Genomic DNA, 282,780 nt, shown 5'->3' with positions numbered 1-282,780 from the left:
AAAATTGCTTTCATGCAAGATATGACTGCTAATCACACAGCATAACTAAAAGAGCACAGCTGAAGTAGTAAGAAAACAAAATAAAGTACTTTCATGCATCCCCTTTTACACAAAAGGTCAAAAAAAGACCCTTCCCACCAGCTATTTCTTCCCATGTGTCAAAAACTACCAGGGTCTGGGACCTCAGGAGAACGAACATTTTGGTATCTTAGCATGACGTGGCACTTAAAAGGCCTTGTGCCATACCACTGAGCTCACAACCTGAATTTTCCCTTTGATACGGAAAGAAGATCATTTGGAAGTCATTCTTACTAAAACATCCAGGGAAACAACTTCACAGAAAGAAGGTTTTTAAATGTACATAAGCAAACAGAAGAGGAACGTTGCAAAGTCTGAGAGGTCATATAGCCTTTCCCCATCCAAAACATCGTTTCTCTACTTAATATAATAAAGACATAAAATTTAAAACCAGAACTTGACTGGAGCACATAGATAAGATTTCAAGTTTGAAAATTCAGGTAGGGGCTCAGGCTGCTGATGCTTTGAGAATTACTGTATTCATAACTTTTTTTTTTTAATGAAAACTTCAGCATCAAATCAGTTTGAAATTATTTTTGATTCCCACTTTGGTTTAAAACAACAAAATGAAAAACAGAAGCAGCGCATAGCTTACATAAAGAAAAAAAAAAAGGAAAGAGTTTTCATAAACAGTGCCCAATATTTCAGGTGGGAAATGGGTTTTGCATAAAGTCTATTTGATTTTAATATGTAGAGGGGTTATTTTGCTTAACAACCTTCACATGTATATAAATTAAATTATAAATTTGCTGCGTGTGTTATTAAACAGAAGTCTGGAGTTGTGCTTGGAACTGAGCTACAGCTTTACTTAACAAGATTAAGGAAAAATACAGCATAATTCCTAGAACAGTAGGGTATGAGGCAACTACATGAGAAAAGTGACATTCCTACCTCCTTTCAAGCAGCAATTCCTTCCCACAAGTCCTAAAATAGAGGGTCTTTGGGAAAATGAACATTAAGTGCAATGTTGTGCCAAGATGCTACAAAAGGCATTAATACTAGCAAGTTTACTATGTGCGTTTTGTCTTCATCATGAAGCAGAAGGAAAACCAAGGGGTTTTGTAAGGTAGTCAGAATTGCTTTTGTGGTTCATATGAGCAGTCAGGTATTCAGAGTTTAATGCAAAACATTCACCCAACCTTACTTCTTGTTGACTTTTTATCATTTCTAAAATATCACTGCTTACAACTTCTCTCCCCCAGTAGTAATTTAAATCTAAATAATTTAAATTATGTTGAGGTCTATTTAAGAGCAAGTCTCATTAAGCCAATAAGTATATTAATTCACCGGTAGCATATAGCATCACAACTTCATTATTCAAGCATGTCATACCAACATCACTTATCAATATAACCATACAGATTATCCAGGTTCCTTGTCTTTGAAATTCTCATTTAATATCAAACATTTTCTGTAATTAAGAGAATTGTTTATTTTACTTAGCAGTGCTGAAACATAGTCAGGACACATCACTAACCCTACAAACGGTATAATAGTCTATTTATTACTGGTTTGTTGGTTTGTTTTTTGTTTTTTTTTTCCTAGTTGTCCTAGGCTACATTCACTCGTTTATGAAATGCAGTTACATGGAAAGATACAAGTTCTAGCTATATCAGATTTGTTAGATTCTCCCTTCATGAGACATTTGTACAAAACCAGTACATCTCCTCAGTGTTGCTGTGCATTTGTAAAGCACTAAGTTGCCCTAATGTGTAGTATCAGTGACAACTTTTAGATCCCATAGACTTGTGAATTTATTTTTTTAAAGCCAACATAAACTTTCAGAATGTTCCACTAGTAAACAGCAAATCTTTCCTTGAAATACAATCTATGGAGGTACCATTTCTGCAAAGCCTTCCTTTCAAGAGTTAAAGGGACAGACAAAAATCAGCCAGTTCCTACAATATTCTTTCATAAACATCACTCAGTGTCAAAGCTCCTTCATGCTTGGCTGCAAAATGTTTGATATCAAGACTGTTATCTTCACTACAGCATAGTGAAAGGTCTTCCAGAACTAGAGATAATTTTTGCAAGTTCAGACATGTTAAAAGACACATGTAAACATATTTTCTCAGTCTAACCTGGAATTTAAAAATATGTATTCTTCTGTGCTAAAAATCTTGATTATTCTGCCTCTAGCTCCAAGTATCTCTAAAGTGTAATAAGTCCCACTTGTCTAATTTCAGGTTACCACTTCATTGGTTCCTGTTAACAAGACAATTTTCCCAAGCATTTTTCAAGTGTACTCACTAAATGGCATTATCATTGTCTTCCAACTATGTTAATGGACTCCACAAAAATAGACCTTTGTAATGAATATGCCTACTCTCACCTCAGTTTTTAAACTCTTTGAAAAATGTGTTTCTTAAAGCTGAAAAAGCAATTCATACATCAAGTTCTGCTCCCACTGAAACCAAGAGTCCTGTTGGCCACAATATCTATCCAACGTAATCGAGAGTAAGAACCACATTATAGCCAAAATTTGTGCTTTGTACTGCAATACATTTCTCATATAATGAGCATACAGCCTTTCTTTTGCTCAATGCACTATCCTCTGTGTGTTTGCATTCCATCAGTACAATATACCCTGAAAGACACACACACACCCCACCCCCCCCCCACAACTTACTCATTTACCACCAATTCTCCTTAAAAGAGAAGAGGAAAATATATGCACTCTCTTGCATGCTTACTACTTCTAAATCAATCCCTCAGCAATTTATTTGTTTGGGTATTTCATCAAAACACAAAAGGAAATAAGTTACTGGCTACTCATGACTTACGATGCATCTTCAGGTAAAGCAATCATACTGAATATTTCATCCAATTATAATTCACATACTTCAGTGATCTGTATCAAACAGCAGATGAGGACAGACATTGTCTTTTGATGACACGTCTGAATATTTGATACGATGGTATACTGCAACATCAAAGCACATCATCAAATAGATATTGTACTGAACAGGCAGACTTACAGTTTTGTGAAATCAATGCAATAGATCAAGAGAGGATTTAATGCGAAAGACCAGTCATGCGTTGTTTGTAGTCTGATACTGAAGACATTTCCTTGGAATTAAGGAGTTTGAGCTGTGTCCACAGCTTGTTCTACACAGCATTAGGACTGGAACATGGATCTCCCACATACAGAAAGCAGAAGGATTAGCACACTTAGAAATATCACAAGTATTGTGGAATGCAAAAACCCTTTTCCTCCAAATTACAGGCAATATGTCTTGGTAGGTAGTGATACATCGTATTGGAAGAGCTTGCGAGTACCAAGATCTTGGACTTGGAGTTGCTGTTGCATCTCACATTCACTAAATAAAAGAATTTATTAGGCTTTTAACATCCCTGAATCCCACCACCAAAAGCGGAGGAAAAGCTGTCAAAGAGGAAAAATAAAAGCTTTGAGAAAAGCTTACACTCAGTCTACTCATCTTCCAGGTGGTTCTTGTTTAAGTAAAACAAAGAGGTCACTAACATTATCACTATACCACACAGCCAGCAGAAGGGCATTCTCCACAGTGAGCTCCTATTTCTGTCATTGCCTCCTCTAATGATCTATCACAGCTGGTCCTGGCTGAACTGGGACATTTCAGTAAAAGCTTCCTCCCATTCCCTCAAAAACTTTGCCAGAGAAAAGATTGTATTTCCCCACAAGTTTCTTATAAAGTAGAAAAACCCTACATTTAAGCAGCTGAAAATGAAAGCACGCTGAGGAGGGGTGGTTCCCAACAAGAACGATGTTACGATGGACACAGTAGTAGAGCTCACACCGGGACAGCAGAGCAGGGTAAGGACACGAGTGAAAGTAACTGCTTGGGAGACAGGAAAGGAAATCTCAAGTGTGGAAACGTCTAACTGTGCAACTCTTAATGAGACAGCAATGATCCTTGTCATGGCAGTTTTCTCTATTTTCTTGGATTTTTTTCTTCCACTTCAGTAAACACACCATCCCACCTAGTCTGAAGAGACGGTCACACAGTTGGATAGGACTCATTAGCTGATAGCACCCAGATGCTTGACAGCATTACACAGAGCCCTCAATAATGCATATTATTGAGAGAGAGAGAGATGAAATTTAACAGCAATTCAGACCTTGAAAATAAATACAATCCTTCTATACAGTTAGATGTTTTTCCTCACTGAATTATCTCCAAAGATATTTTTAGCAAGCCCAGCTGCACAGGCTGATGCAAAATATCAATACAATCTGTGAAACCAAACCTCTGCATATCAACAGGCACCCAACAGAAGGAGCTGCCCTCCATCAAGGCATGTTTTTGCTTAAAAGAAAGGCAGCTTGCAAGGCAGTATTTTGTTTCCTTTAGAGGAAAGGAATAATAAGCACTTTCTACAGGACACTGGGGGCCAGAATATATACAAAGGTCTCTAATTTGCAGCTTTAAAAGCCCCATCCACAGTCTCTCCATAGAGCCGTCCTCCCTGAGGCCCCAATGGCTGCAGCATGCCCGGCATAAGGGGGCTGCCATTGCCGGGCAATACCCCCCACACAGCCCCTCCCCAGGCTCCTCACAGCCTTCACCTGAGCTTCACCAGTTTCTAGGCAACAGCCACATGAGTATTTTCCCCATATAAAAAAAATGACCAAAAAATAAAATGTAGTCATGTGTATATATAGATAGATATAAACACACAACTTCCAGCCACAGACAAGCAGGGAGCTGGGCCAGAGGAGGTGACAGGAACCCACAGCCTCCGCCTCTCCCCACACCCCTGGGGAAAGTGCTGGAATCCTCTCTCCTCAAAACCACTTTTTTTGGTGAAAAATGGCCACACCATACTGACAGGCCTCCCCTCCTTATAAATGATGTTTTAGGGGGAGGCTGAGGGTGGGTTTTGCTCTGCCATGAGGGGACAAACCCTTCCCCAGGCAGCATTGGGGCTGACAGGACATGGGGTGGACATTGCCACAGGTGCTTTATGGCAGCAAACAGGTTCAGCCAAATGCCCCTATAAGTGATTTACTCGAATAGAGATGAACTATGTGGGAAATATCAGAAAGTATTAAAAAATAAAAAATCCAAACCTAAACTTCCTACCCTAAACGACTCGAGGTTTAAGCTGCTACATTTCAAAGTAATCAGACAGAGGTAGGCCGCTCATGTCCTCCCTTTCCCTCCTTCTCCAACCAGTCTGAGCTGGTATGGCACAATTCCACCCACATGCCACAGGGGAGTGAGTTTTATAAATACTTCATGAAAACTGGACTGTAGAGCAATATTAATCTGGACTTATCATAATTTAGTTGTCAGGTAAACACAAGCGAGTAAACAGAGTTCTTTCAGTGACAGGGAGAGGTTACACACCTGCACTGAAGTCACATAATTTCGCTCATGTTGTTTCCTCCTAACAAGGAAGAAGATGCCACCACAATGGATTTCTGAAAATAAGTTTGTGTAAAACCTGTAAGTTTCTGCTATGGACAAGTCCAGCAGAATGTAAGTCCCCAAATCATTTCAATATTTTCTGTTTGAAACAACACGCAATGTGCTGCGTGCCCTGCAGAGAAGAAAAAAACAACAAACCAAAAAAATCTCCCACCTTTCTTCTTGGTGTTTCCTGCTACAACAGGCCACGACACAACAGACAATCTTGAACATGAGGAACTTGTTTTAGAGACAAGTCAGGGAGGGAAGCGCAAGATGCACCAGCTGCGAGGGCCACGCTGAGGCTGGCTGCCGGCTGCGGGTGCTGCTGGGTGGGACACGGCTTCCTCACGGCTCTGAGACAGCTCGCCAGGCAAACACCGCAGCCTGGAGAGGAGAGGGGGTTTGCTCAGAAAACAATACAGAGTTTTGTAATCAAGTATCCCAAACATTCAGTAAATCAGCTTAAAAGTCACTGCTATTGTATTTGTAGTACAGAACAGAAGGTGAACTTGTACTTTGCTGGCAGTGTTTTCATGAATACAATTTCATTTTTGCCTTAAAATCACATCTTTATGAAGCCTCAAGATGTTTTACCCCTGCTGCATCTCAGTTATTTTAAAATTATTGTTATATTCTATCTACAAGACACTTTCAAATGTGATGTTTAATGACATGGTTTTCTTGCCTCATTTTGCTTTGGTGTCAGGTATTTTTCTCATTTACTTATGAGGAGAAAAATAAGAGTACATGGGGAACCAGAGGGAGAAAATATCTGAAATCAAAGTTACTACAGTCTCCAGACTGGTATTGATAAAGAATTAACATGGAATTTTAAAATATTTTGAGTTTTAGGAAAAAAAATGCTCATACTGTTATACAGGGACAGTGAGGGAAAATGGAGAGTCGTATAAGAGTTAATATATACCTCTATCACAATTTAACCATCCCCGTGTGATGCTTTTTTATTACTGGTCATCATCTGTTTGAAAGGCAAGATTTTTTTTTTTTTTTAATCAAAGCCCTTACATTATTGTATCAATTTAACCAGTTATTTTATTGCAATAAGAGACCATGAACAACAAAAACCAGCCCGGACACAAAACATAAATCTATAAATTGATACCACTGCTGTTAAAGGAATTTACATCTCTCTCACCTTGTTTAGACATGTCTGCCCCACTTCAGCCTCAAGCAAACTAGAAGCAGGAATACTAAAATATTTTCATGGTGTTTCCAGCTCCCTCAATAGGAAGGATTACTAGAAATGTCAGAAAGGTGGGCTGGAAATCTTTCAGCTTATTTGTCATAGCTGGTTCAGAAGCAAAATTCTGACTGAAACCCCTTCCCTGTCACTCCACCCCCTCCTAAGATTTAGGAAAAGACAACTTCAGATAAACCAGACATAGAAAATGGAAACTTTAAATAAGAGGGCTCTAAACTTGCCCAACTTTCTTTAAAGCCAAGCATTATTCCAACTTCAGCTGTCATTTCCAACATTTACATAATAATGCTAATTAGAATACTACCATTTACCTTTCCAGTGCAACAACAAACAGTTCAGTCTGTGTAGAAGCAGGCTGCCAATTTCAGTTACTTCATTCATACCCACCCTAGAATTTTAAGTAAATAACTTCATTTTAAGTGGAGCTTTAGGGCCTTGACAAGTCATTCCAAGAGAAAGCAAAGACACAAAGCAATCGCAAGACGATTTTTACTCTCAGTCATATGTAAAGAAGTTTGAATGAGAAATGCTCTAAAACCACACATCTGTGTTGCCATAACTTTTTTAATATTAATTTTGTTTTTTGACAAGCACAGTCCTTGACTATTACCATTTTTAATGATAACAGAGGTGAGGAAGGAGAAGCAGACTGCAGATGTTGATCTGTGAAAACAATTAATTGCATGCAGATGCAAAATATTTTTCCTCTCTGGAGATTTATCTATTACTATGTGAAACTTTCCACAAAAGAACAGGTACATTGAAGGTCTGAACACCTGTGAGAAGTTCCACTGTACCTGCCTCTTTATTGCTTTTAATGAGAAAGGCAGCAGAATGGCTCAGGCTCAGAATATTACATCCTCTGTTGCTCATAAATTCTGTGTATATATTTTGGAGCTAGGAAGTACAATAATAATAGGGTTAGAAACACGTGCATTGTACCATTATGTGCTGAGGAAAGGACAGTCACTGATGTGTGCAATTTGTTTCTAATGGGCCTTGTTGTGGAAAATTAAAACTACAGCTCTGCAAGTCTTACCAGTCAGAGTTTTCCCCATTCTATTTTTGGCCTAATTTACTAATGAAATGAGGCTTAAGCAATTACTGTACCTGTGTGTCTATCAGTCCTTGTAATAATGACTTAACCTGTTGGCGAGCCTTAATAAAGCTAGCTAAGGGGTAGCAGTCTCAAAGATATTAAGTTTCCATAAATTTAATTAAATCATGGATAACTCCATTTCAGTTACAAGCCTGCTCTTCCCTTGAAAATCCTTCAAGGTCTTCAAACAGAAGATAGGACATAGTTTTACTTAGTTGTCAGCATTTATTTTCCTGTCTGAATATAGTTACTGTTAGTGAAGCTGTCTGCAGAGGTGCTTGTCTAGCTAGCTGACTATAAAGGTATATAAATTCCAGTCTTAACAGTGGCCTTCCCAGGTAAATATATACAGACTGTTAGTCTTAATAACCATTGGGCTTTTTTTTATATGTGTTTAATTTTATTTTTTCACATTTTTCTAATCCAGTCTTTAATTTTCAGCAATTGTTTGAGCTGATATTTAAATTTTCAACAATTTTTTTAAAAAAAAGGGTTATGCTCTTGGATAGCATTATGGCATGAAATTAAAGATGAAACTGCTTTTGACTTTACACCTATGTGACAATTATGAAATAGTAAACGTTCAAGGAACACATAGCCCCTATGCCACATTCTTTTTGAGCTAAAGGCTAGTCCTGCATGCAGAATAGTCAGATCTTCAGAAAATATAACATTCCTACAAACATTTTAGCTAGCACCAAAGTAAGGGGTGGAAGGTCAGGGGTATCCACCCTTGCTCCATCACTTCAATCCTCTAATGGTTGTTACATCACCAATTATCATATCAAATATTCATCATCATTCATTACATGCCTCAAATCCAACTTTATGTAACTCACACAATTCAACAACACTATGTGGTCTACTCATTAAAAGTATGTACGAGGCTATTCTACCTAGGTATTCTACATGCTAGAACTCTTTAAAAGAAAAAAGTCTAGGACTGTGATATATACTGATATGTATTCAAAAGAGTAACTGGGAGTAGGGAAAAAGAATAAATACTGCTAAGCAAGGAAGCAAGAAGTTGCTTAGCCCGATATACCATGACTGGTAAAAAAAATGCATGCATTCCGCATCACTGTCTTTTTGCATATTAGGTCTCCAAAGTAATCTTTAAATGACATCTGAAATTGCTGTGACCATACACGGCTGCTGGACCCAGACCAGAGACAACCCAGCCCCAGCATTTTCTCTTTAATCTGCCTTTCTCCCAGACTTACTGTGCACAGTAGAGCCAACAGTTAATCAGAATTTGGGCAGGGAGCATTTGGCAGATTGCTTCTGCAGTGGGAGGCAAAATAAATTAACTCCATTTTCACAAGATCAAAGGTTTATATGTTGAAGGGAGACGTGGGCACCTTGCTAGCATGAAGAAACAATAAAACATGAATTATTATCACAACACATTTTGCTCTAGAACATTATATGATAGTTTGGGACTTCGCAAGTTACAACTCATGAATAGTAAACTGTGATTGATTTGTTTTCCCCACACAGCTTCAAATCATCATCATGATATGAGCTCAGCAAAGGCTGCTTTTAATAGGGTGAAGAACTACAGTGATTTCTCAAACTAATGTGGAATAGGAAATCTGGTACACTGCAGATACGCTACTAAGCATGCAATTAACAAAAACATCCTTCTTAAATTATTGTGCTTTTAATAGGAAACGTCTCTACTAGTTTTAATATTAAACCTCACTTTCACTCCAATCCTCAAAAAAGGCATTGTCCCCACTTACTTTTTCATACACCATCCATATCTGCAGATCCAGATTTTATTTGCTATCATGAACAGCAAAGCAATAGAGGATGGCATCTCATCACAAAGCAGTTAACGCTCACAACCATTGCAAAAGAGAGCCAGGACACCCAAGTCAGGGAGGCAGACCCCAGGCAAAGGGAGAAGGATGTCTAAATGTCAGATATTATTGTGGAACATCCATTTTGCTTTCTCTGTGACCTGATCCTGGTGATTTGCTTAAGGAAATCCAAGAGATCTGTGGCCCAGCAAAAGTCAAATCCAGGTATTTCAAATCCCAGCTTAGTGTGTCTCAGACAGTGGGCTCTCTTTCCTTTAATACTATGACAGTTACAAAGAGAAAGGAGTATACATATATGTAGTTACAGTTATGAGAGAAAGGAATAAAATCACAACAAAAATCCCTCACTGGAAATTACAATTTCTTTATAAATCTCATTATAAAGAAAACTCCATTCTTGAACAGGCCTGAACTGTGAGGAGACAACTATTCCATGTGAGGTGACAGCTATCATCCAATCTGCAGATGAAATTGTGGTTACAAATTCTCTTTTCTCATTGACATGTAGTGAATACATTGATATTTCTGAGTTACCTCTCGAAGTCCTACATAGGAGTTCTGAACTCTTAAGGAAGCTGAATCACCTTTAAACAGTATCTTCTCTTTTTTTTGTGCACCTCCCCCTGCTTCTTTGTCCAATCACAAACTGCTTTGGATTTCTAATAGTTCACTCAAAATCATCATATCCTGAGTCAAGAGGTGTTTGGTAACATGCGTTAGTTCATATAAACACTATAGTATCAAGAAGATGAGAGAGACAGTGATGAAGTTAGACACTGGTAAAACCCTCTGTTCTTATCCTCTTTTACAAAAACTTTCTGTGGCCTTAATAAACAAGGATAAGTCACACAAAGATTTGCCCAGCATCTGCTGATAGCTCTGAGCACTCAGCACTTGAAAGAAAAAAAAAAAAAAGAAGATTCTAGCTACAAAGAAAGATCCGTTTAAGTGTCATTAATCTAGTGGTTGTTCTAACCTGTTCTGCCAGGACTTAATAACAAAGAAATGCAATAAGAAAGGGAAATACACATTTAGATAAACTCCGTCCCCCATTTGCAGTGTGAAATGATATTGGAAAATACTCAGTTATCACCCGCTGCCCCCAGGTTATAATAGAGAGTTTTAATGGATTCATGCAAGAAATTCCTGGAATTCTATCCGCAGCAAACAGCTCTTCTTCGTTTTCTGTCAAAGAGTATTTCAACATCAAGCAGCACAGCCACCTCCCCTGGTGAATCCAATTTTGTATCTGCAATCACTACTCCCAGATGGTGGATATTATCAGTCAAGAATCTGTTTTTAATAACAACTTGTTTGATGTGTACAGCCTATTGAAAAGAACAGATCCCTCTGGCACAAAGTACTTTTCACTAATATTTTGCAATTATCATAAAAGGGAGCTGTATAACCCCATCTCTAAAAGATTCTTCACAAGTTTAATTTAAAAAGAGCAAAACGCAAAACCAGATGCTAGATTAGGACTAGAAGAACTGAATGCCTTCCAAATCTTTTTAGCAATGGTCATGTTTAAGGGGTGGAAATAATACATCCATAAATACATGCACACAACTCAGGCCACTTCAATTTTTGCCCTTCAGTTTTCCAACTGTAGGTAATTTTTATCTACAGTCAGAAAACTGTAGTACATTTTACAGGTTTTTTTGTTCAGGGTCAGGACTTTAAAGTCAGCTAAATTTTTTAATATCAGGTAAAAAAAAATACAGCATGAAATGCCATTAACCTGAGTATAAAGAAATTCTTGATTCACTCTAGCTGAGTTTTACACACCTCTGCTACAAGAGATGTGGTGTGAACTTTTCCCATGCACTGAAAAGTTTAAATACCACAGATTCTCCTGTTCTGGTAAACCCACTCAGGAAGCTACAATGTAATAAATAAGAGTGAACAGAATATTTACTAGTCAAGCCCTCTTGAATTTATGGCAGAAAACTTGTCTTCCTTACTTTTTATTAGCAGTACCTCTTTAAATGCATAATTCCATTAAAGCTTTTTTCCTGCAATATCACTATCCTTGAACACAGTAAATTTTAAATGGAAAACAAAAAGAGTGAAACTAAAATGCATTAAGACCCAAATATAAATGAATGAAATTAATAAATCCTGATCCACATTCTAAAAATCGTGGTTCCCATCTCAGTGAAAATGTGGTTGAAGAGAGCTGACACTTAAACAAGCAGGGTACCTTTTCCAGCAGCAAGAAATAGAGTGAGTATCACCAATGTTATTTCATATTCTGTGATTTGGTCAATATGTGGGGTCTTTTAAACACTACTTTTTTTTTTTTTAAATATACTATTTAATAGTAGAAATGGATTAAGATTAAATCTCTTCCTGTAACATGTCTGAACACGTTAGGAAGAATTTAGTACCGAAAAGTAATAGAAGACTATATTCAAGGTTTGAAGCTAGTCTGGCTCTCGGATTTACAGAGGGGTGGTAACATTACTTTATCAGCACCACTGACAAATGTTGAATTCTGGAAGTCTGGATTTCTAGCCAACATATCTCCTGAGCCTGTTTTTACCTGAAATGGGATAACTTTTTATGCTACATCAATTCAAGGCACATTTGCAGCTATCAGAAGGAGGGCTCTGCTAGTCATAATCAATTACACCTACTGAAAATAATCTGCATATTTTTCATAAACTCTAGAACTATAAAGACAATAAAAATTAAAATATTGGTTGGTCTTTGTTCTTCAGATTTATGATTCTATATCAGTGCAAGTCTGTTATTCTACTGGGTACAGTGTAAGTGAATGCATCTTCATAGACCAATCTGCATTTTGATGCTTAGTTTTTGTATTTATATATACACACAAATATATATGCATATATGTTTTATATATATATTTATATACAAATAAAATCAAAGTCAGTTCCCAATTTCATGTTTGAAATCAAACAGTCTGGGATCAGCATGCTTTGAATTTTAATAAATCCCTTTAGGGCAATTGCAGGTTATGAATACAGAAGACAAGTTCTGTGCACACATTTCCAGAGCTATATTCTCATTTAAGCATTCTTTATTTCCTGCCCTTCTATTTGAGCATAAAAACCCTTTCTGGTTTCATTTTAGATCAAATTCTTGATCAAAAACCAATGACCAGTAAAACAAAACAAAAACATTTACCCTCCTATGAATCAATTCTCTATATTAAAACATCTCATGTCAATACACCGTAACCTCTACTGCAAAACAGACAGTATGATAAGAATAGAAAGCATTTCAGTTTCAGAAAAATCACATAAGCAGCAATGTTCCCAGGAGATCAGATGTGTCTGGGCTGTTGATACCAACATAAAGGGATGGGGGCAACAAGAAATTCAAAGTTTCTTTTTAATACCAAGAATTGTTAGCTAAAAGCTTGCAAGTAGGAGGGTGGTTTTTTGTTTGTTTGGGGGTTTTGGGGGTTTTTGGTTTGTTTGTTTGGGGTTTTTTTGTTGGGATTTTTTTTTTTTTTTAAGCAAAAGAGCCCAGGCATTGTGATTTCAGATCAGAGACTATGAAAAACACTGCCCCTAGGGTACACACAACTCCTCAGAGCAGTATGGAGTAGGTGAAGGGGCTGATCATACAGGAGAAAAAAAAAAAAAAAAAAGAGTCCATTCAAAATGTTATATACCTTCTCCATGAAAACATACATCAATATTTTTCATTTGTGAGCCCTGGGTGTATACTTCAGAACTCTCTCATGATGGGTTAGGACAGCAAGATGTGTGTGTTACAACATCCATATTTCTGCCTTGTTAATTAAGGGCTTCCCAATGGCCGTAGCATTAGGCAATCTCAATGCTCAAGTGGTAACATTACTCATCCTTCCAGGAGCTTACCAATGTATATGAATCCTTGACATAATTTCTATTCCAGATTTCTAATGAAAGACCTTTAGGTGAAATTCAGCCAACTCATTTCCCAGTATTATAAAAGCTTATGAAATGCTCAACTTTTATTATGTGATGATACCTTTTATAAAAGCTTAGCAAAACAACAGTAACCACTAAAACAGTCCCTTAAGAGAAGCTCAAATTTATGCCTCATAAAATGGTTTATAATTATTGCTGTATTCATCGAAACCAATCAATTAAGTAAATGAATAACAAACACAGAAGGTTCAGCTCTTATGGAGTTTGTCTTTATGGCTAGTCCAGCACTGACAGAATTGGACATATTAAGACTCTTCCAAACTGTGGAGGATAAATTCCTCTCATGAGTGAAGTCATGCAGATGATTCTCAGCTGGATAGTTTTCATTTTTCATATTGATATTTGTTGTGCTCAAGGGACATTAGCAGCACAGCATGCAATGACGGAAAAGAAGCTGAGACCACCACTACTAATAGTCCCTAACTGCTTTAAAAAAAATTGGTTACAGCTCACATGTATATATAAATAATATATAATATATATAACATATACAAATAAAAATAATGTGGCTTTGCATAATCCTTTTGGTTAAAGGGGTAGGGGAGAAGAAATGCAAGGACACTCAGGAATGCCACAGCATACAAAAAGGAAGATGGGGAACTATGCTCCTAAAGGTCATCGGGAGCCTTTGCTGCAGGACTTGCTTGCACAGAAATTATCTGACCAGCCTCCTCCACAATTCATTAAGGAGAACAAATAGACCCAACAAAGAAAAAGATTCTGAGGTGTGGTGAGAGAGAAGAGAGATTTACTGCTTTCCCCAGCATATGTATGTATTCAGAGGAAGTTACCCCCCACTCCCAATTAAAAGCTTCAGATTTCATGCACCATTTTACTTTTAAATTTTTTGAACAGATGGTCACTAAGAAGCTGCATTAATTCCATTGGTAAAATGCACCTTTATTGCAGGCAAGAAAAATATTTTTCCAATGATTTATCTATGGAACTGAGCAGTAACACTGAAACAAGTACAAATGGAGCTGTAGATCTCTGTGCTTACAGGTTTCTGGAGTTATTTTTGCAACCCAAACTCAAATGTGGTCTTTGGATTAGAGGACAGAAATGGGATCAAGAACTGGAGAGTTATTTTCACGGCTCAGTGGATTTGCTGTGCACCACTGGTCAAATCTCTTACAACTTTGGGCCTCACTTACTTGTTTAATGGGGTCGATAACACTCCACAACCCTTACTGTGATGGGGGTAAAGCATAATTAAGGCACTTTAAGATACCCATAGTAAGGCACTCAGGAAATGCAAACTATACTATTACTTGTCTAATGGCATCACAGTCCTCAGCATTTACTGTCATTACCGATATCTGTTAGGAGCATGACCCCGCAGGTTTAGGCTTTTACAGAGCTCTAAAGCCACTTGAACACCGTGACAGGTTTCATGGTGGTGACTTGCCTGATCTCAGCAATGAAGCAGTAAATTTTTGGTGCAGAGCAACAGAAATTAGTCATAGGTCACTGTCACAGGCCCCACTCTGTGGGATTTGTGTTCAATTCCCCAACTGAAAATACACCACAGGTGTCCTGTTCTGGCAGAGTTCTGGTGCTTTACCAGGCACAACATAACTTCAGGCAGCTTTGACAAAGCCTTGCACAACACACACTTTTTCAATCAAATTCTATTTCTTAGTTTTAAATCAAACCATCTGAATCACACTTCAAAATTTTATAAGCCTCATCAGAAAAGTCACAGATTATGAAAGCAAACAACAAACTTCTGAGTACATGATTCCACTGTGATAGGTACCTAAAAAATAAAAGTATAATAGACCTCCTGTACCAGTTTAGTTTTGAAAACACTGTTAAATTGGCGAAAGAAAGCCAAATATGAAAACAATAGTTTCTCCCAATATATAATGACACAGTTCTGATCTTGATCAAGAAGCAGCTAGAATAGAAATACTGTGACCCTTTCAAACTGATATCACCTATTTAAACTGCAAGCTGTACTTTAGTTTTGTCATTCACTATCATAAAGGAAACATTCCTAAAGTTTGATGTGCCTCCTATAAAAAACACTCCCAAAAAAAATAAGTAGTGTCAGCCAGAGAATGCCAGACAGATAAACTCAGCCACCATTAAATCTAAAAAGGTAGCTGACCATTGCGTTTCTTACAATACTCTCTAACTTATGGGATAAGCAAACACAATCGATAATTTCTTGCAATGCTTCCAGCACACATCTACCACTGGGGAAAAATTCCATTTGACTGATGGCATTTGAAACTCTTGCTCTATCATCACCACACCCCTGAAGAAGCCAGGAAATACCATCCAGATAGGAAGGGGCCGTTTTCCATGAAAAAAATCAAAACTAACAAAAAAACCCAGTTCTTCTCAGCTGGCAGCACAGAAAGAAAGGCTGCCTACATTTTTCTGACAGTTTTTAAGAATGAATTCACAGTTTAGGGTCCCAAAATAACTTTAATCCCATGCATATTAAAAATCCCAACGCTATGACAACACAGGAGAGTTAGCAAGAGATAAGCAAATTTTGTTTAATACATTTTCACAAGAGCAGAAATACATTGCTACACCAAATTCAGTATAGCCAACTCCACACATTTATAAACCATGAGCAAAGCCATAAAGATTAGATTACTGTTTTTTTCCCCTTTTATTTAAAACTGAGATTCCCATGGTTCCAGGAGCCTGGATTTTAGTAAAAACAGCAAGTGCTGCTGGACTCCCAGCACTGCAATCAGCTTAACTGCCAAGGAACGTAAAGCAATGCAGTCCCAGACTCCTTCCTCTCTGTTCAGTTAAGTTCATTTCTGTGACTGCCTGCTGCTTTTTTTTTTTTTTAAGTTGAGTTATTGCACGAAGTCCTGAGCTGGCTACCTGCTCTCAGTGTAAAAATAGCAGAAACGTTTCCTAGGTACTGACAGATAAAACCTAACACTCATTTCTTCAAGAAAGTGTTATCCTCGTCTTGCAGAAGACCAGGTAATGCACCACTAGTTTAAATGACATGTTCAAGGTCACAGAAAAAAGTTAGTAAGTCAGAGTTTGAGTCTACCCAGTCCAGTACTTCTACTAGATAATCATCTCTGATCTGCTGACACTGATGTCTTAATTAGAACTTGAATCATTCAGTTGTTTACTCTATTGTATGCTTTCCTCTATTATTTTGAAATACAGATAAACAGTTGCACAAAGATCCAAACCAAGAAAAATGCAGCATTAAAATTTATTGCTTTTGACCAGAAGCATCAATATCCATTTTACTGCAGTGGGGATCCCACTAGATCCCACATAATATTCCTTGTCACTCGTTGTCATTTTAAATCCCTTTTGCTAGCAGAACCCATCAGTTCAGCAGCTGATGTATAGCTGCTGGAGATTATTTGACATTTGTTGCTTCAACCTTGACTCTTTAAATAAAACAATAATTCTTTTAATACCACTGAGATGGTTCCTTCAGGATAGCACAGGAATAGGTAAAGCTATCCGAATACATTCTTCAGTCTTGGCATGATCTAATTTAACAACTTTTGTTAAAAGGATAAAAGAAAAAAAGAAAAGAAAGATAGAAATTACAACAAAGCTGATTCCTTAGCCAGGAAAAACACACATGGATTTATTTTATGACTGTAGGCTAACGTCATATTAATTTTCTTCCAATTGTGGTATATGCTGATACTAGAAGGAATTACTGCAAAAGGTTCAAATCCTAAATCAAACACCGCTTCAAATAAGGTCATTGGTGACAGGAGGAAATATTATGAAGATGTGTAACCCTGACTGATAGGCACATATAATAGAAAAGAGTTGGACCTGCACCATCATGGCAAGGGTGACCAGTACTAAATTGCCTACAACAATGTAATTGAACTAACATTACTCAGATTTTAAAACAGAATCCGCTGAAACGTCACGATTTTTCACATTTCATGAGAGCTACACCAAAGGCTTCTTTTGCTATAAATGAATTCTGCTCATATCAAGCCCGACCTTCCATTCCTCTTCCAGATCTTTTTGTACACATCATGCCATTAATCTCCAAAGCATCACCTACACTCCACACATGTTAATGTTGCTACAATAATGCAGAACACTTAGTTTCATCATCCCAGCATAGCTAAAGACTTTGATACACTGACACAAAACATATAAAGGTACTTTCTAGAGTCTGAGATTTGGTTGAGCTGTCCAGCAGACATAACTAATATTTCAGAGAACACAATTGTCTTCCATTTTAGAGTTATAAAGACTGATTTTAAAAAAAATTGTACTCATATCAGTAGACAGTATCACATTTCAGCTCTGCATACCTGAGGATCCTCTGTGATTTACTGCGTCTAAGATCAAAGTCATTATCCTCTAGCACAGAAAGGAAGTGGAATAGATAATATGTAAGAATTTCCTAGTGTTGTACTGAAGACCTTTGTTTCAGTAAAGAGAGTTTTAAAGTCTTAGAAAATTGGAAACATAAGCAACATATTACCAAAAAGCAAAGTCCATATTCTCATCGGTATTATACAAACTAATAACAACATATTATTCTTTCTCACTTAATTCATAAAGTTGCTACACTGCAGTCCAATATTATTTAAACTGAGATTATTTGTGATATCCTATTTCCTAATTTTAAGATTTCAGAGTTGAAAGTGTTCTTAAGACATTTTTTGTTGGGTAGGATGAAGTAGAAATGTGGTTCAGGGGTTAATGAGGACATTAAACCTTGGTCCCCTGAACACTTTTTATGACCATCTTCCTTACTAGAGAACAGGGGCAAGAAATTTAAATCTTATGTGATTGCATTTACGCAGACAAAAGCATCCTGAGCTACAAACAAAATACTTGACCTAAGTAACTGTTACGGCATGCTAGAGATTGCATCAGCTCACTGCAGTAATGTACCCAGCCCATGTTTGTATACACAAATGATCTTGCAGGTCAGCCAGTAGAGTCAGCCTTGCCTCTGACCTGTCTCATTTGCAAGTCATTGAAAAAGTCAATCTAGTATCAATCATGCTGAGTTTCTGGGTTCTCTCTTCCTTGCCTGATGCGAGCAGGCATTTAATGAGATACTGCTTGTTGCTTTGAGGATGAACTATGCCCTATCCTACGTCATCTTAATCCAGGCTGAAACTGCCTTCCAGCTGCCATTCCCTACAGCTAACTTGCTTTGACTCCACCTAAATGTAGGCGAGAAACATAGCCTTGAGAGGCGTGCCTGTTTTCCCCTCATATCGTGCTGGCAAAGATCCATGCAGCAGGCAACACAATGAACTCTTCCTTAACTGTAAGTGTCCAAAGATCAAATAGCATTTGTACAAAAAAGAAAGGTAGTGAGATGGCAGCTGATACATGTAGACAGCATTCCTACAGTAAAAGGCTACAGTTCTGTCAACAACGAAGCATCTCTAGCCCTGAACAGGCTGCCAACACAGCTTAACTCATCCCCAGTTTGCATTTGTCCCCCAGCAAAGCTGGCATATCACCTTCTGAACAGGCTCAATGCCTTTATAACACGAGCTTCAGTATTTATAGCCAAGTGATTATGCATTTCTCCTGGATGCTTGGGGAAGGAGTCCAAGCACTGGAAGTCAATACAATAGCTTTCTCTTTTGGACTTTTAACAGCTATGGCTTAAGTGATGTATGCTTGCTTGACACATTCTGAGAAAGATTATTTTAGAAAAAATAAGAAATCACTTCTACTGCTGCTGAAGGTGGAACTTTTTGACCAATGAAGTGATTGCAAGTCCATGAGGGAAGAGGCAGGCACACACAATGTTGCCAGACTTCAGCAAATTGGTTGAAAAGCTCCATTTTGCAGTCTTCTGAGGATCAGTTTCACACATGGAAGGCCTAATGTCTTCATCAGAGAGCTCCATTTTTCCTCAACTTCACTCTACACACAAATAAAAACCACTTGGCAAGAGCATGGTCCAGACCATGGGACACAAAGGGGAGTCCATCCACTGCTGGGGGTCATCTTCTAGAGAGTAACATTTTGGAAGCAGACCCACTCGTCTCCAAAGTTACCTGCTACGGAAATCTAATCTGATTGTCTTTCAGTGGAGATTTGTACCTTTTTTAGCTTCAGACAAAAACTCTACTCTTGACACTAAATAATGCTTCAAAACATACTTGCATTTCTAAAAGCGACACGCAGCTGTATACTGTTGGCTTTTGTCAGTACAATGCACATGAAATCTGGGAAGCTGTGCTCAGCTTAGCCTCCCATGAAACTAGATTGTATGATGGACAATGAGAGAAGATACTAAAGCTAATGCAGAAAACCAGGTGCAGTTTCTGAAGTAACCTCAAATGATTTGGGCCAATTTTCCTATCTAAAAAAAAAGCTTTTTAAAGATCCTCAAGAGAATTCTAATTGCTATCGCAAATGTGAGTCCTTATGGTGAAGCAGTAAGCTCCAACAGACCTCTCAGATAGAATTTAACATTTTAAATGGACAAGCTGCAGAATAAGTAAAGTCCTTAACTGCACCTAGACAGCAGTACTGGCAGAAGACTGAGCAAACACTTAAAATGTTTCCAGGGCAGGAAAAAAAAAAAAGTGACTGCTGATTTAAAATCCCTTTTATGGCTATGTTTATTGCCATTCTTATTGTAATGTCTAAGCTTGCTCTACTGCATAAGCCTCAGGCCTCTCTTCCCATCAACTTCAAACAGGGAATTTATTACAGAAATAAGTACGGCTTTGGCCCCAAAAAGTACACAGAATACCGCTAACTGCGAGCAGCCCTAAATACAACATGCTCACAGTACAGCCCTTAAAAAGCTAACCCAACAGAGCTAATAACCAACCATCTTAGTTACTGAAAAAACCTGAACACTACATTTCTTCTTTACAAGCTGCAGATTATTTTCAAACCACCGATATCATTATGTGGAAAAAAAAAATCTGATAGCCCAACAGAGGTCAGATGTTTTGCTGGGGTCAATACCTCCCTACCCTTTCTGCGCATCTAGTAGAACCCTTATTAATGGGAGATCGAATGGATTTCGAGTCCACGGGATCAGAAAGACAAACAGGAATAAATGATGTCGCATGTCTAGGGACCAGGCTTCCTTTCAAGCCAGTGACAGATGAAGCAGGCTGGCTTTAGTATCTTAAAGGGTCAGGGATAAAATGAGCCCTCAGCAGCTGGAGGAATCCCAGTGCAGATGATGTTTTTAACCTCTGCTATAAGCTTTCAATAGAATAAAGCAGGAGATGATAAAAATGAGTATGTAGCGAGCCACTGTGCCTTGATGGCTCAAGATAGGCTTGACACTGCCAGGACAGCCATATCAGCCTGAAATTGTGCCAGCTCTGTTAGGGGAGCATAAGCCATATTACATTCAATGTCAAAGAGGAAACAAAATAGAGATGTGCTCTGGGTAGCAGCTATGGTGAAAGATACAGATAAAGAGTGTTCTGCGTTCAGCTCTCATCTAAGCTTTTCACTTTGCCTACCTTGGCTACAATTTGGATCCCACAAAATTGAGAGGATTTAATGCCATACCTTATTCCTGTAATACCTTTTAATCAAAGCAATGAAATAAAAGACTAGTTCTTTAAAAACGAACCTTTTCATACCTGCCTTATTCCAACAAAGACAAAGTTATTTCTTTCAGGACCTTCATGTCTGCTATGCCTTGACTCCTGTCGTACAAGACTAGTTAAACTTGCAACATCTATAAAATAGGATGGAGATACTGGCACTGTTACTGTTTGTATTTAGGCTTTGCAGAGTTCAGAATTTACTTACTGGGGAAAAAAAGAGGAAAAAAATCAATATTTAGAATGGATACTTATTTGGGCTGCTGCTGTTTATTGTACATTACTAGTTTATTGTTAGATTCTATTTCTCCTCAGTGTCCATAGGTGCTTCTCTGCCATCCTGTGCCCCACATCCTATCTCATCTCTCAAGTTCTAGTTTCTCACTCTAACTCTCTTCATTACACTCCTGCCTTGCCACAAGGCCACCTCTGCCTCCCTACTCCACTACATTGACTTTCTGGCCACTGTCCATATCTGCATGGACCAGAATGTCTAACTGATGGGTCCAGGAAAGGAAAGCAGAAGGCAGCACTGCACATTTCTGGCTGCAGAGAGAAGCTGAAATCAGCTGAAAGGAAAAAGCCCACATGGGGAATAAAAAGGCAGCAAGCACATCAATAGATTCTTTTTTTCCAGTTATTGATTAAAATATGCATATATTTAGCCTACCAATATTGCACAGGCTCCATGTATAACCAGAAAGTGTCATTCTTTTGGATTTCAGTCTGGCATGAGTCTAAACTTCAGCAAATTAACCACCCCAGAAATAACAATGCCATGACAGCAGTGTGGTGTTCCCCCACAGCACAAGCTCAAAGCCAATGGAAATACTAGATAAACAAGTTGGATTTCCTCCCACTGTTGTTTACTTGTAAAATTGTTTTCCCAGACTCACAAGATAAGGGTATTTACAAACATGGTGCTCGAGCAGACAGAGACCCCTCGCTCCCTGCTTTGACTCCACAGTACAGCACAGCTGCCCAGAGTACGCCTGGCCCAGCACCAGCTAATTCATCTTGATCACGTCCTCACTATCCTACCATGTCAGCTTGCCTCAGACATCACACAAAAAACAGACTAGACATCTTATTAGGTGCTTTGTATTTTAATAGTGGCATAGGTAACTCAGGTTATTCTCCAAGTTTAAGAAGTCACCCAGTAAAACCCCCTTGTCAGTATATTAGAAGGTAGCAACAAGCTTCGTTGCTAAATGTTCAGAGTTATAGCAGGAATCAGGGATCCCTGTACCTGGAAGGTAATCTGGTACCCAATCTATTGAAATTACTTTCTCATATTATTATCTTCCCTCAAGACACGATAGAGAGTAAGTACAACCCATTGTCCCTGTGGGCCCTCATGCTTTCCCAAACTTTTGCAACCATTTCTTCTAGCAGGCAACACCTGGCAACCACTGAATATCAGATACTTGGTTCATCCTTATTTTGGGGACACAAGTGTCTTCTACTGCAAGTGGAACAGAGTTACAGGAGAAGGTGCTTATGAAAGACCAAATCTCATCTCTAGAGGGGCAGCAAGACTGTGGGCAGGCACAGCACCATCCAAACGGATGGGCACAAGCAGCCAAGGGACTCTGTACACACATGAAGTCTGGTGGCTGCAGCAGGATTTCCAGCCAAGCTCACCAGAAAGGCTGCCTGCTCCAAAGCGGCACGCCTCTGCTTCAGGGGATACCGTCCTCTGTAACATAGCCTTAACTTCCATTCATTACTGCAGCCACACAACGTGATGCCTGACCTTTGCAGATTACGAGAAGCAGACTCAGATGGAGAGAGGTGTTTTAATGCAGTGATCGCACTGTGTGGGCTCTCTGCTCAAATCCCTACAGAAGAGGGCAACACTAACTGTTGTTTCTGTAATAGTTTCATCAAAATCAGCACACGGCACCACAGCCAACTTTGATAACACTTCCATATCCATTCACACAGCAAGAAAAATGGGGAGAAAGGAGAGGAGCTATTTTGCAGGATGTGAAAATGGAGCCTATAGCAGTGACGTACCACAGAACTTGTTATTTTCTCTGTAGAAATATTTCATGTCATGCCTCTGACCTGTGAAAATACTTTAACAGGGAACATTCCAAAACGATTTTTACAGTGATTTTTTTCCCTCAGGACTGAAGTATGAAAGTAACTAGGCAATTTGTGCAGCTTCTGGTAAAACAGCCAAAATAAAAAGGCTACTATTAAATAGCTTTAGAGTAACTAAAGTATGCTGGAATCATCATACGTATATTAGTATAATACTGCTGCCTTTCACTTGCCTCAGTCCTAAACTGATGAAGATAAACTGGAAAAATTTACTGCAGCAATTGCCTGAATCTGTGAACAGTATATTTACTCACTGCAGCATGCATTTGTGGATTTTAGTGACGAAATATCATTTAAAAAAGCACATGTACATTTTACATATACATTGCACGGTACCTTTCTCTACCTGCTATACCATTTTTATTTTATCGGTATCTTTGCAGTTCAAGGAGCACAGTGTTAATTCATGTGATGCATCCTGCAGAGGAGGGTGTCAGCTGGAAGGCTGCTCTGTGATTGCCATCTTGTGGCCACAGAAACCTGTCCTCCTCTGTGTTTACTGCTAGAAAACAAATCCATCTTGGAAAAGGGAGCCTTTTTGCTATTCCTTGAGCTGTAAAGGATAATTTAGGGCTTTGGCTGTCAAAAAGACAGGTTGTGGTGCCCTAGTGAACAGCTCAACCAAACCCCCCAGTCCTGTGCACCTAAATATTGGCGAGAAAGGGTTAAGGTGAGCTGCTCCCAAGCACCTGCTCCATGGCTCCAGCACCTGTGCAGCAGGGGCAGGAGCTGACTCTGCTTTCCCAAGGACACATAAACTGTCTCTGGTCATTACCATTAATGACACCATGAAAGTTATCATTTGATGACACACGAAGTACAGTTGAAGTCACATAGCAAGTCACTACAAGAAACAAATTTAGCAGTTTTGCCAATGAGACCCTTTAGCCTTATTTCATCCCACCTAGGAAAACGTATATATATTGTTCTCAGTGGCATTTAGCATCTGTTGATTGAAAAAATAATAAATACTCACTATGTTTGATGAACATATAGATTATGTTTAAAAATACATCTCTATATATATACATTTCAGAATCTATTGGCTAGGATTCACACACTGCTACACAGCATGACCACACGCACAAAAATAATTGTATTAAAATTACCACCCATAGAATGTCTTGCCATGAGTTTAGGGTATTTCATATAGCAAGACACCACAAATCTGAAACCAAATGAGACTTTTCTGCTGTGGTTATAAAATTTATCATGCAAAACATCATTTTATCCATGCCACCAACCGAGTATTTTGATCCTTGCTCTCAGACTCATTGTGTAGTTTAGCAGTTCTCCAGCATGAAATATGAATACATTGTAATCCTGACAACCACAAAACCCAGAGGCAGAAGCTTGGAAGGGTTCCCAGCAAGAGCTGTGAGGGAGAGAAATTGCCAAAACTCTGTAATGCTCATTAAAGAGACAAAAGTAATTCAGTCTTAAATTTCACTAACAGGTTTCAACAAAAAGGAGGGCTTAAGGCTTCCTAGATAAGAGTTGAAAGGTTAAACAAACAAAAAACCCCACACAAACCCAACAACAACTCTCCCTTAGAAGTTGCCCTCTAGACTGAGCACCGTTCCAGATACCAACGTTTGCTAACCCCCTTTACAGTGCTCTGGTCTTTTCTGAAGACTAAGAGATTTTTATTTTAAGAATTCCTATTTTAGTATGCGCCAGCAGGTGCTATACAGAAAGAACAGTTAAACAACAACAACAAAACACCACACCTATATCCTAATGACTCATTATATGAAAAGAGGCACAAGCAGATAACAGGTATCTGTTATATTTCTTCCTTAGCTCTTCTAAGAGCTGTTTTAACTCAGTTCTTGTGTTCTCTAGAGCTTCCCTAATTTTGTCCAACTATGCCAGTTCCTGTAATAAATTACACGACCTACACGTATTACCCCATCTATGCCCATATACCACTGCAGCTATAGCAAAACACCACAAGACATTTTTCCGTATTTCATCCTCATCCTGGTATCTTACAGTCATCCTCTTTCAGCCTTTCCCTTTCCAAATAAGTGACTGGAGAAACAGAAATCTCTCTCAAAGGTACCGAACCCTTTCAGCCAGGGAATAGCACTTGCAGTCTCACAGCACAGATCAATATGTAAGTGCTTTCAGAAAGAAAAAACCTAATTATTCCATCCAAGGCTGACACACAGAGAAAAGACTCATTGGTTTAATTATTTTGGGGGATACCAGTTATTTGTTTAATAAAAAAACCCAAACACATTAGGCAGAGCTTGTTCTCTTGAGGTCAGCACTAATCCACCAAGCACAAACCAGGAGGGCATTAGCTCTTCAGGCTTGCCCTCCTTTACCTGCTTCACAACCAGGATGGAGAAAAATTACAGTTAAGCCCATTCCAAATTGCAAATGGCGTAAGTACTCCACACACACAAAAAACCCACAGACTTTCCTCCTTACTTCAGGGACTGTGTCACCACCTCTCAGCCTCCCCTTCCCAAACAATCCTGTTCTCACTACCGAGATGAGGAGACCAAGATCTCAGGTTCCCTCCTCCTTTTCTGTGCACACATCTAGAGCAACAGCCAATGTGAAGTTCACAAAGCAGAAACACAAAGCTTCAGTCAGACAAATACAAAGCTTCAGTCTGACAATTTTTCCCAGCTTTCTCTAAAGCTCCTGTGTAAGTGATGAGAACATCTCGCTTGGTTTGCAACGCAAGCTGCTCTGTATTCATCTTCCTTATGACGTTTGTAGCTTTGACACCCGGCCAAACCTGCCCAATTAGTACATCTCTTTCCTACAGCACGAATACTCCATAACTTTCAGATCAGACTGAATTTGTTTGCAGACAAAAGGCAGCAGAACATTAGGTGTGAATTGGCTCATGGTGAAAAAGGAACTTCGATTGTAAAAAAATAAATAAAGCTTTGCAGTACATTAAAGAACAGTGAAGAAAAGCTATATTAAGAAAGGCAACTAGTAACAGATGTAATCAAAAAAGCCACTCACAATTCTACACCAGATCTGTTTACAGCTCTGCCTCAGAAATGCCGAGGCAAAGCAGCAAAGGGCAGGGGGGAGCCCAGGGCTGTCCCCAGCTCCAGCTCCCTGCACCCACTCAGCCCCCAGCTCTGTGCAAGCAGCCGCTATCTCTGCTGGAGTAGTTCCTTGAAAAACAATGTGAGGTGCTGGTTTAATCTTTAAAGCTTTCTTTTAAGTGACCAAAAACAAAGAAATTCTTAGTCAGAACTCAGATCCAGTGGCCAAGAGAATACAACTAATAGGGGGCTAATAAACACACTCCACACACACACTTGCCTCCTTGCAGAGCAGGCTCTTTCCTCCAGCCTTGGCCGTTGCCACAGCCTCCCCTCAGCTACTCTAGTCCTTCAGAAAAAACCTCTTGCAGTCCCCTGAGAGGACAAGCAGCACCCTACCCCTCCCAGCATGAGCCCCTCTCCCTCCGCAGGGAACCTGCTCCCTCTCCTCTCCGGCACAACCATGGAAAAGTAAAGACAATCTTCCCCTCTGCTGCCCAGTCACTCCATTCCTGAAGGAAAATAAACACACAAACTGCAAAGCAAATAAAGCAGCTATCTTCCATCAAAGCCCTATTCAGAAAGGTCACCTCAGTTCAAGAAAACCAAGGGCTCCAAGTAGAAAGTCATGATTAAAATGTAAAATCAAGCTTTGGAGGTTGCAGACAGCTGGGATCAGAGCAAACACCACACTCCAGCCCCACTTTCACTTTATCCCCAAGGAACAGAGATCCTGCAATTATATCTCAGCCTTTTAGCAACAGAGCATCAAGGGGCCAGAAACAGAGCAACACAGCAGAGATGCGGTTTGGTGAATCCCCAGCCCCAACTCCAATAGTAACACCACAGCGTCTGGAGGATTTACCCCATAGAAGTGATGAACACATTAACAATTCAAGCAATAAGCATTGTTTAAACAAGATAACACTAAGGTTTCCCTCTCAGGGACTACACAAATCATAAACTGCCTTCCTCAAAGACATTAAAAATGCAATAATAAAACTTCTATCAAAGAAAGATAAACACTAAAATAGGATTAGCAGTGTCCAGTACTTTGACACATGATGCGTTCTAAAATTAATGTGAGCAGCAGGAACAGTAAAAGAAAACCTGAATACACAGATACAAACATAATTTTTCTTTCAATTTCAGGAGGTCCAGAAACACAAGAAATTAGTCTTTTCATCTAGATCTCCCCTTCCAAGGGTGACCTCAGAGATAGATTAGAAAGAGGTTAATGGGGTACAATTTGTGTATGGTTTCCCGGGAAGTTTTATTCTGCTCTTGTAGGGGCCCAACCAGCAGCTCAGCACATAATTTCAGTGGTTATTGGGATCCAGAGCAAAGAATGTTCACAAACATCTCACACAGCCGATCATCCAAACTGTTATTTAGCAACTGCTGCTTGCAGGGAGCACACTTCCATCCCCAGCTGCGGGGAACCAAGTGCGGTTGCGCATGGTGAAATCTCAGTGACACGACCACGTACATTTAATGTAATTCCAGTAGAGATATTGAACCCTCACATGTAAAAATTTACAAGAGATTTCACAGAAGATGCAATTAAATTGTCCTGTAGGTGCCTTCAACAGCATCTTTTAAGCCAGATTTATCAGCTGGCCAAACCAACTAGTCCTAGTGCAGTTATGCAGATAGAGGAGGGCAGCTCAGCTGGGGCTGATTCAGATAAAGACTCTCGGGCTACACAATCCAGCAGCTAAGGCAGAGAAAATGAACTGCCCTCTACAGCTGTCAGTATCTCTATCACATGCAGAAGGAGTCTAGGCAGCTGTCTTGGACTAGACACCTAAAATTAGCTTAAATTAATCTCAGTTTAAGTGCTTCAATACCATTTAAAATCTTCAGAGGGGAAAAAGAAAAGCACCAGATTATTTACTATTTGTTTGGTTTGAAGGGGAAACTAGAAACTAAACATCTTTCCTAATGAACTTCAAGTATTCTGCCGGTGATGTGTACTGTTGCTACTAGTAACACATCCCATCAAACACAGTATTTATTTTAATTGGCTTTTTGTGTGTGTGACCAGTTTGTTTCTGCAGGTCTTTGACACATCGACATAAGAAAAACTGCAATGCTTGAAAGCCAGGTGCTTGTTCTTGTATATCACCAAAAGTGACAAAGACTTCTTGAAATTACTTAAATGCCTTTTTTTTTTCTGATCACACCATCCCTTATACCACCTGATAACATTCTCTTTGATCAGCTTTTTGACTGCCACAACTTCATATTAGTTCAAATTCAGTATTGGTGTAGAATCAAGGTCTACCCTAAATTTGGCTAGCTAGTTTAAATTAGAATTACCTTGTCATGACTATACTAAATTTCAAAGGACTGGGCTGCTACCAGTTTCACTTACATAGCCTGGCAGTAATTAAAACATTTTTCCTCTCAGATAAAAGCTTCTTTATAAAAAGTAGATGCCATTCTTAAAATACAAATTAACACAGCTAAAGCTTACGTATTCTTAGAGATATGGCTAATCCATCGATGTCTAATGTAGTGAAAATAAAACATTGCATGTCCTTTCAACAAGGGTTAAAAATTCCGAATACAAAACCGTGAGAGCAGATAGTATGATACAGCAGACAAAATGAGAAAGAGCAAACAGTGCAATCATAAATGCCAGCAGAAATGAGAAATAAAAGTGATATGAAAAAGAAATTGAAGGAAAAGAATTAACTGCCTCTATTATCAGGCTCAATTTACAGCCTGACCCTCTTGTTTACACAGTGTTTAGGGGCACCACGTTGCTTACATCATATCTAAAATGCCTCAATCATTTGCTATTGAATTGTTATCGAAATGCAAAGGAGTCTGGACAGATTTCTCATTACAAAATTACTTCTGGTAGCACAATGTTTTCTCAAATACTCTGAGCAGCCGTAAAAGGATCATTATTTGTTCAAAAAAAAATAACTTTCCCAAAATTTCTCTAAAAGGGTGTAATAGCTTCCTTTTGTCTGAGGGGGAAAAAAAAACACCACAAAACCCAAACCCACAAACTACGTAATGGGGAAGGGGAAGTGGTTGGGTTTTTTTTTTTTTTCCTCCTCTTTTTACAACATATAACATCCTGATCCCAAACAGAATATTTCCAGTGGAAAGCAAATGTTTTTCTAAAGTTCGTTAAGGTGAACAGGAACAGATGAGTGCCATCATGTGGCACCAAGGTGTGTAAAATTCATATTTATTTTCTTTAAATGCATAGCATTTTTAAATACAAACACATACATATGGTAGAAAAAACTTACAATTAAAAAAAATGCGTAAATACATCCCAGAAATCCTTTGAATTGTGTCATAATCAAATTTCAGGAGTATCGGCCCACAACTAAATGAGCATGACCCTCTAAATAATATTACATTAAAAATAGAGAGACATGATTGAAAACTTCTGACGCACCCATTACTTAATGGGAAAATATTTATAGTTCAAGAAAATTATGTAAATTCAGAATGAAAAATTAAATTGATAATTGGAAGGAACAAATCCAACTATCTGGGGACAATTCACACAGAGAAGCAGTAGTCCATGGTCAAACACAAACAGTGCTTTGCTGAACAGCTACGCGTTACTGAAGAAAAAAAAACAACTGAACTGCATCACAAGTCTGTTCCCACAGAACGTACGGGGAAGCTGAGTTAGAGAAGACTCCGTGTTTCTGACGGGAGATGGTAATCAAGGGTGATGCCTCAAAATCACCTTACTAGAAATTAATGCAGAAAATACCATAGAGGAAAAAAAAATATCACCAAAATGTACCAGGGTCTTTTCAGATATTATATCCCAAGATAGCTCAAACCTGAAGGAGCGGGTGCTGCCTCCTGTTTAATGACCATCATCAAGGACAGTTATAGGGTGAAACTGTCTCTTTGCAGGATTAAGGTGTGCCTCACTAGAAAAAAGTAGCCTCCATCAGTGCTATCCACACACTAATAACTAGTTTATAGGTACTTATTAACCTCAAAATCTACCAAAATTAGAATTTTTTGCTTTAATGACCAGACATTTCTTAACAGCTGATGGCACCCACAGTTCCCTATATCATATTTCTTGAAGAAAAAATTGTCAAGGGAAGAATGTCTGTCACTTCAAAATTAAACATCTTGACCCTGTTTATGTTCATCTTCAGTAAACTTCTTCAGTCCCACCCATGCACGTGCGTAGCAGCAGGAGACCATGACACCACAGCAATGGGAAACTTCCTTCCTTTTGTCCCAAGTGTGGCCATGTCCTCTGCATCAGTCAGCAACATCACCAGTGCTGGAGCTGCAGACCCAGCCACAGTCACACAAAGGCTTTAATTTGAGAAATGCACTAAGCTGAAAAGAAATATGTAATTTTTCTTGTGGCATTAGAGATGGATGCTCTGTAAATACAGACTCCGAGTACTCACTTCAACTTTAGCAAGAATCCAGGAGTGTTACCTGCAGGCTACACTGGGAACAAACCTCCAGCTGATTTCGTAGGCAACGCATGGCATTTTCAAGGAAGATTACTCCACATAAACAGAAGAAATAGGGATTTACAGGTCCTTGTTCTACTTCTGCCTCTCACAGAATTACTTTAAACAAGAGTCCCTAACTTCCCTCTGCTTCAATTTAGCAAGCTCAAAAATGCTGAATGCAAAGCATTACAGAAATGTAATGTAGTCCCACTCTATCACTGGCTTCAGAATATTTCATCATAAAGTGCAATTTTTTTCCCCTGAAGATTTTTATCCAAAGAGACAATAATCCAGAAACTGTACTGAATAGGTGCCTCGTTAGACACCAGAAAGCCTTAGTCAATTATGTGCATAACTATGAGCAATTCAAACTTTGAAGAGACTTTAAATGAGAAAATATAGTACTGCATAAAAAGTAAAAAAAATGACATTTCAAATTTATTTTAGAGGTTTTTTTTCCCTCTACTGCTCCAGATTAGGCTTTATATTCCTGTTGTAACCCCTCCTGTGACAGAAAGCCATAGCATAATTATCCCTTTTATAAAACCACCAAGCTTTATCTTACAAGAAGTTAAGATTTCTTCCTTCCACAACTGCTCAACAGCAGTCAAAGATTAGAGAACCTCTTTCATTAGTGAGTTACCATCCCATAAAGTTGCAATACTGACAGACTCTTCCAAGGCAGTAAGGTATTGTACACAAGTGAGCATAAAACGGATGCAGAAGTCTGCAGCAGTAACAAATACATGATTGGTCAGTCAATTTTCTAGATATATTATTTTTGGAGCAATTAATTTTAATTGCAAGAAACAAGAAAGAGTTAATTGAAAGCATTAGAATATTGTTCACCTGTTTATTTTTATGATCTATTTTTCCATTTTCCAAAAGGAAATTGATACACTTCATTCACAGCTTCCAATTTGTACATGTTGTTATTAGTACATACAGATTACTTAAAATCTTCAAGTTTTATTTGTTCATCCATGTTGATTCCCTGACTGCCAAGGAAGCTCTGCATCCCAGCTCACAAATACTACTGACCTCAGCACCTAGCTCCATCAGCTATTTGACATTCAGCAAGGTGAGTCTCCATAACGCAAAATTAAAAGCTTTGAAAAAGCATGTTCTTCAGAGAGTATAGAGCTCACAGAGCACGCACAGTCCAAAGTCTCCATGGTGCCCAACGGGCTACAAGCCATTTGCAACCTGCCAGGACAACCTGTCTGCTCTAGAGCACCGTCTCTTCTGGACCCATATAGCTCCCAGGAGCAGGTTACAGCATTTGCTCCGGCAGCAGCCGCCTGTATCTGCATACCCAGGGGTCAACATGAGAAGACTGGGAATTACCTGGGCAGATGTGTTCAATACTGTATATGCATAAGCCTGATAAAGCACTGGGAAGCATCGTGAGCACACACACACCAACTCTGAGATTCTCTTCTGGGTGGATATTTCTTTCGCCAAATTAATAAAATCCTCCTTTTTTCTTTTCTAAGTACTATTAATTTTTTTTTAGTTGGAGTTTGCAATATTAGAGTGTACTGTATGTGTGAACAGTGTATAAAAAGAATTATTAGCCCTATTTCTATGTGCGTGAAAACACATTTCTAGAACTTAAAGTCAGACTGCATTTGATACGGTGTCTCAGGCATTAACTAGCTTTTATTTACAAGACTTATTTAAAAGCACGAACCATTAGATTTTACTCAATGCATTTTTACCTATCTTTAAAGGGCTTATATAAAACATTATAAAAACCAGACTTGATTTTATCTATGTCATTCAAAACTAAGAGGCTGGTGCAAAGATTTTCAGTGAGAGTTTTGCTTTGGTAAAGACTGAAAGAACAAACCACAAACACATGGCTTCTAATAATGAAAGATGCTGCTATTTCAAAACAGAAGCCTCATGGAGAAAAAGTAGACTGAAGACATCGCAGCACTCTGCCCAGCGTTTGAAGACACTTGTAGTGATAAAATTAATGACATTATTTAGTTGTTTTACTAACCTGTATTTACACTGGTTCTGAAAATGCCTGTGTTTTCCCAGGTGTGCTGCCTTTTTCAAAGGCTCTATCATTATTAGTTTGTTACACCCCAGTGATTTCAAAGCCCTAACTTTTTGTTCCTGTCGTATTTACTATTTTATAATCTTTAAAAGAAAAAGGAAAGAAAGTCTATAGAAGCCTATAAAATATTTACTCAAGAGGTAGATGGTTTCTTTCAAGCAGCCACTACCTATCTTCCATACAAATAGAAATGACAAAGTATAAGAAACCTTCACACAATTCTTCTGCAAAAGGCAGCATTTCTGTGAACAATAACTACCTCCAATGTCACTTTTCTCATTCCCATAAAAACTTTGATTACCTTTTTTCTTTCCCTCAGAAGATGGGAGAGCATATGTGCCAGTGGCTATGCTGTGCATCAGCACAAGAATATGATACGGCACTGAAGCCCCTACACTTAATTTCAGACTTAACCAACTATGACATGAAAAAAAACAAATAAACCCAACAAATAACACAGAGGAAAAAAAAAAGTTGAAAGATTGAGATTCCAATCTTACAGGTAATGTGCTAGCACATAAGAGGAAAGATCACAGGGAATCTTCTCCCATCCATACAAATATCTGCTTAGCACTAATAGCAAAAACCCAGCAAACAAGGTGCTCTCTAGACAGCGTTTTCCTGTGAGGTTTAGTCACTGCTGGACTTGGCAGTGCCAGGTTAACGGTTGGACTCGGTGCTCTTAAAGGTCTTTTCCAACCAAAACCATTCCATGATACTCACAGATGGAAGGTTCTATCAAAATAGTATTGCTCTATTAGTAAGAAACCAGAAGTTAAACACTTGCAACGTCTGGGAATTTAAGTGAGGAACATGAAGTTATTTTATCAAACTAATTCCTTTATTCAACGAGTGAAGATTCGTAAGTTCCGTGCATTTGGAATTATGCTCTTACAGCTTTTTCTTGAAGAAGTAAAGATGATTGCAACAGGCTAAAGTAGATTTACTTTCCTGGTGCTCTTCAGAGTGGATATCTTGCATGATTGAGCAGAGCTTTGTTCAATTCTCAAAGCAATTTACTAGAATTGAGAACAGAACGTTTCGTAGAGCAAGTTGGTCAGTCCTGGATGATTACTTCTTATTCCAAAACAATTACAATAAAGGGAAAATGGGTTATATTCCTGTAAAAATATGACTCGTTCCAAATCGCAGCAGAGAAACACATGGTTACACAATCACAGCCACAGAACCCACTAAAGAAAACGGAGTAAGTCCATATTATGCCAAGCAATACTTAATTAAAACACATTAACTGAGTTCTTCATTTTTAAGATTTTTAAAAGAGCTATATAAAGTAGGATATATGCCCTATAGTAATAAGAAATGTGCTTTTTCCCATTCTGTATTATTAGCTCCAGCTCCATGCAGGCTAGAAGTAGCTGGTGCAATGCTGAATCACAGAATGTCAGGGATTGGAAGGGACCTCAAAAGATCATCTAGTCCAATCCCCCTGCCGGAGCAGGATTACCTAGATCATATCACACAGGGTCGTGTCCAGGTGGGTTTTGAATGTCTCCAGAGAAGGAGACTCCACAACCTCTCTGGGCAGCCTGTTCCAGTGTTCAGTCACCCTCACTGTAAAGAAGTTTTTCCTCATATTTATGTGGAACCTCCCGTGTTCCAGCTTGCACCCATTGCCCCTTGTCCTGTCAATGGATGTCACTAAGGAAAGCCTGGCTCCATCCTCGTGACCATGATACAAGCAGTGCAAGGGTACTGCTCAGGACTATACCTCTGGCAGATTATTGGCTCAAAGAAAATGAAAAGCCATTGCTTTTCACTGCAGTTGTTCCATTGACAAAGGACTTCTCAGCTCTGTAAATAGGAACTTTTAATTGAAAAGCTCTGGGTTGTGTTCCTCATACTGCCACATACTATTTACTCCCTGGAACTGCAAATGGAAGAAGGAAAACAGCCTCAATTTTCAGAGGTTTCTGCAACTGTAAATGAAGCCTATTTGGAAAAATTGAGACCTCATCAGCTTCTGTCTGCAAAAGGAAAGCAAGGGATAAATTCATTTCAGTCTGCGATAAGGTTATCACATACAATGAAATACAATAAAAATAATTTAGCAGTCAGAGAAAATTCAAAGAGAGACAGAGAGGTTTGAACTCTTAAGATTTTCAGTCAGTCAATCAAATAGTCAGCAGAGTTTTAATCTTTACAAAAATAGCTTGCTTTCAAAAATTTACTGAGCCAACAGAACATCATATATACATGATGAAGTCACATTACCAACACACCAACACCTAAATGCTGTTCTGCATCATAGGGGCTTGATACAACTCCTGAAGCCAGCAGAGCCCCATGTTTCCCTAACTCACTTGTCTGGAGAATCCTTATCTACACAGAGCACTCAAAACAATGTCGGGAAAGCGAGACTTGAAAAAACAGTCTGTGATGCTTACAGATTTGTAAGGATCAAGAACTAGAGATTTACCCACATATGGGTCTGTCATTGATCCCAAGGATGGATTCCAACACGCCCAGGTACTTGCTAACACCAGGTTCCTTCAATGGAAGGTGTTCATACATGGCAGTAGGATTACAAACAAGCTTGTGGAGGGATACATTGAATTTGCCCTTTTTCACAAAGTTCTTCTGCATGACAGTCTCTTCAACAGAGCTTGCAGAAAACGTCCACACCTGTGGCTTCACCCCACTGAAAATGCCTCACCTGCAAGCAATTGACTCAACAGCATTTTGGCCCACTGGGCACTACCTGTTCTCAAGGCTTCATAAAAATACTGAACGTCTGAAAAAATCACTTTGCTGAAAGACAAAGGGCCACTTTCTTTAACCTTCCCTGTGCACAGACGTAAATGATAAAGTACAAGAGAAAGTACAACAAAGTACGAGACAGAAAGGGAGCAAACTGAGGACAAATTGATACTTTAACATGTGTTCCTCTCACATTTACATCTCCAGGCAAAGGCTGCCAGCAAGGCAGCTAATTAGTGCTAAATCAGCCGAGTATTTTTTGGATGATGATTATACCTGTCTACTGAAGAATAAAACAAGACCAATAGCTTATTTTGCAGACTGGAATGAGCAGCCATCAGGTGGTGATTATTTTCTGTCTACCAACTAGAAACTGTCTCAGAGAACTAAAAATATTTGGAGTCCATACCTTACCTTACCTCTTGAGCCAGTTTTGGAATACCTGCCCTTCCTCAGCACGTCTAGTACAGCAATAAACTCACACTTTGCAAGTCAAGAAAAGTTGCAGACCAGTACTTGTAGAAACATTCCAGCTTTACAGTGGTTTTCTCTCTTAAATAGATAGATCTGTATATAAATTAATTAGGTGCTGTTGAAGTGCTGCTAGTTGAATATTAAAATAAAACATCTGCTTTCACTGCCCATTTGTACGGAGGAGCACGTTGTAGTGTCAGGTTATTGTAGTTTATATGCTGGCCATGTACAGAAACAATTACTTTCAAATGAAGCTGACATCATTTGCCCTCCTGTACTGGAACTGTTCATCAGATGTCTTACCTCTGCCATGTATCACTTGATTCTCTCTGAATTAATCTGCTGGGTCATGAAATCTGCTCATTTTAAATTTTTAGAAGATTGTTACTTTTTTTAACCCTTTTCCATACTCTTCAAATGACTTTAGAGTCTTACAGCTAAAAAGCAGAATAGATTAACTTACCACCTCAGAATAAAAAACAAAGTCGGAGAAACTGGATTTACTTTTGCAAAACAAAACCTTGCAAACCTTTTTGGGGCAGGCAACATCCTTTTGCTTTGTGCTTGCCTACTGCAAAGGGACTCTGATCAATGGCTGGACTTGCAGATGTCATTTTAATACACAGTAAAAACATGCAAGGGAAATTAATTCAGGCCTTACTTGGGAGAAGCTGAAAATGGATTTATGTATATATGTGCATACAAACAAGATAAGCCCCAGGTGAAACAGAAGGCAGAAGAAGAGAAAAGGAAGAAATCCACCCATGCAACCAGTCCCTTGAACACCCTCCTCTTCCCAGCGTCACGGAGCAGTCGTGCTGAGGTCTCCCACCCGTTCCTCAAAGGGTACATCACCCCTGCTCTCCCCCACCTATGTCACCGTTTCAAAATCAAATTTTGCTTGAACACTGGAAAAATCTGGAGACAGCCCTAGTACACATATGCATGCCTGGGACTGCTTTTAGGATTTAAAAAAATTCCAGGTTTTGTGCCACCACTAAAACTGCTGCAAAGAGACATTACAGTGGTATGTTTAGGGGAAGAGACTGTTCAGTCTTTTTCCCCTTTCCAGCAGCAGTGCATGAAGTTATTAAAGATTTACTACTTCAAGCTCCAGTCCCAGGCTACAATTAACATCCTGAGCCGTAGGAGCTTTTCAAAAGCTATAAATTTTACCCAGGGTGCAGCAACTTACTCTTTGCCTTTATCCCACTTGGGCTAGTTATATTAAAAAGAAAGAATTGAGGTTGGAAAGCAAAGATATAGGGAGGAAAAAAAATAGAATTCATCACAATGAAAAGGATTTAGCCCTGCAAATGAGTTTTCTCCAGCAGTTATCAGAAGCAGGAAAGGCAGAGCCAGCATGCCTTGGCAGAGCTGCTAGGGCAGGGAAGCCCGACAGCCCAACCCTACAGGGAGCTATAGGCCAGAACAGCATATAGGATCATAACCAAACATGACGGGGATGGTATGTCAAAGGAGAGCCCCACAGAGCCGCACCAGCTGTTTCACTCCTCCATGCTCTCACACTGATCAAAAAAGCTGCATCATGGCAGAAATTCTGCCTCGTGGCCTAATCACTACTTTCCCCCCCTCCTTTTTTTTTTTTTGAATCCACTTTTTCATTCAGTTGGAGAAAGCTTTACCAGAATGAGAATCCTTCTGCCTGAGCAGAGAAACAGGGAGGAAAATAAATAAATACCCCGTATCAGAGCTGTGTGTTTATACATACTATTAGACAAGCAGAACATATGAAAGATTTAAATTTTGATTTGAACTTTAAAGAACATCCTGTTCCCTTGGGTAGCAGAGTTCAGCCACAAGAACGCTTATCCACGCCGACTACTCTGCATATGGCTCTTCTGAGTAAGAGCACCAGAAGGCTCTTTTTATAAAAGCTTGATGTCTTTTTTTCCCCCTGAAATTTTCAAAGATGTTTACACATGAAAACATGAAGCTTCTTCGCAGAGCTAGTACAAATTTTTTTCTGACAAAATAAGAGGCCTTTTTTTCATGCTTACGAATCATCCGTTGCTCTTTTAGCTTTAGAGGGACCATATCAGCAAAAGCACTGCCAGACAGGTTACCCAGAAGCACACCCAGGTATTACTAACAGACCTGTGCAGCAGCTCATTGTCGCCTTCGTAAGGGACGTACCCCAACCAGCCCACTCCTTCCTTCAGCTGCCAAGGGGAGGTGGTAAGCAACATTAGGCAACCTTGTCAGCATAATTCATGGAAACATATCTAACGCAGTTAAGAATCGCTACACAGCAAGCCCTTGGAGTAATTTTACACACACCAAGAGAAATGTGATGGCTTTATACACAGAAAGCAAAATACGATAACTTGCGGGAAGGAAGCACGAGGGATGCGTCTCTGCTCCAACACAAGCCCCTGCAGCACTTCTACCTCCCTCCTCATCCTCACTGGTTGTAAAAGTCACCTTGCTAAGCACACTACAGACACAACAGGGCTAATAGTAGGCTGCAGGTCCTTCAGGATAACTGTCTGCATAAGGAAACACCAAGTTTAACACATTTAACATGATAAAAATCAGATAGACCTAAAAGCAGGATTAATTACAATACTAGTTTCAGAGGCTCTCAACATTAGACATTGAGGACCCACGAACTTCCTAGTCACAGCAATACATCAACACTCTTTTGTTTGTTCTTTTTTACTTTTGTGAGAGTAAATTAACAAACAGACATTTAATCAGACTATACTGTGGAAAGCTAATCCGAGCAGAGGGAAGGTAATAAAGGAGCACAGTAGCTGTTCCCTCCTCCGTAAACTAGCAATCCACAGTGCCCTGGCGAACCAAAACCACAAGTGAGGAGCTGGGAATTAGGGAAAAAGACCAAGAAACAGGTAAGCAGTCTCCTGTCCTGGCAGTAATTCCTTTTGGCCTGCATCCCCACAGCTTTCCCATTATAAATCTGTGGATGCAAACAGATCTCTCAGGAAAGGGATCCTGCCTCAACCCCTCCCTGAGCAGTTTCTGCAATGACAGTAATAATATTGTATTCCACATAAATTACCACATTTAGATTAACTGATCTATCCTTAGGGCTTTCAAGAAAGCCCTTTAAATTCCCTTGGGGAACGCCCCGCTCCAGAAATCAGTTATTGTCAAAATAACAAAACTAAAATTACAAGAGAAACAACTGGTCAGAGCTACTGCCTGGAACTTCAGCTCCAAGCTGCACCAAAGCAACTCTCCAGCATCTCACAAGCAGACCAACAAGCAAACTTTGGACCTCTAGAACAAGGATTCAGAAAAAGATTATATTATAGAGAAACTCTTACCTGCCTTCCCAAATTGACCCGAGGGGAATATGTCCACAGAAGGAGCTTCTGGGTGTGGTCTGAGCCTGCTCAAGTAGAGCTTCCTGCTGCACAGCTGCCCCATCACCCCCCCATCAACACAGGCTGGTCTGTTTAACCTGATAACGTGCCAGTGGTAACAAGTTCCACCTGTCCTTGCTCCTGGCACAAATCCCTTTGTGCAGCCATTTCTGAAATATCTTGGATGGTCACAGTTCTTAGTGTGAGTAACAGACAGGCTTTACCCAGTATGGTGAAAAATCTGTTGCTGTCATTAAAAAAGTCTAAAATGGAGAAATACACACCTGCTCGTTCTGAATTCTGTGGGAACAAGGCCTGGCCTCATGATTTTCATAGAATCATGTAGGTTGGAAAAGTTTCCTTTTTTTGAAAGGGTTTGCTGAATCTATGCTTTATTTGTAAGGCTTGGAAGTGAATAACTGATATTAAGTAGGTCTTAAGTGTTTCACCCCATGATGACTCCAGTCAGTGAGGAAAAGAAGGAATGAACCCCAGGCCCTCTGTACCAACACATGATGCAGTTTCTCCTACTGACTTCAGCCAGAGCACAGGTATTCAGCATCTCAAAAATCAAGGGTTTCTGCAAACTAAGACCGTGATCCCATAAACCTCCATCCAGCCAGAAACACCTGAGATACCCAGCTGGTATTTTACCGGGTAAAAACTTCAGAATAGGGCATAAGTACAAATGATTAATGAAATGCAGAACTGCTTGAAATACTTTTAAAATTCCCATGCATTCATGAAATTGTTTGACAGAAAATACATACATACACCTGAGTTCTTTAGAGTGATCTCGCCTCTGCTACAACACACGTGTGCAAACGTATGCTCCAGCAATTAATGATGCTTATAAATGCTGTTATACCACTTTGTGCAGGGACTAGCATTTGATATTTATGAAGTCTTAAGTAATTTTGCCTAATAAAGTTAATGAAGTACAGGTTAGTAGCAGGAGTATATCAATCTCTCCACTTTTATCACCACAATATATATGTGTATATAAAATCACTACCATAAAAATTCATTAAACTCACTTATTTTTTGCAAGTTTTCTTCCCTAACCCCTTCTTCCTACACTGCTCTCTGGAAGTGGCACAGCCACTTGCATAGTAAAACGTGTCTGTGTGATTTCGTCACGTGCTTCACAGAAACATGCGCTCTGGCTGCGTCCTTGAGAGCAAAGGATCATTTGCTATCAAAATGCAGGAAAACTATGAGGGAAGAAAACTAATGAAGCAATGACATACTCATCAGGAATATAATCTAACTGTGAAGTAGCCCCATTAAAAAATACTGGCTAACTTGGCACAGACTTAAAACTGTTATGAGTGTTAACAGCAATTATGTGCCTCATATTTTCAGATTAAGAGTGCTGGCTCAGCTACAGACTTACTGCAGTCTTTTTTCTAGGGTCTTCTCTGAATATGCCTGAAAGCAAGGAAGAGGTTCCCAGAGGATAGACTAGGGAAAAGGCAGGAAAGCTCAGAAGAAAAAGAGCAACTTGGCAATTTTAGGACACCCCAAAGCATCAGACTAGAGCAGCCATAGACCCCAGTGTTTTGACTGAAGTAGTAAGCTGGACCTATACCCAGAACCACATTAGACCTGTAACACCAGCTTTCTGTCACCCATTAGCCAGACTGCTAAAATACTGGTTACCAGAGACACTTACTGGGACCTGTAAGCAGCAGCAGAAAAATGAGGTTTCCCCTCCCCTTCAGTATCTTCCCCGCATTGAACTTCTGCTTTGAGGTACAACGCATCAGTGATCGAGCATTAACCTTCTTGTCTCACCAGTCCTTTACCAGCCCTTCTGGAACCTCCTTGCATAGAAAAGCATCCAGACAACATCCCCTTGCAGCCGACCAGGATAACAGAAGCTATTTCGTGGCAAGAGCGAAGGCTGCTTGTACTGGCTGATCGGTGTGAGGAGCGCTTAGCTGGGCTGCCAGCGACCGCCTGCCAGGCAGCCGTGCCCCACACCATGCACAGAGGGCAGGAGGGGCTGGGGCAGGTCTTCTGCTTCTCACAGAGCCCATCAGCAGAAATGTGTTAATTAGTATAGTTAAAAGTTAGTAAAATCTTCCAGAGCTGGGAAAGTGGGATACCAGAGACCTGACCTGTTCATTAATTCATTGTATGTGCTTCACCTTCATTTGTTCTTGGCAGTGTTTTGCATAAGCACACACAGGTTTCTGAGCTGAAAACATGCCTGAAAATGTTGGATTTACTCTATGCAACTAAAATACCAAATCAGGTAAGCCAGCTTCAGAGATTCATATCCTTTCAGAGCTCGAACACCCACTCATTTATTATTCTATTTGGAAAATCTTACATGGTACTCAGATTTTCTCCCTCTGGGAGAAATCAGCATATGGCAAAAGCAGGAGTAAAGCATTAAACGCATTCAAGTGAAGTTCTGTTCCCCTTTTTTAATTGCTCCGAGGTAAAGACATGATTTGCTGGAGAATATATTCAAACTAATCCTTGAGTTACTATGGCTGTTAATTTTAAAGGTATGCCCCAAAAAGGCAGTTTCCAGTGGTATCTCTCTGCTTCTTTAGATAGAGGTAGGAGTATACTGAATGTACTGCATGATTCTGCTTGTGTTGTAATGAGATGTTTGTTTACTAAGACACCCTGAGTTCAGATAAGCAAAATAGCATTAAATAATTATTTCAGCAATGGATACAACACTGACTGCATGTTACTAAACACCTTTGTCATTTGAGTCTTGTGCAGTGCACCAATGGAGCCTGTTGAATTCATCACAGAATAAAACTCCCACAGCTGGTTTCTTCTAATCATTTTTGCTAACTGCTCAGTAACCTTTCTACTGTTAAGTACATCACAGCCCCTAAACATCAGACCTGCCCCTAATGTCACTGAAATTCACTTTATTGACAAGAAAACCAGACAGCTAAGGTAGTCTCCTTCAGGCTTTGTGTAAGAATTTACTTCTCAGGGAGCTGGCAGGGGGGTTTATTCCATCTCTCTTAACGGCTTTATTTAACACCTCATACAGAGTGAAGACAGATGGTGACACAAAATGTTGAGGACCTTAGACAAAATTCACAGGGGAAAAGCAGCTCTGGCATTATTAGTCATGCAGACAGCAGGATATTTATGTAAGTTTATAATAAAGGCAGTTATTTTTACATGGCCCTGACCATAGCCAACTTTATTGTATCTATTTTTCCCACACTCCCCCCTCCCTTCCACATTGCTGGATGGCATCTTCAACTGTACCCAAAAGAGCCACAGGAACCTACAAATTTTTGTGCAAGACTAAATTTTCTGCAACAATCTGAACTTTTGTGGTGAATATCTTTGCAGAAACCTGCCAAAGCGGACAGGTTAGTTAGAAATACTGATACAAATGTCAGTTCCCACAGAACTAGTATTCTTCAAAAAAAAAAATCTAAATACCATATTTATCAGCAGAGTCACTTTTAAGTATGTGGGGAAGGAGAATAGATTGGAGAATGAATGAAACACCTGAAGTACCATTCAAGAACTACAAGCCAGTAAAAAAGGAAATCTCAGGAGTGCATGCAAGAACAGAACAAGGCATAGCTTTCAATCAGATAAGCTAATTCCCACAGTTTTAACTCAGCATGTAATTCATTTCACCTCTGCACCTCTTTCCCCCACCCATGAGATGAGCCTAATGTTACTTACTATGCATGATTCCTTGCCTTAATAAAGCCCTTCTGGATCTTCAAATTGAAGGGGCTGCAGGTACAGATGATTACAATCAACGAATACATTAACATTTTCCCATAACATAGTCCTGCTGGGCTTCAGGACACTGTTTTGAGTTACATAGTGCCTTCACTTTAAGACTACCAAGTGGACATTGTACCTGCAGTAAGTACAAACTGCTATTATGTTAAGCACAATAGGATGAGTTTTAAGCAAAGTACTGGTTTCTTTTCTGACCATAATAATCTGCACCTAAAGGTCCATGCCTATCATGCCTTTAATTCAAACACCTCAAGGAATGTTAGAAACACAGATTCAGCTTCACAACACTCCCAGGGGGTAAGTGTGAAGCTGCAGCATTTCTTCAAAAGCTAGAAGAAAGATACAGAATCCTCATCCTACAATGGGAAAGGGTATTGTTTACAGCTCTGAATTTCAAAAAGGTTTTCAAATATCCAACAGCTTAGACTTACCCCGAAGTTATATAGGTCTGTTTGGGAATGTACACAAAATGTAAAACCTTTGATTGACCCCATTAGAATCTGTGTATTACTGAATTCCCCAATATCTTTAGGGTAAGCCATTTGCTATCAGGGCTGATGTCACACATTGCTTAAACCAGGAACAAGAGTCACAAATCAAGAATTTTCCACTCAACTGGAAACCGCCTTCAATCTTGGCTTTTTCTGTAACTGAAACCTGCACACTTGAGGGATCCCAAGCACAGCCTCTATTCTTTTCCACAATTACGCTAGAATAAGTCATTACATCCAGTTATAATAGGTCAAGACAAATCTAGGATAGAAAATCAGCTTTGTTCAGTCAAACAACATTCTTTTTCAAGAAAGAAAACTTTAATTGAAGATTTGCTCAATTTTGGCCAAGTATCTGTCCATAATACTTTATATCTTTTACAGTAATTAATCTTAATTGATACACATCACTACTCTGTAGCCTCATCTTAGTATGTGGTATAATACACAGCTGAAATATTCCAGCACAAAGTGGTTTGAGAACTGACAGCCCATTAATTCCTCTGCAGTTATTACAAGCAGCTTGGGGCCTGACTCTGCTAGATAAATTTATGCAGATGAAAGACTAGTTTGTGTTCATACGGACATACATATTCTTATAAGCAATAATGGCTTTGTTACATACAAAATTAACTTCTACAAATTTATCTTATTCATGAATCCCACATAATTTTCATATTATATTTACTCAACCACTCCTTGGGTCTCCTCAATTAAATGTAACCTTGAATTTCCTACTATCAAAGACCTTTCCATTCATTTCCAAACTACAATCACTTCATCTCACAGTATAGTGATCTTCCCTCTAGCTTACCCTTACTGAACAGAAGCATAATGCAGCTAGGACAGAGTGGTAACAATTGTCCCACAGTACAAATTCAATACTCTGCAGAATTCCCACGATGAATCCATGCAAAGGGGGCATATTTTTTTCTTCTGTCATCTGGTTCATGTCTTCCAACCTATGAAGAAACTGCTTCAAGAAATTGAGCCGGTTATCTCCAGAATCCAATCCCTGTGTGCATAAAAAGGTAGTTTGCACAGTCTCCCAGAGCCACTGAAGTCTGTCAGAGCACACATAAGCATGGCTGTGATTGCAGTCATGTGTAGCATTTGTACAAATGAAGGACAAGATTCTCCAAGGCAGGACAATGAAGCTATGGAGTACAGTGGGACTCAGAACAAGCCCTTGCTGCTGCAATGCATTCATCAGAGAAGCTACAGAAAAAAAACCCCATGGCTTAATTATTTCATTCTTAATGCAATTCCTCCCAATAGATCAGGGCTAATAGTTTTTCACCAAGTAACTGAAACAATCTCAGGAACAGCAGGATGCTGAGGTTCTGAGTGACTATGCAAGTTTTTGAACAATTATTTTTGAATTGTAAGTACTCAAAACACCTTTTCTCTCCAGTAACTTAGAAAATCTGCATCCAAAGCTTAAAGAGGAATAAAGAACCCTTGTGTTTAAGCATGTGGTACAGACCCTTAGCCAAACACTACACTGCATCAGGATTTGCATACAGAAGTTACTCAGCCTTCATAAAATGGATGTGTCTTCAAAGATTCTAAATTGCAGTTCAACTCCTCCGCAGTTCCTAGCCATGTAAATCTGTTAAAAGCATCTTCCTAGGCTTAATTTCTTAAGTCAGTCTCAATTCAGTAGAAACTGACTGAAAATACAACAGAATACATACCAAACCCATGCTAAATACAGATGCCTGATCTTCTGACAAGGCAGAACAGCAATGGGTAGCAATTACAAGTAAGGGCTCCTGCCTGACATTTCCAAACTCCCCTCTGCTTCAACTCTTCCTCCCACCTGTTTTAAGCATAATAAAGCATTCAATATTGCACACACGAAATGGAAGCCTCATATGGCAAGCAATCTTATGTGCAAAATATAATACCACGAAGACTGAGATCCGAGGCACATTTTATGGTATCTGTTATGAAAACCAAATCACATTGCAGCCATTTCAAAGTGCCCAATCAGCTTATACGATTTCATCCAGGTTAGGGGGTCTCAAAGTAATTTAATAAATGTAAAACTTGCATAGTTTTAATTATTGGACAAATACACATGTGCAGACTGCCTCAACAGAAGTGTCCCAAAATGGATTAAACTGTATTGCCACCTGACTGTGACACAAGCATGGGACAAAAACATTTGAGTACCCAAGAGATGTTTTGCTCCAGAAAAAAACCTCATTGTTCCAGTTTCAACAGAAGAAATCCAAACAATGACAGTAATGTGTCATTAAGTGCCCAGCACATTGCTGCTGCTAGTTATCCAAAAGCAAACGCAGCGTAAATACAGCAGAATTAAGTGCAAGAGTAAGTGACAGTGTGGTGTGTCAGATACCAGCTAGGTTCCTGGAGGTACTGGAGAGCAGTCACTGAGGATCTTATCCTGTACAGATTTATTTCAGACACCCTCAGAAGAGCTCTGTATCCTCCCCCTATAACTTACAAATCCTAACAAAAAAAGGGATTTAGAGGATCACCAGAGGCCTTCAAATACTTCAAGAAACATCCTTAGGTGAGAAACCAGCTTCTTCTCAAGGTGTGCTATGACTGCCACATCCACTAGATGGGTTCAGCACTACATCCAAAGAGAAGAATCTAATTTGCTGTCTGATCAGCAAGCACTTGGAAAAATCATGTAGCAGTTGAAACAGCTCCACATGGAAGAGATTTACAGAACCGTAACTTTCCAAATCATTTTGAAAGCAGCAACCCTGGATATTGAATGAGACACAGGAGAAAAAAATCATTCCGTCCTTTAAGAATTTGCTAAACCACCTGCACCACAAATACAGCTCTCAAACAGGAGCAGGGTCAAACAGCAGATTCAAGACAGACTTAGTAGCAAACCCAATAATCTTCTAAATAACCAGTGTTACTCTAACATCTAGTCAAGTTTCCTTTTTTTCTTGGAGGTTTCCTTTCTAAGCACTAACCAGACTAATTCTCTTTAGCTTGCAAAATCGGACAAGATCACAGCCTGAAGGGGAAAGGCTGCGGTGATAAATATTTAATAGGCTACATCAATAAAATTTATTTTGCCAAGGAGAATGGAAGGAGAGGAAAAGCAGAGAAATAATTCATTAAAAGAACTTCAGCCTAGTAATGCCAGAAAAAAACACCATGCTAGGAAAAAAGGAATTAAACACAAAGACGTTTTAAATAGGTCAGAACCTTAAACACTCTTAACATATGGCAAAGTGACAAAGAGCTGAGTTTTTTCAGAATGAGAGTACAGCGATATGTATACTTAATTCATCCCATTGCATATGAATATCCCTGGACACACTAGCAACTTTCAACTTCTTGCAATACTTCGTATTATCCAACCTTTAAGACCTGTTCAGTACATTAAAGTGTCATGGCTCAAAACCCATGAGGTTTCCTTCATTTCTCAAGGCAGAAGTCTTCCCTATTTTATATTGGATGGGGGCAGTAAGTTATGTTTTCCAGAAAACAGAAGTGCAACAGCAAGAATTAAGGTATTTAGTACAAAACTTTAACATTCTTGTACAGCAGTGCTCCCCATAACTCAGTACAGAGCTTAGTATTTGCAACTTACATCACAGAATTTGCAAAAAGAAATGTTTAATCTTTCATTCCTGCGACTATTTGAAATCACTTACAGTGATACAAGAGTATACAGCACCTCAGTATGTCTTATAACACCTTCTCCATTTATTCTCCTGCTCCATCCAACCTGGACCTCTTACAACCAAAAGTCAGCAGGACAGGCAAGGAAGAATATCAGAAACTGTTGTGTTTATGCTAAACAAGTCCAGGAACCCATTCTCAAGTTCTAATTCTAGATCTGCCAATGACTTGCTATATGGCTTTGGATCACTGGATTTGGGATTTTTTTTTTTTAATGGGTAAAGTGGAGAAGCACATACTGTGCAAAGAGAGGCACAGTCTCAGGACAAGAAGATTAAATGGTATTAAATACTTCACAGCTACTTCAGTTAGATTTGGTACAAGACTTAATATATTAAAAACCTACCTTTTCAGAAGTCTTTGATTTAAAATTATTTAATAGTCTTGTGAATGAAATCACCCTACTTCAACCTCCTTAACAGTGAAATATAGAGATGATTATAAAAAGGCAAATTGTGTCAATACCCACAACCAAAACCTCACTCATCAGCAGTGCTGTCACAGGACAAACTGTTCAGTAACATGAAGCAGTGAAGTCTCCAAATCAGTGATTAAGTGCTGCCCTCTAGTGAAGTCAGAAACCAGTTTCAGCATTAAGATTTCTGAAATTCAACAAAATCTCAGTCCCAGACAGATTTTAGCTAATTTTTTTTTTCAAAAGAATCCTACAAGCATCTTAATAAAGTGTGCTTATGATTTAATTTTACTCTCCCATACTAAGGTCTTTACTTGAGGTTTAGCACTGCAATAAGTTGAAACACTAGTCAATTTAACAACTCCAGAGCATATTCTGCTTCTTTCTCCGATTTGTGAAATCAAGTTCTCATCTTACAATGAATCACTGGCGATTTTAAAAACCCATTACATCAGAAAACACAACACTCCGTTTTTTAAAACAGTTTGACAAGAATTTAACTACGCTCATATTTAAAATTTTTGATAGAGTTCTAGAATTCGCTTTTTCTTATGCTCAGAGTACCTTTTTTAAAATCTACTTAGTCATTTGCTTACATAAAACATTGGAAAAAGTTGAGACAACTTGCCTGGAAACTTATCAGGTACATTTATTAAGCAACAACATTCAAAAACACAGATGTTACATTAGTATTTTTGAACTTGCACATAAAATTAAAAAACTTGTTTGATTTTGTCAGCGTACTTGTATCTGCAGGTTACAACACCTGGGGAAAGATCAGTACAGAGAATTTTGTTAGTATCTCCAAAACATTTAGCCACCACAAAATTTTATGCAAGCTTAACATGCAGAAGATGTACCTGCTTCCAGTCTGAACAAGTTTAGCTAACACATTTTGGGTCAAACAGAACTACTGTATTACTGTCAAGGCTACAGGCCTTTCCAGCTTCCCAAGAAGATGTTAAGCATACAATAAAATCATATCTGCACACAAGCTACATTTCAAACTTCAGTAATTTATGTAACTAAATTTGAAATTATGCAGACTCAGGGACTCACTTACATGACTTCATAACAGGATCAAGCCAAGTATCTGCCAGCCTACAGCTGTTTTTAACAACACTGCCTACAAGTTTGATTCAAATATATTCAGATTTTTAAAACTGCTGTCCATAGGACTGAGCAGAAGTTTAGTTGAACTACCAACTCCCTGCAAGAGTATTATTACAAAAGCTGAGATTGACAAGACAAGCCTTACTCTTGCCCATCATGTGGAGCCTACCACATGAGTGATCCAGACATTAAATAGTATTGAGAACTTCTTGTTGCCATTTATAAAGAGGTGGAGGTAGCAAAAATAAGGTTCCTCAAGACAATGCGGTCAACAGTTCTAGTGATACTTTTACCTCAGCTACTGGTCCATTTTCTCCTGTAACTTCTTTTAAAAATCTGAATAATGCCTCAGCCTAAAGAAAAAAAAAAAGTTGAGAGACTTAAAAATTTTCAGTAACCTGTTGAGTAAACAAAGAAGCAACAACTATTCAGTAGTGTCACTTCGAGTATTCTTAGCTAATCTGAAACACAGATGCAGCAAAAGATAACAATCATCCACATGCTAGATTTACTTGAAGTGTCATTATAAAATGCAGTTCAAGTTCAAATAAAGGACAAATTAAGATTTATTCACATTTTTACTGACTTGCTTGGAAGCTTTTGTAAATTCTCCCTGTCAGACTTAATAAAGGAGAAAAATCTCACATTAAAAATACGAAGTTTTTCAAGTATCACATAAAGTTACTTAGTTTAAAAACAGAAATATTTCTGCTCTGAGTTATTACTGCTCCTTATCCCTGGCCACACCAGCAGAAAAGAAAAACCACAACACTTCTCCCTCCCTTCTCAGAAAAAGGCTAAAGTTAAGCTTATGCTAGACAGACATCAACCACTGAGTTTGAGTTCCACATGAAAACCAGGATTTTAGAATCTAATTATAAGCTGGCAAGAGAATACATTTATTCCCATGTCCTCACAATAAACCATGAAGTCTTGCCACGTGCACCATCCAACGTGGGCAGCAAGCCTTCAAACCTGCCTGAGCGCTAATCCCAGGATCACAGAATGGTTGAGGGTGGAAGGGACCTCTGGACATCATCTGGCCCAACCCTGCCTGCTCAAAGAAAGGCCACCCAGAGACAGCTGCCCTGGACCACGTCCAGACAGCTTTTGAGTATCTCCAAGGATGGAGTCTCCACAACCTGTCTGAGCAACCTGAGCCAGAACCTAACTTAGTACATACCTAAATAACAAAGCTTTGCCTTTGTTATTTCCTACAGAGAAAAAGCCACTTCTGGGAGAGAAGTCCATGGATTGAGTTAGATAAATCTGTTTTCTTCTGAACACCGGGAAGTTTGAGAATACAGTATATGAAGGAATGTGTACCTGTTGAGAAACAGGTCATTAGTTATAACAATTAGGAAAAAGCCACTAAAATTCAAATTAAAGTACAAATTTAAAATTGAAGGTCAACGTTAAGTTCAAATGATTGGTTATATTCCTATCCTATACCACTCTATATATAGAGTTCTAGAAAAGGTGCATGGAACACACTATGAAGCCAGTTACTGCAATTCATTTTTAAGTAATTACATCTAAGCAGTAAAAATAGGCTTCCAAGCTCTCAGATTAATGCAATAATTCCACTTTTGGCCAGAATTCTGACAAGGCTGGCAAAATTTTGAATGAGCTAGGAAAACAAACAGTAATAAGACCATTACAGTTAACGGCTGCTGAAAATTCACAGTTGTTGCTGAGTTATATTTACAGCACTGAAATAAGGGTTATTTTAAAAAGGGAAAAATAAAAGGTAAACTACACCATAAGATGCTATTTTCAGAACAATCCCTGAAGAAAAAAACATTATTTCCTTGTAAGTGTACAGTATCTTGTACATGTCCTGATCTGCTTGGCCTAGCAAATTTTGCAGTATACGTATTTGCTCAGTATCAGTTTTATTATGTCACCAGGAACATTTTTGATCAAGATACAAATGAGGCTTGTACTAAAGAAGCTGAACATACCAATTTGACAGCCTCATCAGTTTCACGCGAAGCCACTGCCAAAATTTCTGTCGTGGGATTGAAGGTCACACATGTAGCAGACGTAACTAGGTTCATTATGGCTTTAACTGGTTTAGGATGGTTTTCTTTGAGACAGACATCAGTAGTATATAAATTTACAACTCCAGAAGATGAACTAAAAAAAGAAATTAACAAAGAGTATACCAAGAAGTAACATTTACAGTACATATTACCTTGTTATCTATAGCCCCCATTCAACTCAAAATCTAATTTCCAATTATTTACTGGAGTTTGTAATGATATTTTGTTTGGAGCTTGATTTTGCTTTGGAGTTTATAACAGTATTTAGTGGAGGGATTTGGGTTTTTTTATTATTTATATATAAGGAAACACACTTAACTGTGGACAGCCTTGATAAGCCCATCTCTTACATAGAATGAATTCAAAGCCATGGGAGACTGGTATCAAAAGATTCTGAAATAGTTTCAAACTTTGATTTTTTTTTTTAATACCCTGTAGAATAAGTCCACTTAAAAATCCTCTTCCACAGTGGGCTAAGAAAATGCATACTATGCTTAAGTATGCTAGGCTCATTTAAAAAGAATTGATACACTAGCTGAAGTTGCATCTTGGCAAGTATACTTGGAGAAACTTTCAAGCTTGTGTCTAAGTTGAGGCACCTTTTCAAATGCTAACATGCTATTCTGCAGAAGCTGAGCTAGAAGTATAGGAAAGAGAGCTAGAAAAGGGGGAAGACCCTGAATCAACATTTGTACTACAGAATTTGTGGTTTCAATCAGTGTGATTTCAACATTAACTGCTAAACCCATATATGGCAACAGAAATACATTAGGAGTGCTACTGGTATTAAGCATGTTATGATATTTTAGATATACACAGAACAAATTAAATTATTATCATAAAACAGGCAATACTCATCTATTCACCTACACCAAACTTATTCCATGTTCCTACACTCTTACCAGACACCAGGAAGTTTACTGAGGGGCTTCAAAATGAGATAGGAAGAAGTTGTCAAATCCAAGTCACTTACCCACATGCCACATACTGGTTATTTTTCGAAACAGCGATGCACTTTCCTTCCAAAGAACCTTCATCTTCAAATTTGTGTAGGCACTTTCTGCTTCTCACATCCCAAATAAAAACTTCGCCTTCCTCTGGTTGCAGAATAAAGTAGAAGATTATAGAAACCATACATACAGAACACATTGTTTGTCTGTTTTGTTGAAATAAATTTCATTAGATGACAACTATGAGCCTATTTACAACTATCATATATACAGTATTTAAAAAAACTAATGGCATACTAAAATAGTTAACTCCATTCTTTAGTGATTGATCATTTGGTTGTATTTTTAGGCCAGATACTGGCATAAAGTCTTTTAATTATCTTTGTAAAACAATAAATGACAAAAATTTATGCAATTTAAATAGAATTAGGATTAGTGCTGTTAGAGAGAATACTTACTTGAATAGCTATATATTTTACTGCTGTCTGGAGTGAAAGCACATGCAGTGCATCTTCCATTTACCTTCATAGTGCTAATCAGTTCCTTTGTCTATAGGATGAAGAACAACAATGGTGACAATGATTCTGCCAAAAATCTGTAGGAAAGTTGTTTCCATACTCCTGTCCCACAAAAATCTAAAGTTAGCTACACTGACATTAAAAGAACAGCATCAACATTTTCAGTGCCTACAAACCAGAGCACAAGCTGATGGCTCATGAGTTCATGATCAATTTATTATTTCACAACTACACCTAGTTCAATAAACACTTATTTGCTCCCACACCGAAGGGCCTTCATTATATACTGGAACTGAATTTTCTTTTTAAGAAGTATTTTTCCTAGTAAAAGTTTAAAACAGATCCAGCTGCCATCATATGGCATTTTAAAATTTAACTGAAAAATTCTATATGCATTATGAATCACAGCAGATGTCATGATTCATGAACATGGTACACCAGCATGCACTAGCACTACTCCCAAAAAAGCAGTCCTACGTTTCTCCCACCCTCAGATGCCCGTTTCCATGCCGAGGCCATTCCTTTTGCCAGCACAGCGTTCGTGCAATCAGCCAAAATAGAACATTGACATACGACTTTTTCCAGTGACAGCTTAAAAAAAACATGAAACTCTGGCCTTAGCTCCACCAGTCCCAAAGAGAACTGCATAGTCAGAAAAAAATTCTCAGACACCTCAAAATAATTTTCTAAAACCAGTTAGTTGATTCAGCAGCTCATTTTTGAAGGCTGTCACAGTATGCACCATACATTTGTTTCAACTGAAAGCTAGATTGCTTTTCATATTAGATATAAGCAAGCAGATTTAAAAGGAAAAGGTACCAAGCAAGCAAGCTACTTGAACCACGAAGAGAAACTACCTTCATTGACAATAAGTGAAGGTAACCTGAAGTTCCAGTTAGAAGCATAAATGATCCATCTGGAGAGATTTCAAAGCTTCTGAGAAATCTTTCCTCCACACCTTTAAAAAGAGATTCAGAACTTCAAATTGGCATAATTTACTCTTTTTCCTCAACATTCAGAGGTATGATGAATATGAGTAAGACCTGACTTCACTTCAGCTTTTCATTTCTGTAATACACCATCACAGTAAAGCTACAACTCAACCTTACTGATGTGTGAAAATTAACTTTCAATATCCCAGACAAACTAAAGCTAAAGGTACTTGAGTAAAGATCCCTGAAGACAAGTTAAAAATAGGACCTTCAACAATTCATTGCACTTCCTTTTAAAGCAAATTCATATGCCATCTCTTATTTGAAACACCTTCAACTATGCCCAGACACGTACAGCACTATAGAACGTACCTCTTACTTTCTGCATAGGAATAATACTTCCATTCATCATGTCATACACATAGAACATTTTATGGTGAGTACCAGTGGCTATAACTTGTTCTCCATCAACACTGAAACAAGCCTTATAAATTGGAAAACTCTCTAAATAGATGCTCTGTATTCTTGGATTCCTTATACCATCAACCTTCAAAAAAACAGATTATCATATTAAGGAACATACCAAATACTTTTACATAGAAAATTCATATCAACTAGCCAGTACAAGAAACTTAAACAGTAAGAGGTACGTCAGTTTGAAGCATTAACCTCTTCCTCTCTTCTCAATCTACAAATGACCTGGCTCTTGGCTCCCCACCCTATCAGGCACTCCCAGCCTTCCTGGATATACTTCAACACCTCTCACCCTTCCCTGTCTTGCCCATGCTTTGTTCAAATAATCATTTCTGTTGTGCTTTTCTGAACAGAAACATTTGCTTTGCATTGCTCTTTCCTGCAGCCCTGTGCGAGTGTCAAATGCAACTTGTGTCTTTGACCATTTCACTGTTACCGTACCACGATGAAAGTTCCTAAACAGAGTTGTGATCTTTAGTTTTCAGGGGAGTGGGGCAGGAATGCCCCAGGATGAGCAGCTTCCTGCTGTACAGTCTCTCCACCCCCAAAATTATTTCACAGCAGTATTACAGCTTAAATGAAAGTGGACTGCTCACCACACTACAGGCTTTACAAACAACTTAAGAAAAAAAAAAAAAATCTCATTAGTCCTCATCACTGTAAACCTTACAACCAAACATTTTTAAAAACAAATCTTCAACTGAAAACTCTGGCACAACTAAGTTTGCCTATACTCTAAGTGGTTGTTATGAAGTCACAGATGGAAATTTCTTCCAACAAGATGCCCTCAACAAAGCAAATTCCATTGTAACCACAGACATTACAAGCACACCACCACAGGAAGACAGAAAAGAAAGTCTATCATTCCAGGCTATCTCAGGTATACTTATTAAAAAAAGGTTCCATATTAGTGCCATTTACATAGTATAGATTGAAATTCTTCACCTGAAAGAGTGACAGAGATCGATCATGTCCAGCAGTCATGACTACTTGAGCAGACGGATGAAACTGCACCGTTGCCAGTCTTCCATCAGCAAAACGTTCCTGATTAGCAGGCAAGCAGGTCTTCACCTAGAACGCAGATCACGCAATTAAAGAAATACACCTTCCAATTTTTGTTTATGTTGATGAACAGCCAATTTAATTGCTCTTTATTCTACAAGAGCAAGATCTCAAACCCTAGGATGAACTTTTAGACAGCATGACACAAGCAGAACATAGACACAGTAAGTTCGGTAAGTTGCTTCAATGCAGCAGTGTAGACATATGATAAAATAATTCTCATGTCAAACAATACATCTCAATTCATTGTTTCATGCTTTCATGATGTGAACTATCCAATATGCCCAACTGTTTACTCTGTAGAGTTTCCAGTTACAGAAACAAAGAAGAAATTCATACAGTCACTAATTGCCTTTACCTTCAGAATACCTCTTGGCAGGGACTTTGAGTTTGATACGAAATTGCCAGTCCTGCAGAGCAGATCATCATCTTCATCACTGTCACCTAATGAACACAAAGCACATTGAAAAGGCAAATTCCACAAACACTCCTACATCACAATCTACAAATTCCTTAGAGAAACAAATTAAATCAAAGCACACTGAAGGAAGGAATGAAGGAATAAAGCTGACTTATCCAGCATATTATCACATTACTGAAACTGAGAAAACATCAAAAATAATTATTTTCTAAGAAGCTGAACAGGGAAACACAGAAACAATTATGAGAACAGTAATGGACTTATTTACTATCACTTGCAGACTTTTTTGATTTCTTCTTATTTTCTAAATCAGCCCAGGCAGGAACTCCTCCCATAGCTCGCTGAAACCTAGCAAGAGAAGGGTGAGGAGAGAAAAAAAAAACAACTTTTTTGAGAAAGTAATTTCCTTCTATGTGTTAAGTACTTACAAGGCATACAGTTACAGTTTTGCAAGATTACTTGCACTTAGAACACTATGCAAATCTTTAAAAATCTCACTTTGCTTTCTGGGTTTTGCTGACTTCCAGAATGTGAAACTAAAGCAAAATTGATACCAAACATTAAAGCACTGTTCTTTGGAGCGATACATGCTAATACCAAGACAACCCGAACACATCTAAAGTTCTGCTTTGCTATCTGACTATATTCACACTTCAGGTCATTCTGATATACCATACTGAGCTAGCATCTTCCATCACCATGTTTACAAAGCAATGTATCACTAAACAAAGTTTCTGATATAACTCCCTAGAAGACAAATTAGTTTGTGCACCTCTACTAAAACAAGTATTGACAAAATTAGTCTAGACAGTGCTCATACCTGTTTTATTTGCTGTTCTCAATATCATCTTGGATTTTAAAATCCTAAAAGTACTGTAAGAAGCACTAGCTTTAAACAGGCCACGAGAATGCAGTGGGTAAAGAGAAAAGTGACTCTGAATGTCATATAAATGCATCTTATCTCATCTTAATAAAGTTAGTCACAAAAACATTAATGAAACTCACTGTTCTTCAAGTCTTCTTTTTAGCTTTTTCTTAGTAAGTGTCTTCTCAGCATCACTTTTCATGAAATCTTTCCTATACCTATGGGTCATATCAACACTAAAAGGGAAAAAACAAACACAAAATTAGTATAATTCAAATTGAAGCCACTTACAGTAACTCTTAAGTGTGACACGTAATTCCTACCTGCTTGAACTTACTTTTCCTCAGCTTCATCATCTTCATCCACCCAAGCTGGCTTTTTAGGCAAGAATTTACTTTTTGCTTCATTTTCAACTTCCGAATCACTGGAGTCTTTCTGGAGACTTTCCCTCTCTGTAGCATTAAGCTGAAAACAACCAAACAGGCCATTTTAGCCCAGCCAGGATGGGTGCAGGGAGACAACAGACACGGCAGCGGGGAGCAGGCAAGGGCAAGAGGTCGAAACAAGCCCCAGCCCCTGCTCGGGACCGCAGAACGCGCCGCCTGCCGCACTCCCCGCCGGCGGGGCCCGGGCCTCAGGAGATGCCGTGGGGCAAGAGTCGCCCGCCGGGCCCCGAACCCTACCCGCTGAGGGCCGGCCAGGCGCTGCAGCAGCTCGTCCTCCTCCACGTTAAGGCTGTCGCCGAACACCAGCTCCTCCAGCTCCCGCTCGGCGCCCGACGTGCAGGAGAGCGCCTTCAAGTGCCGCGCGCGGCGAGCCGCCTCCTCCGCCGCCTGCTTTGCGGCCGCCCGCTGAGCTGCTGCTGCTGCCGCCGCCTCCGCACGCGGCCGGAGCTGCTTCCCTGTTTTCTTGGTTTTCTTCATTTTCTTCTTTTTCTGCACCGCCCCGGCCGCTGCCGGGCCCGGCCGAGCCGCCTCCGCCGCGCGCCCCATCGCTCCTCACGGGGCCGCCGCCCGCCGGAACCGGAACGCGTGCTCGTGAGCCACGTGACCCCCTTATACTGCCTTCCTTGCCCCGCCCCCGGAGCGTGATAGGCTCGCAGCGCTGCCACTCCTCAGGCCACGTGACCCGGCCACTTCCCTCGCCCCGGGACGCTGTCACGTGACCTCCTTTCTTTGCCTTCCTTTCCTCCCCCCCACCCCGCGTTCCACGTGACACGGCCCACAGTGGGGCCGCTCCATTGAGCGTCCAGAGGGGTTCGGTGCCCCGTGTGACAACAAGCGCCGCTCACCGGCAGCCCAGCCGCTGCCCCGCGCATGCCGCCATCCACTGGAAGGCAAAACGAGTCGCGACGGGGCTGCTTTTATCCTCTAGCCTCTTCCCTGCCGCTGACCCCCCCCTTTTCCAAATGGTTTCCCCCAGAGGGGGTACGGCGAGCGAGGAAGCCCCAAACAGCTGGGAGCCCAATGAGGGCGCGCGGTGGGCCGGGCGCCGCGCATGCGCAGCGGCGCTATGCTAATGTTGTTGATGTTCCGGCGCAGGGAGTTGGGTTTCTTTCTCCGGCGGAGTGAGAGGCTGAACTTTCCAGGCCGCCTCCTGCCCCGCCGGGCCCGGCCCCTCGCAGGGGGAGGTGGCAGGCGGAGGGGGCCGAGCCGAGGGGAGGGGGCAGAGTCAAGCGGGCGTCTCCTGCCCATGAGGGCCTGATGGAAAACACAAAGGACCTGGTGAGTACCGCAGCCCGGGGGAGGCGGCAGCTGCAGTGGGGGCTGCCCCGCTGAGGGGTGAGCGGGACCCTGGGCGCCGGAGGGGAGCGGCGGGGCGCCCGCGGGGGGAGCAGCCCGGGTAGGAGGGGGCGGGCGTTGGGGGGCTGGGGGCAGAGCGACCCCCCGGGTGCCTGTGCCGGGGGCGGCTGGCTGGACACCCGTGTGGGCGGGGAGCAGCCCCAGCACCCTCGGGCTTGTTGGGGGCGGCACGGCGCGGCTCTGCGGGGCGGAGGGGGGGGTGTGCTGTGCCGGCCCCCCGCGGGGTGCGGAGCGGGGCTGGCTTCGGGCCGGCTTTCTGTGGGCTGCTCTCGGGGAAAGTTTCTTGCGAACAGCCCCGCGGAGCCGAGCCGTCCCGCGGAGCGGGGGCAGCCCGAGGCGGAGGGGCCCCCCGGGGCCGTGGGGGGCGCGGGGGGAGCCGCGAAACCTGTCACCGCGGCGGGGCTGCAGCACGTGGAGGCGGCAGCGGCGGCTCCCCCTTTGTTGTGATCCCGCAGCGCTGCGCTCTCCCCCGGCCTTCTCCGCCTGGGTCGGGGTTTTTTTTTTTTCCTTCCTTCCCTCCTCCTTCCTGCCTGCAGTCAGGCTCGGGGGTGAAAAGTTGCAGATTATCCCGTTCTGAGCGCTACGGGGGTACTCGGGTACGCTTCTCTTAGGAGTCCGCTGAAGTGCTGGTTTTTCAGCAACTTCCTCTTGTAGTTAAAGCCTTTAAGGTTTAGTTTTCCAGTCGTGCTCACTTTAAGTGCTGGAGAGTATTCTTTAATATTAGCGCTTCAAAAGTTCAGGATTCTTTGTATCCAGTTCCCCCCTCTATGTAATTTTTATGACTGTTTATATTGTGACTTTGTTCTTAATGTGAGGAGCAGTAAACCCGTGAAACCAGTTTCACTTTGAGGTTGTTGCTGGAAATGTTTTAAAGTGTAACAATTTCTGTCCAGTGTGGCTTTTAAAAAAAAAAAAAGCCTACTGCAAAGCATATGCTGGTTATGGTAGAAACTGCTGCGTGTAAAAAAGTAATTAATTTTAAAATAACGATTTAAAATGTGGGTGGCAGCCCTTGTGATTTTTCACATCTAAAACCACTTAAAACTGAAAGCTGCAGGGCAGTGTTCTGTATTTTAAATTAAGATTATTTTGCAGGTTTGAGAACCTGCATTTACTTATTTGTTTGTTGTATTCATTTATAACAGTCCAATTTTGATTTGTAAGGAATGGAATAAAAAGGCTCTGAGAGAGTCTAATCTGGAACGTTAAATGGGAACTAAAACAATATATTCCTTTAAAAAAGCAATCAAACTTGGTAGGTTAGTAGTCTTTACTCGTTGCTTCTGCCTAGGGATCGCTTTGAGGAAGTGTGTAATGTAAGCTATAGGGAAGCATAGCAGAAGTATATACTCTCCTGTGTGGAAGTTATTGTTTATGCCACAAGAATAGTTTAGATGTTCTTGAGAGTGCGTAGGCTTGCGCTTGTGCAAAAGGACTGTAGACTGAAAGTAAGAATTCTCTTCATTGTGGTTCCCTAAAGAGCTAGATGACTGTGGCAGTAATGAAAATATGTACAAAAGTTCCCTCTCATTGGCTTTCATTTCTCTTACCTTCTAAAATTTGATTTAATTTTGCAAGGCTTTTGATACCTCCAGCAAACTACTACTGCATACCTTCATTTCTCAGGTAAGTCGGTATACTCTGGGCACGTGTGATATTTTGCTGAATCTGGCTCTGAGTACATGGAATGAATTCAGGTGTTGAAGACTTTGTTTTTGGGTTGGTGGTGTTTTTTACATTTAAATTTACTTTTTTTAATGGTAACACAGTGTTTAAAGTGAAGTATTTGCCTCTTCCACTTACTCCTGTAAGGGCTTTGTAGAAAGTTTGTAACAGATTTTCAGTTTTCTCAAAACTCAGATATTTCACATATTAATCATCACACACCCCCTCCAAAATTGCCTGCTAATTTGATATATTTTTTTATGAAAGAGTCTCCCCTCTTGTGTGAAACCCCCTGGGGAAGAGGCTATGGACAAAACCATTGGCAAACAGCAGAAACTGGCTTCAGACAAAATGCTGTCATACATAGCAAATGAAGAGACAGGAAAAAACATTTCTGTAATTTTCCAGCAGAGATTTTACTTATAATAAGAGTGGAAGGCACATTTCCAGATAGAGGTGAGTTGCTTATATAAAAAAAGTAAGTTTGGTTGGTTCTGATTTCCAGGAATCCCAAGATGTTTAGATTTGGGGTTTTTTGTTTGTTTGTTTTTAATGAAAGCTGAAAGTGTGTTTTCTTTAAATTGGTACCATGTTTGAATTTTCTTTTTTGTCATGCTGTGAGGCACAATTAGACTTCAGTCCCACAGGGGGCAAGCTAGTATTACTACAGTAAATTATTTTGGCCAGCTTACATTCAGAAGAGTCGTAATAAATTAGTTCCATCGTCTTGTTTCTTCAATGCTAACATCTAGAGCTAAAACTAATCTTGTAGCGTAAAACACTGATGAACTTCTGAAAACAAAAGCTGTGCGTCAAATTTAATACCAGCTTGGAAATATGCTATGGGAAATGCATGATCTGTTAAGGATAAGTGATTAAAGTAAAAGTGTCTTATCACAGGCCCTTGGCTTGAAGGTTGTGGTGACCTCATTGTTGACCTTGGTCCCAAATACCATCTGTCCATACTTCTGTCATGTTTCTGGGGGTTAGATCTGAATGTAGAAAGTGATGCCTCTCTGTGTAAGTGGTGGTAGGCCTTTGTTACGCTGCAGCTCTTGTACTCAAAGCTCTAAATCGCTGCCTTTCTGAATTCAAGCACCAAATTGAATCAGTGGTAACAAGTATTTTGAGTGGTTTGAAACCTTTCTGTGACTGTTTTAGATCATCCTCCTCTGGCCAGGATGCACTTACTTGAGGGCAAGGAGTTTTGTTACTTAATAATGGGGTATTTTTTGTAGCGAGTTTTCACTTTCAAAACACTTTCGTGTAAATTTTGCAAATACTTGAGCATAGTCTTCATCAAGACACTAAAGCAATTTCCTGAGTAAGTATTTGGTGTCTAATTAACAATAAATGCTTTTATTTTGTGTTTTGGCTGTGCATTGTTCACCCTTCGTGACCAACAAAGAGTAGTTATTATGTTCAGAGAACGTATGCTATAATGTGCTGACCAAATTCAACTGTATGTATATAATACTATATGTTAAGGGAGTGAGAAACTAGTTATTTTTCACATTTGTTTAGAGTTGCCTTTCTGCTTTTGGGGAAACTGGTTTCCATAACTATATTCTTTTATCATACTATTTGCCTTTTGTAATGGTTAATTAAGAGTATTTCTTAAAAATGCATTGTTGCCAAGTATTCACAGGGAGGAGAGGAAGAACAGGAAAATGGGAAGTTGGGCAGAATAAGAAAGCAGTTCTTAAGAGTTCCTTTCTCCACCCATCCCTTCATTAGAGAAAAGTATGCAAGAAAACCCCAAGCAAATAGTTGTACAGGCTTATTTGCCAGTCCCGCTTACCCTAGACTTCGTATTGCTCTGTCTAAAAATCTTCCCTGTTGAGGAGCCGGTAATCTCGTGAGGAAAATAAGCCTTAGCCAGTATGCCTGAAAGTTTGTCTTGTTCTTTTGTTTGTGCACTGCTTCTGCTTAACGGACTAGTAGACTCTTAGTGCTGGAGTTACTTAAGCTACTGCTCTTTTGGTATTAACCAGCTACAAGGCTCTGTGTTTTATAGTAAGCCAGACTCCTGCTCAAAGAGCGTTTTGCAGATAGGCAGGATGCTATTCCCTCACTTGTTAGAAGGTGAAGAACACTTATCTGGTTCAGTTTTGAGGAAGAAGATAGCCTCATGTGCATGATTTTTGGTGCTAAACCCAGCTTCTAAGAGTAGGAAACATTTTTTTTCTTGTATGTATGTTGTGAAACATGGATTGATCTTACTATGGTTATAATTGTTAGATCAGGTTACTACTACTGTTAGTCTCTGGTAGGTTTTTTGAGTGAAGGGCTGCATTCTCATAGAGTCTCTCAAAATTCAGTGGGGACACCTTGCAGGGTAATAAGCTGCTCTTTCTGAGGCTACTGTTCATAGCGGTCCTGTACGTACCATGGTTAGGTGCTTCTCTGTCAGACAAGATATTGCTAGTCAGCTCAAGAGGCACACTGCTGCTCATCACTTGCAAGAGCTCAGCAGGAATTGGAGGCTGCTGCTGTTACCGAAGCAGCTGCTTCATCTCAGTTGTGGTTCTGTTTGAGGCATTTTTTTACTGTCCTTTTTGTAAGGATGCCATTTTTGACGTTTGAGTTCAGAGTTGTACCCCAGCTTTTTTCTGTTTCAGATGTTAGATGGAGTTTGCAGAAGAGTAGGACCTCTACGTTCTGCAGGAAAGGTTATCAGAGATTCCACGTGTTGTTCACTTGTTTCTACAAATGTTGTGTTTCAACATTGGTTAAAAAGAACCTTAGTGGTATTTATTATCAAAATAGAAATGTTTTGATCTGCTCTAGCAAAATTCCCGCATAGACATTTGCATATCATCTTCCCTAACTTCCACCTACTTCTGTGCACAGAGTACTTTGTATTTTTTTTTGTTGCAGAACTGTACCTTTTCCAAGTCTCACAAAGCATATTTTGAGCAATTTCCTAAGAATTACGGTCCAGATAATAACTATAAATTAACATTAAGAATGTCCTCCATAAATTATCTGGCAAACGTGGTCATCTTCTTGCAAAAGCTTGGATAAAAATGTTTTATGAAAACTACAGTATTTTTTCAAATTAATAAGCAAAGCTGCTGTTTTGAATCACTCATAACTTGAACTGGGACTATTTGGCCAAATATAAAGTAAATGGAAAAGTGATGTATAAGACTTGTTTTGACAGTGCAGTTAAACTTGGCAAACTTGATGATCGCTACTTAGGAACCTGTATAATGCTGAAGAATGATTTTTCTTAGTAGAGGGCCCAACTTTCCATATAGAAAGTGAAAATGTTTTCTTTCTCATCTGTGGATATTTTGGCAAAGAGGGCTTGGCAGTAATATTGAGGTTCTAAACGTATGTGATGCAAAAGGAGAACCAGAAAAAAGAGCCAACTGTGCTCTTGTGGTATCTGCAATTGCAATCTTGCACCATGCTTCAGCTTGCCTAGAGCAGCCTGTGCCACTCGTCCTTCATCTTGCCTCCAGCCTCCCATTTCTTCTCTTCCCTTCCCTTGCAGTGGGAGCAGTGCTGGCTATAGAGCTTCTCTGCTGTAGCATCGGGAGTTGGAGGGACTGGGGATGGGCTGCGCTTCTCTTCCTCCTTCTGAGCTGCTACAGCATTTCAGATCTCTGCCAGCAAAGTACTGGGCAAAGCAGAGCTGCCGTGTGGGTCCAGAGTTCTCCAGTCTAGAATGGAAAAGGGGTGTGCTGAGACTACCTTGTACTGCAGCCTCCAATAAAGGGTTGAAGTCCTCCTTTATGTGGGATCAGGCCCTAATCTCTTAGTGAGATCGCATCAGCTGACTTAGGGAGGATGAGTGAATGAGGAAGGAGATCCTGCCCGTGGGCTGTGAAACACCACTAATGCCTATCCATAATACTAGAAGGCATCATGGTGTTCTGCTATTACTGTTGTGAATGGTTCATACGGTATTGCGTTTTATTTCTTAGCAGAGGCTGTGGGCAAGGAAAGTTAAATATTGTGAGACATTAAGGAGTTTGTGAAATCTTGGGGAAGATGACTAGTCTTCATGTTCTGATCTGTAAATTACTGGCCCTGTTCGCAGAACACTGTATCCATGGCAACGTTGTGCTCAACTGCTGCCGTAATTTACGCACACGTGCGCGCACAAACAAATAACTGATCTTGCATCTTGTTGGCTAATAGCACCAGTAATAGCGTACAGGTAAGACTTGTTACCAGTGCAGGTCAGGAGTAGGTTTTGTTCTGCCATCACTCAGTGTTTCCTCTGGTGATTGCAACTGTTAACCCTGGCTACTCCAGGCAGATGTCAGCTCCTTCAAAGAGTTGTCCAGTTATGCCCTGTCCTAAGTTTTGATTGATTTTAGTATAATTTTGAATTGTTGGCCAAGGAATGTGTGCATAATTAACATTACATTGACTTTTTTTTGTTGTTTCAGAGGTGCTTTAAGTGTTTTAAATTTGTTTACCTTGTTGCATAACCTTTTGTGCTTACTGGTTTTTGTTTGTTTTGTTTTTTTAATTGGATGCTAGGATTGGGTCAGTGTGGAAATCAGTTTTCCCTTTTAACTAAAAGGAAAGCCTCCATAATAGGATTTAGTCAGATTGCAAAGGAGAATAGAGGAGAATAGAGAATATTACAATAAAGGGATAGCACAGCAGAAAAAGGCTCGGATGAGATCCAACAATAAAGATGTTCAGGCATATACTGTGTAGGAAAGGGATTTGGGGAATTACGCTGATGAAATCTTAAAGCTATGAATCCAAATGCAATTTAAGAAGGAAAAGTCCGATCACGTATTATTATTTTTCTGTCTACAATGACTTTTAAATAAAATTAGCTCTTAGAAAAGGAAGTAGAGGCAAAGGCTTTCTTAATAATTTTTTCTATTTTCTTGGCTGTACTTCATTCTCCTAAGTCGTGCTTCCATTGTAGAATTTTTCTTTGTCTTCTCTTTATCTGTTACTTCTTCTCAAACTTAGTAGATGCTGTTAGGGATAATGGAAATACTTTGAAATTTTTATTTTTTTTAGCTTAATGAGAGCAGGTCATGTAGCAGTAGCCTTGTTTCAATAGAGCTGTGTAAGATATTAATAAAGTGAAAATTGTCACTGTATTAAAATGCATATATTGGATGTGAATCAGAAAAAAGACATCAGTTAACTATTGTTTATACCTCTTTAATGTCTTTGTTGGAAATTGCTTAACTGTTACACATTCTTCAAAACTGTATGTGTTTATTTGACCTCAGATTTTTTGGTTATAGGAAAACTCTATTATGTAACAAGTTTTTGTATATGACAGTGGCAAATTAGTCACCTTTCTATCTTTTAGCATTTTTACAGACCCTATTGCCATAGTAACTGAGCTCTTCATAATTGTTAATGTATTAATCCTCAGAACATCCCTGCGAGGTAGAGAGGTATTCCTGTTTCACACGTGAGGAGCTGAATCATAGGGAAGCTGAGTGATTTATCGATAACCCCACAAGCCAATGAGAGCAGAGAGATACTCTCATTTCTGTTTCTGTGGAATAAGTGCCCTCTTGGTTGAACTGTCTTTTCTCTGCCCAGCTTTCTCAAATGAATGAATGTTAGTGAAATTGGCTGCAGCCATCTGGAATGTGCTCATTTGCATATAAGATGTCTGTGGCTGTCATTATTCAGCACATCAGGATTAATGAACTCTGAAGATACCAAGAAAAATAAATGTACGGACTGCTACTGTGTATTCTCAGTGGATTGTGAGAGAGATTTTTCTTCCTGTATATAACAATACCAAAAATTGGCTAGTTTTGACTCTACTAATACTAATTTAATTGGCAGTATGTGGCTCATGTCTGTGCTGATAGAGCAGTTTGTTAGTACATCTATTTTTGAAGGCTGACTTTGACCTTTGAAACTTTTTAAGCTTGACTTTGAAATATTTGTATTCAAAATGCTCTGCTATTCTTTGGGGTTTTTGTTGTCTTCTCTTTTTTTTTTTTTTTTTTAATTTTTAGACAGAACATACTTCACGAGCAGAAAGGAAAAGACGTGATTCATTCGGGATGTTTGACGGTTATGATAGTTGTAGTGAGGACACGAGCAGCAGCTCCAGTTCAGAAGACAGTGAAGAGGAGGTTGCTCCTTTGCCGTCCAGTCTCCCAATTATAAAGAACAATGGACAGGTTTATACTTACCCAGATGGCAAATCTGGCATGGGTAAGTATGTGGTGCATGAGTACAAACAGTTTGATATTTCTATTTTTCAGCCTGTGCTGTGAGTTGCGAGGGTCCAATCCTAAATGTTGGTCCTGATTGAAAATGGACCAAAACAGCTGAAGGGTTGGGATTGCTTTGTTTTGCGAGGGGGAAATTGTTTGGTTTTTGCTAAACTGAAATAAGGTAGATTTTGAATCCTGCTGTCAGGAGAGAAACAGCATGGGAACATCCATCCTCCCATCAAATGTGTGTTGTGTATATATGCGCGTGCATGTGTATGTTCTCACGTACATTGTTTTATTCTTTGAGCTTTGAGGAAAATGTCAGTGCGTTCTCTCTATGCTTGGGCGTATATTCTCTCTACCCTTTATGTTATATAGAATCATAGAATTGTTTTGGTTGGAAAGGGCCTTTAAGATCACCAAGTCCAACCAATATATACAATATATTTCTTCCTATATTAGGAAAACTTCATTACTGCCACTGTATAAAGTCTGTCAGTGTGTACCTGTTCAATACCCACTAGCTGTGAGCTAGCATATATTGGGAAAAATAAGAAAAGGGAAGATTGCTTTTATCATCAGGGAAAAAATATTTTAGCCAAAATCATTAGTGATTAGTAGAGTTCTTTCTGGGTAGAATCTTGCTATCGTCTCATTGGCATAAGTTTGTCACAAACTCTTATTCATCATGGAACAACTCAGTGTGTGATGCTGTCAACCTCTGAAGCTAGAAGAGAATATTGGTGGGCTAGGGTACTCTGTGTATACTAATTTATGATTCAAAAGAGAGATCTGGTTTTATTTCAGGTCGGAAGTATTAAATATTTAGAGGAAAACAAGATTGGCAGGCACAGATTCAAAGCAGATGTTTCCTTGAGAACCATGAGAACACAGAAATCCGCTTTAGCTGATTTAGCTGGCTCATTCACTTCTACCAGCGGTAAAATTAATAGGGAGCAGAAAGGAGGCACCCTTTCACCAATGAACTTGGGGTTCTTAATGTCTCACTGACATTTGTGGTGATGTTTTTAAGTTATTTTTCTGTGCAATTCTCTTCAGGGCCAAACCCTAAGAAACTGTTGGGTGGTGCTGCCTACAGGACCTTCCTTATGTCATCTTTGTCCTGAATTTTTACTGAGGTCTTTATTATACTCTTGACATTTGGCTTTTTGTCTCCTCTGATTAGCTACATGCGAGATGTGTGGAATGGTTGGTGTCCGTGACGCTTTTTACTCTAAAACAAAACGCTTCTGCAGTGTGTCATGCTCTAGAAGCTATTCATCGAACTCCAAGAAGGCCAGCATTCTGGCCAGACTTCAGGTAGCGGTACAGACACCATTTTCTTTATATACTTATTGTAGTCTGTGTTTGTAAAAGATGTACATTTGTAAAACTTGCATGATGTTTTAAGATAAGTCAAGTTTCTTAACAGATTAAAATTTTCATATGAGTCATTTTGTAAGGCAAAACTCAAAACTGTATCAGTCATGAAGAGATTACTTTGCTCAGCAAAGCAAATTCCAGAGAATACTGACTCCTTATTTCATTTCCACTGCAGTGGCCCTTCTGCAAGAAAAAAGATCAGGAAAAATCTTCAGTCTACATATGTAGTAACTTGAAATTCCATGCATCTCATACCCAAGATACTTTCTGGCTTTAGAGAGCATAAAGGTTTATTTAGTGCTGTTGTGTTTTGTTTTTGAGAGTTTTCTTAACTATATAGATTTGCAAAATTGGTCCGTTGACTGAAAATATTAATCAAATAATCATGACAGTATATTTGTAACATTCAAGAAAAGAGAGAGAAATGTCAGGAAATACCATTATATCCTATCTCGAATTCATTGCAACAAATGCCAAGAAATTGCATTGGTATAAATTAGATTAAAGTTCTTCCTTTTGACCTGTTTTTAAAAAAATATCTTTTTTTCAGGTAAACAATGAATCTATATGCTGTTCAAGTTGGAATATCAGTACAAAAGTCATCTTTTGGACATTCTTTGCTACTGGTTTTTAAATTTATTTAATACTACATGTAGTTTTGTGATACTTAGTCAACTTCCATTGTGTGTTGTTCTAATTTTACTTAAATGTACCAGAGATATGCTACAGACCTATGGAAATTTCCGGATGGGAGTTTGGAAAGACTTTATTTACTTAGCTTTTTTTGTTTTAGGGTAAACCTCCAACAAAGAAGGCTAAAGTTCTACAAAAACAACCTTTAGTGGCTAAATTAGCAGCATATGCTCAGTACCAAGCAACTTTACAAAACCAGGCAAAGACTAAAGCAGGTAATGGCATATAAACACAGCTGAAACAAATTTTTGGTGATACAAGATTTGTGGCTTATTAGCAGCTTCCTAAATAAAATAACTTTCTCTTAGCAGCTGTCCCTGTGGAAGGTTTCAGCTGGGGTAACTACATCAATAGCAATAGCTTTACAGCAGCTCCTGTTACCTGTTTTAAACACGTAAGTATTTTTCAATATGTGCTATCCTTTTGTGTGTACGTGCATGAGAGACAGAGAATCAGTGTTAATTCTTGAATCCATTTTTGCCAAACATTCATATCCAAATATGTTTCATGGTCTTGGACTATGAAACATATTGTAAACTGTGTTAGTATGACTACTTTTTAGATAGGTATGTTTGCTTTTGACTGTCCTTTACAACCATTCTGAACACTATCAGTTACTCTCGTCATATATGCTCTCTTAAACAAAGAAAAAGTAAAAAGAGGACTCCTAAACAATTGTGAAGTTATTTTTTTCACATTCAAGGCACAAAATCAAATGCACTACAGAGTAAAAAAACCAACCAAGTCATGCCATGTTAGAAAAAGTTACAAAACACTTTTTAGATTGAGTCAAGCTTGCTCCATTATGTTGAACTGATCTTTTGGTCACATATTTGGGTTTTAGATTTATTTTTTTTTTCTTAGTTTTCAGTCAGATTCTCCCCGTTAGTCATGCTGCCAGGTGATGTAGAAATAGAGGAAAATGAAGGCTTTTTATAAATCTGAAATTAAAGAGATTGGTTTTCTTTGTATTAGAGTTACAAAAATTCCAAACAATAAGTCCTCAGTCATTACAGAATGTAATTAGGGGATGAGGAAAATATTTAGCAGCATGTCTTTAATGTGTTTGTTAAATTCCAATTATTAGATCTTGTTTAAAATAGTCAGTACTTTCTGTCTCTTAAGTAAAAACTTTGACAGAAAGTGTTTTCTCAGCATACTTTTTTTTATTTGGGAGGTTGGAGTGTTCCATCTTGTTACAAAAGTTTTAATTTTGCTCAAAAATATCTGATGAAAATTACAATCAAAAAACATTTTGTTTCATGGAAGTTGTTCATAAGGGAGGAGAGAGACGTATTTTCTGTCCCGTTCTGGAATTCATGCTGAGCCCTGTCAACTCATAAATCAGTAGGAGCTGAGGGCTCTTGGCAGTTGGCACTTTCTGAATAGCACCCTTTATGCTTAGAGGCCTGAACTATTCTCCAGAACAGAGCCTTGCATTAGTATAGCTTCATGAATTTGTATCAAATTCCATGTGCTTAAGTAAGCATGTTTGCTCTTTGCTTTCACAGTTATGTACATGCTATAATAAGTAATTTCGTAAGTACATATCAGAAGGTATTGTTTGATAACGTAGGCTGTGCTATTGTAACCACATGCTTCATGATGTCTGGCATCCTTAGTTAGGATACAGCTACATTAGTTAGGTAACTTGCAAATTATGCTATAACATTCCATATTAAAAGGAGTTATATCGTTCCTTTCTTACTGCTTCATTCATTAAGTTGAATTGTACACCAATAAAGTGAACAGATACAATACTAATGTTCAGATTTTACCTTGAGAATTTTCACAAGCTACACGACAACAGTGCTACTAAGCCTGAATGTTGTTTCTTTTTTGTCCTCATTTTCCTTTTTTATACAAGTAAAATGCAACTCCTGCAGTCTCCTTTGGAGATTTCTACTTCTTTGGTGGACACGAGTTAGTCTTACAAGAGTGTGATTTGCATTTAGTTTTACTGTAATTATTTCTTTGAAAAATACATTATTTAAACCAGTCAGAATCTGAAAATGCATTAGTACTCCCTTGTTAGATCCTTCTCTCTCCTTCCTGCTCTCTGTTGATAATTAAAAGAAACAATACTCTTTTTGTCTGTCTGGAAAGATTATTGCTCTATTTTGTGTACTATATTGTTTTGATTCGTAAAAGTTTGTATTAGTTGATGTTTGTTTACCATCCGTATTATGGAATCCATGCACATGTTGTGTGTGTCTGTGAGATTGAATTATTCTATTCAACACAAGTTTTGAATTGACATAAAATCATGACATATCTAATAATATTTAAGGGTAGATAAAATATGTATCTGGTTATACTGGGTGTCTGTATGGATATTTGATAGGGAACATTGGGATCATATTAAAGAAAATTTAAGGTAATTGTAAGATATGGGATTTGGTTTATTGATTATTTTTTTTAATAGCCCGGCATACTTCAGTATTTCAGGTCTGATGTAATTTTCCCAGATCAATTATTTTTCTCTGTGGAGTTATTTCTTCTTCAATTTGAAACAGTTAAATTTTAGAATTAAAACGTGTAAATCTTGAAGTTCTTTCTGTCTCTTTGTATGAGAGAATTAATTTCAAAGTCTTTTGAAGCCCTTAATGTGGCTTTTGTATTTCCCTGTTACCTTCGTTCACAACTTTCAGTGTTGAGTAACATTAATGAAATTCACTAGCAATACTGCAACTATGCCAACTTTGTAGTTCAGTGAAATGAAGTAGAGAAGCTGCTTTGGTTTCTGTCATATAGGAAGCCTGAGACAAAGCCAGAATCACAGTTTGTGCCCCTTGCAGCTTTTTCTTTGTGTGTGGGTTAATCAGACACAGCAGTAATTGATGCAAGGAGGAAAACTCCTAATGTTTTTAATATTGTTTTATAGCTTGGTAACATACAGTGTGCTCATTGCTAACCTGTATTCCAATTTCATTTTCTTCTAAACAGTTTTTACTTTTTTCTGTATTTGCTTTTATTAGCTCAAATCATTTCTAGAAATGAAAGCAAATACAGTGCTTTGAGTCATTTGTCACTACTACTTAATGTACAACTTAATGCACGATTAATAGTAATTATTCTTTTCCACTCTGTTGCTAGTGTGATGCACATTTTCTGAAGTTAAGAATTTTTCGGTCTGTCTTCCAGTTGAGTTTTATTCTGAGCTGAAATATTTTCGTTCTCTTGGTTTCTTTTGTTGTGTAAATAAATAAATACCGTTTGCTCTAAGGGAGCATTTCCAGGATTTTACACTAGGTGGCAGTGCTTTGCTTTGAACTTTTTATTTTAAACCATTTTGCACATTGTCTTCTCTGGCATTACCTTTTGTGAGGGTACTGTTCACACACAAGGTATCAGCATACTATCCTTACCCTTCAGGAATTGGTAGCGTCACTTTGCCATTAAAAACCTGATTCAAGTTTCAAGTCTGAAATCATGGCAATGTCGATGCCATCCAAAACTCTTAGAAGCCAGCTATTTAACCCGTGAGATCTTTGTTCAGCTAGGCATGTGGGGACACTTAGCCTTTAGGCGCTCCTGTCAAACAGGACCTTCCTGATTGGAACTTACCTTGCAGAGGAGGCAGCTGCCGCTCACAGATAAACCCTCCCAAGTCATCTCCTGGAGCAGGAAGCGATGAACCAGATCTTCCTTGTTTGGGAGTGACATGAAGTGGATCTCTTCGTCATGAGTCTGAAAGGTAAATTTGTTCTTACCTGTAAATTATGGTTCTGCTAGTTCGCACTATGCCAATCCAGACTTCAGAGTTACCCTTCCAGCCAGCAGATGAATAAGACTTAACACTTACATAGTGCTCTGAGTTTTTTCAAAGCACTGTGCAAATGTTGATTGATTAATCAGATGAAGACAGAGAAGACATGAAGGAAGATGGCTGTTATAGCCCTCATTTATCCAGTCTTCCTTCCTTAAGAATATTCATAATGACTGAAAAAGGAAAAGATGGCGCAGTGTACCAGGTATACTGTAAACCATCGCTTCAGGACAGTAATGTTATCTGGCATTTCAGTAGTGATGCTACACAGGATGGCTTCCTTCTTCTAAAGGGTGAGCCATATGGATTGGTGTAGGAGAACTAGCAGAACCAGTATTTTCACAGACAAGGACAAATTTAACTTTCTGCTATTTCCCTCTATACCAATCCACGTTCTAGAAATAAAAATTTGTGATATTTCTGTTACTGGTTGATGTGAGAAGTGTTTTGATATACTTTTCTCTCTGAATCAACTGAATAGATGAGCAAGCAGTAAAATATATTTCAATTAAGTGCAGCTGGATTATGAAATTATTCAGCACTGCTTTTTTTGATTATTTGGCCTCATCTGTATCTCTATACAAGGCAACAAGATTTACTAAAATATGCAGTTTGAGAAGTTTATTTGCCCAATTCAATTCAAAAAGCTACACATGTCAATTTAGAGATGATAGTGAATATGTAGTAGGGCTTGATTAAGAAGCTGTATCTGCATATTTGGTGTGTAAACATAAGCCATCATCTTTCAAGTTGGTTTTTTCTCTCTGCCAAGTGGCAGAACAGAGCTCTGCAGTCTAGACTGGTGTAGATGGGACATAGCAGAACATGAAGAGACCAGGCTTCAAGAATAAGAAACTGGCATACTTGCAATAACTTATTTTTCCTTTAATAGTTAAAACTTGGTTTAAGTTTTGCATGCGTAGCCTCAACTGTTTCTACTAGTGAAGGGCATCCCTTTTTAGGATAAGTTTGGCTTTTAGTGCTGCTACTTGGCTATTGCTGATTGCCAGCAAAATTCCAGTATCGTGATTTCCAGTCATTCAGGATTATTCCAACTTTCTTCACTTGTGGCTGTCAGCCAAAATTCTGTGAAGTTGGAGGCTGTTCCCACTGAGCAGTTAAGTCCTCTGTGTTTGCAAAGAGCTTTGTAAATGAGACACAGCCTTAGAATACTGTTTGCCCACAATGGTACCAAACCAGAGGAGCCCTTTGATTGTCCCTGTGATATCTGGATATTCTCTGAACTGATTTGAATTTACATTTCTCAGAACACCTTAGAATTGATGACTGTTGTTCTAAAATACCCCAGATCCAGATCTTTCCCTTCTTGGTGGTCTCTAGTTTAAAGTAGACAAGAGTCATTTTTAGTTTTGTTACCAATATAACTTCAGTTGAATAACTCTTAAGGTTTTAGATTCTTCAGCACTGTGCATTTCTGATATATCTACAATACCATCTTTGACTATCTTTTCATGATGCTCTGTCCAACAAAATGTTGTTCTTGAGATAGTAAACTAGATGTAACTTTCATCTCCAGTTTCGCCAAATCCTTGGTAGTTCATCAAGCTTGCATTTCCTTTTGTTACTAACACATTAGTCGAAGCTGTCAGGACAGTGTGTGAGGAATCTAGCTGTGCATTTCCTTTTGGGATTCATTAAAATGGTGCCCCTCGGCCTTCAGTTCTTTTTGCCTGCTTGATGGGATGATCACTTGCAGGTGATACGAAAGCCTGTTCCTCTGTGAGGATGTGAACCAGTGGGTGATAAACCCCACCATAATAAATCATCAGAATAGATTCAAGAAATGATTTTTAGACACTTTTTCAGGAATGTTCTGATTTATAGAATGTAAAGATTTTGATGTCTGTGGTACAGGTATGAATTTAAAGTACCATAATTTTCTTACAAGTAGAGTTGCAGAGGAGTTGCACCATTCTTACTAAAATCAGTAGCTTGCACCGATTCGAAATATCTTAGAATAAAGCTGACCTGTGGGTATATGCAGTTTGTGCTTGTGCTTTACAGATTTTTAAACTTGGAATCCTATAGTTTTTGCAGGAAATACACAGGTTTTCATAGAAAGACTGTTTCCTAAACATATGTTTATATCTTATCATGTATGTTGATTGGTTTGTCTTTTTAAGTCGCTCGTGAAACACTAATAGAACAAAAAAATAATTATTTTCATGTGGTGAACTGGTGACTTTTCTCCCCCCTACCTTAAATGATAGGCACCTATGGGGACATGCTGGGGTGATATCTCAGAAGGAGTGCGAGTGGAGGTTCCAAACACTGACTGTAGCCTACCTACCAAAGTCTTCTGGATAGCTGGAATTGTAAAATTAGCAGGTAAATATATTTTAGTTGAAATTATTAAAATAATCAAAATAACTGTGTGAAGGGAGCTAATAGTTTAGTCAGTGGTCACCTGGTTAGTAGAATGTTGATGCTGGTTAGGTTGTCAGAGCTGTGTCAGTAGATTATATGTTTTAGCGCTATCACTATGTTATACTGTTTTACGGTGGCTTCAGTGACACATGAGAATGCCTGTTTGTTTTTTTTAATATTGCCTATAAAGAGCAGTGCAGGATGAGAAGACAGGAAACTGTACAATAGCTAGTAAGTAGCCTCATTATACAAATCACTTTTCTTGGTTAAAAGTTAAAAATTCAAGGTCACATAACTAAGATATGAAAAAGCCGATACTGTGGGTAATTAATTAATTTTGTCCTCCTACACATAACTTCTAAGGTTTATAGTTCAAGAATTTTAATTTTAATTAAAATTTGACTTACATGATAGCACATGCACTTTTATCAAAGTATTCCATTCTGTGCATTAATAACATGCAGAAATATGTCATAAGAGTAATGTTCTATAAAAAGTTATAGTCTAGAAAATCCAATGTAATATACATTATGATTGGTAAAGAAATATTAATATATATTTTATAATCTTGTTTAATTTTTGTCTTTCTTAATTGGGATTCCTTTCTTTCAGGCTACAATGCTCTGCTAAGATACGAAGGCTTTGAAAATGATTCAAGTCTTGACTTCTGGTGCAACGTTTGTGGGTCTGACATCCACCCAGTTGGTTGGTGTGCAACCAGTGGGAAGCCCCTAGTCCCTCCTCGAAGTATGTAAATAGTAGCCTTGTATAAAAGTCTTTTTTTATTAAACTAAATTTGCTCATGGTCCAGATATCAAAGTATTTTTTTACTGTAGCAACTCTTTCAACAGTTATGAATAAATCATTTTAACTTTCAGAAAAATAAGGACTTGACTGATGCTGAAAGTGTTTCTTGGAGTAGCCCATCTGATACAACTTAAAGTTCTTAAGATCAAGGTGGAAGCGGTTAGCTAGTCAGTGATGTGAACGTGCACTGATTTTATCTATATTTTGTTATTAAATTCTTTGCCCTGACATTCCCATAAACTTAATCTTGGGTGGCATTCATTCTCTAAAGAGGTTTTTGTCATTATTGTCATCCAGGCTTTTTAACAGTCATCTGGGATTTCTTCTTTACATATTCCAGACTCTAATATTGTCTCTAACGGACACAATTAAAAATCAGTGGCTTATTTTTTCCCCTTCATTTGCAACAGCCATCCAACACAAATACACAAACTGGAAAGCTTTTCTAGTGAAACGACTTACTGGTGCCAAAACACTTCCTCCTGACTTTTCTCAGAAGGTAAGGCTGATGCAATATCAATGATGTACTATAAACGAAATTGCAGCACAATGTGAAGAACTGAAGTATTTTACAATGGCACATGAGCTCCTTTTATAGTGAAGATGATACAGTAGTTTCTTCCCTTAAATACAGTTTTCCTTGGAATCTCTATTCTCCATTTATGTCCACACTTGTCAGTATGTATTTGGAAAACTGTTTCCTCTAGCAGAAAGTAATTCTCTTTAAAAACTAAGTAATCTATTTTAATTTTAAAATGCCCCGATTAAAAAAAAAAAAAAAAAAAGTGCTAATAAGCTACCCTGTGATACAGAAGAGAAATTAAAACTTATTTTTCTAATTCAGGGATGATTTTTACCATGCACTATTTCAAGACACTGAACAAAATGTGTTAATGTAGCACATATGTAGATGCAATAAAGTACATACTTTCAAATGTTAACATTTTTCATCTACTCTGGACTGGATTTTTTTTCTGTCTTTAAGTCATGTCTTTAAGTGTGGCAGCTGCCTGTATAGTGTGCTGTAAGTTTACTTAATATTGTGCGATGGTACGTAGCTTTTAGTAGGAATATGAGACTTAACTGTTGTCTTACACTGCATCTAATATTAAAATAAAACCCAACCAAAAAACTTTTCTGTAGCTCATTTCTATTTAAATTGACGCAGTTGGAAGCCAAATTAAATTGGCAAGATCTAAACGCTTTGGGGAGTCCATAATGGAAATGGCAAGTGACAGATACTGATTTTTAAACAATGTATTGTCACAAGGCGGATAAACATCTATTTCCATTCTTTTCCTTTATTTTTCGTATATTATGAAGAAATATGTTTGTGAGTGGCCAGCTTTAATTATGTTGAAGGTTTGTTCCTATGTCTTTTATAATAAAGCATTTTAATCCCATTTTTAAAGTGCTATATTTTGAGCGGATGACGAAGAAACAAAAAAGTACCTTGGGGTTTTTTTTGTTGTTGTTAAAATTGTTTCTCAAGGTAATTTTATCCATTGTTAACAACTGAACAAACTTTCATTAAGTCAATGGAAAAATCCCGTAACCTATGTGAGAATTGTATGAGGGGTTATACTTGATACAATTAAAGCATTGTAGGATATATTCTACTTAGTTTTCTGAAACATTTCATTTTTCCCCATGTACAATGAAATATAAGAGAAATAATTTGTGTCATTTTTGCAGGTTGATTAACAAGTACTTGAATTAAATGAAAAGTACATTGATACTGCGCTTTAATAGCAGAAGACAGATGACTAAGAAAAAACAGAGTATATTCTTACAGAATGCTTTTTTTCCTGTTACTTTAAGGTGTCTGAGAGTATGCAGTACCCGTTCAAAACTTCCATGAGAGTAGAGGTTGTTGACAAAACACACCTTTGTCGAACAAGGGTAGCAGTTGTAGAAAGTGTCATTGGGGGACGGTTAAGATTGGTGTATGAAGAGAGTGAAGACAAAACCGATGACTTCTGGTGCCATATGTACAGTCCACTCATTCATCATATTGGTTGGTCTCGAAGTATAGGACACAGATTCAAAAGATCTGGTAAGCTGCTTGTGTTTTAGAGGTGTCTTTGTGGATGGTATTGGCTTGGAGAAGTCTGACTTAAGCAGTACTGTCACTTTGTACAATTAATAAAACTAGCTTAAATAATGATCTTTAAAAATTTGTATATAATGTGGCCCAGGGGTTTTACCAATTGCGTTACATTCAGGTGTTTCAGTTAAAAGTATAATTAGTGTATTTTGCAACATTGGAAAAAACAAAATAAATTTTAGGTTGATTTGTAGTATGTCTATCTAGAATGGTATTGATTCAATGATAAACAGTGGTTAACAAACTGTCTAGGCAGGAAAACCTTGAACTGCAATATTCAACCACGATAAACCTCATTTTTCGTGCTGATACCTGGAATTACACAGTCCTGCTCCACCAACTCCTAGTTTCTCCACGTTTGTCTCTTTTGTACAATACAACATGGACAAGTATCCTATTAGATACCGAGTTGGTTTTTTACTTGCAAGTTTAAGGACTATCTAATATTTTTATATTGCAAGGTTTATGTGTTTTAGAGGGCAATAAGAGATGGGCAGGGAAGATGAAGTGACAGTCTAATAGATGGTACACAGTTAAGGCCCTTGTTATCTAAAATACAAAAATACTTGTAATTTGAAATATCTAAGGTTTCTAAACAAACAAAAGTCTGGTTTTTAATATTTCTCTGCTCCATTGAGCTTGTGTCTCTTGTCAGAAACAGAATTTCTGTAAAACATTCCACAAGGCATCCTTTCAGGAAAACCTTCAGTTTTCCTAGGGCTTAAACTTTCACTGAAACCATTTATAAATAAGGGTAGTTAGAGAATCAAGAACAGTGCTACTTCCCAGAAATAATGTCTCTAACAGAGTTCAGGGATTCCCCTTGGTAAGTAGTATTCAACATTTGGCTAAAACCAGCTATACACATATATATGTATTTAAAGTGGTTATGTATAGTTATATAAAAAAATATATAACTAGAATTTTCTGTCATAACATAGTGCAAAGTAATTTACTTGGCAATTTTTTGCAAACAATTCTATGTATATTTGTATCAATTTTGTGACATAATCAAGGGGTCTTGTAAATATTGGATATTGTTTTTTCCATAAATTAGATTGTGTTAGAGAGGTATTTTGGGTAGCAGTCAACAAGGAAACTAGATGGATTACATCCTCCAGATTTTTGTGGTCGTTTTGTTATAAACTGTGGCCTCCCACACCAGTGATTGCATTGTACTACTTAACATATTCAGAAAAACATAACTGTCTGCTCTATTAACAAAGCTTCTGAATAATATGTACTATTATTCCTTGTAGATATTACAAAGAAACAGGATGGACATTTTGATGCACCCCCACATTTATTTATGAAGGTGAGTTTGCTAGCAAGAACACTGGTTTGAGTTGGTTGAGGACCGTTAGTTCCTGGTGTGTGTACAACAGACCTGAAACTCTACTTAAGACCTGGAAATACACCCAGCACAAGCAGTACTTGTTTGTTTTTTTTTTTTTATTTAAACACTTACCTGATTTGACTTCCTTGATATAAGCAGAGGTGATAGTACAGGTACTTCAATCAGTTGCTTTGACAGTGTGGGGTTGTATTTTATGCCAGGCTTATTAGATTCTTAGCTTCTGGTGCTGTTATGTGATTCTTTAGGTAAAAGATGTTGACGCAGCTGGAGAATGGTTTAAAGAAGGAATGAAATTGGAAGCTATAGACCCCTTAAACCTTTCGGCAATATGTGTGGCAACTATTAGAAAGGTAAGAAAAGAAATGTGTATTTTGAGAAGGTAGATAGGAATTCTTTTTTCACTCACCTTTATTCAGGTTTGAAACAAAAAGCTCAAAACCAAAATAAAGGCAGTTTGTTCATGCAGTGAATGCTTATGGAATATGTCCATTAATTGTTTGTATGCAACTGCTATGAAAAAGAATATACTAATGTAAATTTTTTTTATTTTTACTTTCATCTCTGGAAATTCAGCCTTACCTTTAATTAGAATATAATATGTTTGTGAGATCAATTTGCAGGACAATCTTCTTCTAATTATACCAAATGTTTTGCAACTGTTCAAAAAGAAACCTCATCTTGCTTACTTGCAGAAGTCTGTGAAGATACTTTAAGGATGTACTTTAAGGATGTACTTTTTTTCCTAGCTTGATTGAAAGGGATCCCATCTGTGTGAAATTTGCTTTAAAAGAGGAGGAAAATATAAGAAGTAGCTTAGCAGAATTGCATGACCTTATCAATGAGGAGTGTGGTTATGATTGCGAGTCTCTTTTATTAATAGTGTACAGAATATCCTTGCAAGCTAAAGAGTAGACTCAATTATAAAGCTTTAGAAGTAGAACTGATGTTCACAAGAAAAATAAACTAAAGATCGGGAAAATTAAATGTTCATCTCATAACTTTGCGGTTAACAAAGGTACATTTGACAATAGCACACGTGGTCTTGGAGACGGGTATGATTTGGGGGGTTTTTTATTTTGTTATAATTGAATGTCTTTCTAAGCGTACTTCCATTATTATTGAGTTACTTTTCACTCTTTCGAAACATGGCATGCTTGCTTTCTAGCCTTATCACAGAGTTAAAGGTATTTAATGTGAAATTTTGTTTTTCTTCACAAAGGTTTTAGCAGATGGCTATCTTATGATTGGGATTGATGGCTCAGAAGCAGCAGATGGGTCTGATTGGTTTTGTTACCATGCCACTTCCCCTTCTATTTTCCCTGTTGGTTTCTGTGAAATTAACATGATTGAACTAACTCCACCCAGAGGTACATATAGCATTCTGACCACATTTTATTTTGAATATTTTTCAGTGATATTGTATGTGCCATATGCTTTGTTTCTTAACTCAGTCTACAAAATTCGTGTCACTTCTTAGGACTTTCTCAAGTCTGAAACAAATACAACAGTGTAACTTCAAAGTAATCCAAAACAGAGATAACAAACGTTTCATTTAGAAAAAGTCAAATTGAATATCTGATTGATTCTCTGGCTAAAATAATTTGCTTTTGCTGTCAGAAATTGAGGATAGCCACTAGCTGAATACTATATCCATTAAGTGAATGGGAAGTCTGCTAGTCACTAAAAGGACTGTTCAGAATTTGTCATTGCTTGGGAAGTCCTGGCCACCAAAAGGATTAATAAACATTGTAAAGAATCTCAGACTTAGGCTAATTTGCTACAATACCAGTTAATTTTTTGAAGAACATGCACGAACTTGAGCTTCGAGGAAGTAGCCATTAGAGTTGTATGCTGTGTAATCCCTTCTGTGAGAAAAAGTTGTCTGTCCACTAGCACATATGCCTACGGAAGACTTTGTTGCCTTCATTTTTCCATTTTATTGTCTTTGTCTAGCAACTTATAAAGAAGATTGTAACTAGCTGTGTAGCAGCAGAAAATAATGGTTTTCTATGGATTTTTTTCTCCATTCTCATTCTTGCAGGCTTCTACTTGTATTTATTGAATTATTTTTCTAGGTAATAACTACAAAGACAGTCTAATGCAACATGAAGAAAATAATATCATATCATTTTCATTATTGCACACCAATGAATCTGTCATCTTCGAGTATGTAGAAAGTGCAGTTGGACAGATTTTCTTTTTTTTTCAGTCAGCTCATTTAGTGAATGTATTGCCTAGAAATTCACGGGCATAATCACACCTCAAAACATGTGGTGCAAGAGTTCTTGCAGTAGGAAAAGTTTTTGTTATATATCAATACTTATCAATCAATTTAGATGTAAACACATTCAACTGATGATACAGAATAGGGAAAAAACCTCCTTTCTATGATGAAACTTTTCCTCTGTACTCTTCAAACACTACTTACACAATAGTATGTGAATTTTGTTGTTAGCACATTTATGATACTTATGCGTTTCTTGTATCGTGGCAACCTTATTCTTTATCTACATGTATATTTTCCATTTCACTGCAGTTTTCCGTAACAGTCCTGTATCATCCATTGAGAGGCGATTGTAAATCACACATGCAATAATCTAAAAGGCATTTGAAAGAGGAATTAACAGGAGTAAAACACAGAACATAATGCGCATTAACATATTTAATAGGATCAAAGTGATCAAAGCTTCTTAGCTCTTATGAGAGGTGTATTTTGCTTTCCAAATTACAGGCTTGAAAATGGACAGTTTCTTAATTCTGTCTACTCTAACAAGGACCATGTGCATGTGTCTTTAGCGTGTGTGTGGTGAGAAGTTAATTGAAGGACTTGAGTACAAATATATTGGTCTAGCCAGAAGAACTGTGCATTAAGAAAAGCATTAATGTGCAAAACTGATACATTACTGCCCTTATTAATTGTTAGCTATCCAGCTACATCTGCTCATGCAGAGATTACATACGTACTGTGAACACTCTTTTCCAGTTTACACTTAGCAATGTGGATAACTTAAATAAGTTGCTGTGAAATCACTGGACTTTATAAACTCATTCCTTCCAAACATCATCATCTCTTGCTGAAATCAGTAGAAGATGAAGGTGCTTGGACACTTTCAAGAATGGGATTGCACTTTGGGCTGTGAGTGTTGGCTACCTGACGAGTCTGGCCCTGCAGTACTGAGCTATGACTCAGTGGGAACTCTCTACCCCTACTTAGATGAGATCCAGCTGTTTCCCATAGCTCCCCGTGCCATGCCCACTACACTGCAATTTTTTCAGAATGTCCATCACTGCATACTACCACAAAGAAATCTTTCAAGCTGTTGTTGTTCCAGCTAAAATTTGAGAATTATTGGTTTAAGCAGTTGTAGAGGTTGCCCAAAGTAACAGTCCTGTGTGTTTTATGCATATTCAGTAGATGAACAAAAGTCAAATACATTTGAGAGATTATTTTCTTCCCTTTATAATAGCTTTTAAGATTGAGGAAAAAAAATCCTGTAATTTTCCATATTATTGCTATTTTTAGCCTTATTTAAATTTTAAAATATCCATGTTTGGTCTTACCACTCTGTTCCTAACAATTCAAGTGTTTCAGTAGTGGAGCTCTTTGCCCCCAGGAAAGACACTGGATGCACTTAATTACATGATCTGTTCTGGGTCATTTGGGGCGGGGGGGGGCATGGTAGAGATCAAGGATCTACGTGGACAAAAAGCTTCAAGTATGAACGATTAATCTTAACGTTAAATGACACTTTCTATATTATCCAGAGGTTCATTCAACTTGTTTGTTGCAAATGGGCAATGTCTAGTTGACTGTCTTGTCCCTTAGGCCAAAGCTCAGAGAATGGAAGTTTCTGATGTTAATGTTTTGCTTTTTTGTTGTCTTTTTAGCCATAACACAGTGCCAATATACTATTTTTGTTGTGTTCTTATGCATGAAGTTTGCAGTTGATATATGAAAATGTTGTTTAAAATTCACAGGTTATGCAAAACTCCCTTTTAAATGGTTTGACTACCTCAGGGAAACTGACTCAATAGCAGCACCTGTAAAGCTCTTCAATAAGGTAATAAATATTATACATGTGTATTTAAACTGTAATTAGTATTATCTTTAAATTTCTATCTGCATAGTCCATGGGATTGACCCATTTCATTAAACACAATTTCGAAAAGCTAAGACAAGAGAGACTCATAGAAATAAGAACCATTTAAGTATATTAAGTTTGAATATTCTGAAATGTTAAATAAATACCGGGGTACATCAAACTTCATAAATCATACTTGGCATTTTCCTACATTAAGTTGACTGAAATATTCGCTTCACGCTGTGCTTAAACCATTTTAATTAACATGTTTGTTTACTGATGTTTGCCTTGTTTGTGTTTGCTTTTCCAGGAAGTTCCAAACCATGGGTTTCATGTTGGAATGAAACTGGAGGCTGTTGATCTGATGGAACCTCGCCTGGTATGTGTGGCCACAGTAACTCGCATTATCCATCGTCTTTTGAGGATACACTTCGATGGGTGGGAAGATGAATATGATCAGTGGGTGGATTGCGAGTCGCCAGACCTCTATCCAGTGGGATGGTGTCAGCTAACTGGATATCAGCTGCAGCCTCCAGCACCACAATGTAAGTTCCTGTTTTGTAAATAATGTAACAGTTGCTTACCAGTCCTTGTTCATGGGTGATGATTTTCCTAACTTCATCCTTTTCAAGTTAGGTCACCAAGTATAACAAAAATAGAACAAATTCTTGCTAATGCTTAGAAGTACACAGTTCTAATCTCTTCCACCTTGACTTTTAAAGTACTTCTGGGCGTTTCTGTGGCTACTTACTATATTTAATGCCAGAAGATGCTTATTTGATCCAAGGAAAAAGCCTGTTACTTACTTGTCAGTTCTGAATAATATCACTGAGAATTTATATTGCTTTAAGATTGCAAATATATATGCTTTACATACTGAATTTGATGGAACTCAGCATGTGCATAACTATTCATGTGCAGAAGTATTTATGTGAGAAGGCTGTACGTTATTTAGTGCATCAAGACTTGTCCTGTCAGGTCAAGTTATACAATAATAATTGATAACTGTATTTTGAGAACTGTTAGTTGTTTAATGGGAGGGTAATAGTAGTTACTGTTAGTAGTTTAATGGGAGGCTTTTCCCCCAATAAAGATATTGTGCCTTCATTTAGTCACTAAGGGGAGATTGTGTAGCAGCTCTGACACATTCTGAAGTGTTTTTTCAAAATACTAAACTTTAATTTTGAATTCTTAATTTTTTTGCAGCATCAAGAGATAGCCAGTCAAGTTCATCGAAACAGAAGAAAAAAGCTAAATCGCAACAGTACAAAGGACATAAGAAAAGTGGGTGACAAAGTAGTGTTTGCACTTTTTCTGTTGTTTAAAAAGTTTGTGGTCTCTCCCTAAGTCCCTATTCTATTTGGAAATGTTTGTGTGTAAACAGGTGTTATGCTTAAAGGTGCAGTATGCCGTAAAAGGAACTTTTTCATTGAGAATAACCATTTTTTATAGCTTGCCCACAGGGTTGATGTTGCTAATAATAATCTATATGAATTGTAGGTGGACAACTGTTACAATGATTTTGGTATTCGGACATCATTTTAGTTAAATAATACATTGATTATGTAGGTATACTGCCTTATACAAAATACTCAGGTATCAATTAACACAGTTTTAGCTATGCTCTTTGTAACACAGGTGTAGGAATAAGAACCAAGTTACCTGGATCAGAAAGAATGAGCTGTAGAAAATGTAAATTACCATCTGGCTGGTTCCTTTTTGAAACAAAAAAGTGACTTATTTGCCAGTTTTTTAAATGAGATATCTGCGGGAAGCTGTATGTAAACAAAACTTTTATATGGTTATTTTCAGAAACAACAAATAGCATTGCAGTATGTGACTATTCTTGTCACAGTAAAACATAGTAATGACATTTTTAAGAACTCGAAGTATTCGGGTTCTTTCCATAGTAATTGTTTCCCTCTGGATTGAGTTATCTTCAAAATTCACAGCCAATTTGAGTTTGTACAAATGCACATTTTGCTTTCTTCCATATTTTTATTTCCATGACTCTGTTGGTTTAAACTGAAATACTGTTTTGTATGAGTAAAATAAAGGGAGTAGAGGCAGCCAAATGTAAGAGGAGCTTGTGCCTTCTCCCGTTATTCTTCTCTGGAAATGACATCTATCTGTGTTCTCTCCTCTAAGCAATATTGTAGTTTCATATGCCAGCCTTATTCCAAAGATTCCTAAGCCATTTGTCCAATAATTTGGCAATTTTGAAAGGCAGCTACCTCTTGAGTCAAGAGCGGCAGCAACATTTTTTAACATCATTAATGTTCATCTTTTATTTTTAGTGTCTTCATTGCAGCTGAAGGACGAGTTGCTAGATGGAGAAGAGTATAGCTTCCTTCAAGGAGCGTCTGATCAGGAAAGCAACGGATCTGCCAGTTACTACATCAAACAAGAACCATAAGGCAGCTCAGAAAAGTGAAGGGCAGAGTATTGGTGATAGGAAAAGAGCCTTTCTCCAAGACTGACTGATTTTGTTCCCACTTTGATGGTACAGTTCAGGTGACTGTACCTGGGGCACTTTGTTAACTGTAGATGAGTTAGACTCAGTTCAGAATTTTTTGGAAGGGCGGGGAAACTATTTTAGTGAAAAAGATTTTTTCAATTTATTAAAAACAAAAATGGACACTTTTGTGTTGTATCTGAAGCTTTTGAAAGAATTTTGTAATATTTTCAAGTTCAGATTTATTGTGCATTGTTAACAAGAACTGAAATTCTAATTTTTTGGTAAGATTAAAGTTTAATTAGCATGATTGTGGGAAGCAGTTGGAGGAAGATATAGTTGCAAATACAAATGAACTGTCGTAACAAATGAACCTTTTTGGTACAAGTTGGGAGACTTTTAGACTCTTGTGAACTGCACTGGTCACGCCTCTGGTTTCTGTAATTGTGAAAATAAGGCATTTAAGCCCTAATTTAGAGGCATAAACTGTATGTGGAAGATAGTCCTGTAAAGCTCTACTCAGTGAGTAGCTCCAATTGTAATGGAGCCATCACCTGAGGAAGATACTAACTTTTCAAGATGTTTTTGTTTAGTTTAAAATACTTTTTTTAATATAAAAATTGGTTTTTAAAGTTCCTTAGGGTCTGATTGAGTGCCCATTAATATCAGTAGCCTTGTCTCCATTGACTGCAGTGGGCATTGGATTGGGACTATAAAGCTCTTGTCTGTACATGAATGTCTGTAGTCTTGGAATGCTTGAGCAAATGTTTACAGAGCCCTAAGCCCAAACTGGAACTTCATAAAATTCCCTCATTTGGAAGATTAGTTTTAGCTACGAATTTACACTAAAAAAGAAACTTAGATGGACAGTAACTCAAGCCTCCTTTGGTAGTAGGAAGGAACATCTGAGTATTCTTCTGATTATTTTTTTTTCATTCAGAAAGACCCAGATGTTTCCTTGCCATCTTAAATATTTATTTCTGAACATTCAAAACCGATGTTCCACGTGGTTTCAGGTGAGCTAAAAGGAGCCATACGTTGTGAATTAAAAAAATGAGTTCAGTTCTGCACGGCCTGCACTATTCTTTTCGTGCTGCAATAGTATGATATGGAAGTTGAGACTTGAGAACAGTATATAAACCATATACTGTCTAGTATAATTTATAAACTGGATTTGCTTATTGCCTGGAATCCTTGTGCCTCACTTCAAGTATCCCATTAGCCCCACCTGCTTAACAGTCCAGATTCTTTAAAGGCAAAAGTCATGTAAAAGGGTGAAAAGGACTACCAGTAAAATACAAAGTATTTTCGCACAAATTCTTAGTAATTTGGATTTTATCTTTCCATATTTTTAAACTTTGTACATTTTTTGTAAATGATGTCATTCATGGAATTGATTAGTAAAATGGTTAATCAGCCCTGCAGAGCTGTGACTAGAAAAATGTGCATCAAGAGCTTTAGCTTTTACCAGTAAGGTTCATTAACTAAACTCTCAGGAATTAACTGCATATGTTCTACAAGTGCTTCTGGGTCTTAGCAGGTCCACTTCAGAGCCGTACAGTGATGATCTGATTCTTGACCATAAATTGAGGCTTAAAAAAAATTAATCAAATTAATGTCTGTGATTAATGTCTGTGTTCCTACAGCCTTCTTATGCTTTAAGGATATCAACCCACAGAGCCCCAGGAGACCATTTTTCTATATTGTTGATTGATCTTAAAAAAAGAAGTGCATAGAAAGTTGAAAACCAGCAATTTGATTATTTTCTAAAATATTGCTCTAACTTTGGGTACATAGTATTGGTAATATGCACAGGTTTACCTCATTCTATGCAAGAGGGGTTAATTATGTAAAGTTTTGTATTTACTACTGGAAGTAAAAAATGTCCTGTATAGTGTAGGAATGTCTGGAATTCTTTTCTCCCTTACTGGTAAAATTTCTTAAATAATGACCCCTTTTTAACAACAGCTTCTTATATTGACAGAATTTGGTTATCAGATTATGAGTATCTGTAACTTCAGGTGGTCAAGACATTTTAGCTCTCTAAAATAGCCATAAAAAGGACTTTGTCATGCTTGGTAGACTTCAAATACCTTCTCTCAGATTCTGACCCACCCATGACATTTCTTTTGAACAGCCTGGATTGGAGAAGTAGGGTTAGAGACCATTGTAATGACACTTTGAGCCTTGATTGTTTTTTTTCCTGTGTTCTCCATTTAACCTGCTGTAAAATCCAGCTCTGCAAGCATTGATTTGGTTTGGTAAGTACATCACTGTTGGTTTGTTGTTTTTTGTTTTGTTTTGTTTTTTAATGCAACAACTTGCAGGTTGTCCCAGTCAGCTGGAACAAGGTTGGCACAATCTTGCTTTCTTCTGTTGTCAATAGCTTCTGACTTAAGCAGAAAAACTGTTGCGTTAATTTGTGTTTCATAATGTGAAAATTCGGGCTAGTAATGACCGAGGTGTATTGCCAAGTCACTAACCCTTGGGCTTCTGTGTATAGCTCAGGCTCATACCTGATTTCTGAGTTAATAGTCTTCAAATGTCGAGGGAAAATTAGCAATTAAGTTGAACACACTTCCTGTGTTGGAGAAATGCAAGAATTGGATTTGGAGTCTGTCAGTCTTTATAATGTTCTTTAAAAACAGGTATTTTATTCATTAAACACTAAAGTATATGAGTTCGACCTGCGTTCTCAGATACACGTGACTTTAGTAGGAGTTGCGTGTTGAGATTTATGGGTGAGATTTCTCTTGTATTTCTGAATTCAAAATATACCTAAATTGTGTAGTTGTCAAGTACAGTGAAATCTATCCTAAGCAAACCACATAAAGAACGAACTGAAGTCACTTGCTTAGGAGAAGTTAAAAGAAAACCTGAGCAAAATTCTGCCAGGGATGTAGAGAATGGTCTCTTCAAAGAGTGGGTTACCCGTTGGCTGTGGTATTCATAGTGTAGGCTTCACTGTATTTGTAAAGCATTCCTTAGTAACATGGCTCTAGGTGTTTTCATCTTTGTTTTACTCTAAGCCATGTTACTTGGCTAAAAGAGCAGCGAAGTGTTGGACATCTGACGTCTTCAATGGGGTCAAATGAATTTCAGTATTTGGCACAGCAGGTTTTTATACCTGTAAGGTAGCGCAAGTTGTGTACCTTACTTTGCAGCTACCCTTTTATTGCTCAAAATCTTTCTGCTGATCTTTGATTTTTATGTTATTTTAAATACAACTCTTTAACCTTTTCCTTGCTGCATCTGAGGAAAGCTAAAGCAGTTATCAATTCCTTCTTCTACGGATACTAACACGGGTTTCAGTGTTTGTTTGTTTTTTTATTGTTGTTTTATGTGATGTGAATACTCTCTCCCGTCAATATTTGTACGATGGTGCTAATATATTTGGTAACAATCCTTTATTGGGAAGGGATTTTTTAAAAACTGTGATTTAAACTGATTTTTTCTTCCTTTTAATTTTCATATTTAAAACAAAAAGCCACAGCCATTTATACAAAAAAGGCATCAGCTTTGGCCCCTGGGAAAATGTTGGGGCGGGAATCAAGATTAAACAAATAGGGTTTTTACATCATTTCTGTATGTATTTGATATATAGATCAATATCTGTACAAATTTAATCTTTTATTTTCTTGGTAATTTGTGTGGTCAATGAGAGAGTATTTAAAGCTTTCTCATGCAATGTACATAATGAAAGTGAAAAAACGCTTTTGGAGGAATTAATGTTACTTTCATTTTTACGAGACTGCAGATTTTCAGCATGGATGTGAAAAGCATTAAAATTATAACTTTGTGTACAAGATGAAAATAATTCACTAAATTTGCCTTTTTTACACAAAATAAAAATGATAAAAAGTCTTTCTGAATAGTGATTCTTTTGTTTTAAAAGGCACTCCTTGGCACATACATAAATGCATTCCAGCATTCTCCTAAGAGAATGCAGATGAAAAAAATACCCACAATTTGTAAAACCAGGAATGTTTTAAGTAACTGGGTACGTTAGTCTGAGTGCAAATAAAGCTTGAGAGGCTCTGAGCACAGGTCAGGTTTTTAATGAGACAGTGGCATTAGATAAGCATTTACTAAAGAGCAAGCTTTGCACTTGGTCTCCTATTTCAGTTGGTATAAAGAGTTGTCGGGAGTGAAATTTTGTCACAGGGTAGTGCCGCATTTTTGTTCTAGTTCCATTCTGCTCAAGCATCCCTTCAACTCTCCCTCTGCAAGCTGGCCTTGCACTGCAACTGGAATGTAGTTAAGTAGCCTTCAAGGCAACTTTGCAATGAACAAAAGTCACTGATTTTTCATTCTGATATGCCTGTACATGGAAGTGTGTTAAGTGCTCCTTCTACAAGAGGAAAATATTGAATGACTGAGTAAAGTGACTTATGTATCTGAACACAGTAGTCTGCTTTATAGTGAATGTACCACAACAAATTAGTTCATATCATCCATTTATTTGACAGTGCTGAAAAATGACTAAGATAAGCGTGGTGATAATTGCTCCCAGGTCAATAGCTGGAATGAGATGATGTATTAAGAAGGCACAATTCATTATGGAAACTCATTTCACTCATAGACCCAATCATGTGCACAAGATTTGAAGTCAATGAGCTCTGCAGGTTTGAACCACAGGTTGATCTCCTTCTGTGCACTTTCTACGGAGTCACTGCCATGAATGATGTTTCTGTGGAAGGAGACAAACATGTCGTTTCACAGGACAATACACTTTCAGCAGCCTAGTAGTTCTCTATGTGCAACAACTTGGACGAGGCATCTAGAGCTGCAGGACTACTATTTCAGGTACAGTATTCAAATACCCCCACTATACGAGCTAATTAAGCCTAGCAGGGTGACTGGGGCTACTGTACTACAACAGCCACTGACTGATCTTACATGAAGCTCTGATGAGGAGCTGTACTGCAAAAAAGTCAGTTTTGTACGAAGCCACTCTCTTAAGTAGCAGTTATGGATTGTGACCTGCAAATAAAATACCATCAGACTAGAATACCTACCAACATCTTTGACTTTCTAGAAGACGACTACCAACACTGAGTTTTTAATCTCCAATTGATAACAAACTGAGCACAAACCTTCCTACTTGAATGCAGTAGTCACCACGGATAGTACCAGGCTTAGAGTCTGCAGGGTTTGTTTCCCCGAGCATTACTCTCCCAGTTTTAACCACGTTGAGTCCTTCCCATACCTTAAGGAGACAAATGAATCCTATTAATCCATGCTTATACAAAATACCAAAGATTAATTTTTGCTAGTAATTTACACTTTGTAAAGAAACAAGGGCTCCACCACTAAAAAAAATAATCTAGCCTAGATTCTTAGGCCTGTAAAGACTAGGGAAAAAAACATATAACCTGAAAATCCTTATAAAAAGGACTACAACATTATCACTCCAATAAAGGAGATACTTTACCAAGCCTTAGAGTTAACTGTTGTACAAGGCCAACTTCACCACCTTACTGTAGTAACAGGAGAAGGACAGCCTGATGAATTGCAGGTGTTCCCAGTTAGGTGTAGAAAAAGTGTTTCCATAAGAGTATGTCTGAGTATTTTAAAATAATTTACAAAGTGAGACAAATATGTTCAAAAAAGCAGTCTTTAAGGAAAATCAAGCCACTTACCATGGCCACGACAGGTCCAGAGTTCATGTATTTAACCAAACCAGGGTAGAATGGTCGGTCTTTGAGGTCAATGTAATGTTGTTTGAGAAGGTCTTCAGAGGCCTTTGAAAGGACAGATGTAACATTAAATATGCCTTTCAAAATATCTTACTGCAAAAGGTGTTACTACTGTACAACTACAGCATTAAGGGACGGGATTCACCAGTTATTAATATTCACCAGTCATTAACAGTTGCTGCAAAGTTATTATGGGTTTCAATAAAGCTCCTAATGTAAAATTAAAGTAGCACAAAACCAGCTTTCTTTGCAGTCGTGTCAGTGTTGCGAGTTGTCAAAGTTATTTCTTTGCATTACAGTAATCCTCAGGAATAACCTGAGCACAAGATGTCTGGATGATGTTACCCGATACAACCTTTCAGTCAAGGTCATTTCAGCTCTCACAATTAGGTTGCCTTAAGCCATCTGAGCAAATTTTGTTTCCTTAGGAAAGGGCAGAGATCAAACGTTTGTCCTTGATCAAAAGCTTGGCCTGGCGAGCGATGCAGTACTGCCAGCTGTTGTGCAAGCTCAACACCAGATTCCCGTTCTGATGCAGGAAAAGCCGCACAGGAGGATACATTATATCCTTAAAGCAGCTCTTCCAGCAGCTGAGGGGAAAGCTTTTAGGACAGAGCCGGCCCGCGGGCGGTGCCCCGGGTGCGCAGACTTACCTGCACGAACTTCATGGCCACCAGCCGGAAGCCTTTCTGCTCGAACCGCTTGATGATCTTTCCCACCAGCCCCCGCTGGACGCCGTCGGGCTTGATGGCGATGAAGGTGCGCTCGCAGTTGGCAGCCATCGCGCTGCGGGGCAGAAGGACGGGCAGGGCTGAGGCTCGGCGCCGCCGCCCCCCGCCGCTGCCTCAAGGTCGGCGGCAGCCGGCGCCCGCCCCGCCATGGCGGCGCCCGCCCCGCCCGGGCCCACGTGGCACCGGGCTGCCGTTCCGGCCCCCCCCGCCCCGAGCCCGGCGGCACCGGCTCTGCCGCGCTCAGCCCACGGGGCCCCGCTCCCGCCCCTCCCCTCCGCCGCCCTCGCCGCTCGCTGAGGCGAGGCCCGCTGGCCGCCGCCGCGCCGGGGCTGAGGCGGCCCGGCCGCCATGAGGCGCCCACCGTTGGCGCGGCCCGCACCCCTCGGCCTCCCTTCGCGGACCGGAGCGGGGGGGGGAAATCCGGTCTCCGCCTCACCTCGCCAGAGCTCCCGCAGCTGCTGCCGCCCGCCCCGGAGCCGCCGAAGAAAGAGGAGGAGGAGGAGGCGGGCGGTCGCCGGATCCCCCGCCCTGCGCAGAGGAGGAGCCGGCCGGCTTGCGGCGCTTGGGGGCGGGCCTGGCGGGGCTGGGGGCTCGCTTCGGCGTCCGCCCGCCCACACCCGCCAGCCCGAGGTGTCGGGGGTGAGGGCCGGGCCGGCGGGACACTGCTACGGAACCTGGCGGCGGCCGCTGCGCTCCCTTAACTCCCGGCGGGGCGCGGCCCAGCTGCCACCGAGCTCCCGCCGCGCCTGGCAGCCGGCCCGGCCGCCCGCCGGGCTGGGGGAGCTGCGGGCCGCGTGTGCCCGGCGGCTCCTGTCGCCTTCACCTCCTCGAAAGCCGCCTTGGAAGGTTATTGACATTCAGTTGCAGCAACGGGGTATAAGCCTTTTCCACAGTGAAAAGACTGAGGGTATATAACTATACGAAATGAGTTTTTACTGAGAGGCACTTGCTTTGCTGTTTTCGGAGATAATCCCTGTAGCCTGGTAACTAATGCTTGCTCCTGGCAGCCTAGGTTAACCCCAGCAGCGTGCCTCACAGCTGCTTGGAATTACATTTCTCACAGAATAGTGATGTGGGATCCGTGAGCAAGGAAAGGTGTCGGCAATAGTGTTGGGATAGGGGAAGATGAAGCTGCAAAGTGTCAAAACGCAGGGGTAAAACTCCCCAGTTCCTGGACTCGTGTCATAAAAAGAATTAGGAAGAGTGTTGTTACTTTTTATGATGTTTACTACTTGACCTGTTACTAATTTACAAAACACCTTTTCTCTTCCTGAGGTAGTTATAATTGTATACCATCACTGCAATTGTAATATTAATGAAATACCGTTTGCAGTACTTAATGCAGTCCCTTATTGACAGGCCACTCCTAATTAGTGAAACTAGACACGCTCAGTGAGACATCTCAGATGTGCAGGAGTATTGCATCTCTTCTGAGAGATGGCTGACCTCCACCTCCTCTTGGTCTCAGTGCATTGGAAATACTAATCAGTAGCTTGCTGACAACCTCCACATCTCCAGATAACCCAAATTTCTCTATTTTGTAGTAAGCAAACAAGAAAAAGAAACCTCAAGTAATCCTTCAAGCAAAAGTGGAACTGGAGAGGAATCATCTCGTGCACAGGTTTGTCACATGTTCCCTTTTCTTTTAACAACCTTTAACTTAATTATTTATCTTCTATAACACTGTTTATCTTTAGAAAAGAAGCTAACAACCTTACCTACAGTTTGGTAGTTAGGGAATTTGTTCTCTCTCCTTATAATAATTAATTAGATCTAAGACAATATAATGAAAATTTCCTTTTATTTCACTTAAGAAACAGCAAATGGTTTATTTTGTACCATCTCTTTTTAGGAGTTAGATATCTTCACAAAGCATTGATATCTTCACATAAGCATTGAACTGAACATTCATTGCACAGGTTAGTCTTTGAAGCAAAAACTCACTATAGGAAAAAATCTAGGAGCTTGAACAATTAATTTCATGAAACTCCTGCTTTTAATGAATACAATGTTGCAGGTAAATAAAGACATAATATTGACCCCAACACATTTCTTTTCCTCCTGCAGCAGAGCTAGTGAATATTTGTTGTTAAAATCTCTGCAAGAGGCTGATAGTTTTCTCTGGTAGAAGCAGACAACTCTACTGAAATACATTTAGCGTTATGATGACTGTATTTCTTTACATCATTAAATAAATTTTAAAAAAAGTGCGAAAGTCACTTCTGAAATACCTTATCCAAGAACAGCTTGCTTTGGGAGCACCAGCTATCAAGGAAAGAACACAAATGAGAACACAGCTAAATTATCAGCTGTTCAGCCAGTAAAGCAAACACCACTCTGTTGCTCTGTGCAATGTCAGAGGACTGCTACAGTAAGGTGCCTGAAGGTAGATCTCCCTCATCCATCCTCACATTAATCTTCTTTTCACATAAAAGGGCATTTCAGAAAGCCTGGCCGATTAATCCTTCCTTAAAACGGTAAATAAATCCCAGGGAGGGGAGGGGGATGCAAGCTGAAACAGTGTCAATCTAGAGGAAAGTTCTGATTTTAATCAAAGCCATGCTCTGGATACAGGCACAGCACATTCTGGAGAGAGAAATAAGTAAGTTTTTTTCTGCAGCCATTTTGCGCATGGGGATTCGCTTGATATCAAGTTCAATCCTCAACATTTGGGCACACTATCAATATATTTACATACCACCAGTTGTCCCCTAACATTTTAAGAAAGCTAACCTTTGACACTGAGCTATTTGCATATTTATTTACCAAATCAATTTTTACCACTTTTTTTTTTCTATTTACCAAAATACCTTCTTTGACTACAGAGTGTTTCAGGAAAATATATGCATTCTGTGTCATTAACAATTAATGTTTTACTTCTCTGTGTTTCAGTCTCATATCTCTCACTCCCAGCAGCAGCTTTTTAAAAGTACAATTCCATCGACAGCTCGACAGCTTTTTAACCAAAGCAGCAGCAAACACTGACTATATTTAATATTCACAACCGAGCAGTCTCACAGATTTCTGAGACAGGTTTATACTAGTTTATGTGAAGCACTTTGAAACAGCTAGAGGCTAGCAGATGTTTACAGACAGTAGGGATATCAAAAGGTATCAGCTCAGTTTTGGTCATAGATCCATTCATGAGCACAGCTTCTGTAATCAACCAGTTCTTCAGGAGTGAACCATAAATTGATCTCTGTCTCAGCACTTTCTACAGAATCACTTCCATGAATGATGTTCCTAGGAAAAGAAAAGGTGGATATAAAAGTAATATAATCCTCACACTCAAAGCAAGGCAAGATTCTTTTTTTTGAAGTGGTCTCCATTATGAAGAGAAGTTGTGAGTAACTGTGAAGTAGTAATAGGCATGGAGTTACGCAATTCCAGCTTTGCTCATCACTTTTGTCAATGGGGAAGACCACGACTCGACTTCCATCTTTAGATAGTAACATTAAATGGGCACAGGGAACAGCAGCTCTGTGCATAAGACAGAGAAGGATGGAGCACAGCTCCTACATATATCGTGACATACCACTGGACATTTAGTGTCTTTACACGGTATCAATAGTTTCAAAATATACCTTCCAACTTGAACGCAGAGGTCACCACGAATAGTGCCAGGCTTCGAATCGAATGGATTAGTTTCCCCTAGCATCACTCTTCCAGTCTTAACCACGTTAAGACCTTCCCACACCTTAAAAAAAAAATCCATTGAGATTATTACATCTTAGCAGTAGATAAAGTAGCAAGAGTTAATCTTACCTTCCAGAATTACACAATGCTGCTCATCCTGGCGAAAATCACCATCTGAATATTGCTAGTAGCAAGACGTATTTTATCTCCCATTTTTTCTGTCAGATTGTTGAAGCATCTGCTGAAGTTCTCCCCTTCTGCCCAATACCTCTCCTCACCAAGGATGGGAAGAGAAAAATTTTAAATCTCAATATGGTAAACAGCCTTACAAAGCTGTCTGCTCATTGAAGATCTAGACCTCCAGCTGAACTATTTTACAAACACACTAGCAAGGAAAAAAAGAGAAAAACCCTTCTAATGATGTTAGACTGAAAAAGATTTTCAAAGTTGTTATAGCTTAGGAGTGTAGTAAAAATATTCCACATCATTTTTCAGCTTGCTTAATACATGGCATTTCATAGTGCGCTTTTTGTGCAGGTTTAGTGTTTCTCAAGGTGTCCCAGCTTTGGTTTCCCCTTTACCCCCGCCCTCTTCCTCAACATCCTGACTCAAAGGAGAGAAGGATAATGAGAAAAAGATTAAAGAGAAAGGAGTTAACAGTACATCTTCCTAATGACAGTATTTGAATCTAGGTTTTAAAATTCTTTTAAAAGTAAACTAGAATTCAATAAGTAACACAACCTTATTGCAGGTAAGACAATTAAACAGTACATTTTTCTTAGCTGAGCTTCATTTTTAAGAACTCACCATAGCTACAACAGGTCCAGAGTGCATATACCGCACCAGACCATCATAGAACGGCCGGTCTTTTAAGTCAATGTAGTGTTCTCTCAGAAGGTCTTCGGAGGCCTGCATTAAAAAACAACCAACCAAACCAAAAAAGCTTACTGTAAGAACTTAAGAGCATACTGAAATCACATAGATTAACCACAGAGCACTATTAATCCTAAAACCTGCAAGCACTTGAAAATTCAGCATTTCTAGCATCTTCCTAGAAGTACTTTTGGTCGATACGAATTCGAACGGTTTGCTTTAACCACAGTTGAACTTAGAAAGGTATCTTTTGCCCATATAGACAGCTTATGTGACCTGGTATTTGTTGCAGTTATTCGAAGATATTTATTAGCTATAGGATGCACCTAGAAGAATATTCTCTTCAGACTGAGGACATCAAGTTACTAAAATTAGTGTGCTTAGTATGTCTAAAGCATTTAGCTAGAGCTGGGAATTGGAGCTTTTCCAAAATATCCAAAATATTCAAAGACTTCTCAAAATTTCAGGTTTAATTGTTCTGAAGACTACATTTGTCATTATAGCATGCTGCTTTATTTTAAGGCTGCAGTTGAAAAGAAAAAGGAGACATACAAATTAAGGAAAACTTACATGTATTAATTTCATGGCCACCAGTTTGAATCCTTTCTGTTCAAATCGCTTGATGATTTCTCCCACCAGTCCCCGCTGAACTCCGTCAGGCTTGATGGCGATGAACGTGCGCTCGGAGACAGAAGCCATCGTCCTGAGGATGAAGAGAATAAAAGTCACTATTCCAGAACCAGCAGGCAAGTGCAATCGCAGCCCTGTATCGCGTGTAATATCAACTATTATTATAATTAAATCAGCTACATCTTAAGGTCATTAACCCATGATCTGCACCGATTTGATAAATCAATCATGTACACACAAAGTAAGTTTAAAACAATAACAATGTGCCACATATAGAAACAAGCAATTAGCAAATATTAAAATCAGAAAAGCTCTAAGTGGAACGGAAGGTAAAGTCTGTCACAGGTACATCTCAGAGTGCAGCAGGGGAGGCTGCTGCCCACAATTCAGGGCAAAGCAGGCTGAATAAATCCATGGGCATCATTTTCATCTGCAAACCAGTGTTATCGGGGTTTGGGGTTTTTTTTGAGCACTGTTTTGCTGCAAGTCTGTGTCTACGTGTGTGCACATACACACGTATACGGGTACGTACAGATGCATACACACACACACACACACACGCGCGAGGGGCAGCCCGGCAGGCGGGGGTGTCCCCGGGCGCACCGCGGGACGCAGCGGCTGGTGCCGGTTCAGTGTTGTAGAAAAGCGCTGAAACGCGTCGGGGCTCAGCCCCCGCCCGCCGCCCCTTTTCTCCCCAGCACCACCCCGCGCCCGCGCCCGCCGCCCCGCCTCACCTGCTGCCGGCCCCGGCTGCCTCTGCCGGCCCATCGCGGCGGCCGCTGCGGCCGAGCCGCGGCTTAGCCCTAAGCCGCCCCCGCGGGCCGCCGGTGCCGCCGCCTCGGGGCGGCCGCAGGCCGGCGCGGCCGGTTGCCATGGCGACGGCGCGGCCTCCCGCCTGCAGGGGGCGCTGGGCCGGGCCCTGCCGGAGGTGCCGCAGGTGTCGCCGCTCCAGCCCCCGCCGGTCCCAGGGTCTCCCCGGCCGCCCGCCGCCCGCCGGCTCCCCCTCAGCCCTTCCCGGGAGCTCTCCGGCAGTGCCGGCCCGCGCCCTCGCTCTAATCCGATAAGGGGATTTGGTCCGTGATCCCTTTTCCTGTCCCGCCGGCGGCCCCGGCCCGTTCATCCGGCCTCTCGCCGCCTCCGGCACCGCAGCACCCAGCCCGGGGGTCTGCCCTTGGTTTTATACTGTCATCTACTATTTTCTCTTGTCCAAGTCATTTAAAGGGGGGATGCTAGGGAAATGCCTTTTTTAAGCATTTAAGTCTTAGCTGCTGAATCTCATTTTTATTTAGCAAAAGGCACACAAAATTATTTAAATAAAAATCTCATCATCCTGCTGTTCTGTTTTCTTCAAGCTTCCTCTTTAAATAAGGCATTTTTTTTAGGTCACAACACCATTCAACAATTTACCACTTGACTGTTTTGCCTCGAGCATTTTATTCCCTTTGAGAGATCTGAGGATAAAACATCTGGATGCCCAAGTTCTCGCATTCGCAGCATGTCCTGCTGAGAGAAAATCTGTGCTTGTCCTGGTTTTGTTTCTGAAACTGGGAGGAACTTCCTGGGCTCCACTCCCTTGCTCTTCTTGAAAGCCAAATAATGCAGATTTCACTTCCCTCTGGGCAGGACTTAGCTGCTGCTGAACAGGGTAAGCTCAGCTTTTTGATAGCGTGGATTTCCTTACTTGGGATCCCTTTTCTTTGCTACAATCTGTCACACATCCATGTCTTACTTTTAGTTCTGGTGGGAGAATCTAGATCTGACATAAGCATCTATTCAAGCAACCTGCTTGCTAGTATTCAGGGGTCTTTGTTTCCAGGTATGATCCTACTATCCTACATTCTTCCAAGGTCTCTGATTTAATGAAAGATGTTTTAAAAAAACACAGCCTTGTACATCCTAGCAAGTGCCCGTTGAAGTTATTTTGGACTTAGAATTTCTGAGTATTCTCCTGATAATGTCAAACCACTATATTCTGTTGTTTAAATACATGTTTATTTAAGACATTTCATACTACTAAACCTCTAATGTTTTAGTAGTACTCTAACTCTAGTGCTGTAATCCACACTAAGGCAAAATAATATTTAAAAATAGAAAAAAGGTCTCTAGAAACAGGATGTTTCGAAAAATACCCACTTAAAAGCAGCAACAGGACATCTATTTATAGCCTTGCTAAAACTATGTCATTTAACGATTAAAGCTTAGGACTTGCCGTAAGGTGAGCAAGCACTATTTGCAGCTTTACCACAGGTCTGCTGTGTGATTTTTGCCAAGTCTATTAACCTCATTAAATAAGGGTCATCTTTGTCACTTTTGAAATAAATCCATGATTAGCAGAGCATGTTGTGCATTATATAGTACTTGACACACCACAGAAGCATGCTTCCTTGTTATTTTTAATGTATAAAGAACAGCTTTTCTGCTGGTTGAAAATTCTACCAAAATTACTAAATTACATTGAAAATTACATGTTTACCTAAAATGCAAAGTAGTCGTCAGTCTAGACAAATAATTTCCTAAAAACGGGCTGATCATGGGAAGAGAAAGTAAAGTCCTTCAAAGTCTTCAGTGAGTAAACTAAGTATAATTACTGAGCTCAAGCCATTTACACATTACTTAAAACCAGCAGAGATTTTTAAAACCGGCCTAAGGCAAAAGACTGACTGTGAATATCTCCAGACTTCAGGAGAATTTAAACATAGCTCCCAGCTTTGTCGGTTTGTTCCCAGCTTTGTAGTGATCTCAGCTAACAGCCTATACCTGTACCGCTCAGAACACGTGGGGAGTTCTCATCGGGACTCCCATTTTGTGCTGTGCACCTCTTGCTCCTTATAACCAGACTCTGACACAGTTTTGTTGCTCACGGCTAAACTACTCTTCATTTAGCTAAGTATTGCTATCATTCATCTGTTTTAGCTTCATTTCTGTTCTCCTTTAAGATATAAAGCACCACAGAATTAAGCTTTTACAACAGTTTCTTCCTTTGGGTAGTCCACATTAAGCTCTTCTCACCCCATAACAATTTGAGGGCTAATTTTCTTTCCTGGTAAATTGCAAATCAATTTACTTTAAAATAAACTGTTATTTCTAGGGATAGGGAATATAATTTTTCTTAATATCCAGAAAACTTATTTCTTTCTCAGGCAGTTCTTTCCCCAAGAGTGTGAATTGCATTTTACTCTAGTAGTTACTACAGCCAGACACTGCTTTCAAGCTATAAAGACAATACTATCACATTTCTTTGTGCTGTTTCATATGCTTGATTAGTTTACTAAATTGACAGGTCATCAAGGTCCCTTAATCTCCGGGCAAGCAACTAGGATATAATTCTGTAAATTGTTCTATTTTTAATCCACCCCCAAGTTTCTCATCTCACACTGTCTGCAAGGTGCACATCATAAAACATGATCACAGTGGTAAGACTGTCAGTAAGATACGTTTTTACACCACTCGAAACTTGACCCCCAGGTGATTTTTCTGATTTTCATCTTTTTAAATACTCCGTTTATTCCTGTTAGAAAACCCCCCAGGTGACTAGAAATAAAACACGAGCACAAATGGCTATCTGCTACCTGTACTCCTCAGTCTGACTGCGACTCTAGTGGCAGCAGCCTGCCTGTTGTGATGGACTCGATCCAGCTGTGAAAGAAAACCACATCTATCCATTTTGCTAATAGAAACAGGATAAAAATAGCATCTCCTCAGAGACCCCTTCCCTTAAAGGCTGTCAGCAGACACCTTGACCCATTTTTGCCGTCTGTCAGAACGTACGTCTTTGAGCTTTATTTGTGCAGTTTGCCAAGTAGGATGGCAATAACTATAAAACTCTACAGAGAGAAAAAGATCTCTGCTACAATTCAAGACAATTGGTATTTTTATCCTCACAATAATCTGCTGTTCTTTAGAGCTGTCCTCACATTATGCAGCGTTACACATGAATAATGCGGTGAGGTGTAGGTTACAAGCCCACTGCAATTAGATACGGCCTGCCAGCCTCGTCCTGAGAGCAGAACGGAGTTCCCTCTCACCTTTGGCTGTCTGCAGTCTTCCTGCAAGATTTATTCAGGCTCAGTAAAAAAAACACAAGTCATAACGCCCACCCCAAAGGCTCTCAGTGTGTTCCGCAATACAAACAACTGAGGCAAATGGGAAACGATGTATGACCTGAAGGGAGAGACAAATTCTGGAAGACAGCTTCCCTCAACACTCCTGCACCAAGTCAGGATTGTAATCCCTGGCAGACTGCAGGCTAACACAGAGAAGTTGCATTTTTTTCTCAGTGGAGAACAGCTAAAGAGAAATATGAAAAAAATAATCTTTTCATAGGGATCATTTCCAATCATTTAAATGAAAATTTCACTTGAGGAGATGAGTAGGTAAGTATACATTGTGTCTTTTTTAAAATTATTTTTCAGCTAAAATGATGTAAATTTTTTGGTCGTAATTAAAAGGCAAACAGCTTTTCTTTCCTTTTGCCGTGTTTATAAATAAATTTGTACTTTAACTGCCTATGCCTTAGCCACAGTAAGTTAAATATTAGCTTAGGAGGATGATGTCCAAACAGAATTCATAAGAAATCCAATATACGGGGCTGAAGTCTTTTCTTCTTCGTCATTCCTGCGCAGACCCACTAGCTTAGTACATAAAAAGACAGCGCAGCATATGCATTTAAAGCAGAGTTACTGTCTTAGAATCAATCCAAATGGGAGAAAATACAGTGCAAAGCTCTACTGCTCTCCAGTGGAAATCACAGTTACAGTTCCAGCACTTCTCAAGCATTTGCATTTTTTAACACACTCATTTCTTTGTTCCTGTCCTGTTGCTGCACTGCCGGGTTCCTTAGCTCCCTTGTACATTAAATAACTTTTACTTGATGAAAAACAGTGATTTCCCCAAATATGAATTATATGATAAAAATGAGGGATGCGAAGCAACTCTGAAACTTTTCAGTCTCAGTAGATGTTTTCAAATTTACCGTAAATGTCTCGAACAGCTCACATTATTCCCATGACAAAACACATGATCCAGGATGGAATTCACTGATCCAAATCCTAGGAAACCCGATCTCTCTTAGCAAGTGCAAGATGCTTTCTAAGTTGTGTTATTGCTAATAAAACAGGATTCCCGGTATTTATTTATCTGGAGACCTTGTTAGAAATGAAACGTCTTTTCGCTGTCAAGAGATCAGCCAGCACTGCGACCCAAGCATGGCTTGGGAGCTGGGAAGTCCTAACATCTAGTTTTAGCTCCGTCAGTCATCCCTAAATGAATCACTTGATCTATTTATGCCGCTGTGGATGCAATAAATAAATAATAACGCTTTCATGTGAGCTGTCAGATAGCGTTTCCTTAAATCTTCCATTCCAAAGGATGAAGATTAATTGCGCAATCCCCTGGGCTGGCCGCCCGCCTCCCCGGCCCCACGGGAGGCCACCTCCACGGGCGGCGAGCTCCCCGCAGGGCGCAGCCCGTGGGCCCCGGTGCCTCAGCGACGGAGCTCGGTGCTCTCCAGCTCAACCGGCACCGGCACGGCCTAAACCTGAGGCGCACACCCTGCCCGAGGGCCCGGCAGCCCTCCGCCCCCCACCGCCGGGCGCCTCGGCTTTTGCTCCAGTGACCCCCAACGTGTCGCAGACACCGCGGCCGCCGCCTGGCTCCTGCGGAACGCGGTTTCCCGAGGAGGGACACACCGGGGCACAGCGGCGACCACCAGGGCTACCGCCGCCGCCTCACCCGCCTGACGCGGCACCGCTCCGCCCTCCCGCCCCGCCCGCGTGACGTCATGCCCAGGCCCCGCCCCCGCGCGGCTGCGGGCGGGTGACTCGCCCCGCTCCTCCCGCGTGACGCGGCGGCTCCGCCCCGGCGCGGCAGGTGAGGTCAGAGCCGTGCGCCGCGGCCGCTCTCCGCCCCCTCCCTCCCCGCTCGCCCGGGCTGCAGGCGAGGCCCCGCCGCAGAGGGAGGAGGCGGCGCCGGGAGCGCGCTGAGCTGCGGCCGCCCCGCCGGGCCCCCGGAGGGAAGGCGCTCGCCGGCAGCCATGGAGCTGGCGGACGGCGTGGTGTACCAGGAGGACCCCGGCGGCCCCGGCCCCGCCATGATGTCGGAGCGGGTGTCGGGGCTGGCGGGCTCCATCTACCGCGAGTTCGAGCGGCTCATCGGGCGCTACGACGAGGAGGTGGTGGCCGAGCTGATGCCGCTGGTGGTGGCCGTCCTGGAGAACCTGGACTCGGTGTGCGCCCACAGCCAGGAGACCAGCGTGGAGCTGGAGCTGCTGCGGGACGACAACGAGCAGCTCCTCACGCAGTACGAGCGGGAGAAGGCGCTGCGCAAGCAGGCCGAGGAGGTGAGGGCGGGCGCCGGGCCCGGGGGCTGAGGCGGGCGCGGAGCCGGTGGAGGGCGGGGGCCCGTTCCCGAGGCGGGCGGCGGCTCCGGGCTTCCTCCGTGGAGGCGGGGGGGACTTCCTGCCCTCGGCGGCGGCCGGGCCGCCTCCCCGGGGACCGCGGAGGGCGGGGTGCTTGCGGCACCGGGGCCCGGGGTGCCCCGCGGCCCGGCGGTGGCTCCTGCGGCTCCCGCGCAGGGAGGTCCCGGGGGAGCCCCTGTCTGAGGGGCCGCGGCAGCCACCGGGTGACGAGTTCAGGTCGCGACGTGTTCGTGGGAGGAGGGAAGGCGGGGAGCGCTCCGTCCTGCCCGCTCCGCCCGCGTGTCCTCCAGCGCCGCGGCGGAGCCGGTGCTGCTCCGGGCACTGTCGTGGGGTCTGTGACCGCAGCGGGCGGCAGAGCTCTGTCACACGTGAACTCAGCACGGCTGGTCCTGGAGGACGCGTAAATAACTCTCCGAGAGCGCTCTGCAGCGCTGGTCTTCCAGTCGCCAGGTCCATAGAGGCAAAGCAGAACAGCTTTGCAGGGCGAACACGGAACCATGTGCAGACTGCTCTGCTCTTTCACTTTCCCTCTGGGTTTTCCCTGTGGCGGAGGTGGATTGTCCATTTCAGATCAGTTGTAAAGGGTATTTACAAAACATGGTGAGAATGCATTGCCAAAAATATGGAAATATGTGCTGTCTACGCTCAAGTTCTTCAGAGTTGGTGCATAAAAGCTGCAGGTGGTGCAGACTGTTCAATGACATAAACTCTGACTTTGGATGTTACTGCAAAAATTGAAATAAAAATATCTAAGAACTATTTCAGCGTAAATAAGCTTGTGAAGCATTATTTTCTGCGAGATTATAAAGCAATACAATAGAAAGTGGCCGTGCAGGATAACTTTCTCCAGCTCATTGTCTTGCCGAACTCCTGTAGGAAATTGGATTGACAGCATTACCTGTAATAGAGCAGCCGGCTTACAAGTCTGTTTCCAGGCTTCGTGTCCTGTGCTTATCTCTGTGGTTGTGCTTTCCTTCTAAATTTTCCAAAAATCATATGAATAACGACACTGAGGGTGAAGACAATATTGACAATGAAAGCTTAATTTGAAAAATGTTAGCCCTTTATAAATATTTGTATACATTATGGTAATAAGCGAGTGAAAAATGTTTGCAAATTGTTCCAGGACTTTGTTAGTTTGTTATGAAGTAGGTGTGAACGGTGGCTCCCCAACCCTTGGAGCAATAGGCCATTCATCCTCCTTGTCAAACATGTAGCTGTTTGATAGTGCTTTATGGTCTACACTCTGGGGACTACTGCCATAAAGACTTAATCACTAGTTCTGACACAAGCTGCATCTAAAAGGCTCTTTTAGAAAACATATTTTATTTTTATTAAGAGAGTGAGAGACTGAGAGACTGATAAATATTTTCTGAACTAATTCATGAGAAAATCAATCGGGCTTGAAACACAAGGTAGCATTTGCCAGATTGACAAAAGCCAGCCTTGGGCAGCAGAACATAAACCATAAAGCTCTTCAGGAGCTGCGCATATTGCACTGCAATCCCCATTTCTTTGTGTCATGATACATTAACTTGAGGGGACAAGCATTATGCAGTCTAAAAACTAGTACTCATGCTTCAAGACAGCTTACTGATGCTTTCCAAAGTGCAATTAGACCAAAGACCGTATTTTCAATTGTAAGCACAAAGTTCATCTTTTTGATATGTGCTGAGATCAGTTATGCCGTACGTATGTGAAAATGTCTGTCATAGATAAAGCACGGTATGTTCACGAGAGGTACCTGTCTTATTCAGACTTGATTGTTGTAACTATTTTTTCTGAATGTTGAGATAATCTGATGGGTTCAGTATGGTTGAAGCGAAAGGAGGGAGCATGAATATAGCACTGTTTTTCTTGGACAAATTCTTGGCTTAGTGTCTTTCTTTCCTTTTGTTGTTCTGGGCCTAGTTCTCGGTCCTGTAGGTAACAGTCATGATCTTTTTAGTTGCTGTGAAGTCACTTGTCTGACTTTTAACATGGTACGTTTTGTGATACAGCTAAAGAAATAGAGGAACCAGCTGTTCTGCTTACAGTTCTGCATAACTTATCTTCCCACTTAGTGACTGTTAGGCAGCATGCCCTGTCGCAAAGAAGTGGGAGAGGAAGAAGGATTTGGGGTTCTGCTATTTTATACACTACTAAGTTTTACTTCCGCAGAAGTGTACTGCCCCATACCTGGGGGTGTGTGGCTAGCAGAAGGGGTTTTGGAAACAGGATCAAATCTACTCACTCCTTTTAGTGATGTCAAGCTGTCTAATACATCTTTTAGCTTTTCTGCTGTTGGTGGGATTAAGCTGTTCTTGAAATCTAATGTTCGATACATGGTTGCTACTTTTGCAACCATGAAAAAGGATTTAACACCATGAAAATTAATTTAAGTAATAGTGGGAACTTGGGGCTGCCTTTCCTTACTGTTCCCAAAGTTAACTTTCTTCCTCAGGATTGTGTATTAAGTAAACACTCTGCAATAGGAGTTCAAGTATTTTTAATTTATGTGAGAGCAAAACTGAGATCCATTTTACAAAAAGCTTGCTAAAATAGTGTAAAATTTACTTGATTGTTTTCAGTTACATATTTTTTATCTACCCCAAGTCCAGCTGAGCTGGCTTCATAGTTAACTTTACCTACTCCAGGAAGAAGATGCCATTGGCTGAAAAGCTGGCACCATTGCCACAAAAATTACTGAAGGGCATGTCACAGGGTAATAAAGACTGCCGGGTAGGTGGAACTCTGACATCAGATATGCTTAGTATTGCACCTGGATCGTGTGATGGGAAAACAAGTTGAAATATAAGGAAGCAGATGATGACATAAATGTAGGAAGAAATGTTTCGTTTGGCTAGTACCGTATTACTAAGTGATTAAATGGTTCAGGTGTGTATGCTGTGCTGTTCCATTGTGTAGTCCAAGTTCATGTTTATTGCAATGATTATTGGTGTAAACTTTAAGTAGATTTAAAATTGATTGCATAAAGACTTATAAATCTTATTTGTGAAGTGCTTTTTCATACTTTTTATTGGAGGTCTTTAAGAACAGGTTAGACAAATGTCTGTCTGAAATGACAGAGTTGATACTGTCAGGAGAAAATGGGAAGGATTAAATGGGAGTTGCCAAACATGGTTTATGAAGGTATCACAGGCTTGGATTTCAGCAGTAGGCATGAGCAGAAGGAGGCATGCATCATATCCTGTGCTTGCACCTCATTATATCTGAATCAAAATCAGGATCCAGACATCAACACTGAGCATCAGGGCCTTGAAACAATATGACCTTTTAAGGACCATTCTAGCTGTATCTTCTGTAATCTTGTGGTATTTAGTCTGATTGTAAAGACGTGTTGGTGTCCTTCGGCTTGTTCTCAAAAAAAAAAAAAAGTGCCAAAAAAATCTCACTTCTTCTTAGAGTTGTAAGATATGGCTTTGTGGCCTAGACAGGGGATGTCACTTAAAATGAGGAAAGCTAGATTTTTGTCTGCCTCAGTATTTTGTGTAACCAGTAGCTCGGGTTGAAATAAGAGAATGTTTAGTATCCGTATATTGAGCAGCTAACATGTTCCTACACGTACTGCTGCATTTACATTAAGCAATGCAGAAGATGTGTGATATTTGAGTGTATTGTCAATGTAAATAGATAAAAAGAAGTTGTCTTTTAATATGGGTGCTCAGCGTATCCTTGGCTGCCGTGGTGGCTTATCTGACTAGTCCTTCCATCATAGTCATACAGGCTTAGTCAGGACGAGATGATCCATCTCCTGGGGCTCTTCCTGTGTTAATACTGGCACCAGAGGAGAGATAAAACCAAACAGAAACATCCAAAGTCTAAAGTATTCAATCCATGATTTGATCTGGTATAGTTTTCAGCAGAGGAAAAAAAATTACCCAGCTCTAATTATAAAAATGCTTTGAAGAGATGTAACTTGCTTTCATTTTGTTAAAGTTTGAATTTAAACTAGTAGAAAATAACAAAACCGTTTAATGCAAAACCAGTTTTAGTACTTGCAGTTGAAGAACTTGAGAGGAAATACAAAATGATATAATGATATCTATCTTTAGTTTCATGAGTAACAATGACATTGATGGCTTTGAACGGCTGCTTATTCAAAAGTATGATTGTCACTGGCCTTCTGCAAGTTATGAGACACATATGACTTTGGGAAATCATCAGAGAAGCAACTAAACAAAGATGTTAGTTTTATAATTCTTCTTTCATGTTTACCCGTGTTTAATTTAAAAAACCATGTTGGTCTTTAGCTCCAGTGCCAAATTTCTGTCAAACTTTGAAGGCCTTTTTAAAAAGGGAGTCTGCTAAGAATAAACCAGACATGACTTGAATCTTTAATATAAAAGGGGCAAAACTCTTGTGTCACTTACTACAAAGGAGACATGAAACAGGTTTAACGTTTGAGTTTTTCAGTATTACATTGACAAATTAATATTCCCAAACTTTATGTTGAGGGGGTAGAAATGCTTTTTGCACCTCTGTCTTTTTGAAGTGGGAGAACTCAGTTTAAATTGCAGAACCCAAAGCGATGCTACCTGGGCTACTCTCAGCTGTTTCTCAATTGTTTCATGACTTAGCTTCAAGCACAGTCATATGAACACCATGCCTAGTCCCGTGATAGCCGAGGAGAGCTTGTCTGAAAGGAACTCTTGTTCCACTTCATAGGTTTTGATGTGTTTCTACATCTGAAGTAATTTTTAATCAAAACTTCTGATGACCCTGCTAAACTGAAGCTCTTTTCATGGGGTTATAAGTTTCTGCTTTTGTAAAAGCTATAAAACACATTGGCTAAAACTTAGTAGTAGCTTATTAAAAGTTGATGTGTGAGCATTTGAAGTATTTTTCCCACTAAGTTTTCCTAGCAATATGTAGGAAAAAATTCTATTAAAATCACCTATAATATTACTGGTTTTGAGTTGCTGCCTTCTCTGTCTCTTAGCTCTCATGTGGTACCCAGCTGCAGCTTGCTTTCTGACCCTTCAGCTGTCTTGGATGTTTGGGGTTTTTTTCCTGCAAAGGCTTCTGGTATGCTTTTCCTCCCCGTACGATGAGCCTTCTCCGTAACTTGTGTTTGTGGCCTTGCCTTCTCTTTGCAATGCAGAACAGAGAGTACGACGTGACCTAAGACATCTTTGGTATTAGACGCATTCTTTGTGCTACCAGTACACACTGCGCTTAAGTTTCTGGTTGAGAAAAATATCAAAAATATGCTTTTAAAACTGCTATAATGATGAATTGGTAACTTTAATGTTATAAAATGTAAACACTGATATGTACATCAATGAACTCCAGAATATTGTGAGACACAAAGTTGGTAAACCAAGGTAGCAGAGAATGATGGTGATCAGCACAATTGCAGAGTGCCCGTGAATAGTTTTCTATGCAGTTGACAGATTGCAGGAGATGGTTATTAAGTATTTGATGAAGACTGTGAGCATTTTATAACTTATCAAATGATAACAGAAATTGGGTGGGAATGAACAGATAGTATGTAATTTTGGTTGGCACTATTGCTGGCATGTCCCTGCTCTATAGTGTTTACCTTCATGGCTTACAGGTGAAGACTTGCTTCACCGGTGTTCAGTCAAATCTAAGGATACCAAGACTCTCTGTGTTCACATGCAGTGTTGGTAGGTGAGTGTGTGAAGTTAGGAAAGAATGAAATAATTCATATTTATGTTAGTCCCAAGCAGGCTTCTCTGAAGTAGTTGGCACTTAGTTGATAGCGATTGCACAGAGCGATCTAGGTGGGATGCTTGACTGATGGACACTGGACTAAAATAGTGTCCTTCAGGTTTAAATGTGGGCGGTAGATCTGGGAAACCTGCTTGCACCCTTCCTTGCTGTGAAGGGCTGCTGTGTTGTTTCCTTCATGCTGCTTGAAGTGAAAGTCTTTTCAAAAACAAACCTAGGAATGGCTGTGTAGCTGTTCTTTCACTTTGCAGAAAGAACTTTGCTCAGGCTTTTTAAAAAAAGATCTGTAATTAATCGTTGAGTCTAACTTCACTTTCTTTGTTTAGAAATTCATCGAGTTTGAAGATTCTCAAGAACAAGAGAAAAAGGACTTACAGACCAGAGTGGAAGCATTAGAATCACAAACTCGACAGCTTGAACTAAAAGCAAAAAACTATGCTGATCAAAGTGAGTAAAATATATTACACTCCCTTTAAGTTATATTAGTGCATTTTAAATTTCTTTCTGTAAAATGATAATACACATGATAAATATCTGTGCTATTCGATTCCTGTATTTTGACAGATAACTGGTTTAGCTCTTGTGCAAGTTTGTTTTCCTTAGAATTAAGGCAAACAAATTAGATATAAGATTGTGCCTTGTAATCTGAGTCTTCTGGTATCCTACTTGTTGTTTTGTTTCCCTTTTAGACTGTGCTATTTTCATGTTTAGCAACTTTTTCAGGAGATATTTGGAACTTATTCCCTTGTTGGTGATCATAAAATAAGCTAATTTTCTTCCCATTAAACTGTTGTCTGTGCTAAAAATAAATGTAATTTTTGGGTTTAGAAGCACTGCTGAGATGAGAATACCATTGATGCTGATTCTCATGAGCTTTTGTATAATTTTTGTTGAATTATTTATTTCTATGAGGCATTTAGTTTTTACAGGAAAAGAGTTAAGGAAGAACACTTCCACTTCTAGAGCAGTTCTGTGTAATTTATGAAAACTTGTGTAAGTTTTGGAAAGAGATAAGGATGATCACTTTTCCTGAAATACTGAAAGCTACAATGTGAATATGTTGTAGCATAGACAGCTTTGATTGTTGGGCCATGCAGAAATGTATAATCAGGCTTGATACAGTCTTACAAGGTTGAGATAAGATCAGTTTCTAAAAGCAGAGTGCCAGTTGTCAAAAGAGCACCTTTTCACCAGTTCTTCCTTTATTTCTACTTGGTCAACTTTCCTGCCCGTAACACAACAAGCTATAGCTCTCTCTTTGAACTTAAGGTGTAATAATCTTCCTGTAAAGTTCAATTTTCAGTGGCATGAGTGAGTCTGTAGCAGGGTAGAAGTATTAGTGCACTAGTGTTAAGATACGTAGGTGACACGCAGAGCTGAATCTTTCTAAAGTTTGAATGGTTTAGAATGCTGTTGGCAAATCTGAGAGGCATGTTCTTCTTCAGGTCCATTGCAGTTTAAAATATTCTCAGATTCTGTACAGACGGTGATGGAGGAACACTTCAAGCAGTCTTTTCTATCCTGAAAACCAGGATGATTGTTTCCCCAGAGTGTATCTTTATAGATCAAGTCAAGCTAAAATGGATAATTGTAAGGCATATTATAGAGACTTGTATCAGAAATGTGATGGTTCTTGTGAATGGAAATGTGTGTGTGTTTAAAAGCAGCAGAAGAGGGGAAAAGAAAACATTGTAACAAGAGTTGAGTGGTCTGTTTTGGTAACAAAGGACACTGTTTCCAGAAGGCCTGAGCTCTAAGCCCACAGCCCAAACAACTTGTTAATGGGAGACCCTGTACTCTGACAACAGGATTATGGCATCAAGATTGCATCATGTCATATATGCCATTAATTTTTCTGTTAGTACAATGAAAAGCACAAATTAGTTGCACAAAAAAGAAAAATCATTTGGATTCCTGGCAATGTATGTGGCAGCATACCTGGAGTTTCTCTTATAGAAATTGCACTTATCATATACTGATGTACATAACACCATTTAATGTTCTGTGAATATGTGTGAAATTATTTTTTTTTGCCTTGAATATTAAGCTTTCAAATATATATGATTTTAAACTTTTAATTACATTGTGTGTGTATATGTGTGTGTGTATATATCATAATGAAAGTGTTTGCATGAGATGCTCAATTGTTCCAGTAGAACCACTGAGTCTTGGCTAGAACTACTTTTTTTGTAAGAAAGTGTTGTTGAAAACTGTTATCATAACAGCATAAAGTTCTGGTGTTAGAGCATTGACTTTTAAACCATTCAAAAATCTTTTTATTGGAGAATAACCTTTTGTGATGGCAAAAATGTAACTTTGGAGAAACAATAGGTTTGTGTTGAACATTGAGTTTTGCTTATGGTTTGGGTTGATAAGTTGTCTGGGACAACATGAAAGACTTACGAATATTTGACATGCTGCTGATGCAGAGCAGGATCAAAGGGGACATAAACACAATTGTTGAACACCTAATGAATATTATGCAAGTGAACTGTTTTTTTTTTTGTGCTCTAAATTTCTAGGGTATGAAAAGTATACTAGTGTAAGTAGTCTAACTCCTGCATTACCTTTTTGCTGTTTTATAGGCAAGGCTGTCTATATGTCCTGTGATACCAAAGATACCAATGTGTCACTTTAATTCACTGGGTGCAGCTACAAGTCTTCTAGCTATATTTCTTTTTCTCTTCTACTTCCCATACTACTGCCTGTGCATCTAAATTACTCTGTGGTATTGCCACTTGTTGCCACATCAACAATCAAAATAGTGGTAGTGTTATCATTGATAATGGGAATTGCAAATGCCTGGCACAGAGCAAGTAAACAAAGAAAACCTGGCTTTGCTTTTTTGTGTCAGAGTACAGAGTCTGAGATGGCAACACTGGTTTATGACATGACATAGTTTAGAATAGAAAACAGGTACGATGTGGTCCTATGTAGTACTTTAACTAATAGAGTTTTTGCTTCTTGTAGACTGCTTCTTGTGCTCTGTGTTTTTCCTCAAGTAAGCAAGGCCTGTGAGAACAACTTTTATCCATTAAAAAAACTTCGACTCATTCTCTTGAACACCATCCATTCTGAGCATTTAGTGAAGACTAGTTAGCCCTGGGAGAGGGCAGCTCTTAACCTACATGGTAGGGTTCAGCATGATTGTATGTGCTTATACATGCATGCCAGTTAAAATTGCTCAAGAAGCCATAGTTTTGTTGTCCTGAACTGTAAGTGCTTGTTTTTGCAGTGTTAGTGATCATCACAATAAAGAAAAAAAATAAATATTTCTTTGCACTTAAAGTTATCATGTGGGGTTACACTCATAGCCACATATTCAACCAGCTAGGCTGGAATAAATCTGCCATTTGAAATTAAAGAAGTGAAAAAAGCAGCTTATTTTATGTCAACCAGTTACAAAGTTTCTGTGGTTCACTGGCATTTTTTCCCTGCATTACAAATTGAAACAGTTGCTGTCAGCTACCTCTAGATGAGTGAACTACCATACTCCGCGCTTTCATAGGAGGAAAGGGAAAGAGGGAGAGATGACAGCGTGACCTGGTGGCACTGCTGGGAGGATCGAGAGCCACAGTAGATGATGAAATCCTGAATGGTGGGGGCAGATGCCCATTGAGTTACCACTCCTGCGTGATGTGTAGCACTTGGTCCTGCTATTTGGTGGGTTGTGGTGGTTGCCTAAGTCAAGTTTGCTGCCAAAAAAAGGTGCGACATGTCGCATCCTGGCATGTTTTGGTAAGCTTTACAACTGCTTAAAGGAGAGCAGAGGCCTGAGGATTTGTGACTTCTATTTGAGTGCAGGAATGTGTTGCAGTGGTGTGGCTCTTTGGCCCATGATCCACCTCCTCATCTCACTTTGCACTGCTGCTCTTCTCTTGTAACTTTCCATGGTTTGCCTCTGCCCTCGTGTTGGGGTGCGTTGGCTGTCAGCATTACCTGTGCAGGGAACGGAGGGAAGACAGTGCCTGTACTCTCAGGGGACTGTGGCTTGTGGAAGTTAAAGCAAGTTAAATATCACAAAGTTCCTGGAGATTTGTCTAGGGACGATGTTGGCACAGGCAGAGTTTTTAGAAGCTGTTGCCGTTGGTCTTTAGCAAACTTTAACTGAGTGTGAGCAAATGTCTTTTTTTTTTTTGGTTTTATGACTTGACGAGACTTTCATGGATTGATATTTTTTTTTTTTAACACTTGAATTCTTCTTTTCTCCTTCCCTTCCGCTTCAGTGATGTGTCTGAGGTAGACACCAGTCTTTGATATAATCTTAAACATTTCTTACAAGAGCTTGAGTATATCAGACTTTCACATTATTTCAAGTCTTTGCTGTGGCGAGCCCCCTAGCTCTGCTTGTAATTAGTTTGCAGCATTAGAACGTTTGAAATTTCAAACTTGAATCTGGAAAACTAGGCACTTAGAGCTGTTAAAAACTTGTGATGGCAATACACAGCTCACTTGTCCAGCAGCGATCCACGAGGGCACATGATACTGCTTTGGGTACTGCTCCTTCTTCAGTTACCCAAAGGGATAAATGCCTTTTAGTGCTCACATGATGTGCCACTGAATTCTGTGGGGGCTCTGGAGGTTTAATTTATTTCCCTTCCTTGCCTCCCTCTTTGGGAATGTGAGTTCTTTTTATGTATTTCAGACTGTAAGTTAATGAAATTTTATGGAGTAAAAGACAACTGTAGTGTATTTTAACTTACTACAGGAATGGAACAGCTTTGGAGTATACTATTATTATGATTCTCATAGTAACTTATTTATGAGAAACTCTGGAAAACATGATGTCTGCATGGTTGAAGTGCTTTCTGATGGAGGTGGTAGGCTGTGGGGGTTGAGAGATTTGGTTCCTTTTCTGGATCTGCCTAGTGCTAAAGTACAACCAAGGTAAAATACTGCATTTGACAGGACAGCCAAGGCACAGATATATTTCCATACGTCATAAGTTTATCAAACCTTAGCTTTGTAATTTATGCTCAGGTTAGATTGTATTTGGGGAAAACTATGTATGTTAAAAAAAAAAAACAACAACAAAAAAAACCCCAAAAAACACAACAAAAAAACCCAACAAAAAACAAACCAACCAAACCAAAAAAAAACCCCACAAAACCGAAAAAACAAACCAAGAAACAACTCTTGGTCTTCAGAGCTGCAAATGTTGTGATGCAACTGTTGGGATGATTGTATTTCCCACATCAGGTGACATGGCGCAGCAATTGATACTGCTTGCTGTAGGTTTTATTTGGGATATGAGACAAACGTTTTGGCAGCTGACCTAAAAACATGCAGATTTGTTTTCCTTGGAAGCTAAACAGAACTATTTCTTTCACTGGCTTCAAGAGAAAATGGAAGACCAGATTCTGTTGTGAATCTTCTGCAGATGTTAAGTTATTTGGTGTTTTATTTTCATCTGAGCTCTCCAGATACCATCATTACTGTAATGTACACCCAGATAGACAACCTCTTGATGTCTAATCTGAAGGCATCCAATATTCCAAGATATACCTGCATAGAGGTGCAACAGCAATTTAACACGGACCTGTCTAGTTAACAAGGAGGCTCTAATACGAACTTTTATCTATGAAGCTTAACACTGTTTTGAGATTTGACTTGTGGCTTGCGTATCTGTGCACATGATGATGGGAATAACTAAACTGGTATGAAATACATCTGTCAGTAATGCTATTTCTAGGTATGGCTCAACTGTAGTGTTTATTCTAAGGAATACAAGAAAGCTTTTCAATAGATCCTTGAAAGAAGTTGAGAAGTTAAGGTTTGTTCAGTGGGGGTCTGGATTGTTCTTACATATTTTTCAAAGACTGAGAACAGCAGAACTGATCTTATTTCCAACAAAGAAGGAACAGAACAGCTTGCCTTCTTGTACTTCTTGATTAATGAATTTGGAGCTTACGGTTTGCCACTTCTTTCTCAGTGCAGCTGTTTCTCATATATATTGGTTTCTCTTCAAGGCAGGTTCCCCCACTGCCTTCCCTACACTGTGCCTCGGGTATTATTTACTAAACTTGAAGAACCTTTCTATAAGGAGAAGTGTGAGCATTTCTTAGTTCCTTTCCTGGCTGCCTGATGTTGTGAAGTTAAAAGAGAACCTGTTTCTGTGCTGTGGGAATCAGTAGCCCACTAGATGGAGCAGAGGGTACGGTCAGCTCCGGAGCCTGCGCCCAGTCCTCCTGCCAGGCTGGAGGTAAAATAAAATGGAGTAGAAATTTAGAGCGGTGATTAGCCTGCTTTAAACTCGGCTATTAATATACCTGAACAAAAGTGGTGAGAGGAGGTTGAAATCTGCTGGTGTATAATTAACTTTTTCAAATTAAGGGAGTATTGTGCTAGTGGTTTAGGTGCTGGAGTTTGATTGCTATAGTAATTCTATTGCTGTAAATGTTGCAGCAATTAAGAAAATGGCTTTAAATGTCTTTTAGAGTCTTACATTCCTGAGTTGTCACTCGTTATCTGGCTTTAAAAACAAATCCAGTCTGCTGTAGCTTCTGTGGTCATGCTGACTTCATGTTGGAGTTTCTTAAAAAGTTACTTGCTTCAATAACCAAATGTATAAATGAAGCATGCCACTGTTTTCCAAACAGTCAATTAAGCAAAACTTTTCTTGGTGGAACACTATTTTGTCCAGAGACTAGGCAAGAAGTTGGTGATAGATCCAAATTATTTTTAACTTGATTTTGGCTAGAAGTTGGCTTGTATATATCCTTGTTCATTTGGATTTCAACCTTTGAGGGATCTCCTGGCATATGGCTGTCTTCATAGTAAATGGTTGTAGCAAAATGTTTAAGGAGATTTTTTTTAAGTTTTATGTCAGGTTTTTGGTGATAAATTAGAGTGATTTTTGTGGGTCTGAGACATAGTGGATACTTGAACAGTCCAGAAGTGTCAGGGATGAGACCATGCAGCTGTATGTGTTGATAGTTGCTATCAACAGAGCATTCTTGACAGCTAAATTATCATCATAATTTAAAGTGCCCTACGTTTTAAACTGAGAATTAGACCTATAGTTCACAGTGGTAAGAGCTACTTGAAGACAGTGGTCTTGTGGAGGAGACGAATTTTCACTTGTTTTACAAATCAGTTTCCTGTGCTGCTGATTTCCAGGTGTTATCACTTTCAGGTTAAATACTTGTTTGATAGCTTCAGTCCCTGTTTCAGCCCATGGTTGATGTGTCTGCTCTTCAGCAACTACTTAATAGGTCATAAGGTGGTCCTGCATCGTGGGATTGATTATGCTTGATCCGTATCTTAAGTTTGGTGTGAGACCTGCTTCTAAGAATGGAGCTGGATGAAAGCTGTCCAAAGAGAGCCTTTAGATAGTCTTAGTGCTAGGAAAGGCTCATTAATGAGCTGGACCTCTGTCCTGCATTGCATAGCAGGAACTTGTAATTCTTCTTGAAGGCATCGTACTGGTTGGATTTGGCGTTCTAGCAGGTCTGTTTCTCTTTCTCCCCTTCAGGCTTATCAGCAGTTTGAGGCAGAGGACAACATACAGATGGAGAGTGTTCCAAACTTGGTAAAAGCCATCAGACTTGGGAGGTAAGCTCTGATTTTTGAACAGGCAGGGTGGGCAGCTTTGCTGCCTAATTCTTCATAATGCTGTCAGGAGGCAGAAATATCCGGAGGCTTCTCTCTAGTTTGCTATAATATTTTATCTCCCATTTTTAGTCTTGATTGGTTTGATTTGAGAGCGCTTTGATTAGGACTGGCACTTCAGGTCATTGAATGTGTTAGGACATTGACAGTGCTGGAGAGGGTTGCAGGTAGACTGTGGGCATTAGTTTGTGGTGTTGTTCCAGTGAGGTGATTTATTAGCCTAAAAATACTAGAATATTTATGTTTTATGCTCATCCTTGTGATGCTGGAAGACCTTTAAAATTTTTCCATGTAGACTTGCAACCATGAGTAGTGTATTGTATTTTGCACGTGTAATATCTTACACAATGTGATGTTGCAATGTAATATTTTCCATGGTGTAACAAGGATATAACTGCTTTATAAAGACGTATTATGACAGAAACAATGGATATTCTGCTTTCAGGATGTATATCATCAAACTGATTTTATCATCTACTCATTAAGAATTTGATATCTTAGTGGGAAAAAAAAGTCTTAGACTGAAATATCAGAGGAGCTTCTTGTATTGTTAGTTAAGTCAAATTGATGGGAATCGTGTCTGGTTGCCACCTTGCAGACCCAGTGTGTCTCAGGCAGTGCCAGCGCCCAGCTCTGTTCCTCTTGGGGGGATGTTATCAGAGTGGTTCCAGACTTCCACTCTTTTGTGTGCTGGTGGAGCAAAATGGAACTGGCAACAATTTGCTTTTACATGTACTTCTGTGTGCCAGCGGAAGGCATTTTTTTCAGTCTCCTATTTCACTGCTATTAGCTTCCTGTTACTCCTGATGGGAATGTACCTTTAATAGTGACTTAAGTTTCTCCAAGGTTTTGGGGCCAGAATCTGGTGGTCTTCCTCAAAATTCTTCTGGCTGTTCTTCACTAGGTTCAGGTATCTTCTGTGTTCAAGTCTGTGGTGATCTCTCATCCTCAGGGAATAGCTGATCTCTTCTCCAGTGTTTAACTGGAAGATGGAAGCGTGTTCTGTTGGTTGGCTGTTTTGTCAAGATCTTATCTTTGATGGGAGACATGTTTTGGGTAGAACAGGTTTCTGGTGACATGTATCATCCTGCTGGTATTGGAAAAGCCTGTTCTGAGGACTGTTAATGTGGTATCTGAGGGTATATAAACTTAGTGTATATCCGCTTATGACTGAAACTTCCAGCTATAGGACTGTAACGTGTTACACAGCTGGAAGTGACTTCCAGAAATGCTGAATGTCAATTACATCATCTTCTAGGGCCTTCATTTTTTTAACCTTTGTATGTAATAAAAGTAGTTATCAGGTTTAATGCAGGTATCCTTCTTGACTGTGCAGTACCCGTATCTATGTACATTTGTCTTCTATGACTTGATTTAAGGAACTATTTAAAATTGGGCCATAGAAGGAGAAAATGGTGTGCTTCGTTATGGAACCTCGACCGTTGTGAAAGTGTTTGTTATATCCATAACAGTGGGAAATGCTTCTGTGGATTTCATGAAGGTAGGTTATGGACAGGTACGAAGGAGGGTGTTTGTCACACCTAATGTGGCACTAATCTTCATTAAATGCACTGTGTCAAGTACTTTTCCCAGAATCCACCAGATAAAATTGATCTCTATGAGCAAGTGTTGGCTGCACTGTCTAGACATGAGTGTACCGGACATCGGGGTGCATCGCTGTGGTTTCTTTGCAGGTTCCTGGTGAGGTCATGGTATTGAACCCCGACTTCACCACACAGCGTGAAGCAGCGGCGTTTCCCAGGGAGGCGGCGGAGCTGCGGCAGGGCTGCCTGCCTCTCGCCGGTGCCTCGACGCTGTTTCTAGGGCAGGGAGTGAGTTGCACAAAACACGAAGCCAATTAGTCATGCAGTTTGCACTTTTTGATTTCCACACTATTTGCCTGTCCTAAAGCAGGCCTAGCACAGCAGAAAGGTTACCAAGCCCTTGGTCTGCGGGGAACTGTAATGCAAAGCCCGGAGATGGTGGATTCCCACATGAGTGCAGCCATCGCTGGATGGGGTGTGGGCAGCTAAAGCTGCTGCGCTCTGCCTTGTAGCTGCCAACTCTTTACTGCTGGGATGTCTCTGATGGTCAACAGTTGTAAAATGTAATTACTTCTGACTAGAATGCCCATCAGTCTAAGATAGAGGATAAAATTTGTTTTGTCATGTCAAACTTTGTAACTATAAATTCTGACACTTGTTTCTGTAGACACTTACCTCAGGCTTCCACATAACCTCCCTTTAAATGTATGAGGAGGTTTAAAGCATCTATTGCCTAAAATAATAAACTAAGTTCTTCCATTCATTAGATATCATTGTGTCGTGCATTGCCTCTCAAAAATACATGTGTATGTATTGTACTGTAAAATATATCCTTATATATGTTGTGCTGTAAACACTTGTACATCACTTACTGCTATTTGACCCAAAGAGCTTTTGTTCACTTTGATAACAGTGCAGAAATGAAAGTGTTCGATTGTGCATTAGTATGAATAAAAATTGATGTAATATTTTTGGTCAGATATTTATAGGTTGAGTGCAAAAGGTTGTGTCAAGGAACTTAATGTTCTTATAAGAGCAAGATTAGATTAGGAGCTAAGAATGTTTACGCAGATTTGAGTGAGTAGACAATTACATATTTTGGTTCCAGCATTTGACTCTGGCAAAAATGTTTTTGAAAGGTACTTACAATAAAATACTGTGCCAAAATACAGATTTATGCAGCAGAAAGAAATGGTATGTTGAGAATTAATTTTCGGAAGACCCAGTTGACAATATGAAAATGTGCAAATGGCAGAGAAGATGCTGGCATTTGTCTTCAGAAAATGTGTGTTTGGCAATGAGTCTCTGGAGACATGTAACTATAAATGTGAAGTTTCCTAGGGGTATTTAAAGACAGCAAGTGGAATAAAAGAAGCTCAGTTACAGAACTTAAAACACATGCTTATGTCACATAAATATTGTGCTCAATATACCCAAACAAAAAGATGGAATTCACATCTCAGCAGAAAAAAAATGTTTTATATTTGAATGGAAAAAACAAGTTGTGTGAAGGAAGTTCTGAATTCTTTTAGCTTTTCTGCAGGTTAATTGCACAGGGATATCAGTTTGTTCCAGCTCATCTCCTCTTAATATGAACTTAATTGTCTAAAGTTCTACTAAATCTGCTAGATGTATTTTTAATTTATTGGAATACCTACAGGAATATTCAAATGTTTTCTTTCCCTGAATCTATTGCCTTAATACTCAGTGAAATATGAGTGCATGCCACCAGAAGTCTTAATTTCTGTACCACAACATAAGACTTGAAGCTATTTTTAAAAATACCTTGTTTATGTTCGTCCTAGTTAACCACACACAATCTCCAGAGGTGTTTATGTTCTAGGAAACCAAGGTAGAGCCTTAACGGAGCTCACCGCTCTCATCTGAGATTGAGTCTGGCTGTGTGACATGGCTTCTGCCTCTTCCTACGGTTTCCACGTACACGTGTGAAACAATCTGGATTGTTGCAAGCAGTAAGCTGTGCTTGAACGTAAAAATCTCCTCTCATTGGACTAGCAACCAGCTAGGGAAAATAGTACTTGGGCTTTTTACGAGGACTGCAAATCATAAGATTGTGCTGCTGATGATGTACTTGGGAAGCTCAAGTGTTGAGAGTTTAAAAACACAAGAACCAGCATACTTTTGTCCTGCTCTTTGCTATTCACTACTAAGAATACTCATCTCTGCTCTGGTTGCCTAGTCCTAGGCAAGTCAGTCTCATTTACTAGAACTCTTTAGAATTTAATTTTAATTCTTTAATTTTTCTTCTTCCAGTTAGCAGACTTGAGGAGAGGGAGGCAGAACTCAAGAAAGAATACAATGCACTTCATTCAAGACATACAGAGGTAGGTTGTTATGCCAAGAGGAATTCAGGGTATCTGTAAAAATGTAGATCTGTGGAAAACTTTGTGTTGTGAGCAATTGGGAAAATTATTGGACGTTTTGGTTTATTCACTGATGCTTGGATGTTTGTATTGCTAATGTTAGTTGTAGCCAGGCTTCATTTGGCTATTTATTTTTTCTGTTCACATCTAATTGTCTGTTTCTCCATGTTAGTTTGATTACATTCTTGTTAATCTTATAGCTTTGTCAGATATTCGGAAGTTTTAAAAGACAGGAATTTGCTTTTTTGTATTTCAAAGGCAATTCTTCAAAGCACAAACAAACTTCAAAAAAATAGAAATGAAATTATAATCTCAGGACTCTTTCCAGCAGTTTTCTGTGTTGCTTTTACTTGTACTGTTGAAGAAAAAAACACGTTCAAAAACTGGCCTCCTACTGAGATTCGTGATTAAAAGAAGTACCTGCCATACATATTGATAGCTATTGAAAATGGTGTTTGCTAATGAAGATGGAACAAGTTGGACCTTGTCTATTAAATTAAATAAATAAAAGCCACACTTTTAAAGTTGGTTCTAGAGCAAAAAGGGACTTGCAATGCTTTGATGTTTAGTAGCAGGTCATCTTTCCCGTGCAGGGATGCTTCCTGCCTAACTAGGATACTTATTTTAGTGAGGAAATCGCTAGGTTCTCTGAAAATGCTGATTAATCTGGAGTCCTGATATTGAGCACAGTTGTTCTCCTTACTGTGATTGCTTTGCCTTTGTTTGAAAGGTCAGCTGCTTTTAGATCATCGCTAACAAAGAGGGGAATGCAATACTGACTGCTCCTCGTTCAAAAGACCACATGTGGGGAAAGGGAAAGCAAATACAGATGTCTGATTTGGTTATTTTTAATACTTCCATAGCAATCTTAAGATGAACATGTTATACTGACAACAGCTGAAATGGTTTGGAACCACAACCAGCATGTAGCTCTGGAGTATTGAGTGACAAGAATTCTGGAGCTCTTAAATAAAAATATTCATGTATTTACTAAAATCCTAATGTATTTAAGATCACATTTGTTACGAAATAGTTGCTTTAGAATGCTGCATCTGTTGAAAACTGGAAATTTAAGTAAAATGAGAAGTGACAAAGCTTAATACTGCCCACTTAATTTTGCATCTCTTTGCATTGTAAGTACTTCAGAGTAGTGTGTGCTTGCAAAGTTTTGGTTTATTTTAGTTAGCACCTATGGGTACAATCACAATAGAAAGGGCACAGATTTTTATTGAATCCTGTTCTGCAGAGTTCAAGATAACTAAATGTATTGGGCACCCTTAATTCAATGAAATGCTAATGAAATCTTCTGAATATCTTTTTACGTAGGTTTTGCTCCAAAATGGACAACAACCTCTACTGGTTTGATTCCAATTTATTAAATGCTTTTACATCTTAAATTCACTTTCTTTGGTGTAGGGAGAGGTGTTTCCTTGGGCTTTATTATGGAGGTGACTATGTCCTTTCTTCATAAAGAAATAAGCTGTAATGCAACACGGTATATTCATACCTCTGTGCTCCTAAAACCAGGTCTCATGTTTTCTGTGCCCCTTCCTTTCAGCATGGTTACTTCTTTCTTTGTTTCCCAGTCTCGGCATTGTTAATTTTTTTTCCTTTTGAATGTTTCACCTCTCTGCCTTAGTTACATAGCTTCTAAAACCAAAAACCTTTACCTTAGGTTATTTCTGGTTTTGTCTATGAAGATTTTGATCTCTGTCTTTAGGTGACAAGTGTGTGTACACTTTGCTAGAGGTACCCAAAATTCTCAGGCCACCAGCTGGCAGCTGCTGAAATACAATAGTATATCCCAGACAGGACATGGAGAGCTGATGGGGTAATGGGTTTGTGGGTTGCAAAGGCTCAGATCCGGGCTGGGGACCAAGGGCAAAGAACAGCTACTGGGAATGTGATTGTTTATAAAAGGTTGGGAGTCTTTTTAACAACTGTGTGACTCAGGAAGTTAACTAGATACTCCTTATCGTCATTTGCAAAGGCTTTTTTGAGCACAGTTAGTCCATTGTGAATCTTGCAAAGTATGAACTTCCTGATGTACCTTGCTTTAGTCATAGACTGTCTCAGGTCAGCATTTTAATGCTGATATCTGGAGTGTGCTTAAGACTCAGGGACTGAAATCCTTGCAGACTGGAAAGGACTGTCTGATAATAGTGCCCATCTTCCCCATCCCTTTTGTGATTTCCTTCTTCTTTCTCCTAACAAATTCTAGTGGTTTAGGTCTATGTAGTAACTTTTTTCTTTTAATGCAAGATATTTTGGCAAATATCGAACCTACCTTAGGCCTTTAGTTATAGCTTAAATACTTCTATCACAATACTTGTTTCTGAAGCCTTTGTTACTTTCATGTTTTTCTAGGAAGGAATATTTTTTTCCTTCTGAATCAGCTTAACCATTGTCTTTGCAAGTGATACATCTTTGGTACTTACTGAAGTGGCAATTGTTTTTCTTTCAATTGACCAGATAATGAACAGAGCGTTAGAAAGATTTCCTTTTTTTAGCTCTAAGATGTTGGCAGTGATTACTTTGACAGATGCTGCATTAAAGATGTGACTTGACTGCATTTTCTACAGTCTTAATTTCCAGCAATTTTTCTTTATTCTGCCTGTCTTCAGTATTTGCCTTTTCTCTATTCCCCTCTTAGTCTTCAATTCACAGCTTAGTATTTCAGACTGGGATGTCTTTCTCTTCCAACTCTTGACTTCACTGGGGCTCTGTAACCGTGTCCTCTTTCAGCACTAACCCTGTATGCTTGTGGCTACCTCTCTGCTGGAGATTGCTGCCCAGCAAGCTCACTGTCTCAGTAGCTCGTGGGAGTTTCACCTAAACAGTTTCAAATGGACCAAGACCTACTTAAACTGATTAAGCCATGAGAAGTTACACCAGTGATGTGAACCAGAGAACTGAATCCCTCACCTGCAGTGTGCGTTGTGATGAGTCCTGGGAGTGCTCCTTGGAGCTCAGCCTGCCAGAGACAGGGCTCTGCATTGCAGCTCTGGGGCACCAGCCTGCCCTAACAACAAGGTGTCTTTGAAGCTGCAGAGACAGCAGGGCTGCCTTCGCTTGTTAAAGCTCTGGGAAGAGGCTTTAGGCTTCTTCACCCTTCTGTTAAATTAGCCTCTGTCTTTCTTGCTGCTCTGTGTAGAGTGGGAGTTGAGCTAATGGATAGCAGTGGAATATATCCCCTTAGGCTTCCTCCCCTGGTAAGTCTGTGCTTGAGCTGACTGGCTTGATTTTAAATGGATTAGGATATGATAAGCTGAGCAGTTGAGTTGGCAGATTGGAAGGTGGAGTGCAGCTGGGTGTTTGTAGCAGGTAGTGGAGAGGATAACTTGTTCAGTCAGAACATAATGTATGAATGTAGCCTGAACATGTTCCGACATCTATGTCGTGATTCCCTGCTTAGTTAACATGCTCTGGTCCCTTGCCTGTCTTTTGCTTGCAGCATATTTTGGTCTTGCACTGATCTTGCTCTGTTCTAATGCTCAGAACAGATGAACAGTAAAGCAGCGTGCTGGAGTTTCTGAAGTTGAACTTCTGGAATCAAACTATGCAGTCTCGTTTGCATCTTTCTCTGGCTATAAAGGACCAGATGCAGGAAATGATCATCCAGCCACAAGGACAGTTTGCCAGAAAGTTGAATGGTTGACAGTGATCTAATCAAAAAAATCTTTGAACCTTTGTGCTCTACAGACTTAGAAAGGAATTTTATTACTCTGTTATAGCTTTTTATCTTAAATACTGTTCTGCTTAATTGAAAATTGACTTGTATATGGCCTGTATAAAAGCAGTCCTGTCTTCTGTGCATACCTGTTGGTGCTTTCTGCCTTTGCTGCAAAGAGGTGATGCACTGCTGCTAGTGACTATTTCAGAGCAAGCCCCCTGAGTAGGAGGTAAAGGGTCTTACTCTCTTTCTGCATATTTAGTGGGGCACACTTCATAACTGTAACACTGTGATTTTAAAGGCTTGGCTGCAGACTGTTTTACCACTCAGTTGGGAAACTGAGGCAAAGCAGTATGTTAGCATCTACTTGAGAGTTGACTAATACCTGTGGCACTTCTCTGCACACATTTCCGAAATAAAACTTTTTTTCTGTTTAAGGAAGTGCTTCTTTTTATCCTTTGGGAAACAGAAAGCGAAGGTTGTTCGATATCTCTTTCCCTGACACACAGAGTATGGGCTTAGTTTAATGAAGCATAATTGGGCCATGGAAGTTTCTCAGTGTTTTGCACTGATACAATGTGACAGAACAGTGAGCCTGTCTCTGGCGTTGGGAATGTACTTTGTCAGGTTCATTTGGATAAACAGATATGCCCAGCAAGTCCCTGTATAGGGAAACAGCACGAGAAGGCTAAGTGGAGATGCCTAGTTATAATTGTGGCTAAGCATGGGTGTACTGGTCATAGTGTTTTTGAGATCAGACTTTAGATATCTGTTCAAGCAAATAGCTTTTCTAAAGCGTTATGCTAAGCATTAGCAGCTTGATGTATAAAGCCTGGATTTAACATCTTTACATGCTATTGTATCTGCCAGCAACATCGTCTTATATGTGGATAAAGATGCATCAGGCTCACCAGAGGGAATGATGCTTTTACTTAGGTGATGAGCTCACGACAAATCCTTAAAGGTAAAAGGTAGTTACATGGAAGTATGTTTAGGACTTTTGTACTGAATCAAGGAGATTCTAGAAATGTCTTTTACCTTAATAAATCTAGATTATGTGGGACACAGAAGGATCTATATATACACAGTTGGTCGCACATTCCCGAAGGGAGGAGCCGCTTGTGGCAAACCTGATTGGGTCTGCAGGATGAACCGCGAGGGCTGTAGCACAGAGCCTGGTCTGACAGCGAAAGAATTACTAAAACCTGTCCTGGGGGAGTTAAAGCATTGACACAAAAAGGAAGGAGGAGTGAAAGAGAAAGGAAGGTATAAAGGAGATGCTCTCAACCTGATTAAGGAAAAGGTGCAGGTAAAAATAACAACAACATGATATATACACATTTGTTTGTGACAAAGAAAGTATCAGGCTTGTGTACATTGGGAGTGGTTGTATTTGTAAGGGTAGGAATAGACACTACTGACAGGATGTTCGTTGTCTTTCACTGAATGCTGAGGCTTAAGATGTAGAAAAACCTGTAACACTTTCTACAGTTGTAGAACTTGTCACGTGCTGTACGAGAAAACCAATCGGAGTATTTTTTGAGATGGAAAGACATTGCATTGCTGTCACTGCATTTGAAGGGAGTGACTTTCATATTCATGCTGTTATGTCTTCAAAAGCTCATTATAGTCAGTTTTTACATGTTGTGCCCTAAAATGAGCTAACACATAAATTGTGAAATGCTGTTAACTACACAAACTCGGAACTTTGAAGAATTACCTTATCTTTAATCCCCTCAGCTAATGGTAATTTAGTAATGTATTTAATTACAACAAAGCTGAAGTGGTCAGTGTTTATGATGTCTTCCTCAGAACTATTGGTCATATTAAAAATATTTGTGGACTTCAGGGGCAGCAAGGTGAGCTGTCAGTAGTAAAAGGTTATGAATGATTAAATATTGACTGCAACTTTTATTGAAGAGAAGGGTAGTAGATGTAGTCCTTTACTTATCATCAGTCCTTTAGTGTAACTTTGTTAAGAATTATGCTGAGTAGAGAGCAACTAAATCCATTTAATTCTATTTTTAAATTGTCAGTAATATTAAAACTTTTTTCTTTGAATAGCTGAGTAATCTCAAAACATAGCAAAACTTTTGATCAGATTCGAGCACTGAGAATGCTAGTGTGTTAATTCATTAGACTTTTTGTTTGGATCAGGATGGCACTTCAAGGATATGCTGAGACTCAAGAGTAATTTAGATTGAAAAGATCTCCTGAGGTCATCTGATTCAAATCCCAGTGGTTTTGGAGGGAGTCCTCAAGATTTTATTGTAGATGAGCAGTTACAGTGAGCTAACTTCCCAGTAAGCTACAGTATTTAATTTATTATTTTAGCCATTTGTTTAACTGATTTCTAGAAGTTGAGAATCCATGCACTGTGTCTCATGACTCTGCAGCACCAGCTGTGTAGTCCCACTGTCCCATGGGTAGGGAGGGAGGGGGAGGAACTTAGCTCTTTGGGGACAATATTCCAGTATTAACTTTTATCCTTGGGACCCTGGATCGAGGCAGTGTGTGGACTTTACATGGGGGTACCGCTGTGTTTCTGATCTGTGGGACACCACAGGCATGTGGAGCCTGGATATGTGGAGAAACTGCCATGCTGCACTGCAGAGGCACATGATGCATACATTTGGTTTTTCATCTTATTTTTGTGTTCCTGTAGCTTACACGCTTTACACTGAAGTATGTGACCTACGGATTTGCTTATTTTACCATCAGCATCATTTTCATCCTCAGAACAATACTAAACTACATAGTCCTTTAAACTGACCTGCCCTCTAGCCTCTGTATGTGGGTGATAAATATGATGAGACATTTCAGTAAACAAAAGAATAGACTGAGGAGAGGGATGAAAATAGGTTAAACCATGTACTTGGCAAAATATGAAAGTTGTGCAGCTGTTACTGATGCCACTCTTTTTTTTTTTTTTTCCCCCATGTATTTGTTGTTCCCTGGAAAGGTACTAGTTACTCAGCTTCTGTTCGCTAGCTAAAAAGCACCACAGATGTTCTGTTTAAAACTTTACTTTGAGAAACCAACTGGTGTGCTGCAAACGTGTTTGCAGGTCGGTCAGCTTCTGTTCAGTAATGTCTCCCTCCCATGACGAGGGAATTACACGAACAGGATACGAAATGGTCTAACATGCATTTCAAAGTTATGCATTGTTTTCTGCCCTGGAATTTCGAAATTAATTTGGATTGTAATAAACCTGTTGTCATATAAAACTATGCACAGGAACCATTGGAACACCTAATTTTGGTTTCTTGGTGGAAACGGAAAACCCAAGGGATTTGGATAGTTGAAGGTGGAGCTTTCAGTTCTTTTGGTTGCTTCTGTGTATGAGCAAGCGTTAAAAGAATTCAGAAAGCAAATGAGATGGACCTAGTAAAATGCTGCATTTATATCATTTTGTTGGAGGATAAATTTTGTAAGCTTTTGATAGCAGTTGAAGTATATTATGTAATGTTTCTCTAAAAATAGCAAGATTTTTTTTTTCTAGTCTGAATTATATTAATTAGTTCAGGTGAATGCTGGGAAAACCAGGATGTGTACGTAACCAGTAGTTACCATATAAGTTACTGATTTATAGAATATCCATCAACTGGGGTATTTTAAGCCAATTCACTCTGCCAAAAAAATCTCAGAATATATATTCATATATAGCTAATGCTGGCAAGCAGTGTTTGGAGAAGCTGATATTAACTGAAGTTAGTAGCAGCCGAAGGTCAAGCTTATGGGCCTTGGAAACATCAGCCCCGACTTGAAAGTAACACGTAGATGTAGGTTTCCAGGTCCTGCTGAATTCAGTCCTACTGTATGCAAGTGCCCCCAAAATGAAAGGTTATGTGCTATTGGTTGTACAAATGCCTGTTAATAACGCTATTCTAAAAGTGTGTGTATACCCTTTCTAGAACAGCAGAAGAAACTAGTTTTACAGAAAAGTTTTTTTTTTTTCTAGAGGAAACCTTTGAGGTGTGACCTGAATATGTCTCAGGGAAAAAGTACACTGAATTCTTCGCAGTACACCTATGATTTCTTTCTTTTTTTTTTTTGTTCAGAGTGCCCTGTTCATCTTTGAATGCGAGTGCAGAAATGCTAAAAATACCAAATGTCATGTAGGCTTCTCTTCAGGCTTTCCCAGTTTTCATTTCAAAGACGTATGTCCAAATTAACCTTCTGGAGTGATGCAGCGATACCTATTACTTCTCCCCATGCGTGTCCCAGATCAGTTACGTCTGAGTAGCATCATCCTTTGGCCGATTGGAATCGGGGTTCATTAAATAAGTCATGACTGCAGGAGGCAGCATGTTGGCCTGTGGCTGTCTCTCTTAAAAGAAGGAGAGCCCGCAAGCAAAGCACTTCTCGAGTGCTAAAAATCCACAGGCACTCAGTCCTTCTTATGAGATGTCAGTCTAGATAATTTAAAACCAAAGCTTTCTATATTCTCTGTAAGTGAACTTAAATCTATTTGGATGTTGGAAGAAAAAAGAGACGAGACGCTGACTTTGTGTTTCTGTCTATGGAAGAATCTGATTCTTAGTTTGTAGATTCCTTATGTTTAATATTTGATGTGCATATTGTCTGACCTTTGCAGTTCTTTGCAGTTAGGCTGTAGTGAAATGTACTGTGTGTCATACAGTAAATGTTAATATCTGTTGGACATAGAGGTCTTCAGAGGCTGTTTAACATTTCAGAGGCTGTTTAACATGACACTTCTGTTCAAAACTCTTGTTTGTAATATCATATGCACTTTGTGTGCCCTTGGGATGTTTCCTGTGCATGAATGCACAAGTAAGTTCTCAAATTTTTTTTATTTATTATGGGCTTCTCTTCTGGTTTGTGGTTTTACACACTGTATAATTTTGCTTCTTTCTTTATCTATTTCTTTAATGTTTCTGAATACTTTTACTATTTTTAGCATTACAGGGGAAGATTATATTTTATTGGCCAAGAATTATGCAGTTGTTTTAAAGTAAATGGTATTAAATATTTCTTGCTGTTTCTCTTGTAATTTTAAACAGATGATTCACAATTATATGGAGCACTTGGAAAGAACCAAACTTCATCAGCTAACAGGGGGTGATCAGCTAGAATCCACAACACACAGTAGAATTAGGTAAGCTATTTATTACGCTCTCGCCCTGAAATGAAAGAAAAAAAATCCATTCATTTGTGTTTGCAAGACTTTGTTCTTTAATCCTACAACAACAGTTTGGCTGAATCAGAAAGATTTGTTGTGTGATTGGAATGCGGTAAGAGAATAGTGTAGAAATCAGTAGAAAGAGGCTTTTGCTGTTGTACTGCTAAACGTTGAGATATACTTTGTGCATTAGCCTTAAACAATTTCAGCTTTTTTGAGTGTTTGCATTCGGGCAGGCAGGGAAAAATGTGAGCAGCTGTCCCAAAATAATTGATATCTTGCCATGGCTTTGGGTGCAGGTTGATGAAGGTGCGTATCGTGGTGCCCATTTGTTTTAAGGGCTTGATGTGAATATATTATGCAGATTTCAAAGCTTTCTAGCCTATGAACTCCGCGTGGAAGGAGGGGAGAATAACTCCAGGGCTGGCTGTGTCTCTGCGTTGCTGCATAGATGCTGCGAGGAGCCCGGCGGCTGCCGGCGCGAGGGGGAGGAGAGCGGTGATGTCATTGCTCTGGAGCTGCTGCAGAAGAGTGGAAAGCTGCTGCTGATGGCATTGTTTTTGTGGCAGCGGCTGAATGACAGACTTTGCCTACAAAGATACACCCTCGGCCCCTGCGTAGCCTTCTTGGTTCCGGCGTTTCACCATGCCAGCACAGCGCCATGAATCCTGGATGCATGCTGCTATTTGTGTTTGGCTTCGTTGGCGGGGCGGTGGTCATTAATTCAGCTATCTTGGTGTCTCTCTCTGTTTTGCTGCTTGTGCACTTTTCTATTTCTACTGGTGTGCCAGCTCTGACGCAGAACCTACCAAGGATACTCAGGTACTCTGACCTACTGAACCTTGGCTTCATGTGCTCTTTCTTTTTCTCTGCTTTCTGTTTTCTTTTCAAACAGAAAGAGCAAGGATAAATTAGAGACGTAAATTACGTATAAATACCAAATTCTTTTGTAAACATAATATTGGAATGGGCTATGATATACTTTTTATGCACTCAAATGTCATTGCCGTTTATTTAAGCAAGTACAAGGTCAGTTTATATATCTTTCTTTTTTTTAGAAAGCTATTACATTGGTTTATTGTAACCTGCAAAAAAGCTGTGATGATAATGTCATGGATAAAGCTCATGTTCAGTGTACTGGCAGGTACTTGGCTGATCTTAAGTAGCCATAAATGTATGCCATCTGAGGCCTTGTACTATTAAATCTCACTTTTTTAAATCAAAGGAATTATGTAAGATCAGTTAATTGATGATCTGCTCAAAACCACAGTAATTAGTTGATCACATTATTTTAAAAAAATCTGATTATTGGTTGGTGGGAAAAGAAAATCTTTCATTATTTAAGCATTAAAGCTCTTAAAGCCTATTCACTATTGTTCAGCCAAATGTTATCCTCTCCTCTTTTTTCTGTACTTGTATGGCAAGCTGCCAACTCTGTCTGTCCCCCCTCAAGTTATGTTCTGTTTGTCCTGGTTGCCTGGAGCAGTAGCAGAGATGCTGTAGGATATTGTGACTAAACGTAATCTCAGCATGTTTTAGTACTATAATTACAAATGGAAACCAGCAGGAAAAGTTTTAAAATGTAGCTTTCTGACCTGAAAACTTGACATACTTTAGCTGTGGTTGTAAATTTAGTAGTAAACTTTATTTAAAAAGGGAAAAATGCTGGTAAATAGTGTTCTCTGAAAGAGCTCTGTGACTTTCTCTCCTTAATACGTGGTGCATGTAGGCTTTCTGTGGTAGTACACTTTTAACTTGGGTCTCTGAGCACACAAGGGTTGTTACAAAGGTTTAAAGCCAATCAATAGATAAAAGAAATACCAGTTATTAATAACTGATAATAAATGTATGAATATTTAAATAAAAAGGAATAAAATAAATTTGAAGTGTAAATCTCTGTAGACTGATCTAGTTAGTAAGGCTGTGCTTGTTTAAAAGGGGAGAAAGAAACCAAACCCAAAACAAATAACCCCCAACACTAAAAAAAAAACACAAAAAACAAAACAAAACCAAAGAAAAATACTGAACTTCATGTTCAATAACTTCTTTTAGATTTTTTTATATTTAAGGGATCAGATGGTTTAAGAAATAGGGTTGTTTTTTTTTTATAATCTGTTTTTGCTCCCATGGAGACTATTTAATAGGTTTGAGGGGTTTTGGGAAGCTGTGCTTTTTCCTACCCTTAGTAATTTGTTTTAGGAATTGGAACTCAGTTCCTCAGTCTTTCATTCATTTTAAAAAAGATAAAAATATAGGATGAAGGAATCTAATTGTAGAAGAATTGCTTCTATTTTTTTAACACTAGTCGGGTTTTAGAGCAAAGCATCTGGTTGCTTATCCTAAAGGTTCCTATAAATGCTTCAATACATCACTTCAGAATATTAGTTCAGGCTTTTAAAACACGTGCCTGCCTTCTGCTCACTGTCGTATTTTCAGGTTTTTCTTGGACATTGCGGGGGTAGGAGGGGTTCTTTGCTTTCCGGTCAGAGGCCAGTGAAAGAAGTTGAATCAGATAATTTATTTTAATGCAGACACGCGTATAATAGCCGTCATTTCCAAAGTAGGCGCCCTTTTCAGCCTTCATTTACTGTGTAGTCTTGTGATGTGCATGAACTCTCTTTTAGCACATCAAAACGGGTTCATTATAAAATTTATTTAAAACTATTCTGCAAAAAAAGCAAATGTGAGTTGAGAACTCTTTTTTGGTACCCGTTTTGTTTCAATGCTCTCTTCTGAAGACTGCAGAGAAGATAAGCTTTGTGGCATATCCTGCAAGTAAGCAAATCTCTGCTCTGAACCCTTGCTCCGGGAGGCGTTTTCCAACGCGAAGGGCCCTTCACAATGCGACCTTTATCGCTGGTTTGCTTTCCCACTGAAGGGCAGCTTTTTTCCTTTTTTTTTTTTTTTTATTGCTGGACTTCTTAACCAATGAAATGGTTTCAGTCTGTCTTTTACCATCATGTAAGCTTCCGTGGTGTGCCTTTTGTTCCTCACGCACATTAGAGTTGTGGGAAATCTAAAGAAAAGCAGAACCTGGTACAATAGCGGGAATCCTTGGCATTAAATTCTCTTTAGTTCTGTGGCTATTTTTCATGAAGCCTTTTCAGCACAGTTAGTTTGCAGATGCTGGAACAACATCTGATGCTTTTTATTTTGTAACCCTGACTGATTTTGCTTTACTCGCTTTGCTGCCTGCTTTGCTCTGCTAAACTACTTCCAAATTAACAGTGTAACTTGGAATAATATTTATGAAAGGCCAAGATACATGCAACGCGAGAATTAGTTGCAAAGATTTTTGTGACAGGGAGCATCTTTGTACACCTGTACTGGAAAGGTTCATGCCAATTAAAATTGCTTGCTGTTTGAACATTGTTTTTTTTTTTGTGATGTAAAATTTACCAAAAGGAGTTTACTGCTTATACAATCCCTTCTTGACTACCTTTTGTTCTAAGTAAACAAACAAATAACAAAAAACAAAATTTATAAAACTGCTTAGCTTTTCCTTTTGCTTTTCAACATTCCCTTTAAGCTTTAAGAGCTTTAATGCTTAAATAATTTTCATATGCAGATACTAATTCTGCACATAATTCTGCCTGGGTTATGTTTCATTTGTGAAAAGCCCTGCAAAAGAAAGTATATGTGGTTGTGATTTGGCTGCTTATAATGCTAAAATGTGAGATCTCTCAAATCTTTGTCTGGATTGTCTCTGCAGGGTTACTTACAGGCAATGCTTTCTCAAGAAGCATAATTTTCTGCCATTACTTGTGCACACTCTTATCTTCTGTCTTTAGTATATTTGAAGCTGTGCTAGTTGATTGCTGTCCTTTTTTCTGTGTTTCATTGTTCTGACTGAACAAATACTTTGCTTTATCTCAATTCTATGCCTGGCTGATATTTTTCCTTTTCAGGGCTGGCTGTAGCATCCTGTGAATTGCATTCTACACAATGTTTTTGTCTCTTGCTAGCAGGAAGAATTAATCTTTTTGTTCACTGATCACATTACTGACAGCAAGATTGACTTGGGGATTTTTTTTTTTTATGCAAAGCTTTGGAATTTCCACATGTTGTTTGCCATAGAGAAGTGATAAAGACAGCAGAGATGGTGAAGAGTTGGGGTGAAGTCATTTGCCTTACTGCCACAAACTTTCATGCAGCGTTAGGGTGAAGTAGAGTGTAGAACTGATCTTGGTTAAAACTATGCAGTTCTTGGTTGGGCTACTTTTAACACTGGTAATTCCTTGACCTAGGTTGGCTTTTTTTCAGTTATACAAATCCGTGTAATTCCTGTGATCTTCAGAAGAAAAATACCATAAATTTTGAGAAGAGTTGAACTTTAAGCTGATTATTTACAACTTTTGCAAATATTTCAGCTAATGATTTAGGTGTTGGCTGTTGAAGTTATGTGGTACTGTATTTTGTAAAAAAAAAAAAAAAAAAAGTGCAAAATGGTATTTTTAATAGTGGCTGCTGAAAACTGTAATTTAGTCTGAAATAAGGAAACATTTTCATCTTACACTCCCGTTTGTGTTCCATTTCTGTAAAACTTGTTTACTATAGATTAGCTACAGTGCAATCAATAACTGCTATCTAAAGCCATGGAATAGACTATTTGCAATCAAATAATGTGAAATGAGGAATTATTAGGTGCTGTAATACAAACTGGGTATGCTACATTGTATGTTTAATAGAGCATAGTGTATGAATGTTTGAACCTATATTTTTTTACTGCTTCCCTGCTGATTCCAGAGGCGTGCAGGAAAATAAATTGTGTGACATCTGAAATGGCTGATGAAACCTGTCTCTCTTTCAAACAGAAAGGAGCGTCCGATATCACTGGGCATCTTCCCATTACCTCCGGGAGATGCACTACTTACGCCTGAAGCTCAGAGAGAAGCCGGGGAAACGCCTGGGTCAGAGCACTGGAAATTCCATGAGCTGAGCCAGCCACGGTCCCACACAAGCCTGAAGGTGAGCACGCGGCTCGGCTGAGTTGTGTGTTAAGAGAAACTCCCATAAACAGATTATAGATCATTAGCGGGGAGAAAAAGCAAATTAAAGGGGAGGAGGGAAAACCCTAAATCCTCTTTGTGTAAGCCAAGTATGTTGCTTACTCAAATGAGTTTTGAGGGAACTTAATTACTGGAAGAAATGAAGTTTGGGTTGCATTTTTTGAATGAGTGGTAATACAGGCTAGTTCTCTTACTCACAGGAGTGGGTTTTAGGACCCTTTCCAAAGGTCAGTCACTTGTTCTTTACCCATTAGATATGTAACTAGATAGTGTAAACAGGTCTGCTGGTTTAATATCCTTTTAGAAGGAACACTTTGATTACTACACAGGCAGTACTCTCAACGCAGCCTCTGCCTACTGCCAGGCATGTAGCATAGGTATACCGCAGAGTTGAGAATGACCTAACTTTCCTGAATTAGCCTGTGATTTTGATTTCCCTTACATGTAGCTTGGCTACAATTCCTGCAATTGTTCTGTGTTCCAACAGTGAGAGTGGCATAGAACAAGGTGCAGAAATGGAAAAATGGGGGAGTGGTGTTGGGGTGTGATGAATCTGGCAGTCGGGACTGGGGTGCACTAACAGCACAGCAGGAGGAGGGATGTGCAGGGTGAAGAACTGCAGGGTGAAGATCTCCAGAATGTGTAAAGCCTCCCTGTATCTTTGTGTTGATGAGGTTTTTCTGGAAGACTATGGATGTACTGTTATTTCTGAAAAGGCATACAACTGAGGGGAATTTCCTCCTAAGTCAACTTAATACCTAGCAGGGGAATATTAAACTGATAAGAATTAAAAAACTATCCAGACACAACTGGAACCCAGACTTTTTTTTTTCCTAGAGGACATATGGAGATAATGGAAAGTGTAAGTAATGGTTAATTATAAACATATCAAAGTGACAATAGGAGTTTGGATCTAAAAATGTATCACTTAAACTCTTGGCTATGACCATTTTTGGATCTTAAATTTGCCCTATTCTCTTTGTCCAATGTCAATTAACATCAATAAATTGACAGACTTTAGGAGAGCTGACTGAGATACAACTTAAAAGAGTAAGTGGAGATGACGTATAAAGGGAAGACTCTGATCCCATCCTGTCCCCTCAGAAAAATATATTGGTTACTATATATTGTCAAAATAGGCTTCTTGGTATGGTTCTTCGAAAAATAATGTGCTGCTGAAAGAGAACTTACAAAACAGCATAGACTGTAATTTTTCAACCCTAGTTAGTCAGAATAAGTTCCTTAGGTCCAAAGCAGCATTTTTGCTCTTTAGCTGTGAGTGTAAAGTTCACACAAAAGTGAACATGTTGAATAACACGATATATTGAAGTCATAACCAGAATTTGAAACTTTTTTTCTCTAATACTGTTATTTCCTCTGAATACTTTTAACATCAATTACAAGGCACAAGATTCTACTGCTTTGTCATCTGTCTTCCATTCATGCATGAGCATTTCATTAATGGTCAGTGTTTCCTCAAAGTGTCACAAAGAGTAGGTGTCAGGGAGAAACGTAGACAGAAAAGACTGGGTATTCTGTAGCTTGTACAGCAGTGACATTGCTGGGTATCCTTGTAAGACAGCATACCATTATGTACCATTTGTTCTTATTTCCGCAAAGCATTGCAGATGAGCTACTACTGCTTCAGATCTAATTGTGTAAATTTTAAACTAATTTTTCTTTTTTCAGGAAAAATCTTTTGGCAACGTTGCCAAAGAAGTCGAATTTGCTAAGTCAACAGAGCGCTGATTTTCAAATGCTTAGGCTTTGAGATATTTTGATTAATTCATTGTCTCTTAATGGAATTGCATTTCATTTTCATTAGTTCTAGAACAAACATTCATGATAGTTTAATCAGTACAGTTTCCAAGAGTTAGCTAAAAAAATGCAGTATATAATGAAGTCAGAAATATAAAATAGATGGGATTATTTGAAATTCCTTTAAGGAAAGGACCATTCTTTTGCACTATCAAGCTGTTTTTCTCGAGCTTTGTGTGTGAAAGTCAGTGATCGGTCTGTGCTGCATCAGTTAGTGGATGCTTTTGGAATACAAAGATGTAGAAATGTTTGAACAGAGCCAGCAGCTCTGTCAAGGTTTTATTCCCTGTTTGTGTGAACTCCGGATTCCCTTGGTAAGGGGTACTATTTCCTCCCTTCTGTATCTGCTTGCTGAAGTATGAATCATTATCCAGTGGCTGAACTTCACCAAGTCAAAAGGCAATTGGCTAAATTGTGTAGCTTTTATTTTCTTTTAAATGGACACAACATCTCATATAACACTTTATGTTGGTTTTGTTGCCTTGTATAACCATGGGTAAGTGTACATGTTTTATTCCTTTAGAGGCGTATGTTAGTTGACTATATTTCTGAATAATTATCAGAATAAGAATATTAATAATTGGTTATTTTGGAATTTACTAAAAAAGGGTGAAAACTGGAAGTAATTGATAGGCAGGTCTTGAAAGTGCTGGATTTTGTTTCTAGGGCTTGCAAATTCAGTGTGGGGATGTCACTGTAGGATGTAAGCTTCACATTTATGCTGATTTACATAAATGTGTGTTTTCCTCCCTGTCCCCACAAATGAAAATCTTACCTTTCCAGGAAGTTCCAAAAGTAAAAATTTAGAAATTACAGTTCTTCGTAATCTTACACTAAGTACAAATGAGAGAATGTGTGTCTATATGCAAGTCTCTCTTTTGTTTTTAAATAACCTTAAAATTCAGTTTCACTCCCTTCTCAAAAAGGGATGCTAGCAGTACGATGAATTCGTGCTTCACAAAATCTAAACTTGCTTCGTTCTTGACAAGTTTAGGTTTCCTGAGCTAACGGATACATTCTCTTTTAAATGTCACAGGCTTGTCTAGCAGCCTTGCTTTTCTGATTCCCAAACAAATCCCCAAGAGAACTTTTCTCAAAACTTACCATCCTGCCTTCATTTTGCACATACCAGCCTCAGTGTTTCATCTTGATTCTTCCCGAGGAGATTCCTCTAATGCCGTAAGGTAGAAAATACTGGCCTTAACAGACCAGTCTGTTTTCATATCTGCAGTGAGCTCTTGTTCACTGTTAGGTGCTGTTTAAGTCATATTTAAGATGTCCAGATGCTGGTATGGCTCAGGTCATGAATGAGGAGTGAAATGTGAACGAAAGAAGACAAGGTCCCAAAAAGGGCTATTGGTGTTATCAGGTAGTAGCCCCTGATTATAGCAAACACAGTCTAGCCTGCCCTCGAGCACAGTGCCTGGTGCAGCCCTGGCTGAGTAATGATCATCAACTTGAGTCCAGCAGCTGGATTAATAGCCATGCTTGTGGTTCTTCATACAGTGTCGCTGTCATGTAAACTGTTGCCAGGAATCAGCTTCTAAGAAGGAACTGTTTACTGATGCTCTGTAGTTGATCTGAAATGTAACCAGACAAGTAGTCACTGCAGTTCAACGTCTCGTTCCCAATGTCATCCAGGGTTTACAGTTCAGGCTGGAAAGTGCGTAAAACAGTTTAAGTGCTTTCAAATACTATACTTCTATATCAGTTAATTCCATGTTCTGCATCAGTGCTTCAATGTCTGCTTTTTAAGAAGATGTTTTAAGATATCATGCCTATTTTGAGCAATTAAAAATTTTATAACAGCTTTGGGAAGATTCAGCAGTTCATTGTGCAGCTAGAAGGATTATTAATACGGGAATGCTGCCTGTTGTCTGGAAGACTTAACAGAAAAGGACCCTAAAGTTGTGGCTATAATTATCAACTGAGATCAAACATTAGTATCAAAAATAAGGGCATGTTTTATGTAGCTATAACCTCCTTAACGGATGTGAAACAGCTATAGTCTAAAGATGAATTTGACAGTACTGGCTTAAAGTATTCTTTCCATTCTTTAGTTTATATGCCTAACTCTTCTAATAATACTGTAATTTGTGCTAATTTTTTTAATGGTAACATTCAATTTTAGGATGAGCTCTCTGATGTTAGCCAAGCAGGCTCAAAATCTACTACTCCAGCATCCACAGCTGCTTCAGATGTACCTGTACTGCCTGCTGAAACTCCTCAAAAGGAAGATGTTGAAGGGCTTGCAAAGGACACAGATACGCCGAATGAGAACCTGGACGTAAGCAAGAATATAGAAGTACAGGTAGCTCAGGAGACAAGAAATGTGTCCACTGGTGAGCTGCTTTAACTTTCTATTATATGATTACTATGGACCTCATATTTAATCTGTTATGAAATATCTGATTGTGCCACAAATGAGATGGTTTTTTTACTCAGTATTTTTACGAGTACAGAATATTGGTAAGAGATACAAGTCTGTTTATTGGTGGCTTTAGTCCTTATTTTTCTAGAATCAGAATTTATGACATTTACTTGTAAACAGTAGAAGTGGCACTTATCTAGACACAAAAAGTCATGAGATGATAGACATCTGCTTGGTTTCGATTGCAGAAATAGTGGGAAATAACCACTGTTGGATGACAAATTCAGGAGAGACTTAGACATTCCAGTGTCTGCACTAGAGTATCTAAAATCCATAGGTCTTCTCATTTAATTACCTTGATAAGTCTTTAAACAGAAGTCTAACTTGGTGATCGATTAATAACAACTACATATAGATAATGTCATATGTCACAGTGATTGTTGTTTTATGGAGACATACCACTTGCTTTTCCGTAGGTGGAAATGAAAATGAAGAAAAATCTGAAGTTCAGGCAATCATTGAATCAACTCCAGAGTTGGATATGGATAAAGATCTCAGTGGATATAAGGGTTCCAGGTAAGTTGTGTGTTGTGATGTGAGTAGGAAGACCAGTTTTGGAAGGTACCAGACTTTGGTTTTGAACTTGTGACTTGTTTAGAAATTTTACCAGACTAAGATCACGTGTTATATCTCCTACTTCAGTGACCTTACTTCCCCAAATTCCTCAGGACTTTTAAAGCGCAACAGCAGTTCTTCATTCTGTTGCTATACCTGATGAATGTTCAGGGTACTTCATATTACAGCAGACTTAAGAATGCTTACATATTCTTTCCGTATTTCAAGCAAAGGGTCTGTACCAAGAGGTCTTTTCTCCCTAGATCAAGGTTTCAAGGTACTAGCAGTTTCCAAGCTGGGCTCTTGTGCTTTCACGCATGTCTTTAAAATCTGGATTTATGACTGACTTTGCAAATGTTACAGCATTTATTTATCAGATTCTGATGGTGGAATCCCAGTGTTGGCAGAATGCTTTTGCCTGAGTCTGCCTCCTTGCAGGCTTTTGCTTGTGAAGGATCACATTTCTTTCAAAAGCACTAAAGCTCAACAAAAACCAAACAAGTGCTGGTTTAGTAGCGAGGGGAGTGCCTGATCATCTAGGCAAGGCCTGAACAATTTAGGATCTAGCCACAAGTCCTTCAAATATGTTATGTGTCTGTGTGTTTCATTCTTGTGATGAGATGGAAAAAATGACCTTGTATAGTGAATGTTAATGGCATAAGCTCTTTGTGTGAAAGCAGCTTCCTTTCTAGCCAGAGGAATATTTTGATCTCTGTTTTGTTCTCTTGTGTTCTTCTTATATTAAATGACTTCCAGTTTGGCTGAGCTGTCTGTTCTTTAAGCATTTGGGCTGACTAAGTTCTGACAGGGCTGAATTTCTATATGCCAAAACTTGCTATGCTTTAATTTATTAAAATCCTGACCAGCTCAAAATCAGCAGCTACCTCAAGTTTGGATCTTGATGCCAAAGTAGTATTTGAAAATAGAATCTAGGACTCTAAGCCAACTGAAAGCTGCTGAAAATTTTACTTCTGTTTTTTTTTTTTTTTGGGGGGTAATGAACTACTGGTAAAACCATGGAGAAACCTTTCTTCAATGTGGGAATGTTTTCTTTCTGCTTTTTTATGTCTTGTTTTAATTCTTTGAATAGCACCCCTACCAAAGGCATAGAGAACAAAGCATTTGACCGTAATACAGAGTCACTCTTTGAAGAGCTGTCATCTGCTGGTTCTGGCCTAATTGGAGATGTGGATGAAGGTGCAGATTTACTGGGTAAGAAAGGTTATTTTAAGAGGAATTTTCCTTGTTAGTGGAGTGCTTAATTATCCTTGCTGCATTTACTGTTAGGATTCATTTGCATTAAAATCTTTTGCGTAGCATCCTAAGGTGGTCATTGGAATGCAGAAAAAAGGTGTTTATTCTTTCTTTCAATATAATGATATCAGCCTTAATCTTTTGGGTCACTTCTTAAGCTATTCTCTATTTCAGGTTTCCATATATGTTCTCTGGCACAAGGATTTTTATGTCAAGCAAGGATTTTTATCTCAAGCTAGTTTACAGTAGTTTAATTCAGGTTGTGCCAAATCTGTAATGGCCTGGCTTTATCACCTCTCTGTGGAATTTAGCTTGTAAGAGAGAATTGCAGCAGAAAGCAATGGTGGTAATCTGAGAATCAAACCATTAATTGGAAGGGGAAGGGGAACCCACATTTCTAGTAGCTTGCTGCTACTTGTGTGCTGACTGAACAAAATGTAAGTTCTGAGAACATGAGTTGATCAGGAGCAAAAAGGGTGTTAAAAGAAGGATCTTTCTATAAACAACATAACAAGGTATCTTTAGCCATATCAGTGTTCAGGCCTCATTTTGAAATAATGAGCGCTGGTACTATGGAATGTATAAAACGCAGATGCAACTCTTGTATGTTTTAGGAATGGGTTGTATACAGAAAATCAGCAGTTTGCTTCTGTCACCTGATCCAGCAAAAATACAGATTGTTAGTAGTATCATGTAGAACTGTTGTGTGTGCAGTCTGGATTTCTGGTTGTTCAGTGTTCCACCAGAAACTTATTTTACATCAAGTAGGTGCCATTTCTGCAAAGTATTACTCATGAGGAGTAATGGGCCTATGTCTGAGAGATGTTTTTTCTTTGTTGTCACACTTCGCTGCTTTGAAGCCTGAGCAGTGAGGACCACCACTTCCTTGCTGGAACATACTTCATCCAAACTTCTTGCACTATGTTGTCATAGGGACAACTAATGACACATTCTGCCTGCAGAAATACAGATACTGGAGAAGTATTAACATATAGCAACTTCTACCCCTTAGCTACATGATAAATTGTTTAAAGAAATCAAATTACCATCAGGAGTTCCTGATAATAGATGCTTTGTTTTCCATGGGCAAAAATAACATACTTTTTAGTATAACATATGAAAAGTTTGTCACTGACTTCATTACCATTTTCCGTAAAACTACTGCTAGAAACACCAGTGTGTGCAAAATGAACACATTGTTATAACTATGTTTGTTATGCAGAATATATTGCTCTAGAAGTTTTACTATATAATCATCATTTCACTTTGAGCACAACCATAGTCCAAACTACTCTGTGTTACTTAAAAGCCACATCTGCATCCAGGATAGTCAGTGTGTTTCAAGCATTTGCATCTGTTCTAAGTGAGCATTAAACTTTAGTCTGGCGTCCTGTAAAAGTAGTTAATTGGGATTCTCTAATCTGTTTTCTCTTGGGCTGCATACCCAGGGGAATATTCTGGTGTGTATGCTTCTTTTTTAAAAAAAAAAAATTCTTTGAAATCTGTTGCTTCTACAGTTAGGCGTTCTTGGCTGCTGCTCTCATAAAATACATTCTCTGCATTTTTTCCCTGCTTGGTAACTTTTTTTTTTTGCCTTTGCATTCTTGGCTTTCTAGTTTTTGTTCTTGCATTATAAAGGATCCTGAAACCTGTTAGAAGTGATCCTAGATACTTTTATCTGTGAATGCTGAAAACATTTAAAAAGCAATAGCCACTGGAATAAAACCTCTTGATGACTGTAGTGTAGAGGATTTCTCCAGATATTGGTAAAGTAACAATAGCTGATCTAAGTTCCTTCACTGTTAAATGTCATTTACTTTTAATCCAAAACCCAGAGAGAGAAGTTCCAAAAGAAGGAACTTGGATTTGCATGTCTATTTTTAGATACTTTTTTTATTGTTATCCAAATATCTCTTACATCTTCTGTTACCAAAGTTGCTTAGAAGATTGTGTTCATGGAGTATTTTAAAAGGCCTCCACCATTAAGACACCTTTTTCGTTTGTTGTGTTAATCTTGAGTTAGCATAATTTCTGCCATTATCAGTGTGGTAATTATTTTGCTGTGCAAGATGTAAAATAATTATTTTCTGCCTGAAAGTTTATCTTTTTAAAAACTTTCAAATCATATTATTCTAGGCATGCAAACATTAGGGTGAGAAGTTAATTTCCAGAAATTTAAATAGTATTGGAGTAGTTACATGAAGAGTTAAGTTCACTTTTTTCCATAGTAGCATATTCATTTCAAACTCTTGCTGAAGGGCTTAGCATTTCTTCCAAGTACTGTACTTCTAAATTATTTCACAGAAAATGAGATAGACTTTTATTAAGTTACCCATTTTTATAAGAGGTCTAACCAATAGAAATGGTTGTGACAAACTTAACTTTTTAAACATCTGTCTGTCGTATAAATCCTGCTTCTAATCGCATCACATTCCACTTCAAATTTTTGGTGGTGGCTTTGTTTTAATTCACTCTTACTTCATAAGTCTATTTTATTGCTCTTCACTCATACTACACCTTACATGAAATGTTTCTTGTTCTTGTTTTTGCTCTACATGGAATGCATGGGCTTTAAAGACCATAATTTCTTTGGTAAGGTATCATTTGCTCTGGGGAGATCTGCAGGGCTTTCGCAATCTGAGCTTTATAATTCAGCATGTCTTGTGTCTATAACTGATATACTTTTGTATCTAACATGGTATAAAAGACAGTTGAGCATTTTAAACTTAACTTTTTGTGGACTAATACTTCCCCAGTGATGCCATGTTTGGTTTTCGACTTAGTAATGTAACCTCTTCAAAATGTATAGAATAGGTGGAGGTAGCACTAGCCTGTGGTTAGCCAGGGTTGCCTTTAGGCTTTAACTGAAGGCAGACTGGGAAGAAGGTGGAGGGGAAAGCTAATTGTAGAAGGTAGGTCCTGAACCTTCAGATAGCTCGCAGTTTTTCTGACAAGTTTGTCATACTTAAAATGCAGCAGGTTTTAGACAATGGCAAAATATAGGTGTTGTGAAAACATCTATTTTATCTGCTAATTTCATTCATTTGTTTCCTTTGGAAAGGAATGGGTCGCGAGGTTGAAAACCTTATTTTGGAAAACACTCAGCTGTTGGAGACAAAGTAAGTGAGAATGTGTATGTAAAAAATACCGCTGGTGACTGTTGTTTTGTTGTAACTTCAATATCTTCATACACAGGAAGTTGAAATTATACAAATGTGTTTTCAGTCCTAAGAGTAGTGATGGTGTAAGTATTTTGAGTTTGTAGGTATATTTGGCTAAATACATAGCTTAGTTGCTATTCTTCTAGAAATTAAGGACCTTAGAAGCAAAAGCTGCTTTTATCCTTGTAAGGCTGCAAGAAATGCAGTGCTATGTCCTAGTGAGATCATCCCCTGCCTTTTCTGTTAGAAACACAGCTGTAACTGCAGAAGCTTATCCATTGGAGCACTGTTGAGGAATTCAAACTCTAAGCAAACTGTTCTGATTTATCAGTACTTTTTTTCTAATAGAGAGGTGTGAATGTGTTTGAGGATTTGAGATATAGGGGAAGAGGGTTTGACTTGTTTTAGAAAGCTGTATCTTTTTACAGCAGCTCTATGTAAGAAATCTGTAGAGTAAAATCAGGCTGAAGCTAAACCATGAGACCATAGTTGTCCTTGTAATGGTGTATTTTAAATATTTGTGTAGAAATGCGCTGAATGTGGTGAAGAATGATTTGATAGCAAAGGTGGATGAATTGACTTGTGAGAAGGATGTACTACAAGGTGAATTAGAAGCTGTAAAACAAGCAAAACAAAAGCTTGAAGAGAAGAACAAGGAACTGGAAGAAGAGCTGAGAAAGTAAGTTTAATTCCATGGTTGTGAAAAAGAAAGGGGAAAAAACCCCACTGTGGTATCTAATGCAGCTATTTTTTATTCTGTATTTAGAGCTCGTGCAGAAGCAGAGGAAGCAAGACAGAAAGCTAAAGAGGATGATGATGTAGGTGTATGTGTGTGTGTTTTTGTATGTATAATCCACAATGGCACATTAGAAGCTCACGTGTTTAGTGAGTGCTACTGCACTTTACTGCTCAATAGGTAGTGGTAAACTTCCTCCATGTATAGAAAAGATAGAAGATCTAAAGAGCACCATATCTAGTTTTCTTTCTTTCCTCTCTGCCTATTAGTGTCACATTCGTTTTGAAGAACTGTTTTTTATTCAGATTATACTACATACAAAGGATGGGAGGAGAGGAAGGTAAAATTGAGTTAGTTTTACAAAGCCCCAAATGATTTGGAATATGGAATCATGCCCTAAACTGACTCTTACCAGAAGGCAGAGGCTGACTCTGTGAGGGCCCTGCTGTGCTCCTTTGTTCATCCTGTGTTTGCCTTTTTTGTGTGTTCAGAGTGATGTCCCCACCGCTCAGCGGAAGCGTTTTACTCGTGTTGAAATGGCCCGTGTTCTGATGGAAAGAAATCAGTATAAAGAGAGGTTGATGGAGCTTCAGGAAGCTGTTCGATGGACTGAGATGATAAGGTAAAAGGCTCTTCTAAAATCTTTGATAGAGCTCCTTGGATTTTACAAGCTTTTGATTTTTAGCTGCAGAGTGATCTGGTCAGTAGGTTAAGGTGTGAAGCCTTAATTGCCCTTCTGCTTGCCCATGAATAACTTTGTTTTTAAGTTATGGGCATGTAACTTGTCTCGTCAATATGGGTTCTTGGTGAGACTTCAGTGCAGATGTGTTACTTCATATGATGTGAAATAAACATCCCCTGAAGAAATGTCTGTATTTTGGAACAGTTACAAAACTTGGTAATAGTAAATAACATTAATTTGGTGGGCAGGAAAAATTACTGTGTGTATGTATGCACATACCTTAAAGCAGCGGGCCCAGCTGTCAGCTGAGGTGTCAAAACAGGAATAACGCACAGTCTTCAGATTGTCATCCCCGTGCGAGGACTTGGGTTGGTCAGGAAAAAAAACGCAGTTTTAAAACTGTGCAAGGTTTGTGAAATACAAGCAGTAAAGGTGGTGATCTGGTCTAATTTGGATCCTGAATATTGAGTTGTCTGGAGGGTATGATTTTGAAAACAAAAGTATTCTGCCTCCGACTTCAGCCCAGCTCGTTTTTGTCACATCCTCCTGAGCCGCGTCCATGTCCAGAGGTAACAGGGTCACTGGGTGCCGCCTGCCGGTCAGGTACAACAATGGCATTTATTTTTTTCTATTGTCCTCAATACCTGTGAGCCATTTTGACTCTGAGTTTGTGAGACAAAAAATACATATTGCCAAGCAGACGTGGCTTGCTTTTCTATAGCTATTTTTCCTGTAGAAATCCTTTCCTATATCTGTTAATGCATCTGTGGCTTCAGGAAAAATCACTTCATCATTTATTTACTGGTGTGTTGAAGAATAAGAGGTTTTAAAATAAAAGGCAATTGTTAAAATATTAAAAAACCAGGAGGTAGAAGAATTTAAATTTTTTTGCTGCTTTCTTCTAGCTGTTTCCATTGCAAAGTGTTACATGGATTTGTCTCTTCTGTCTGAAAAGCACTCGCCAGTTGTGTTTGTGATGCAAATAAATGTGGATGATGTTTATTGTGTAACTTCAGTTCATCTAGTGAGAATTTCAATATTGTGCTCTGATCAGAAAAGAAATGGCAATGTGAAGAAACAGGCTTTGATACTTCAGATGTGTTATCCTGTTTTTTTAAATAAGAGTTACACGCTGTTCCATTCCTTTCCTTTTTTTAATTAATGCTTACTCAGTAAACTTGGAATTCATTTCTTGTAGAGCATCAAGAGAAAATCCAGCCATGCAAGAAAAGAAGAGATCAAGCATTTGGCAGTTGTAAGTATTGAAACAAAACTCACTGGCAAAAATAAATAAAAGACCCTAACCAATTAGCTGGTGCGATTTTGTATGTTAGCTAATTATCTTTTGGCAGATGAAGATGTCTTAACTGTTCTCCTCTCGTTACCTAGCATGCAGCTCAGTAAGACTGTTCTTGAAGACAAAATGCATTATAAGCTGCATCACGTGGTGCATGGCTGTGCACTTTGTGAAGTTAAATGTCAAAGTGCTGTAACTTTTTTTTTTCTAGCTGAATATGTACCAGGACTCTTGTTCTGAACCTTTTTCTGGATTCTTTTTTATGCTGAAAAGTAGAAACTTGAATACTTTGTGTGCATTGCATTTATTTTGGTTTCCTTTTCTTCTATGAAGTACAGTTTACTGATTGTTAAATTTTCCTTTCTAACTTCAGGCTCTTTAAAACAGTATTATTCACAACAAGATATTTGTCAAATAATTCTTTCAATGTTGTGGTTTGCTGATAACTACTCTGTTTTAGCCTAGAAAATGGTGGGGTTTTAGAACTGCTCTGTGCATGGACTAATATGCTTCATAAAACTGTCTTTAGGTGTGATGTTCACATGCTGATTTTGTTGGTTCCCTGTAAATGTTCATTCAAGATGAAGATCCCATTAAATTTGATAAACAAATGGGATAATTCTTGAAGAATTTTTCTTACTGACATGAGTTTCTGTGCTTAGAGAGTGTTGTTGAGTGTGTGGTGGCTGCTGGTGTGTTGGGCTCCAGTTTCTTAGTCTGACTGGCTTGAGCAGGCTAGCAGATGCAGTGTTTTGGCTGCGTAATCAAATTCGGATGTCTCTTACAAGTGTTAACTCTCATCTTTTTTTTTTTTCTTCTAGTTTTAGCAGGCTCTTCAGTTCATCTAGCAATACAGCTAAGAAACCAGAACCTCCTGTCAATGTTAAATATAATGCTCCAACCTCACATATTACTCCATCTGTCAAGAAAAGAAGCAGCACCTTATCTCAATTACCTAGTGACAAATCTAAAGCTTTTGAATTCCTCAGTGAAGAGTAAGACATTTTGGTTTTATAATACTAGATGTGCTCTATCAAGTATTTTTTCTTTTAATCCTCTGAGATAAATAACATTGCTACTAAGTGAAGTATAATGTTTTCCTGAAGTGAATGTTGATACGTGAGAAATCAACAGTAGTGCAGACTGAAATGCACAGCAGTGGATGAGTATTCTGAGCATTCTGTTTGGCAAATATCACTGCCTTTCCTAACAGTGCATTTAGGCATAGGAGGCAGCACTTGGTACACTTTTATATGCAAGTGTTGTAGCTAAGCAATAACTGTACAGATGCTATCGCTTCAAGTTCAATGGAAAAAAATAGAACAACATGAGTCAGGCTAACAAGTATCCATAATTATTCTTTTGTCTTGTGCTTCTTTTTGGCAATATATCCTTTTGGTTTACAGCTTTTAAAGCTTCTAGTTAGAGGTACATAACCCAAGTTAATTTTCTTTTAAGGATACTGACAATAGACTTCCTGGATTTGCCTGTCTTTCACTGGTCCCTTAAGAAATAGCCGACAGGAAACCTGTTGTTCTGTAGGTGATGTGTGAAAAACTAGTGATCTCTTTGGTAACACAGTGCTTCCACAGAGATCTTGTCTATTGAGTTAAATAGCAACTCCCATTACATGAAGAATTCTAAAGAGCATAAGTAACAGGTTCTTTAATAATGATTCTTCCCTAGAACTGAAGCCAGTTTAGCCTCACGCAGAGAGCAGAAAAGAGAGCAGTATCGCCAAGTGAAAGCACATGTTCAGAAGGAGGATGGTAGAGTGCAAGCATTTGGCTGGAGTCTACCTCAGAAGTACAAACAGGTACTATGCTTGTTTTCAAATGTAGTGTTAACAACTTCATGTTTTGTGAAATTTGAACAGAGTATAATTTCACAGCTTGTGTTTGAGTGATTCCAGCAATTTTTTGTTGAACTTTTCCAGTTAAAAGAGTCTTTCTAAGGAAAACCACAATGAAAAACTCTTAATTGTGTTTAACAAAGGCTGATCAACTGATTCCAAAGACTATAAACCTCTTTTAAAAGGGAAAGCTTTTCTGTTTGTTTGTTTGTCTGTTTGTTTTTTTCCTAGGTGGCAAATGGTAGCCAGGGTGACAGTAAGATGAAGAACTTGCCCGTACCTGTTTACCTGAGACCTTTAGATGAGAAGGATACCTCTATGAAGGTAGGATATTGACAGCGATGATATAGAGACTTGGACAACCTGTAGCTTGAATATTTTTATTTTAGACTCAGTTATTTTCTTTATGAAATAAAGTTGTTTCTTTTCAAAGCATAGGTGAATCGGAATTTAAGCCTCAGTAGAAACGTACATGACTCTAATCTTAATGAATTTCTTAAAATGGACTGCAGATGTATAATAATTTTCATGTTACTTAGCATATTTAACAATGAAGTATTTATTTTTCTTTCAAGCTATGGTGTGCAGTAGGGGTAAACCTATCAGGAGGGAAAACGCGAGATGGCGGGTCTGTGGTTGGTGCTAGTGTATTCTACAATGATGTGACTGGGACGGACGCAGATGGCAACAAGCAGCAAACAGGATCTCAAAGTAGCTTAGACAGACTAGACCAAGAGCTCAAGGTAAGTTCACTGTAAGGCATGTTGAATAGTTTATGAAGTTAGACATCTTTACTGTGTATATGTAGATTAATAATATATTTTGTAATTAGGTTTATTGGTAATGAGTAGATTTTTCTTCAGTAGTCCTCAACCCAAGATATTTGGGTTATTGAATCAACTACAAAAATACTGTTATTGTTTCCTGTGTGCCAGCTTGTTGGCAAATCTGAGGAGCAAATCAATTTTACATCAAAATGATGCACTGCTTATACCAGTGCTGCCTGCTTTAAAAAGCATTTGTGACAGAATTGTTCGTGTTCTGACTGCCATTTAAAAAAAGATTTTTTTTTTTTTTTAGGTGTCTGTGCCATTGTTTAAAAATGTGTTAGTCTTCATGTTTTCATGAAGCAGCAATGAATGGCATTTATATTAAAGGCATAAAAACAAAGGCTTCATTTTGAAGTGCTTTGGGACATCAGGTTAATCTGTGGCGATACTGAGTATGGTAGCTGGCGTGTAAATAGTATTCTTATGTAGCTTTATACTTGTCTAACTGTATAATCGTGCAGTATAATTATTTTCTATACTTTTCTACCCAAGTATGAAATATGAAGGGTTTTTATATTCCAAGTACATTGAGAACAAGTAACTACCTGTAATTTTACAATGGCATTAAAGATATTTAACTTCACATATTTATGTATATTTCTGTAGTTGATAATGTAAGAACATACAAGATCAAAGGTTCTATCCTTGTCCCTCTTCCTGTTGCTCTTCACTTCTGTTCTGCCTTTATTCTCCTTCAGGACCAGCAGAAGGAGCTGAAACATCAGGAAGAATTATCCAGTCTAGTTTGGATCTGTACTAGCACACATTCTGCTACAAAAGTTATCATTATTGATGCTAATCAACCAGGAAATATTCTGGACAGTTTCATTGTTTGCAATTCTCATGTGCTTTGTATTGCTAGTGTACCAGGTAAAGACTTATGGTGTTTTAGCTCCTGCTTTTTTAACTGTATCCTATTCGGATTTTCTTAAGCAATGAAAAACCAAAGATTTGTTAATTAGTGTGATAAAATGTTACTGTAGCACCGCAATAAAAAGTGTTTAGTTAGAGGGAAAGCGATTGGATTTCTACTCTACTGTTCCACTCTTCAGTTGGCTCTTGACCTAAATTAACTCAAAGGTAGAGAGACGTCAGTAACCAGGAACAAGTAGTTTGTCTGCTATATTATAAATTGTGCAGTAGTGCCAATGTTGTATGGAACTGTGAACGTCACCAAAGAAAAATGTTGGCTTTTTAGACATCTTCAGCCTCTTGAAGATAAGTAGCAAGTCTTGGAGCTTCCTGTAGAGGGAATCCTTGTTACGTTGAGAGTGTATGTGGAGAGTGTACTGAGGGATGTTTAATAGGAGGATGTTATTCTGGAGAAGAACTAACTGTGCTTTTGGATTTCTTGTTTCTTGGCTTACACTTACAGAAATCTGTAGCACTAGTTCCAGTGAAGTAGTTTTGTTTAATAAGCTGAGAAGTAATCTCTTCCTTGTGAAGTTTGAGGTTTTGCTCCATTGAAACTATGTATAACTTGTAAAATCAAAACAGCATAAAATATACTAAAATATGATAAAAATGTCAAGAAACCAAGAATAATATTAAGTCTAGAAAGTATTTGAGAGGGTTGTATGAGAGAAAAACATTTTCTTCCAGAACAAAGGATCTGTTGCAGTTAAATTCTTCATAAAGATGTAGATAGGTATCCCTGTGTATATGCACTGTTATCTAATTTTAATGGAAAATTTATTTGAAATAGAAATAAAGTAGCTGGAAAATGCTGCAGATTAAAATATGGCGTATGACATTCAGATGTGCAGCATGTCTAGATACTGCTTTTGCTTTTTGAGTTTTGTGACAGCATCTTTAATGTCTGCTGATCATGTTAAAATAAGCTTGTAGAGAGGTATCTGCATGTGAAATCTCAGTTGCTGGAAAGTTTATTCAGTTTGAAGCTTTGTTTGTTATTAGATAGAGAAGTGATTCACCTTTATCCCCACAAGGAGCATGTGAGTTTAATCTTTTTCAGGGGCAAGGGAAACAGACTATCCTGCAGGAGAGGAAGGGTCTCAAGAAGCAGATCCCGGTCAAGTGGACAAGTCATCTCTGTGTGGAAGTATGACCAGCAACAGCTCTGCAGAAACCGATAGCTTGCTGGGAGGAATAACAGTGGTTGGCTGTACTGCAGAGGGTATCACAGGAGCAGCTGTAGCTCATGATGCAAATGGTGGCTCACCAGTGGCAGATAAACAGTCAGGTATGAAAATCTTCCAAGCATACCAGGGATGGCCAAACACCATTAGGTGTAACTGAGAAATCAGTGGTGCAAGTATTTAATGTAATAGCTTGTCTGTAAGTGGTGATAACATAACATGAGTACTCTGTGGGAAATGGCCTATAAATCTGACATACTTGCATAGTATAATTGTAGCTGAGAAATTCATGGATGTGATATTAAACGGGTAGAGACAATTGCTTCTTTCAAATACTTTTGAGAGAACTATATCTTGTGCATGGTCTAAAGAGAGCTTTTAAGTTATTCAGAATTTGAAATGCAGATCTTGCCGACAGATGACTAGAGAGAAAGTGGGTATATGCCTTAAATCTTGTAAAGTCTTAATAGAGATTTAAGTGAAGCTGTTTAGTTTATAGGCATTCTTAATATTTTCTATCATATGGCCCTCAGAGCCTGTATGGTGATATGATGGCTAATGGATATGTGGTTGTTGGGCTTGAACCTTATTTATTTTCTTATGGCATATAATACTGTTGCCATAGTTGTATTTTTTAATTGATTGGATTTCACTGCTGTTCTAGTTAATCACTTAAAGGGCAATCTCTGCTGTCAGTCACTGGGTTGATACTTAAAGTGTGTTTGACGCTTGTTGATACCCAAACCTTAGTAGGTTGCACTGTGTTTCTAATCTGATTTTTTTTTTTAAATGAGATATAAAATCTAGATTGTGACTATCTGATTATTACAGCTGTTCATTTAACTTGTAAGTATCAAGTTCTGGCTGCTTTAAGCAATTGAGAATTCTCTTGCAGTCGTTAAGTTTTTCCAATTTTTTTGTTCCATAGATATTGCAACTGAAAGTAATTCAGTAGATGAGAACATTCCAACAGCGGAGGAGGCAACAGAAGCAACAGAAGTCAATGCAGGGACAGGAGAAGACATGGCTGATATTGCACAAACTGGAGTCTACACAGAGCATGTCTTTACAGATCCTCTGGGAGTGCAGAATACGACAGAGGCATCTCCAGTGTACCAGCCCAGGTACATAGTCCTCATACCTCTTAAAATGTATTTAAAAAGAAAAACACAGGTTATAATCTGAGATCTGTGCACTTTATTCAATGTATTTTAACTGTTTTTTGTTTTTTAGTACTGAGTCAGAGTTATATAAAGACATTGCAGTTTTGCCAAATGAGCAAGATCTAGTGAGAGAAGAAGCACAGAAAATGAGTAGCCTTTTACCAACAATGTGGCTTGGAGCACAGAATGGATGGTAAGAAAATGTTCATCTTGTTAAATTTATTTGGAAAAAAAATATTTTAAACTTGCCTCTTGTACCTGCAGGCTGATAACTGTCTTGAGTCAAGATTAAGTGCAAGAAGGCCTCAAGAGAGCCTAAACTTTATATGGTTTGCTACATTGAGGCATTACAGAATTCAAAGAAAGTAATGTAGGTGATTAGCAAGCTTTTTATGGCAGATAACACTTTTATCTGTGGAAAAGTTGTTCAGGTTTTTTTTTAGTGAAAGAAATTGCTATGGTCCAGAACTTTCAATATTTTATTATGCTAGAAAAATATATTGCCCAGCTGCAGATGTATCTGCAAAGGAGCTGGTCATGTTTTAGGCATCTGAAAAACCATTCTGCTTATGTAGTTTGTTCTTTCAGTCTATACGTAGTTTTCAGTGAAAGATGTCGATTTCAGTTATAGGGGGTTTGCCTATTTTTTCCACATTTAATTGTGGATTTCAATTATAGGGGGTTTGCCTCTTTTTTTCCTGTCTGGTAGACCTTTCCTACTGCTCTTAATCCCTCCTGATTTGTCTTTGCAGCTTGTATGTTCATTCGTCAGTGGCCCAGTGGAGGAAATGTGTTCATGCCATTAAACTTAAAGATTCTATTCTCAGTATTGTGTAAGTTCTGAAAGAATATCGTGTAAATCATAATGAACTTTTGTTAAAGTACCTGCAAAGTAGTTTTATATTTTCTTCTCGGATATTGGGAATGTCAGTTGCCATAAATGCATGCATATTCTTTGAGGGGCAGTGGAAATCGTTTGGGAAGTAAGGAAAATAAAAAGAATCTTTTGATAGTATATCAACAGTATCTATTGAAAATACTGTAGCTCAAATGATGAGCTGTAGCTGTGTACTTGGTATTCTTGGTAGCTGTATATTCAAAAGAGTTATACGTTGTTATCCTTGATGTTTTCTTCAGATATTGTAGGTAGATATATTTTAAGCTTTCTGAACTGGATTTTGACTCCTTGTTACTGTCCCTTCTCTTGAACTATATTGTAGAAATCAAAGCACTAGAAATCATTAGCACTAGCTAATGAGAATATAAAAAATATGCTGAAATATAAAACGTTTATACCTTACTTTAAATTCGCATTTTGAGAAATGTGGTCTAACGGTATATATTCTTGTACCTCTTTTCTTTTCCCAGACATGTAAAAGGGATAGTATTAGTTGCACTAGCTGATGGAACACTAGCAATATTTCACCGAGGAGTTGGTAAGCATTCTGTTAGATGTTGAAACCAGTGAAGTTGTAACAGTATTTAGGAAAGAAATGTGCCATTTATAAATAGTGTTTTGAAAATGTATTCCCCAATGACCTTTTTACAGGTTGTCTTGAGAAATTGTTCTAATATTTTGGTTGCCGTTTCAAGTACCATTTTTTCACTGTCCTGGTGCATTCCTGGAATTCTTCCTTTCTCTGAGAAGGAGAATGGGATATGTCTGAGCTAAATAGCAAAAAGCCAGTTGATAAAGTCCGCTTTGATTATCATCTTTTTTGCTTTTCCATCATGCTCAATAGTAATGTCTTCTGTCCTGTTATTAGTGTTAGACAAGTCCTTCAAAGAGAATTTTGTAAGCATCCCTTCAGAATTTCTGCCTAAATCACTCCTGGACGAGCTCCATTCTTCAGCCTCCAGAATAAGGACCAGGAGGGGAAGGTCTTAGTATGAGTTGCTGGAACTTATCTGTTGGCTGGAACTTATCTCTGTTCATTTGTTCTTTTCCTTGTGGAGTTCAGCATTTAGAAGAATTAAAGAGGTTGCACAGCACTAATGCACGTATTGGGAAAGATGCATCTAGGATGCAGTTATGGTTTTTTGTGTTCTTTTTTTTTTTTTTTTTAAACTCAAACTCTAGTGGCTTACAATCCTTAAGGATCTCAAGTAAATGTCAGTGATGGTCTGTGGCTTATCTCAGTCTACAGAAGAATTTTACTTGGTGTTGAATGACCAAATTTAGCATGCTTTTAGTAGATTTCAGGTGCTGCTCTTAAGATGTTGCAGTGTATTTAAAAAAATCTTGATGCACTGGTCAGCACTTCTATGTTCAGTCAAGCAGCAAGTACCTAGTGCTGTGTGGGTAGTTGCTTGTTGTAGTGTATACTGATGCCTATATAAGTAAAGCTTTTAGCATTAGGTAACTTACTGGTTTTAAAAATGTTTTGACGTGTTTTGAACATAGTGTACAACTTTATTATATAAAAACAGAGTAGCATTTGGGATGTTGGTAGTTCATGTAACTAGTTGCTTTTTTTTTTAATGAGGAGCCTAGCTATAAATTTGTATTGACTTATCCAGATTATTACAGTGCTTTTAAAAAATTACTGTTAAGATATTTTCCTGTACTTCTAAATGATTTTTAAACTCATAGGAACCTGTGCTTTGTTCTGTTTTTAATTTTCCTTCTGTTTTTAAAAGATGGTCAGTGGGATTTGACGAATTATCATCTCTTAGACCTGGGCCGGCCACATCATTCTATAAGATGCATGACAGTGGTACACGACAAAGTCTGGTGTGGCTACAGGAACAAAATCTATGTTGTTCAACCAAAGGCCATGAAAATAGAGGCAAGTTAAAATGGTGTTTAAAATAATTAAATGTTATGTTTTAATGCCATCTCATGCTACATCTCAAACTCCAGAGAACAGTTATTTGTTCATCAGTACGAAAAGAAGCAGCCAAACAAATTTGTCTTGGGAAATACTATTACATTTTCTTAAGATGTTTTATTGTTTTGGAAGATTTTAAGCCATGATGAGACAGTTCTCATTTATTGAAACCAATTTTGGGGGGATTTAGTTCTCCACTTCTAGCTGGCTAGGAACTGGAAATTATCCTTGTGCAGAGCTTGCAAGACTAGCTCCCAGCTCATTCTCTACATGCATGCCTCATGTTCTCCACCCACCTCTAACCTTCTGTATAATCTGTCTTTGCATACTTTAGAGGTTTGTAAGTGTTAATCTTGAACGCACTCTCCCTCCAGTTATAGAATAGTTTGTTTATAGAAGGTGTGTAAGCTGGTGTTTTTGCAGTGTTGTATGTATACCTGACATCTCAAGTACAGGAAGTGGCTGAGGTTTCTGAAAGCCATTGCCAGCATTGACAGTGTAAGAGTAACTGAGGAAAGCATGTCTTACTCTTGCCTTTGTTTCATCTTCTAATTTAAAATCCAATCTTTTGTAGAAGTCATTTGATGCACACCCAAGAAGAGAAAGCCAAGTGAGACAGCTGGCGTGGGTGGGTGATGGGGTATGGGTATCTATTCGTTTGGACTCCACCCTGCGTCTCTATCATGCGCACACGTATCAGCACCTACAAGATGTGGACATTGAACCTTATGTAAGCAAAATGCTAGGTAAGTTGATAAGAAAAACTGTTGTATTCTTGCTGTCTGGAGCTTTCTTTTCCTGTTATGGATCAGGCAATTCTCACTGCAAACTAGGGGGAAGGGTGGGAGGAATGTTAGTCAAATCCTGTTTGTGGAAACTTGAATCTGGAAGTAGAAGACTAAGTCAGTCTGTAAAGCATGATGAGGATGATAGGGCTTCTCATACAGTCTGATCCTAACTGATGTGTAAGGTGTCCCTAAAAAGTCAGAACTAATGAGGAAAGTGATGGAGTTGGGCAGGCATCAATAGAGACACTAAAATCTTTCTCTTTTTTACTATACTGATGACATTTTTAAATCTAAGAGTGGGAAGAAGCCATTACTTGCCGGAAAAAAATGATTCTTTTTCAAGAAAGTATAAATGCAAAATAACAAATTTTTATTGCTATTGAAGCTAATAAGCTTTCTGATTTTTTTTCATTAATGTTTGTATAAGAGCAGTTTGACCACCTGTGTAACACAACAAATACAGGTAATTGGGCCATGGAAAATCCTTCACAAGTAACTACTGTGCCATGGCACTTACCTGGTGAGCCTTCTGCTCTCCTCATAGTGCTAATGGATGAGAAACTAATTTGGTTTTGTTTTTAAAGCTGCCCTGGTGCTGTAAGCCCTGAAAGATGTTATTGTGCAGCATTGTGGAGCTGTTATACCTTTTGTTCTTTCTCACCGTTCACATTAGTCTCTTTCTGTATAGGTTCACAACTTAATTAACAGAGTGTTATAGCCTTTTAGATTATCTTTACAACTTAATGTACTCCTGTGCCTTGTTTCTGTTTGAAGTGGGAGGGAATTGTCTGCGTGATTTGGGAGTTGGAGTTAAGATTCTCTGTTATGGAACTAAAATTATTCTTGCTCATAATTTTTGATGAAAAGCATCTTTTGTTTTTAGGTACTGGTAAACTGGGATTCTCATTTGTGAGAATCACAGCTCTTATGGTGTCTTGTAATCGTTTATGGGTAGGAACAGGAAATGGTGTCATCATCTCCATTCCATTAACAGAAAGTAAGTAAAATATAAATGAATAGCACTGTGCAATATGCTGTAGACACAAAAAGAGAATATTAAACGCCATTCAGATGCTTGCTAATGGATAGAAAGCTTTACTGCCAGGTCTGAATCTTTCAGGTTTGTAACAGATTGGACCTGTGTGATGTTTAGCACCTAATCTGTGTACATGGTTACAATTGCTCTGAGCTAAAAAGCACATCTCCAAAATCTCCTGTACCTCAATTTGAGCAGAGTTGCTATGGCTTGAGTGAAAGAGACACTTTGAAGCCTTAGAGGTGTTATGAGCATTAGCAGCATTTATAGAAGTTTATTGCTTGTAAGAGATGGCTTTAGTTTTCTAATTAATGTTATATTTTATTGCCATATGATCACCAAAATAGATTTTTGTTTGGTTTGAGCAAGTTGGTATTGTTGCTAGTATAATTCGATTGGCTTTAGTTCTTGAGAATTCATCATAAAGCTGGTATAAAGGACTGGAACCGCAGTAGTTCTGACTGCTTTAAAGGACATGTTCAAAGTTATAGGAGTTATAAACACATTCTACAAATAGGGCACTAACTTCTAGGTAAAATTCTAGTAATGCAAATCCAGGTATCTGCTTAATAACAGACCCTGAACTCCTGTCATAGGCTGGAACTACTTGGGGGTGGGAGGGGAAGCATTCAGACATGGGCAGATGAACCTCAGGAGAAAGAAATAGTCCAGTTCAAGGGCAAAACAAATCTTAAGTAGGTAAAGCTTGGGAGGAATCTGTGTGTAAATGGATAGCATTTAAAACAACAACAACAAAAAAACCCACAACACTTGTGCCTGAGACTAATGTTAAAACACATGGACAGACGTTTCAGACAATAAAATACAGCACTTTGATAGTCCTAATTGTACTGTTGTTACATAGCAAGTAGTACAATCTGACAGGTGAAATTTTAGAGTAATTTAATAGTTAAACCTCTTCATGTGGTATCTGCTTTGTTAAACAGCACATACATGCATTGTTTCTCATACTGTTCCATTACGTTGTCCATCCATTCAGTAAATGCTTTTTTTTTTGCGTTGCATGAATGTACTAAGGAAGGACAGACTTCCTATCATTAATTTGAAATAGTTTAAATCATGCTTTCAAAAATTATAGCTCTTAATTTGCATCAAAGCAAACTCCTCTGGAAATATTAAATTAAGCTTAAAACAGTAGTGAACGTGAAAAAATCCCTATTAAAGCTATTCAGTTTAATTTCAGTTTTGTTGGTTGTTCACGAATCAGAACAACTGTTTGTAGGTAGCCTGATAGTGGGTTTGAGAACCCTTGTTACAAATAGTCACGGTTTTTAAAGACAGTCGCATCCTTGCATAAGCAGTTGCATATCTCAGTGCCCTGGGTCTCGATAGCAGGGCATCTTCCAGATCTGCAGATGATGTTTCAAAAGGGCACTTGGAAACATGAGTTGTTGTATATATTATTTTGGTAGCCTCCTGCCAATGAAAGAGAGAAAGGGGAAACGTTGCTAATCAATAATAAACTTTATAGTGATAAAGCACGTGAAAGTGGCAGTGCTTTCCTGGTCCATTTTGTACTGAAACTTTCATAACAAGATGCTGTTCTTTGTGGCTTTTTATTGAATTTTCTGTAATTACATATTTACTGGTTTTAGGAGCTAAAATTTTAAGCTCTGCCTTATCAAAAACCAAAATATGAGTGGTGGGTTCTCATTAATCCTTCTCCTCTACTGTCGTACCTATCCATTTCCCCTTTCCTCCTTTCTCACTTTAGCTGTAATCCTCCACCAGGGACGTTTACTGGGGCTGAGGGGTAAGTGCAGATCCTGAACAAAAATCTATTTTCAGGCTTCTAATAGCCACCTCGAGGCTGTTTCCCACTCCTTATAGATTTACCCTTTGTATGTTCCTAAATGTTTTTCCACTTGCAGTTACTGCATTGCAGCAGTTTTATGTTTGCTAAATGGCCACCAATCTGCTCAGCAGTTTAGTATATCATCCTGTGTTGCAGCTGAACTTTCATACAGACTTTGTTTTTCTTCCAGCCAATGTGATACCATATCTTGTAACTTTGTCATTAATCCACATCATTTACTGTCTTGTTACAAATCACTGTTTCTTTCACTACTTTGATAGTCTTTGGAATGGAGATGGCTTGTATGTCTAGCATGAGTACTTCTCTGTTTTAATGGATTTTAAAACATCTCAATAAAAACTAGATGTAGAATTATAATAGGGTAGCTCCTTCGTGCCCACAGGTGGCTATTTTTAGAGAATTTTGGCTGGCAAGGGGATACCCTATGATTAGTTGGAATTAAACTGTCTTTAATTGTATGTTAAGTACACTGAATTTGCTCATACTGAAACACAGTAGAGGTACTTATTTTCTATGAAAGATACAGTCCTTCCACAAATTATTTTTTTCCAAAAGTAGAACATTAAAATCTGGTGTTTATGCTAGACTAATAAGAATCCTGCTCCATTTTCTGATGTACTTAAAATAACGAAGCATGCATCTTTTTTCTTTCCAGCTCTGTCTTGAATTGGCATTGCTGCCCTCCTGTTTCATTTTTATCTAAGTTGGCTTTAGCTTTTAGATGGTACCATAAGGTTTCTTAACAAATAACCATTTCTGTAATTTGTATTTTCAAGTAGAAAACACTTCTCTTCTTTTACAGCTAATAAAGCAGCAGCAGGCTCCGGAAACCGTCCAGGGAGTGTAATACGTGTATACGGTGATGAAAACAGCGACAAAGTGACTCCGGGAACATTCATACCGTATTGTTCAATGGCACATGCACAGCTTTGCTTTCATGGGCACCGTGATGCTGTTAAATTCTTTGTTGCAGTACCTGGTGAGGTTTTATTCCCATTTTTCAAATGAAGTTGGTTTTTTTTCCCCTTATTTGCTTTGTTAAACATAGTGTTTAGGCAAAGATAGCAAGTGTATAAAACTGTACATTCAGAAACAATTCATTCTGTTTTATCAGACTTGTCTGATTCCTAAGTGCAGTCTTGTTTAATGGGTGGAAAAGGGTTTGGTCACAAAGAAGTGCTTTGCTTCCATCTGGGAAAAAGGTGCAGTGGTGAGTGCTTGCCTGTTAGGAAGGCAGTCAACTGCTAATTGATGTAAGGTCCAATTTAGGAGTCTGACATCCTGCAGGAAGGATGAGCTACTAAGGGAGGAGCCCCCAAGGAAAGAATCTGAGTTGAAAAAGCAAAGAGTTTCCTAGAAGCTGCAGTGCTGGTTGAAAACCCTCTCAGTGCTTGTATGGAAGGAAATGACAGAAGTTTGCTTAATGGGCTGACATGTGCTGAATCTTTTCAGTTGTGTATCTGAAAGTCTTTAAGTCCATTTCAGTGTCATTCTCTAGACCTGTGTGCCTGTGCTGTGGAATCTGTCAGCACGTGTTTAATTCTCTGATTTCCATTAAACTGACCTGAACAGATTCTTTGTCTCTTTAGAGAGATGAGATCGGGGCAAAGCTAGCCTTCTGTCCCTTGCTGAAGAGATACTAGCATCCAAAGTTAATTGTATCATTAGGCATTAAGTATGTCATCCAATGACCACATACAGGTGGTATTATTCTGTGAGATGTGACATAAAAATGTATTCTGTCTTTAATCCAGGTCAGGTTGTTTGCCCACAGAGTAGTGGTGGAACAGAGCTGGCTGCTGATAAACCGGCCCAAGAGTCCTTCAACCAGAGTCCCTTAAAATCGATGTTGGTGATAAGTGGTGGAGAAGGATATATTGACTTCAGAATGGGTAAGAAATACTGAGCTTAAAATCAGTTGTAACCTCTTCATACTGAAAGGTCATTAAACATATAAACTTCCCTTGTGATTGCAGAGTGCATTTTGTGTGGTCAGTGTATAGTCTTTACTAAGCAATGTGAGGATAGAAGTATCTCTATTCTCCCCAACATACACCTTCAGCTTACTCTTCTCCCAATAGACCATGACCTCTGAGATCACTGTGTAAAAAGGTTTGTTTGAAACTCGTTTTGAAGTCATATACTACCTTAACCATTTATGCTTTCAGTCTTACTTTGACAGGTTAGTCTTCTATCTCAAACTGCTGGAAAACATGTCCCTAGTTACTTAAATATGCAGACTGACTATAAAATGTCATGTATTACGTGAAGAACACTCAAACTAATTTACTCATTTTTGAGTGAAAAGGGAAAAAGTAGTTTGCTGTTATCTTTGGATGCCCTTCTTAATTTGATCACTGTTTTTCTTGGATGGCACTTTTGCATGATCTAGCCCATAAAAGATTTCTAGTGTGAACTTTTTTTTAATTGGAGGTTTTGGGGAAATATAACAATATGAGTGGTTGTGGTTCTATGCTTAGAATCTGCAGCTGGAGACCTTGACAGAAAGTGCATAAAAAGGAGTCGCAACTCCTAGACCTGGTTTTGACCTTTTGCCTCAATCTGTCTATAGAGTTTTTCAAAAACAAACAACAAAAAAGCCCACAAAAACCACTGCAAAGAAAAACCCATGAAAGCCAGCCCAAGTTCTATCATCCCACTGGTCCGTGACAAACAAGTTCCTGCTGGTAACCCCAGTGGAGCTACACGGGGAGGCAGGACTTAAAGCAATTCTGTGCCACATTGTAGTGAGTATTAAAAGCTCTGCACTTATTCCAAGCAAGCTGGTGTAACCGCATACCAAATGTGCGTTTTGCTGTTCTTGTGGTGTGATGCAAAGCTATGAACTTAAGCGTCAGTACTATAGCTGTATTAGCTCACCTGCTACCACGTTAGTGCACCAAACTGGCTCAAGAGCAAGTTCAGGCTGTTGTATGTTTAGGTATCTCAGCCCTCCAAAGTAGCCTAACCAGAAAACCAGCCAAACTGTGACTTGGAACCTTCCGGAAGTTGTAGATCGGTTCCCATTTAATCTGATTAAACTGACGTTGCTCTGTACCACAAGACTGCCTCTGTATTGATGTTTATTACTGTCTACATGCAGTTTGTTTAGTGGTTAGCCTGACACCTTTGGTCCAAGTCAGCTCATGTCATCAAGAGTTTAGGCGCGGTTACAAAACTGCTCTTCTCCTTTGAAGAGCAGTAATGGAGCACAGGCTCAAGGCTGTCCTGTGCCAGCGTGTGCAGAGTGGTGACAAGCTGGGGTAACTAGAACAAGAGGAAAGAAGGGGAAAAGGTTCATCATATACATGAATATTGCATTGTCGCACTTGTGCTCAATTACTGCTCTTATTTCCAGAGCACTTTGTATGGTTTATGTGTTTATGCTAGCACACTTTCTCGCAGCGTAACCATCTCCATTTCTGCCTGGGAGGGACTGCAGGTTTGCAAATCAGGTTGTTGCTTCTCTGCCTGAAAGAGCTGTAAGTAATGAAATGTGTAGAATGTGGATACTTAAACTACAGTTAATTTGGGGGGTTAGAACTGAAGAACAGGACCATCAGAATACTAGGCTCTGAAATAATTATGCAACAGTCTTTCAGTTCGTAATGTATATATTCACCATCTTTAATATGCTTTTATATGAGCATATGGCAACTACTGTCGTTTGTAGTGGTTTTCTTGTAAACCTGTATGGCACTTGTCTTGCTGCATTTGGTGTTAATACTGTTTTTTTCATTCTCTGTCTAAATCAAAGCTGTTGTTTTTCAGGTGATGAAGGTGGAGAATCTGAACTCCTTGGAGAAGCTCTACAACTTGAACCTTCTGTAGCCAAAGCTGAGAGGAGTCACTTGATAGTGTGGCAAGTAATGTGTGGCAGTGAGTGAGCCTGTAGAATGCAGCTGGAGACCTTAAAAAAGAAAAAGAAAAAAAAAAAAGGAAAAAAAAAAGCTTCTGCATGTTTTTTTATTTTGTGAAACCTGTTTCACTACATGATGTTGAAGCATTTCTTTGCTGTTTAACTTTATATTGCAAATCTGTCATACCTTTAACTATACAGGAATTAGCTTGTGCTGTTTTACTGCACCCGCGTTACATGGAACAGTATAAAGAAACCAGATCTTTCTCAAAACTGGTGTGCACACCATAGTAAGCAAATGAGACATTAGTTTTACTGTACCACAGCAATCTAATGTAGTTCACTTCTTCGGTAGTCTCACTCGAGTTCAGCTTTGTTACAACTGAGCTTCATTTCACTGTATGAGGCATTGAGTAAAACAGCAAAGTTATTCCCAGAGCATTAAAAAATTGAAAAACTATAAGATGGATTAAGACTCATCCAAATATTCAGTGAGGGCTAAAGCAAACTGTAAATTTCAGCTTTTGTTTTCAAACCTGGAAAATCCTGCTTATGTAGTGTATACGGTTTAATTTGTTAAGTTCATCAGAATTTCGGGGGGGGGAAAGGGGATTGTATAGGAATTAAGATGACTATTTAAATAAAATTACATGTTTTCACTATTGAACCTTAAAGTTTGAGAACTGCTGCCCTCAATAATGAGCAATTTTGACCATAGTGTTTTCCCATTTCCCTGACATGAAACAACTTGGTTTCCAAAGGGTATTCTTAGGATGATTTGAATTTGAAAATAACTGTAAAATTCATGAACAGGGGATATGTTTTGTTCTTTTCTTGTCTTAACTCCTTATGTCCTAAGCACTAGAATGATCTTCTCTGCCTAGCTGGTCAAACTCATGAGGCACTACATGTGTGAAGGTTAGAGACCTCAATTAGAGCATGAGAAAAGACTGAGAGTGTACAGGAAAAATGCATTTTGCCCAAGTGAGATTGTAAAAGAACTTTAGAGCCAGATAATTAGGTACAAAATGTATTTTTCTGTAGTTGCATACCCCAATTTAGTGGAAAAAAAAAAAAAGCCTAGCATCAATGTTAGCAGGTAACACTAAGATTGAGTAAATTGATGAAGTCAGGAGACTCTAATATTAGGCTGACATTCTGTCTACTCACCATCTATTTTTTTAACCATAAGTGTGAGTTGAAGACTGTCTTCCTTTTACATTGAATTGCCTACATTAGTGTCAGACCTAAGTTAAACACTTCATGATTTCTGTACTTCAGAATATTTTAAAACCGAGATTTGTTCTTTCATTTAGTCTCTGGAAAGTAAAAGTTTTGAGGGGTTTTAATAAACATCCAGCATTTACCCCCCAAAAAGACTGGGACTGTTCTGTTCAGATTAGCAAAGAAATTTAGTAACTTGCTTATGTGAGAGAGCTGAACAGTTTCAGAGGAGTAAATATAGAAACACTTTTTTAAAACTGCCTAAACATTTTTATGCAATAGGAGCAGTTCTGGTCTATCAGGCAAACATGTGTTTATATATTTTCTTAATTTTTTAAATGAACACATTTAGCTGAGGTCTATTGTGTAAATATATATTTAGGCAGCTTTTTCAAATGCATATCATAGCTGATAAACCAGAAAAACTCCATTCAGGTCTATTGGTTAGATTTATATGTATAAATACTTTTTAAGCGACATATTTTGTACACAGCTGTTCCTCTCGTAAATATGTATTTAGGACATGAACTATGTAGTAAAAATCCTTATTAAAGATGTCTAATATCTTGGTAGTATTTTTCTCTTCAGAATGCCAAAAGTGATGAGAGCATGTTCATAAGTTGCTTTCCAAATTCATGTTTAACGTCACTCTTAAAGTACTTTGGCTTAAATATAAAGTCTGGGAGCTTTTTAAAAATTATATGAATACAGACATTAAACTGACTAAACACTCTTAGAAAGACCTATTTAAAACTTAAGTAGACATGTATGCTGAACCTGAAGCACATCTGACTTAACGTATGAAATTGGATGTCTAAGAAAAATGCTGTCTAAACTTTTACTGTTGTGCAGAATCCTCACTGTGAGTGGTGCAGTTTCGTTGCTTTTCCTGCCATTTTCTTGAATTTACTTGTTTTTCTCTTTGGAAAACACAGTCTCCAAAGCTTTTACTCACCACTTGATTGTCACATTCTCATGTTCTCAGAAAAAAAAGCGCACAATTCTGTTCCTTGGTTCTTGTATAGCATTTTATTTGTAATTAGTGATGAGCTGTTTTCTCTGAATGGCTTTACTGCTGTCAAATAGAGCAGTTCAATCTGGCAAGCGTGTACCTGGTCTTTTGCCAAATGTATCTGGTCCACCGTGCCATTTTAGTCACCTCAGTGGGCCAACTCTTGCAAATTTTTCAGAGGATGATTGTTTCTGTCCAAAAGTGGAAGAGTTTTAAAGAAAACAATAGGTTAACTATGTACCACTGTGGGTGTAGATAAAAGGCATGTGCACTTCTCTGTATTTCTCAGTTTAAAACTTTATCCCCTGTCCTAAGGTACAGTAGATTAAATGGGTCCCTATTGTCATCACGGTGCACTGGGATTTATAACATCTACTTAAGGTCGCTTTGAATAGCGAATAAAGCACGTAAAACCCCAGGCATGGAGATGACAATACGCTCCTACAAATCCGTCTCAAGAATGTGTTTTATGCATACACTCATGTGATAAAAGCATCATATAAATAGGAGCTAATCTCTTGATAGCTACAGCTTGTTAATAGTTTGGAAACATTTTGAGCACAAAATATGCAGCACATTACTTGCCTGGGTAAGGGTGTTTGCATGGTAAAGGTGAAATGCGTTGTATAAGCTGCTGCAGTTGTCCGTTTCTTGTGAAGGTCTTCCTGCGTTGGATCAGATAGAGCTGGCAGAGCGTAGACACTTTATCATAGGCTGCCTTAGTAACAAACAAATGTTAAATCTGTTTTATTATACTAACTGTTCTAAAGAACGTGTGTCTTTTAAAATGCTGTGTAACTGAATATTTATTTCCATGTGAGTATTATAAAAGTTACCAAAGGATTAAACCTGACTTAGCACTCTTGTAAGTGACCCTGTTGAGAACAGGGTCTTGTGAAGGCCCTGCTCTGTAAAACAAGACACGGTAAACTCAAATACAGTTCTTTAGGGAAAGTAAATGTTTTTTCTAACAGGGTTATGCCATATTGTAACAACCTATGTTGCACCTCAAAGCATTTTTCTATACACTAAATGTCTCTCCCGCCCTCTAACAAGATTAAGTTTCCTTTATTAATTCTGTTGATGCACATTTCTCAATCTTTTAAACATATATTTTAAACATTTTATGGTCTGTAATTTTTGAAAGTTTTGTCTGTTGGACACTTTACGCTGAATTTTACTTGCCTCTGTAATCCGAGATGGATACTACAGCGTTAAACTTGCTGTCTGTTAAAACTTGAGGCTTCTTTTCTGTGAGCAGAAAAGCTCATATAGCAGTGTAGTTATTTCAGTATTTATTTCTATTATTGAATCCATGGGGTTCAGAATGTAACTTTGTACATGAAATATATATAAATATGTATATGAAACATGCATCGGATTGTTGTGTTCTTTGTAGTCTCAAGTTCAAAGGTTTTTGATGCTACTAGAAGGCATAAGAATTGGGTGTTTTACACTAGCAGCCAAATATTGCCCCATAAATACAGGTAGGAGTATATTTGAGTCAGCCCAGAATGAGTGTAGTCCTGCTATCTTGTACTGGGCCTAAGCAAAAACTCTGAAGAAAAACTTTGTTCACTGACTGGCTCCCAAATGATGCCGTGCTGTCTTCACCTTGTACGTGGCTCACGAACCCACTGATTCATAGGGTAAGAATCTAGAGGAGATCTGCTCAACTGCAGCTCAGATGAAGTAGGTGCTGGCACTGGGATTTATTTTTCAAGTTTTCTTAACTTACCAAAGATTCATCTAAGCTCAACCGCGTGTTGGTTACTTACCGCACAGCAAAGGAGATGGCGTATTTTTAAGGCACAAGAATGAGAACTTAGTGACAAGAGATTCACTTCTACTGCAGAAACAGAACACTTGGCTAGAGCCAGGTTTTAATTTTTTTCCTGGCTTATCTGTGCCTTTTTGACCACATTTGTCCCAGCAATTTATGTTGATCGGTGTGTAACAAGTGGCCATGCCACTGAAAATACTTGGTTAGCCATTGTTACAATGGATGGGGGTGGCCCCCTCCTCATGCCGGGAAAACAGCCCTTGACTTACCTGTGCACATGTGCAAGCATATGTGACTTCCTTCTCTCCAACAGTGCTGAAGGGCCCACAAAAAGTTGTTGCTTTTGAAGACCTCTGGGATGCAAATATTTTACACTTGCACGTGCAAACGTAGGAATCGCCCATGGTTCAGAAAACAGTGTCCTGTTACCAGTGTTGTACCAACTTGAAATTTTATCATCCTGGTGGTTGAAAAAAATACATCTTTATGCTCACTTACTGGAGTTTTCTCACGAGGTTTTTGCCTCTCCAAAACAGATGTACTGACAAATTTCCCTCTCCTCGACAGTGTTTACTCTCGGGATGTGTCCATTCACATGCATGTCACGTCATTGCACTGTGCTGAGACACTGTGTGTATGTATTAAATAGGAAGAAGCATCATAAATATTTACTCTGGAAATGTTTAAGCTCTTCTGGCAGCACCTCAGGTCTGTGGGTAAGTAAGTAATTTAATTTTTCAGATCCTGTATTGAGAGAGAAGTGCTAATAGAATAGTGAACTAGGTTAAGGAGTTACAAATTTTATCTGGAGACTGAAGTTTCAAGCCATTGTAAATACCCAGGCCCTTCTGCAATGAACATGGTGATAACAGGAAAAGCACTCACAGTTTTTGTAGCAGGATTTAAAAACGTTATCTCAGTTGTATCAGTCTCCTGTAAAAAGGGATATTCAAATCAGAATACATAAAATGTTAGTAATCGTACAGGAAGTGAAAATGTTTCAATGTGAATGCTCCTTATTGGAAAATACTTGTTTGCTGGAAATTAAACCTCAAACTTATTGAGAGATTGAGATAATTTCTCTTTTTCTACAATGGAATAGCAAACCAAAATGAGGGATTCTTTTTGCCATCACCTCCCTTTTTCTCATCATGTAGTCGATTTGAAAGCTGTTTTAGCAAGCCAGTGTATAAATGTTATTTAGCATTGGATGATCTCTGATGCACAAGTGCCCCTTAAGTCTACTGTAAAAGCAGCTTTGAGGAGGTCTTTTGCCCTTGGACCTTACTCCGATTCCCAGTGTGGCATTGGGACTTGTGGCAGTTTTGCATGCTTAGAGTTAACTTCTTCAAAAGCTATTTTTGAGGTGACAAGCCCAAGTATGGGAATTGTTTTCCTGCTTTCCAAAACATTGTAAAGCGATGGTGAGAAGGGAGCTGGTGAGAAGTGACGTGGATTGTTGGTTGTTATTATCTGCTTGTGATTGGAGGTAGGAGGGAACCCAGCCTGTGGTCCTTAGACACGAGGTGGTGCTCTTACCATGCACAGACAACGTGGGGACCCAGAGGGAAAGCTCACGCTGGAGTATTCTCTTCTCCCTGCCTTTCTCTCAACAGCCACGTTTCAGGTTTCCTCTAACAGCTCTTCAAGGTGAAGCTGTTGTGTCAGCAGTCAAAGAAAGGAGAACCAGGGTGTTTGATCAGCGGAGGGTTCCGGCGCTGGCTCTCCCTTGCCTTCACCTCGCTGCAGGGCTTGAGTCGCGTTGTGGGGTTTTGTCTGCTGGGCTGGAGGCGGCTGCTCCGGAGCTGGGACCTCTTCAGCCCATTGCACCTAACACTTGGGAAAGGAAAAAGGTTTCCTTCGTTAAAAAAGCTCCTGCTGAGCAGCCCCTGAGCCCCAGCCAGTGGGAAGGGGCCTGGCAGGGTGGGCGCTGCTGGCAGCGTGCACTGGGGCCAGGCAGTGCTTGGCAGCATCCCCCTGCCTGCCCCTTCTCCAGCTTCTGGGAAGTCCTGCTCCAGTTTGCAGGTGGGACATTAACAACCCCCTGAATTCATACCCTGAATTCATACCCTGCCTGCAGAACGGCCCTGTGAAAGCTGCGCACAGGCAGCACCTCTGGCTGCAATGGTGAGGGGGCTGGTGCTCCTCTCATCTGGCCACAGACCTTCCCCTTCCCTCTTCCACTCCTGAGACCAAGGGCTTTGGGACATGCAGGTGGTTTCTGCCGTGAAAGGCAGGGTTGCTGCCATCGCCTGCTGCTGCTGCCACCTCTGCAGAAAACATCACTGTGCCCAGGGGCTCCTGCTTTGCAGGCTGTCTCAGGTCTGGAGCTTAAATGAGGGTGAAAAAAGGAAAAAACAAGCAAACAACAACAACAAAAAAAAACATGCTGGAAACCTTCCCAGACTTCATTCACATCTGCTTTTCACTTCTACCTTTTGGTGTGGGGGGCCAAGATGGGAAGCACTGTGTCCTGGCAGTGCTGGCAGGGACAGAGCTGCTGCCAGCCACGTCTCTGTGTCTGGACCAGCGTGTGGCAGTGGCAGCGCTTTGTTATGGTGTCATCGTTCGCTTACCTCGTGGCCTGGCTTGCAGGCATGGTTCTCGGGGTCTCCTTTTAAAACAAAACCAGGCTGATGCTTGCTTTGAGTTTAAGGAGAGAAAAAAAAAAAAGCTGCTAGGTGCTGCACTGGGTCAGACCACATGTCCTGGTGTCCTGGCTGATGGTGGCTGAAAGCAAATGCCTGGAGGAGAGAGCAAGAACAGGGCAGACCCGTAGGTCACCCTGCAGCCTGGTACGCCTCCAGGCTTGAAGACTCAGCTTCTGCCTTGTGGAAACAACTGGTTGATGGAAAATGATGCAGTTCTGTGCATCCCAGTGGGAATAAAACCCAGGAAAACAGTTCGTTGGTTTGCAAAGGCGGCTGGAATACCTCTGGAAACTCCTCTAGATGTGGTAAATACTGAGAATGAGACAAAGCTTTACATTTCTTCCACCACTTACATCCTTGTGTCACTGCACAGGCACTCCTGGCAGATACTGTCGCAGGGATGCGGGTGCCGTGCACGGCTCTGTCCCTGCTCGCCTGGGGCGGTGGTTTGTGCTCCCCGGAATGGCTGAGACACGTCTGCGGGGATGAGAAGCACATGAATCAGGTGTGAAGAGTTTCAGTCTTTCAGGCCAGACAGGGCAGCAGTTTGGGGTGGGTAATTGCACTGGGAAATGGTGTTAAAGGCTGAGGGGGGGAGGCTGACTCCAGGAGAGAAAAGATGCTGAGGATTTTTTTGGCTGCTAATTGATGTGTTCAATGAGAGAACAGCAGGATCTGTGTGTGGGCAGGGAAAATTGGATTCTTGTCCAAATTGCCCAAAAGGTAATGAAAATCCTTGAGATAAGAGAGAGGTGAATTGTGCAGCATCCATAAAACCATTAGAGTCCGGTTGACTCACTTGCAAATAAACACTGTGTGGGTGCTCGCTAGCAAAAAAATCTCTCCTGCCCTTTGCAGATGTGCCTGTATCTCATTCCTCCTGGGAAGGAAGGATGCTGCAGCCAGGGTCCCCGTGCCCAGCCAGACCTTGGAGGTGCGGGGGGAGCAGGATCAGTCCCCAGCAGCGGCGTTGCAAACTCAGAGCAGCAGACACGAGGTCCCCAGCCTTGCCTTGCTGCAGGGGGCTGTGGTTGTCCATGTGTGGGAAGAGAAAATCAGGACAGACATCTCAAGAGGAGGAGGTGGCACCAGGAACATCCCCAGCCGTGGCCAACCGGTGAACCTGCCCTGTCCTCCCCACCGGCAGCACCATTGCTGTAAAACACCAGGACAGAGTAAAGACTTCATGCAACGGGGGAAAGGAACCAGTTTTGCTGCCGTCAGACTGACCTGCCATCAGCTCGACACACCAAGTCAGACAACCGGCTTTTGCAGGTGTTTTAAAAAGTTGTTTCTCAGCCAAATCTCTGAACTTTTCAGGGTGCTCGGAAGGTCGTTTCACCATAGCAACCTGCATCTGCAGTGGAGCCCAAAATGTCAACTTTGTGCCAAAGCCATGGTTGAACTGCTGCAGTGAGCTGTGAACGGAGAGGTGGGCATGTGGCTCGTGCTCGGGTGCAAGGCGAGGTGGAGCTTGTACCACCATCCCTGCCAGGCCGGTCCTCCGAGGAAGAGTTATGGCTTTTCAGACCCTTCCAGTCTGGACTCTGCTGTGGTCCTGGTGTGCAAGAGGCTGACGGCTGAGGCTCAAGCTCTGCCTGAGCCAGCAGCAGTGTTCTGGGCTGAGAGCAGCTCTTGGGTGTGGGAAGTGTTCCCATTTTGTGAGCTGGGTTTTGCACGCACCGTAAGGTGTGGTCTTAAATGAGACAAAGGAAGGAGAAGTAAATCAGGGTAGGTCCTAAGGAGTGTTTTCAGCTTGTGAAGGAAGGCTGGCCAGCAGCACTGAAGAGACGATTTGTTTCCGTGTTCCTCTTACAGTTAAAGCAGACTTTGCTGGGCTCCTTGTGCCTCGAGCAGCTGGGCTGCACGATCCCAAGCTGCACCACGCTTCTTGCTGCTTGCTCAGTGTCGCTTTAGGCTGGTACCTACACACCATATAATATAGGTCTATTCGCAGGCTCATCCCCAAAAGAGAAAATCAGAGCTAAAGAGCTAGTTGAAATGGTCATGGTTCACGAGAAGTGCAGATCAGACAGGTATAGTCTGGAGATTTTTCAGTGCTCGTGGCCTTTCTGGTCCTCCAGCTGCTCTGTACCCAGATACTGGCCTTAGGGCACAGCGCACACTTTCCTCCAGGGAATCGTCGGTGTTTGGACAAGAGACGCAGGAGTTTTCGCTCATCTCCACAGCTGCTGCAGTTTCCTTTATTGTTTGTACAAATTCCATTTTTTAGTATATTTCACACTCTCCGTGTGCTGAACTTGAGCAGTTCTGGTCACTTCTCATCAAAAACTAAATAAATCATTGATGTTGCAAATCGTGCCTTCCCCTCCACCCATGAACCACCCTGTGACTTTCTCAAAGGTACTGAAGTTACTCACTGAGCAATTGGGATGAAGACATCCTGGCCTGCAGCTGGTTCAGGTGTAGTTTGGGATTATTCAAACTTGGGCTGCTTTGGCCCAGAGGTGGGAGCTGCTGAGTGGAGGTGGTCAGGTCCCTGTGTGGGTGCTGATGTTTGCTGGCACACGTGCTGCCTGTGGAGTTTCAGCAGTTGGAGCCAAACCAGCCTGGAGGGTTAATAAGCCTTGGGACTTGCAGGTTTGGGGCGTAGTGGTCTAGTCCTGAGAGGAGGGCACCGATCTGTATCGTGGGTATGGTCCAACTGGCTGCACGCCCTGGTGCCACAGACCTGCTCGGAGCTCCCGCACGGGGCTGGCAGTAAATCTGGGCAAGTTCCTGGCAGATGGAGCAACACCCCATGTGTCGAAGCTGCCAGCGCTGGCTGTAATCAGGGAATGTTACTTCTTACAGGAGGAACATATCAGCGCTGGACAAGGAGTGAATCCGCAGGGAAGCCTCCAAGGTGATGCTGGCATCAGAGTGGCTTGTGATGGAGAGAAGCTCTGGGATCATTCCCGCAGCTCTGGCATCACAGCCATTTTTCTCCCACCTCTGCTGCTGCTTTGTAATAATCTTGGCTTGCCATCTTCTCCACTCGACTGGCATCTGCACAAGCTGTGAGGCATCTGCTGTTCTGTTTTAGCCTGTTCGGTGGTCTCATCGGTCGCTCTAACATTTGGCCTGTTTGCATTTCCTCTGTTCCCCACTTTTTTCATGAAGTTTTTGTACTCCCCAGGCCGGTGCTGTATCCTGTAGCTCCTGCAATTAAATGCCGTTACAGCCCTCCGTGCTCAAGCACCTGGCTCAAGAACAGCCAAACAAATGAGCATTTCTCAGCTCACTGGTTCCTTCCTTGCTCTGGCTGCTCTCCCCAGAAATGGGATCCCGACTTGCCTTCCCCGGGTACCACAGCTGGGCTGAGCTTGGGTCAGTTCACTGTAGTCCCAGAAGGCAGGTTAAGAGCAGCAGTAGCTGGCTGAAAAGGCTCGGTGCCTTTGCTGGAGGAGGTTTAAACTGGAAGAGGGACCTATGGAGGCTCCGGAGGGATCCATGTTGTGCCTGAGGCAGGTCAGCTTTTTTCACCACTGACCTGGGAGTAGATTTAAATGTCACAGGTAAGGCACCTCTTCATCTGGGGCTTTTCGGGAGGTCATGCAAAGCAAGTCAGAACTGTCTTACCCCCTTTCCAGAGTCAATGTATGTAGAAACCAATTTTATTCCCTTCTTTTTTGCAGTAACTTCAGGAGACTCTTACCACATCTCCCTTGGTCTTCCATTGACTACAAACCCCGGTTATCTCACTCTCTCTCCTTATAACCCATATTTTCTGGTCATTTCCATCCCCTTCTGGATTTTTCCTCCTCGGTTCAGCCTGAGCAGTGCTGAGCAGAGCATATCTAACGTGTGACAGTCCCCATGAGGCTTCCTAAACCGTGCAGCATAGGGGACCCTGCTGAGCCTGTGATCCCCCCCTTGCTGCCTGGTCTTTTCCTGAGGGTCTCCTGCCTACCTGACTGCTCCTTGGCTGTTATTTTTGCTGAGAGATTTTTATTCTGCATTTGTGCCAACTTTCAGCTCATGCTGCACTTTGACTCATTTTAATATTGTTACTATCTCAAACCTACTCCTTGTCACGTATTTGGGGAGTAGGCAGGAGACATAAGAATCTGAAGGCAAAAATAGGGAGGACGAGAGAAACTAAAATTATGACTTTCAAGCTCTTCTGACTCAAACCCAGTGTCTGAGCAGCCGCAGCAGGTCTCCAGGGCACCCAGCGGAATGCACCCTTAGCCATGGCCATGCAGCCGACATCGCTCTCCTCTTCCCAGTCCCAGTGCTGTGCTCGTGCTGGTCAGGACTGCACTGGCTGTGCCATGAAATCCAAACTTCTCCTAGATCTCAGCCCCAGATGGCTGCAGTGCCCTTCGGTCTGCTTATATACCCCAAACAGGCCGTGCATGGGGACCGGAGGGCAGGGAGAGGAGTCATGAGAGCAAGATGTGTACTTACTGGTCAGAAAGCGTTGGGTTGTTCGCACCCAGGATAAGCCTGTTGCAGCACATGGTGACATCAGGCTTCTTCACAGGTAAAGGGGAACACCAAACCCCACCGCATTCTTCATGGTTTGTAGCTGCTTTAACTTCACTTAGGATCATGATTGATTAAGTCATGTATTTGTTTTTAAAATCCTTACCTATTTCCTTCTGGTTTAACTACCACTCATTCTTAGAGCTGAACTGGTTTTAAATATCCTTCTCCCAGTCTGAGCTTTCCTGGTCCCAGAAAAGAAAATTAATTAGCTGAGGGCTGTTGTGGTGGTGTTGGATTTCTCCTCTATCGCAGTGTCGTAATGTTTGAGTCAAATGTTTCCAGGGAAAAGCAGCTCAGTTAAATAATTCTGTTTCCAGAGGAGTTAAAGAAGAAACTTTCCACTTGATCTCCTGCACAACATCCTGTATTTACAAAAACTAAATATCAGGCATAAATTGACTTGAGAGGTGCCTTTTAACTGACGGTGATATTTTGATCTGCCAGATCCACCTCTGTGAGTATTACAGCATATCACCGGGAACGGGCACTCGGCCGAACCCCGGACCCACAGGGCTTTGGGGTGAGCCTGGCAGTGGGGCTCAGAGCCGAACCCTCCCTCTGTGGCAGCGTCATCGCACTCGCTTCTCTCAAGCTCCTCCTGTTCATCCCTTGGTGAAGCTCGTTGGTATAAAACCACTTTTTCCTGGTGACATGGGGCACCCCGAGGAACGGGCAGTCCCTCCCATACGGGGGATGTTGCTGTGCTCTGCACAACGTGGGTGTGTTGGGAGGGCTGGAGCTGGAGAGTGGCATGGCCCAAGGGGCTTCATTGAGGGGGGACAGGACACATCCAGGCCTCTCGCTTTGATCCTTTCCATCACTTGAGCACCAAGTGAGGTTTGGACAGAAGCTTGGATTGCACCCAAGGCAACCACCCAGTGCTGGCCCCAGCGAGGGGCAGAGGGCTGCACGGGAGCGCTGGGAAGTCTCCATGGAAGGTGCTGCTGCCCAGTGTGGGGCAGTCGAGAAAGCACTGATCATGTTGTCTCTGAACGTGAAGATGACCCAGAGCTGGGGCTTCTCTTTTCCAAACCACCACAAGGGAAATGCTGGTGCGCCCGAGGCTTACGCAGGCTCCCTGCGAGCAGCTCCTGCAGCTCGGCCACGCACCAGCTCCCAGCAGCTCCCGAGAGCTACCGGGAATACGGCAGCAGGCTTGTGCCCAAAAGGGTGACGGTGGCCCTGGGCTGGTGCCTGCCTGCTCCTCCCTGGCCTTTTCTCACCCCGCAGGAGGGGGTGGCTCATCCCTTGGAAAATCCTGCACCTCCATGGCGGGGGGGAAGGAGCACAGTGGTTCCCAATGCGGGGCAGAGGAGGGTAATGTCCCACTGGTGCCCAGCATCAGCCGGCCAGGGGACCGTCCATACATCTTCTATTTTCAGTGGTGGCACGCTGGGAGCCCAGGACATGTCGTCTCGGCTGTTAAACCCCTGTGAGTTTCCTATTGCTGGAGAGGCACTTGCTCGATGCCCAAAGACACTCGAGTGGTTAGTTATGACCTTATAGCTCTGACGGATCGTATCACCGCTATTTTTAGCGCTCTGACTTCTGGTGCAAGCCCTGTATCTATCTCTTTTCAGCCTTTTATTTTCAGTTTCTTATTGCTGTTTCCTAAACTCGTCTGAGGCACCAGATGGACAGCAGCTGGGGAAGTATTTTTGTCCCTGTGCGGCACAACGAGACTGCTCGGAGGGCGCAGGGGGACGGGTGCCGCTCCGCTCGGCCAGCAGCTGAGCCCCAGCCAGGGCTGCAGAAGGCGTGTGGCAGCTGAGCCCCAAATAAGAGCCCCGTCCCAGGACAGCACCCGCGCTCCTCCGGCTGCCCCAGCACGGCTTTGCCGCAGCCGCGGGGACGGGCACGGCCACTCCTGCTGGAAACCGAGGCTGCAGTGGGTCTGTTTTGGGTGTTTCCAAATGCAGCTGAAGATTTCCCTGTGCAACATGCTCTAGGGGTACCTGCTGTGGCAGGGGGTTGGACTAGATGATCTCCAGAGGTCCCTCCCAACCCCAACCACTCTGTGATTATGTGATTCAGTGACACAGAAATGGGGTGTCGTGTCAGATTTGGGGTGTTGTTTTGGGGTTTGCACAGCTGAGGTGCGAGCTTGGCAAACACCGGGGTGCTCTCGGTGAGGGAAGATACATCTCTGCTGCAAACGCAATACTGTCGTGGTCCTCCTGGCATGGTCCTCCCGACACGAACGCAGCGGGATTGTGCAGAGACGAGGGAGCAGAGGGGTGGCAAGGGCACAAGTCAGAGGAGAGCTCTGAGTCCCTCCTTGCTCTGGCCGGGAAGACGTGCTGCGTCACCCCTCCCTTGGCACAGGGGCCTCTGGCAGGTACCCAGCAAGCTGGATGGGATGTGAGGAGGAAACTTGGCCTTGGGGGCGAGAGCAGGGCTGGGAAGGGAATACCCCATCGCTCCTGGCCGCTGACGGGGGCACAGAAATAGCGGTGCCCAGTTCCCTAGAGAGCAGCATGGACAGAGACAGGAAAACCCTCCCCTGGAGCGAGCATCCCTCCGGGCTGGCAGGAGGGTGACCCGGGCAGCGTCTGGCTTCTCCCCAGCAGTGCCACTTCTCCCGTCTGCTCCCGCCGTCTCCAGGCTTCCCAGCATCACTCCATCCCCTCCGCACAATCCCTCCTCTCTCTGCAGGCCAGGAGTTCATCCGAAGGCCGTCAGAGGGATTTAAGGCTTTGGCAGAGGAATGAAAGGTTTTTGCAGAGAGCTGGACCAGCCCCGCTGCTCCATGCAAACTGCTGCTCTGTAAATACCTGGCCCTGCCTCGCCAGCTCGAGTCTCCTGCAGCATTCTGCAGAATAACAAGGCCCTTCTTGTAGAACAGCAAAGCAGAAATGCCATTTTCACAGGTTATTTGTGGCTGTCTGTGTTGTAGGCACACAGCTAATCCTGATTAGGTGCGTGCAGCTCCTGTGATTGCATTGCCGGAGTACAGCTGTATTACTGCCCATCCACCACCAAGTTACCCCGCAAGCAGCCAGCAGCAACTACACAAATTAACAACGTGGATCCAGCGTACAAACATGTAACCGCACTCGTCTGACCATAATAAATCAAGCACGCAGCCCTGAAGCAAAACAAAGGGAAGCCGCAGCATAAGCGTGTGTACAGGCAGCAGGATGCGCGCAGGTGAGGAGTGCCAGGAACTGGATCCTTTCCAAATCCATGACAGCACTCCAAAAGCCTTTGCAGGATGCGTTCCTGGGAGGATGCTTCCCCGCGCCGGGGAGCAAAGCCCGTCTGCTCTGCGGCGAGGCAGGGGCTGCCCGCGGCCCCGCTGCGGTCGGTGCCGCTCAGCCGCAGGCAGCGACTTTCCCTCTGCTAATTAAGGTGTGGGAAATACGTTCAAGGTGGTGCAAGACATCTGGTTACCTCAAATGAATTTTTCCAAACTTAATTATATTTCTCCTCCTGCAACATATGCTCCGGCAAAGATGAGAATGGGACCAATGATAGATGAAACAAGCAGATACAACAACAACAGGGGTGGGCTGGGGCAGGAGGGAAGCAGAATCTCAGATCTTGCTGATATTTGTGGAGTGTGTAACTGACAGGAACGTTTTAGGGCTATGAATGCAAGCTGACGTATGCATGTATGTGCAAGCAATAATCCCGCTAGGACAGGACATGACGATCACCTTCAGGAGAGGGAATTTTAGGCAGTCTTTTCCAAACGAAATCCCTTCATGTCAGCGTCTAGGGTTTGTAGTTGCCATGCATTTTTCTTTTTTATTGTCCCTACTTTTTACGGCTTTTTGTATCAGCCTTGGTGCTAAGATTGGGTTTATTTAGTGCACTTTTTATGATCAAGCTCCCCTGCTGCTGACTGCTGTCGCAGCCACTCCAGGCAGGGGGGAGACCAAGCGCAGGGTTTCTGTGTGAGATGTCACCAGCTGGATGCTTACATCAGTCCTTGTGAACAGAGGCTCAAGTTTTAGTAGCAAATAGTGGATGGCTGCGATCCTGGTATGAATATCATAGACCATGAGAGTCTCCTTGGTTGACAGGCAGATCACAGCGAATGTAACACCATGGTATTGCTGCTGATGGAAAGTGCAGGCTGGTGGTGTGTAGCACTTACAGACACACGTAACTGTGGACAGCGAGTGGAAGTTGAGGGCTCTGAGCACACAGAGTTCCTGTGTGAGAGATTTATATCAAACCAGATGGTGTGGGAGGGCCAGATGCACAGCCAAGTGATGGGGTCAAAACTTAAAACCTCTGAAAGCTTCTTTTTCTCCCCTAGCCCTTACGTGAACAGGGTGGTTAATCCTTTGGGCTGCTAAGTACGATTTAATGCATGCATTGTGTCTTCCCACTCTTTAATTTGGGTGGCAATGGCAAGGTCTTTCTATTTGTATTCAGTTAGCACAAGGAGGTTCACCTGACCCCCTGGGCAAGGCACTCTCTGAGGATTGCCTGTAAGAATGTCCCTCTATCTCTGAATATACAAACTGCGTAAGAAAACCAGGTTCAAACAGGCAGGTGAGATAATCTGGAGCTGTGCTGCAGACAGCACTGACTTGATGCTGCTCTTCTAGGTTAGAAACACAACTTCAACTTTTGCTCATGGGCTGAAAAAAAAAATGAGGACATGAAAAGTGTCCCATAAGAGTTATGTTCATGATGGACCTCGCCTGAGCTGTGGCTGGAAGCAGCAGCAAGTTTCTCCTGTCTTGGTCTCCACCTCACAGACTTTTTCCATTGCACAAAACATTCATAAAACCTTCCAGACTTGGACTTTGAGATAGACACAAAGCCCACCTGACCCTGCGCTACTGAAGCGGATGTGAAAATAAAGCAAGTTGGCTATTTTTGATCAATGAGTAAAATCAAAACGCACATGTCCTGAATGGCAGCAGGTACTGCTGCGTGAGCCTGTCACCCAGGACGGGGAGGGTGACTGAGGGGACCCGCTGTAGCACCCATCTCCAGAGAAACAGCCACCAACCTCTCTAACAGCCAGCAGAGTAGTGTGTACATGGGGGCCCTCATGCTTCGCCAGGCACAGAGCATTTGGATAAGGACGTTGCTTTTATTGCCTTTTTCATGTGTTACCTCTTTTCTTTTAGGATATGGCTAAAACAGACCACGGAGTAAAATTCCCAAGCACCAAGAAAGAGGGATGAGAGCCTGGACTCACATATCCTCCAGCCTAATGAGCCTAATTATCATCCTGGTCCTAAGAAAGACAGCAGCAAGTTTGGAAACTGAAGATGATGTTTTGGCAAGGGCAGGTAAAACCAATACCAGCAGGAAGTGGCTTGCTTATATTTTGATTTTTAAGTGGGTTATGAAGGATCTGGCCCATAAGGATCCTCACTGCTATAAGCTCCAGCAGCTACCAGGTATTTAGCTGGGAGGTACTTTGGCAGACAGAGGTTCAGCAGAGCATTCAGGCGCGTGCCCATTGGAATGGCATCCGAAAACACGGCTCAGAAACTTGCTTTCATTTGGGAAACACCCCAGCTCAGAGGGCACGTTTTACTGGAAAAGAGAATTGAAGTGCTGAATAGTAGGATGGAGATTTCTGCAATGTAATTTTCTCCGTGCTAAGGCTTGCAGTCATTTTTTTTCTAAATCTGCCTCCTGGCATTGTGTGACTAAAAGAAAATCTGGGGTTTGGGGTTTTTTTTCTTTTATAGTTTCTTACCGTTACTGTGATGAAAACAGTCCTCAAACATTAACGTTAAAAGGTCAATGGCAGGGAACAGGTTGCACTTCAGTAGCCTTCTGGCTTCCAAAAATACTGGGGATTTCTAACTCACAACATCTGAACGGTCAGGACAGGGCTGACGGAGAAAAGAAACGCGGTTGCCCTTTTCCTTCAGCTGCAAAGGCCAGTTTGTATTTGTGTCTGTGCAGTGAAATGAGGGATCAGGGAGAGAATGTGGTCTGCGATGGAGGTCGGCTGCTATGTCACGGGGGCAGCATCCAGCCGACGCGCCGGGTAATCTTCTCCCCTGCAAAGCGCCTTTCCCTGCCCTTTCGCAGACGGCAGCGGCGATGCCTGTCGGGGCTTGCCTCGGATCGAATCGCACCATACGCGCCGTCCGCGCTCCTCTCACCTCTCTCCTGCGCCCGAGCAGCTGTGCTGTATGTCACCTCAACCAGCGACCGAAGACCTGTGGGCTGGATTACGGCCCAGGAAACACTTGCAGCTTTCAGGAAAGCCTGGGACGGGTGCTGGCTGCCTCCCCGGGGTGCCAGCTACCCGGCAAGCCCAGGGTGCAAATCCTGGGGGTGCAGCTCAGTGCTCGAAATTATAAACGCTCAGGTGCAGTTTTCTTTACCACAGCAGGTCTTACTTCATATATTCATTTACTGTTACTAACAGCAATGCATTTTTACCTAAATGCTTCTGTTGTGCTGCTTCAAAATTCACTTTGCAGCTCAGACACGGGCTTTTGTGAAGATAAGCTGGAAGCAGACGCGTCCCTGGCTGCTGACACTGGGAGGAGTTCAGATCTGGGTTTACTCGGCTTTGCTCGCCTCTCTTTATCATCAGCCAAACCAAAACCTTGGATCCAGCTCCCCATGAATGGTGGTAAACTTTGGATCTGAGCTCCTGCCATAAGCAGTTGTTTGCCCTGGCTGGTGGCTTAAGACTCTGTAGAAAAAGATATTTCTAGGTATTATTTCTAAATGGAGAATGACAGTTGAAAGGAGAATCTTGTCCATCCAACTCATGTGTCCAACTCTTTGGCGTTCCAGAGGAAATGAGTAACTAGAATGACACAATGAATGAGATAAATAACATTTAACTCGTATTGTAATGAACCTCGAGCAGTCTGCCTTTGTGGATAACCTGCAAATTATCTCCACTGCCATTCTGTGAGTTTTTAAAAGAGGCTGTGAGTTATTCGCCAAATCCCTTGAAACACAATTGGATTTGAGCAACAAATTCCCAGTGGTCTCATTTGAAAACCCCAGCCATATCCCTATAGAGAGGTAGAGCTCCAGGTTAAATACACCGTAAAAAGGCTTGGATTTCTGTGTGTGGGATGGCAGTGTAGAGAGGGAGGATTATGTTGTGCGTCATTAACAGACCATCAAGCCCATGAAGCCATGAGGTTTTGTTACCGGTTCCTGGATAGCTGGGACATTAATTTGGCCACAAAAGCAGAGGTGGATTTTGAAATGAGCTCCGTGCTGCCTGACTGCTGCTACGAGTACTGTCAACAGCAGGCTGAGATGGGTGGAAAAAAGAAGGGAACATAAGACCTGGCAAAGGCTCCTTGTGGTCCTTGGGAGGCAAACTGGGGATGTGCACACCACAGGGACCCAAGTGTGTGTCCAAAGCCTCAAACTAGTTTTGAATCAGTCGTTCCAGCCAGCAGCCACGGAGGGGGGTGGGGGGCAGCCACCCTCCAGCTCTCACACAGGTTTTGCAGCCTACACTGAGCTCTGCCTTGCTGTGACCTGCCGCAGCACCAGCCTCACCATCAGAGCCCTCTGGGCGACAGGGTGCTGCTCGCATTGCAAAAGGCTCAGCCTTGTTCCTGGGGTTGAAACAGAAACCACACTGAAGAGCTAACAGCTTCTCAAAAACTACTTGCTAGTTAACTGTTGGGGGATTTGGCTTGGGTAAAGATTATGAAGAAATTCTCCCCATCTTGGTCTCTCTGCAATCTTCCAGCTGCTTGAAATTTCAGGAGGAGAGGAAAGGAAGGAGAGATCTGGAGCTGCCCTGCCATCTTACTGCCTTAATTTGGATATAAAATACCAGGGAAGACAGTCTTCTGGCTGTACGTATTCTCAAAGTGCAGGCAACGGTGCAGCGGAGAAGTAAAGCAGGGATCGCTCTTCTCCGGGCAGCCAGCATCCCTGCACGTGTGCTTTTATGCCTGTCCAGGCTCAGGAAGCAGAAGATGCTCGATCTCTCCCCTCCGGCCTGTACGTGCGCACCCAGATGTGCACGTGCAACCAAAACAGAAACCAGGCTGCAGGAAAGGATATGCAGAAGGCACATGGCACTGTTTCTTTTTAAGATTATCTCTTCATCCTTTATTTGTTAAAAAGCAAATGGCATTTTACGTCTCGTAAGCTCTCAGTTCTCTAGCAGCCCTTCTGAGTGTTAATTAGATGATCTTCACAATTTCTTTATCAAGTGGGTAAGCTACACGATCCCCATTTTAATATTTGGTGTTTGTCAGCAACTGAGATTGCTTACCACAAAAAAAAAAGGGCCGCAAGTGTAATAGAAGACATAGCCAAAAACTTAGTAGGTCTACAAACAGGATTTCCCAGATTTAAGCTCTGTTGGTGGGGCCACCTTCCTTGCATGAGGAACAACACAACTTCCACCTGCTATGCCACGTTCAGATATTGCGTGTCTAGGGTTTTGTGAAGATTGATTATGTTGCTGCCGTCCAGTAGTTTTACCAGCTAGCCGTGGATTTCCAGGAAGAGAGGTTTTTCCTAAGGCTCCGTGTGGGGCTCAGTATAGTCCAGTAAATAAGCTGATGACTCCCTTGGCTCTGCTCCTCGGGGCATTTCTTAAAGTGCACTCTTGGAGCACAGTGTTCTTAAATCAAAGCATAAAAATAGCCAAAACAGTATTAAGTGAATTGTAGGAGCTAGCAGAATGGAGGTAATAAACAAAGTTAAAACAGCCTGATAACAATATCGTGTTACTGGGGAAGAATAAGAAATACTCTGTAAAGGTGAAATATAAAAACTTCCCTGTGACAAGACATTGATTTTCCCAAAAAGGAAAGGGAGAACTGCAGCCATAACACAGCATGTGTGAGCAATGAGAGGGTATAACGATGACAACACTGAATAAGTATCTCGTCTCCAAAAGCTCGGGCTGCGTGACCTTTAGCAGCGTTCAGGATTGTGTGTCTGCTTAGGATGTCATTAAACAAGACAGGCTTCCTCCAACTGAACAGTGCGTAGAAGTAATTGGAGCAGTTGTGAATAGCGAGATTCCAGACTGGCTAGTTAACAAACTTGGAAAAGCCACATGTCAGTAAGAAACCCAACACAAAAAAAAATAGTTTTGGATAATTGCTCTTTACTCCATGTTCAAGGCAGTAACCTGGTTTCCATGACATGCCTAGTAGAGGTCCCAGTAATCGGTGTGCTACAGAACCAGGAGCGGGATGTGAATGTCTTTAAGGCAAATTTAAATCAACTGGAGTAGTCCTCGGGATCTTGGTAGTTGAGCTCATGGTGAGTGGATGGCTACATGATTGCTGACAGCTTAGCAGATCTGTGCGGGAGGGAGGCAGGGATTGCAGGGAACTGATGGTGTTCAACCCAAGGCTTAGTACTCTAAAGCTAAGTGTGGTGCTATGAGCATGTCTCTCATGGCCAGGTAAGTTATGAGTGGCATTTGAAAACCTCTCTATAGAGTAGAATAAAAAGCGTGAAGAATTGTAAGGTAGCTTGAAGACTGACATTAATTACCCACTAATTTTCTAGCTGTGATCCATGAAATACTTATTGCTGATCCCCAGACAGATGGCTAGTCACATAGGACGGGCTTCTCCTCTTTATTTCCATCTGCTATATTTCATTAAGACAGCTAAAAATAAAAATAACCCTAATGTTATTTTTCCATGTAAGTTACTGCTACAGTGATTTGATGCGACTGTGAATAGAAGAATTTCCAAGCGACAAGATTTTCTTAATTAATTTGTGATCCTTGGCATGAAAAGTGACTGCGAACCCCTACACTAGACTCATCATGAGCACTCCACTTACTTCTAAGTGCTATTTATCTAGAAGAGTCAGTTCAAAACAATTTTTTTCTGGTATAAGGGGAGAAAAGAGCCTGCTGTCTCTTCTGAGCAGAAGTAGTTACCATTTTTAGATTCTAATCAGTTGTAGATGGCGCCTATGAAATGGAGAGGTAATCATGGAGATCCTTCAGGCATGAAGTCCTCTTTCCCTCTATGTAGTAGGAATATCTCCAGAAACAGCTTCTCTGCACAGCTCCAAGCCTCTTTTCAGCCAGCACAGTGCCCAAAAGCCCCCTTGGGGGAGTGGGTCATTTGGTTGGTTGGTTGGTTCTGTCTTTCACAGATTTTTTGGCTCTATCTGGATAGAGATAGAGCCTTTGTGTGTGGTGTCTTTGTGTGTGATGAAGCTGGGTTCTTGCACACACAGTTCCACCAATTCCAGCATTTAGTTCCTGGTGTATTAAAATGTTCTCCAGGGAAGCGAAGGTCCCCTCTATCCAGATCGCAATTTACTTATTTTTCCAAAAGGAACAAAAGCCTGAAGCATGCAAGTGTTGATAATCTTTTCTAGTCCTTCCACGCCCTTCCCACAAATTCTTTCAAAGGGACAGAAACTCTTCCTTATTTCACAATGAAATTTTAGCATGTTTTAGAACAAGGAACAGAGAGGTGGCCCAAATGCCCCAAAGTGCGTGCAGAAACAGGGAGCAGGCAGCCCAGCAGAAGCAGCTTGGTGTGGTGAGGTGCTCCAGGGACTTAGTTAACACTTGGTGTCCAGAACTTGAGATGAAATCGGGGACTGATATCTTAGACCTGGGCTATTTTTATTCTTGACTACACAAACCATTGCCACAGACCTCCTGAACGGTGACTACAGATGCTTATGAGAGGTGAACTGTTACTTTCCCCTACTTTTAAAAGTCTAAAGCAAGCATGCTATTATAGACAACATAACTCAAAGCTCCACTAGTACTATGTCTTAGTGACACTGCCTACAACACAGGCGAGAACCTTTGTTCTCACCCCTCCTTTATTAGTTGCTTCTGCTTAGAAAAGCAAGCAATTTCCTCACCCTCCTGGCAACGTTCCCGTGAGGAAATTCCTCCTCCCAAGCCGTAGCCACGGAGCCAGTCAGACAATCCCTCCTGCTCTTGGATCATGCTGTTTCTCCATTTGCTTGGGCTCTTGCTGCTCACCCCAGCCCGTCACCCCAGGAGAACCTTTGGCTCCATTCTTGTGCCCATTCTTCCTCCTCCAAGAGCAGTTATTTGAGTTCCACCCTAAGATCACACTGACTTAGGCCCCAGTTTAGCAAGGAATTTTGTCACATGCTTAAGTGTAATTGACTTAGACCTTCAATCTGTTTTTAGCTTATCAGAAGTGTGGGTGGGTAAAGCCGTCCTCTTACGCACTCTTGGCTCCCATGGAGGTTGGCTGTTGATGAGCAAAGAGTGCATGTGCGTACAATTGAGCAGAAACGCAGATAAGGAGGACTGCTGAACTGGACTCCATCCAGCATGGTGGCATGTCTTTTAAGGCCTAATTATCTTCACACAGCACTGCAGAGGTGTCAGCTCCATGGCTGTGACACACCACAGGTTGTTGGGTACTTCTACCCCAACTCACCACCACTGCGTCGTAATTAAACTTGGGTAGTCTGTGCCTTACTGAAACTTTGCCTCGGATATTTGGAGTCCTGAATAAGGACTTCAGGATTAATTCTTAAACTTAGGGGCAGAGAATGTGGCTGAGGTTAGCAAAAAGCAATGATTGCCTCCAGTCCAGAAAAAGAAAAATCCAATAATACTAGATTCAGTATTTTATTCTGCTTAAACCACAGTGAAGTTGGACGCAGCAGCACCTCATTTTCCTGCAAGGCCTCATCAGATCTGCACAAGGCTTATTGACAATAGCCAAAGAAACAGAAAGACACCATGGATTTTGCTTAGCCGCTTACATTTACTTTCAAAGTCTGGCATATTTAATTCAGATCATATAAAAATTCCAGTGGTAAAGGGTGGAGAAAACTGAATGTTGAATGAAGACTTTTGTTTTTCTGAACAGAGCTGAAATGAAGAAGAAGCTGGGTTGTGACGATCAGATTTCTCCTATAGGTCAGAAGTTCAATGTATCATCGGATTTCATGTCATGGGGCTGTTCTGCTCCTAATTGCAACCAGCCAGGACTCGGCACATCAGTGAGTTTTTACTCTGGGCTCCTTCCATAAGATATATATTGCAGTCAAAGTGGTAACTAAATAATTTTGGATGTATTTTTAAGAGTGAATCATTACCTTTCAATTCTACAACACAGCAGAAAATGAAATTAGATGCTGGTTTACATTCATATAAAATGAACAAACCAATACTTAACTGGATCATCGCTACAGCAAGTTTATTTTGCACAGCTTTAATACAAGCATTAAGCTATGACCCTCTGGTAGCTATGATGTCAGATTCAAAGGTACCTGGAACCTCACAGGGATAAAGGAACCAAAACCCTGAGAAACCTGGTCCAAGGGCCCAGACCCCAACCCCAAATGTCAGCTGTGGAGGGTGGACAAAATACAGTTGAGCTGAGTTTGTGCAGTAGGTGAGAAGGGGATCTGTGCAACCAGCACTCTGCAGCACAGGTCCTGAGTGATCCCACTACATAACTAAATGAATTATTTATACATCTCAGGGAGAGAAGCTATAGCCATGTCTGAAGCTGAAATAAAAATACAGCTTAGCACTTAGCTGATGACTGACTTTTTGAATAATTTAAGTTCATCAGAGACATCCATGGTGGACTAGCGCAACCTCCTCTGGACATGCGTTCATCTGCAGAATCAAAGGAGACAGAGCGAGTGTGAGAGCTGTTTGGCCAGCCAGTTCATTATATTAAATTATGACAGAAGAACACAAGCTGTTACGCAACAATGATGTGGAGCAATGACTAAGAATCAAGTTGAGGTATCTCACGTTAATCTGATAGCTAATGAAGATTCACCTACCAGTCCTAAACTGACTTTACATTGTGTATGTCTTCTGCAGAGCACCTCTCACCACACCTCTGCTCTCCCAAACTTTAAGAAACCCCTGTCTCACGTGGTGACTAAGTCTCAGAGTGGTTTTAGCCTTCCTACATCCAGGACAGACCATCTTGTGACCTGCAACATGTTCTCTCCTTAATAAATCATCTTCTAAATATTTTCATACTGAAAACGGGGCTTTCACGGGTTTCAGCATGCTCTGGTTTCCCTTGTTAGGAAGAATGAAGCTTTTCCTGGTGCTGCAGGACAGGCTTGAGGTGTAGGCATTGCCTCGGGTGGAGAATGGTGCCAGCCAAGAGGAGCAGGACTGCACAGAAGACACGTCTATGTTCCTCAGATGCTATGAATTGCTCTGAGAGCCAAGAAACCTGAAACTGCAGCGGCAAGTCAGACTTCCTCTCGAGATGGAGTCGAGGCAGGCTAATTTTAGTCACCACGCGCTATGCAAATCACCACTCTGTAGCAGAGTTTATTTTCTAAAGTGCTGACTGCCAAACTTGCTGCAGGGCATAGACTCTTCATATGGGTCTTAAAGAGGTTTGAAACCAGCTCTTTGGTTAGTGGTGCTACAGTTCAGATGAGGAGGGTGCGCGCTCAAAGGGGCCCTGCTAGAAAGCAGACTTGCAGTAGGGAAGGTCTAAATGACTGGTTTAGATCATCTGTTGATTTTCTAGCTGGCCAGAATTAGCTGTTAGTGGGTTTTTTTGCATATATTTTTGGTTCTACATGTAATTTTTCTTTTTCCTTAAAAACTGCCCTGATAAGCTGCGCGCTGTGGGCCTGCAGGAGATGATGGGAGTGCTGGTGTCTGGATCACGCCCAATATCTGTAGATAAAGGAAGCAGATCGCTATTGGGTTTTAGATTTATTCTCTAAATATTTGGCACTTTCACAGCATTCACTTTTAAGCAGGTTTGATCTGACTTCCTTGGAAAGAAGTAATTCTTTAAAAAGTTGTTATTAGGCTGTGATTCATGGCACTCATTTAAAAGACAGAGGCAGATACGGGGAATGTGGAGCAGCAGAAGCAAGGCAGGGTGCGCTTCCAGGAAGCCTAGGCTTTAGCACGGACAGTAAATTGTTACATTTCTCTTCAATATTAAAAGGATTTAGCATGCAGACTTTCATCTGATAACTTTCATAGTGTCTCCATCACGAGTCATGCTATGACTGAATTGTTCTTTGTATTTAAAAGAGACAGTTCTCCATTATTTCTTACTGACCTATCACAGATATCTTCAGAAACTTTCCTTTCTTAACTTTAAGAAAGACTTCTAAGTCTTCTTCTAACCACTTCTAAGGCTGATGTCTTTCTTACTCATAACCTTCAAGGCATTTACCCATCCAAGCAGGTCTGCCTGGAGCTCAGTTTGGAGAGGCACTTTGAATCCTGAACGCAAAAATGAAGCAGGAGGGTAAAAGCAGGAGCTAGTTTTCAACTATGAATTTATTTTAAAAGGTGCTCCCATGTTCTGTGGCTGATCTTGAATCTTTAACGTAAGTGCTGCAGATCTGAGGCTCAAACCATAGCGAGTGGTCAGAATTTCTCCTTAAAATCTGCTGTGGGCTTTAGGGGTGACTTGGAGAAAAAAAAAAAGTGCATATAAAAATCTAATTTAGATATAAAGGTTGTGAAATATCCAATTGCATTTAAGGCACAGAAAGGGACTGCCACTGCGTCCCTCCGAACGCAGGGAGCTGCTGCATTGTGCATTTATTTCCATTTACATGAACAGTCTGCCTATTTTATCAGAGTCCAGCGAGGCTCAGATTGCTCAGACACTACCAAGATTAAAATAAATAACTGTAGGGCTGCATACACGACGTGTGGCAGCTCCCCAGCCATTGGCAGGGTGGGACTGGGGAAAAATATCTTTTCCATCGTAAAAGCCTGGGGTTCCTCCTTTGTGGGAACACGAGGGAGCTGGGCTGCTGTGGGACATCACTGGTTCTGTGCAGAGCCCGGGGCAGCCTCGGCAGGGCAGGAGGGGATGTGGGCAGGAGAGGGCTTGGGGGGGCTGAAGGACATACAGATGAAAACGATTCACCTGGTTAATTCACAGGATCTTCCTAAAAACGTACCTCCCATGGAAGCAGAGCCACATCCCAAATCTAAGCCTAGGGAGCAATAAAGAGCCTCTGTGGAGATGAATGGTGCGTTTGTGCTGCCGGGCGTTTCACCCGGATGAGCAGACACGCTGCCTTTCAGCGTGGCTACGCTCTGGTTTTGTACATTTTCTATGTCATTTCATCGCCCCTCAGCTTTGTATTAAATCTGATCTTTCTACTGCACTTGACTGGGGAAAGGTAATCACCTACTTTGCTCTCTGCAGCATTATACATCATTGCATATGGCAGGTAGATAAGTGTATCTGGAAAATACAGTTGCATGTGAGACTAGGCAGGAAAAAATATCTGCGAGTAGGTCAGGATCCGCTTGAAGACCTGCCAGACCTGCCTGAGCGCAAATATATTTTTCAAGCTGGATATTTAACTCCCACTGGCTCCCGTGAAAACTCAGTGAAGGCAGAAAAATCTTTTGCTTTGAACAGTGGAGAGAGACTTCAGTTCCCCCTTGCACGCCGCTGCAGAGAGGCCCTGAGCGAGCACAGGGAGGCTTCTGGGATTTATGATGTTACAAAGAGTCGGGAAGTTACGAAGGAAGAAAAGGAATATTTCAGGTTTCATACAGTGGCTAGAGATGGATCTAAATATGCCGTTGGGCAACTCTTGGGTTGGAACTGAGACTGGGTATTGCACAAAACAAACATCAGTGAAAAGGCGTTTAATACCTGAGTGCAGCCATAAGCATCAGGGTTTCCCCGGGGAGAACAACCACCTCACACAAACAGCCCTGCCAGAGCACCCGGACAGAAACTTCAAGGGCCTCTTCCAACTAATGCTACTACAATTTATACGTATCTAGTGTGCATCTGATCTGTTGGCTACCGACGATATTAATTGCTGTAACACAGTGACGATTCTGAAAGGATGGCGAAGCTAACACAGCAGGAAAGGCGTGGGAACACGGTGTGGCTGCAGTCTGGGTCAAGCAATAAACAGCTTCCTTACAGCTGTGTATATTTTATCTGTCCAGGAGCAGAGTAAAAGAGCCTGCACTGTGCTCAGTGTTGCTACAACTGCTTATTCTTATTGCTCTTTACAGTGTCTTGATCCGGTGCCATCCAGAGGCACCGGGATATTCAGGGTATAACCTCTAACGAGTGACCGAGGGGACGAGGGTCAGCTCAGCAAATGCAAGGGCAGGGCTCCCACCGGCCTGGGCTTTGAAACTCCTTAATTAAGGTGAAGAAAATGCCTTGGTGTCACAGCTTGTTTACTCATTTCACTCGTGTAGAAGCTCTACTAACGCTGAAGTGATTAAAGAACAAGCTAACGTGATACAGAAGCATCATCCAATGAAAACAAAGGCAGTTTAGCTAAAACTGGTTTGAAAATGCTCATTAATTAAGCTAATGTAAATTTGCATAGATGTGGGCTCGCTAACACTCTTTCCCCCCTCTTCTTACCTAAATGGGACTAATTATTTTTCTAATTATGCTGTAATTGTGTGGCCTTGGGATCATTGATTACAGCTGCACTTCCTCGTCTCACTCTTTTGCCTGAATCCACGCAGAAGAGAGCGATGCTCTTCTGGGACGCGCTGCTACTCCTGTTGGCTGCAGTCTTGACCTTAAAAAAAGAGGAAAAGAAAAAAGTGAGTAAGCTGGGCTATTTATAGTTGAGCTAATTAGTTTGATGTGATATGACAGTAGCGGAGTCTGTTTTCTCTTCACTCAATTAATGGCAATGGAAAAAGCATTCAATACCCTTTTAACAGTGTTCACTCACTGCAATGCAAACCTTTGCTTAACGTTTTAAGACGTGGGGTTTTGCAATACGGCGGGGGGGGGGGTGCGTGATGCTGCGTTGTGTTCCTGGCTGATGCAGGAGAAGCTGCTATGTGAGGAGCTGGAAGGGGGTTGCTGTTATTAAAGAAAAAATCCACTCTCTGGTGGGAAGGTAGCACAAGTCTGTACAAACCACCAGGTAATATCATACAGGTCAAAGCTCAGGCATCTTTCTAGGACGCTTGGTGGACCCCAAAGAGTTTGAATTAGCTAAAGCTTTACTGTTCACAAGTGGGGAAACTGAGGCAGAAGCAGTTAATTTGGGAAAGGTTGCAAAGCAAGTAAATGGCCAGAGAGTGACGATCTTGGTCTGTGGTCTCTGATCCCTGAGCACCGTGATGTATTTTCTAGGTCTCTGGGGAAGTTGCTAATGGCAGCTATCCCTGCTCTCTCTTTTGGAGCTGGACAAGAAGCTAGATTTTTATTCTGTAAAATTGTGGGATAAAAAAACCAACATGGAGTGGATCCTTATCTTTAACAAAGACAAAATTTGAAACCTTAAACTGTTATGAGTTATTTCTGCTGGAAAAGCCCTTCACTGTTGAAGCTCGGGTCTTGCTCCTGCTCTCAGGCTTATAAAACAGCTTTTCTTCCTTGCTTCTCGCCACCCTCGGGATGTTCTGCAGCTTGTCCCTCTCCATGACCACACAACTTCTGCCAGAGGATTTGCTGTGTATTACAGGGCTTGCTTTGCTGTTGCAAGAGAGGAAGGAAAAAATATGCTTTCTCCTCCTTTCAAGGTTTTGATCAGGTCTCTGAAATCCGTGTATATCTCAGGTTGCTTTTGGTGACCTTTCAGAAAGCAGGTGCTGTTTGTGAAGCCTTTACGTGTCTGCTGCTTTGTTTTCCTTTAATTTATCTCTCTTAAACATGTGGGTCAGGCAGCTGCAGGTACAGTGCAATATTCATGAGAGGCTCTGATTTATGCAGGCACAAGGCTGTGCAACGGGATTACAGGGTACTGAATGTTATATGCAGTTTTAATTTCTTTTTATGACCAAAGGATACAGCCAGAGTTTCTCAAATACGGAATTTATGAGAGCCTCATTCATGCAGGTTTTAAAGGACCCCTGTATCTCTGCCTCGCAAAGTCACCGCACTGAGCAATGGGGTGAGCAGCCCGCTCGCCCTTCGCCTGTTAGCAAAAGTATATATAAAAACGTGGCGAGGGCAATTAGTGTGACACCCAAATGGCCTCTGTGTGTAGAGTCCAGGTGCTCCGGGAGCACTCGAGCAGCCCCAGCCCTTCCCCGAGTGAGGTGTCTATTAGAAAAGCACCGAGAAACACCGAAATTTAGACTCAAATTTTTCGAGCAGGGACCCTCTGTGCAGTGCAGCACCAGGGGGTAACTTCAGGGCTTCTAAAAGCAACTATAGTGCAAACTAAATTACAGAGGGTATTTGTGGCAAGGCCAGGAGTTATCTGGCCCTCCTAACTTCCAGTCCCGTGTTCCACACCGACACAGCTCGCTCCTGTTCTGACTTAATTTTGCACTTTGTATCTGACCTGCAAGTCCTTTCTCCTGAAAAGGAGCCTCTTTGCTTGTAGAAGTGGGGTTTGTGTATCTTGTGGCTCACCGGGCACTGCCACCCACCTGGAATTTGCATTTACTGGCATACAGTTCAAGGTATTAAATGCAATAATATGGCCCTGCAACATAACGTGCATGTCTAACGTGGTGAATTATCCAGCCCTCTCCTGCTTTGAACATTACACGTTGAATTACATGTACTTGCATCCCACACGGCTATTTTGGGGAGAGAGGTGGTTCTTCAGAAAGTCACCAAAGTTTTTTGTAGTGGAACTGGAACCATTGTGTATTCAGAAACCCAGTAACGGGTTTCTGGTGGGAGATGCACCCTGACCGTTGGTTTAAAACACTGAGTCTGGCAGTTCGTGACTGTCTGGAGCTCTGGAGTCCATGGGGGAGGGTGAAGAGGACCTGTTCCAGCCTCCATAAGCACAGCGAGAAGTCGTTTCCAAGCCTGACATCTCAGAACAAGGCTCATGCCATGCTGGGTGCTCCAGGATGGTCAATGCATGGTCCTGCCAGTGAGCCCCAAGTCCTCATCTCATGGAATGCTGCTGTTGTAAACACCTCTGAGTCCAGCCTGGACAAACAGAAAGAGCCTTACCCATCTCCTGCAGCGAGCATCTTCAGCTTCTATTTCTGCAGAAGGGGAGCTTTCCTTCCCATCTTCCCTCCCTGCCATGCCACCCAGGAAAACAAAAAGGCACTGCTAACATCTGCTCTTTTCTCCTCCCACATGCAGGCTCTTTCTCGGCTCTCTATTAAACCCCTTCCCACGCAGAGGCGTAGGCAGGCTTATGCACATACATCTCAGCGTACAATTTTTCCCATCCTTTGGGAGCAACATTTGCAACAGTGACTGGGTTTATTTTTGTTCTTCGCTAAGGCTTTGGTTAACGGGCTTCTCAGTCTCCAACTGCTCCTATTCCTCTAGCGATCAGCCCATGTACCGTGTGACAGCAGGGCTGACATGGAAGCTTATGGAGACACTGCGAGTGGGGGGAAATGGATGCAGCAACGTATGTAAAAATTTCCCATCGCTAAGCTATGCTCAGGTGCATTTACTCTTACCAAGAGGGGTTACTAGGGAAACAAGGAGCTGATTTCTGGGAAAAAAAGCAGACATTTCTAATGAGCAACAAAAGCTGTACTTGTCCTTCAACTTTGATGTGACAGGGTCTCTTCTTTGGTCTCCTGTAATTGAAAAGTGTTTGATTTTGAACGCTGCCATCGCTCTTTTGTCCCAGTCCTGTCTCTAGGGCTGAGCCTTCACCATCAACCGCACGAGCTCTGAGTCACTCCTCCTTCTGGCAAAGGAAATAGGAGAATCCATCTGGGCTCGTTCCATCCTGAAACACTTGCCATGTTTTGCAATTTGCACATTTTCCTCCTCTGATTGGAACGGACTGGCTTTTCCTGAAGCTGGCATGGCTTTTTGTTGCAACAAGAAAAGTCCCCATCAAAATAAATTCTGCAGAAAAGTTTAATCCAAGAGGTATGAAGCTAAACAATGCCGGCTGCTGCGCAGAAAGCTCCGCAGAAAGATGCTCAGCTTTTTCCCACAGCCCTGATCAAGCCCAGTTGCCAGTTATCGGGGGGGGGGTGTGTTGCATCGTTGCCGAGGCTCTTATGGGGAGAAAGTTGTGCTGTCAACAGGGCAAGAGGAGAGCAGGGGATTGCCCAAAGGGTACAAAATGAAGGAGCAGGTTTGAAGGCACTGGAAGAGGTTGGACTCGCTGCTCTGGTCTCTTCTTGCAAGGCTCAGGGGCAGGTTTCGCAGTGCTGGGGCTCGGATCATGCAGACAGGAATGGATGGCAGCCGACCTCCAGCCCACCCGAGACTTGTGGATCAATGGGAACGAGTGATTTACTGTATCAGAAATAGCAATTATCCTTGGAAACGCAGCAAGATGATTAATTGCACCACGAGGCATTAATAGTTCTGTCAAGAGTACTTACTTCATAACATCAAAACAGAACAGGTTTTAAGATATAGCGTTACTCTGTAAGTGGAAAAATACATTTTCCAAGTTAAGAAATCAGATCCAAATACCTAAAACAATTCAGAAAATGCTGTAAAAGAAACATGAATAGGAGCAAGAGCATTAAGAAGGAGCATTTCAAAAGGAATTATAATCCCCAACTGAAGTTCTCCAGTATAGAAGCAAAGAAAAGGAATTTTTTTGTATTTCCTGACTCGTGTATTTAGTTTGGGGGGATGTGACATAATTGTGTATTTTCCCACCATTCAGAAAGTATAATTCCCCAAGTTATCACAAGGAACACTTGCTCATTAAAAAAAAAAAAAAAAGAAAAAAGAAATCTAAGCTTGCAAACCTGATGCATTTTGCAGTATGATTAACTTGCTGGCTTCCAGAGTATTTAATTCAAACAAAGAAAAAGTTCAAAGAGAATGGCTCAGTTTATCTTAGTATATAATTTTTTTTTTCCTGTCAACACAGAAAAATACGAATAACTGTTAATGTTGGTTTTGATAGATTTACAATACCATTAGATTACACCCAGCCCATCCTGAAGACGTGCTTCTTTAAGACTTTGCTGTCAAGCAATTTTAAACCCCAATGCATTGGAAATTAATTCCAGAAGAAAGGAAAGGAAAATACTGTTGTTCTTCCACTTTCACTATTCTTTCTTACATTTGTGTGCAAATGGCAATGGGGATAGGGAAAAAAGGAGGCACTTGTAGCAATATATTTATTTTGCAGCAGGAAAGGGCAGTGTGGATTATTTTTTTTTAACTGCCCCTACATGAGAGGGTCTATATTATAACTGGAAATGACAAATATTTCATGTTCAGCTGTGATGGTTTCTAGTGATAGAAAAGGTGTGTATGAAGCAGATCATGGTATTCTAGAGGGATACGAACTTTTCCTATAGGAAATGACAGATTTTACCCGAGCACTGAAATGCTGCTCCCACCAGACTGGATACTGAGGACTGATCCAGAGCTGAAGGCTGTGAAAAGTCCCCAGGGCAGCTGCAACTTCGCTTGCCCTTGCAGGAGAATAAACTGTCTTTACACAACTATATTTATCTGAGGGGTTGCACTACTTTAGGGCTCTGTTTCAAATACAGCATGTCCAAGGCAGGTCCCTGGGGGGTGCAATGTGGTTACCCCTCCTGGGAAGCGCAGAGGTGCCCATGCCGCATCAGCTGCTGGGTTTCTCCTCGCCACTGGTTTAGGACAGGTTAAAAGTGGTAGTGCTGGGGACAAAAGGAAAAATAAAGGCAGTTCTTTGATAGGAAGTTTCATAGCTTGCTTCAGGATCCTATATATTGCTTTTCAGAAGCATTTTTAAATTACCTGCAATACAGTTGCACAGTATTTCCAGTAGTCACAGTCTGACCTGGGATATCAATATTTTGCAGGTTTTAATAAGAATGAAAAATCCCCAAAGGAAGGTTTACACTGAATAGTGTTGGGGTTTTTGGAGTTTTTTTAATGTTATGGTGCTTTTTTTAAAATGTCACAGTTGAGCCAGTGAGCATGGTCACAGCTTCCAATTTAGTAGATCCTTCGTTATTTATCAAGGGAAAAAAAAATGTGTCAATACTTTCCTAAATAACCCTGTATGATACCCGGTCTCCGGGCAGGTATCACTACGCTGACCTCCACTTTGGCACCAGCACAAAAACCCGGCTGGACCTGCCAGACCTCCCGGGTTCACAGGGTGGGCAGGACGAGCAAGCCATGGAAATATTTTTGGGATGAGCTGGGATTCCCTCGGAGCTCCCAAACAGCACAAGCAGCCTCACTATTTAAAATGACTTGGAAGTCGCAGAGCACAACACCAGCCCGTTCAGCCCCTGAGGGCTGTTCGTTATCCAGCAGCAGCTCAGTGTTACCCCGATTGAAGCCCATCAATTATGGAGAAATTAAGAGCCCTGTGAAAAAGAGCTTGTGCTTAAAGCACAAGAGTTTGCCCAGATCTGGGTGATGTTTCTTGCCTGGCCAAAACCCAGCACAGCTTCAGTCCCAAACAGACACTGTCGAAGAGTTGCAAAATACCAAGTCATTTTGAAACCTACTTGTCCAAATAAATACTAACCCAGGCTTCACCTGAATGTTCTAGTTTTTTAAATAGGCACAGCCCTAAGGCCCTGGCTGTGGAGAAACATTGTCTGAAATGTACAGTGTGCTTAGAGCATTCAATTAAAAATTAAAAAAATTGTGTATATTACTCCTTCAGTGAGGAATTATGGCTTGAATGAGGAATTCTAATAAGGGAAGAGAATTTCTGCCCTTCTTCTTTCAACTTTTAGAAGTTTTTTACATATATAAAAATAAATACTAAAAAAAAAAAAAATAAATTAAAATGTCCCTGGGCATTGACACTGCAGAAAGAAGCATTTTAAAACCAAAGCAAAGCTTTTAAGCCTTCAAGAACTGCTGGTAGGGAGAAAACGCTGCCATCTGCTCTTACTCCTGTCTTCAGGGTGAGGGTTTTAACCGTAGCCCAACCAAACGGCACACACGTACACACCCTGCCCAGCTGTAGCTGCTCCCTGCTCTCAGCTCAGCACTATGTAACACAAGTTAGATGTTAGCCTGGGTCTGAAGGCACAAACCCAGAAGTCCATGAACTTTTCAAGGCCAGTTTTTGGCTATTTCACTTTTCCACATACTCAAAAGTTTGTTACCCAGCACCTTTTATTGGGTTGGGATGCTGAGGGGATGATGGCTGGTGGGTTTACCAGAGACCTGGTGTTGAAGCCCATGTCCTGCATGGAAAGGGTCATTGAAGGATGGGTCCTGTATCCCAAAAGCTTTGCCACAAGACAGCACTGAGACTTCAAACCAGGATTTCCCTGCAGTGATAAATGTGAAAATGCACTAGAGCGTTCTGCTCTGCTACTTGTAGAGTTGACTGGTACTGCTACTAAGTAATAACTATGAATCCTGGGAGTAGCTAAGGAAGTGGCAGCACAGGACTCCTTTTTGCTTGCCTTCTGCAAGGGCTTGTGCTGCCGGGAATGTTAAAGCCAACACTGGGAAACGCTGGCATCGAGCAAATCTTAAAGTTTGCATTTCCCCAAGCACCTGTGCAAAAAAAAAAAAAAAAAAAAAAAAAAAAATTAAAAAAAAAAGTGGATTTATGCCACTCCAGCAATGGGACAGAAGTGCACCGTGAGGTTCAGCAATACCAATGGTAACTCTGATTTTTTTTTTTTTTTTTTTTTTTTAAAGCCTTTAAATATTTACAACAAATTGCTCAGGAAGGAATTATATATTACTCATTTTCATTGTTGTTCTGATAAAATTTCGAAATCAAATTTTGAGGAAAACGCCTGCTGGTAGACACTTTATGGTGAGGGGAAAAAAAACTCAGATCCGCTGTGCTAGAACTTGAGATTTATTTGGGCAATTATAGCTAATAGGAAATGCAAGTCTCCTAAAGAAATAACAGTTTCTTCTTGAGCTGCTGAGGAACGCGGCATGGATCATAAATGATAATAAGGCTGTGTGCGTGCTCGGGCGGATATTTCGCCTGGTGTTTGTTTTTTGGGATGCCCATTCCCTCGGGTGCGTGCTCATGTTGAGCTCACTGCAAAGCTCAGCGCCGGGTCAGCAGCGTGGTTTAGGTTCAGCCCAACTCAGGAACAGACACGTTTCCTTCTGTTTCAGGTCACTGAGGTTTTTTTGCTTCCAAGCTCCAAATCAGCCCAAGTTGACTTGAAACTCCGCCAGCCTGGCCTAAGATTTGAAAGTCTGAGTCTAACCAGGAAATCTCCTCTTGATGAAAGTCTGGGGAGGGGGAGAGGGCATGATTTCTGTGTCATGTGCACTTCAATAATTTTATCTGCAGTGAGTTTAGCATCCAGAAGAACCATTAAAAAGAAAAGTAAAGGTTTGCAAAGCACAGCGCCGTTTCATGTAAACTCTACCTAAACTTTACTATTTGGTATTAAGACACCTGAGAATGCGCGAACCCCGTTTAGACCCTCCCGTGCACCCCACCTCCTGGCAAACCACCCCACGGCGCCGAAGCTGAACCTGGTTGAGCCGTGCTCATCTGGAGACGATTCCCCTTGGTGCCACGCGGCCGCTTTGGGGGGGCTGGTCCCTGTGGGGGGGCACCACCATCGCCCCGTGCTGCGACGGGAGCCCAAACCCCATAGGGATGCTTGTCTGGGGCAGAGGCACCAATACGACAGGTTTTGATTTGTGCGGAGCTGGTTTGGCAGGGCTGGGACATGAAGGTCAGGAAGTAAGGGGATCTGGGGTTATTTATACGCGGGGCACTCGGCGCTGAGAGCAGCAACATTTGATCAGGGACGTCTCCCGGCGGAGCCCCCGCGCACGCAGCCTGCCCCAAGGCACGTCGGTTACCTGCAGGCTTCCTCCCACCTCAGTTTGCAAAATAAGCTGCTTTTGGGCCGAACCAAAGGGAAAATGTGTGAGGCTGAACCTGCCCGACATGGTGGCAGCATTTGTGGCATGAGTTGGGGGGGAAAAAATCCATTGCAAATCCGGTCCCTGGAGCTGAAACATCTTTCATCTCCGTGCAAATGCTGAACTAGCACAAGTCAACGTTTCTTTTTAAAGCCCACTGCTGGTTTATGCAGCTTAATGATTTCCTCAGATTTTTTTTTTTTAAGTTATTTATTTCCATTCTCTAAAGGGTCCTGGCCCTTCAACAGTTTTAAAATGGTATTTTCTAAGCATGTTTTCAAACTAAACGTTGATGAAAGACACCTTGCTTAGGAGGATGGGGGTCTGAGGAGCACTCGGGCCTGATTCAGCAAAAGCACTTGATTATCTCCAGTTTAATTTTACAAAGTAGTTAAGCACATGCCTAAAGCTAGGTATGTCCTTAAGTCCACCCCTGCTCAGCAAAGCATTTAAACACATGCTTCTCTTTAACCAGAGACGAGGGGTTTTTAGCATATGCTTAAATACTCCCCAAACCTGGAACCTGAGCAGCTCTGGCAGATGATTACCCTCCAGCCTCTCTAGTGATGGTGGATGTGTCACACTGCTAAAAACATCAGAAAAATTCCTTAAAATATCCTATTGCTAGTAAAAGCAGGAGCATCTCCTGCCTGGTGCATAGCCTGTCCCACACCGTCCTCCCCAGCTTGGGGCTGGAGGGACCATCGCCAGGGAAGGGAGGGATGCTTTCCAAGTGAGGGAAGCTTTGTGGCCGCACTGACTGTCGTCTTGCTCTATATTTGGATGTTGTTGTACATGCAGAGTGCAGGTCCCTGCCTGAAGCCTGTGGGTGTTGCTGAAATACAGATAATAAATGGCTCGTGTGATTCAACTGGAGCCGCTCTGCTGAGTACATCTGAGCCCTATTCCCTTTGCTGGATGTGTCTGTCGTGGTGGTAATTTCTACAACACCCTTTCTGTTTTAAGGCTTCAAGTGTGTCGGTGTGTTTAAGGCTAGACCTCACTGGAGGGGAAGCTCAAACTGGATATGTTCTGGGTAGAGCTTGGTGGTTTGTGAAAATAGTCAGCAGAGATGGTCTGACGCTGAGTCCAGCCAAACCCAGGCAGGTAGGGATCAGCAGGGCTTCCCCCAGGTCACCTATTCAGTTCCTGGGCATCTCCTGTGCTGAGTTTCTCTGAAACCTGCAAGATTGGCAGCGCTTGGACTCTCAAATCAAATTATCCTGGAAAGCAGAAAGGCTCAAAGCCCTGGCAGAGCCAAAAATCAGTATTTTCTGGGATTCAGCAACAGCCTTAAATCACAGCTTCTGTAATCCACATTTGGAAAAAGTGCTATTCAGATTTTTCATCCATGACCATGATGCAGTCATTTAATAGCTGCCATAGACACAGTACCAGTGGCAGTATCCCGTGCATTGTTATCTCATCAGGCACCGTCACCCATGTGAGCGGGCACTCATCAGCCATGGGTAAATAAAGACTTTCCTTCTGTATTTAAAATAAAAAAATCTCTTTAATAACAGCACACCCAACACAAATGGCACCAAGCACCCTCCCCATCATCTGCTCCCGTGCCACAGCATCGAGGCTGCGCGGGGCATGGATGAGCATCGTGGGTGCCGGCTCCTGTCCTGAGCTTGGAAACCGAAGGGACGATGAAACGCAACTGTTGCAGTGGTGCTTTGGGTTCATTTGCTGGCGCTTTGGGTAAAAAGCTAAATTTTCCAGTGTAAGGAGTCTCCTCACTCCTTCAAATAAAACCAGCTGCTGATCACACAGTTCTAGCACCAGGCGAAGGGCTCTGGGACAGGGAAAGAAGAGTAAATAGATATAAAAATCAGTGCAAATTTTCAGATGGGGAAGATCCAAGTACCACAAGAAAGATCAGATCTATTCCCAGCTGCCCAGCCCAAGCTCATCCTTAGGATGGGACAAAGCAAAAGCCTAAATCCAAAGAGCTCTCAAGTCTTTTGGATTCAGGAATCTGCCCTGGTTGTTGAAGATGTAGCTCCCTCCTCGCCTGTCTCGTCCCCCGTTGTTTGCCTTGGCTCTGCAGCTCTATCAGTATAGACTCCCTGCTTGGTTTTGCCAAGGCATGGAGGACATCTAATAAATCACTTTTTTTTTTCTTCAGAATATATTCCTTCTCTGCAAAGCTCTTGGCTATGCTGATCTTTTCTAAAAGTCTTTAAAAAAAAAAAAAATGTTGTTTGTGGTGCTAATGGTATGGAATGAGCTAAAGCTTTATGCCATTTTTAGCACTCTTGGAACAGAGAGAATTGGAGGAACTGAAAATATATGCTTAATCGCCCCCAGGAAAGACTGCCATAATATTTTGGGTTGCATAAGCAAACTAAATTGGAAATCTGGAATCTATTCAAGACCTTTTGATCAGGGAGCTTTGCAAGTGCAGAAAAGTAAAAACACAGACAGATGGGGATTAGAGTTGAGCATCAGGAGAATAATTTCCTCTTTTAATTTCAGTTCCGCCAACATATAAAAAGCATTAACAATCCAGTTACGTAACGTGCGTCAGAGCCCAGCTACACGGAGCAGTAACGCTCGGTGTAATTAAGCCGCTACGCAGCCTGTGTTTGCTGTATGGAGGTAGAAGTCGCTTTGCACAAGCAAACGAAATCCACCCCCCTTCCCCCTTCAAAAATCTGGGCAAATGTCCTGGCCAAAATTAGAACTGGTTATCGAGGCTAATAGGAGCTGCAGGGGGTTCAGGGAAAATTGAAGCCTGCTCTGAGATACCGCTGGGTTTACAAAATCCAATTGACAATCACTTGCAAACCCCAATCCACCCTGTTTTCTCTATCTTTGTTACTAAATCAGCTTCAGTGGGAGAAGGGAGATTAGGCTGAGGAGCAAGCAGAGATATTTTTGCTGATAGTTTGACATTGGGAACAATAGTCCATAATATACTTTGTGTTATTCTAATAGTAGGATCTCTAAGAGAAGGCACTGCAACGTGGCAAGAGCCCCACAAATCTGAGGCTGCAAAGGCTGGCAGAACAGATTAGATTTCTGTTCTTGCCTGTTTTCCTCTTCTCGAGGGATATTTTTGCATACAGTGGCGGATGCAGAGTGATGCAAAAAAGTACTAAGAGGACGACCTAAATAGGACCACTTACATTTCAGGATCAACTAACCGTACATGGCTTCTGAACAGGTTTTGAAGAGTCTCTGATGCCCCAGAATATCCATATTAAGAACTATTTGCCTACTGGGATCATCTCCCTAGGCTGCTGATGTCTGCAGCCTTTACATAAAAGCCACTTCTTCCAGGTAGCTGATTTTTTTTTAAATGTGATTTTTTTTTTTTTCCTAGCAGATTTAACTGCAGTTACTTTTCCTTGCATTTCACTCCTATTACGTGAACTTAGGTGGGAGTTAGGACTGAGATTTCACAGACCGGTTCTGCTTTTCTTCATTTCAATTAATATGGCATATGGGAAGATATCTGTATTTTTGGCATTGCTTTATGATACCCTGCATAGGCACGAGCTTAGAGGAGCCTTGAGGAAGTCTCTGCAGTGGGAGCAGAGCTGTCCTGGGTGTTTTTCTCACGCCCTGAGAAATCCCAAATTGGCCAAGACAAACCCTTGGAGCTCTCCCATCACAGCTCTTGCTCCAGCCCTTTGCGGGAGGGGCATGGCGAGGAAATCCCGGCCTCCTGGCAAACCTGAAACAGTGTCTGACAGCACCCGGTAACCTTTGCAGATTAGAGCTGCTCGAGGGCTGCTGGTTTAGGTGCTGCACTGGGCTCAGGATTTGGGAATACGCAGTCACTTCTCACACTGAATCATCGATCAAGCGTGGAGCCCAGCCGTTCATCGGACCTGGGGACTGCGGTTATTTTTGGATCACAAGAAGACCACAACAAGAAGAGTTTGTTGTGTGTGAGCAGTACTCTCTAGGCTGATTTGCCACAATAAATAAACAAAAATAAGACAGAAGCATTAAAAAAAATAGTTTTACACATGACTGCCGCGTCATTTCCATTCAAATGGGTTATACCGTAGGTGCACATGAGATCATAGGCTGCTATTTAAGGAGGAAACCTCTACTTACATAAATGTCTGATTATGCAACTGTCATGGAAACCAGAGATGACAAAGATGTATTAGATTAGCTTGTCCATTCCCTCAGAGCACAGGATTGTTCCTTGTGGTTTATTTTTTGCTCAAGATTTTAAGAACTGAGCAGTGGCTGCTGGATGCCTAGCTGGAGAAGAAATGATTTATAGTACGAGCTGAGCTGTCACTTTTCTAAAGGTGTTTTGCTTTGGAAACTCGAGAATAGAAGCACTTAAAGTCACTGGTCGCATCTGACGATCCTCGCACCAGTGTTTAGTTCAGCCCTGTGCTTATATGCTCGGAGTACCATTGCTTTCATTACTTAAAATATGTGCCAGAGTCTTAAAGGACACGTTTATAGCATTCTGCCTGAGCTTTCTTTAATTTTCAGCCCCTAACTCTGTTGTCTTTTCAAATAATACTCCATTTTCTCTGGTTTTGCACCCTGCCAGTGTGTCGCTCGTTCGCTGTTGTTGCTTAGCCAAGCTATACAAATTTAGCTCTTCCTAATCTTTTCTCATAGGTCAGTCTTTCTAGCCACGCTCATTTTCGCTTCTACACAGGGAAATCAGTGGAGATTAGTATTTTAATCTTCTTTCCCTCTTTAAAGAAAACGCCAGGAACTGTACAGAGTGAATGGTTTTCCTGTGACTTTAAATTAAAATGTTATAAATATATTTTTATATGTATATTTCTCTACTTTCACCTCTAGTTCCTCTCTGTCATTGATTTATCTGCTCTCCTGCCTTATTAGAAAATGCTTTTTTTTTTTTTTTTTAATAGATTTAACTTCAGGTTGGTTTCTTATCATGAACAGGGTAAAACTGCTATGTCATAAACTATACAGTTTAGTCTCACCAATGCTAACCAGCTTGGCTACTTCTGCAGAATTAACCTGACCTGGTTTTAAACCAACCCCTCTGGGCTGTCTGGTCCCACCAGCCTTGGGCTTTGGGAGGACGTGTAGTGGTATGAAGACAAAAAGATTAATGCTGCCAGTGGTATTTACCCTCATTTGGGTAAACTGGTTCCTCCTTTATTGTGTTTTCTGCTGGCTCACAACGTATTTGGTTGCTGTCATCTTCCTTGCAGTTGTCTCCTTGCTCTCTCTTAATCTCAGTGGTCACTGAACTCAACCCTCTTACTCCCCCCATGTCCAATCCAGACACTGATGTATAATTGCAATAGGCATCTTTGGTTCTTAAGACCTGTTTAGGACCATGTTCAAAGAGTTTTAAACAGTAAATGCTTTTTATCTGTAGCTGGGCTATACCCAGGGTCATAAGGCAAATTAAATTTAGGCTCCATCAGATCCCAGCAAAGAAACAGATTGCAGAGTTGGGGCTTCTCCTCTGACAGGAGGTCCCAGCCCAACACGTACCCGTGCGTTAACTGTCGGTGCCAACGGGAAAGCTGCCACCACTGCTGCGGGGTATGGGGAGAAGCCGATACCTGATGAGCAGGAACTCAAAATACAAAAGGGCTTCACATTGAATCGTCGCATCAGGCTTACGAGCTACTTCTGGTCTCACTGAAGTCATTTGAAAGACTCTTTTAGTGTGGGCATGATTCCCGCTGACAATTCTGCCAAGCACCTCAGCACTAACCTACACCACCTCTCCTAGCTCCCCGTGCAGCTCCCGAGCTATTTTAGTCGAGGCTGTCAGTTGAGCTGAATTGTTCCATTATGTGGTGGCTTTGTAACGTGGAAAAGTGTTCAGGAGGGACCACTCTCTAAATGAGAAGAGAGTTATTGAGTCTCCAGGGCCAATTCAGTCATTGTTTTTTTAAAAAAAAATATTTATTATTTTATTTTATTTTTTCCTGAGGCAGCTGATGCAGAGAGCAATTACAGTGGCGATTTTTCTGCAATATGGATCTCAATTGACCATGCAGTGGAGGGACACGTGCTTATTTCACGTAAAACCGCAGTACAGGGCAATGTTTTCCAGTCACTACTGAACTGAGACAGATTTGACCCTAGAGATGAACATTCAGATTGTAATGTCTCATCCTCTATATACTTCCATCAGCAAGAAGACAATGAAACGCAGTGCTTATGGGATGATTTATAAGACCAAAGCGCTCCAACTACTCATCTTAAATCACAGCAATTGGACTACATATAGGCAAGCAGACTTTTTTTTGGAGCAGGTCAGATGAGTTCGAACCTCCTCTTCAAGTATTTAAGAGAAGGCCTTAAAAGCAAGAACCTGCTTCACTGCACTTCTGAAAAGAACAAGCTGCCCCAGGGAGAACTTGCCTGGTCCCCTCCCTGTTCCTCCGCAGCAGATGCCCACATTGCTGCTGTCCCCTCTTCCATGAATAGACACATTTCCGCAGGAATGATCCCTGAATTTCATCTGTAAGAGCCTTTGAGATCCTTCTAAATAATTTCAGCATGAGCTATCGTTAGGAAGCTAAAAATCAAAGGCACGAGGACCAGTGTATTTAATAAGCTGGAAAAGGCTTTCAGCAAAATGAGAACCATATTGAAGGATTTGGGAGTTTCTCAATGTACGGATTCCGAAAGGGGTCACGGGTTCGCGGCGCGCTGGCAAGCACAGAGATGCCGTGTATTCAGCATAGGCAGTAATTACATCTCCTCTTTCTAAATTGTGTTATCAGGAAACATCTATATTGTTTGTATGGGTCTAGATTACGCTCTGAGAATAGAATGTTCTCTGCATAAAGAGCGTGGCTGGAGTCAATCAATGAGGATGCACTCAGAAACATCAATTAAAGGTAATACAAGTCTTTAGCACAGTATCAGGGAGCTAGCAGAGTTTGAAACTCCTATTTTCCCAACCCTGCCTGCCTTCCTAGCAAAGCGACAAAGCAGAACTACTCAGAAATTCATAAGGTTTAAAAATAAAATACTTGTCTCCTCTCATCCTCTTCTTTACTCAGGTTTTCACTCGGTGCCGTTTCCCAGCATAGTAAATGAACATAATGTTTTTCTTCAAGAGATCTCAGACTTCTGCTGGGTTAAGGGGTTGCCCTTCTGCTAGTGTCACTAGTTGAGTACCTTGGTTTCAGGGTATTATCTGCTTTGGGACACCTGCAATCTGATTTCCTGAGACGCCCAGAGCCCGCTGCTGCTTCCAGCGGGAGTGAAGATTTCCCAGCCCTGCTGAAAACCAGATCCCAGGCTCCTTCAGACCAGCACCTAGGAGTTACAGATTTTCAAAGGTAACAGTTACCTCTGAAAACAAAATAATAGCAAATCTACAATAGAAGTGGGAACAAAATCCAGAGCTTTTGCCTTCCTAGTATGTAATACCTGGCACTCGTTTGCAGAAGCGTTAGCAATCTGGCCACCTTTGGACATAATTAGTAAGGGAGATGTGCGTAAACACCATCGACACGTTCTCTGCTGGTCCCAGCGATTTCCTGTTATTGAGGAAAATGGGAAATTAATGTGAATCTTCCTTCAGCCTATTAACTCTGCGCCCCCTTCGCAGACGTTAATTCAAATGTGAAATCTGAGCCTGGATTTGAGCCTCCCCTGTGCTCAAAGCGGTTCATGCACAGGGTTCCTGTTCAGGCCCATTTGTTACCTACGTGACACTCACCCATCATCATGATTGTGATGGTGAGAGGTGGAAAATTTTCCCCTAGCTACTCAGAAGAAAAAGGACCTTACGTAGAATTCATAAGCTTCTTCAGCTGAGCTAATTATTCAGGAAACGGTATTTTTCATTGCAAAAAGCACAGGCGAGAAGATTCCATTCATAACTCAAATACCAAACAGCTTTAGCACCTTCGGTGTTAGTGGCTTATTTTATTAAAATTAAGGTGGGGGTTTTTTTTAGGGTTGGTTTTTTTTTTTTTTTGAATGCCTTTTCCCTTCGGGCAGAAAGCTGCTCCCTTTTCGTCACAGCCTCGATAATGAATTGCAGTGTACAAAGCCGGTCATACAATACGCAGCGGCGGCAGCGCGGAGCGAGAATCTTTGGGAAGAGTTTCCATAGAAACATTGACGTCCTCCTGGCGAACAGGACACCGAGTTCCTTCAATGGGAGGTATGGGGTTTTAAAGGAGCAGCGAGGTGGCAGGGAGCCAATCCAGCAGTGGTATGACTCTGCAAACAGGGGGTTTGAGCTGGTGGGAGAATAAAAAAAAAAAAAAATAACCCAATTACCCTCGCATTATCAAAATGTCAGATTTGATGGTTGCTGCTTGAATGAGGCCGTATATAGCCTGGTAAATAATTAAACTGCTGACCGCAGAGTGTGCGAGAGCCAGCAGCCAAAAATCATAAATACTCGAGGCTGTGAATTAGCGGCTCCTAAAAAAATCTTGTCAGATTTTGTCACAGGCTCCATCCCCAGGAGCCTTCAGTTCAGCACAAATCAGCGTGACGCAGGCACAAACCTCCCGGGGACGAGCAAGGTTGCACCCCGGCGCTGCACACCCTCCCCTGCCCTGCTTGTCTTGGAATGAGACAAGTGTTTTGCTAATGTTCCAGCTCTGTGTTTTAAATAGCCTTGCGTCTACCCGGCTAAGTAGTGGCAGAGCAGCCTTGTCTGGAAGAGGCTGTTTCTAGAAGGAAAACAGTCAGAGGAAATGTTTTTGCCAGAAATGTTGGAAATCATACAGAACAAAAAGGGAGTGTGCAAAAGAATTCGCCGCCGAGCGCTCCCCCGTGATTTTGTCCAGGCTCATGAAACGCTTTGTTTCGGAGCAATCCCCAGATAAGATCAACGAAGGTGACAAACGTCCCTTCTGGGAAAGCGTGTGACCCACCCCCAGGCCCCGTCCGACGCCGCTGATGGAGCCTTTCCACTGGCTGCGGGGTCTTTGGCTTCGGACCCTGGAGCAGGCCTGCCTCAGCCCTCAGCCTGACAAGGCCAGCAGCCATTGGACCCAACCTGGCTGCTCTCAGCCTTCACGGCTTCCTCCGGCTCTTGGACTCAGAGCTGGGTATCTCTGTCACAATTCAGACACCTCTCTGGTGCTGTCTGATACATCTCAATTAGGGTCTTACGTGTGTCATCCTCCCGAATACCCGAGCGTCTCCCCACGGTGAGTTACGGGAGGTGAGGAGCGCCTGTTACAGCTCTTTCTCTATTTCCAGCACTGAGATTGCAGGGGTGACTCGTTGTTTACCCAGCAAATCCCGGTGGTATGTGGTTTTCTTTGTGAAGGCGAGCTGGCGGGAGGGTGTGCTCCGCCGGGACAGCGCAGAGCTCGGAGGGGGCTTTGCTACCTGCAGGAGCGAGCGCCATGGTCTGGAACCAGCCCTCTCCCCTCTCCAAGCCGGCTTCTGTTATTCAAACGTATCTTGCAGTTTTGCATCCTTCTGGCTTTGTGTGCACAGCTTAAAATCTCTCCAGAGTGATTACTCAAAAATACAAAGCATCCACAACTCCGTCGCAGTTTAAGTCACCATCTCTGGATGTGTTTAAGAAAAGACTGGACATGGCACTTAGTGCCATGGTCTAGTTGACATGGTGGTGTCAGGGCAATGGTTGGACTCGATGATCCCAGAGGTCTCTTCCAACCCAGTGGATTGATTGATTGATTAACAGGAGCCTCGGATACTCTGCACCTTTCATAGACTGCTCCAGGTAGTCTTCAGCTGGCACCAAAGGCAAACGACTCCTGCGTGGGTGCTGGCCTTGAGCACTTGTCCTTTGCAATGCTCAGAAAATGTGGCTATTTATACTGCTGTTATTACAACCCTGAAAAGTCTATGCTCAAAGTCCAATTATTTCAAATCTACATGGTTACTCTGCTACATGAAGTTTGGGTTTATAATTTTATAGCAAAGACATCCATTTATTCAGTGGACATTTGATACGGGATTGGGAATTGATCTAGTTGCAGAATGTTTGCGTGGAGATTATTTTGGTTAAACCTGTTCAGCAAGATTTGCTGTAGACACAGAAAGACAGAAAAGTCAGAGGATGTCAAAGCAGTGTCTTGAGTTCTAGGGACTTATTCAGCTTGTTTCAAAGGATGATGGCAGGAATTACTTTCAAGGGAATAGGAAGAGAGGGTAAAAAAGATCTCCGTCTTCCTGAGCAGTACCCAGCTCTTTTCATCCATTAGTCTCAAAGTGTTTTGCTGCAGGGTAGAAAATACTTTATCCTGTTTTGTAGATGCAGAAGCCTTAGAAATAAGGCCCAGTTTAGAACGAGAGCCATTTTAGTTGAGCACTTCGTCCTTACTTACAGCTTGGGTGAATTTGAAGGCTTATTATTATTTCTTGATTAACATCACTTCATAAGGTGTTCAGCTAGCACGGCGATGACCTTGATTTAACTCCCCAGGCAGGCTGGATTTGCACGTATGAGGAAGGGCAGAACACAAACCCAACCCACCTGCCCACCACGAGAAGGTGGCTGGGTCAGAGGTGGGGCTGAGGCAGTGCCTGGCCCTGCCATGGGGACAGGCAGGGGCTCAGGGCGCCCAGCGTCTGGCAGACCGACCCACGGAGCATGAGATTCTTGTTCTAGCATGGACCTATTTGTACACACACAAAAAGAGAGTGCTTAATTATATTGACTGAGGAAGAAATACAGTTAAAGCAGAGGGACACGCTGGTTTGACTGCAGTTGTACCCTCCAGGCGCTTTGATGTGGTATTTCTGCGAGAGCGAGCAGTAAGTGAAATTATCTACTTGACCAATATTAAACTGGCACACTACAGCGGTCCTTGATTTCTTCTAAACCACATCTTATTACAGCACCTCCTATGCCAGAGGTGCTTCCTCTTCCAGATTACCCACAGAACTGCAGTGCTGGGTGTGCACCCTTTATTGGTGTGGTGCTTTTAACCAAGGCACAGGCACAGCTCCGTTCAAGCTGCTTACGGGGCCCCGGCGAGCAAACCCTCTTTGCAGATACTTAATTAAAAAGTTGCACTTAAGTCTTATGAAACCTGATGGACCCTGATCACCCCCTTCGGTGCAGTACCAAACCAGGAGGCAAACTCATCATGAAATAAAAAATAATTCCCAATAAGGGCAGATTTATCCGCAGGCTGAAGGGGGCTGGGGCTGCGAAGCCAGCAGCAGAACCACGCACCGCGCTGAGGGGATACAGTGATGCCCCGGTGAATCCGTACAGGTTCACGCTCAGTGGAGAGTATGTTTCTACATACTGCTTAAAACCTTGTGTTTGACTTAACAAGTGAGAAGAGAGCCCGTTCCCTTTCCATGTATCTTGTAGTCAAGAGCTGTCGAACGCATTATAGACGTTTATATTCAGGCAGCTCTGTTCGGATGAAGCGTGAGCATCCTGCTTCATAGCTGAATCAAGAAAGTCTTTGCACCTGAGCCTATGTGGTCGTTCCCTTTAGGTGGAGCTTCTGGAAAACTCCAGCTGCGGGTAACCGCAGCCAGCAAACACTCTGCAAATCCACTGCACAGACCCACTCCTTCTCCTGGACCAGAGCCTATGCAAACAGCAGGGAAATTGTGTTCTCCGTGATGGATCGTTGGATCTTTCCTTCCAGCACGTCCTGCTTCTTTCTCGCATCAGCTCCGCTACTGAATCTCGGATGCAGGAGATGCTCATTCCTGCCTTCTGGGCTCTCGGCTGCCAGATTTGCAATGTTTTTGTGACACAACAGTAATTGCGAGCTGCTTGCATCACATGGCATGCTATGGGAAAAGCCTTTCCAAAGGGCTCTCGGTCTTTGATCGCTCTTTGTATTAGCAGAAAACAAAGTGTTTCTTTCAATAATGAAAAAAATAATTCCCACTTTATCCTTCAAAATGGTGGCAGGTTTCTGTTCCTCAGAGATGACACAAACCTGCTGCAGTAGCCATTTTGAACACCTAAATTGGCTATAAACAGCTGGAATTTGCAAAGCGAGGAGCCCATCTCTTCAAACACCGCGCTGGAGATTGAGGGCATATAATACAGAATAACAAAAAGGAAGAATATACTTTGTTAAAGATGGGAATTTGATACCAAAAATTAAGCAAGGCCATAACAATTACAGCCATCTAGTGGGCAAAAGTTTTTTAAAAAAATAAAAATAGTATTGATATTCAATTTCAACAGTAAAATACCTGTAAATGAAAGAGATCTAACAAATAACCTGGGGAGGGCTTGCACCATTTTTTTTTCTATTCTTCAGGAATACACAAAATCTTAACTATTTTCCTTCTTGCATTTTACTCTGGAAATATTAGGAAAATTAGGTCTCATCTAGTGCTACTGTGTTAACAAGGGACTTGCTGAGGATATCCGATGGTTTGTTATTGCTCACACTTCAGCTGAAGGGACAGGACTGATCTTTTTTAATAGAGATTTCCTTTCTCCAAATGGTTCATTACATTTTAAAGTCAGATATATGACAACACAAGCTTTAAGTTAAGTAGATGGCAACAAATCAACAGGCTTCACAGAGTGATTAAGGATCTCTTTCTTCAGATGCTTTGTAAATATTCTTTTGGCTTTTGATGTCATCCATCATTTCAGGAGCTCCTCAGGCTTCACAGGGTATTTCATGTTCGATATGATCTCTAGTGAATTGCTACTGAAAAAGCAAATTGGAAAGTAAGTATTTCATCTAAACCTTTGCATATCAAAAGGAAGGAAAAGTACATCCCTTTCTTTATCTTACTTTTATAGGGAGCATATGGGCTGAAACGATGAACTTCAGATCTGAATTCCAAAAACTCCAAAGCATTTTGATTCAGCCCATAATAAAATCTGCACTGGGATTTCACAACAATGCCTTTTAATCCACCTCGGAGGAGGGAAAAGATTCTCAGTGAAAGGCTTTGCTCTCTTAGAAGTTTTTGGGTTGTGGGTTTTTTTTAAACTTAGTCATCTGTATTCAAGATTTTTAAAATGTATTTACAGAACAAACCAACCTTCTCAGAATAATCTCCACAGGCTTTTGATTGCATGCCTCGGAGTGGAAGAACAGGCTATGGGATTTTTTAACCCTATGACAAGAAATAACTGGCTGTGAATTTTGGAAATCCTCTTTGGCACATGTTCAAGCTGGTATTAATGCAAACCGCCCCATGCCAATCTCCTGACTCATCCCAAACAGCAGTTTCTGACACTCATCCCATCGTCACCTTCCCTAGGAAGAAAACAAAGCAGCTCCTCCCTTCCTTCCTGAAAGCTCACGTGCCTGAGCTGCTGCTGAACGGGTTCATCTTCTGTATTTCCAAGTATTTCATTTGGGGTCTGATCTTGTGCCTGCAGGTCTCGAAGGGGAGTTTGTCACTGTGTCATTCATCTCGACTCCTGAGTCCCAGGGCACCGAGCAGCTCGCGGTGCGTCCTTCTGCCAGCCCCGGTTTCACGTTCAGGGCATGAGAAACTCTTTGCAGCAAGTATGTAAAATTCTCTTTGCACCTCTGGTGCAAATCTCTTTGAAGACAGTTATATGTCAAATAGAGCATCGTGTTGCTTCTAAATCCCATATATAATTATAGGACTTGATGATGCTTATGGGTCCCTTCCAACTCGAGATACTCTATGATTCTATGATATATGTAATATATATATTATTTACATAGTGTATAAATATCTAAGTAACCATGATCCAGAGGCAGACAATGTTTGCAAAGGAAAATGCTGTTTAAATACTTCAGTCCTGCAGGATCTCGTGTATTGGATTAAATCTTGACCCACACTCGTTTGTGCCAGTTGTGGGAGGGCTTTTTCCTCGTCCTGCAGGCTAGAGGTGAGGAGTGAAGAGCAGAAGCTCCGCTGCTCTAACTGTGAATTTCTTGACCTCTGACGGGTTTGGGTTTTTTTTTAATCACAGCCTTTTCTAGGCATAGGCTGTGCAGTATAACATGCCGTATAAAATCTCTGATAGATACAGAGCTAGATCTGTGATGCAGTTACTGGTATTTCATTAACCTTTATCTTGACAAGTGGAAATAACACGCTGTGATTCAGGGTAAATTTTTCATTTGCAGAGAAAAATGGTGCCAAAAGACAGCGAATGGGCTAGAAATTAATAAATACAAATCTCAATAGCAAAAATGAACTTCTAGCTGGACTTGGCCCCTTGTGCGTGTTTTGGACGTGTTGGGCTGCTGTGACGATGCTCTGCGGGGCACCACAGAGCTGCGGCTTGCACATCGCTCAGGATCCCACGGGCAACCACAGCCAGGGTTCGGGGATGGTGATGGCCCCACAGGGATGGTCCCGCTTTTTCCAGCTGGAAGAAGACACAGGCCTCAAGGGTTGTCCACCCCACCTTGGGCTGTGGTCTCTCCATCCCATGGCGTGTCTACGGCTCTGTGGTCCCACTGGGCTCAGCTGCAAAACGCTTCTTGCTCTGCAAAAAGGCTGCTCACACCCGCGATGTGGGTATGCAACTGCTGGCCCACCGAAACCCCAGGGAAAACCATTTCTAGGAGAGCCTGAGCTAAATACAGCCTCTCTTAGACTGCAGACTCGCCGGTGGCCGGCAGAGTCCCCCAGAGGAGACGACAGAGCTGGTGAGTAATAAGGATAACTGATGTTTTTCCAAGTCAAAACCAGCCTGACTCACCATTGTTTTGTTTCTTTTATTGTTATTTGTATTGCTCTGATGCCAGACAGCAGATCTCAGTTACAGAGCCCAGGGTTTTATCACCATATAACAGGAGAAAGTGCCCTCTGAAATGCTTCCAAACTAAATCAGTAGGAGGGGAAAAAGAAAAAGCCAAGCCACTTGCTCACTGCTGCCCTGTAATTCGGGGCTGAAACCCTCCAATGCGCTGCTCCTAACTAAGCACCTTCATGCACCCATGGTGGCATATTTTCCAGCTGACTTTGCCTTGCTCTAAGATTAGGGTTATAAATAGTCAATCCCACCTAGCTTTCCAAAGAAGAGATCTGCATTCCTGGAGCCCTCGTGCTCCAGGCAGCGCTCGCTGCCGGCAGGGGCTGCTCAGACCCACAGCTTTCCATCGAGATACTCATCTGAGGCTGGAGAGCAAAGCGTGCCATCAGAAACTGAGCAGGAGAAGGCAGATAGATACACCACGGGTGTAGCAGAGGCCACCCCTGCCCCATTCGCTCTGGCCATGCCATCCTCCAGCGAGTGGCACAACCCGGTACCACCAGCTCCTCCTCCTCTTTTAGATGAAGTCAGGATCTATTCCTGGGCAGGGCTGCCATGGAAAATGTCTCTCTGGAGCTGGTATCTGCCAGATAATGTCTCTCTCGGGCCAGTATCTAGCACAGGATAAGATTCCTACTGTTTGTGGTACACATCAGCCTCCTGAGGCTTTCGTGACACCCTGGGTGTTGCTGGTACAGGGAGCAGTCATACCCACCATCGTATCTGCCAAGCAGAAGATACGCACCTATCCCTTGAAAGCCGTGATCCCTACCCCGAGGAGTTTAAGAAAATATAAGGGCCTGGATCTGGTGACATCAATAGAAGCAGAATTATTCCCAGATCCAGAGAGAAAAGTCTAAATGAAGAGAACCTAGATGTCAAAAAGACAAAAGCTGGCTGGGAGATCAATGCAGAAAAGCTCTGCGAAAGGTCTGGGGTTTAATGAGCGATGAGTAGGATGGGACTTGGCAGAGATAAAAGCTATTAGGAACAGCAGAGAAGAACATGAGATGCAGACAGTAAGAGAGAACAGCTGGAAGAGGAGGCTGGGAGGAAAGCAGGTAGAGGGGAGTAAATGTTGGCTTGTGTGCACCAGTGAAAGAGCTGCAGCTGCTGCAAGGCCTGGCCAAGCCCTGGGAAGAGCCCGAGGTTCTTGAGGAGCCATGCAGAGAGCAAAGCTGCTCGGCCGCTGCAGGGGCACAGAAGTGGTGGTGACCCTCGAGGACAGGCATCCCCACAGCTGGCACAGGGCTGCTCCCAGGCTCTGCCCTGGCCCAAGCGCTGGAGGCAGCTTCTCCATTTTTTGGGTTGGTTTGGGTTTTTTTCTAAAGCAGAGCCCAGAGTGGTTCAGCAGCGGCAGCTCTAACTTCTGCCCAAAGCTCCCCAGGGCCTCCAAGTGCCCCAGCATCCGCTGAGAATGACCCTAAGACTGAACTAAGCGTGTGCCGAGTGCCACCTCTGTGTGACAGTAGGTTGGACTCGCTGTGGCCGAAGTGCCAGTGGAGCTCTGCTGATCCACATCCATCGGGGACGGGGTCTCCCAGGCTGGCAACGCACCGACCCCAGACCAGCCGCGGTGCCTTCGCCACCGAATGGCAGCCCAGCAGGCAGGGAGAGGGGTGAGGGTTTGTTCAAACCGATCTTGGCTTGGGAAGACATGCCTGGCATTTTTGTCAGTGTTGAAATAAATCATCAGCTATTCTGGAGAACTGTGCCTGCGTATTAGGACAATTATTGCTTTCTTCCAGCCTCGGCTGTGTAAAAATGCATTGCTTCTCTTTATGAGAAATTCTCATCTCCTTCTGTCAGTCATCTTGTCTCGGCGGGGAAAAAAATCCCCAAGCTCTGTCATATCAGAAAATGAGAAAATTATCAATATCTGAAGTGTATGTGAAAAATACGAGCTCTTTCTCCATTTGGGAGAATGGATCTCGGTTGTAAAGTCGTATAAATGTTGGCAGCTTCTCAGACATTCAAAAATGTTAATGACCCCAAGGTACTAAAATAGCTTGCCATAGAGCTCTCCATATTAAAAATACTGTCTTGCTCTCTGCAGCCATCTAGAAGACTCTATCATAGATGAATGGTCCTATGCGTCGCTTTAGGTATTCAGAAAGAAGAGTCAGGATTAGTATATTCACGCAGACACAACAGGCTCTGATGATTGCCTGCTTATCTGGAGTTAGGATCGAGCTTTGGTGCCTGAGATTGGCTTAATAAATACTATCAGCTTCCTCCCACCGAGCGTAGGAATAGGAAAAAAACCTGTCAATATCTGTAGCTTTGAATAGGAATCCTTGAGTAAAGTAAATCTCTCTACTTCAGATTTCCACGAGCCTCGTTACACTGCCTTGGGGAGAGAGGAGGGACTCGGGAGGTGACAGCCCCAAGCCCCACAGCTGAGCCAGCTGGGACGTGGAGAGGGTCCTTGCCAGCCCCAGGAACGACACCGCTCCCCATCACAGGGGTGCCTGAGCCGGTCCCGGGGTCCTCTTTCCCCCGAGGGGCAGCAGCTGACTCTCCCCGCTGCCCTCCAGGGGGGAAGGAGGGTGTTTGGGTAAGTGGGCTCAGCCTCCTGTCCGCCTCTCCCAGAGCCATGCACAGATCCCTGTGCTGTCCGGGGGCTTGTGCTGTTGTTGTCTTCAAAACAGTTGATTTTGGAGTCAGCTGCCCATGGGAAACCTGGGAGCAGCTCCTTCCCTCCCTCCCCCAGGCTGTCTGCAGGCTCCAGCAGACCTCACCGCCTTTGCCTGCATGCAGCCCCTGTCCCAGGGCTTTTCGCTGGGACCCACAAACGTGCACCGCCAGATGCTTCAGCACAGCCTGAAGTAGCCAAGGCTGCCGCATGCCACAAGACCGGAGGTCTGAGTCGCATCCCCAGGCACGCAGAAGAGTGGTTTAATTCAGATTTAAACCTTATTAATGCTACCTGGAATCACAGGTTTGAGTCTTGGCACCTGTGAAGCTGGCTGGCTTGGGGCACGAGCGGAGGAACGCGGAGAAACTTGCTGCTTCTACAGCACTCCTGTGGTAGGACTCACAATTAGATTTGAATCTGTTCCGCTTTTTTCCTCTTCAAGTATCTGTCCCTTTTGCTTTTATGAGCCATCAATTGTTTTATTTCCCTATCAGATTAGTTTGTTCCTCTCACTGTAGCTTTGAGCTTTTGCAGCTGAATGGGACCCAGGAGACCTGAGCATCAGGACCGAAGACTCAGTACAACACAAAAAGGGCAGCTGGTGCTCTGCAGACGCTGAAACCACTTAAAATGTCTTTTGTTTATTAGCTATTGTTCAGTTAAATATAGTACCTGGAGCTGGAACAATAGGCAGTGGCAGAGTACTTGCTTTGTGCACTTACGGGCTATTACCGAGCACCGAGGTGAGGCTTTAACACACGAGGCCAGAGGCAGAGTACAGCAAATTTGCCTCAAAAGCCCTTGTAATGCCATTATAACCGGCCCATTAGCAGAGCTACCGAGGAGACTACACAAATGGTATTTATTGCATTTCTGTGAGCCCACAGTGGGGAAGTTTATTTAAACAATTTCATGCAGGAAAAGGTGGATGTTGGCAGGGCTTTGGGCTCCGGAGCCGTGGGATGGTCGATGGAGCTGCAGGAGTGCTGCTCCAGGAAGAGGTCCGGGGCACCGCGAGTAGGCCACCCACGCTGGGCTCTTCTTCCTCCCACACCACGGTGCCCTGGGGAGAGGCTTCCTAACCTTCTTTGAGTCAAGTAGGTTATTTCTGGGATGCTCAAGCTGGAAGCAAGGGTCCCACTGCCCTGCTCACAGCTTGACCCCCCCTGACCTGCTGGGACCCCCATCCCATCCCAGCTGGGCGTTGCATTGTGCCCGCTCTGCTCTTCAGCTGCCTATGGACAAGAAATGGGGCATTTCAGACACTTTAGCAAGTGCTTTCTCAAAACCTGTGGTGGGACTCCAAAGGGAGTTACTGTTTGCATGAATCAGTCCAGAGCTTTTTGGATGCAAGTGAACGAAATGTGAATTATTATTTTTTTTCATTAATTTCCTCAGTCCTGAAGCTGAATTGGGTTTTCTGATCTAATTAGCCCTCCTTTCCCAAGCAAATATAATGGCTTTGAAAAATTGCCCATACTTTTATACACCCAACATCTGGTTTTGGTAAAAACTCTGAGGCTTTTTAAATGCTACTTGCAGTCTGGAGGAAGGGAGAGTGATACTTAGTAGATTATCTTTGCCCTCATTTTAAAGAAAAAAAACCCAAACCATCAATTCTGCTGCTGGCAATTGAAAAAGCAGTTAGGCTGAACTCTCTTTTAAGTGAACAAACACTTACGGATCTATTTATACCTGCCCTGAAGCAGACTACTGTAGGTGGAAATGCTGTAATTATTTCCTTTCCCTGCTTTCCACTGTCCTACAAAGATCTCCTGGAGCAGCTTGTTAACAAGTTACCGCTGTACATGGTAAAATTAAAATCAAGCCCATATTAACAACCAAACCAATTTGACTAAAAATTAGTAAAACTAGCTGTAACAAAGGTGAGACAAGCTTGAGGGCTGCTAAGAGACAGCTTCTGCTTCTTAGCCCCATCTATCTAAGAAGGCTGAGAATTACAAATTATGAGCATGGCTGGCAGTTGGGGGGGGACAGGGACCTGCTCAGTAGTGGTGGGGAGATGCATCAACATATTTTTTTCCTGTGTTCCTTTTCCCATCAGTGGACATTTTCAATTTAATTCCCCTCCTAAAGAGTCCTTCTCCTTTGTTACCTTCCTACTTTTCTCCTTCCCCCTTTTCCCTTGGTTTATTTCTCAGAGCAGATGATGTCCTCCACTCACCACCCAGGTTAACTCTAGTTTCAGTATCAAAGATCATTTAAGCTGAAAATAGCTTTTACTGAGTCCATGTTACAGCCCAGGAGTGTCTGGTCACCAGATAGGATCTCCAGCTGCTTCTCAGACGGCGTGTCGGAGGGTTATCTGCGTTCCGGTACTTCCAGTACTATGGCCACAAGCCATTATGCTTCATCGCAATTCAGGAGGGTCGTGGATTCGATTACAGCTCGTTATGGACCAGGTGGAAAGAGCTGATGAAACAGGGAAAAAAATTCATTAATGTTCGGCAGGGAAGCCTGTTCTGTAGAGAGAGTTTTAATTTTCATGGAAATATTTTTTAAGTGACCATAAATTTTTATCACCCCATGTTGCTACAGGTTATTAGGAAATGGCTAGTGGTAATATTTACTATTGCCTTCTGGGGCACAGAGTCCAAATTACTCACCTATGAAAATAAGCCCTACACTGTTTAGAAGTATGAAATGTCACCCTTCAGTTCCAAGTATGAAGTAATGATGCTTCTGGAGCAAGAGGATGGATGTGCCATAAATCCTGCTGCTGTGAACTTCTGCCTCCCTTGCAGCACCAGGGAACGGCACCTGCGAACCGCGAACAGACGGTGCGGCTGCAGCAGCCTGAGCAGAGTCAGATGTGCTCAGTATTTCAGTGACCCCCTAAATGTGTAAGGGCATCTTTACTTTGGGAAGATTATGCATATATGGCAGACTGGGGGAGGCAAGGAACGACGAGTTGGCTGTGGGGAGGGCTATAATGAGTCCCTAAGGAGAGAGTCCTGGTAGAGATTTCAAAATCCTTACAAAGTAAATAGACTGTCTTGACAGCAGGAGATGCAAAAAAAAGGTAGCAATTCAGTGAAGTTTTACTGCAGTATATTTTGGAAGATTTGCCAGATGGCTGGCAGCAAGAGTTTTAAACTCTGACTTTTTCTCCAAGTCAGCCATATTATCATCCATCAGACAGTCACTTTGGACTGACATTGCAGAGCGTGGCTGTCTCCTTTACGTTTGCCTCACTCCTGTTTATTTCTAGCTGATTTATTTATATCTGGAACCGATACAAGTGGCACGATTTCTTTGTTTCATTAAAAGATTCCTTGATCTAAACCTTAAAAGATTTGTCTTCAGAGAGATCAAAGTCAACCAAGCGTATGTCTGGCACTCCTGAGTTTTTCTGATATCCCAGTCTTCAGGTAAATCTGGAAAAGGCATTTTTGTTGCAGAGTAGTGAACTGTGGGGATGAGGTTAGAGCTGGTCATTGAATTCTTGGGTACTAATACATACCTATCACCCAGGCTTCTTAATTATTATTTTCTAAAAGGTGAAACAATGTTGACAGAGCTTGCACTGTCAAGGTAAAACCGAGAACCAACTGCAAGCATGGAAAATTATATCCTACTGCCCAGCAACTCACAGTCAAGCAAGTAAAATACGATTTGCACAGCTGAGTGGAGGCATTGTCAGGGTGCTAACCTAGGAGCCAAGCACTCCTAAAGCCCATCTGTCACGACCTGTTGGGTACTCCCAGGAAAACTACATACAGCCAGTTCTCTAAAAGAGGCTATTAATTCTGGGTACCTTATTTATTAATTTTGGGGTGTGAATCTCCATGTCCCCTGATTTCTAGACCAACGCTGGCATGCTGTGACCAGGACAGAGCTCTGTCATTCCTTCCTATTGCTGGAGGGACAGTTGAAGCTGTTTCTTCCCAGCTTAGCTCGACTCCTGCAAGAATTAGCAGGTCTTGAGCGCACATTTCAAGTCCCGCTGCCTGTTACCTGCCAGTGCCATTGAAAGGACAGGGTGTTTGCAGGCGCTTTGAAGACGTAAAGCTCTATAGAATCGCTGAGTGTTATTGTGGATGGTTGGAGTATGTCCTGGATATGAATCATCTCGCTCTTTCTGACCTACTGTCCTAATTGAGAGTCATTTATTCTTTAGACGCTCGTCACTGTCTGGGCCATACCTTTTTGCGATGAAGCAGCAGCCCGGAGCTGCAAGTGTTTGCCCCGCTCCCTCATTACGTGACAAATTAGAGGACATTTAGTAACCTGACATGCTGAATCATGGATCCTCCCTAAACGTGACCCCAAATCCCTGCCCCTTTGTTTTGCTGTTTTCTGTGGCAGGGTCAGGCCAGGACATGGCTTTCCCGTTGGCTATGTGAATTTAACTGCTGTGCATGTTCCAGTAGAATCAAAGGCCTTAGAAAAGGGATTCTGTGGAAGCTTTTTTTGTCAGTGCCTTTACACTCATTAGTTATAGTTTAGAGCACAAGCCTCTGGGCAGGACCAGCGCAGTTGCTCCTGTTTGATTACGCGGGCACTACTTCTTCTTCAAAACCCTCCATTGCCTTGTGGATCAGCAACGAGAGATGTTTCTGCCTTGTTTCTGCAGCACATTTAAGAAGCATACTCTTCCCTGACTATCCTGTATCTTCTGTTTATTAAAGGGGCGACTGATTGCCTGCTCCGAGACCCCTGTGGTGACAATCTGCCTGGTCACATCCCTTTGAAGAGCTCCTATCCAAGGGCTTATCTTCACTGCAGAATTAGCTCAGGCTTTCAGCTGAGGGTCCCCTGCCTCCCTGCTCTGCCCACGCTCCTGCCAGCAGCCTAACGGTAAATTGCAGCCAAGCAACCCACCAGTCGCTGTAGATGAAAAGTTTAAATGCTGGAGTCGCTTGCACGACTGCTGCGATGCAGACGTCGGCACACATCGCTCCGTGCTGCAAATCCCCTGGTGCCTCCCTCTAGTCCTCCCGGTGATGTTCTTGCTTGTCATCTAGACACTTCCCTGATCCAGCTGAATTGGGGACATTCATACTTCTGCTGGCCCCATTTGGATGTCACTTGGACAGGCTGGTGTCAAACATTTAGCAAGAGCAATTTGGATAGGAATATTGAGCTTGAATGTCTGTTTTTTTTCCTCTTTGAAAACACACTTCTTGTAATGTAAGTGAGAGTGAGCTGTCAAATGCAGCTGGGCTGGGAGTAACAGCCAATCCTAACCCCTCTGGGGAAGCCATGGACATTTTTATGTATTTCACTGCCACCTTTGAAGGGTTCAGACAGTCTTTTTTTCCTCTCAGAATGTGTCGCTTTCTTCACCATTGGAGATTCCTCTTTTTTTTCATCATGTCTTTTAAATGTGCCTGTATTTTGCAAAGGTACAGCATTTGTGCAGATCAACCAGAAGAGATCAGATCCTTAATTCTGGCTGGATTCTGACCCAGCTCTAGATTAGCTCTGAATTTCACATTCACCCCTCCGTACCGTATTTATGGTGGTTTTTTACAATCAATTTTATTCTTTTATCTTGGGGGTTCACTTGTCTCTGGAAATACATTCCAACTGAGTTTCTCTTTACTCTGTGGAAGGAAGTACTTGGAGAAAAGTTGATCCAACTTGAAAGAGAACTTCTAGGTAGCAAACACTCAGTCTCCTGATGTGAAGGAACAATTGCACTATTATCTCTCTGTAGTTGGAGCTAAATGAGATTTATCCTCTTTGGGGCAAGGCAGGTATGACTTATGACTAGACAATAAAAGTTAAAGTTCCTAGTAAGGAACAAGGTTGGGCTGTGCAGTGACAAGTGCTTCTGGAGAACCTAAGCCTGATGCTCATGCTGAAGATACTCTTCATTTCTGAGTTATTATTTGATCTGAAACTACTCCCACATATAAAGGAAAAAAATTTCAGCCTCTTCTCTACCTGATTTTCAACAGCTACTAATGAAATAAATCAGTCACCAAGAAAGGAGATGTTCATAGCTAGCTGGAAACTAAACCAAGTCCTGGCACTTCCATGACTAGTTCCATCCCACATCTTCCATCTTAGGGCTGGCATCTTCTGCAAATCCTTGTGGGTGGGATTGATGGTTAATAATTGTTGTTATCCCAGTTATTTAGGTCATGGCCCTTCTTCTGCTCCTTCTTTTCACTACCTGAGTGATGGAGTCAGAACAGAGATTACCCAAAGGCACAAGTGCTGGTTTGTCTTGGTGTCACAGTCAGCTAAATTTGAGCACTCTGCCTGGTATCGATGGCTCAGTTCACCTCAGGTCTCTGGCATTGCTTCTTAAAATTGCCCTTCTTCATTTCAAAAATTGAAAATTGTTCTGTTTTTAAGGATAGTCACATATTTACACCTCCAAATGGCGTTTTGTGATATGAGGCCATTTTAAAGAAAAAAAAGATTTCCATTTAAAACACCTGGGGCTGTGTTTGACTGCTCGTGTTTGCAGGTGCTTTTATTAAGAGTCTGCTATGAGCAGTGTCATGTATGTACGCAGCCGTTTGACTGACAGGAAATTGTGAGAATTTATGGAAAAGCATTTTGTGAGAAAACATTCGCAGCTAGGTAGCCTTAGAAACTAGAGTTAGAGTTGGAGCTCGGAGAGTGGCTATGAATATGGAGAGCTGGGAGCGGTAATAATCACAAGAGAGGCAACTGCACCAGCCGGGATGAAAGATGAGAGTTTCAGCAGAAAATTGATCAAGATAACGAAGCAGGGGGAAGATGTCTGGTGACAGCAGCTAGATTTGTAGCACCTAGCCTCAAATAGGAGTGTGAAACATAAGTTTGCTTGGAGGGGAGAAAAATCAATCAGAAGATTTCACACGGGATTGTCAGACTATAGAAAGCTCCAAGACACCCTGGAATGCTGCGCCATTTACCCTAATCGGAGGGTGAGTCAGCACTCAATTATGTTCAGGCAATTTTATATTCAGTTTTCTATGCGTTGGCGACAAAGCAATTTAGATAATATGGTCATATAGCAGAATCACCTTCTTTACAAATCTGAGTTACATTTGCTACAATAAAAAGTATGTCACTGTGAGTGCTCATTTTCCAGCGTATAAGATAATCATCATGTTGGATCCAGAAGAAATCTCTTCTTCCCATTGCCAAACCCAATGTAATTGTGCAACATGGCTGGTTTATCCCTTCTTCTGAAGTTAGTTACAGCTGCTCTTGAGACCAGACAGATCCACCGTTGTGTGCAGATACTGTCTTGCACATTAATAATAGCGTACGAGATAATAGCTCCTACTGGTTTGTGTATTCAAGAGAAAACATTCTGTTATCATGAAGTGGGTTATATACATGTAGGTACATAAGTATTGCTCAGACTGTCTGTCACATGGTAAAGACCTGTGAAGCAGAAGAATGTGTCTTCTCCCCTGTTGCTGCTTTATTGGCAAGTCCCAAGAGTAGCGTCCTGGGAGATTTCAAGGTGTGGCTCCAGGTTTACACAGTGATTTGCCATCAGTTCAGGAAAGACGTTCTGCTAATCTGACCTTCTGCTTAATCTTTTAAGGCACGTATTGTATTATTTTGGAGCAATTACACCTTTAGGAATCAGAAGTTGGAGAGGAAAGGAGTGATTTACTATGCTTTAAATCAACAATTTAAACTGAATGATGATTTCAGTGCCAGTGACAGACTCAGTGTCCCATGAACTACTCCTTACGTGAACAGGATACATGAATTGTGTTAAAAACAGGATGCACAAACTGTGTTAAATCCACTTTGTATGTCTCAGGAGCAAACACACAGCTTGAATCTTCATTCCCCTCCATTATTCCTGTTGCCATGACTCGATGGACTTTAATAAGAGTTGAATAAGGGCCAGATCTGGAGCGCAGCAAACTCAAAGAGAAATTTCCATGGGCTTTTTTTCTCCATGGATAATACCCTTAAAGATTCAGGGTCAAACCTTCAGCTGGCACAAGCTGGCACCTTTCCACTGAACTAGCTCTTCGTGTCTGCACAAATACAGAGTCACTAGGTTTCTGTTCATCTGAAAAGAAGCACCCTCAGTTTTTCTATTAATATGAAGATAGTTTTCAATGATCTTCCTCTCAAGAGAATGATTTTCAAACTGTGCTCATCAAGACACTGACATTTGAACTCATTTTACTTTGAAGTCACCATCATTCAAATTGTCACAGCTTGACAGCACAGCAGGTTAACTCGGCGCTTCTCAAATTAATGCTCTCAGACCCCGTATCAATACCTGCAACCTTTGGCTTTCCTAAACATGATATTCTTCATGTCAGCTTGTAGTCATCAACTAAACTCTCCAAGTCCTGAGAAAGTACTGGGCTCTGCATAAAACTGTTACTGACAGGAATAGTATAGGCATAAGAAACCCAGTCAATGGCCACGTGCTCCAGAAAAAAATGATTGCCTATCACCTGAAAGCTTAAAATATGGATGGTTTCCTACTGAGCTGTATTGTTCCAGTTTGCTTTAAATTCTTAGTCAAGAACAAGGTGAGATCTTCTATGGATGTTAAAATTCTATTTTGTTCTATATTTTATTGCAAAAATTGAGGCACCTTCCAACTGCTTCTTTATGATCAGTTGGCAATGTGGGAAACATCCTCCCTCCCCTTCTCATTCAATATGTGTCTACCTTGTTTTCTTGAAAGACTAGAGAACAGTACAGGGTTCATCTGATCCTTACTAAGTAAAAGATCATTGCTGGGAGAGCCAAAGGGTGCAAATATGGAGCAGTGGCTTAGAGGACATCATGGCTAGCAAGGAAAAGCAGCATTGGCTGGATCTTTGCCTAAATAAAGTTGAGTTTCCATTTCTTTCAAAGGGACCCCCCTGGTAATTCTCCGATCAACTTTTTTCACCCTAACTGAAGATAATCAGAATGTCAAAAAAAATAGCAGAACTTCTGTGTTTACCAGGCATTTTTGGTAAAGAGATGCCCCTCCATTGCTCCTTCTTTCAGTTTAGGTAGACTGAATGAAAGTTATTTCCTCATACTCAGTTTTTTCCCACTTAGTATCTCTTTTTTCACATTCAGTATCTCTCAGGAAAAAGACTGAACAGTTTTCCTGGATTTCCCCTCTCAGGAAAAATATTTACTTTTCTTCCTGGAAAATGCTAAGTGCACAAAATTCTGAAGTAAGTTCTTAACAAAACTTTTCAAGCTACCTTCATCTATCATAAATTGAAAGGGCAAAAGATCAGACCTTCATCTTCAGTGTTTATTTTTGATCCTCATAAAATAATTAAGGTGAGCAGTCCTTACAGTTTAAAAAGCAGCTCTCTGTCTCTTTAAAACTGTTTATGAATCATTGTTTGGAATGAGTGTAGTAAAGCATTTGAAGCTGATTACCTAAGAAGTTACATGGCTATCAGCTAGGACAGTCCTAACCTCATAATTTTATCTATTAGCAGACACTGCAGAACTGACATGAAACTGGCAGAATGCCAGCACAAAGGTGAACTCGAGGAAAAATTATATTGGATTTTAATAAAACTTTCCTCAAAGGTCAACCTCTCTAAGGTATAAAATCAATCTTTCTTCCTTCCTTCTTCTTCAGCCCATTTATTCATAGCTATAGAAAATTCTGATACTCATGAAATATTTCCCATTTTTCTTCTCCCTCCCCTTACGACAGTATCTGTCTACCTGTGACCGTTATTTGTCTCAGCCTTTTTACTTAGATTCCTCACTCCTCATTTCAGTTTTTTACCTGGCCTTCTCAGGATCTGCACCCCATTCTCAAAATGTCACTTATCAGGCTCCTCTTCAAGAACAGATCCTGCCTCATACCAGCTTCAGGACAATAAAAAAAAAAACAACTTTTTACTTAATTCTTGAAGGTGACTGAAACTTTGAGAAGAGCAAAGCTTTGGTGCAAAGTCTTTATTAAAGTGTGTCAGGTTTCTCCTGTTTTTATTTTTCCTTCTTACCCAGCAGCTGCCTTCTGTGCCTTGCTCAGAACTCCAGTAACTTTTGCCAAGATATAACATAAGTAGCATGCCACTTAGGAGCGAATGATGTCCTTGTGAGCTCTAAGCTCTTGCAGATCTGTCCCCTTTACTGATATTGGCCCAGCAAAATAATATATTTTTCGGTTTTTTGGTTCGTTTTTTTTTTTTTTAAAAGAAGAGTCACTAACATCTAAGAAAGCACCAGCTTAGAAGGGTTTTTTCAGTGTACTGGCTGCACAAAGCTGTAGATCTGGAAACTGCTTCTCAGTCCTTGGCATACAAGCTCCAGCTCTTGATAGCCGAGTTGCTAAAACCTTGGCATCACCGGAGCCACTAACATCATAGACTTATCACTGCAGAGGAACTTGTGTTGCTGTTGTTGGCTCTGCCCGCCGAGCTGAGCTGTGTGGGGCAGGCCAGACCCAGTGTATCTCATGAGAATCGGTACCTGGGCTTTGTGGGCTTCCAGGACGGGATGCACAACGCTGGGCTGTTCTCACAATCACAGCCCCTCACTGCTGTACCCTCTGTCCTCCGTTCTCCCCCTTTTACTACAATATTTCCCCCCTTCTGCTTCAAAGGCTGTTTCTCCCCCTCTGTGGCAGGATTAACTGTACCCCTGTCAAGACCAATCGACATTTATCTAAACCGCCAGGTCCTCCTCCCCCCAGCCCTTCCCTGCATGCTCCCACATCCCCAGGACACTAATCCCATTCCTCTGAATTCCTCAGCCCCCTGCGCTACAGAGGAACAAGCCCGGGCACAGCCTGGGTTGCTGTGGAGCCACGCAGCAGTTTGCAGCAAGCCGCTGACTGTGGCTGTTTGCTCTCGGGGTAAGAGTCTGCAAACAAGAGTTACAGCACACACATCCTGCCACACGGGCGCTGGACTTGGCATATAAAGCTGCCCGCAGCAGCCCCTGCCAGCCAGCTGCTCTGATCGGAGGTAATCGTTTGCCTCCTTCACGTCAAGAGACGAGCTTGGGGCTCTCCTAGAAGATGACCTGGCTGGGACAATGCCCCGTGAACTTCTCTGTTTTGGCTGAATTCTGTTCTTGGTTATTCTTGACTCCAGCAAAACATTACATACAAGTTAATTCTGTGTTTCCCATCTAAAATCTTTGTGGTCAGAAAGCTCCTGAAGCTGGGCAAAGTCTGATAGGTACATACACCCTCTATAGCCTGTATTTATGGAAAAATCTCTCCTTAAGATGCTAAAGTTGAAATGTAAGAGAATCCACGCTACATTTCAAAATCACGGTTAAGCTATATGCTGGAGAGCAGCCAGGCTTTGTTGCTCACACTGATAGATGACGCGGAAAAGGAACATGCGTTAAAATCAGCAAATGGATAAAATTGGGCTAGAGAGGGATGAATACAATGGGAAAAGCTCTCCATTTTTTCAAAACCAAAGCCCAGGCTCCCACGCTAAAAGGAGAATTGTGTTCCCAAATAGGAAAACGTTTAAAAAAGAGACTGTACTATATTCAGGAATGTATGTTACAAAGCTTTATGTCCACTGTCAGGATAAATCTTATATATTCTATAAGGAACAGCAACATTAATTTAGTAGAGAAGATGAAAAGGACAAAGACGGGTGGTGGAAATTCTGAGCCTTGCTTTTTACTGCTCTTAAATTCTTGCCCATGTTGACATAGATTAGTAAAAATTTTCTTACATATTTTTAAGTAACTTTTAAGATTAATAAACTGTATTTCACTTTTAGATATTGTATTGGCCAATGAATTATACTGATTTAGGTTTTGAAAGAGAGCTATCAATTATTTTAGGAACCAAATTTAGATTGCTTTAGTAGAAAAAAAGAATGTCCCTTTGTAGTGACTGTATTGTCTCTACAAGGGGAGAGACTACTCCTACTCCTTTCTACTACTATATAGTCGCTACAAGGTCTTGTAGAGATGTAGGTCTTTGACAATGCAGAGATCTTGGCTCTGGAGATTAGACTGCACGGACGCAGGCTGTAGAAATTGTAGTTTGGCTTCTAGTGATGGCTGTCTTGCTGGCCAGCATCGCAGGATATGGCTACGAATAGGGGATGAGATCAAAGCCCTTCTCGTTTAATACAGATTAAGAAAGTCTTCTTACTTCTAAGCTCACTCCTGCCTTCCTGCCATGCTCTGAAATACTGTTGATTTGCTCTGCTGGAGAGAAAAATTGTCCAGGTTTGTCAGGAAACATGAGAATATGTATTTTTTTTCTTTTCTTTTAAGATTAATGTTTCAGTTGAAAAGAATTGGCAACATGAGTAAAACTTTGCTGCTGGAGTTGTTATTCTGTATTGATTGCATTTTTAAAGATTTTTCTAGCACGGAAAGGTAGACATTTTGTTATTGCTGTGTATTAATCAAAAGGACTGAAAAATACTGCAGGCCCTATTCTGACCTCTCTGTGGATCAAAAAGCCAGCTGAGGTTTTAAGAATACAAGTGATTCTGGATTAGACTCTGGTTTTAGGTGCTAATAATTTAACACTACAACTGTTTGGCCATCTACTTCTGATGTGTTATATGTGGATGAAATAATGATCACTGTAGTTTAAAAGTCAGAATTTTCTTTTCAGATAAATGAGGATAAATTGAAACTTTCACTGGACCACTAGAAGCAGGCTTGGTTCTTGCTGACCTGAAGAGGTTATTCGTAGGGCAATCACCTGTCTTTAACATTTAACATAGGATTTATTCAGTATCACGCGATTTTAGCACTGACTGCATTAGAAGCTTCCTTTACATAAGCCACAGAAAACTACATCACTGTTTTTACAGCTTTAAAGGATCCCACAGCTGTCTTGATCATAAATGTATTAGCTCTGTGTATTTAATTCAGTTCCTAATGCTTCTCATGTAGTGTTAAAGCCATTTAAAAGAAAGTCTCTGCTTTTACAACCTTTTTTTTTTTTTTTTAGCAACTCAGCAGCACAGTTACTCGGTTTGTAAAGCTCCTTATGAAATCTCACCTGAAAACACTATCTATGGAGTTGTGCAGTTTTTCCCACTTCAAAGGGAAATCTGCTGCTGCTGCTGCCCCAGTCAGCGCAGAACTGAGCACAGTAACATGTTGAACTGTTCACTGACACAGCTGATGTTTGCTGTCAGGTTGTTCAGTGTTTGTTGTACCAGGGAGATTTCTAAATTCTAATTTATAAAAAACCCCACCACAACCTGTATTTGTCTCTTCACCTTATCTGCTTTGATAGTTATTTCACATTGTCTCTTAATTTTTGTGGTAAAAGTAATGACAACTTGTTCAAAACAAAAAAATCCAAGACTCTCATTTGGATTCCCAGCTGTGCTGCAGCAATTCTCAGTAGTCTCCCAGTTGCCAATGCTTGTAATTTTGTAATCTTCATGCTTTATTTTCCATTTGGGGTGCACGGTGATGGCAGATGACCCAATTTCCATTGAAGACCCATGCAACCCTTTATGGTTAAAAATGAATGAAAAACGGGGGGAAACATTGTAACTATTTTGAGTCTGAATTAAGGTTTTCAAGTTGTTTGCAATATTGCAATCCTAGTAGTGCCAGCATTGATACATCTGAATAAAAACTATGTGTTTTACAATGAATTAGGCCTTCTAGCAGAAATGTTCAGCTGTGGAAAATCCCAACTACTCCCCTTGCGATCCTCCTTCCCTTAACATTTCGGTTTCCAGGCTCCTGCCTCCCACACAGTCTCGTATGTATTCTAAGCTCCAAAGGGTTAAAGTCCTGGCATTTCTTCTGACTGGCATTTCCAAACCTCTCCTGGGGCCCATGTAGCGTTTATGCCAAAATGCTTTATTATTATACAAACACAGAGCAAGAGAAGGAGAATAAAAAAAAACCAAAACCTTCGTGGTTTGTCCTCCAAAAGCCAGTCCTGCTTGCCGGCTTGAAGCTAACCATACCAACCCCAACCCTAGTAATACCCGCAAGTGATATTTAAAGAGCAAAACCGGTGATGTTTTAATGAACAGAGGGCCCGGCTCTCCCGGTGATGTTTTAATGAACAGAGGGCCCGGCTCTCCCGGTGATGTTTTAATGAACAGAGGGCCCGGCTCTCCGGCCACCGGGCCTGGTTCTCATCCCAAATGCCTCTCGGTGCGGAAGGAAGAGGTGGCCCAAGGCTCTCGGCCGCTTCCCCCACCCGCTGCCGCCGGATTTGGCCGTGCTCTGCGTTAAAATAAGGCCGGGCCGCAGGGCTGGTCCCGACAGGCCCAAATCAGGCTCGGTGGCACCGGCGCTGGCCGACGGCCCTGGCGCTGTCCCAGCCTCGGCCAGGCCGGCAGCCGCCCGCCCTCCCTCACCCCGCCTCGCGTCTCCCCACAGCCGGTCCCGCGGGCGCTGAGGCGGCGGCCGCTCCCCCCCCGCCCCAATCCCCCCCCCCCCGGTACATTTTTTTTTTCCCCAAAAAACTGGGGTTTGACGTCTTCCTCCTCGATACCGAGTGACCAATCAGGCGGCTACCGGGGCGGGCAGGCAGCCAATCGGTCAGCGTTGCTACCTGGGGGGAGTATTTTTAGTCGCGGCGAGGAGAAGGGGGGCCCGCGAGGGGCCCGACGGGGGTACCGCTCCGCACCCCCTCCTGTGAGAGCGGGCGGGGCCCCGCTGGCGCCTCGCTGAGGGGACGCCGGCCCTGTCAGCCCCGCCGGTGGCTCGGGGACGCAGCCTGGCTCCTCGCCCCTGAGCGTGAGGCGCTGCGGGTTGCCCTCGCTCCCCGCCCCCGCCGCCATCCAGGCGGGCTGCCGGCCTCCGCGGAGCCGCCATCGCCGCTGCCGAGGCCCCCGCGGGCCGGCGCCGCCCGCTCCGCCATGCCGCGCCGCAGCGGCGGTCATGGGAGATGTAGTTCAGCGCGGGCCCCTTCCCCCCTTTCCCTGCGGAGATGAGGGGCGCGAGGGCAGGGTTTGACGTAGGCAGTGACGCAACGGTGTTGTGAGGTGCGGAGGGAGCTGACGTAGAGAGCCGCCCCTCCACGCCGGGCTGGGGGAAGGGGCGGCAGCAGAGGGCTCTGCGCGGAGGGGGCGGGGCCAGGGCGGGGCCTGGCTACGGTGGGCGGGGCCAGGCCGGGTGCTGGCCACTGGGGCGGGACTGATGGGCGGGGCTGGGCGGGGCGTGCGGGCGGGGGGCGGCGGGGGGCGGGGGGAGGGAGGCGATATATGGGGGCGCGCCGGGCGGCGGGGCAGTAGCAAAAGGAGCGCAGCTGCGGCGGCCGAGCGCGCCCGTTGTGGGGGTGTGAGCAGCGCAGCCCTCCCCCCCTTTCCCTCCCCCCCCTTTTTTTTTTCCAACCCTCCCCCTCCCTTTTTTTTTTTCTCTTTCCTTTCCCCTCCCATCCGCGCCGAGGGAGCCGGCTCTCGGAGATGGGGGTCGGGTGCTGAGCCGCCCCCCTCCCGCACTCACACCCCCGCCGGGATTGTTTGCACTATCCCCCGCACACCCACCCGGGTGAGTACCGCTCGCTGAGGGCGGGGGGACGGCCCGGGCCGGCGCGGGGGTGTGCGCTGGGGGGGGGCCCCAAGCCGAAGGCAGACGCTGAGGCGGGGGGGCTGAGGCAGCCACCGTTCGGCCCAAGCCGTGAGGCGAGCGAGGGGCTGAGGAGGCCACCGCCCGGTCCCTGAGGCGGGGGGCTGAGGCGGGCGCGGCCCCGGCCGCCGTGACGGAGGGCCTGAGGCAGCCGCCGCCGGGCCCCGGCCGTGAGGCAGCAATCGCCCGGCCCTGGGGGCTGAGGCGGCCCCGGCCCCTGAGGCGGGGGGTGCCGAGGCGGTCAAGACCCCGCGGTGACGGGGCCTGAGGCGGGGAAGGGCCGGGGTGCTGTGGGGGGCGCAGCGGCACGGGAGGCGATGGGAAGGAGGGCGTGGGGGCCGCCGGCAGCCCCTCGGAGAGGGGGCTGGGGGAGAGGGCACGGCCCGGGGAGCCGGGCTGCGGGAGGGTCCCTCCCAAGGCGGTCCCTGGACGCGCTCGGGCTGGGAGGAGTGAGCGTTCCCGGCTGACTAATAGCTGCTGCCTGCGCTGGGCCTTCCTGGCGGCGCTGGCAGCCGTCCTCTAGGACCCTGCCCGGCGGGGGGGCGGAGAGGGGCGTCGCTGGGCCCCGCGTGCTGGCCTGTGTGGTGAGGAGAGGGGCCTTGCAGCCCCCCCCACCCCTCCCAGTCTTCTCCCTTCCTCGTCTTCATTTTTTTTTTTCTTACGGGCTCAGAAAATGCTCTTCCTCCTCCTCCTCCTCCTCCAGCTGCTGCCGGAGCTCCCAGGGCTGTGAGCAGAAATCTAATGAGACCCGACCGCCTGGTTATGTAACTGCCCACAGCGCCCCGGGCTCCTGCCTTCACCCCCAGCGCCGGGCTCTGCTGCGGGAGTCATTGCCGGGCTCGGATCCCTGAGAAATACTGTCCTCTTTAAATAAATTTAAAAAAAAAAATAAAAAAAGGGCCGGTTTGAAATGATCAAGCTGATTTGTTTGATCAGCTGCTCGTACCATGGATCAGTTTTGGGGCTTAGGAAAATTTATAGCGTCTGCCCGGAGTGCCTTGAAAGGATCAGGATCATTCCCTTCCTAAAGGACATGGAGAAAGGGAAACAAAACAGATGGATTAATAAATCATTTTTAAATGCCCTTTTTAACCACCCAATCAGCTTTTCTGTACTGATTGTGTCCCTTTTGTAAATATCTTCTGTTTGCCCTTGATCTTTTCCTTATCCCCACCCAGTGCTGATCCAGCAAATGTTTAAAGGTCGCCTTATCGTACAAGCTTTCAAACTATTCCCATACCATGTTGGGGAGAACACGAGTGGCTTGGAAATAGGGTTCCAGACTTTAAAAGGAGATTATTTGGAGCAAGAAATAAATAAGCTTTGTATTCACATTGTTAAAGGATTTCAATATTGACTTTGATTCCTCTAATCTTTAGCGACAGCTACACTAAATTTTGTTCCTAGTGATGCACTGCAGAAAAGCACACTGTTAATTGAAATTCTCGTTGGGCGTTTAACTTGAGCCAAGACATAATACATTTTGTTTCATTGGCACTTTTTGAACAAAGGTGTCTCCTGTGGATGAGTACCTTTATGCTAAAGTACTGCGGAATTTTCCTTAGCAGTACGTGTGCTAATACTCGATCCTCGTCCCTTCTTTAACTTTAGATAGCTAATTTCTCTTTTGTCCTTTGTGAAGGAGTGGCAACCATATTTTATATTAAATATAAAATGGAGTCACGGAGAAGGAGGAAAGCAGTCATTTTTCAGGCTGTCAAAAGCCTTGTTGGCTCTAGTAACTTTTTGAAATCAGAGCTGTAGACAATGTGATATATGAATTTAGTATACATTAATATATTACATCTGATAATACAGAATAATTTGTAGAAAGGGGAAAATCTGTAATTAATTTATTGTAACAATTTCACAGTCCTTGCCACCCTTAGTGACAGAAGATACATGCATCTATTTCGTATGCATTGACTGCATTATCATTTTAGCTGTTCCGAGGAAGAATTGTTGTATACGTGCAGCGGACATTTTCTCTTCAGTTAGCATAATTTCGCCAGCGCACAGTTTCTGCGGATGATTTGCTCGGCCTTAAAATAAATGTTGCATAATTTTATTTATTTGTGTGAAATCTTCTAAAGCAACTGTTAACATTTTTATAATTCTGTAGCTTATAGTGCAACCAATATGTTTGCAAACTTTAAAATGATAAATGACCCTCGGACTAAGACCTTTCAAGCTAAACTAATAGTCTGGTGCTAAATTTTGCAGCTGAGTACTATAAATCATCCAAATACGGGTTGGTAATTAAACCCTTGACAGGCCTGGCAGTTCTGTGATGTCTTAAAAATTATCCTTGCTGCTTTGTGAATAACTAAACAGCAAGTTCATGTGATTTTGAAATGCCCCATGCTGTATATGTAAACACATGCCTAGTGCATCTTCTATTGTTTGTAAGTCATACTGAACGTAGTTGACATCCTCACCTTCTGCATGCATGAACATCAATAGTTTGATGCACTTTTTTTAACTCAAAAAAAGTAACCTATTTTATGCAGAAAGTGAAGCTGAAAGAGTAGGCCTTGGAGCTTGATCTTATGCTTTCCTTATTTGGATGTGTTTGCTTTTGTTTTTTCTTAAAGGAACAAGAGCACTCAAGGTGAAGGATAATAATCAACTAGAATCAGCACTTTGAATGAAATTTTGTTTCCCTGTGGCATCTTGAACACTTTCTTCTTCGGGTTTTGAAACAGACTTATAACTCTGTGGCATAGCAGCTATGCAGCTTGAAATCCAAGTAGCACTCAATTTTATTATTTCATATTTGTACAATAAGCTTCCCAGACGACGTGTCAACATTTTTGGTGAAGAGCTTGAAAGACTTCTTAAGAAGAAGTATGAAGGGCACTGGTATCCAGAAAAGCCATACAAAGGATCAGGGTTTAGATGTATACATATAGGGGAGAAAGTGGACCCAGTCATAGAACAAGCATCCAAAGAGAGTGGTTTGGACATTGATGATGTTCGTGGCAACTTGCCTCAGGATCTTAGTGTTTGGATTGACCCATTTGAGGTTTCATACCAAATCGGTGAAAAGGGACCAGTGAAAGTGCTTTATGTGGATGATAATGAAAATGGATGTGAGTTGGATAAGGAAATCAAGAACAGCTTTAACCCAGAGGCCCAGGTGTTCATGCCAATTAGTGACCCAGCATCTTCAGTGTCTAGTTCTCCTTCTCCTCCCTTTGGTCACTCTGCTGCTGTGAGCCCAACTTTCATGCCCCGCTCCACTCAGCCTTTAACCTTCACCACTGCCACATTTGCTGCCACCAAGTTTGGCTCGACCAAAATGAAGAATAGCGGCCGTAGCAACAAGGTCGCCCGCACTTCTCCCACCAACCTTGGCTTGAATGTCAATGACCTGTTGAAGCAGAAAGCCCTTTCCTCCTCCATGCACTCTCTCTACGGGCTTGGCTTAGGCAGTCAGCAGCAGCAGCAACAACAACAGCAGAAGACTTCTGCCCTTTCTCCTAATGCAAAGGAGTTCATTTTCCCCAACATGCAGGGTCAAGGTAGTACCAGTAGCATCTTTCCTGGTGACAGCCCCCTTAACCTCAGTCCTCTCCAGTACAGTAATGCCTTTGATATGTTTGCAGCCTATGGAGGTCTAAATGAGAAGTCTTTTGTGGATGGCTTGAATTTTAGTTTAAACAACATGCAGTATTCTAACCAGCAATTCCAGCCAGTTATGGCTAACTAAAAATAAGACGAAAGTGAAATACAAGTAAATACTATTGTACAAGTTAAAAATGCACGTACCCAAGGGTGTATCTTTTTTTCCACCTCTTGAGATTTTTTTTAAGGCTTGTAGTATGAATACATTCAGGCTTGGTTAGATAAATACAACATGCATCATTTTTTCATTTGCCAACCAAGCACAAAATTATTTTATACTGACTGTACATTACAAAAATATACTCTCAAAATATGGCCTCTTACAGTATTTAAGATATAGCAAGGACGTGGCTAATTTTTTTCATGTGTGTATATATATATGTACACAAACATATATGTGTATATATATTAAAAAAATTGGCACTAATAGGTGGGTTTATTGGTCTTTTTCTAATTGTATAATTTAATTTAGTACAAAGTTTGTAAAATATCAGAGTATATATATTGTTTCTACAACATGGTATTGCATTTATATCTTTTTACTACAGTGATCTGTGACAGCTGCAGCAGCTTCATGTTGTATTTTTTTTACTGAAATTGTAAGATATCCATCTTAAAGACATCAATTCTAAAAAAAAAAAAATAAAAAGTTGTGTACAGAATATTCCTTAGTGGTGGAATTAAAATGTACGAAATATTTGCTTTTTTCAAAAGAAACACAAATTGTATTTTCTGTTAAAAGTTTAAAGATTTTTGCTATATATTATGGAAGAAAATGTAATCGTAAATATTAATTTTGTACCTACATTGTGCAATACTTGAAAAAAGGTATAAAAGTATTTTGAGTCAGTGTCTTACATGTTAAGAGGGACTGAAATAGTTTATATTAAGTTTGTATTAAAATTCTTTAAAATTAATTGACTGTTGTGGTCTGTGTCTTTACTGTTCTGAAGATCAGAGCGCTGCGTTTATTGTGTTGTCAGTGCTAATGATGGAAAAAAGCCTGACTCAGTGCATCACAAAGGAGCGATGGAAAGGGTGGCTGTATTGATGCACCACAATAATGGGTTGCTTTACCTAAAATACTACTGACAAAGCACGTAGCCTGATTAAGGACTTGTCTACAATTATTTGAGCAGACTTTCACTTGTTTTCCATAACTGCAGCTCGCTGAGGCCACAAGGTAATTTTATTTTTTTTTTCCTTGAGAGTTAAGAGTATGAGCTGTGTGAATGTTGAGTTGTTGTGCGATGTGACGTATCTAGAAGGGACTCAGGTGATTCAATGAAATTCACTTTCCATGTCATCAGAATGGATTTGAACTGCTCTCTGGAGAGGTCCTAGACCAGTGCATCAGCGTTCTGTTTCTGCATTAGGGATTAATAGCTCAGAAACTAGACTGAATAAAAGTGCTGATTTACAGTTTGCTGAACTCATTGTAAACTTTCATTTTATGTGCTCTATTAAAAAGAGAAATGTAATGCAACTGCAATGTGACATTCTAAGGTTTTTATTTTAGTGGATTTTACCAGTTTTAACTTAATAATTGGTACTCAAAATGTGAATGTGAGTAGGAGGAGAAAGAATTCAGAGGCTGACAAAACAACTCAGCTTTTCCAGGGCTGTTTTGAAGTTACATCCCTTTTACTCTTTTCCATCTGTTCGGCAAATAGTGTTCCTTGCTAATGGTCTTTGTCAAGGGAAAAAGAAACTTACTTTAATCCATAAATCTAACAAACATCAACTTATTTTCCATGGCAGTTCCAGTTGTACAAAGACAAGGTATATGCTAAGGGGATAGTCCTTTAGCTCATGATGATGAATTGTAAGCTACAGGATTAAAATTATCTGAACTTTAGTATTCTGAAACTGGATTTTGAGACTGAAGATCAGTCCTTTGCTACTTGATGCCCTTGATTTTACAAAAGGTGTAAATTCCACACATGGGTACGCCCCCAGTTTGGTGTGAGCAGAGTTTTGGTGGGAATAGCCTCGTGCTGTAAGGAAGAGGGTGTTTTTCAACAGCAGTGTGAGATCTTTGCTTTGGACCGAGGCCGTGAAGAAATGGACAGGGTGGAGATGTGACGTTGTCAATGGTATCAATTTCAATGCCATGACAGTGGATTCAAAAGCAATAATGGAGCGAAGGGTTTTTTAGGCATTCATCTGTATTTAACCGGCTCCTTTTTATTGAGTTTGCCATCTGGTTTATCCTTCCACTAATGGCACATCAGTGGACAGAAGCATACTGAAAAGTGCATCATTTTGTATCTTAATTTTAAGTGGGTGATTTTGCTTTAAAAAGGAATTAGGAAAAAAAATAGAAGAAAACACTGGATCAATTACTGGAAAATGGAGAATGTTAACTCTGTGTATTATTTCTGTTTGTATGCCCAGACTCACTACAATTTTACTATTTCCAATACAAAAATAATACCTAAACTTCCTCGGAGGTTGAGCAACTCTGACAGTGGAGACTGTTCTGTGTGTTCTGTAATATTTCTGTTCCTGTAAACTGAGATAATTTGTCTTAAAGGCTTATACTCTGCCTGTTCTGTTTTGTTCTCTTCTGCTCTGCGTGTGAAGGTCAGTGGTTTGCAGCAAGGAAGAATCTCTGGAAACAAGATTGGTTTTTGCAGCACCTTTTCATATAGCGATTGTCATAAGGAGAGTTTGTTTATGGGGCTGTGCAAGGAGACAATCTGTAGAGAGAGCTTCCAGTTTTCTAAAAGAATTCAAACGTGAACATTTTTACTGTTTTCTCTTGCTCCTTACAGAAATTAAAGATGTGTGCTGTCTGTTCAGTCTGCTTCACCCATTTATTTATCTTTTGCTAAAGTTTGGTGCTGAATTTAGAAAATGTTAGATCAAACATTTACATTGCAACATGCTGTTCCAAATGAGTGCCAGGTCAATCTCGGGTGTCATTTGCACGCACCCAGTGTTCTGCTGGTGAGCCCTGCTGTCGGTGAGTGCATTTGCCTTGAGAGAAGGGACCCAAAAAGGAGCGAAGGGGGAAAAGGAAGCATTTGCTCAGTTGTGCAAGTTCTTTTGTATTTTCTCTTGTGAACATGCAATTTACTTCCTTAAAATTGCCGGTGTAAGTTAAGCCTCGGAAGTTGTCTTTAATTTACAGTGAAGAAATGGGTGAAACCATAAGTCCGCATCCCCCTCGATGCTGCTTAGTGCATCCTGTCTTTTCACTGCAAGTCCCCGCCCAAGCACAAGTTAAAAGCACTTTCATCCGTAAGGCTCACCCAATTCAGTGCAAGTCAATAACTTTTGAAAATCATAGTCTGAGAGCTGTGAAACTGAGTTCAGAGGCATCTTGGCATGGCACGGTAGAGAGGACTCAACCGCCAGCTGCGGTCTGTGCTGCATTTGTTTTGTGGGTAGACGAGAGACCTTAATTCTTGATCAGAAGTCTAGTAGCTGTCACCAAATTTAAATTGATCTGATTATTTCTCCAAAGAAGAGCCAGCTCACAAGCGGAGCTTGCAACACGCAGTGCTTCATTCTTGTTCTCAAAGGTCCCTGCTGCAGATGGACTCCAGAGGGCACGGGCTGGCCTGGCACTGCACTCTCGGTGAGTACAAGTTTTGTAGTTCTCTTAACTTCGACCAAGCTATCGTAATTTGTACAAATTAAGGACTGGGTGTAAGCCACAGAAAGATCCATCCCTCCTTCACCATGCAAAATTAGAAAGCTATTAAACATTGCTTGTACGCTCTCTTGCTGCAGACAACCGTGGCAGATGATTGCCCAGCTGGCTGCACCCTGTGCTCCCACCGGATTGCAACGTGCAGTAGCCTGGTAGTAGCAAACAGCCCCGTTGCATTTCTGGAATATCAAGTAACCAAACAACTAGTTGTTAAATCAGCTCTTTGGACCGGCATGGATCAAACCAGAGTTCATTTACTGATCTGACGCCCCAGACTGTTCTATTAACGTTTCAGGAATAAATACCTCAGAGTTTGTGTTGGTAGTTTTGGAGCAGATGAAGCAAACCAGCGGTTCAGCACTCTTTTTTATGTCATCAGCAAGTTGATTTAAATTGAGTGTACAGAGTTGGCTGCATTCCTCTCATGGGCTGCATAAAAAGTTCGCTAGATCGAAGTGCCAGAGCTGTAAAATCCTGCTGAAGGGATTGTTTCCAAAGATCAGCAAGAGGAACAGTTAAACTGTTACCGTGGCAGCGCGCGGATGACTTTTGTCCTCTTGGCTTTATTTTAGTGACGGTAGTAAGGAGTTTTGCCTTACAGAAGGGAAAAAGCATTAAGACTCGGGAACATAAACCACATTCCCTTTGGCACTACGAGTTCTCTACCTCATAGGCAAAATATGATCAGTGTGCGGAACGAATAGCAGGTGTAAAATATTTTTAGAAAAACCTTGGCGTACAGCGCAGACATCCCTCAGCCCCCATCCTTTATTCTGTCAGCTTTTGTTTGTTAAAAACAGTCTGTAGTATTGATGGCTGCAGTTTTGGTGGCACTTGCTGTAGTTTTCATTTGGTAATCTAGCACTTTGGAGGCCTGAAATCAGAGAGCCTCTCCTCCTCTGAGAGCCGAGACACCATCACATCTAAACAGTCTGTCAGCTCTGTGCCCCATGGAGCTCGTTGCGCTGCATTCCCTTGGCCGCTTAGCTTCAAGATTGCCCATAGCATAAAACAAAAGTGGACTTTGGGAACGTAGTGCCTTAATTACTGTTTAGTGCCCCTGTGAGCTGCTTTGAGAAGGTTCTGTCAACAGGGCTGGCTAGTGCAATTAAAAACCGAACTGGAAACCCACCTTCTTTCCTTGGCAGAAGATATTAATTCCCTGCTGCACCCATAACCCCTTCCTTTGTTTTTTCTGCCTCTCCCACAGCATCCTCGGAAGGACCGGCTTGTTGCGTTGCTCCCTTTGTTCACTGCCTCTCGCTACTTGCTCTGCTGCACCAGGCTTTCACGCTTCTGTTCTCACCCAGCCTTCACTTCTCCCTGACCTCATCTCTTCAGCTGCTCGATGCCAGGAACGGCTGTGCCATGGGAGACCTCAGCACGCGAGGCTCTAGCCAAAGAAAGGTACCCTCTCCCTCCGCCCCGTGTAGGCTAAGGCTGACTTGACTTGACTTTGTCTCTAAAAACAGAGTGTAAACAACTACTGAATGTCAGAATACTGTTAAGGATGATACTAGATGCTTGCAGTCTCACGAAACTGGGTGAATTTGCTGCTTGGGCAGCCTTGTCCAGTAATGCAACAGCCTGGGAGTTTTTAGCCACATTGATGGAGATAAGAGGTGGCAGGTTAGTGAAGAACATGGTATAATAGCTGACAACTCAGGCACCCCATGTTCCAGGACTCTGGGCAAGTCACTGCCCTTTTCTGTGTTGGTTTCCTCCTCTGTCTCCATTGAAATTCGCTGTTAGCAGGTATCAGACGTTAGCTGGCTATTGCTTCATCCTATTTTTCTGTATGTCTCGTGAACATCATCTGAGGTTGACCTACCATTCCCTCCTTTTATTGCCTTTAGTCTCTGTGGCCTTTGAGAGTCTCCTGTATTGTACAGTTCACTTAACATGTATTAGATGACCTTTACATTTTGAAATAAGACATGCATATAAAAATAAAGCACTTGATTCTCATTGTGCATGGTATATAGAGTCTGCTTCATCCACCATCAGAGCAGAAGGCCTCCGGAGCAGTGAGATCTCACATATGGACTATTGTGGTTCTCAAAGAATTTCTGTGGGTGTTTCTATAGATATGGAAGTATATATTCCTCCAGTACAAATCACATGAAAATTTTACACCAGCCTACCCACTGAAGTTGCTGCTGGTCAGAATTAGACTTGCATACAGATTTTACAAATGAAAACAAATTCCCCTTTGATTTTCATTAGACCGTAAGGTTAAGCATCCTGTGTGCCAGCACAGAGGCTGCTGGGTTCTGCCACCAGCTGTGCTGTGAACTGTCTGCCCAGTCTTCAACAGATCGCTTCAGGCTTGTCAAAAGTAGTTTCGGTGGTTTTAAGCCCATACTTGAGACTTTAACTCCCTGCTGAGTCCCAGATGTTGTAGATATCAAGGTATTTTTGAAGCCAACGGGTTCTCGGTCTGTCTGTGTCTCTCAGGATCAGGTATGTGCAGCACCACTGTTTGGCAAGTTAGGGAGAATAGTGCAAAATTCCTGACTGCAGCTGAAACTGCTAACACCTGGGGCAGCTACCTACTTTGCAGATATTTGCGACTCATATTTATTAACTGCTTTGAGCCACAGATCGTATTTTACTTGAGAACAATTGATATTTCATTTCCAAGTCAGGCGTAATGATGTTCTCTCTGCCTTCTAGGCTGTTAGTGCTGTCCTTAAAGACTCATTTCAGTATTGCCAAGCCAAATCAAGAAATTGTGATTCAGGCCTCGAAGAATATTTTAGAAATTATGAGGTAATTGTAAATAATAATCAACCTCACATCATATTAATTTATCTTCTGGGTATAGACTTAAATAGATTTCAGAATGTTCTAGCTTTTCTCTACAAGTCCACTAGGAACTTAATTTTTAGGTGAAAATTTAGATCCTTAGGAAATCACAGGTTCCCTGGGACTGGTGCTTCACAGGAAACAAAATATCTAAGGGACAGTGATGAACTCATAAGTGTTGGCAGTTATCCACAGCTGCTTAATGGAATCAGATTTCCAAGTGATACAGAAGGACCGAGACCTACCTCTGCCCTCCTGTCTGTGCAGTTTGCATCACAGGTTTGACAGTCTAGTGGCAACAACTGCAGGCAAACAACTCAAATTCACTTGTACCAGCTGGTGAAGGACAGAAACACTCGGTAAGAGATCAACCCAATGAATCTCTGACCTCTCACTCGTGACCTTCAAGGAAGGAAGGTCTCCAAAACTGCTTCAAAAGACAATCTGAGTACTAAAATTCCTGACTCTAGGATATAAAAATCACACAGGTATTGATTGCATATTATGTTGTAATTTTTGCTACCACCAGCCATCCCTGGGCATTAATTATTCCTGTATCTCTCACCCTCTCTGTGCCATAAATGACATTATCAGCTGTCCTCTGGCTACTCTCCTCTCTTTGATCAACAGGAACCAATCATCCTTTCTCTCAAATTGCCTAATTCATTAATATAATGAAGTTTAACTCAGAACAATTATTCTCAACCTGTATTTAGCTCTAAGGTTATTGCTTCTATTTCAGACCTAAGGAAGCCTTATGCGCCTGAAAGCGTGTCTAGTTTTTCCAAGTACACCAGCTGACCTAATAAACGGTGTCCCCTCTCCCTGCCCTTGCCTCACTTACGTCTTGCACTGTCCTCGCTGCAACGCACTTACTGTGCTTGTTCCTGCTCAGCTGAGTCTACAAACGAAGGCATAGCCTTGATGAGCTACTATGGGACGTACTCTACTAGCCCAGTTAATAGGAGGGAGGTGCAGGCATCACGTGGTGGAGCTGCTCTGTCTATAAGCCATCCGTCCTACCTGGTCTCTGATTGCCTTGCTGTCCCCGAGCATGCCATGTGGCAGTGGCTGGTGGGAGGTGAGCGAAGCTGCTGGGGACACCGGAGACTTGTGAGCAAGGCTGACTTGATGACCACCTCAGCAGATGGCATGCGTTTGGGGGTGATGAACTTTCAGAGGGCAGTAAGGTTGTCTTTCATTTTTTCTTAGTGTCTTTGTGGTTTTAAGAATTCAGTATCTGGAGCAGTGTCCCTGCCCCAAGTCAGGTACCAGAAGATCGGTTAAATGTAGGGTCTGGATCTCACCTACAAATCAGTCCTTTTTTCAGTGTTTTGCTGTACAAACTCTCTCTTACCTTGTTTATCCTTCAAAATTCCTAGGTTTCCCCCTCTTGATTTTTCTTTCTGTTTTCCTTCAAGGTCTTCCTTAAAACTTGCTTTTCTTAGTTTCTTTCCCAAACCAAGTGGTTCTCCCCATTCTGAGGTCTGTGCCTCACCATGTATAATTTGCAGTGAATTATCTGATGGAGACTGTAATCTCTTCAGGGCAGGGCTGGGTCCCTCTCTGGACTCACAGTTGCCTGTTTTACTCTATGGGGTTGAATAAGAAGAACAGAAATAGAATAGTATACAGACACTCCCAAATAAACTGTGTGTTTTGTGATCTATGTTCAAAAACAAATGCAGGAACAATTGTTATTAGTAACATGGTTTATGCTGTACCACTGGAGGCTTGAGAAGAAGCAGATGCTTTAGGCAAAGAAGCTTCCTTTACAAAACACTTGTGGAACATATTTATCTAAAAATACACGTAGTTACGGTAGAGAACGATGTTCCTCTGCTGATCTATAGTTAATTGTCAGTGGCAATGTGGGACTCTTAAACCTTGTAAACAATCCTGCTGTAGTAATATCACATACTTTATCCCTTTCCTTCCTGCAGCATCCCGAAGCCCTTCCCAGGCTGATTTCCGTGGTCTCTGCTGCTCTTGAAACAGTCCTGCTAACTCGGCTCTACCACCGTGCCCACCGAGGCTCAGGAGAGGAGGACGGATGGAGAGGATGACCCTGTCCACCTAAAGCAGAGGTACTGTGGGGAGGGAAACCTTAATTACGCAGGACAGACTTTCGCCTTTTACAGTCACTGAAACTTTTCCTCTTTACACATGTGCTGTGGGTAATGTGCAGATAATAATGCATTTTAAAATACATTTTGCTCTGAGATCTCCAGTGAGTTTGGCTTTTTGGTGCCTGCACAAATGGACTGCACATACTTAAATGTCTGCCTGATAAAATGAGAAAACGAGCAATATGTAAGTGGAGATGGGGATTATCTGTGAGACTGACTTTGAGATGACTCTCTCCAAAAGTCAGAGTGGTTAGAGGCAGGATTTTGACTTTGCCGATTTTCCGGAGAGATCTGAGGCCGTCCAGCCCGGCCCTGCTGCCGGGGGCATCGCTGCAGGGTGGCGACTGGCCCGTTCCCTCTCCTGAGATTTGCATTTGCTCGAACAAAAGGCTCATTCTGGCTGGGAGTGCTGCGGCCGGGTCTCGCGTTGTCCGGTTCCCAGTTGCCTTTTGGAAAGAGCTAGCTGTGTGCCCGGCTTGGAGTCACTTCTGCGGGGCACTGTCGTCTTGGGTATTTTGGTCTTTTGTCATATATAAAAAGATATCTGTATTATTTGCAGTTAGTCATCTGCTAGCCAGAGTGGGGTTGTTTTCCTTAAGGATGCTTAAAATCACGTAACTCTTACAGGCAGAGGGGAAAATGTCTGTAGATGTTGGGATTAGTCATATAACTGCTGCGGTTATCTTCATCCAGAGCCTTTTCTTTCACTCCCCCTTAGAGCTCCTGAACTTGAGGGCTGTATCCGATCTCCAGCCTTTCCCATAACGACGTTTATCTGGGCAGGCTGAAAGACAAAGGGGAGCCCAGGCTGTATAATCTCTAGCCAGCTATTTCTTTACTTTTTTTTTTTTTTCCATAACCACTTGATAAATCATGCCATGGAGAGCTGGGAATGAAAGGATATGACCTGCTCACTCTGCTCGCCTGCTCCTGGCTTCCAGCAGCAGTTCTGATTTCTCTGGGCCTCCGTTCCCCGTCAGCACGAGGTATAACCCTGTTTCTGTGCCTTGCAGAGGAGCTGTGAGGTTTCCTTCTCACTTGAGAGCTCTGGGTGACCTCGGGGTGCAATACCACTGCAAACCTTGCTGTTGTAAAGCACCTCCCAGTCATCAACAGATTTTTATCCTTAGAAAAGCCCCGGGTGGTATCGCTGTCCCCATCCTCGAGGTGGGGACGGGGCAGAGAAGAGATGGAGGAGCCACCAGCCGTCCCCTGCAGAGCCAGGGACGAGGTGAGCCGTGGACCTTGGCACCACGAAGGTTGGCCTTATTCGCCCGTGAAATGCACAATCCCTCTTGCAGCATGGGAAAAGGGAAAGTATTATTTACTTTCCATCTGTAAAACATCCTCTGCTTAATCAGGATGTGCTTAAACTGGGGACAGCTGCTTTACGGGGATGTTTTCAAGGGGGCTCATGTGTGTAACTAAACAGCAGCGACTGTTGCTAATCACAGGGGCACAAATCCTGTTTGCTGGGGATGACCCGGGCTGTGTGGTGCCCACAGCGAAGGCGTTAGTCGGTGTGCAACACTCAATGACGTCCTGGCAGTATGGGGGCAAGCCAGTCGAGACAGAAGGAAAATTGGAAATTAGTCACTATTACTGGTAAATCTTTGAAGTCGTCTTAGAAGCAGACCCCAAAAGACCACCAAAACCCAACGGATTTACCCTGATGGTCTCTCCGTGGTGCAGTCAGCCCAGGGTGAGGGGTCTGCGCTGGGCACTTTGCTGCTCTAAGAGTTGTTTGCCTTCACTGAGGTCAGGTACTGGGAGGCCACTTGCAGAGCCAGTGCCTTCACTGTGCACGTTGGCCTTGTGAACTGGAAGAACCTGAAGAACTGGTGAAACTGGGACCCTGCAGCCAGCTCCTGCCAGGAGTCACCTGGGGATTTTATTTTCCTCAGTCCTTCCAGAAATGAAGTAACATTTGCTGGGAGGTGCCTTTCATCGTGGCAATTGGCCCACAAGGCTGGGTTGAGGCATGGCTGCGGCTCGGATGCACTAAAAATATATGTGACAAATGTAAATATTGACTTTTGCCAGGGTGGGAGGGTGTCTGCCGAGAAGTGCCAGCGCGGCAAGCGGGGCGGTCGGCGATGCCGGGTGCTGCGGGTGGCAGAGCAGCTGGGGGGGGACACACACGCCTTCATCCTCTGGGTTTGTTGGGTTTTTTTTTAAAGCAATTATTTAAAATCGGAACAGCTTTTCCGTTATTGTGTCATGGTAGCCCTGTTTCAAAAGGAAGGGGGAGAAACTGGAAGGGGGGAAATAAGGAAATGAAGAAAGAGGAAGGACCTATCAAAGGGGAAATGTCTCCACCTCCTCCCTCCTCTGCTGGGCACTTTTCTTCGTTTTGTTTTCTTTTTAAGACATAAAAGTGAGCATAAAAATTAGGAAGGAGGTAGTCTGAGCCCACACTCGTGGCCGAAGGCAGGGCTCTCCTCTTGGTGCAGCCTCCCAGGAGCAGGGGACAGGGCCAGGTGACACGGTGACACGGCCAGGTGCCACGTCAGCGGCCAGCGCGCTCCTGCCCGTGGCTGCCAACAAAGGTGGCCGTTGAGAGCCTGCCATGTGCATGTGCTCTCAGCAATTGTGCTGCAGGGACAGGGCTGAAACCACCAGCTTGCTTTTATGCAGGCAGCTGATGAGCCACGTGAGCATGCTCTTCTCCTCCTCCTCCTCCTCCTCCTCCTCCTGCTCCTCCTCCTCCTCCTCCTCCTTCTCCTCCTCCTCCTCCTCCTCCTCCTCCTCCTCTCCAGCAGAAGGTCTCTGGTCGCCTGGGCAGCGGTGGCGGGTCGCAGGCTGTACGGTTGTGCAAGAGCTGGCCGTGTCCAGCCAGGACAGAGGACTGTGCTGGGTGGAAGTGGGTTCCCCCAGGTGAATGAGCAACACCCACCCAAGCAGCCACAAAGCAAACAAATGTGCTTTTCCCCAGACCGTCGATGGCTTTTGTCAGCTGAGGATGCAACGGCAGAATAAGGGAAAATGTAGCTCTTTATTTCCCTGCCTTGCTCTTGCCAGCTCCAGCCAGCCCCCATGTGCAGCTCCAGAAGGAATGAAAAAAAGTATTTTGTTCAAGGCAGCTTCTGCGCCAGAGCATAAAGTTACTCAGCATTTGCAGGACCAGGTCATCGTAGATATTTTTATTCTGTGTCTTTTTTGCTCCGTCTCCAACTGATGTATTATGGATGATTCCAATTAACAGTGCGTGAACGTAAACAATGCTTTACTCGTACATTACAAATCAGAAGAGAGGGGTGTTTTAGTTATGTCTACAAAAACGTATTCATGTGCAGATTTTATTTATGCAAAAATGAAAGCACCTGAGCTCCAGGCCAGGGAAGGTTTGGTGAGCAGAGCTGGAGCCTGGCTACACCATGTTATATAAACAAACTGGTGGTTTTGAAAGCAGACCTAGAGGAGTTTGCAAATGCATTTATTTAAGCAAGCAACCCATCTGCTCCTACCAATAATGGATTTGCAGACCGGTTGTGTATTTGCTCAGCTCACAGGCCAATGAGTTTTGCATATGTTACATGATTTGCACAACAAATCGATCTGTGACATAGACACACATGGTTACATCTGGAACACACAAGCCATAAAGACAGGGATTTGAGTAGTGACCTAGTTAGCACCTAGCAGCGTCTGGATCTTCAGGGCAAAAAATATAATATTTCTCTTTTTCCTTTTTTTAATGAACTGTTAGATTTTATTAGGCAGACTGCAGCAATGCCTGTTTCACGGGGCTGTGTGACTCCTGGATGCAGCTACCCCAAGAGTGAGCCTTGGAGCTGCCTCGCTTACCTGGCTGGCCAAGAAGGAAAATCTGAATTACACACAAATGCAGCACAACTGGATCGCAGACCTGCCCCCACGCACGCCATTGCCGAGGACATGGAGGTGCATTTAATTCTAGCTATGGAAGCAGGGAAAAGAAAGTCTTATTCAGAAAAAGAAAACTAGCCCCTTATGTAGGAAATATGGAATATAAGCAAAACCCCAAATGTCCTACCTAGAAATATCTTTCTGAGCCCTTCAGGGTGTCGGGGGTCCCTGTTTATATTTATGTGTCCATCTCCCACCTCTTCCTCCGGTGGTGGCACCTGAGCCTCTAGAAATCTCCCTTCTTGCCAGAAACGCTTCTAGAAACAGCACTTTTTTCACCATGCTCGGGAGCACTTGCAGAACGCCATCTCAAATGGTCGGTCACAAGCATTTGCCCTGGAGCTTGATTTAAGGAGCTTTGCTCGCCCAGCAAAACCCAGGAGCTGTTTCTGCGATACACTCCCCTGAGCAGACTGCTGAAAAAGGTGGAGGCCAGGAACTTAAATTTTATGACCTTGTAATGCCCAGAGGCTCAAACCCGTGACAAAAGTCTCACTGGTCAAGGCAATTACTAAAAAAAAAGGAGAATAGGGAAAAAAAACAAAACCAAACCTGTCCTCTCTCCAGATTACCAACTAAACAACCTGTGAGCTGCAATAATTTTGCAAAATATGCTCTGAGGAGTGTTTTTTACAGTGAGAGTAGTCATAAATAACAATAAAAAAATGCATGTGTGTGTGTTTTACAAAGCAAGGAAAAAATTTCTTCCTCTTCAAGCCCGTAGTCTGTGAATAATTTGTGAACAGGAGAAGCAGCTCCATCTGTCTTACACTGTAGTTGTTACAAATCATTTGCTCATGTGTAAATCTTCCTGCCAGGGTAGGAGCAGCAAATCCTCCTTCAATTTTTGTCTGCTGTGAAAAACTTTTATAGCTAAATGTGAAAAATTGAATCGATAAGTAACAGGTGGGGAGGTGCATGTCGGGCTGAATATCTTCCTGGTGCTCACGATGGAGGGGCTGGGGCCAGGCTCTCTGAGGCGGCTGCGGGGCAGGATTGCTGGCTGGTGCACATCGCTGAGCTCCCAAGGGCTAGGAATTTTGCAGGAGAACAAAAGCCAAGCCAAAAAGACCATCTCCAAAACCTGCTTCCCTCCCAGCACACCTACAGCCAGCGGGCAAACAGCCGCTACCCGAGTGAAACCCATCGGAGCAGCCCAGCTTGGGAGAAAACTTGGGTTTTTTTAGCTCGCAGAAGGTCCCTAGGTGGCAACACTGCTCCTCCGGACCTTCACGGGAGTCCTCGAGGTTGAGAGACTCCTGAAAGCTCCTGCCTTGGGGATTATGTGATTAAATGAGACCTTAAACTTCCATTCACAACGAAAAGTGAGTAAAAGAGTATATGTTTAATGGTGGTGGTGGCAAAGCAAAGCTGAAACCCGTGTTCGCTGAAAGGCTCTGCCGTCTGAAGGTGAATTAAAAGACTGACCGAAACACCCAAGAATTTATTTATTTAAAAGAAATAACAAGGTTTTAAAGCCAAGTTTGTGACACAGGGGGATGCGATTCATGATCTCTAACTGCTTTGCACTGAGATATTTCTGTAACCGACAGCCCAACAAGTAACAACTGCAGAAAGGTGGTTCAGCCCTTCCAGCCCCTACGAGCAGGACCGAGGATGCTCCGCCGGGCAGTGGCTGTCACTGGAAGCTCTCCACAGGTGAGGAGCGTCTCTCCATCCCCGTCTGCAGAGCGCGGCCCCCTTCCAGGCAGCCCTATCGTACACACACAGTGAATAATCCCGAGCACAGACGGGGAGAAAAACGCCCACCCCACCGTGCTCCTGATATTTTCAGGGGAAAAGCATCATCAGAAACCCAACGGATGAGGAGATTTTGGTGTAAGTCCTGCTTATCACACAGATGAGTAGATCGGAGTGTGCCATTAACTTTTTCCTTTTAACCTGTGTTTATTCTCTGCTGACTCTGTGCAAACCCGCTGTGTCCGTACACAGCCCCGCGGCTCCGCTCGCACGAGCGTGGGAATGGCGGCTCCTGCACCGAAACACCGAACCGACCGATAAAAGCACCGACTGCGTTACGTCAGAGATAAGAGACTTCTGCCCATCTCTTGATTAGATGACTTTTGGAGCTGGCTAGCACAGTAAAAATAGTGAATTGCAAATATTATAATCAAATATACAATCTGAGTTTCATCCTGAGTTAATTACCTGAGGAGTATACATCTGGTAGCTACAATAAATTACAGCAGAAATGCAGAATTTGATTGCAATATTCACTTCTTGGATGATCTGCAGGTCAAGTATTATTCACTGAAGAGATTCATGAATAATTTTGAATAACTGGACCAATATATTTAGAAACTGTGCAATCTGCAAACAGGGAGAGAAAAAGCCTCAAATAAATTACAGATTGTGTCTTTTTCCTGCAGCTCTGGAAATGGATTTGATTGCCTTATCACACTCCCTACTATATCTTTTTTTTTTCCCCAATAAACCTAAAATCTCTCCTGCTGTATTACTAACCAAGCAAGGATGGAATCGGTCAAACAAGGACCAGCCATCCAGCTGGGGAGGGGGGTTGCTTTCCCCTTAGAAAATCTAAATTCTGCAGATCAGTGTGTGCAAAACAGTTCGATTAACTCGGGCAAGGCAAATCTAACCACACCTGGAGAGTGCTTCGCTTTAAGGAGCGAATAAACCAGGCAGATGCGAAGTGAAGTGCGAGGTCCCCAAACCGTGATGCCACACGCCATCTCGTGTCAGGCGCTCGCAGTAGCTGGACGCTCCTGCCCCAATTTCCAGCCATCTGAGGGCATTTCAGTGCTGAGGGGTGAAGGATTGTTTGTTTTTTTTTTCCTTTGCACCCCAAATATTGCAAAAATAGGAAGATGTGACCATGTGAGGAAGACCTTGGGTCCTCCATTCTGGGTGCGATAATTGCGTGTGTGACTAGTTGGATGCTGGTGCTTGGGTTTGGCTCATGTAATTAAATTCTATGTGTTGGACACTGCTGGATGGAGAACCTGACCCTGCCTGTTTATATGGTGAGTCCTGCTGAGGACACTGAGATCTCCTCTGCCCCACAGCCATCTCTATAATATCCTGGTTGCACTTTGCTTTCTGTCCAGGGATGGAGTGACTTGGCCAAGGCCAACCTTGGAATCATTTCCCAACGGAACTTTGTGATTCCCAGCGTCTTCCCCAAGCACCGTAGATGCAGCCATGGTGGGACACCTTCCGAAGAGACTCGGGGCTCTGGAGCTGGACGGGTGTGTGCCTGTGGCCGTCATCCCTCCTGCTGCACAGGGTGCTTATGAGGACAGATGGAGGTAAGGTTCCAATTTTAGCAAGATTTGACTTTATGGGGCTGGGATTCATCTGGTGATCTTAGGAGCAAGTCTCTAACAGCAAGTAGCATTTTATTAGCAAGGCAGTAACCAATCCAGTCTGAGCATGATGTGCACGTGCTGCTGGGTTTTTGAGATGTCTGTAGGCTTTTTTGGTAATGGGAGGGCTGCAAGCTGTCAAGGGCTGGTGCTGTTTTGAGAGGTGCGATGTGCAAGACCAGAGGCAGGCTGGACCGACCGCCCTGGTCAGACCCCTGTACGGATCATCCAGGTCTCGAATGGGAACAGTTTGTTTGAAGTTATCACAGGAATGCACAGCTAGGACTCACTTTTCCCTCTGTGTATATTAATATTGCATCTCATCTGCTATTTTGTCATCCTGTCATTTGGTATTACGATGCCCTTCTACAGCTCCTCACAGCTTGTGTTTTTGCAGTTCTAAATAACTTGATCTCAACAACCACCTTTGTAACCCACCTCTCCCATCCCTCTTCCAGACCATCTACATCAAGCAGTCCAGGCCCTCGCGCCGGTCCCCGGGATGCTGCCAATGACTTCCCTTCGTTGTGAAAACTGACCTTTCCATCGCACCCTTTCTTTCCCATGTTTCAACCAGTTGTTGGCTCAAGAGACCACCTTACCTCTCCCTGCAGGACAGCTAAGTGTCTTTAAAAGCCTTGGGTGAGGAAGTTGCTCTAAGGCCTTGATCCAAGTCAACTCTATCAGTTGGACCATCGCTGTTCTCGTGATTGCTTCAAAGAAAGTTAAGCATTAAGGAGCACCACTTCCCTCTGTTGAAGTCCACAGACTCTTCCTCTTTACACCACATTCAGCTGTGAGTTTTAACCTCTATTACAGTTTCTACCAGAGTTGCTGAGTTTCCATACCCCAGCCCCCAGGAACCCTGTTCTAAAATTAGCCCCATGTTTGCCACTTTCCACCCTCTGGTCCTGCCGCAGACTGAAGCAAAGGTTATCCACTGCAGTTAATGGTTAAGCAGTTTCTTCTGTGAGTGCTTTTACCCTTGGGTGAATACCATCTGATCCTGGAGATTTATTACTGTTGTTTTTCTAGTTATTTCAAACAGTCGAGGAAGTAATGTCCTTCACACGTGTCACAACACCCCCTTGGTTTGGGTGTGTTAGGAGTGGAACGAAGGAGGAAGAGAAGGCACAAACCCCTTATGGGTAGTTCCTTTTAATGCCAGTTAATCCAGTCTAACTACCATGTTGTCGTACCAGTTTAAGGCAAAAAAAAATGCTCACCCTCCTCTCTTTAGATGAATCTTTTCCTCATTCTCTTTTCTCCAGCCTTCTCCTTTCCTCCTGCATTTCTAGCCATCGCTTGGACAAATGAGAGGGGGTAGGAACTGCTGGGTGAGACGAGCCCCATGGCCCTTTCCATCCTGTCAGCACCAGTGGCTCATACCCCAGGGGATCTGGAGGAGGCTCATCCCCACCCCAAACTGCCCGTAATCCTGAAACGTGGGTGTTCATGTCCGTTGGGTTTTGTGCTCAATGACGTTGCCAGAGCTGCCGTGGCCATGGGCTTCCGCAGCACCTGCAGGTCCGTGTCCACCAGCAAAGCCTGGGGTTTGGAGGAGACCCTCCAGCCCATGGTGCTGGCACAACTCAGCGGTGGGATGGGTGAGCACCCGGCACAGGCTGGCACCGGGGAGGGCCGGCTGAGATGGAAGGTGGTAACAGGGATGTGCACAGAGTAAAACACTGAAATCAGAGCGTTTCCTGACTCTGAAACCTGAACTGCAGAGCAGCCTTCAGAAGACTTTTCGTTCGCTTTCTACACTCTCAGGCTTGAATGTCATATCATTTGTCCAGCCATAAATAGCTGTGAATTAAACAGGCTGCGCCGCTTTTTTGGCTAATAGATACGTCCGCTAGTGCTGCGGCGTTATCTTCGTATCCCGCTGGTGTTTGCATTGTAGATCAGGAGCTCAAGCTGACTTTTTTTTTTCTTTTTCAAGATTTAAAGAGCTGGCAGAACATGTATTCAGTTGTGCAACCTCCATTCAGAGTATTTCTCAGATCCTGGACATGGGGCTCATTTTTTGTCCTTTGACAGCCGCTGTAAATCAATAAGGCAGTTGGAGGTCACTTGTAGTCAATCAGTAACCAGTGCCAGCGAAGGGGAAAACACTAAATATTTGGTATAAAAACACAGGCTCTAAACTTGAAGTTCTCGCTCAGGGTGACATTTTTGCAGCCGTGCCTTTGAAAACCTGGCTCCATCCAGCCTCGGTGTAGATACCCAGCTTGGCCATGATCTTTTCATGGTAATTATCTACACAGGGAACTTCACAGCACGTGCACACAGCAGGAATTACAGCAAACTGGGGCGCAAGATGCTTCAGGTGGAGGAAGTGGGTCTCGTGGCACAAGGTGCTAATTTGGTGCCAGCTGAATTACTCCTCCTTTTTGCAGGAAGCCATTAGCTGTTGGCTGAAGCCATGCATGACCTTCGTCACAGCCACCTCCCTCAGGAACCGAGACCCATGGCCAGGCGGTCATTCTCACAGGGGTTCCTAATTCCCTTTGAAACAACTGGGAACTAAGCTCTTAAATACCTTTGCTGTCTGAATCATGTTCCAATGGCGTCATCATCTCTGTTTGCTCCTAATTCTGGAGCTGGGTGCCCATAAAAACTTCTGCCTGACCTCATCTCAAGCCCCTGCAATGAGAACACACTCAATTTCCTCTTTCCTTTGACCTCAGCTGCTCTGGGCTTTGCAGTGATGCAGGATCCTATCTCTGAGTAATCATCCAGCCATCTCTCCGTGCATGCCAACGTGGGGCCCTTGTGCATCAGGCCCTATACGTAATCTGGACGGGCTCTAGCAGTCCCCTGGGCAGAAGCTTCACGCCATCACCTTTTTGCTGGTCTTTTGACCCCCCGTTAATAGCGCTGGGCTGCTCAGTCGGTTTGCACAATAACCTGTGACTCATTTTCGGATCCATTCGCTGGATGGTTCCCATCGAGCTCTGCCTGCAGGGTTTGCAGATTCACGTGTTGTGCTTTTCATCCTCGCTCCCGACTGCGAGGTGGGCACTCTGCGCTGGTGCCAGCAGCTCTGCGCTGTCCTCTTGCCTCCCCAGAAGTGTCTGCAGATCCATCCCTGAACCCTGGGGAGTTCCTGCATGTCTCAGACCCAGCTAACATGGGTCTGCTCCCTTGCTGCCTCCTGGACTGGTGTCTGCGGGAAATGCTGCTCCTCTGGTGTCCGCACGCGGAGGAGAGCTTCGACAATGGCCGTGGCCACATGGCTTTGGAGGTGGCATCCTTCCTCCAGCTCTTCCCTGGAGCCTCAAACAGGTGCTCATGCTCCTTCCCAGCTAGCTGTCGTGCAAGGAAAGGAATCAGGTAGGCTTTTCCCTTTCTCTCTCCCCTCTCATACATTTAATACAAACTTTAAATACTGGCATTTCCTTCCAACTTTCTGACAACCTTGAGAGATGCACCCCAGAGAGCTGGATGGAAAACTGAGTGCATGAGCAACACAAAAGGGATTTTCTGATCAGGAGCTGCATGCAAATACCTATTAGCCTTGCTTTAACGACATCCTTTAGTGCCTGGCCCTATGCGTAGGCTTTCCTCAGGCCGGCTGACTGGTCAGACTTGAATTTTAGGCTTCTTAAGGGTTTAATAAGGAGCTGAACTAAAATACTAGCTTGGAGTGGAGAGCTAAATTCTTCAAGGTCAGAAGGTGAGGCTCGGGGTGAGGCTCAGTCCCATGCCATGGGGAGGTTCAGTGCTCCTGGCATGACCAGGGATGGTGTTTCCCCGGTGAGCAGGCGAGGGGATGCCCATGGCACTGCTCCCTCCGCCTCGGGGCAGCCGTGGTGCTCCTGTGCAGCCGAGCACAGCCCCGTGTGCCCCGGCAGGCTCACAGCACGGCTTGTCGCTCCCAACGGGGCTGGTCACATCCAATAGTTGTCTTCTCTGGGTGACCTGTCACCGCAGGGCTGCTTGCTGGCACCGAGCTGGTCCCAGCCAAAGCTCCTGCATGGCACCACAGGCCGAACAGTTCAGCCTGGTCCGTAACAGAGCGGGGACCACATCCACATGTGGGGCCGGTGTGGGGTGGCAGCTGGGTTTGACTCTCGCCCGTGCGTCCCACGGACACCGCAGAGCCATCCCGCAGGCACTGCAGGGCTTGGAAACCACCCGGCTCTGTAGGTTTGGGCAGGAACTGCCTGAGTGTGGCCATACCGTGTCTGGGAGCTGGGCTGGCGTGTTCTGTGTCCCCTCGCACTGCACCGCATTGGAAAACTCACCCACAGTGTCCCCCAGGATCCCCCGTGCAAGCAAGCCCTCGCACACCGGGACCGCACGCCCGAAGGCGGCTGGGAGACACGTTGCGCCTTGCACAGCCCTGGGTCTCCGCGCAGCACTTCACTTGCACTCTCGTTTGGCTTTAAGCGCTGCTTTGTTCCCAGGGGTTTCACCACAAGTAAGAGTTAAGACGGCATTTTAGACCCCAGGTGTAAGCTGTTACCCTCGCTGTTATTCTTCCTCCCTGCAGCAGCACAATACCCAATGTGTTCAGGCTTCGGGGGGTTGAGAGGCTTCCAGGTCACGTTGAAGCCCAGCATCTGCCTATTATTTCATCTCCTTCCCCAAGCCCTTACCGTGCCCAGCGCTCTTCCTTCCTCTCGCCCAAACGTGTCTGACACTGCTCCAGCCTTGACTGGCCTTTTGTGCAAGGCAGAAAGCTCTGGGCACGGCCGTAATAACTCCCTGAACCGGCCCAACACAGAGCAAGGACAAGGCTGGCCGTGCCACGCCCGCCCCTCTTCCCTGCAATGACAGTCCTTAGCAGAGGCAGGATTTTTCCAGGATCAGCCTTTTCTTTATTTAAGGATTTTTTGCATAGGCAAATGTTACATTTATGGACACACGAATGTTAAAAGGATCAATCCTACGTGTATGCACGCGCTCACACCTGCAGCCCGTGCTGTCTGTCTTAGGGTATTTATTCATACGCGTATATACAGTGGCCTGGCAGAAAATGTTTTCCGTGGTTTGAAAGAGTGCTCTAAAAGGGTCAGAGTGATAAATGCCTTTAAAGAGTGTCCACGCTGTGTGCCTGTGTCTGTGCCGTTGGGTTTCAGCAGCTTTTTGTCCACGTAATACAGTCTGGGACTGCATATTGTGCTTTTCTCTTTTGAATTTTGCTCTGACTCCTCTTGCTTTACTCTCTCGCCTACAAAAGTGGGATTTCTAATGAAAATAAGCCATAAATTGCTGCATGGGCTCAGGTGTAAAGGCTTTTCAAAAGCAAGACAGCTGGCAGCACACTGCTGCCCTTCTGCCTTGGACTTTTTGTGATAGACAATATATTGATTAAAACAAAAATAGGGAAGTGCAATGGAGTGAGGGTGTTTGCTGCCCTTGTTCTGATGACAGAAAAGGCATTTCGGGGCAAGACTGTGCCTTGAGCTTCTACAGGGACCTGTTGTCCTGGCCATAGGATCAAGGGAGTTTTTTTCTCCAGTAAGGTTTGCAAAATAGGTAGTAGTTGCCATTTAAAAACGAGGTACATTCCAAAGAAAACTGCTAGGCAAATTTCAATTAAAAGAAGCAAATTCATAACGCATAGATTGGTTAAAGGTGCACAATTGTAAATATAGACAATAATTTACAGGCTTTTCTCTTGAAATATTAGTGCTGCTATAAGGAGACAAGAGTGTGACTTACTTAGAATGACTTACCATAGCATTTCCATACTGTAAATGAGACAGATTAAATTGACATTATATATTACTTAGCCATGTACCAATTAGCTAAACAAATGCTATGAATTCCGTCATTTATGATGGAAGCTACATAAAAATTGTATAATTACTGCAGTGAGTCATCTAGTTAAATGGCACTCCTATATGGACGGACTGATTTCAGTGCAAGATTAATAGCCTTTTGCTGCTGTTTTACGTGCTTGCCAAAGACCATACTACATTGCTGCTAAGCATCATTAATGGATTAAAATAAGGGTTCTGCATAATTCCTACGGTGTATCTTCAAGCAGCTGGTTTAGTTTGTGCACTAGCCTAGCGCTCGTTAGCCCTACGTAACACACGGATCGGGAAGGCTGACACGTGTGCAGGAGGTTAATGCAATCCCAGGAACTCTTTCAAAAGCTCACAGGTTTTCTTGTGGATGACTTCGCGGAGTTTCCGCACGCGCCGGATGCTGGAGGTCCCCACAAAGCTGTCTGGCTGTAGGACAGCCATGCCGTTGTGGACGTCTCCCATGATGATGAGCTGGCCATCCACTGTGGTCATGTTGGGACATGGGCAGCTCCAGTCCATGTTCAAAAGTGTGATTTCTAGTGGTTCCTTCCCCAGGAATTTTAATCCCATTTTTTCATCTTTGAGAATCTCCTCCACTGTCACCAGGGCATGTCCCGAGTCTTGGTCTTCGGTCAGCTCTGTTATACGGCCCAGGATAACAAAGTCGCTTTTGCAGAAGCTTGTCACCAACTTCTGGCGTGGTTTGCAAGCTTTGCAGTGCGTGTTCTTCGGGAATGGGCACATCTCTTCGCAGGCCTCCCGGCTCTCAAAGTTGTTCTCATTGCCTCCACACCCACCATAAATGAAGGACTGGCACTGCTTTGTCAAGCTGTTATAGGCCCATCTGGGCTCATAGGCTTTGCAGTGGCCTTGGAGGGCTGGCAGGTTGCAAATGTTGATTGGGCCATTCATGCACGTTAACATACAGTTCTCGTAGGTCTCAAAGTGGTTGAGGTTGCTGTTACAGTTTCCATAGATGAAAGTAAAGCAGTTGTTTTTCTTTGCATCGTAGTACCACCTGGTCTGCTCTTCCCCACAGTCTTCGCTGTCTGGTTGCTTCAGGCACTCATCGGTTGGAAAATGCGTTTTGTTTTGGGAAGCTTCTTTGGATGTGGGTTCTCCTTTGATGACTGACAAAGGGAAATCAGCCCTGAGAAGGCCACCGCTGTTTTTGGCAGTGCAGGTGTAGATGCCTGCGTCTTGGAGCTGGGTGTTATAGATGACCAGCTGGGCGATGTTGGTGACCACGACATTGCCTCTGACATGATTTGGCTTCATAATGACTTTGTCTTTCCCATCGACCTGCTTCTCCCATGTGATTTCTGGCTTAGGCCTCCCGGTAACATCACAGAGGAAGCTGACGGTCTCTCCCACATAGACTGACTGATGGACGGGGTTGTTCACTAGAGCAGGTGGCAAGATATCAATGACCGTTGTCTCGGAATAGGCAGTAGTAGGGCGAGCTGTTGTTTCTGGTGGGATAGGGCTGGTGTTTGGCCAGGTAAGATGGTACCTACAGGTGACTACATTCAGTGTAATGCCTTTGATGCAAGCTTCTGCATCCATGTAGCACTTGTTGTAGTAGGTGAGCCCGTCAGAGGCACAGGTGAAGCTCGGCTCCTTCTCACACCTGTCCTTGCACTTGCAGACGGGTTGCCCGTCCCAGATGTCGCACTCTGAGCCTTGCTGGATGCACATGAAACGGTCACAGGTTGCCTCTTTGGGCATTCCCACCGGCCCTTTTTTCCCCTTGACATCCATGTACCGCGCTGCCACGCAACTCTTTGTTCCACAGACATTGGGGCAGCACTTCTCAAAGGTCTCGCACTCCTGCGGGGAAAGAAAATGACCCGATCATTACTGGGGACAGAGTAAAGTCCTTTTTAGAGACCTAGCAAGCAGAGGGCCCAGAAACTTTCAAGGTGTTAACTCAGGGCACCTGGTGTGCTACAGATATCTGTGGTGTGAAACCCACTGGCAATGAGCAGAAACATCCCTCCAACATTTCCCGAGAGGTGTCTAAACACACTGGGGTTTCTGAAGCACTTCAAGACTCTCAAGAAATAAAATGTATTTCTGTTTCTTAAACACTAACCTCATCATAAGTCTTTCCTAGAGTCACGTGGACTTCTTGACTACCGAACCAACAACCCCCCTTCTGCACTCTCCGAAATGCCTGGGGACAAGCCCTGAGAAACAAGAGCGGATGGAAAGTCTTATCATATGGCTGTAGGCAGTAATCCTTCTTATTTTCCACAGAAGTATGTAAAGTATTATTTGAATTCTCTGAGACTAGCAGCCTACTCTTGGAGGTGAAACTGCCAAGGATTTGTAATTGTTCACATTGTAGAGGAAATAATAGAATATCTCAAAAGTAAGGAAATTCTTGCTCCAAAAATAATTTTTCTATGGTATTTAGAAAAACAAACCCACAACAGCTCATTATGGCTTCTCTGTCCTATTTTAGTCCTATTTTCAAATGCAGCATCGCTCTTCTAGTGATTTATTACACCCCGTCTCGGCTACAGTCAGCTCTAAACTGCAGTTAATTTTAGCAGAATTTTCATCTTCTATGCAGAAAAGGTATTTGATATGTGCAATCACAGCTGCTGGGTTGTTATGGATTACTTTAAGGGACCATGAACACTGCTACCATGTACCCAACAGGGCACACTTCCACTCTGTGTTAAACCTCTACGACCCCCCTAAAATCCAACGGCTTTCTCTGTAAGTGAGAACAAAATGGTTTTTAAGCTACCAAACTAAACAGCTTCCCCTGAGCTCAGTAGCCTTTCCTTATTGGGAAAAAGATGACCTAATAACATAACTCTTTCCCCATTTTCAGCGACACATTACTGGGTTTCAGAAGCAAAGTTAGAAACCAGAACGGGCAAAATTTTTGGCTCAGGTTGAGGAGCGTGGCTTTAGCAAAGTTGGTGGCAGAGCCCTTGGCTGCCTGCAGACCACTGACTCCGTGCGAGGTCCCAGGACTCTGTGCTGCCACAAGGCAAAAGCGAATATTTTTTAGCCAGTGGCTTCTGGCTTTCAGTTTTTGACCGGTAAATTATTAAAACAACGTCCTCTGCGGCTGCTGCTGCTGGGGCTTTGCAAGTGTTTTAATATTCATTGCTGCACCTGGTAGTTGAAGTAAAGGGGGCTGATTTGGGAATGGCAAAAGTAAAAACAGCACCTTCATTCATGACACATGGGACCCATCTGAGCACATCTCTTTGCTTACTTGATGGCCAGCCTTTTTTTTCTATTCCCCACCACCACCACACACACTCCTTTTAGCATTGCAGAAACAACCTGGCTCCAGAACATAAACCCAATGACTTTTTTCAGCGTGGTACATGTTGCTGTCAGCCTGGTTTGGGCTGCAGGAACTTTGCTGTTGGACATGATGTAAGAGGCAGGACGAGCAGGTATTTTCAGATGCCAGCTTGAGCTGGCAGTGCTGACAGGTTGAAAAATGAATTTTAGGGTTGTAAGCTAAGCACATTTTGAGCCAGGAGCATCACAGAGAACATCTGCCTGGTCATTCTAACCATGCCCCTGTTTTGCACTCCAAGCACGCTTTGTGTTTCAAGTGCAGTGAAGGCTGATGCTTTACGTGTTAAATCTAATGATTTCATACATGGTTCCTCCCAGGAATATAAAGCATTGGTGATGGCCACCACCAACAAAGAGCGTGGTGACACTGCTAAAATCCTATGGACTGGCCCCGAGGCATGCTGAGTTCTGGAGTATCAAATTCAGATGTTTCTTTTGACAAGAAAGCGAGGAGAATGATCAAAGAGAGCGAGCACTGTGCCCACATCAGCATAAGGGACAGCTGCCACACCCCCCCCCACTTAGCTGATAACTCATCAAACCTTTTGTATTTTATATAGGTCACGGGTCAATTAAATACGTGCGCTGTCTGCATCAAGTCCCGCACGGTGCCAGCGCCGTTCTATCTGGGACAGAACCAGACTGCGCTGCAAACAAGCCCCCCGACAAACCCCCTCGCCCACCACGCGGAGAGATAAAAACGTGCATCACTCACCAGATCAGCTTCGCACTCTCTCTTGCAAGTGCTCTGCGCGTCTACCCACAGGTTGGGGTTCATGTCATTGGGGCATATCCCAGCGTGGGAATAGCGGATTGGAGGTAGAGCTCTCCCTTTCAGAGAGACCTCCAGAAGCAACAGGACGCTGCTCTTCCCCAGCAAGATCCACATCCACCGAGTGAACAGCACCAACAACATCTCAGAACTTCTCCAGGGCAGCGGCAGTGACCGAGCTGGAGGTAGTTCTGGTTTGCTTGGGGTTGCTTTTTTTTTTTTTTTTTTTTTTGGGTAAGCCTTAAATTTTCGAGGAACCCAAATGCACCTGACTGCTCTAAAAACTTCAGCAAGCTCCTCTGCTGCCTCTGATGATAGCGCAGTTTGGTCTGGACCTCATTGGATTCAAGGTCCTAGGAAGTTCCCCCCTTATTTTAAGAGAAACGCTACTAGTCTGAGCAGAGTTAGCTCTATTTATACCCTGCCTCTGTTAACAAGTCAGAAAAAGTAAACTTGATTTCTTTGACAGGCACACGCTTCCTATGTCCTGGTGGCAGTCAGACAGATTTGTTGCAAGAAAAAAAAGCTGGAAAGAGTTTAAAAGGCTGGAACTGGCACGGTGGGACCCCTGCATGTTTCTGAATGCAGGGAGGCCTTCTTAACCCCTTTAGACCTAAAGTACTTCCCTACGCTAAGAATGGCATTTGCTTCTGAAAGAGTACTTGTCTAAATAACACGGACCGGGTCAGGGGATTTCCCCACGGCAAGGGGCTACACAATCGCTGCTAAAAGGAACAAGTAATAGGATTGAAGCAATTAAAGCTAGAATATCATATTTTAACAAAGGATGTAGGGGAGAAATAACTTCTTTAAACTTAGGATGGACAAAGCAGTACGTCTTCATAACTTCTCCCGGGGTTCCTCCGGGCTTTTTTTCTTCTCTTTGGTGGGGAGATTTCCAGAATGCTGGTGTGAATGCTGCCCCCCCCCAATCCCACCAGCAAGATGTTTAAAAGTGTCCCTGAATTCCTCCACATTTCCTGACAGCCAGATCCCATTGTACAGTGCATTGCTGACCCCTTTAACAGCGACAACAAAAAAATAGTAGAAGTTCAACTCTATGGAAACCTGCATAAAGGAATGTACAGCATTTTTGCATTGGGGGGCGGGGGGGAAATTCAGTCAAGCTGAGTTCCTCGTTGCCTGATTATTACAGCGAGGAGCTGATCCTGCTCATGCTGAACACGTGCCAAAATCCAGAGACGAGTGGCAGAAGTCGGAGTTGCTCAGCACCTTCCAGGATGAGAGCCTTTGGGCTGACTTCTGGGCTAGCTGGGATGGATCCTGCCCGGTGCTCAGAGCCTTCTGGGAGGACCAGGTAAGTTTGCATCCCACGTGGGGTTTGGCAGTGAGTCGGGAGGAGGGAAGGTTGTGTGTCTACCCTGTGCCCGGCGCCGAGCGCTGCAAAGCCAACAGACCCGGGCGCAATCCAACCCAAAGTTTTTTCCATTGGGTTTATTAAACCAGGGTTGTTTTTCATGGCTGAATTTGGGCCTAATTCTCCTCTGAGCGATGATTGCTGCCAACCAGTACAACCAGCAGTGACCTGGGCCACCATGTAGGCAATGCCCCAGGCCATGGGGCTGCTGCTCCTCCCTGAGACAAGGCAGCAGCGTGCAGTGACCTGCTGGTGTTCCCCAAGGATCACCGCCGAAAGGAAGGGAGAGCAACCTGGAGCAGATCTGCCCTCGGCTGTGGCATTTCTGCAGCAACCCAGGCTTATAAAAGAGGCTCTAGCAGTTTTGATTTGTGTGACCGCATTAACGATATGCACGGTATTTGAATTTCATAGGACGTGCGGAGAGAAGTTGTCCAAATTAGCTATTTATAAGGAGCGAAGGCAACCGCCAGGCAGCAGTTTGCAGTTGATTTATTCTCTCTGAAACTTCAGAAACCTGCATGACACTTGTACAAAGTGCGGCTGTGCGCAAAATGTTTTATTCAATACTTGTTTACAAAGACAAACGCAGCACCCTGTGATGCCTAAAAAAGCCAACCAAAAAATGACACATTCCCAAGAGGTACTTAAAATTCTTACAGCTCTATTAACAACAAAATCACATGTATTAGTGGTTCTGTTGACTAAACAAAGACACTTTATAATGTAAAACTGACTACAGATAAGCTTTGAAACCAGCTGTATGTGGGTCTCGAAGCGTGCAGGTATCCCCGGCACTGGAGGAGCCGCTGTGATGAGTGTGGGGGTCTCACCCCAACAGCTGCTGTATGTGCAGGGGAGACGCCCTCGGTCCATGGCGTTGCCACCATGTAGCTGTGGATAAATCCCTGCCATCCTCAGGGTCCTTTTGGGCTCTTTTACCCCATTACCCCCCTGGGTCAAAGGCGGGAAGCTGGTGGGCCCATGGTGCTCTGCAGCTTCTGTCCCCTCTCCTGGTGCCACAAAGCCATCTCCTTGCACGCTTTGGCCATGCTGAGTGACAGACCCACCAGTGTGGGCCCACCGCAGGCGGGACTCCCTTCCAAGGAGGAAGGAATAACACTATCTTGTTTTTTTTCCCCCTCCCAGACCAAGGATCCCCTTGCCCAGAGGCACATTTCAGCTGCAGGGAAGCAGAGTGGGGTTATGAGGAACCAAACACTGGTTTGCATCAGACAGATGGAGCAGTCTTCTGCTTTGCTATGTCCTCCTCCATCCAGAGGGAAATTCTCCAGGGACAGGTAAGTCCCACCCCAGCTGTCTGCTTTCGGCACCCGGGTGGCATGTTCAGTGCATGACGGCCAGGATGGTGGAGCTCAAGAGGTGACAGGTTAATGAGCCCAGCTGAAGGAGCAGTTGCAACTCAGCTGGTTTAATTGTGTCCCTATTGCAGGTCAGCGGGGGTCATTCAAGGAAAGGCCATTTGAATGGCTGGATTTGATGGACTGTCACCCCAAACGTTGGGCCAGCACTTGGCACAGGGGAGAGGGGCAGGGACATCCCACAGGAGCTTGGGGAAAAGGGCAAAGCATTTATTATTGATGACAATGATGATTTTGCTGGGTCACTGTGCTCATGTTATAAATGAGGCACAGGAAACCTGTGTTAACGGAGGAATCATGCTTTTAGCAAAACTTTTGCATAGGAAGCCTCTTAGGGAATCAAATCCTGGCCCAATCCAATGGACACCAGACAGACGCTATGCCCCTCCAACTCCCGTCGCTCCAGGAACAGGGAGTGCTCAGCCCCACAAAGGATCAGTCCCTTGGCCACTTGAACACAGCTGGGAGACAGAGGAAAACAGTGCCATAAATCTCCCCGTGAATGCAGGCAGGCAGCTCCTGAGGTCAGAGGAGGCAGTGAGGACTCTGAATAACCCTCGACAGCCGCCCCGTCCCTGCCAGGACATCCCAGACATGCTGTGACCCAACCTGAAGGACACATCCAGGAGGAGACACCACTATGCAGGCTGCCCTGGGTTGGCTTGGGGACAGCAGGGACCCTGGTAGTCCCAGCACGGACAGCTAAGCTCTGCCCAATGCACTCAATATCTCCTGGGTTTCATTGAGGGCTGTTTTCTTGCCTGGTTTAAATTAGTTTAGCTCCACTGACCTCAAAGGATCTGACTGCGTACTCCAGAACACCACCAACTAATGCCAGCTCTGAATTGGGGTCTTTATCAAGGTCCCTGGGCATAGGTTTTCTGCTCTACCTTGTTTATAAAGCATTGTCCATTTTTTCTTTTACATAAGAAATAAAATAGTCCTTATGCTCCATTTTTATAAAGAAATCTATTATGATCGCCAAGTTTACAGCTTATCTTCTCTCATCCACGTCAGATACTGATGTGATAAAGATCTTCCCAAATGGGTTCAAGCATTGGAAGAAACCCTGCTACTACCCCAAAATCCCCCTTTCTGATCAAGGTGTTGGTCTGAGTCTGCTGGATGGGGAGCTGGGATGAGCTTTCTCTACATCTCAGAGGGACCAACCTGAGCTGTGATGGCACAAAGCAACATCCCGGATCTGCTCCTGGCAGTGGGGACACGCAGTCTCTGACCAGCCTGTGCTCCACAGATGTCCATCCAACACTACATCACGGTCCTGAAAAGCCGTCCCAGGATGTCCAGGGTCCTGGTAAGAGCTGTTGATAAAGAATTGGCTTAACTGTTGCTGGATTTGTAAATTATAATTTCTTTGCCCCATTTCTTATTCTTTCCAAGCTCCTATGGGATGTCCCTGCCCTTCTCTGCTGCGCCACGTGTTGACCCAGTATTTGGTGTGACCCCTTCTAATCGAGGAGGGAAACAGGATTCTCTGATGCACAGGAAAGTATAATTGTGTTGGGTTTTTTTCTTAAACCACTGTTAAAGGAACAGCGAACTGTTGATCGTATTTATTAGGCAAAATGAGCAATCCTCATCTGGAGTCACTCAGCGGACGGTGAATTGATTTGCTGGTTTTATTGTGGAAGGGCTCTTGGCAGGAGCCATCACCCTGCGATGTGAAACCTCCCATCGCCCATTGATCTCTGCCTCGGCAAAGGGGCCCGTCCACATTCGGCCTCTCGTGCTGTCTGGGCCTGACGCCACTCGCAGCCAGTTTTGCCAACACAAACACAAACCACCTCCTCTCCAGGCATGGCTGGGATTCATCGCTGCCGGGTGGCAGCTCGCTCGCTGCAGCATCGAGAGCCCTAACACAGGGGCTCATGGCTGGAGAAGGCACTTGTCTGTGCCGGGGTCCAATGGATGCCCGCGGTACCCACCGCCGAGAGGGGCAAGCCTGGGGGATGCAGGCTGGACCTGCATGTCTCCACTGGACCGCTTCCACTTTAAGCTTAGCTTAAAGCAAAGACTCTGGTCCTTGAGGCCTCTCTCCATCTCCGGGCAGGGCAGCCAGGCACAGCAGGACCTGGTACTAACCCCCTGCACCACCCTGGCTGGTGACCTGCCCCTTCCTCCAAACAGGGCACTAAAACCTGCCCTGCCTACCCTGATCACGCAGGCATCCCCAAGGACACGCTCTTCTTCAGCCCCACCATCATCACTCACGCTCCTTAGGTGGCTCCTTGTCACTGCACAGATGAAAATGCAATGCCTGAACAGAAAAGTACTTTAAAAACAACTCTATCTCATTTAGAAAGTGATGATGTTGCAGTCTGTATGTAAAGCTTATCGCATCTAAGGCCGACAGCCAGCCATTTGGGGAACGTCACTGCCAGGTCCCGTTTGGAGCCCAGCTGCCAGCCGCTCGCCTCAAGCAGTAACGTTGCTTCCAAACCCACACAGAACTCCCGATGATGCCTCGGGACCTTGGCTTTAGCTTGCTTCAGGCCAAATCTTCCCCTCCGAGCGATGCCCCACTCCCACGAACCTGGGCAGGAGCTGCTCAGGGTCTGGGCTGCGGGGGACGGCCAGGGAGCCCAGCCTGGATGCCTTCCCACATCCCTTAGAAGAGTGCACGTCGCACGCTGGCCAGGAGGTTGGCCGAGCGAGGAGGGTTTTTGGCACCATGTCACGCACCTCTGAACATCAAAGCAAAGGCAAAGACTGCGTTGGCCACGTGCTTTGGGAGCACACGCATATGGACAGGGGCAGATTTGGGCTGAAGGGATGCAATGGTAATGGCGTGCCTGGCTCCTATTTTTGGGGCTATTTGAATGCATAATTAGAGGTGGAAGCATATTTCAGTTCTCCCCAGTTAAGATTTTTGTCAGGGTTCCCTGTAAGCGCCTATAACTAACCAGCACTGGTTTTGACTTCTGAAATAACCCATCTGAGCTGATAACAGCACGTACGGACAGGCTCGGGGAACCAGGGGCATATTTAGAGCAGCGATTGCTCACCGAAACGAGCTGCCGTTCCTGTGCATTCTGCCTCACGCACAGATGCTCAGTAAGCAGAAGTTAATGTAGTTAGACAAAAGGGCTCGGTTTGGGGGGAAAAATCAATAATGTCAGGGAGTTTATTGCAGGGTTATGGGCCACCTGCTAGAACTCAGCATTAGGGCTGTGTTACGTTGTGTTTTGGTGGGAGCTGATGGCATTGCACTCAGACAAGGCTAGCGCCAGAATTATTATTTTATGCCTCGGCAGATGGCTTCTGCTCGGGGGTTTTATCTTTGAGCGCAGACACACGACTAATCATCATTTGCTTTCTCTTTCTCTGCTAACGTAAGCTGGGCAGGAAGCAATTGCCAGTTTGATGATGGTTCATTATTGCTGGGTTTATTCAGTCTGAAACAGCACAGCAAGAGGCAAAGAGGGTACAAAGGAAGATAATCAGCCAGTTATCAGTGAGATATGGGGAAAAGCTGGGCTCAGAGGCTTGTCTTTCACTGGCCCATCTCTTTCTCTCTCTCTTTCAGAGGCAAAACCTTAGATATCCCATGGGCAATTTGGGGAGGCCATGGAGTTGGTATCTTTGGATTGTCAGGATTGCAAAGGTCAAGTGTTGGGAATGAATTCATCCTGCCTTAGCGCGGGAGGGTCTAAGTCACCTCCCAAAGGCCCTTCCAGCCCTGTTCTCTGTCACCTTCAATGCGGAACGAGGCCTGCTCCATCAGTTAAGCTTTGAGTTAGGGAAATCTGAGACCTGTAATGGAACCTGGAAAGCCAAGAAACAGAAATCACAGCCACAGTGGCATCATTGCACAGCCTGCACTTGTTAGGCCCTCTCTGTTACCTGCTTGCATGGAGTGCAGGCTGGCCAAGGGTACTGTCACCTCCTGAACACAGGGAAACCTGTCCCACACAAGCACATGGCTGCCGCAGAGAGGCTTGTGGCCCTCGCTTTGTGCAGGTTTTAGTAACTAGTGGTTACTTTAGTGGCTAGCGTGAATAGCAGCACTTTAGGGAACTCTGGCACTAAATCCATGGTGTGCAGATGGAGACGTTCCCACGGCTTGCAGCACTGCTGTGGCTGGATAAGCCAGAGCATGAAAACCTCAGTGTTGAACCAGCACATTTGTGGTTGTTGATCTTCATTTTTTCTGCTTGGTTCCAGCTTGATCTGAATGAAAGCTCAGAATAAAAGCAAGGTGTGGGCCTAGTGCATGCTCAGGCTGAGCGCTCAGCACATCTTTCACCAAAGCCAGTGATGTTTCTCCAGGAATGTGAGTTAATTTAGTTCCACATGTACTGCTGTGGGAGGCTAATGAATATTACTAAACCCATTGCACAGATTCACTTCAGCCTGCAAATGACCCTAATTTAACCTCCCTTATTTACTTTTAGGAATTTAAAGCTGGGAGGAACTCACTTGCTGAGTATCACACAGCCACGGCCATGAAAGGCTGGAGTCCCAAGACCCTGCTTCCAACCCCACAGCCACCACTTGCTTGTCAAAAAGGTAATTCAACATAGAAATGTCACGTTGCTTTTGTTTGTGATGTGATTCAACTTAGATAAAGGTTTTAACCTGCTGTGCTAATTTAATTTAACCCCCCACCCCCCCGAGCTGTCATCTTTCTTCCTTGAAAACCCAGAGTTTCTCCTGGTTTGTACTGGGAGCCTTAATTTCTCATGACTTTGACATGAAGGTACCATCTCACCGTCGCTCTGAGCTGATTCTTTTAGAAAGTTAATGAACCTTTCAGTGGATGAGGTCTGAGCTGAGAGTTTGTAAGGTGAGATAAAACTGTTGCACTGGTTTTGTGCTTCATTGTGAGACTTCACCAAACCACTGAATCTGTTGAAGTCTGGAAGCCCTCCTTGTGGCTGGGAGCCTCTCCAGGAGATGCAGAGCAGCTCCCAGTGACTGGGCTTTTCATCAGGCAACAAGCGTTGGCTTCTCCAGACAACCTGGAAGTCCTAGAGCTCCTCTGAGGATTTGGTATCCAAAACTTCACTATAAACAATAATTAATTTTCACAAAATGGAACTATTTCCATTTCTGCAAATATCATGAAATCCTTTTAGCGTCAATTCTGTCTTCTTGGAATTTAAATCTAAATTAGGGCAAAATTCTTTTTAACTGAAGAGTTATTGCCTTCGTTTGGCTTTGCTGGCTGTTAGCGGCCCTGGCTTTTGCGCAGCCTGTCCTCTCTCCATGCGCAGAGTGTGACCTCTGCCAGAAGCTGTCCCCTACCCAGTAAGTTGGGCATAGTAACAGTCTTTCCCAGAGTTGAACTGTTTTGTTTCAGTTTGCCCCGTGTACTCTTTTACCACCAGATGCAAGACATCATACACTCAGCATTGCTTGACCCAGATGACAGCCATCAGAAACAGTAAATCTCTTCTGGGCCACTGACACCATTACTTGAAACACTCAAAGCAGACTAAAGGCAGATGTGGTGTAAACAGGGTGCTCCTCTCCTGGCATTCATTCGGCAGCAGATCTGAACGAGGTGCAAGTGATGTCTGCAAAGCAGTGATGATCTTCTTCCATTGATCCTTAGAGCAGCAAGCCAATCTTGCCTGCCCTGGCAACGGGATGTTTGTCTGCGTTTAGTGGCTGTTTTCATTGTCTCTCTCTTTCTGATTTTAGCTAATTCAACGTACGTTTTTATTTTGATCGTTCATTGTTTGCAGCGTGAAGAGTCCGCCCGCAGCCTACATCGTAGCAGGGTTCACTGAGATGCAGCACTTTCTTTTCCACGGCAGTTTTGAAGCTAAACAGTCCCTGATTGCCTGATGTGATGGTGGCTGGCAGAGCGATTGTAGGTAATGTTTAAGAGATTCACATGGTTTAATCGTTATGATTTTCCTGTGCCTCTAGGGCCCGCACGTTGGGCTCATTGCGTTATCTAACCAATTGCTGGGATTGTGTTTTAATGATAGATGCAGCAGGCTGCCTTTGAGCAGGGAGGTACAAAGGAAGCGGAGCAGCGTTAGAGGCGAGCGTTTCAAACACGCTCTGTAATGGCCTCATTTTTCTCCGATTGAAGTCGATAGTAAATATTCCGCTGACTTCAAAGGGGAGCAGGGTGAGGTTACAGCCAAACACTCTTGGAAATCCCACCCAGCGCTTGATTTTTCTTGACCTGAAGGCCAGTTCAGTGAGCTCTGCTTCCACAAAGGAGCTTTCAGGAGTCCTGTAAAAGCTGCCGCCGTGATTTTAGCCCTGGGTTCACATGGCAGCAGCATGTGAATTGCGGCAAATCTAGAGGACGGTTCAGCCCTCCCAGGTTCTGGTTTCTCTTCTGCAGATGTCCGGCTGGCATCGCTCTTGCTCTCTCCTCATTGACTGTGGGGAAGTTTAGGGCAATGGGATTCCTCATTAGGTATTTCAGTTGGATGGGGTGAACTCCTGTGGTGAGACGGGAGGATTTGGGGTACCCCCACTAAACCTTTGGCTTTGCTGTGTGTCAGCCATGACAACAAGGTGGCCTATGCGCCTGGAAAAATCTTTACATCATCTTTGCAACCCGTGGCATGAGCTGTGACTTTGCCTGTTCCCAGCACAGAGAAAATGGTCTTGAATTTGTTTTTCTTTTGTGTTTCTTCTTTTGTAATTTTACATGTTTTTATTTTGTGTTTCTGTAACAACATAGTTACAAAGCTCCATGCAGGGTGGAAAATCAGACTTTTCCATACATTTCCAAACATTTCCATAAACTAGTTTCCTTTTAAAATCAATTAGATTTGTCAATATGGATTGTTATCTACACGGCACCCGCTCCTGTCACTTATTCTGTGAGCCAAGACCACTTACTCCCTCTACGCCACAGCTTCCACCTCTCTGAAGGGGACCATAAAGCTCACAAGTCGGTCAGGTGACAGCAGTTTGTCTTTTAAATCCCTACTTCTTGCCATTGCTGCAGAAGTGATGTGTGTGCGGTGTGATTCGCTGCAACCCCCAAACTCTCTGAAAAAAACTGACGAACACAAAAATTGTATCTACCACCATTTGTTTGCATGTCTTAAGCTGCAGCTTAAGCACAACCCTTTCTAGCTCACACATACACACATACTTTTTTTTTTAATCTTTGCCATGGCTAGAAACCTAATACTGTTACTGTTTCAGAACATATACTTGGTTTGTACTTTCTCAGCTCCTTCTCAATTTCTTTGAGGAATCTGGCGTACCAATGGCCATAGAAAACCAGGTTAGTGCACAGTAGAGGCTTTCATGGCCACTAATCTTGATGACAAAATTATGTGAACAAACACTTCTTGTGTCACCAATATATATTATGTAAAACCTTGTGACTTTGATTATGTGTCTATAATACAGATTAGTCTGTTTGGGTGTTTGGTGCTGACCTCCAATAAGCTCCTAAAGTATTAGCAAGAATTTGCAAGTGACAGGCAGGCAGAGGTGCTGTTCTGCCTAATCCCATTCTCAAAACTCTGACTATATATGTCCGAACGGTTTCTGTTGCTTTCCTTAAGGCACCAGGTTATTTCTTTCTCTGCCCCCTCCCAGCCGCCTTTGTCCTTCTCTCCACTGCTTTGATGTATCACAAATGTTGGAAGATTTAGCTAACCTTATGGATTAGAGCCAAGAAGACAGCGAGAACAAATTTAGAATAGGAGGCAGAGAATGTACTAGCTGGGAGGTGATGCTGTCAATCTCCATGGAGACCTCTTTAGTTACAGCTTTGCTAATTACTCTGTTGAATTGTATAACGTCTGGTTGAAAGCCCATCCAAGTCAATGGAGAGATTCTAATTGACTGGCCATGTCTCAGGACCATGAAGAGTGCACAGGGCATAGCCCCTAAGTGTAACCGGTTGTGATTTGCATTTGTGGCTTTCTCCTCGATGGCCAAAATACAACCTAAGGAGAATCCAGGCACCTCGATCTGGTCTCTGGCATGAGACCAGCTTCTTCTAAAGAAAAAAGGCCCACAGAAACAAATGTAGACTAATGTTTTGTCTTAGCAAAACATTTTTTTTCTGAGGCATGCAGGTGAACCATCTGCATCATCTCGTTAACAGCATGGGCACTTTCCACAGGAGTCAGCTCCTGCGGGAGATGAACTGGGACAAGATCCACAGAAGCCTTTTGGCTCCAAACGCCTAGATAGGACTTGGCCCTATGCAGGAGTCAGGCAACTACATACGTTTGCGCCATGTCCCCCAGATGCACCCGTTTCATGGCTTGGGAGAGCAAAGTGAGGGACGACAGATATGGGCAGAGAGGAATGCAGCCAGACGTCTGGAGAAAAAGCAAAGCAAGCCCCTCGTCTGCTCAGTTTTCTGGGTTAGGACACCTCTTAGCTCAGAGGGGACTGGGCTCATGCCTGGGGACCCTACCCACAACTGCAGCACAAGCAACAGCAGCCCTCAAGGGGAGAAGTTTGGACCCACGGCACTGCAGCTCAGGCTTGTCATTACTTGAAGCCAAACTGGCTTTAGACACTAATCCACTGAACAATTTCCAGTTGTTATCAAAATCTATTGGTCTTCTTAACCACGAGTCCCTGAGCTGATGTACCACCCCCCTCAGGTTCCAGTTCTCTGACTTGTTTGTTCAGAAATGATTTATTATTTGTCCTACAAATAGGTACAATGTTAAATTAACAAATGAAAAAAATCAGCTGCACACCATGCCTGATTTCTAAAGGGATATGGCTGCCTGAGCAGATCCTTCCCCCGCAGATAACCATTCCCCCACAGATAACCATTCCCCCAAATATCAATACTATTTTCCAACCCCCCATCAAATTTGACTCCGTGCTGCAGGCCTGTGCATCTGTGTGCCTGTGTGTGTGCTCACAGCACCTGAAAAATCTCTTTCTTAGGCATTCAGCTTCCCCTCGAGCCCCTGCGGGATGCTCAGCAGGGCTGAAAATCCATGGGACAGCTGCTTGCGCTGCGACTCAGGGATGCTCCGGGTGGCTCAGACCTGTCCTAAATCCCAGCCCTCTGTACCACTATCAGCTTTGCAATTCCTGCCTGGAGATTTGGTGAAGAGAGCCATAATTTAAGGTCAAAGGAAAGATGATCGGTGAGTTATGAAGAAGCTAAAGGGAGGGCCCCAGCCACCCTCCCTCAGGTGCTCATCTTGCCTGGCACTAGGCAGCTGGAAATTATTGGGTTCAAAGCTTGTTAACTTTGGCTCCTTTGACAGTAGGTAGAACACAATAAGCATCTCCAGAGGATGATTTATCTGCGCTATTCTTAGGCACCTGCCCTGGGATGAGATGAATCAGCCTCTGTGCTGCATGTTTCTTCCCATGGGCACAAAGTGAGTATTGGGTGACGCAGGCTCAGACTTGATAACATGGAGCTTCAAATTTAACCTACTTCACCTACAAACTCTCACACGGAGGGACTTCGTGGGGCCAGCACAAAAACTGGTATAATATAAACTGCTTCTCCCGTGTGACTTTGACTTCTCCCTCTGAGACCATCTCCTCTGCTTTCAAATACTCATGGAAAGGCCCTAAGTAAGCAGCATAAATTAGTTTAAATCCAAGTGAATATTGGGCTTGACTTTTAATTCATTCCATCTTTATTCTCCACCAGTCCTGCCATTTCCCTTAGCCTTAATGGCATAACGGCTTTAAATCTCTCTCTGTGTGTGTATGCAAGTTAAGTACAATGTTTAAGGTTTCTGACTACCCCTAAATCTTATTTCTAATACCCTTACACGAGTGCAGGGTTGGTTGAAATTGCCAGAAACATTATTTCGGTGGGTTGGGTGGGGACTGGGTGTTTCAGATATGATTCTATAGCTGTATCCCTGTAACTGGGAATTAAGCCTTTAAAAAAAATGTTTAATAATAATTTTAAATGACTGAGAACTTGGTTAAAGGAGACGAGGAATGAAACCTGAAATGCAAAGGGAGTGAAAAACTTCATAAGCCTTAAAAAAAAAACAGGAGCAAAGAGCAAACAGACAGACCATGGTTTCTCCAAAAAAGGAGAAAAGAGGTTCAGTCAGTCGGAAGCTTGCAAAAAGACAGATATTAAAACTAAACCAATAAAATCTGGAAAACTTGCTCTGAGGACAAAGAATGGCCCAACTCTCCCTTGTGGTTACTCCAAGCAGCAGCAGGATGTCCCAGCATGTCCCAGCTGAGCGCTGGCTCTGTGCTGCCAGGCATGCGCCAGCGCTCCCAGCGATGCCCACAGGCTGCCAGGGCTGCACCCAGGGCTGGTGGAGACAGTTCCCCCTCGAGCGGTGAGTGCACAGGGAGCACTGAGCACCTGTAAACCACAAAGAAAACATAATATCACTGATCTGGGCTCCACACACAAACCCTCTCGCTGTGGCTCAGAGCTCAGCGTGTTCCTGCTGAAGGCCAAGGACATCTAGCAGGCACATTTGTGAGGCCAAGTGACCGCTCGCTTTTGTGCAGCCGAGCCATGAGCCCGCAGCAGCGGGTGCGACTCCCAGCAGCTCCCAAAGGCGATGGCCAGCCCTCTGCCAGCACCCGCCTCCGTGCATCCGGATCCGCGCAGCCCCTGCTGCTCTCGGTAGGGAGACGTACGCACGTGTGCCCTGCACAGGTACAGGTGCCGTGGGGGCTTGCCAAGCGCGGGCACAAACCCAGCTGCCATATGGGAAAGGGGAGGGAAGGAGCAGGGAAAGAACATGTTCTTGGCCTTGCTCAGTTTTGGTGTGTGTGACACTAGTGCCGATGAACGGGGAGGGGGCTGAGGCTCCACGCGTGGGGCACGAGCAGCAGGGCTCATGGCGGCAGCGCAGAGTTGTGAGTCAAGTGAACTCGCTGCTAATCCTCTTCTACACAGTCCTTCTTGCAGGAGGAAATCTTATGACTCCGGGGAGAAGTACGTTGTGTAACTAAGCAATGGTGAACCCGAGTTGCATTTAACAGGGCTTGGCACAAGCACGACAGAGTAGGATACTCATCCCGAGAGAGCGTGAGAGAGACCATCTCAGAGCATTGCCTGCCGGCTTCGAGTCCTTAAACGCCCTGGCGTGGCCTTGGGAGAGGAGCTCAAGTAGAGGGGGGGAAAAAAGAAAAGGAAAAAAGCCCCATAACCCTAAAGAAATCAGCTCACAGCACTTGTTGTTGAAACGTTGCATAATGTCCCTTTGCACTGCTCGGGGCTTTGAAATCCGCAGGATCAAAGCCGTATAGAGACACCATGGATGTGCCGAGAGAAATTTAAAGGCATTTTACCATTATAGCAAGAAGTGCAAGGCCACACTTGGGGCTCCTCCACACTTTGGGCTCCTCTTGCTGTTCCACCATGACATCTAGTGGCACTGTGCAGTTTTACTGATGAACTAGGGTCTGTGTTTCTTTTTTTTAGGCCTAATCCTGTACTCGTCTCCTGAATAGGTTTTCCCCACCGGTCTGAGAGGTGTCGCGTACAACTTTGGAAAAGGCTATTTTGCCACTTTATCCTATTGGATTTTTTCAGATTTAATAATCTGGGATTGCTTAAACCTTTCACAGTGTGCAAGAGAGCGTTCTGCTTCCTAGGGCGTACAGCCTGGTCTCCACATTTGTGTGCCTCGTCTGTGTGTTTTACAACTTTATGCCACGGATGCTGAAAATAGACAAATGGGGTCATGGCTTAAAGAGTGTGTTCATTTCAGACAGCTTTTACTGCAAATGGAAATGAGTTAAAATAAGAAGATCCAGGTCACAGCAGCGTCCAGCTGAAGGCTGGTCTTCCAGGTCTCTGAGGTCTGAACTTGCAGTTGACACTGGGTAGATCTCGTTTGCGAACCGTTCTCTAAATCAAATTGTTTCTCATGCAGTTGGTTGTGTCTTTCGGTACGAGCTGGGCAAAATTTTTGCTCAGCCTGTTGCAGTCTCTTGCATGAGATCAACGAACGGCATGTGATCTGGTGTTAAAAAAATGCCACTGAGTCACTGTGTAACCTTTGTCATGCTAGTTAAAAATGTCACTGCTCTTTGTGCGCGTCCCTCCTGCCTTCACGAGGGCGGTTTGCAGGGATGCTGGGCGGTCGCTTAGAGAAACAGCAAGGTCTCACCTGTGGGCCCCCTCCTCTCCCAACTGACTGATTAAAAGGAAGATGATGGTTCCTCTTTTTCTGTTTGTTTTTTGAAGCTTGATTTATGTTGATAAATACTTGGGAACTGTTTGGATGGTAAATGCTGCAGGCACAGTCTTCATATAATTGCCACAACTACCATAGCAGGAACACGGCAGTCCAAAGCGACTGCAACCCAAGTCCTAAATTAAACAGTAGGTTAAAAATAATTGTTGCTAATAAGAAAAGTAAGCATTAAAAGAGAGGCAGTGAAAAAAAAACAACCCAGCTTAGTGCAAATTTCTCAGTGGTGGCAGACACTGATGCCAAAATAGAAACCCTAGAGTTAAAAAAAGAGCTTCCCAACACGCACTGCAGTGATTTAATTAAGAGCGTGAGCAATGTGCCAGAGAGGCAAGGGCTGGGAATTAGGGGTGCTAGGGGTGCCCGGGGAAACCCCCGGTGGGTTTCGCTCCCAGCCCGTGGCTTTGGAGCCTGGCCTCAGGTCGTGGTGGCCTCAAAGCTTGAAGGCAGGAGTCCGGCTGTGGCGGCTCAGACAGTTAAAAACACCCTGAAGCGAGGAATGCCAGGGATGGGCAAGCGCAGCTGGATGTGCCTTTGCCGGGCAGGCAGCTCTTCCCCTCTTCCCCAGGAGCCGGCTCCCCTCACGCCTCCGCGCAGGGCTGGGACTGTTTGCCGGGCAGGGCGGCTGGCGAGGGTGGAAAGAGACTTTCGGGGAAAATGCTTCAGTTTTGGTGTTTTCACCCTGTCTGGGCCCCTGCGGCACCCAGCGCCTGGGGGCCGGCTCCGCTCGGGCGGGTTTGCCCTCGGGCATCCCCCTCGGGAAGGGCCGCGGTAGCCCCTGCGCCGCCCGCACCCCGCCCCGGCCCCGGGCACAAGATGGCGGCGGCCGTGAGAGCGCCCGCGGGAGCGAAGGGCAGGGGCGGCGGGCGGCGGGGCGGAGAGGGCCCGGCGTTGCGGCGCTGAGGAGGCCGCCCGGCCCGCCGTCCCCTCGCCGCCTCCGGACGGGCTCCGGCCGCGGCGGGGTGGGGCTGCAGCGGCGGCCGGCGCCGGGGAAAGCCTGCCTGGCGCCCGCCGGCCCCGCGCCCCGGCAGCGGCGATGAGCGGCGCCGCGGAGGCGCGGGAGCTGGAGGAGCGGCTGCGGGAGGCGGCGGCGCTGGGGGACGTGGAGGAGGTGCGGCGGCTGCTCGGCGCGGGGGCGGACATCAACTCCCGCAACGAGATCAACGGCTGGTGAGGGGCGGCCGGCGGGGCGGCGGCGGGGTCCCGGTGCGCTGCCCGGGGGGTACGTGCGTCCTGCGGGGTGGGCCGGGCTGTCAGTGCCCGGAGGCAGGGCCTGGGCTCGGGGCTGCTGCGGGGCCCGGCTCCCGGCCGCGGGGGCGGGCGCTGCCCTTGCCTTGCACGGGGTGCTTGGTCAGACGGGTGTGGGGCTCGGGGCACCCCTCGGCAGACGCAGGGGAGAGCTGCTTTGAGGACACAGCTCTTCTTAGTTTTCCTCTTTACAAAAAAGGAAACTCTAAGCTCGGGAGGCTTTGAGACTTACTGCTAAAGAGGATCATAAAGGAGGCCACCCGCCTTCCACCTGTCACTGCGTGTTTGCTCAAGGACCTGTTCTAAAGTTGCTCCTGTCCACCAACGCGGCTCTTTGCGACAGCAGTGGAGGGTCACTCCTTATGCTGTAGCAAGGTAAAAGAGGGTCTTCCCCTGCAGAACTTACAATAGAAGCATAACTTTAAAAAAGTGATGCACTGAAGGAAACTTTATTCCCAGTTGTTGTCTCTCTACACACAACTCAGGTGAATTAGGACGGGCACGTGAGGAGGAGCTGGGACCATAGATGAGGCTGACAGTGCAACCCCTCTGCTTCCTTCCCTGCAGGACCTGTTTGCACTGGGCCTGCAAGCGGAACCATGCTCCAGTGGTGTCCTGCCTGCTGGAGGCTGGTGCAGATAAGCAGATCCTCACCTCTAAAGGAGAGCTGGCTGCAGAGTTAACTTCAAAACCAGACATCCGGAAGATTTTGGGAGGTACCGTTCCCTTGTTAAAAGCCATCTAGAATTCTGGGTCTAAAGACTAAAGCATATTTAGTGCTCTTATCTGAGGCGGTAGATTGGCAAAACTTTGCTATGACTATTGTATCTCATTAGATAGCTGTGATTTATAACTGTAATTCATACTCGGGCAAATAGACTTGGGGATTTCAGGTAGGAAAGCCTTTTATTCTGAGCTGTGCCATCGAGAGATTGAGGAGCTGTATGCTTTGGGAAATGTGCTGCAGCAGTCCTATTTGCTCTCATTAAGCAGAAGCTAGCATGCAGGCTGCAAATGGAGGATTTCACAATGGTACAATTTGACTGTTGTCTGACCATAACAAACCTTACAAATCCACTGAAAACCACTGCAGCATTTCAGAAGTTATGGCTTCTGAGCATTTTGTTGTGACTTGCAGTATGATTAATTTTTGCCCCATAATTCTGTCATCTTACACTTTTCGTATGCACAGCAAAGCTAGTTAGATGTATGTGACACTCCTGAATGCTGCCAGTGCCTATTTCCATCAGCATCCATGGACTGTGCTCCAGATTAAAGTTTTACAGTTCTTCACCTTTGGAAATGTTGATGTTCTGCCTTCTGCTAATTGCACTTAAATTGCTCTCCACAATGGTACACTCTTACATCAACAGTGCGCACTTACCTTAAATGAAGTTGCAGCTAAATCATGACTAAGGTTACAACAGTCACAACTGAAGGAACGGCATGTTCTTTGCATGAGCGTTTTTGTTTTCTTTTGGGCAAGGTGCTCATCTCTTGGCTTTAGTTCATGGCAAATGACTCGCGTTCTGTTTTTAACAGCTAAACTGCCAAGTGTGCGTGAATGAACTCTGTTCATGGTTGCCTTATTTTTCTGTCTGTTAAGCTTTCACGTGTTTCCTGGGGAATAAACACCGAGCACTTACATTCTCCTATGTGGTTTTTATTCCGGGAGCGTAGTGCTACTGAGCAGATCTTTCTGAACTGCTCTGGCATTAGTATTAATGTCCTGTAATCCTCAGCCAGGCAAGAATGTCATTTACCGCAGCACTTTTAAGCAAGAGAAGAGTTGGCTTGGGTATTAATCAAATAGTCACTTACCTGAAGAAATACTCGGTTTAATTTGTTGGCATGTGTCATAATAAACTATTTACAGCAGCGTTATTGAGAGCATTGTGAAATGAGATTTAGCAAAGAACTACTGGTCAGTCAGTTCCTTTGAAACCGCTGGAATAACCCGGCTAGAAATGACATATCTTTCAAGGGTTATTTTTTTCCCACTTTGCTTTTAAAAAACACACTACACTCTAGAGATTTGTAGATTTTTCTTTCATTTTATAGCTACTTGCCTTCCAGGTGTTACACGCTTATGATACTTTAGTGTCATCCTCTGATTACCTCAAAAGGTGATGTAGTTTTAAGACACAATAGGAAACCCAACTATATTCAAAATGAGAAAGATCTATCCAATAACATGGTGGTGTTTTTTTCTCTCTCCATCCCCTACCCTCTGTTCTTGAACTTCATTGATAGAGGAAGAAACTGAATGTCAAGGAGTGAAGGATTTAAAGTTGCCGATTGTTGCAAACTACTTGGCCAACCCGCCATTCCCCTACGTTTACACTGAAGAAAGGACTCCAGCCAGCTTGGCAGAATCCCAGAATGAAAGTGCTTCTCTCTCTCCTGCTTCCCAGTGCGAAACTAGTCCTTGTTCATCAGCAACTCAGGTTGAAAGCATCTGCACACCTCCATCATGCCACAGTGAAGATGATCTTCCCGCACTAGCCGCTGCAGAACAGCTGCCCGCCCCGTCAGCGCCCATCGCCGCGCCAAACCGCACGGAGCCCGGGGCGCGGAACGGCCCCGCGTGCCAGCCCCCCTCGCCTCGCAGCACAGGGCTGGTCTCCCCGCTAGCAGCCAGGCAGGCTGTGCCTCTGCAAACCGACAGCTCACCCACTGGTGCCGCGCCAGCATTTCAGCCCTTTTTCTTTACTGGAACTTTCCCATATAGCATGCAAGGTAATGAAGTGTAATTTCCCATCCTTCTATTATATTCTGTTCCATGTTTTTGTTGCTGGGTGAAAGATGAAGTTAAAGAATCATTCTACTTTCAGGCTCAGGTGGAATAGAGGCACAGGTGTTGAATTCTTTGGCCAAAAGCACCCGTGTTTTTTACCTGCTCTGCTAAGTAAAATAACTGTTATACTGTATTTCAAACATGTAATACTTTGCAAACCGATGGAAAGATAGTCCAAGCAACACAAACCCATCAAAGTTTACAATATATCGTACAGTATTGAATGTATCTCTGGTAGTTTGGTAACAACTTGACTTTGTGACTGGAGGCAACAGATTTTTAACACTGTAAGCATGGTTCCCCTGTGTATTTCTTCCTGTTCAAATGGAAGCTTCCATTAACTGCACAGTATTTCTCAGTGAGATAGTAGGTGTTGTATTATAAAATCTGAATTCAAAAGATAATGGTAAATACTTTAGTGTTAGGTTTGGGTTGTTTAGGGGTTTTTTTGAGGGCAAAAAACCTTTTAATCTTTTTTTTTTTTCCAATATCAGAACTTGTGCTTAAGGTGAGAGTCCAGAACCTCAGAGACAATGACTTCATTGAAATCGAACTGGACAGACAAGAACTGACCTATCAAGATCTGCTCAGAGTGAGTTGCTGTGAATTGGGAGTTAATCCAGAGCAAGTAGAGAAGATCAGAAAATTACCTAATACACTAGTAAGAAAGGTAAGACTTGAAATCAGAGATTAATTTGACTTTGCTTTTTGCAGACATCAGAGAAAGTATTTCTGTAAAAAGACTGGCAAAACATGGATGGCCTTGTGTTAAAAAACAAGAACTGTCTTAAGCTCACAAATTCAAAAGGCTATTGGACTTTTTTCTTAAAACTTCATCACCACTTACTTAAAAATATTCTTGTCAAAACAGGCAGAGTATTTCAGCTCCCCAAGCTCATTAAACTACTACAGCTTGACTTGTTTTTTAAGTGTATCAGAAACAGTGCATTAGTGTGCTTTTAACATAATTGCCATGTACTCCTCACTGTTTGCTTGCCTAAAAAGAACAAATAGTAAGGGGAAAAAACCCCACAAATTGCCATGTGAATAATTTAGAGATATGCCATTAACAAATGAACATGCTCTTCTGTTCTAAAAATGCCTCTTCTGGAGGTCTGTAAATGAAATGCATTTGGTCACAACTCTTAAGTAACATGCACAGACACAGTCAAATCATAATGAGGTTCAAAGAGAAAAAAACTGTATGGTTCAAGGAGAGAAAAAACCCAAACATGCTTTGAAAGAAAGAGTGTATACTGGTAGGATTTTTTTTTCTTTCATTATTTATTCCTATTATTGTTGGGTGTGGCCTCCCTGGAATTTTAGTTTTTTACTTCCTTTAGCTATTATTATAAATATTTACAAAGTCAGACCAGAGATGTTTAGAAGTAATGCGTAGTTCTGTCTGTTCTTTAAAAGGACAAGGACGTTGCGAGACTTCAGGACTTCCAAGAGCTGGAGTTAGTGCTTGTGAAAAGTGACAGCTCTCCTTTCAGAAATGCTGCATCAACCTTGACCGAGAGATCATGCTACAATAGCAGAGCATCCAAGCTGACCTACTGACTCTTCTAGATGCATCTAGAGTATGAATACCTGGTAATTACATCCTGCTGCCTTTTGAAGGCAATGAATTAAGTGTGTGTAAAACCTTAAGTTATTGTTAGGGTTACTATTTTACTAATAGTTTATCTTTTATATTTAATAGCCCCTTTGCTTTTATTTTTTTACTTGATACTGTATTCAGATAAGGGATACCTCATTTGTCTACTAAAATCACATGCTTCCAATGTATTTTGATGAAGTTTATTGGCTCTGTTTGGCAACAGAGGGCAGGAAAGACTTAATTATTGATATGGAAAGTATGTTAAGTACTCCCACTCTTTGACCAAATATGAGTCATGGAAAAAAATTCAGGAAAGTGTGTGTATGTATATATATTTTTTTAAACTTCCTGATTAAGTTAAACGTCAGAGGGTATTTGGCATACAATGAACAGTTGCTTTCTAAAAATGCAGAACTTGCAAGTCCTTCATCTCTTGCCCCTTCACAAAGACTCACCAAGAGGCATTGTCTTGCCTGCTGGGGATACAAATATTTAATGCTCTGAATTGACACGAGAAAAATTTTCACTGGGATGAAAATAAGTGGAGTAAGTGTCCACATTTAAATGTTTGTTTCTTTCCCATATGAGAATACTATAACAAGTGACGGCATCCCTCTACATCCACCAAAAAACATATGGAAGCTTGTCTTAATTAAGGAGCATTTAAGTCACAAAGCGAGGTTAAAGTGCCCATTCAAAAGAAAGCCCTTATGTTTCTGGAGAGCAGGAGGGGATCACAAATCTGCGTCCATAGTTTTATTTATTTCTTTTCCCAGCAAGGTGAGGAGACTATGCATTACTCACAAAAAAGTCAGTACTGTTAGGTCAGGTAACTTCTTTACGGCCCACCATCACAGACCAGTTACGGGGTGTGTGGTTAGTTTCTGCTGTGTGAGGAGCAGGAGAAGCACAACAGTATACTGCTGACATATCAGAACTGTAAGGAGCATACCACGCTCTGGATTAGCCATACCAAACTGGAAACATACACCATTAGCAAATAACTGACCCGTACCTTTACATGTTGCACAATCTACTATAGCTTTTACATAGTGTCAAAAGTTTTAGCCAGGTGAGTACCAAAAGGGCTGAATGCCCCCAGGTGCTTTCAACTTATTTTTGAAAAAAAACAGACTCTGGGTAAGCTACAGACTGCTTAACTTGCATTTCAGCAAGTCAGTAATGAAAACATCCATCTGGGCATCATTAAAACACACCTTGAAGTCACTCCCTTTCAGTCTAAGCAAAGTATTTTAAATTGTAGCATTGTTGGAGTATTAACAGCCTGAAGCTTTTCCTGGTGACACAGCAGTCTGCAAAGTTAGACTGTAGGAGGCTTTTTGTTTTCTTTTGTACCAAAAACTATGATGATGACCTTTGCACCAAAAATCTTAATTGGGTACTGGGATGGGTGAAGGAGTTGTTTTTTTTTTTGTCTGGATGTGAGCTGCTTGCTTCCCCCCTCTCCCAATAGTATTGATTTTCTTTCCATCTCTGCTTTATTAAGCCGCACTAGAGCGGAGTTTATGCACAGCTGATGCAGTGTTTGTTGTTAATCTGGACTGTAATGTTGACATTCAGACCATAAATAGTACAATCAACATGTTTTGGTAGGAGCAGCATGGCTGCCACCCTGTCTTCGCTTCCTGCAGCACAGCTGCTTTGTCCTTGAGATGGCTCCTCCAAGCGAGGTTAGTAAAAGCATGCATGGCAGAATACAGAAACCCCTTCTGCCAGCAGAAGAGACGCTTGACTCTGGGTTCAGGATTTTACCAAGTTACTCTAGGCTTAAAGTTCTTGCTTAGTGCATTCAGAATAACTATCATCCTTTCCTACTTGCTCTATAGCCATCTTATCACTTAAACTCTGCTAACTCCCATTCTCAATCCTGGCCCTTCTCTCTCCAAGAGCTGGGCTACTTTAAAGCCCGATTCAACTCCTGGTAAGCTCAAGACTGTGACATGGTGTGAACTAAAATTTCTTAACTGTGGCTCTCGCTTTGTTTTCCTTGTAGGACAGGAAAGGAGTTTTTATTTTAACGATTGTATACTTATCTTTTCAGCATAGCTCAGAGGCTAGTAGTTCAGATTATGTGCAATAACTGTTTGAAAAACGGTAGTAGTTAAATGGCTCAAAATTAAGAGGATCTAATTTCTTTCCAGTTCCTTTGTTTAGGAAATCAGTGTAAAGGCTGCCTCCACTAATTACTAAACATTCAGCTATAGGAGCACCTGGTTTAAAAAAAGCTTTATTTTGCTCTAGCTTCCACAAAGAATACCTGTTAATGTGGTAAGACTAAAACTTTAATCATGATCTGACTGTAATAATAACAGTAAGTCTATGCATTCAGAGAAATATTTTTGTATGTTTTATGCAGTTTGATAAACTCTAAGGCACACTAGTTATGTTAACTGGTTTTGTTGGTTTTTTTTTTTTTTTTTTTAACAATAA

The 282,780-nt window shown here is 42.2% G+C and overlaps 8 protein-coding genes and 2 long non-coding RNA genes across 18 annotated transcripts in view; 5 read left to right on the top strand and 5 right to left on the bottom strand.

Annotated features, from left to right (window-relative positions):
• Window positions 1-43,848: 43,848 nt before the first annotated feature.
• Window positions 43,849-57,041, bottom strand: UTP18 (UTP18 small subunit processome component). Its single transcript, XM_068413062.1, has 14 exons — window positions 56,709-57,041; window positions 56,363-56,490; window positions 56,166-56,261; window positions 55,429-55,508; window positions 55,098-55,183; window positions 54,623-54,748; window positions 53,576-53,750; window positions 53,129-53,229; window positions 52,212-52,302; window positions 51,777-51,900; window positions 50,723-50,897; window positions 49,942-50,084; window positions 49,052-49,111; window positions 43,849-48,411 (listed from the first exon to the last, which is right to left on the bottom strand). Exons 1-13 carry the CDS (start codon window positions 57,015-57,017, stop codon window positions 49,087-49,089), a joined length of 1,659 nt encoding a protein of 552 aa, XP_068269163.1. The 5' UTR covers window positions 57,018-57,041; the 3' UTR covers window positions 43,849-48,411; window positions 49,052-49,086.
• Window positions 57,042-57,561: 520 nt separating this feature from the next.
• MBTD1 (mbt domain containing 1) lies at window positions 57,562-88,570 on the top strand. Of its 5 annotated transcripts, none has more exons than XM_068413061.1 (17): window positions 57,562-57,749; window positions 59,760-59,948; window positions 65,462-65,663; window positions 66,852-66,985; window positions 67,842-67,956; window positions 68,053-68,135; window positions 73,742-73,859; window positions 74,511-74,645; window positions 75,116-75,204; window positions 76,527-76,761; window positions 78,072-78,127; window positions 78,415-78,519; window positions 79,389-79,536; window positions 82,148-82,230; window positions 82,562-82,796; window positions 83,458-83,535; window positions 84,549-88,570. In XM_068413061.1, the coding sequence occupies exons 3-17, from the start codon at window positions 65,510-65,512 to the stop codon at window positions 84,665-84,667; spliced, it is 1,887 nt and encodes a 628-aa protein (XP_068269162.1). In that variant the 5' UTR covers window positions 57,562-57,749; window positions 59,760-59,948; window positions 65,462-65,509; the 3' UTR covers window positions 84,668-88,570. The 5 variants fall into 5 exon arrangements, with proteins under 5 accessions (XP_068269162.1, XP_068269161.1, XP_068269160.1 ...); XM_068413060.1 differs by having other exon boundaries at window positions 68,050-68,135; XM_068413059.1 differs by having other exon boundaries at window positions 66,852-66,991.
• Window positions 88,571-89,146: 576 nt separating this feature from the next.
• On the bottom strand, window positions 89,147-91,684 carry LOC137670423 (nucleoside diphosphate kinase). Its single transcript, XM_068413268.1, has 5 exons — window positions 91,573-91,684; window positions 91,059-91,191; window positions 90,349-90,450; window positions 89,803-89,915; window positions 89,147-89,396 (listed from the first exon to the last, which is right to left on the bottom strand). Exons 2-5 carry the CDS (start codon window positions 91,185-91,187, stop codon window positions 89,279-89,281), a joined length of 462 nt encoding a protein of 153 aa, XP_068269369.1. The 5' UTR covers window positions 91,188-91,191; window positions 91,573-91,684; the 3' UTR covers window positions 89,147-89,278.
• Window positions 91,685-91,873: 189 nt separating this feature from the next.
• LOC137670424 (uncharacterized) lies at window positions 91,874-96,471 on the top strand. Of its 2 annotated transcripts, none has more exons than XR_011049246.1 (3): window positions 91,874-91,982; window positions 92,681-92,757; window positions 96,285-96,471. It is a non-coding gene; the product is annotated as an uncharacterized lncRNA (long non-coding RNA). The 2 variants fall into 2 exon arrangements; XR_011049245.1 differs by having other exon boundaries at window positions 91,874-92,043.
• LOC137670422 (nucleoside diphosphate kinase-like) lies at window positions 94,359-96,344 on the bottom strand. Its single transcript, XM_068413267.1, has 3 exons — window positions 96,216-96,344; window positions 95,580-95,681; window positions 94,359-94,379 (listed from the first exon to the last, which is right to left on the bottom strand). The coding sequence occupies exons 1-3, from the start codon at window positions 96,342-96,344 to the stop codon at window positions 94,359-94,361; spliced, it is 252 nt and encodes an 83-aa protein (XP_068269368.1).
• A 5,723-nt stretch (window positions 96,472-102,194) lies between the features above and the next one.
• On the top strand, window positions 102,195-165,592 carry SPAG9 (sperm associated antigen 9). 2 transcript variants are annotated; one of them, XM_068413063.1, is made up of 30 exons: window positions 102,195-102,612; window positions 108,714-108,834; window positions 119,817-119,887; window positions 128,624-128,718; window positions 133,557-133,710; window positions 137,701-137,911; window positions 138,417-138,516; window positions 139,646-139,767; window positions 142,871-142,928; window positions 143,497-143,649; window positions 143,737-143,788; window positions 144,198-144,328; window positions 145,587-145,643; window positions 146,507-146,680; window positions 147,372-147,501; window positions 147,769-147,861; window positions 148,113-148,280; window positions 149,066-149,237; window positions 150,343-150,570; window positions 151,395-151,590; window positions 151,700-151,822; window positions 152,382-152,462; window positions 152,998-153,065; window positions 154,270-154,418; window positions 155,035-155,206; window positions 156,132-156,245; window positions 158,020-158,058; window positions 158,924-159,100; window positions 159,876-160,013; window positions 161,893-165,592. In XM_068413063.1, the coding sequence occupies exons 1-30, from the start codon at window positions 102,307-102,309 to the stop codon at window positions 162,006-162,008; spliced, it is 3,969 nt and encodes a 1,322-aa protein (XP_068269164.1). In that variant the 5' UTR covers window positions 102,195-102,306; the 3' UTR covers window positions 162,009-165,592. The 2 variants fall into 2 exon arrangements, with proteins under 2 accessions (XP_068269164.1, XP_068269165.1); XM_068413064.1 differs by lacking the exon at window positions 158,020-158,058.
• A 19,269-nt stretch (window positions 165,593-184,861) lies between these two features.
• On the bottom strand, window positions 184,862-197,452 carry LOC137670598 (uncharacterized). Its single transcript, XR_011049320.1, has 3 exons — window positions 197,348-197,452; window positions 189,419-189,581; window positions 184,862-185,676 (listed from the first exon to the last, which is right to left on the bottom strand). It is a non-coding gene; the product is annotated as an uncharacterized lncRNA (long non-coding RNA).
• A 32,673-nt stretch (window positions 197,453-230,125) lies between these two features.
• Window positions 230,126-235,004, top strand: TOB1 (transducer of ERBB2, 1). Its single transcript, XM_068413384.1, has 2 exons — window positions 230,126-230,382; window positions 233,055-235,004. The coding sequence occupies exon 2, from the start codon at window positions 233,192-233,194 to the stop codon at window positions 234,170-234,172; it is 981 nt and encodes a 326-aa protein (XP_068269485.1). The 5' UTR covers window positions 230,126-230,382; window positions 233,055-233,191; the 3' UTR covers window positions 234,173-235,004.
• A 21,002-nt stretch (window positions 235,005-256,006) lies between these two features.
• WFIKKN2 (WAP, follistatin/kazal, immunoglobulin, kunitz and netrin domain containing 2) lies at window positions 256,007-259,937 on the bottom strand. Its single transcript, XM_068413482.1, has 2 exons — window positions 259,737-259,937; window positions 256,007-257,518 (listed from the first exon to the last, which is right to left on the bottom strand). Exons 1-2 carry the CDS (start codon window positions 259,935-259,937, stop codon window positions 256,007-256,009), a joined length of 1,713 nt encoding a protein of 570 aa, XP_068269583.1.
• Window positions 259,938-275,684: 15,747 nt separating this feature from the next.
• Window positions 275,685-282,780, top strand: part of LOC137670609 (ankyrin repeat domain-containing protein 40-like) — an 8,989-nt gene continuing 1,893 nt past the window's right edge. The window contains exons 1-6 of one of the 3 annotated variants that reach the window (XM_068413534.1): window positions 275,685-275,851; window positions 276,497-276,645; window positions 278,183-278,668; window positions 279,221-279,396; window positions 280,146-280,322; window positions 281,944-282,780. The exon at window positions 281,944-282,780 is cut by the window's right edge and continues 137 nt beyond it. In XM_068413534.1, coding sequence (XP_068269635.1) covers window positions 275,718-275,851; window positions 276,497-276,645; window positions 278,183-278,668; window positions 279,221-279,396; window positions 280,146-280,289 — 1,089 coding nt within the window. In that variant the 5' untranslated portion in view covers window positions 275,685-275,717 and the 3' untranslated portion in view covers window positions 280,290-280,322; window positions 281,944-282,780. Of the gene's footprint in view, window positions 275,852-276,496; window positions 276,646-278,182; window positions 278,669-279,220; window positions 279,397-280,145 lie in introns of all 3 variants that reach the window. The other 2 variants (XM_068413533.1, XM_068413532.1) reach the window with 2 other exon arrangements.

Source organism: Nyctibius grandis, chromosome 15 (genome assembly GCF_013368605.1).
Source record: "Nyctibius grandis isolate bNycGra1 chromosome 15, bNycGra1.pri, whole genome shotgun sequence".
In the NCBI taxonomy this organism is placed as follows: Eukaryota; Metazoa; Chordata; class Aves; order Nyctibiiformes; family Nyctibiidae; genus Nyctibius; species Nyctibius grandis.
This window is presented reverse-complemented; position numbering and strand designations above follow the sequence as displayed.

Excerpts from the sequence above, each read along its gene's own strand:
- MBTD1 (XM_068413057.1), top strand. The coding sequence starts at position 65,510 with ATGTTTGACGGTTATGATAGTTGTAGTGAGGACACGAGCAGCAGCTCC. Across the intron at positions 68,136-73,741 it reads CTGTTACCTGTTTTAAACAC|GCACCTATGGGGACATGCTG; the intron begins GTAAGTATTTTT and ends CTTAAATGATAG. Across the intron at positions 83,536-84,548 it reads GTACAAAGGACATAAGAAAA|TGTCTTCATTGCAGCTGAAG; the intron begins GTGGGTGACAAA and ends TTTTATTTTTAG.
- UTP18 (XM_068413062.1), bottom strand. The coding sequence starts at position 57,017 with ATGGGGCGCGCGGCGGAGGCGGCTCGGCCGGGCCCGGCAGCGGCCGGG. Across the intron at positions 55,184-55,428 it reads AAAAAAGTCTGCAAGTGATA|GTGACAGTGATGAAGATGAT; the intron begins GTAAATAAGTCC and ends TGTGTTCATTAG. Across the intron at positions 51,901-52,211 it reads TAAAATATATAGCTATTCAA|AGGAAGGCGAAGTTTTTATT; the intron begins GTAAGTATTCTC and ends TTCTGCAACCAG.
- WFIKKN2 (XM_068413482.1), bottom strand. The coding sequence starts at position 259,937 with ATGTTGTTGGTGCTGTTCACTCGGTGGATGTGGATCTTGCTGGGGAAG. Across the intron at positions 257,519-259,736 it reads GAGAGTGCGAAGCTGATCTG|GAGTGCGAGACCTTTGAGAA; the intron begins GTGAGTGATGCA and ends CTTTCCCCGCAG.
- LOC137670422 (XM_068413267.1), bottom strand. The coding sequence starts at position 96,344 with ATGGCTTCTGTCTCCGAGCGCACGTTCATCGCCATCAAGCCTGACGGA. Across the intron at positions 95,682-96,215 it reads TGGCCATGAAATTAATACAT|GCCTCCGAAGACCTTCTGAG; the intron begins GTAAGTTTTCCT and ends TTTTTAATGCAG. Across the intron at positions 94,380-95,579 it reads CTGGACCTGTTGTAGCTATG|GAACATCATTCATGGAAGTG; the intron begins GTGAGTTCTTAA and ends TTCTTTTCCTAG.
- LOC137670423 (XM_068413268.1), bottom strand. The coding sequence starts at position 91,187 with ATGGCTGCCAACTGCGAGCGCACCTTCATCGCCATCAAGCCCGACGGC. Across the intron at positions 90,451-91,058 it reads TGGCCATGAAGTTCGTGCAG|GCCTCTGAAGACCTTCTCAA; the intron begins GTAAGTCTGCGC and ends GTCCTTTCAAAG. Across the intron at positions 89,397-89,802 it reads TACTGCATTCAAGTAGGAAG|AAACATCATTCATGGCAGTG; the intron begins GTTTGTGCTCAG and ends CTCCTTCCACAG.
- TOB1 (XM_068413384.1), top strand. The coding sequence starts at position 233,192 with ATGCAGCTTGAAATCCAAGTAGCACTCAATTTTATTATTTCATATTTG.
- SPAG9 (XM_068413063.1), top strand. The coding sequence starts at position 102,307 with ATGGAGCTGGCGGACGGCGTGGTGTACCAGGAGGACCCCGGCGGCCCC. Across the intron at positions 142,929-143,496 it reads ACTCAGCTGTTGGAGACAAA|AAATGCGCTGAATGTGGTGA; the intron begins GTAAGTGAGAAT and ends ATATTTGTGTAG. Across the intron at positions 152,463-152,997 it reads GATTCTATTCTCAGTATTGT|ACATGTAAAAGGGATAGTAT; the intron begins GTAAGTTCTGAA and ends TTCTTTTCCCAG.